This window comes from Gopherus flavomarginatus, chromosome 19, assembly GCF_025201925.1.
Source record: "Gopherus flavomarginatus isolate rGopFla2 chromosome 19, rGopFla2.mat.asm, whole genome shotgun sequence".
Lineage (NCBI taxonomy): Eukaryota > Metazoa > Chordata > Testudines > Testudinidae > Gopherus > Gopherus flavomarginatus.
The window spans coordinates 15,641,656-15,930,013 of record NC_066635.1 but is presented as its reverse complement, the minus strand read 5'-3'; the positions used below and the strand labels follow the sequence as shown (position 1 = coordinate 15,930,013).

Genomic DNA, 288,358 nt, shown 5'->3' with positions numbered 1-288,358 from the left:
GATCCAAATATTTCTGAATTTGCTACTATTGAGTTAGACAAAACAGAATATTAAACAGATAAACATTCACAAAACTGACCATTTTCCACTAAAACGTCTAATTTGTCTATGATCAAAGGTGCGTTAATTTGGAAGTCGTTTCATGGGGGGAGGGGTCGAGTTACTAATATCAGGATTTTTAAGGGGCTGGTACTTTTAATGAGTGTAAATATTTTAACTGTACATTGATGTCCATCATAGTTTAGGCTGTCATCATATATCATTCTTCTCACTTGTGGGGGAATGTACTTTTGCCATAATCTTTGTCTGGGAGTTACTGTTTTTATAAGAATTTTTTTTTAAAAAAGTCACTGTTAAATTTAATAACTACTTAATATGCATTTTTGTACTACCGTGTACATCCTAAATATGAAGTGAAACAGTAGACAGGAACAACTCTATCAGGGCAAATAAGCTATTTTACAAAAGATCAGAACAGCTGTGTTTGGAGACATTCCAAAGTGTTGGACAAACAAACTTTATTTCAGGTGGCTCAAGCTTCCATGAAAGAATTACATTTTTGTACGTGACTTGCTAGGGTTGATTTTACAGGCTGTTAAAACAGCTTCAGCATTAAAGGAAGGCTAATGCTATGTCTTTAGCTGATGCAATGTATCTGTATAATGGCTGAGTTAAGGATAGACTTATGTCAGCCTTAACATTAAATGTCCTGCCTTTGGTCAGCTTTGAATCCTCCACGTTACTGTATTAAGTTTTTTTTTTAAAGTGCTTAGTAAGAGGTCTGAAAACTAATGATAGAGGCAGTAAGCAGGATCACCAACATAAGAGCGGCCATACTGGGTCAGACCAAAGGTCCATCTAGCCTAGCATCCTGTCTTCTGACAGCCAATGCCAGGTGCTCCAGAGGGAATGAATGGAACAGGTAATCATCAAGTGATCCATTCCCTATCGCCCATTCCCAGCTTCTGGCAAACAGAGGCTAGGGATACCATCGCTGCCCATCCTGGCTAATAGCCATTGATGGACCTGACCTCCATGAATTTATCTAGTTCTTTTTTGACCCTGTTATAGTCTTGGCCTTCACAGCATCCTCTAGGAAGGAGTTCCAAAGGTTGACTGTGCATTATGTGAAGAAATACTTTCTTTTGTTTGTTTTAAACCTGCTTCCTGTTAACTTCATTTGGTGACCCCTAGTTCTTGTGTTATCAGAAGATATAAATAATAGTTCCTTATTTATTCTCCATGCCAGTCATGATTAGTAATCTCTTTTCCAAGCTGAAAAGTCTCAAGTCCTAGTAGTAGCTTTCTTTAAGGAGTAGACACCTTGAAGAAGTTTACAGAGTTGAAACATTGCATCTGAGACTTAAGGTTTAATACTCTTTAAGCTGCTGTAGCTAACACTACACTGATCATAGCTTACTGAGTTTACAGAAGATACATGCTGATAAATATTTTTTTAGCTTTTTACCATGTGGTATATTCTGATGGAACTCCACCAGAGAGGTCCTTTGGGGCCATCTGCCTGTCCCAAGTCAGGATAAAGGAGGAGGGTTGGGCGTGGGGCTAGCAACTCCACCTCGTAAAAAATCAACCTGCTACAGAAACGCCAACAATAGAGACAACAGAGACTTTTACCCTGGAAAAAGAACGGTCTTCAACTCGAAGATGCATGACGCTGGGTGGTAAAAGCCGTGAGGAAGCCACTAAGCCGATTACCCTTCTTGCAACCAGGAGGATTACCATAGGCACATGGAACGTGAGGACCATGTACGAGTCAAGAAAGACGGCGCAGGTTGCAGCAGAGATGAGGAGCAACAACCTGACCCTATTAGGCATTAGCGAGACAAGATGGACGCAAGCGGGACAGAGACGACTGTTGACAGGAGAGCTGTTGCTGTATTCAGGACATGAAGAGAGCGACGCACCCCATACACAGGGAGTAGGCTTCATGTTGTCCAAGCAGGCACAGAGAGCACTGATTGGTTGGGAGGCACATGGTCCCAGGATCATCACAGCATCCTTCAGTAACATCCACCTCTTGGAGAGGACCTGTCAAGTCCCAGCAGAGGAAGAAATCAGAAGGAGAAGATGGGGTAGGATAGGACATACACTACGTAAGCAGCCAACTAACATCACCAGACAGGCACTGCGGTGGAACCCCCAAGGCAAGCGGGAAAGAGGCCATCCAAGAAACACCTGGCGACGCAACCTTCAGGCTGATAGCAAAAAATAGGCTATACCTGGAACCAGCTAGAGCGAATGGCTCAGGATAGAGGACTCTGGAGATCTGTGGTTCGCGGCCCATACCCTGATTGGGGTGACGGGCATGAGTGAGTGAGTGATATTCTGATGGCATTAACAGTGTAATTGAAAAGTATGTAATAAAAGCATTCTTTTCTTATGAATTGTTACAGATCCATGTGGACATTACAATGTGTGATATAGGTTCGAGTGGCATCTGGAATGTTTGGACATTAGAGCATAGTTTTCCCATTCCTTTCCTTTCCTAATCAAATATATGTAAAATTGAGCAAAGGATAAAAAGGGTTGGTCAAGGAAGGTGATGTGTTCAGCCTCCTTGTCATTTTGGACTTGCATTATTTCTAGTTTTAATCCCTAACCTCTTCCAAGTCACATCCTTGCTGCATTACCCCATACCACTAGGAGGTGAATTTAAAGTTCCTTTTCCCCTCCAAACAGTGTAGCCTGAGAATGGACTACATCTTTGATTTGGCAGCAGTAATGCTGAGGTTGCTCATGCAATTGACGAACTAACAGTCAAGCAAGTGTTCTGGCTCTAATCTTAATTATTTGGTAGCATACTTCTTGAAAGAAGATAACATCTCCCACTTAATTTGCGTAGTTTTTTTTATTATTCCATGCCGTATAAATATTGGCAACTGACTTTCAGAAAAGGCATCATTGGCTAATCCTAGATTCTAGAAAGTAAAATGGCTATCATTTTATGGTTTTAGTCAGCTACTGACTAAAATCGTTAGGTGGCTCAATTTTTTCTATTTACTGTTGATAACCCCAGCATTTGTTTAGCAGAACCTATGTAATCCTGATTTTATTTTTAAAAGGAGATTATCTTCTGGAGATTCTCCTAAAAGTAGCAGCTGAGACACAAATGTGAAACAAGATCCAAATGTCAGACACCAGAAAGAGAGAGAGATGTGGAAGGATTTCTTTAACATAAAATAAAGTTTTCTATGACATTGGTTTCATGATTAAATAATCTGTATAATAGAGACCAGCAGGTTTCAGTGGGATGCAGCTAAATTTGATTCTAATAAAACAAGTTTTTATTTACTATATTTAAATTTGTGTCTTGGATTAGTGTATTCCTCATCCGGACTTCAGTGTAAAAGGTAGCTCTATACTAAGGTAAATTTTATTTGAGACATTGTCTTCAGATAAGAAAGGACCAGAGCACTGGATCTTTATCCTGCTTGCATCATTGGGGGCAGAGATGAATCTATGAGAACTTCCTCTGTTACCCCCCCTGCCGCAAGCCGCTGCTCCTGAATAATCTGTTACTTTTCTCTCCCTGTGCGGCTGCAGCCAGGAAGAACTTAGACTCCTGTTGAATTTAGGTTCTTCTCTCCCAAAAACCAAATGTTTATCTGGGACTAAAGCTGTAATGGTAATTTAATATTCCCTTTCTTTGCTTGGAGCAAATCTCCCTTTGGTATCACCAGAGCTAGCGTTCCCCCTGTTTCTTCCCAACACAAACCCACCTTAAGTAGGGCTTAATACACTTCCAAAATTCTAAATATCTAGCTGGCTTAAATGACATGTATTGGAACCATACAAAGCAAGGAATAGAGTTTTTATATTAGTAGACGTTGCTTGTTCCTTTAAGGGCAATGGCCACATCTAGGGATGAGAGATCCTACTTGTATGAAGAAATCTCTAAGGTCATCTACTATCACATTTCCCATTTTCTCCCAATGAGACTTAAAAACCTCCTCAGATTTTCAGAAGGTTCGTAATTAATAAAGTGAAGGATGGTTGCAATTACAAGGTGATCTGTCCCCTAGATCTCTTTTAGTCCCTCTTAAGTGCACCCCTGAGGTGATAGAACTGTCTTCCTGCACGTGTCTCAAAGGTTGAACCCCACTTTTCAACTACTGTGGGACTGGATCAGTGGGAGGCAGCACCCCCCATTTCTCAACCAAGTTAACACCATAGGTCCGTTTGGCAAGAGTAATCTCTCTTCTGAGAGCCCATGACTGCAGCTGATTAAAGTGACTTTAAAACAGCTTCTTCAAAACAAAGCATTATTTATTCACCCAAAGATACATAGCGTGCAGGGTTAAAACAAAAAAGGCCTATATGCAAGGGATTTGTCTACACTGTAATGTTTAATTGCAAGCTTTTGTAAGTTCCCATTAGCGCAGTTAGCTCTATCTCTGTGTTGGGAGAGACAGGCTACACTGACGACCTACCCAACCCCACTTCTTCCGTAGGCCAACATCTTTATGGTTTTATTATCCGCTTTGAGCCTATACTCAGGTCTGGGAAAAATGAACCTTGCCAACTTAGCTGGAGCTATGCTGGAGGTGTTCCCCAAAGAGTATTTTCCACATTGTTTCCTCAAAAACCTGTTGTTTTTTCTTTACATTACCTTAACTTTGCCATTGTTTCCTGTTTGTTTTCCACCAACAGTCTCCTTTGATTTAACTCATTTCAGTCATGCAGGATAATATTAAACAGGTAACCTGTGGCACCTTGGATAGTCATAAAAATAATACAGATCTCCTTTGTTCTCCACAAGGCTATAAAGGTTTAAATGACTAGATTCCTTACCTGTGGAAGTTATTGCAACTGCCTTGAGGTATTGTGAGTAACCGATAAGTCTGTTTCTGCTGCCAACACCACAAACAAATACTATTTATTAATAGCTTCAGATCCACTGACTTCTTAAAAATACTGATCATTTAGTTGCTTATTAGAAACTTAGTAGCGTGAACCAGACCCTCCATTCCATGCCCTGTTCCCTTTTAGGGCAAGTCCTCCTGGGTGATTTTGGAGATTCTCTAGAGGTCAAAAGGTCAGTTGCACAAAAGCCACTTTCCAAAATGCATTTTATGTGAAGGGCTGCTATTTTCATGCTGCTGCAGAATAATATGCATTGTAAGTTATTGAAGCTGGTTCTAGAAATGAAAGGAGAAGTGGGTATTTGGAGAAATATTCTTCATATCCTTAAGATGCTACAGTGAAAGTAAAATACAGTAAGTGCAAAAGGAAAAGCGATTTTCTGGTTATGAATATAGGGTTTCAGATACCTATTTGTGTGATGTGCAAAAGCAATCAAGAATATATACTAATAAATATCTAGGGTATCAAGTAGATAACAAACAGTTGTCTTGCATTTCCATTTTACTGGGTGATTTTTATGATTCAGAGTGTGAGAGAAGTAGACCTGGCAGACAGTGATTGTGAAGCCAGAAAGGATTTGTCTGTCTGAAAATAATAATTTCCAACAGCTTTTGTTAAGCAAATTCCTAAAGATGATATAGACAAATTTACTTTTGATACAAGGCTTGTAATAGCTGAAAGATAAAATTAGACTCATTTGCCTTGATTTTTTTTGTTTTTGTTTTTTGTTCTGTGTTATGGGAGACATAGGGAAAGCAAATGGTAAGCATGGCAATATAAGAGGAAAAAAACCTGAGGTGGAAGTGGAACTGGAAACTTTACTAAAGAAAAGGCATTACCATTTAAAGAACAATTGAATTGAATGAAATGGAGGAACAAAATTGATTGTTTATTGAAAAGCTGGAAAGTCTGAGCAAAGATGAGATTAAATAATTTTACATTTAAACTATCCCGTGTGTGATAAATCTGAAGTAAAAAACACTCAGGTTCATGGTATTGGCAAAGCTTTTAACCAAAACTTAGTGGTCTTGCAGTCACTTAGCTTGTTTTATCAAGTCATGACTACTGTTTTAATAATGTGAATATATCCAGAATAGACAAGAAAATAAGTAAAAAGAGTTATCTTGGAAAATGATACAATAACGTCAGCAGGTTCTAACACAAGTTTCCTTCAGATGAGCATTCCAGGAACTTTAGTGTTAACAGCATTTAAAGGAAAACAGAAGTTAATTGTTTAAATTTTCTGTTGATGGGTTCCTGTTTCTGTGAATTCAGAGAACATATGAACTTCTTAAGATGTTCACGAACGAACGTTAGCACAAGTAACTCTAATGACCAAGCATATTACATGTTTTTCTGTATTTAAATCTAAATACTGTATAAGCAAGCAGAAGAAGTTCTTCCAAAATAGATGTATGTATATTAGTCATATTATCACATCTTTGTAACTAGGTTCAAATTGCTGTAGAGAGACTCCAATGTAACATTCTCTGTAAATTTCAGAAACCTTATGAACAGACGGAATTTATTTTTTCCTCCACCTCTTAGTCACCATGACAAGTTAATCCAGGCTCTTGTGAGCTGCTGATGTGTTATCTTCTCTTGATCATTGTAAGATCTGACACGATGAAACATATGTTGAAAGATTCTGTTTTAATTCTAGAAACTAAACATAATAAGTCACTTAACCTGCAAGGTGCCAGTAATCAGTTAGGGGCAAGGGAAATATCCAAGTAGTGAGTTTGAACTATAGAACAAAATCAAAGGGGGAAGGGAAATGAATACCTACTGTAATATCCTCCATGAGGTTGTATTACATACAGTAGTTTTTAGGTACAATTTTTTAAGTAGGTGAACTTTGTGAATTTATGACCATGCAAGGCAAGGAAGCATATTACATTCTCCAAGTGGATCCAGTCTATGTCTTGAAGTAGGTAGGTTTATAGAATATTTTATGCCATCAATCTTTGAGGCAGTATGAATAGCTCAAATTCCACATACTAGTAATGATTATGCATAACTAGTCTGATAGTGTGTGTGTGTATATATATATATAGTAAAGCAAATATTGTCTCTGCCATAATTGGTATTGCTCAAAACAAGAAGTCAGTATATATTGTTACATACCTCCATTTGTATCGATTCAAGCATGAAGTTCCATCTAAATATAAACTGCTTTTTCTTTTGGAGATGAAGTGGACAGCAAAAATGTTATGTTTTGCCTTTAATTACTTCTTGATATATAAAAATGGCCTTAAACATACCCAAATATCTTCCTAATTTGTTTTTTTACATTTGAAAAGTCAGGAATAAGCAGGTCCTTGCATCCCACTCTTTGCTTGACCTTGACAGCTAGAGGATCTGAATATTAAGTCACCCAAAACTGTAACCTGAATTGATGCTCTCCTTCTGCCCTCACTGAAGGAGGAAGGGATTCTTATTCTCAGAATTGAAAACTTGGTCTGTGAATTTTTCAACTTCTTGAGGCAGCGTGATCTAATGGACAATACTAGACAGGAAGACAGGAATTAGAGCTGTCTCAAAAACAATTTCCCCAAAAATGTTGAGGTTTTGAGATATATTTTTTGTTTGGCTTTGGAATGAAACTGAAACATTTAAAATTGAGCAGACAAAGAACACAACCACCTCGGAATAGCTAATAGTAAATTATAACCTGTTGATTAGGGCACGAGCCTAGGATGTGGGAGACGGGGGGGATTCAAGTTCTGGTGTGTGTCTGTCTGTCCATCCTAATCCTGGACCCGAGAAACTGTCTGGATGACATTTGTGTTGAAAAAATTTTTTTGTTTTCACAAAACGTTTAGTTTTTGACCAAATGGACCTGAGTCTGCAGACAGACTGTTCCAGTGCTTCTGCTGCTTTTCTCAGCTTTGCTAGGCAGTAGCAGCATAAAACTGACCAGAGCCTTGTTAATTTCTCTACTGCTACAAGTCTTTGACACTTACTAACCAAAGCCTGACACAAAGAATGAAAACTTCTAAACTGTTGTCTGGGGACACTATCCTGGTAATGATCCCAGCAGCTGGAGAGGAGTTGTGGGCTAGGCTTTTCAATAAGCATTACTCCTGATCCCCACCGGTAGGCTTCCTTCCTCTTCTCTTTTTTGTAATTAAGCCACTGAGTTTAGTACTCTGGCTAATACATGTGTGAATTTTTCAAGCCCTGGTCAAATATAGCAAGCTAGAAATGGATACCTTTTTAACAAAAAATCAAAACAGAATGGTCCATATCAGGGTAGTTGAAACTAAAGAAATAAGGACGTTCTGAATGACATTATCCTTTTCTATGTATGTAAGTACTGGAAATACCTCTGGGTGGCACGCTGTTTTTTAGTGGAGAATAAACTGTACATCAGCTTTTCAGTATTGCCTTCGTATCTCCCCTTTTTGTGTGTGAAGTAACTCTGTGCTATATATTTTAATTCATGGGTTTTTGTATGGCTGGTGAGATCACAGTCTGATTCATCTGTTTCAGAGGGTGGTCATTTTAATTAATTTTTGAGTTGAGTTTTACCTCAATCTGAAAACTTTTTTTTAGGATAAATAACACAGCTTCTAAAAGTCTATAACTGGAACTTTCAACTTAAAATTTTAGTTTCCATTTCATATTGCTGTTGACTGAGTTGTGTACACATGTTTAGTTTCACTGATGCATTTTTGTGAGTATTAGTGTTTTTAATTACAGTGAAATAAACTACACTTAAAGTTCTGTGTTCTGCAGTTAAATAGGTAATGGTGTAAGAAGTGCCTTTAAGTAAGAATGCTTATGTTTTAAAATATTGTACTAGCTTCAGTAATTAAACAATGATGCTGTCTTATTATAAAAGAAATGTAAACATTTGTGCCTACAGACAGGAGAAGTATATATATTTAATTATATCTTGTAAGTCCACAGTTAGGTATAAATCATAGGAAAATTAAGGTTTTTAAAAACCACTATGGAACCTGAAGTTTGAGGGAGAGGACAGCCATTAACTACTACTGTGCCTTACGCCATGCAGTTCTTTAAAACGTCATTCCATTAATCTAGTAAGAAGCACAGAAGTAAACAGCAATTTGACTCAACTCCCATCAACAGCAGCATTCTGTCATCGCTCCCCTCTTGTTTTGTCTTCTCCCTCAAATTAACAGAATTGTTGATTTTTCATCTCAAGGATGAAATGTAGGAATTACGGATACATGTCTTATTAACCTGAATGCTATTTTCTTCCTTTTCCCATTTTCTTCCTCAGTTTCCCTTTCTCCTTGTTTATTTTGTTTTCAATGTTCATCCTCTTCCTGTGTCTTTTTTATATATGTAACTTTTTTTAACAAGAAAATAACTCTTCATTTGTGTTTTGTTCCCCCTACCCTGCTGTGTTGTCTACTATCTTTACTTTTTCATAGTCTCTTCTTGCTACCTGACTTAGGAGCTTCAATAGGCAGGATTCCTTCTTCTTTACTGTTCACAAAGATGATGGATATTTTAGCTACTGAGAGGCAAGCTCCTGATCAAGCAGTCTAAAAAAGGTAAACTGGAGGAGAAGGAAGTAGGCATTCAAATCAACTTGATGCATAGTGTTATTAGATTAAATATCCATCAGTGGAATGTAAATGCTGTTAGACTTAACTATTGCACATTGTGCCAGAGAGTGTCTTTTTTTTAAAACCCAGACATTTAAAATGCTAAAATGTTTTGGAACTTCAGCTACTGATTACAGCAGCATTTTAGAGAATACGGGAATTGATTTTGATAGATAAGCAATTCATTCCACCTGAAGATTGTACAGGAAATTTTTCAAACACAGTGTTTGTTACTGACTTCTGAATCAGTTGATCTGCAGTGTGTTATATTGTTAGAGGTGATGAAGAACTGTGTGTGTTACTTACCAGGCTGTCTGTCAGAGATAGAAATAGAAAGAATTGGAAAAATATTTAGTCCAAACTCTCTCTCAGCAAATATCAGTCTCTCCAAGAACTTTTTGCATTACAACATCCTGCCTGTCTCTCTTAGGGTTTTTTGTAGTAACTGTCACCATAGTATCTATGCACTTCCTAAGCTACCTTCTGAATATAAAGAAGAATGCTCTTTTTGGAAGCTTTTTTGAAGCCTTTACAAAGAGATGAATAAGGAGCTAAATACTACTGAATGAAGACTAATACATCTGCTGAACAGCTGGTTTGTAGTTACTATATGCTTGTTCAACACTCACATTTCGTTGTCTGTTTCTTGGCATTATGCAGGATGACTATACAGTTTTGGTCAGCAACACAGCTTTATAAAACAATAAACCACTAAGGGATCTTGAATAGTGAATATTTCTAAAGCGAATATATGAAATCTCAAAATTGTAAGACAAAAGATAAGGAGACTGTCACCGAAGTGGTAATAACTCCAGCTGCTACAGCCAAAATAAAAAGCATCACTTGCAATTTAAATTATTCCTGGCTTGGAACAAATTTTAAATAACTGATTAATGTATGAGATGCAGAAAATGAATTTACTTTAGTAGAAGTGATAATTATTCAAACAACTATAAATAAAAACTTATCTGGTATGCTGTTTATTCCTCTTGGATGTGTCAGATTACTTTTCATTTTTTAGGTTATTTATTTAGTGACAATAAGTTTCCTGATGATACAGCATGCCGTGAAAAAATATTTTCTTGAGCGACAAGTGATCTGTACAGATCATCCCTAGATGTATATTTTGTATAAAGAACAGCTTTTTGGAAATGGGAAGGCATTTTCCTTCACCTGAAAATAATTTTTTTTTGCTTATGCTGAAATCAGTTTATAGTCCCAGAAATAAATGGAGAACAGGGGCTTGTTCATGAAGATAGGATGGCTTTCTTAAATCTCTCCCCCTAAAAAAGAGAGAGAGATTGCCAGGAGTGAACCAGAAGTGAAGTCCTCAGAATTTAATTTAAATTTTATAATTACTTCTTTAAGATGAAAATGACAAGCAGTTCATGAAAAAGGAGTTTGTTCCCACTACTTACAACTCAAAATAATGTCCCGTTGCCCTTCCACCCTCTTTATAGGCTGTAGCTTCCAGATCCAGACAAATCTTTCAACAAGGGCTGCCAAGAAGAAAAAGAAATGAAAGTTGTGTATATACTCTGAAATTACAAATTTGTATATAGTTTTCATCTAAAAGGCCCCAAAGCCTTCTACAAATAGTTTTCAGTCTGTTTATGTATGGTCCCATGAGTAGATACCAAATTCATCATCATCTGTTTTTAAAATATCTACTGACTTTCTCTTTAAATTTAAAAGTGAACTACCAAGCTAAAATAGAAGTTGAGTTAGTCTCAGATTTTGGTGCTGAAAACTTCCAGTGGCAAATCTCTTAGGTGGGACTTTGGTATTCAGCAAATAAACTTTATACGACATTTATAGAATTCAAAATGACCTTGACACATTGGAGAACTGGTCTGAATTCATCAAGATGAAGTTCAATGAAATCAAGTGCAAAGTACTGCATTTGGGAAGGCAATATCAAATGCACAGCTGCTAAATGGGGAATAACTGCCTAGGTGTAATACTGCAGAAAAGGATCTGAGGGTTATAGCGGATCACAAATTGAAGATGAGTCAACAGTGTGATACAGCTGTGAAAAAGAGTAAGATAATTCTGGGTTGTATTAACAAGAATGTTGCATGTAAGACACAGAAGGCAATTGTCCTGCTCTGCTTGGCGTTGGTGAGGCCTCAGCTGGAATACTATGTCCAGTTCCGGGCACCACACTTTAGGAAAGATGTGGGCAAACTGGGGAGGGTCCAGAGGAGAGCAACAAAAACGATAAAAGCTTAAAAAACCTGACTTATGAAGAAAGGTTTAAAAAAACCTGGGCATGTTTAGTCTTGGCGGGGGGAAAAGACTTCGGGGAACCTGTTAAGTCTTCAAATATGTTGAGGGTTATTTAAAATAGGAACAAACGAATAGACTTTTAATATACACAGATTGCATAATGTGATCTTCATCATTCACATCTTATAGAGTTATGTCATTGATTTGTTTTTCTTTTAATCAGTTTGTCTTTGTTAAGGAATGGAGGGAAAAATGGGAACATAGACTTCCCTAAATGGTGTAATAACTTGGTGTCACCAAGATTCATGCATGTAAATCAGGAGGTAAATGAAAATGCTAGAGCATAGCAGCTTGCCAGAAGAAGTTGCGTAAATGGAGAAATATAAACTTGATTTGGAAATGGTTTCAGTTTTAAGCTTCCATGGAGTGAGGCAAATTAAACATTTTTAAAGGCATTAACCATGACAGTATCCCTTTAATTTCTTATCCTTTCTTGTAAGTTAGATACTCTGAATCAATTTTTGTTCAGGGAGACTGATTTATTTCAGTAATCAGTTTTGCTTTTAGCTCTGATTTTTAAAGAATAAGTGATAATGGCACACATGCTTGAGGGGGTGATTAGAGTGCAACATTAAAAGGCTTTTTAGGACATCTACAGTTGAAAAAGGAGCTCTGGAGAGGTCTGCATTTGGCAGCTGAACAAGATGTGAATAAAGCTTACCTTTGAAGTATATCATGAAGAGCAAGTTGCTTAACCCTTCATGTGAAAAATGCCTTTTTGGTTTTAGAGAAGGCTAAATATGGGTGTTTTTAGATTCAGCTTAAAGTTAACCATTAAATGTGTTAGCTTGCATTCAATCCTGTCTTCCCAAACAGATCCTGTACCCTAAAATAGGCTGCCCATCAAGGATACGTGTTAGAGAGAGACTTTTATATTTGGAACAAGTGAAACTTTGTCAGATGCTCATAGTATTCTGTTAGGTATTTCCAAGCAATTTTTTTGCAGTTTTTGAGAATAGAAATATTACATTTGCCTATAGTGGACTGTCCATCAGAAGAAAACAGCGTTTATTAAAGGAAATGGTTTTGTGTGCAGCCTTTTTAAACACATTGCTGGTGATCAAACAAAAATCCCAGGATACAAAATTCATTTTTTCTGTCTAAATTGCAGGAAAATATTTAGCTGGCAAAATACAGCTTTACAGGTCCCAGATGTCTAATTATAACTGTAAGACATTTTCTGCTTTTGTTTGCTAATACATGCATCCAGCTTTTATCAATTCACTTCTGTCTGCAAACAGGAGATCTATAGATATATATAGATATGTATAATATAAAATTAAAAAAAAAGAGAGGACACGACAAAAGATATGGTTCTGCAACTCTGTTTAATTTGTTGGGTGATCTGCAGTTGGATTGTGGACTCAAAATGAAGCGAGAAACTTCAAGTTGACTTTCACAGTATTAGGACAAAAAGAGGGACATATTTTATCACCAAAAGACAAAAGAACTTCTTGGCCTTAGATTATAAACATTGCACGTTTTACAATTACGGTAAATGACAAAAGTTGAACCTAAATGGGCTGCTAAGGGAAAAATTAACATTTTTTAGCCAATAGAGTTGATAGAATATTTTAACTTAAAACTCAGTACACTATAGAGTTCACATTATGTGTGTGTGTTTGATATCACTGTGCTTATTTTTAACGTCTGATTTTGAAAAGATAAACGTATCATAATGTGGTAGATACATCTGTCAGTGCCACAATGAGAACAATTCGAGCTAGCACCAAGTGCAAAATTAGTGTATCTTCTATCTGTGACTTTTTTTTAATTAGGATAATTTTTTACAGAACCTCTCAATATGTATATATCGATAAATAGATAGATAAACTCTAAAGTTATGTTCCTGTATCCATAGTTAGGCGTCTAAGTAAAATACTAGATTTTTCAGAAGTACTGAACGGCCAGCAGTTGCCTCTGAGGTAAGTAGGCACATCTGCTTTAGAGAAGGCCTGGCTCCCTGAAAATGGGTGAGAGTGTTGAAAGGTCAGAGCTGCACTTGGGGAAGAGAGATGGGTCCTGGAGCTCGTGTGGGAGGGAGGAGAGGGACAAGAGGTTCCTAGCCACACTCCATACACAACCTCAATTCTCCTGTTAGCCCACCCCTTGGCACAGTACTAGGCTTCCCTCAGTTTCAAGTCTGTGGCACAGCCAGGGCTAGAATAGAGTTCTCTTTGGTTCTAGTCCATTAACCTTAACCACAGAACCACCCTTTCTCTTTGTAAAGGCCCCTGCTTCATTCACTGCACAGTGATTCTGTCCATGTGTAACTGTTGGATAGGTAAATTCAGTTGTGTCTTGCAGCACTGTTGAGATTGGGTTGAGGACCTGACCTACCAAGTTTTAGGCTGATCCTACTTTTGAGATTTTTAGAGAGGATATTTACAGGATATTGGCTTTAAACAGAAATTTAGCTACATCCTTAATATTCGGCTTCAGCTTCACCATAATAGTCATTCTCCACCTTCACTTTCAAAATCTGATGTCCATTTATTTAGAAATCATGCTAAATGTCTTCCTTTCAGTCCCTCCGGGAAACCCACAACTCTGCTCAGTCAAACAGGATTCTCTGAGATTTCCAATCTAATATATATTTTCTGGAAAGGCACAACATTTTAATTGTAATTGCCTGCTCCTCTGATGGATGACAGGAAGCAGGCTTCACATTTTTTTTTTTTGGCAACTTTTTTGCATTGTTCCTTTCAACTGTGACTTTCTTTGACTAGAAAAGAAATAAATAAGAATTTCTGCATTTCTTTTGAGGATTCCTAAGAAGTTTAATATGGGCAACAACTTTTACAGAGGTTTGTAATAAATTGAGGGTGAATTGTGTTTCAAGCCTGTCAGTTGAGAAATTCATAATGCAAATTTATTGCCGCAAATTGAATCCAAGAGATTGTAGTGAAGGTCTCCATTTCACATTGTTTTTTCCTAAAAAGTTTTAGTGCTTAGCATGTCTTTTCTGAGTTTTAAAGCAATGATGGTGGACTATCTGTTTTAGATAAAGGAGCCAGTGTTTTGGAGAAACAGGTATATGTTCCTTTTTATTTTTGTCCTGTCTTGATGTTTCAGTAGTTATGAGACTCTCTGGGATTTTCCCAGTATTGTTGGAAGTGTTTTGAGAGCAAAATCAGTGAAATGATAAGGTTTTCCCAGCAGACTTATGAAATTTGTATACAAAGTTGTGTTGCCCTGTGACATGGCTGATAGGCAGTTGAATTTGCTTCCTTCTCCCTTATTGCATCTTATACTGTCTGCAAATACACAGTGAAAACTGCAGACTTTTTATCACTTACTATTTAGTGATGTAATATTGTGTAAGTTATTTATAATGCACACTACAGTTTCCTTAAGAGAATTATCTTATAATAACTAGAATAACATCCAAAAGTTTTTAGCTCGGAATGATCATATTTTTCTCAAAGGAATTCACGTTACAAAATTTTAACTAATTGCATGTATGCCAGTTTATTAAAGCAGCTACCCAGGAAGTATTGCGAATGCTTTATCTGGGTGTAATGATACTGTTGAATTATACCAATATCTTTAGATGTTATTGCATGAAAAACGGGTTAATACCTGGCTAGAATATTTTGCAGAAAACTTAATTTTTCTTTAGACAAGTTTATTAAATTATACAAATTTTAGTAATATAGTCACCACAATCAGATTATAGTTCAGTCTTAAACGTTCCAATATTTTATATTGCGAATTCTCAAATACAGCAGTGCGTTTTGTAAAGGTCTGTGTTGTCATATTTAGTATTTCCACACGGAACATGTTGCCTTGAAATCACTGCTTAAAATTCTTTGTTGCCGCTGTCCTGTAAATTGGCATTGTTAATATGGGACTTGTTTCCACAGTCTGAGCAGGATCTCCAGAGAATATATTTTCCAAGGTTTTGTAAACAGTTGGATTGTGCTTTCAGTCTGACAAGTTAATTCTCACTTTCGACACTCTAAGGATTTTTGATTAAAAACTTCAAGATGGGCTTTCTAAATAAACCAGCTAAACTTCATGAATACTTTGAGAACTTTATCAGATATGTGTGCCTTTTACTCTTACAGATTCTTTTTTTCAGTATTTTAATTCAAATCTGGTTTAGCTGGATGTTGAGGTGCTAACAAATAGATAAAAACTCTTTTTCAGTGAATTTATAAGGAGTTTTAAAAATACTTTCACCTCTAGGTCATTATTCAGCATACATCCCAGGTTGATTGTGACTGAAAGTTTGTTTGTTTTTAACTAGCTGATGGCTGTTTGCAAAACATTGAATTAATTACAGTTTCCAGACTAGTTCCTAGTAGACAGCTGTCTGCTTCAAAGTCCCCCATTACAATTGGCTGTTTTGGCAGTCTCAGTCCTACTGTGTGGATCTGGATATTGTGGATATTGTTTTCAATAATTTGTCATACAAATAAATGCACAGGGCATCAGTTGAAAGATGGAATAGCTATGTTACTAAAAAGTGACGTAGTATGGACAGCTAGGATGTAGCCCATAAATTAGTAGGTTCTTATGACACACAGTCTAAGAAGCTAAAGACATACTGTAATGAATTTCCAAACCAATGGCAGTCATATTTGATAAATCATGAAGATCTGGGAAGATGCGAGCGAATTAGAAAAAGCAAAACAATGTAAGGCTTTGAGAAAGGATGAGCAGTTGTGGCAGTGATCATCTGCAAATCTAAATTGTTATCCCTAGCAAAATAGGGATTGAGGAACTGTACTTGCAAAAGTTTGAAAACTGCATTACTAACTAAAGCTAACTCATTATTAAAGAAATGCTAGAGAAATCCCTGTTTGAGACTAGTGGTCTAAAAATGGTTATAGTTGAGTATTTTTCCTGTTTCAAACCCTTTTGCCAGTAAGGAGGAATTATATTCAATTATTCAGGTGGCTTATTTATTCTAAACCCATCTAGATTCTTTATGGAATTTTGCTAATTACACACTTAAAACTGCAGAAATGCAAGTTTAGCTCTTAATAAAAGTTACTTGCATGTTTATATTTAAATTCCTCAAACAAATTAGTTCACTAAGTACTTGGCTGTCTTTAAAAACTGCACTTTTATGTACAATATAAAACTTTCCCAGTCACTCAGACTAATAATGTTTTTGCAGGTCTAGTAAGCAAAAACAATTACATGAAAAATTGTACTTTCTGACTGATAACTTGTATTTTAATTTTCAGCTTGATTTTATTTTGCTTAAACCTTAAGGCTGATGGTGCATGATGGAAATTATGATGTTCTGTAAAGTAGTTAAAAAGTGCCTTGTTTATTTTAATAACAAATTATTACCACCTAGCATCAGAACAGCTTTTATTACAGTAATTTTGAAGCTTGGGAAAATGCTGGATAGTGGCTAAAATTATTGGCCAGTTTGATTAATAAATGTGGACTGTGAAGTATTGGTAGGAGTTCTGGCAAACAGATTGTAAAGTGCCCTCTCTGGTATTATTCACCTTAAGCTAGTGGGCTTTAGTGAAAACAGGTTTTCTTTTACTGTGAGAGACTTGCTAAATATATGGTAGAATCCACTTATAATGAAATTGGATATAGTAAAACTGCATTTTGAGTGGAATAAAAGTCCTGAATTGCTTTAGTACATTTCAGTTGGTTTTCACTCTGATTTAGTTTTGTTCCACTATAGGGTCTTGGCTATATTGGAAAAATGCATCATATTACGAAGTGCGTTCAGTTAAGTAACATGGTTTAACTAGCACAGAATTACAGGATTTTGCCCTTGGTGTGGACAAGGTTAACCATGACCAACCAGTTCTTTTAAACATCTGTCCACAATAAGGACAGTATCATTAACCAACTTCAAATCATCCAGCTATACACATAGCTGGATCTGCTGCAAACACATTATTAGCTTTCCCTTATCCCCCCATCTCCATTGTTTTCGATTGTTTGTTATACCTACTTGTTGCATCTTGCCTTATATTTAACTCTCATTTTTCTGGGGCAGGCATTGTCTTGTACTCTATATTGTGCAGCATCTAGCACAATGTGGCTTCGTTTCTGATTGGGACTTTGAAGCACTACTGCAGTACAACTAATAAATGGAAAAAAAATCATCTGACAGCTATGAAATATGGCATTTCATTGTAGATATGCTTATTCTGTGAAATGATTTTTAAATCATACAGCTAACCATATAAAGAATTCCAAAAATCAAAAGGCTAGAGTTATATACCATTATAAAAAATATGATGATGTGCAAAATTAAGACACATGCATAAATACATGCTGTGAGGAAGAGATGTGGTGGTTGCACTATTATTCAAATACCCTATACCGCCTAGATCTATTGGGCCCTTCACTCAAATTATCAGAGTGTTTTCTTGATCTCATCTGGTTGCCTTTGCAGTTACTAATCTTCGATGTCTGTTTCATGCAGCTGAATCGAAGTCAAAGCCAGGTTTTTCTTGATGGCCCTAGATGAATGGTGGGTAATCCCCCCTCCCTAGCTATCTCTTTCAATAATGCTCTTTTAACATATCTCCCAAAATAAAAGGATCTTTGTGTCATGCTGGCTTCTGATTTATCTTTTGACAGCCACCTCCTTGCTGTCTCCAGGATTTCATTTTATCTTCTTTGAAATATTGTCAGGTTGAGACCCCGGCTCAACAATAAAGACCTGGAAATCACTATAACTAATAACATATTATGTTTTCTTAAATGTATCTCCAAAGGGTACAACCTCTGTGGTGATATGTATCTTTTTAACACTAAAGCCTTTCACTTATTTTCTAGGCTAACATGCAAGAACTTCACTTACCTAGTACTACTTTTCCCTCAATGAATACTTCTAAGCCTTATTATTAGAGCTGTGTGAATCTTTTGTTGTGAAACCACGTGAAGTTCTGTAGTTTTGTGAGTTCTACATAAAATAGTGTAGCTCTGGTTTGTGAAAACGTTTGGGTCTGAACTTTTGCGATGCAGGGGAATGAGTATACTTCATTAAAGTTTTGAGTTCGTTACAAAACTGTTTCAGGTCACGTAAGGTAAGTACCATCTTACGGATCACCAATTAGCTGCCACCTCAGCATGGTCAGGCATGACACCCATAATGCTATTTGAAAACAGGTATTAAATGGTTTTGTGCTTAACTGCGCTCTGATTATATATTTTTGAAAAGCACAAAAAAGTAAGTGTCTTTATGTTTTACATTGAATTATGTCTGGGTGGGGAAAGAGAAGTAGTATTTTTGCCTTTAGCAAAAAATCTCCAGCATGAGTTTCTTAACATCTGTAAAGTACATTGAGGTATTTTTATGAAAAGATGCTGTGTAACTGCAGAATATTAGATCTTGGTGAGGTAATCCTTGGGGCTACCTGCACAGTGCATACCCAGTAAAGTTTAGTGCTTCAGCATAGGTACTATTTTTCATCTAATCTGTTCATAAAGTAGTAGCATGGACAGAAACAATTATTACAACAAAGAGCTCATAACAGAGACAACCATCATGCAAAAACACCCAATACATGTCAGTCCTTATTTACACCTGGAAATTGATCAGAATAGTGATTTCAGAATAACTGTTCTGAAGTGGCTGTTCTGGAATAGCTCCCCCTGTGGAGACATTATTCTGTAACAAAAGTGGCCTTATTCAAGAATAATTATGCTATTCACAAAGCAGAGTAATTATTCTGGAATAAAATCACTTTTATTCTGAAATTTTGTGCCCGCATGAGGGAGTTACTCCTGTATAGCTATGCTGATCAGTTTCCCCTGTGTAGACAAGACCATGGGAAAATACTATCTCTGAGGGCCAATAGCCAAATGCACAGAACAAAGTTTAGGGAGGTTGGGACATATTACTGTCTTCATAATTTTCCACCTTTTAACCAGGCATTTCTGTCCTTGGTATTCCTAAAAGTGAGAACTGCTAGATTTAAATTGAATTTATATTTAAAATCCCAGTAATACGTCCTCCACCTCAGTCAATGAAGCATCAGTGGTTTAGTGTACATCCTCCTAGGCCAGGGTCTCTGGTTATTGCATGGAGACAGGGCCGGCTTTAGGCACTGCAGCGCCCGATTCGAAGGAGCTGCCGCCGAAGTCCCCCCGCTGTCTTCAGCGGCAGCTCAGTCGCTGCTGCGGAGGAAGGTTCCTCTGCCAAAATGCCACCGAAGACAGCGGCAACGATTGAGCTGCTGCCGCCAACAGTGCCGGGACTTCGGTGGCAGCTCAATTGGTGGATGGTGCCTTTGGCGGCATTTCAATGGAGACACCTTCCTCCGCGGCAGCAATTGAGCTGCCGCTGCAGACAGTGGTGAGACTTCGGCAGCAGCTCCTTTGGGACGTTGCGGGGCCCTCTTAGGGGCGCGGGGGCTGATTCCGGGGAATTCGCTGAATCGCCCTAAAGCCGGCCCTACATGGAGATCCAGTCAAAGTTCCTTTAGTGCACCCCCCTGAACTCTGCTTTAGGAGCCCTGTGTGTGGCATCAACATTGGGCCCTGTTTTTCTCACTCATACAGGCCCCCAACTTCATATATAGCATAATTTTGCAGCATCTACTTTTTCTTCATCAGCATCTATGCTATGGCTGCTTGAATTTGTTGTCAGCCTCTCACCACCCTGCTTGTGGTGACAGGCCTCCTTTTTAAGCTGGATATCTCCAAAGTGCTAGAGCTCTCCAGAAACTTCTGTTAGGGTAGCAAGACAGTTTCTAATGTAATGTGCAGATGGCATTGTCTGACAACCAAGGCGAAGTGACCCCACACCTTCTCTGCTGTGGGATGAATTGGAGACCAGAATAAAGGCATTGCACCTGCTATCATATTCTCCTCCTCCTGTCATAGTTGTGGGTGGCATTTTTTTAAGACAATTTAAAATAGTTAATTTTGCCTCTATCCTTCAAAGTGCAATCTGCCAAGTTCTAGAACTCTTAAACGTCCAAACGTAGGGAGGAAAAACACTTCTGGAACTGTGCTATTATGTGAATGCATGTGCTTCTCTGCCCAATCTGCAAAACCGGCAACAAAAATAAACCTACCTTACTCGTAACTACCACCTATAGCTAGCCACTTATAGATGGCCACCAGTCCTGTTTCTGATCGCAAATGAAGCGTAACTAGCACCATAATTAGGGCATAGAGTTTAATCAAACTTGTCATTCCTAGTATTGTACCTCTGAATTCAGAGTGGCACTGGGGAGACAAGAAACTCAAGTGAAATTCAAGGGCTGTGAAGTTCAAAAACTGTCTAACCCAAAATTAACAAGGCTGATACATCTTTGATTTTTACCATAAAAGTGGTGTGTGTGCTCTGCATTTACCAGCTGAACCGTCTACCTTCTGCTCAGAAAAGAAAAGCTGCAGCCCATTAAGACAAAGTATTTTATATGCATCTGTGAATGTGGAGAGTAATTGCCAGGAACTACTTGAGAAAGTGAACTCTTCAATTTGTGACTGTCAAATCAATAGAAATATCTCCTCCAAGGATATGGTGAGGCAATCTACATCATTATATGTGCAATGCCTCACCCATGTTTCTTAATGTTGCTGGGACTGGTGAAATGACAGTATGCAATGTGTTCATTTTTTTTAACTAAATGTTGAGCTTATCAAATCAGAGCAGAACATAGTCCAACTTAATTTCCTAGTAATGTTTGAAAAAAGAAATCTCTTGTAAAACTTTTGTGTTTTTAGAATAACTTCTCAAGTGATATGTCACGTCATTCAGATATTCCCGGTGTTTAGTTAAATCTTATCAAACTGCTTGTAGCAGTGGGTTAGTAAGGCTCATCATTCTTTAGTGTTCCTGCGGAAAGAGCAGACCATATTGGGCCTAATGGCACTTTCCTGTTTGTAAACTTTATATACCTGATCATATCTTTTCCACTCTCTCTTCCTTACCCCCCTTTCTATTTCCTCCTTCTGCCTTAAGTGATGTTGGATTTTCTTTGCATATTTCAAATAATCATTTTAGTAACTGAACTAAAAGCTTTTTATCCACTCTAAAAAAAGTGGTTTTGATGTATGCCAAACTTCGATCATCTCTTGTAACAAGATATACATCATGCAAAATGTCTTCATTGAGCCTTGGCCAAAAAAAATGCTTGAGTCAGCAAACAAGTTACTGAGCCACCCTGATAGTAAGAATCTTGTGTCACTGTCAAGAACATGTTGCAGTAATATATTTGTTTTGAAAGTGATCCCCACATCTTCCCCCCCCCCCCCCCCGAGTGTCTTGTTTGCTTGGAAATGGTACATCACATAGTTGTGGCTGAACAAGGGAAGCTCTTGGGTGTTTATTACATGTCTAAAACATTTAGGTTAAGTTAAGGCTTTCTGAAAGAGAGTTGCAATTATTTAGAAAGTTTCTATTATCCGGTGTTTTGGACTAATCATCACTTTTACTTATCAAGTTTTCTTTTAAAACTTCTTTCCATTCTGTATGTCTTCGGTAGGTGTTGCCTATAAAACATGTGAGAGAAGGTTTCTTCCCTCTTAACTGTCCCTTAACAGTTTTCCCACTCCACCCTGTGAGAACATTCTTCCGCTATCTTGTTTCTGTATAATAATTGTAATTGAGTAGCCACAAACTTGTTTTTCTACCAGTCGAGACTCCAGAACAAAGTATACACATTGCTAAATGAGCTGGATTCAGAAAGGAGAAAGGAACTGCTGTCATAATCATTAGCCAAAGTGTTTGTCATAAACATAGTGGAAGGTCACTTGAGGATTCAAAGGGTTAAGTCCTTGAACAGTTATCTGAACTAAGCATTACCTCTAACAACATGACATACTTAAGGGTTTGGGTTATTAATCCCTTCTGCAGCTCCACAATTTATCTTAAAATTATATTTTCCAAAGCGTTTAGCCTATAAATCCTCTACTCTGTCAACAAATATGTAAAATATTCCTGTTTCTCATAGACTGTATTTGTGAAGGCTTCATTTCATTCTGTGTTTGTGAACAACATGCATAATAAACAAGGGAAGTTTTCATAGAGGAGGAAAGATAATTCAGTTGGTGGTACTCTGGAATGGGATTCAGGATACCTGAGTTTAGTTTCTGGCTCAGTCATAGACTTCCTATGGGATTTTAGGTAGATTGTTGTAATCTGCCCTGTGCATCAGTTCCCCATCTGAACAGTTGTGATAATACTTGCCCACTTTACAAAAGTGTTGTGAGGATAAAAATTAAGTGTGAAATGCTCAGATCCTGTGGTGATGAGGACTATAGAAATATCTAGATCGACTAGGCTTTTTTTTTTGGCTTTTTTTTTTTAGAAAAAAATCCTGACTCTCCAATTTGCAACATACGTTACAGTACCAGTTACTTAAGTGTCAGTTTCTAGCAGACTTCAACTTTTTAAAATAAAATGACCTGTTTTTTTATTATGGCTATTGGAATCTCTGATTGTACAGGAAAATCCTCATTTACCCTTAAGGTGAACATATTTTAAATTGGATCAAGGATGCTGCCATAAGTTTTCTGAAACTCTTGGTAAATGTACTAGGATTTTCTAAAAGCAGTGGGCTTAAATAAACTTCATTACTTTTTTCATGCTAAATATAAAATGTTTGAACCATGCACTTTTGGGGGAAGAAAGTGAAAATAAGCTTTCATGTTTAGCAGTGCTTTGTATGAATTAGCTTAAGGCAACATCAAGCCAAATCTTGGGCTAATAACTTTTTGACAAACAATCATTGAAGGAAAGTGAGAACTGTAATTTGAATGTCTAAATCATTGTTCCTAGTGTTTATTAGAACAAATGACCGTTTGTCTTTTGCCTATATTCTGTTTAAATTAGTCAAACCCAGAAAGCTGGTTGAGGAAACCTTGTTACAGGACTATGGTTCTTGAATACTATGCAATATTTTAAATGTACCAGTGAATAAATAAAGTAACTAAATGAACAAGAGTGAAGACAAAATGGGTGGATTTTAAGAGAGGGCTTGAATTTCAGAAATAAGCATTTCTTTCTTGACAGGTAAATGGCTTGTTCATCCAAGTTCATATAAAGTATTGCAAAACCAGTGTTTCTAAAAAGATGAACTTTGAACTCAGTTGAGGATGTCAAGCAAGCTGTTTCCCAGGCAGCTCATGGAAAACTTTTTCCTCTAGCAACAAAGACACTGCCACTTGTAACATAAGATTCCCAATCTAAAGTGTGCCTTAAGCTCTCTAACAGGTTCTCTTTAAACTCTACTTTTGTAAATGTTAAGCTACCTAAAAATCTCAATTTTAACTAATCTTTCATTACAAAAACAAGAGTATCAAACTGTTGATCACCTGAGTAGATAACTGAACCTGATTCAGTTAAATTTGGGTAGTTGAATAGGTAATAGGATGTACTCTTTGAAATTTACCTTGTGTTCTCATTTTCATCAGACTATTTGATTGATCATACTTAATGTCTGATAAATTGTACATTCCCTTTTGTACCATGTCATGTGGTGTTCAGGGCTATTTCCAGAGCTAATATTGACTTTGGATTTCCTTATGGATGCAGTTTACTTTAATGTATTGAGTCCAAGACGCTTTGTGGCTGTAAACATATGTAAAATCTGTCAAGCTAAGTATTTAAAATTATAACTAGTCAAAGTATTAACGTGTTTTAAATTTTTATCATAAACATTCTGTTTGAGTTTGATTCAAAGTGCTATTGTCTCTCTCCTTAGAAATTTAGTTCTCTAAGTTTTTTGTGAACTTCAGTGTGAAGTTGAATCTGTAGCAACTTTCTTTATAGCTTTTGATTATTTGGCTTGGTCTAGCCTGCCAATATCTGAGAGATCTGCTGGATAACAAGACTTCTGTTAATACCCTGCAGTTTTCCACAATGGAATTTGCATACATTTTGGATCTGAAAAATTAATTGTCCTTCAAAGCCAACTTAGGTTGAGGAATGTGATTGTACTCTTTCCGCTTGTGTTTGATAGTATTCTGACTGCAGCATCTCAGATCTTGTCCAAAAAGTTTTGTGGCCGTAGTTACAGCTGGAGAGGCTTTATTTTTATTTATTACAGCTCACTGTGAGTGGGAGTCCTTATTGACTATTAAAATATAGAGGTACTGTACAGTTTAGTTTAATCCAGGAGTTCTCAGGTCGAGTTGTAAGTTTTTACTGGCTCTTGGAAAATAAATGTACTGTACAGTTTACCATTTAATCCAGGGACTCGTAAGTAGAGCTGTGAATAACTGATTTTTCATTTAAAGTTAATGGCAGTGCAATATAAATCTATTTATATTGTTTTGGGTCAACCAGTGGTCATTGGTTCTGAAGCTTCATCCACATGACTTCTTCCTAAATATGCTCATGAGTTGCTGGGGGTTCTCATAATTAAAAAAAAAAAAGTTTACCAATAATTTTGATCACTTGTTCAATTTTTGTCTTGTTAGTAAATACTGGGCACACTTTCTGTGGAAAGGAACTTTGCTTTTCTTGTGTCAGAACATGAATAAAAGTCTTGAGTGAGAGTTTCTAACTATATTTTTCTCTCTGAGGACCATTCCATTGAGTGCAGCTGGTCTTTGTCTCTTTCACCAGTGCTGCCTCAAAGTAAAGTTCCTGCCATCTGCACTATAGACAGTAGCTATTCAATCCATGAAGACTTCGGCACCATTACCCCCACTATTCCCATCTGTTGAGTGCATGTCTGTCTGTGTTAATAATTTTGTCCTTTATTTTCAGACCTCTATCTGCTTCACGTGTGAATGCAAATCTTGATGAGGGCAGGTGGAAAAGCAGTCCCCAAAAGAGTCATCCTGGAAATATTGTGCACATCTTGGAGGGGGTTGCATTTTTTTAGTGCAGAAAAATATATTTATATTGCACTTCCATTAGCTTTAAATTATGGGTTTAAAAACTTTAGTATTCCTCCTAGCATTTACAGAATTGACTTCTTTAATACACATTTGACACAAGCTTATTTGCTGAACTCTGAAAATTTCTGATATTAAGTTTTTGCAAATGTTTGTATTCAGCATTTTTTTCAGATTAAACATTCAATGAGACCTCTTTCAGATAGTCAGTCACTAAATATTTTAAAGAGAAATTGACTATATTTCAAGGTGCCAATTTCCCAAAATGAATTTAAAAGTAGTTTGCCTGCTTTACCTGTCCTTTAATATCTTTGCTTTTTTTGTGTGAGTTAGTAATCACTTTGCTATTCTTACATATTTTCTCTCCTTTGTTGATACGTGAAAGACCCTTCTTTCTTATACACTGTTCCATGTAACAGACAGACACAGACATGCACAACTAAGTTGACACTACCAAGAATAGTGAAATTGTTAAAATTAATAAAATGCTATCAAATGCATGATGTAAACAAACAATAGAGAAATAACTTTCTGTAATTTTTTGGGTGTCGTAATCTTAAGTATTGCTTGTGACAATAGATGATGAAAAATAATTAGTTCTTTTTAAGTTAGAGTGTGTAACATCAACCAGCAATCAGTTCCTTGTCTCAGATCCTATTGCTTGTCTGCCTGACTTTGACCTACCGTGTTGTCATCTTAACCAATTCGAGACTGGGCAATGGCTCTGTACAGCCAAGCAGCACTGTTGGGGTCTTGGAGGCAATGCATGCTGCAGCTGCAGCGAAGATCAAACGGTGATGCCCATTGTCAAGGAGTGCCTGCTAACCAAATTCAGCAGTGGGCTCTGAGAGCTCCACTTGGCTACTGAGAACACTATTGTTTGGCTTGGCAAATACGCAAATGCAAAATAAATAAGTGGGCATAATAAGGGGAGAGAATATCTCAATAAACTTGTGTTGTCTTTCATAATAAATTTTACAAAATATACAGCATTGTATGCTACCATTATTAGATACATAGAGGTTGAGAGTTTGTGGAAGGTGACTGAGACATGTTAACAAGCTGTGTCCAAATGTTTTTACCATGGATCAGATTGTGAACCTTTCAGTGTCAATGCTGAGTACTTACTCATACAACTAGTTCCAGTAACATTAGCAGAATGACATATGTGAATAAAAGTTCACTAGTATAAGTAAGAAATTTACAATATGGCTGTAAGTAGCTTGAATCAAACATTTTGCCCTAAATGTAAACTATTGGTATTACAGATGTATTTTTCCTTTAATTTGTACAATATAATATGAAATCCTAAAGATGGTGCCAGTAAGATGCATTGTTTTGAATTCTCATAGTAATAGCTAGAATTAAATAGTTATTAAAGACCTGGTTACATATAAACTTAGACCTTCATGAACTCACTGTGAGGCTGTATTTACCCTATTTAATTTTTTTCCAATACTGACATTTTTCTTAGGTTATTTTTAGTTTAAATCTTCTTAGTCTCTTATCTATCTCCAGCTACTCTTGATGCTTAATAAGTGAGACCTTTGCAGACTTCTGTAGTGGCTTGAAAGAGCACCCCACTGACACTGTGCTGAGTGATGGATAGATTCCCTGCCTGCTGTTCACTTTACTGCTAGATTCACCTAGGGTGCAATATCCTAACAAAGCAGAGCAGGGAATTGAAATGTGTTCTTCTGAGAACAGCAGTAAGTAAAGCTGCCTTTCTAGCTATTCTCTCAATTAGCTCCTAGGAGACTTTCATGCTTTAGCTAGTTTCTCTTGGGAATTCGTGACCTGATAACATATTGCTATAAATAATTATTTTGCCAGTATCAAAGTATGTACTGTATACAAAAGGCAAGTGACGCTTTTCAGCATCTCTATTGGATACTGTAAATAGCAGTTGTTTTCAGGCAAGCTTTTTTGAGGGAGGCGGGGGGCAGATGCAGTCTTGTTACTTCCGATCTTCATGACTCCAGTGGTTAGCTTCCCGCTGCTCCCTGAAGTGAAATTGACAATGAGTGGTGCAGAGGTCACCAGCAGCGGTGAGGGTGTGGAGAGCAGTGTGAAACTAACTTGCAGTTATTTTGGGGAGATCAGGTTGATAGACATTCTGGTGATCATTGGTTGTATTGTGGGGTATGATTAGGAAAAACTGGCTCCTTTATACATATGCTACAGTGATCCATTTCACTCCATACTTTGGAACAGGATAGTCAGGAAAAGGCTACTGGGTAAAACCTACTTTTGGAAAGAACAGGCCTTCAAAATACAAGATGAATAATTTAGGGTGAAAAATATTACACGGATGTTGTAACTCTCCACAGAATGAACAGCATAGAAACCCAAGAAATTCCGAGTTAAAGTTAAATGTCAAAGAAATAAAACATGTTGTGGCATGGAAATACAAAGTTAAGCACCCAAACAACTTTAACTTTGCCCTGTAGTGACACTATGAAGAGAAAGGAAAAAAAAATCTTTCTTTAAAAATCAGTTTAACTTAATCTGGGACTATACAAACACTGGTATGCATTTATCATAAATGTATGGTTATTGCATGATGTCATTGCACGAGCAGAGTTAAGATTGTTCGAATGCTCTAACTATGCTTTTCCATGAACACTACCACAGTTTCCCTAATGATATCCTAGGGAAGCTTCACTTATAGAGATTTTGAGGTTTAATGGTTGTTTGTTTGTTTGTAAACGGCTTCCAAGATGCCATATAGGGGCAAGTATAAGATACTGCTCTAAGTAGTAGTTGCAAGTCTTTAGTTTTCCTTTAGTATGCTTATAGCCAACACTTTTGAGTGCAATTGTGGCTTATTTTATATTATCATAAAAAATCTAATTTTTTTTGTAGTGAAATGTTAATTACCTTACTGAACAGCACTGAGAGCCCAACTACATTTTTGACAGCTATGAAATATCTGTCAGGGATGGTTTAGGTTTACTTGGTCCTGCTAAGCCCAGGAGTCTGGACTTTGATGACCTCTTGAGGTCCCTTCCAGACCTACATTTCTGTGATTCCATTTGTCTACATTCAAATTAAATACATGGCCTCTACAGCACTTATGGATAAAACTAGAATGAATGAGAAGGTGGAGAAATCTGTTCAATCTGTTTTCAGAAATTATAAAAGTCTTGTGCTTTTTTACTTCTCTTTTACTATCTTTTTTTACATAATTTCTTCAATATAAGCAAGAGTTTAAATAATTTTATGGCTAATAGGAGAAAACGGATTTAAGAATTTAGCTCTAAATCTATATCTGTAGCTTATTTTTAAAAGCAACTGTGTTTTAATTTTGTGTTTTAAAAGCAGGGAAAGCATTCCTGATTTTTAATTGTATTTTTGGAATAGGGAAATGGAGTGTGATTATATAACTGGAAAAATAAATATTTAGTGCCCATAAAAAATAATATATTGTCCAATTGTTTTATTATTGAGCATATAAATTTAATGTTGATTTATCAGAACTGTCAGTTATGTAATTATAAACTCTAACAGCTCTATGCCTTGCTTGTAGCAGAAGCTGTTTATCTGCATAAACAAATTTTTCATAAATTAAAGTCTTTTTTCTCCAACTTGAAAATGCTTCCACAAATTGGCAGTCCTGAACTCTTGCAATGTGTTGCACAGAATCGGCATGTTTTTATGGCAGTATAGCTGAAGGAATGTAATGCTCCAAATCTGCTGCTAGAGAAATCCAACTGCATTAGCATGTTGTAAGTAGGCACTAAACATCTTTTTTTCTCTCCACTGTGTCATGCTCTTGCGATTTCTTATGTTCCGTTTGCCTGTTGCGACACTACTTTAGTCAGATTTACATCTGGGCTTCAGCCTTATAGCTCTGATTACACTATCTCCACAAAAAGCTGTTGTCACATTTGTTCCCTCACCACTTGTCTTTGAAGCTCTTCACGGACAAGTGGACAAAAATGAGGTATGTGTAGGGATGTTACTTCAATATGTCAATACTATTAGAGTTACTCTGGTAGAATCAAGCCACTGAACACCAAAATGATATAAAGCTTTACCAAAAAATAAAATAAAAATCCACGTGTACAGCCATGGAGGCAGTATAGATGGATAACTCTAGTTCGGGGGTTGGCAACCTCTGGCACGCAGCTTGCCAGGTTAAGCACCCTGGCGGGCCAGGCCTGTTTGTTTATCTTCTGCGTCGGCAGATTCAGCGGACTGCGGCTCCCAGCACGACCCTCGCCCATGCTGCTTGCGGCCGCCCCTGAGATCTATCATTACACTGAGAGACCTTCATTGTCCTGAGAGAGATCTGGACGAGGCTAGAAAGAGGGACCCAAATAACATTGGGATTGCCACCTCCTCCAACTTTGGCTAAATCCCAAACTCCACCTGGGATGTGGCATTTTTTTCGCCTAACCCCCACTCCCTTGCGTGTCCTCCTTCTTCTCAGCCTTGTTTCTTTTCTTGTCTTCTGTCTCTCCTTTTGCCTTCTGTTTAATAAGAAGCTGGCTAAGCTGGCCAAGACTGTGTATTTTGAAACACTGCTCTAAGCCTATGACCTGAAAAAGGCAGCTAATAGCAAAGCCCTAAACTGCCCAATGCTGGTACAAGTTGCCAGGTCTCACAGTGGCTAATAAGACCGTGTGCCGTATCTGAGTTTCTCCAGCAGTGAGACAGCAAATAGGAACCAACCCCAGAGACAGAAGCTGCATTTTCTATCTTTGCTGTTCTTCTTCTCTCCCCTCTTGTGTTTGTCTTTTAGTAAATGGGATTGGACCTCAGCAGCAGCAATCGCTCCAGCCCCTTCCAACTAATTTCTTCTCTTTTACCCAAAATGACAGTTATTACCATCATTAATACCATCTAAAATACTGTGAAAATGACAGAGGGGAGAATTCTTTTTAAAAAGTTTCTCCAGCTAGAAGGAAAAGAAACAAGGAATGTTGTTAAAATGAAAGCTTTACTTCCAATTTCAAAGGCTTTACCTGATTTTCCTTTTCTATGTGTTTAATACAAGACTACAATTTTTATCGGTGTGTTTGCCATGGTACTAAGCAGGCCGGGATCTCAGTATACCAAACCTTGAACTTAGCTTAAAACTGTTTTAATGTTGGGCAGTGACAGGGTCATGTTAACATCTTTGAGTATTTGGGCCTGTATAGTCCATCTAAATAAATGTAACACACCTTTACCAGTAAAATGAAGTTTCATTTATGGTTTTGTATAAAAATCAGGTATACACTGTGTCATTTAACACATTATATAAATCAGAGACTAATGTCATTAAAGCACTTAATACTTTACACCATAATTTTTTTTGTGTAAAAAGTAACTAGTCACTAACAGATCAGCTCTCTCTCATGAAGGGGTCATTTTCACTAGAGATAACGGACACTGCCTTCAGGGCTGTTCATTATCTTTACAGCCTGAGATTCATTAGCTAATACAGATGGGATAACCAGTGTGTCTCAGCACCAGAAGACTCAGCACAGCAAGCCTTTAAGCAACAAAGAAAATAAAAGCATTCCTGTGTAACAGGCTTCAGCACTTATCTCTGTTCTCTGGTACTGTTTGTGCTGAACCAAAGCAGCTGCTCCTCTGAGTTAAGAGAGAACAAACTCAACATGGTGTGAAATTACTGCACTACCATTCACATTCATTAGAGTTATATTGTTACCAGCTACAAGCATGACTGGTCTTTGCATGAATAATAAAACGAAATGCTACTTTGTGAGTTTTACCTTAGAATACTGGCAAGCCACAACACTAACCTTGAAACCATATACAGTAGACCCTCAAAGTGACCAATGCCTCGGGAGTGGAAGTTGTTTGTATCTCTGAAATGTTTGTAATTCTGAACAAAACCTTATGGTTGTTTTTCAAAAATTTACAACTAAACATTGACTTTATACAGCTTTGAAACTTTACTATGCAGAAGAAAAATGCTGCTTTTAACCCTGTTAATTTAAATGAAACAAGCAAAGAAACAGTTTCCTTGCCTTGTCAAATCTTTTTTAGACTTTCCCTTTATTTTTTAGTAGTTCATGTTTAGCATAGTACTGTAGTGTCTTTGCATTTTTTTGTCTCGTCTGCTTCCTGATTGCGTACTTCTGGTTCCAAGTGAGGTGTTTGGTTGACCAGTCAGTTCATAACTCTGGTGTTCGTAACTCTGAGGTTCTACTGTATAGTATCACCACGTCTGGGTTAATTTTACAGCAACTATCCTGTCCAGTGTTGGAAGAGGGTTCATAGCTAGGAGACTTGAAAAATGCAGGTTTGAAGCATGCAGAAGAAAACACAGTAAATACATGTGATTATTAAAAAGAGAAGTTTCTTGGTATGTGTTCCTATAATTGTTTCTGCTGCCAAAATATGCAGCTCCAATAGACTTCAGATGAAGTCTTTTCATAGGGGAAGCAAATCTCACACAAATCCATGATGCTGAAAAGGTTCTTTTCCTCTTGTTCAATTAGAAATGACCTAATGAGAAACCAGAGAGCTCTTATTTATTCCTCCTCTAGCAGAGAGACGTTTAATTTCAGACACAACTTTTCAGTCTGTCCCCAGTTTGAGTATTTTGCTAGTGCTGCAGTTATGATATTGCAAGAGACTTTTAAGAATGGCTGCAAATGCTCCACATGCATAGTTTTTCCAAGATGGCGTTTAGCTTTGTGCAGTCCAATCACCACTAACCTGAAAGCCAAAGGAAACTCTTTCCAGGAGATGAGTTAATAAAGCAACGCCTGGAGAGTGACAAGACATTTGTTAGCTTTCTGTTTAATTTTACAGTCCAGAGGGGCTCTCACTCCACTGGTCTTGTGAATAAAATCTTTCGTATTTTATCAGGCTCTAAACCAATCGCAAAGCCACATTATTCTTTTTTGCTCAAACTCTTCATAGAAGTAACTTTTTAAAATTTTGGGTATGTGCCTCGCTTAGACAAGGCCAAACACGTAGTGCAATTTACTTTATGAAATTTCACAATCTTAAAACATTCTAAGGTGTCTAAATTGATTCTGGCATGGTGCATAAATTATAGACTGACCTTTTTTTTACATTACCTGTTAACATAGAAGTGGAGGATCTTTCTACCATGACTTCTGTGCCTGTTTGTTTCAATTGTGGTAGCACTCAAAGGCCCCAATCAAGTTCAAAACCTGATTGTTCTAGGTGCTGTACATTCAAGAAAACATGGTCCTCTCTACAGAGTTCACAACCTAAAAAAAAATGGTGGAGAAGAGATGAGTACATAACGCATGTTGTCTGCAAGCAGTCACTTGGTAATCAGTGTACTCTTACTACTCTCTGTATACCAGTGGTATCCAACTTTTTTTACGCTCAAGATAACTTTTGGAATCTAAGGGCAACCTAGGATCTGCCCCGCCCCTTTCCTAAAGCCCTGCCCCACTCCATTCCCCTCCTCCCCTGTTGCTCGCTTTCACTCACTTTCACAGGCTGGGGCAGGGGGTGCAGGCTCTGGGCTGTGGCTGAGGGCTTCACAGCGTGGGAGGGGGCTCTGGGCTAAGCCTGGGGCAGGGGGTTGGGATTGGGATGCAGGAGGAGGTGAGGGGTGCAAGCTCTAGGAGGGAGTTTGGGTGCAGGAGGGGGCTCGGCTGGGGCTGAGGGCTTCACAGCGTGGGAGGGGGCTCTGGGCTAAGCCTGGGGCAGGGGGTTGGGATGCAGGAGGAGGTGAGGGGTGCAAGCTCTAGGAAGGAGTTTGGGTGCAGGAGGGGGCTCTAGGCTGGGGCAGAGTGTTGGGGTGCAGGAGGAGGTACAGGGTGCTGGCTCTGGGAGGCAGGTCAGAGCTGAGTGTTGGGAAATTAGCCTGATTACATTTGCTTTTGGGCACCTGATCTCATGTATATTGACATGATTTTTATACTAATTAGTTATTTTAGAAGTGTGGTGCATCTTAATCCCATTTTCAAAGAATCAGATTAATGAAAAAGATTCATGAACAAACATGGCATTTCTAAGCATGTCTGTAGGTATTCCATCCTGTCTTCCCTGCAAAAAATACTGTGGCCAAGGAATAACAACAATATTAGAATTATATATTGTAGCAAATATTTTATTTTAAAGATAGATAATTTATAAAGTGATAATATTAACAGAGACAAGGTTGAGAATTGAGTGGATAGAGGTTATGGTAGGCTTGTAGCAAAATGAAATTTGTTTTGTTATAAGTACTTTCAGGTGATACAGCAGCCCCCAGGTCATTCTACCAATTTTTGTTGTTTTACAATCACATATTCCTATTTTAAAAACATTTCTTTCCCATGTTGTTGGGACAAACAGCTGTGAAGCTGCAGTTGTTTCCTTCAGTGATATCTGACTACAGACAAATCATCTTTAGATTGCATCCTTGTTTTATGACACCCATCCGTGTCTTCCCTCCACTCTTCAGGATGGAAAAAAGTTACCCAAGGCAATTTTGTCTGTAGCCTATGTACAGATTAATCCCATTCTGATTACAGCACTAATTCAGTGCAGATCATATGACTGGAAACTGTAGAAACACGTGTTTGCGAGTGAGCTTACATGCTGTTTTGATGTAGATCAGTGATTATTGCTGCTGTTCCAGTTGCTCTGTAAGAACCCTTTGAAACAACTTCAAGAAAGACCAGTATTTTCTTTAGTTTATCAAAGTATTTGTATGGACAGATAATGAAGCTGAATTTTGTTTGCCTTTATTCACTATAATTTAAGGCTGATTATATTCATTTCTCATTAGATCCTTCTGGTAAAATAACTAAACTAGGACATATACTGTAATCATTCCATTCCCTCAATCAAAGAAGTTTGCAGACTGTTTGCAGTATTTTGGGACCTTAATTGAACCAGATTCACATGATATTATAAATGATTTTTGTCCAGTTCTTAGCCCTCCTAAGATTGGCTATTTGGTTTTCCTAGAAATAAAATACAATGTGGTGAAATATTGGAATGTTTTCATTTCATACTGAATAACTTCCACGATCAGAGTAATAGTTTACTGTACTGTAGTAGAAATGCCCGCTGTTAAAAAGAAAGGTATATTTATTAGAAGCAGAAATTGGCCTTTTGGTTGAATATTCAGCTATTATGAATCTTGCATTCTGAGTGTCTTTTAGTGAGATTACTCAACATGTGCTAAAATAAATGAGCAGCCTGTTATCTTCAGTAGAAGCTGAAGTCCACTTTTTTCCCTTGTGAAATTGTTTGTGCTAAAAACCCATTCTGTAGTACATGGCAGTGACATTTGGATGAAGGTAGGGATTTAAACCACTAGCATGCATGCATTTCATGTAATTGCTTTAATTAAATAAAAAACCAACTGGATTTGGATACTAATCCTGGCACAGGATTCCTCCTAAACCTTTCCCTATTTTATTAAACAATGGTTCAGCCTCCAGAGATGATACAACCTACCACTGTACACAGATTAGCAAATAAATAAGCCTTCCAAAGACTCACTACTTGAGCTGTTCTGTCATCATTTTCATCATAAGAGGAAGAATGAAGATCCTCTGTGAAATGTGGCATTTTGCTAATGGGGAGAGAGCAGGAGTTACCTTCGGTTATTTTTCTGAATCTGTGCCTGAGCATTTGTCTGTAGAGTTTTTCTTATGGTATTACTTTAGTGCGGTGGGGAGAAGAGGTAGTTACCTGAAGTATTTATGAAGAACATTTTCAGGTATGTTAGGTAGAAATGTACAAGGTAGATGAATATGAATTGAAAATGTATAAGTGGTACCTAAATGAGTAATTTTTCTGTAAGTAGTCATTTTAATGTTCAGTTTCTACAATTCATATAAATTATTCCAAATTAATGATGGATACGGGAAGTCTTTTCCTTGGTGTAATATTAAAGCTATAGGGCCAAATTGTGAACCCCTTAGTCACATTTAGTTCCCTATTTTGAAAATAGTTTAATTGAAGTCAGTGGGAATGTGTGAAGTAAGGTAAACATAAGAGGTGTTGTTGTAATCTCTGCAGTAATGAACGCTAATTTGTGCAGACAATGGACTTTCTTTGACTCACTCTATCTGAATGCCATATCATCCCTCCTTTTTTGCCAGTTTGTCCTCAGGGAAGCGTTTTATCAGCTATTAATTGCCTGGTTGTAAGCAAATTTTATCCACTTAAAAACATGCTCTTTCTGTACTTCATATATAGACACACAGCACACCAAAAAAAGCTGTGGTTTTTTTTGTTTTTTTCCCCTGCGTCTGTTCTGAAGTGAGACCTGTGTGTTTGGTGTGTTGGGTGGGAAAAGGGACAGAAAATGCAGATTGCAAATATCGCTTTGCAGTCATCTGTTTTGGCCTTCTATCCACAAAGCATCTTGAATCTAGTTTCTCTAACAGAAACCAATGGCACTGTCAATGGATACTTCTAAAGCCGACAGTTGTCTCTAGAAGACAGGATTCTTGAATAATGTACGAGCATAAAGTTGAATCCTTCTCAGGTAAAAGCCTAGTCAAATTTAACTGCCTTGGGGCTTTCTCCTGCCTGTTGTATTCTTCTTAAAGGATGCTAGGAGCGTTTTACCTGAACTCTGAACCAGTGGAAACTGGTGCAAAGGGACACTGCAGCCCTTCCCACCCCAATGTCATTGGACTCTAACATAAATTTTGTCAGACCTGATGCTTGGAGATGTGACAGGTGGGTCCCTCCCACCCTCCCCCGAAGCCATAATGCACTTTCTCTTGGGAGACAAGAAAAAGTCAGTCTAAAGTTTGCTCTTTGATAAATAGTGCAAGCCAGTGACTTTCCCATCATCGCTTGGTCTCTTTGCGAGTGAATTGTTTTTTCCTGTTCTCTACTCCTATCCTTCCCGTCTGTCTTCTGCCTCCGCCTCTTTCTGACGTCTTGCCTTTCACTTCATGTTCCATCTTCACCTCCTCAGTCTCATTTATTTTGATACTAGAAACTTAAACCAGGAGAATACTACTTTCTGTTTTACTATAAGAAAATTATTTCATGATCAAAACAGTTCATAGGGCAACATTTCTTAATTAGTACAACATTAATTTTGTCCACATAGTCTGATATTGCCATGAGTAAACTCACAATGACATGTTATTGTGTAGTTTTCTTTTCTTTTTTTTTTGCTGTGTGTGTGTGTGTGTGTGTGTGTGTGTGTGTGTGTGTGTGTTGGTGATATGAGGAAATCTCTCAAAGCAACAGCATCATAATGACTTCAGGGAAAAACAGTCTTGTCAAACAAACTTGATATTGTTTTCCAATGAGATTTCTAGTTTGGTTGATGAAAGTAACTGGTGTCATAATCTACTTGAGCTTCTATAAGGAATTTGATTTAATGCCTCCCACTATTATGATTAAAAATTATTATGATACAAAATCAGTGTAGCACATATTAAACTAATTTAAAAACTGACTAACAATTAACTTTCTCAAATCGTAATGGGAATAGTCATCAAATGGCTATGTAGTGAGGTTCTACAGGATCTGTTTTTGTCCTAATATTATTCAGTGTCTTTATCAGTGATTTGGAAGAAAATATAAGATCACTGCTGATAAAGTGTGCATATGACAACCTGCTTGGTGGGGTGGTAAATGACAGGTTGATTATACAAAGCGATCTGGATTGCTTGGTAAGCTAGGCTCATTAAAAGAATGTGCCTTTTTTCTATAGCTAAATGCAAAGTGTTACATCTAGGAGCAAACAACATAGATCCCTTTTACCAGATAGGGTAATGTGTCCTGTAAAGGAGTGACTCTGGAAAGGATTTAGATGTTATGGTGGATAGCTGATTGTGAACTCCTGGTGCAATGCTGTTTATCTGGTACTATGTCCAGTTTTGATGTGAACACTTCAGAAAGGATTTGGAAAAATTGCAGGGGCTTCAGAATGGAGCTAGAAGAATGATTTGAGGTCTGAAAACCTGCCTTATAATGACAGATAAGCTAAATATATCAATCAAGAATCTTCTTATCAAAGAGGAGGTTAAGAAAAATTCAGACTGGAAATAGGGCACAAATATTTAACAGTGAGAGTACTTAGCTGTTGGATTGAAGAATTTTCCATCACTTTAATACTTTAAATAAGGGTCGAATGTCTTTCTAAAAGATATGCTGTGGCTCAGCTAGAAGTTATGGGACTGATGGAGGAATTAATGGGTACAATTCTTTGGCCTATGTTAAGCAAGTGGTCAAAATGTTGGTCCAGTGCTTAATTTTTAACAAAAGAGGTGCAGGGGCTCAAGCAATTTTTTTTTACATAACTTATGCTGCAAGCCCAGAGGTGCCGAGTCTATGAACTGACAAGGCCTGGCACAAATTAAGCACTGTATTGGTCCCTTCTTGCTTTAAAATCTTATGACTGTGGAGCTGAGGCATCAGAGTCCCATTTCTCTGACTTGAAAGTTCTCAGATTTCTCTATTTTCAGAGGCCAGTAACTTTAGAATAAAATACTTAACACTTGCAGGGCTCCTTGTAACTTCTGTATATACATCCTCGTATCCTATGAGAAAGTAAACGTCATACTCACATTACGGATCAGGAAACTCAGACACCAGTTGGAGTGATTTCTCCAAAGTGATATGCTTAGAGTTAGAAACAAAATATAAATACTTGTCCTGAAAAATCTGCAGTGAAAACTCTTTTCTTTCTTAGAATCCAGAAATCTAACATGCAACAACCCAATACAGGGGGAGAGAGACAGACAGACAGACAGACATAGCAGGTGCTACCTAAAGCAGAGAGGCGCAACTCAACACACCTTGATGACTGGCTCTTTTGCAGGCTAATTGCTGAGGAACCAGATCACATGTTTCTTTCAGAGCCCCCTCGTCCACAAGCTGGACCAGGAATCCCCTTAGAATTTAAAATGATCGCTTGTAAATTTAACACAGTTTTCAAAACACCACACAAAGATGCTTGGTCGCAGATCCAAGATCAGAACAGAGTTCCTAAGTTTGATTGACAGTGTGGTTTAGTGGATTTATCTTTGTTGTATTCACCTCTGTTATACCACTATGCAATAGTTAACTCTGTTCTTTTGTATAACCGAAAAATGTTCTCATATTAATAGACTGTTTAGTGGGAGGCTGAAGGAAATGTTTGTGGTCTAACATGAGTTATGGTTCCAGTTATTGATCTCTGACTTCAAATAGTAGTGTATGTTAGAGGTAAATTCACTACTGCATGACGTGCTTAGCCACTTCAATAACCAGGAGGAGTTGAATATGTGTAAATATATAATCTAACCAAAGAATGATTGGAAATTACTTAATAAAGAACAGTAAATTTACGCTGTGTTGCCCTTGCTTACATGATTCCCCCCCCCCATATGTGTCTTGAACCACCTTCCTGTTTGAAAAGTATTGTAACCTTTAAACATTTTTTTTTTCTGTTCTAGAAAAGTTTACTTGAACTAGTTTTTAACCTTTCCGGTTTTGTATTCTCTAGGTCAGTAACAGATCCACGAGATGGAAAGAGAGTTGCACTCAAAAAGATGCCCAATGTCTTCCAAAATCTGGTCTCTTGCAAAAGGGTCTTCCGGGAATTGAAGATGTTGTGTTTTTTTAAGCATGACAATGTGAGTAAAGTTTGAGTTCTTAGTATACTAATAGAAGTTTTGTAAGAAAAGATTTAAAATCTGGATTCTTTAAATCAACTTTAAAAATCTTATTTGCTTTAGGATTCTCTAAAAATCCAGAGGTTGCACACAGTGAAAGGATTAAATTCTTGGCCTATGGGTGCTTGCACCCACTTATTTATCCTGATCTGAACTGACTGACATAGTGGAATCTCTGCCTAAATGTCCTTTATTTCACTACCTTGTCTTGTCTTCTCCTTCGTCTTTATATCCAGTTCATCTGTGGGTTTCAGATTCTAAAAATGATTTTCTTGTATGTGGTTAAATGCTGAATTCACATCAGTGCTGGCAGTACTGAATTGTTGGTGTACTTTTATTCTTGCATCTGCCTTAATAAATGGAAGTGAGGGGAAAGCAAAGCAGATTCATGGAAGCTTTAAGACTTTTTTTTTCTAGACGTAAGAAGGTATACATGAATCTGTTTGGCCAGCAATCCCTACTCCGCTCTGTTATCTGATTTAAATGAGTCTTATTTTTTCAGTCCTCTTCCAACCCAATTTGTCATGGATACCACTAAAGTGCAACCCATTAACCTGTGATGATGATCTGATCAGCAAAAAAAGAATTCTACCCATAAACTCACTCTGTGATTATTTCACCAGTCCAGATTCTGCTCAGAAATCTGTGATAAATTGTAGCGAAGCATAAACTGAGGAATCAGTTGGAGAAATGGCTGAAAAGTTGTTTTTGTGGGGAATGGAGGAGTTCTTAATACATTAAGTAACAGGAATGTGGACCCAGAGGTGGTGTCTCTTCTAATTCAAAGAGTTGACCGATTTGTATACTGTTGGTAGCAGTTCAGGTTTTACCTGCAGTTTCTGTTCTGGCAGATATGTCTATTGTACTGTAAGTAGAACTTGATAATTCTGCATTAATTTCTTTGCTTAGAGATTCTCTTTATAAAGACAGCCCTTAATTAGAGCAAAGAGCCAATCTAAGACTGAGGAGATTGAGGAAAAAACACAAACTGGACTCTAGAAATAAGCCAGATAGTAACTAACTGACTAAAACACTGTAACAAAGCTGCAGCTTCCAGGGGTGGCCTACAAATCATTACTCAAATGTCTACAAAACAGTGCTCCAAGGTAGAACAGGTACTATACTATGTCTGTGCACTGATTCATAGCCATTGGGTGCCCCCCGCCCCGCCCCTTCCTGATAATTGCATACTTTTCCAAAGTTCCCACAGGATGCGTGGACCCTTGGTGGAAATAAAGCTCATGACAGTAGGGGAGATTTTTTTTTTTTACTCTTTATAAAAATGCCGTGACACCTGAGTCTAAGAAAATCTTGGTTTCGTTTTTTTACTAAAGATTTCATTGGGGTAATACATTAAATCATTTCTGTGCAGCAGCTTCATTACAGGTTAACTTTTGCTATGAAGTAAGAAGTAGTAAACTGCTTTGGCAGGTGATCTGAAGTGGAGTCTGATAACAGAAGCAGTTTGTGCGAATACACTTAAATGCCATAGATTATATTCCCTACACCAAAGTAGTTTTCTAGTCCTATGAGGATTTAAATTCTGTGCAATTGCTTTCTCAAACGTGTCACTGTAGGGACACAACTTAAGTGATGTCAGGGCTGTTGGTTCAAAAAGTGAATAACTTTAATGTCTGTTTTAAATGCCTTTATGGAAATGGGAATATGTTGGGATGTTGTTAAAAAGATAAATTGCAAGACAAAATCAGTCCCCTTTTTGTTTGTATACTTAGTATATTTTGTGTTTAAAAATGACTTCAAACTTCTTTCAGAAGTTTTGTGGTCATATTTTTACATTTGTGATATTAGGGCCAAGATATTTTAAACTTGTCCTTTTATGCTAGTATACAGGCACCTGAAATATAGCTTTATTTTTCAAAAAGCGCTGTACAGCTAGCGCCTTGCATTAACTTAAAGCTGCTGGGTGCTTAATCCTTTGAAAATCAGACCGCTTACTCAAGTGTCTAATTGTGGATTCAGGAGCTTGAGTTTAGGCATCCATTTTGGAAATCTTGCCCTCTGAACATCTTGTCCTAACTCTCCTTATTTTGCTTATTTTGTTGGGAGAAACAAAGACATGGGCTAAATTCTACACTCACCTGCATGCTGTGCAATCTTCCTGAAGTCAGTGGGGCTGGCTTTGTCATGCAGATGCAGAATTTTTCCTTGTGTCCTGTGTGTTGACAGAATACAGCCTATGTGACAGTGTTGCCGTACAATATAACATGCAGTGATGTCAACTTTACAAATACTTGGAAGCCAGCTACTCTTTCACCTTTTAAAGAAATGTTCTCCAAATGTGAAGACCAGCCTAATCTTAGTTTGTGGTGGCAGAATAAGGCTAAGTCCTAATAGAGAAATGAGTCCATTTACAGACAGAGATGTCGGTAGGTAGGCTACAGAAAGTCTACTTAGGTGTTTGAAATTAATAAATAACCAGTAAAATATGCCAGCTGTAAAGTAGGACTTAGTCATTGGCCAGGCCAAGGTTAAACAGTCAAATCTTAATTCACCAGCCAGTTAAAAATTGTGTTCTGTTTTGTCAAATCTACTAAGAGGACATCTCAAATATTTTAAACAGGAGGCAAACAAAGTGTTGAAAATATAGCCTGACCTTGCCTTTGTAGTAAGTATTTACTTTTATTTGACTAAGATTTCTGTTTTCTCTCTGGTAAAACTGTCTTGCCTGTTGTTCCATAGGTGCTCTCCGCCCTTGACATACTCCAACCTCCACACATTGACTACTTTGAAGAAATGTATCCTACATATAAAATAATTTTAATTGAGGTAGGTGTGATTGACTTTAGATTACAAATTGCAAGTGTTTGATTTAATCTGTGATCTCTGTATAGGAAATTGGAAAGAATGTGGGCCCAATTTTCATAGCCTTTATGTGAATAGTTTTGTTGACAACAATGGGACTGCTCATGCAAGAGCAGTTTGTTCATGCTATCATTAGAGATGAACAGGTTCAGGATTGATCACGAAGCTTTGACTTCATGAGTGCCAACAGGCAAGAGGGATATAGTGCTGCTTACCAGCAGGCACCACTTGTAGTTACAATTCCCCCAAATACTGTCTTGAAAATTACTTCCAAGAATTATTTCTTTGTTTGTTTATTAAGTAACACTCTACAACAATTCCTAAAAATGCCCATCTTCTCATACTCAGACCTGAGTGGTGATGACACATACCAGGATATGGGATTTCTAGAGATATTCTTATGCAACTAGTGATGTGTGGCATCTAATGTTCAGTCCTCATATTGAAGTGAAAACAGATGCCACATGGAATTATACATTGTTTACCATAGCATTTACACAAAAGAGCCCATGTGCTGTTGTGGATAATTTTTTGAGAAACCGTGATAGATGGCCCAACATTAAGATATTTCTCAGATCAGTGGAAGAGTGTCGATTCATTCCAAAAAACAATATTTGACAGCTATGAAAAAAATATATATTGTGTGTTATTATTTATGTTCATTTGTTTTTTGTTTTTTGAGGGGGATGAGGTTAAAAAGTGTACTGGGAACATATTTAGTGATTGATTATCTGTGACCTGTTAGTTGCACGTTCTTATATATTATAGAGATATATAAATAATTGGCAATATTATGGCTAGAGCTCACTTGCTTTAATAGAAATATAATTCTAGAATATTTTTTGCCTTTTGTATAGCGCCCACCATCACAATATATAAGTAGTGAGTTGTACAAAAAGTACATAAGAATGTGATGATTCTGGTTTCAGCATCAAGGGCTGTGATTAAAATAAGAATCATTTTGTTCCTCTTAGCAAGACTTTACCATCTTACAGATCTAGAGATCCCAATAAAAATGTTATGCCTACCCTGATCTCACTAATCTATTCCTATTTTAGAGCTAATTTACACATTTAATACACAAAATGTTCATTTATTGGAAATGTTTAGGAAAGTTTGAAACAATTCTTAATAGGGAAATAAACCAGATAATCAGTGTACTCTGGGATTATTTGGTTATAGACATATTTCCAGTGGAAAGTAATTCATCAGACTCCTTTCCATGACTGATATTTAAAGTAAGCTGCAAAACTTTACAAACATTTTTAAATGTTTTACGAACCCAAATAAGTAGCAGAATATTTTTTGCAGACTTAAAAGGAAAGGGGTATTTTAAGGAGCAGATAAGTTAAGTAATGTAAAAGTTATTTGTATTAAGATACTTGGTTAATGTTTCATACTGAAGAATATATAGAAAGGGTATATACTCAGTGAGCTTTTTAATGCAGGAGTGTGTTAGTCTCTTAAACCTAAGTTCCATAAAAAGGGAAAAGAACAATCTAAATAATTTACTTAACTCACTTTCAGTTTCTTGTAGTATATCACCATAACAAACATCAACATAAGGCTTGTAAATGAAGTAATAGAACTTTATTAAAAGATGCAAATAAATTTGTCCTTAATGGATTGTCAGTGTCCAAGTTCAGTATTCTATGTGTGTCCTGAAAATAGGTCCTGTTTTAGATCGTTTTATTGTTTTCAGTTGTGGTAAGGGAAATGTAAGTTAGAATTTGTCAAGTAAACGAACTGCTTAATAAATACATTTTTTTAAGTTATTCTCTGTGTAACATACATTATGTATATATCAATTATAAATACCATACCTGTATTAGATAGGATTAAAGCGTAATAGAGTAGTTTGTAAAATTATAACATGCAAGCTATAGTAATGACATCTTTAAGTTTAATCAAAAGTTTATCCAAACCGAGAATTCAGAATGAATGTCTGCTCACCTATGTACCCTCTTTTATTAAAATATTTTAAATCTATAGAACCAAAAAGCAGGTTACAGCTATTTTACCATAATTTAAATACTGAGGAGAAATCTGAAACATTTCTGGGTTTTGTTCCCTTTTTAATTCTCTATTTTCTAGTGGAATCCTTTGGTCGTGTAATAAATAAATCTTAGCTGAAATGGTGCTAACTTTTAAATACAGTTAAGTCCTTGTAGTTGTGGGAGAAACACCATTGTACTGTTTTGGCCTTGATTCAACAACTGTAAACTTACAGGCTTACTAACTGACGCTTATTATATAAGAAACAAAGTTCATAGTGATGGAAGATAGAGGAATCCAAGGTCAACCCCAGAGCTGTTTTATTGTAAATGGAATAATAAGACAATTAACGTGGGCAAACTACATGAAATCAACTGTTAAAATTTTGGTCTTAACCCAATTAAGTGAAAGACTGAGAGTTGCTGAAAAGCCACTTAGGGTAAAAACACAGATTCTATTTAAATTACATGCTAGTGGGGAATATACTCAGATTTTTTTGTGTATGTGATATAACCCTATCAGATTTTCTGATAAATTAAAACTACGAGCGGCTAGTTTTGTGTGCCAAGATTTTAAATATAGTTTTACAGAGGTTAGCTTTCTTCTTAGTTCCTAATATCCTCAGAAGTTTGAAAATAATATCAGATTTGTCTGTTTGGCATACAGATGTCCTCACCCTCTCCTTGCTTTTCATAGTGCACAATCCAGTATGTCTCTAATTTTGATTATTCTGTTATTTTCTTATTTGACAAAATCATAATTGAAGAGGTCATCAATTTTTTGAATAAGCTTTATTGTTAACTTTTAGCTTCCTCCTCCCCGGCAGAAAAATATTGCAGAGGCCTGCATTAAGTGCTGTATTTCAAATATTTCCCAGTGAACAGAATATTTTATAGACATGGGGGAGGGGTGTGTGTGTGTGCACACACATGTATGTATGTTTGGGTTTTTGTGTGTATGTATTGTATAATTAAAAATCTGGAGGATATTCTTTCTTGCATACAGGCCTCCATATTTTGATAGTAGGCCTTCAGCCTTCTCTGCTGCTTTTTGAGGCGGGGACAAACTTGTGGGCACTCACTGAAGAGCCAGCCCATTTCTCTGTCTCTTGAGCTGTGGAGATTTCCTCTTCAGAGGACAGTCTTCAAAAATAAATAATTCTGTTTCACTTGAACTCTGGAATATATTGGATCAACTTGAAGTTCTTAAATTTTTCAAAGAAATAATATTGGAAAAATAAAGATGTCGGGTGTTTTTTTTTGTGAAAAATGTTTCCAGTTTTTGGACCAACTGTCTATCCACTCAAAATTTTGAACTTCTCCATATTTTTCAACAAGCTCTAATATTGGCTGCTAAAAAATATTTTACATTAAAGTGAAGTTTACTGAAAATTTCGGTAGCTCTTCCATCTTGTAGGATCAGACAGCTTTGCTGAGGTGGAACAAATGGCAGGGGAATGCAAAGGAGGGGGAAAGTGCCAGGTAGCTGCACCTTGTTCTCCAGGTGCATTGAAGATGGGAGGAAAATGCTGCCAACAGATGGGCTCCACCTCAGGGGGATAGCCTGTCATAGAAAGGTGCATGTACAGCTCCCTACACCCAACTATGTGCCTGTCTCTCGTGCAAAGCAGGAGCCTGGTGCCAAACTGTCTTCAGTTAGGCCAAATGTTACATTAGTCAAAGCTCCCAACCCAACTGTAGGATTCATCTCAGCTTGTGCATCCGATTGTTGTCTACCTGGGTTTGGCCCTTATATTGGAATAGAGTTATTTTCTGCTAGAATAGGTAACTCATAAGGTGCATCTTAAATGCTAAATGGAATTTTTAGGCTGATTTTCCAGATTATTTATCTTTTTGGTAGGAAAATATTTAGATAAATGTCTCCCTAAGGCAGCCGAAGAAGAAAGAGAATCTCTGTACTGTTAATATACAGTATGTGCCTGTAGGGTACATGTAGTTTTAGCTGAGGAAAAAGTCAGTCGGACGGAAATAATAACAAATTCCATGGAGACCATGGTATCTTCTTGCTTTTGTGTTTTCACACCATTGAATCTAATTTGTCAACCAGTAGTGGCATAGTATTCGATACTGTCTGTAAAAAAGCTTAATTTGCTTTTTTTCCTCCTCATGCGCTAACTATAGCTTTTAATTATTTAAGGGTTTGAGACTGGGTATTGCGTAAAGATATGACACCATGTTATGAATTGAAATACCATATGTTTGCTTTATTAAAACTACATCTGTGGGTTCATTCAGCATCTGATTCGTGAAATAGCAAGTTCAGCGCATGTGGCAAAAGGCTGGTAGGAAGAAGAATCTGGGTTCCATTCCTACCTCTGTTACCATTTTGGAATGTGCTCTTCGGCAAGTTGGTTGTGGTAATATGTTATAAGGATTCCTCATATCCGTCACAGCAATTCTCATTGAATTGATATAAATTATAGACTTATAGCAGATACAAGATTATAGTCGTTATTCATTTCAAAATTATAGTAGGAGGAAATCTAAGCGAAAATTGCAGCAGTTATTTTTCTGATTAATTTAAATATTTGCAAAAAATTACCAAAAGATGATTGTTCCTTAAATGTTGCAAGCCAAATACGTTTATTTTCCCATCAGCATTGCTATAACATGCGACCAAACACCAAGCAATAACTTCATGTTATAGCATCTGTTAAGTTAGTTGTCAGTGTCCTTGTTCAGTCTGGTTTATTTTATCAGAGTTCTTTTGGTTTGACCGTTGCTTTGTTATGTTTGACTCTGATACTTGAGGCAGGGAGGGAGAAATGGAAAAAAACAGGTTATTTTTATTAGACTGGAAAAATTATTTGTTATTAAAAACCTATGTTGTACACCTATCTTGCAAAGTTACCATTGCAATATATATTTTTCTCCGTGTCTGGAATTAGAGGTGACATCAGTCTTGGAATTGGTGCTTAGAAATTGCTTACCCAAAATATTGAATGTTTCATTAGACTAGTCTGGATTGATATGAGTTTTCTGTATAATTATTGTATGTTGATATGTTACTTCCCCAAACACCTTTCAGGGCTAAGAAAACTGCACGCTAATTTGTAGCTTCACAGTAACCTGCTGATTTTAAAGCATTTGTGCAGTTGGGTCAGAATATAAAAATAAAAGCTTTGTAAGTAATGATTTGATAACACATACTTGTATAAAGCAAGGGATTGTTGTTTATTTGGCTGAGTCAAGCATAAAAATCTTTACAGGATTTATTTGTGGGTTAAGAGTACCCAATTCATCAAACAGGATTGACTATTTCCACAGGATTTTCCATATAATTACAAAGTGGAATGCAGTACTTTTCCTCTGTGTAACTCTCAAGGTTGTGTAATTCATTAAATATTTCTCAGCTTGCATAAGTGGCCAGATCCTACATCTCAAGGTGGCATAAAACTAAATGGTAGCTCAGGCATTTCCGTCATGTTATCAAGAATACAAAGTGCTGCCTTCAGTTAGAAAGTGGTGTGTTGTGGGCTGGAATGGGGCTTTGAAAACAGGCTTTCACTTAGAGAATCTGAGTAGAATGGCAATTGTTAATTACAGAAACAGAAAAGGCGTTCAAGAATGAACTAATACATTCTAGTAAAAGTTAGCTTTCTTAGGATAATAGAAAAAATAAAAAACTAACATTTTCAACTTGCAGAACCTTAAGAAAGTGGTTTTTATAGTACTAAAAATTGGTAAGGCTAATCAGATTCAAACTTGGTCATGTAAGAATGACCTATATTAAACTTGTAATGTCTGTAGTGGTTTTACACCTTCATCTTGTATGCAAGATTTGGGGATAATTTTTAATTGAACTTTTTCTGCAAAGAGACTCCCAAATTTTGGATAGGCCAGTCAGAGGGGGGTAGGGAGGGAGAGAGAGACAGAGAGAGAGAGAGAAGATAAATATATTCCTGAAGTAGTCAGATTATTATTTTAAGGACCTTCTATAGCATTTAAAGTTTACATAATTTTGGTTTATTTACAGCATGTATTTTATTTTATAATTATACAAAAATTAAAACTGCCTTTGCATCTTATTGGTAATACTGTAACTACAGGGGTCATTTTCCAGTATGTGTAACATGTCTAAATTGTGTTAACTCAGCTATTGTGCAGAAATCTTAAACTGAACAGTATAACCTCTTCTCTTTAGTTTTAATGCCTTTCCTGGTTGAAACTGTAGAGTTAGTGGTAATTTCATGCTATGTCTTAAAAAATAAAAAAACAAAAAAAAGACGGCGTTGAGCTGGGTGGTGCTTCTCAAATGTTTGTACTGGTGACCCCTTTCACATAGCAAGCCTCTGAGTGCAACCCCCACCCCCATATATATTAAAAACACTTTTTAATATATTTAACACCATTACAAATGCTGGAGGCAAAGTGGGTTTGGGGTGGAGGTTGACAGCTCACAACCCCTCCCCCCTCATGTAATAATCTCATAACCCCCTCAGGGGTCCCAACTTCCCGTTTGAGAAGCCCTGAGGTAGGCAGAGCCCTTCTGAGCAGATAGGGTTGGATCATGCTCCAGTTGCCTGAGAGGTTGCTCAAGTGACCAGGTTTCAGAAGGAGCCGAAAGCTTTTCCTTGGGTAGCATTTTAGGCTGTTCTGGCCTGTGCTGCTAAGCATTTAACTTTCATCTTTTTCTTATAAACAAAAGCAAATGTTAAAGATTTAAACCAAATGCAGAAGAGTTGAAAGGAAACTCCTGTGATTTGGCTTGTTCAAGCATTTCTTGCAATCATACTACAGCTCTTTGTTAGCTTTCTGTTTCCAGTTTTTATTTATACCACTTTGTTGTGAATTATAAACTGACTAGAGACAGAAATTACACCATCAAATCCTGCTGGGCAACTCGAGGGCAGTCCATGATATTGAAATAGCCATTCTAAACTTCCAGCAATATGATGACTGCAAACCATTTCCAGAAGTTTTAAAAAGAAGGGTGTATGTGTAGATGCACACAAATAAAATACTTTTGTTGGGGAAATGATTGTGTTGCCTATATTTTTATATAAAAAAAACCCCTAAATTTCTACACAAAATAACATCCGTGAGTATTCAGAACTAGGTATACCAATATTTTTCTGCAATGATATCCTGCATAGATGGTAGTGCTAAAGTTGAAACTAATTAATTCAATATCCCACACATGCTCATTATACATTCTGCTTATCCTGCAGGAAGCTTTATTGTACTTAGTTTCAACCTCTAACTGAGCTCTTTGGAATTTTGTGGCATATTGCTAGGCTTTTGGAAGGTTGTTTTTACTGGTTGATCAGGTTATAGTTATTTTTCTATTTTTGACCAATTTAACAATTTTTTTGACCAGCTGAAAATTCAGTTTTTTTATATTTAGATAGTTTATTTCCCAAGCAAAGATTATTTTGTTTTGTAAAATACCCTATATTGATTGCTGAAGAAAATTATGAACACATTTCAAGGTCAATGATTCTCACCGAAGCGCATGCAGACTTTCCATTTCTTACCAAGTTACTGGTTGCAAAGATTGGATATACTTTGCGGCTGGCTCTTTCATATGAACGATAGATAATACTCCCATCAGTGTGCATAGCTATTTCTTTCATGTGGACAGCAGTGTCTGAGACAAATAATCTTCATAAATTGGATTTCAGTTATCTGCACTAGTTAAATGCCCTCATTTTATTACGTGTCATATGAGTTATAAATCAGATCTAGGTTAAGGATTGCTTCCTCTGTGGGAATATTTAAATTGGGTGACCATAATCTTTTATATAGATGTTTCTGAACAATTCGATATGTAAAAGAACAGAGGCATTCATTTTTTTCATAAATGAAATTGATTTTAAGGATAGTGTATTTTGACAGTGTTTTATAAAACTCTACATAGGAGTTTCGATTTTAGTTTTTTGACGTTTGGATTGTATTGTTCATATGAAACTATTTTGTCTAGTGGTCTGATTGCTCCTTTCCAGGGAAATGATTGTTCTACAGAGGCGACAAGTGGCATACTTGGTTAAAATCTGTTACAATCAATGCACCAGTTCATATTTGCTTTTTAAAATCACAACTTTTAATGGGTTTGTTTTAATTTTTAGATAGATTTAGTGCACATAGGTAGTATTTTAAATTTTTTTATTCAAGTAGATTCTGTTAATTCATTATTTTTGGGTGCTTAGGAAGTTTATTATTTTAACCCGTTTGTTCTGGGAGTCAACTTCCTGACACAAACCATTGCAACAATTGAACACTGAGGACACTCACCATAGAGGCATTGAAGTGAAATTAATGTATGAGAGCTTCATTGTATATGTTGATTGTTTTTTCCTTGTTTCTGTTTCTACTAATGCTAAGTGAACTTGAAGTTGTCCATTTAAGTTTTAAGTTTATTTTTAAGAAAATAGCTCTAGAAGTTATTGTCGTTACTGTTCATACAATGTCCAATTCAGGGAAACAGTAATTAAATTTTTATGGAACTTGAATTTTTTTAAGAAGTGTCTGACTGTGTGAAAAATTAACAAATAATGACAGGGACTGCCAACTCTTTTTCCTTAAATCACCACACATTTTCCAGATGGTAACTTCTTTGCTTGTTGCCAGTCCAACCTGAATTTGATACTCAGATTTCGTTCAAGAGGTTGGGTGTGCATTAGTTTAGTGACTTGTTATAGTGATTTTCCACTTAAGATTTCACATTGGCAAGCCTATAGTAAACATCGGGAATGTCATTGAAAAATTCCATCTGCTGGTAAGGAGGAGCCATACCCAAGTATTTGGCTTTGCTAATAGACACAAGGGGAAAAAACTAACAGGTACATTATTTCCCTTATGTATTGCATATAATGAAAATTAGGGTAAAAATCTCTTCACAAAATGTAGATCCTGGTTCCTTGTCCTGTAGAACTTTTGAAGGCTCAACATCCCACCTTTTAAAATGTAAAACTTCACAATACATATGTTCCAATCCCCTCACCTCTCCAAAATAAGTCTACCAGCAAAACTAAGGAAGACCAGACTTGGCATTCTTGATATGTCTAAAGTTTAAAAAAGGAAAAAAGCGGAATCATCATCCCCTCTACTTTAACATGCACCTGTAAACCTCTGTACATCTCTTGTAAATGGAAGCATTCCAATTTTTTTTTTAAAAGCTGTTTGTAGGTCAGTATAAGAGAATTCTAGTCCTAATAACCCATTTTTAGTTGCACTCTGTTTAATATGGAATGTTGTTTTAAGGTCTGTATATGAATTTCCTTTGAGGTTTTGTAGAATTAATTGCTTCACTGTTGCCAAGTGCAGTAACAGCACACATTGCAGATGTGTACCTGTGCTGCTGAACGTGAAGTTTAATGGGCAGATGCCATTGAATGTTATGTTAAATGCGTTCCATTTGCCAAGGAAACTTCTAAGATGCAGAACCTAGAAGCTTTTCTGGGAAAGGGAGATGTCAGTGAAAACAATCTGGATGAATCTTTTATTTCCTTGGTGAATAAGCAAAATCCCAAGCTCATCTGGTGAGTGAATTTAAGGCCTGAATACTTAAAGACTGGATTGCTCCTCTAAAGGAATGAATAGAAAGTCAGGCTGTGGGTTTGACTCAGAACTGTTAGCCGGGGATTGGGGGGTGCCTTACAATTCTGAAAATCAAGAATTTGTCTGGTCTACTCAGAGCTAAGTATAACACAATAATTAAATGAATTATAATTCACAACTTCCCGTATTTTAGTGCATATTTGTGTTAATGCTTATTTCAGATTGAGTGTCCTATTTTGATATAGCTATTAAAAACTTAAGTGATATGTGTTGATTTAGCTATTTTGATTCCAATTAAACAAGTAGTGTCATAAGATTAGAAGTAGGAAGGCTGAGAGGAACCCTAGTTCAGGAGTGCAGTTAAGTACACACTAATTTTATGTAATTTGGACTATAGTTCAGTGTTTATTTTAGAAAACTCTCGTTCTTTCATGTCTGATTCAAATCTTTCTACTTTTATATGTAACTCATTTATTAACCATCTATCTCTAGCTTGTGGAGGATGCTTTATTTAATATAATAGTAATAAAATCTAATGTGACTGCTTGTGAAGCATGTACTTCGTATCTAAAGAAGCTTCTAGGGAGGTGGCCCTTTGTCCCAAGTAAATGTAAATCCTTAGACTAAAGGTAGTTTGGCAGCAGTGAAAACTTCTCCTCTCTTAAGAGGTCTGCCAAATAGATTGGATAATCTTGATGTTCCTTTCTTATTACACAGAAGCTAGTGAGGTTTAACGTTTATAAGTTATTTATAACACATTCTAATTTTTGTATATTCTAAGTTACCTAAATTTGTAACAAGCAAGTTTTTGCATTTTAAAATCTGTGATGAACATTCAGTATATCTTACTTGTTTGTTAATATAATTGTCCTGGTCTAACCCTACTGAGGAGTCAGATATAAAGACATCCTTAGGTAATGGTTGAGGCATTTCCTAGTCTCTATATTTTTATAGAGAAAATAGCACCGAAAATACCTTCCTAACATTACTCAGTTTATTTCCATGTTGTAGCATCTATATGTGGATGGAAATTTGAACTGTGCTTTTGTTTTTGCTGCAAGTACCACTCAAGCTCTTACCTGTGAGAAATTATACATGGGCTTCTGTGATAAGTTACATGTGTGCCTTGCACACCTCTCCAAGCTGTTGACTGGGAAACTTAGCATTTTTACCATGTTCTGCAGGTGTTCTTTGCCGTCCTAAGCAGAAGCTTTTTACGGACTTCATCATATTACTCTACTTTACACATACCTAACCTCCAACAGAACACTAAGGCTCATACGTAAGCAGTAACAATTTACACAGGTGTAGAAGCTATGTTTGATTGTTCAGCGTTAATCCATTTCTGAGCTGGAGTTGATGGCATATCCCCATAACCGTAGGCATGGAAATGGTATACAAAAAAACGTGCAGAAATCTAGCCGCTGTTACCAAGTTTAGATATGTATTCTGGTGGTATGACATGCCTAAACTCATAGCCAACTGTTAGGGTGACATAGATATCCATTTATAAAATGTTAGTCTGTTTAAAATATGCACAGGTGCCAGTCAATTACCTGGTTAAAGCAGTCTGAATATGAACTTTTTTACAAGGATTCATGACCATTAGTTGTAGTGGATGTTATGCATTGACTAATAACTTAATTTTGTTTCACTTTTTTATGTTTAAAAAACTTTACTGAAAGTGGCATAACATTTATAGAAATAAAATCAAAACAAGAATATATGTAAAGATAATATAAATAACAAACCTGGGAATCTAGCAATAAAATACTCAATCCTCATGGAAAATATGGAGCAAGAATCTATCCTCTACAATAAATACCAGATAGTTGAGTGAAATATTTAGTCATAAGATTCCAAATGTTGAACAATCCATCCAGACAACATAACAGCTCAAATTATAAGTCAAGAAGATGGAGATCTAATATCTTAATAAGAAGTAGTATACCCTCTGTATAGCACTGAAGGGTTATTGGAACATCTGAATTAATAGTACAGCACTTTTCTAGTATCAGTCCAGAATATTGCTTTCTAATCTTTTGTAGTATTGAATTCTGCAACTGGAGAAAGACAGATGTTCTCCTTCTTCGCCAATAATTATTGCGGGCTTCTCTAGTCACTCTTTCTCTGAAGATTTTCTCGATTTAAAGCTTATGCCAGAAGCAGCTGAAGATTAACAATATTGTCACTTTTTGTCAATCACATGTCAACCTGAATTGATGCACTGCAGGAAGAGATGTGCAGCAGACTTTCGCATTCTGTCTTAAGAGCTCTCTGATAGTGTTTCATGAGACATGGACAAATGCATCATTTAAAAATTATTCAAGCTCCCAATGAGAAGGATGACTGGTCACACTATCAGAGTGCCTATTAGAGTACACTGACCTCTCATTCTTTCACAAGACCTTGTCAAAATGTTATACAGTAGTCTTTTATTCTTTGAATTTATGTCTTCTCCTTCCCTCATTGTTACTCATCCTTCTTTCTTCCTCCTCTTTCATAAACATTGTGCTTGCACCTGTTGAAAATGTGATATTTCCAAACCAATAAACTAAGGTCTGCCTTCCCCACCCTCTGTATTTTCTGCGTAAGGTCTGCCTTTTCCCCCCTTCGTATTTTTTGAAAGGCCTTTGCTATGGACTGAAAATCTGTTTTATGCATTAAGGAAAACTGAAATACCTTTGTTCCAAATGCGGGAGTACCTGTTGGATAATGTCACGTGGAACTGAACATATAAATCCTAGAACCTCCTGTCTATGTGCACAAACGCACCACACTGACAAAGGAGTTATCGTTTGAGGCCAGATAAAAGTATACATTCATAGCCAGGAGTCTAACCCTAAATGATAAACCAAAGTGATGTGGGTTTTTTTGCCTAGTCTGATCAATTATACAGTCATTTACTAATTAGTAAAGTATCTACGTTTATATAGCTGAACCAACAGTAAGAGTAAATATACCTTTTTATCTATGACCACACTGAAGTCAGCGTTTGAAGTATCGTGACAGAATTTCAAATGGATGGAGCTTTTAAAATATATGTTCTCAGACATGTGAGTTGAAAACAATTTCCATTTTCAGACTTCTATCATCGTATTAGTTATATGGGCATAAGGGAAGCATGTTTTAATGTTCTGACATAAACTCAGAAGGGACAGTAATCAAATTCAGCAGTAAGATGCAAGAAAGAGGCATTTTGTATTGCTTCTTGCATTGTGATTAAGCGCTAAGATTTCTGAGACATGGACATCAGAAAATTTTTGTCAGCCTCTCATGGAAGTTGTTTCCACTGACCAGGCCTCTTGTTGATCAGTGATATCAGTTCACACCTGCATGAATGTCACTGACACCACTGAAAATGGCTAAGTGAAGGGTTCATACAACAGCATGCATTGGCTAATGGCACATAGTTTTTCAAAAATAAAAATAGGTTAACAGAACAAAATTGTATCTTCTCTATGTAATTTTCATTTTATAGAAACAATCTACTTATTGGGATTTTATTTTACTGTAGCCAAATACTGGTTTTGTGAGGTTTTTCATTAGTATTGTCTGAATATGAAACTGCTTCTGTCTAGAAAATGTGCCTGAAGTTAGGGAGATTTGTATACATGCTGAAAAATATCAAACAAAACAGCTTCAACGTTTTTCTTTGCTTTAACTTATTAATGACATGAACATTAGTCACAGTAACCCCTGTCAGTTTTTACAAAATGGTGATTCATTAGCAGCCACCTTGGAGCCACCTGAAATTTCCTGAAAGTGTTAAAAATATATATGCTTTAAAATAAGAGACAGTTTTGTGATAAGTTAAATAATACTTACCACTTATATAGTCCCTTTAGTCTCAGGATCTGAGTGCTTTACAAATTAGCTTCATTATATCCCTGTAAGGTAGATGATGATATACCCATTTTACAGGCTAATCCAAAGTACTCTTAATTGACTTGCCCACACAAGCCATTCATACAGAACCCAGGAGTCCTATTTCCATCACTTGAATAAGTACTAAACACAGATTTTTCTTTCTTTAACCTTGAAGTTTATTTTTTAATGTGCATAATATTGGATCATTATTCCTGTTGCAGATTATGTATACGTTGAGTGTAGTTTTATTTAGTCAGTTATTTCATCAAGTACTTATTTGACCATAAGCCCCCGCCCTGACACACACACAAGGTCCACTCTTATTGCATCATTTATCGTTAGTCACTTCTTTGACTTAAATCGTGACTACAAGATTGACTTTGCTGTTGAGCAAATCCAAATTACGTAATGTGGAAAGTCTTAAAATGTTAGCTTTGTGTAGAAATACTTGACAATATTTTGTCACTTTCTCAATATCATATGTTCTCTATTCCAAATGTCTGCAGGTATTTATTTTTTTTAAAAAATCAGTAGTAACTTGTGTATCAGTAGGTCATCCATAAAAATACTTCTCCCCTTAATTTGTACTGCTTCTTACATTGCTTCCTCTTTTATGCATGGCTGTATTTAATAGTTGTACTGAAACCTTACATGCATACTGTGCTGTATCAAAGCTGTAAACTGCAACACGTGCATAGTAATATGAGCACTTGAAGAATTTCCCATTTAAACATCAAATTAATTTAATCTTGAGTCCAAATAATAATGATATAATTGAGAGGATTTAGAAAATCTTAAAATAGGTGGTGTAATTTATCGCAGTACCACAGGCCATGTTCTGTTATCACATCCTTTCCCATATCTTCAGGGAATGAATCTTCACTCATTATACCACTAGTTAAATAGGAGATTTTCAAACTAGTGGTTTTTACAGAGCATCAGAGAGCGCTGATTTTACTCTTGCCAACCAGAAGAACAGAACCTATAACACCCCTTATGTAATAGATGGTGATTCCACTGCCAGTTAATAATTAACATAGGTTGAGAGGAAATGCCAGCATATTTTTCACTATAAATGAGGATATATAGAAATAAGTTTGAGATTTTATTCCATTAATTCTTATACTATTCTTAACCAGCCCAGCCTTTTCTTACTTTGATATTAATATGAAATAAGCATATTACAGGAGAATTATGATGACTGGGTTACTGCATTTGGGAAGTGGCAAGAAGAAACAGATATGGCACCACAGATTGGGCTAGTATGATCCTAATGTGCTAAAGTGGCTGAGTGAGAGAATTCCTGTCTCTGTTTCAAAGGGCATCCTGAAATGTAAAAATTGTAAGAACTTCTCTGGTTAGAAAATAAACTATTGAAACTTTTTCCCATAGTAACATAGCAGCTGAACACATCTTTCACCATTTACTTCTTCAGGACCTTGCTAATTCATATTCTGCTAATCCACGTACCCCATAACTTGGCCAAAACATGGTGGTCTCTTCCCAACCTAAATGTGAGATTTCTGAGACTTCTTTTCTTGTCAATATACTATAGGTAAGGCTGCGAGTTTGTCACGGGGATCACAGAAGTCATGGATTCCATGATTTTCCATGACTTCAGGTGCGGCTGACCTGGGGGTTGCCTGAACAACTTGTGTGGCTTGCCCAGGGGCTGCCCCGGCCACTTTCTCCCCCCAACAGAAGTTTGGGAGGGGGGCTCAGGGTAGGGGGTTGGGGCACAGGAGGTGAGCACTCTGGGCAGTGCTTACCTCAGGGGGGCTTCCCGGAAGCAATGACATCCCTCGTTTCTAAAGGAGATGCATGGCCCAGGGGCTCTGTGTGCTGCCTTTACCTGCAGGCATCGCCCCCGCAGCTCCCATTGGCCACAGTTCCCAGCAAAGGGGAGTTGCGAAGCCAGTGCTCAGGGAGGAAGCAGGGTGCAGAGTTGTGTGGCTGTGTCTCCGCTTAGGAGCTAAGGGATGTTGCCGCTTCCAGAGAGGCGCGGAGTTGAGTAGGGAGCCTACCAGCCCTGCCAAACCCCCCACATCAGCACCAGCGCAGGTCCCAGGCCATGTGCCACTGCTTGCACCCACAGTGCCCCCTGGGCCATCCCTTCCCCTCAAGCACCTGCAACATCCCTAGGCCACCACCCTCCCCAAGATTTAGTCAGAAGTAGATAGTACAAGTCATGGACAGGTCACGGGCTGTGAATTTTTGTTTACTACCTGTAACCTGTCCATGACTGTGACTAAAACGTAGCCTTCACTATAGGACGTGAGTTTTGTTTATACATTATTGAAATTAAGTTAATACGTCCAAGGAACAAAGTACACTTTCATGCAATATTGTTGGTTTTTGTTTGCTTACTTGTCAATCTGCAATATTTACTAATTTCGGTGGGTCTCCGAGTTGGTGTGAATTAGTGAGGGTCTATTGTGCTCCGCATTTTCCTTTATAATTGTCTGAAGTGAACTGGTACACTTTGTAGTTCTAATTTTATACGGCTACTTAACTAATTACAGCTGTCAGTAGCAATTTTCATCTGGTTGTAATGTTCACTTTAGCTGAGTAATATAGCTCCAGTGACCTCCTACTGCCCAGCATATATTATAGATCAATTTAAATAGGAAAAATGCAAGTGTCAGTTAAAATATTTTATTGAAATCCCATAGCTTTAGACACAGCCTGTTATTTTAGCTAAATATTAACAGGCCTAAGCAAAGACATTGACCTGGTTGGACACCAGCTGTTTAAGAGGCTGCCACATTTGCAAAAGACAGATACACTGAGCAAGTCCTGCTTTCACTCTTGTTTAGAGATCCTCATTAAATTATCCAGACACAATAATCAGATAGCTGCTGTTCAAGTTAATGGCACCTCTGAGCCCCTGTCAAGAGAGCTTTATTTAATGCGCAACAGACCTGGAGTGGTGCAGGTGCCATTTCAGGCCCTCATTTAATTTAAGCGGCTTTAGTTGGCATGGCAACTAGTTGAGACATCTGGGAGACATTATGCTAGGGATTGAGATTTAGGAGGATTTGTGGTATAGCAAAACAGAAATCTTATAATAAAGTGCACAGTATTGCTTTTGGGTTTTTGAATATTTTATTGGAAACTGTAGAATTTCAGGATAAGTTGCAGCCAGCAGGTAAAATGAAATGTAAAAAAGCTGGCATAACTATTAAAAGGAGGCCTTTGCAAAGTGGAAACTGCTTTATTAAACTGAAAATTATTGTATTGCAATGTTGCTGAACTTCTCTCGTTACATTTATGAGAGAAGTTCTAGGGAAGTTTTTGTTAGAAAATTATGTGATGTGCCATTTAATTTATTAAATATAACTTGGTAGGTTTTAGTACTGTACTAGTTAAAAAAATTGAATGCGTTCTTAGATCCTCTAAAACCTAGTTAGATAGAGGACCTAAAAAATTTGATACTCAAAAGGAATGAAGTGAATGGCAATTTATATGAAACAACAGACAGGGTTGGTGGGGTAAGCAATCATTTGGCTGGGGAAGAAAGGATCTTATTGGGTCATCGTACATGAGGTTTAAACTGTGCTGATTCACTAACCACGGAGTGGTAAGAAGAAGGGGTGGAAATTCCTGACAAGGCTCGTCTGTTTATCAATTTACTGGCTTAGATATTTTTCTGAACTCTATCTCACTGTTAGTTTGCTGTCGTTTGCAGAGTTATTTAGCAGAGGATTTAGCCTAGCTGTAAGTATTGAGGTAGTGGATGCATAGACGATCTAGTGGTTTTACAGGTTAAAGGTGGGATTTTTAAAAAGCACTCAACTCAGCATTGACTTCGTGGTGTTCCCACTGAAATCATTGGTAAAACTCCTGTAGACGTCAGTGGCTGCAGAGTTAGGGTCAACACTTTTGAAAATCCCACTGAAAGGTGCAGAGTTTACAGAATTGCCATGGCTGGTGCACAGCAGATAGGAATGCTACTGGATTATGTCTCATTCATAAGGATTTATGGTTCCAAAAGTCAAAGTGTCAAGTGTGAAAGATAGAATTCTCTTCTGGATTAGTCCATACATTTTGTTATCCTGCTTCTGGAGTGGCCTGATGCTTCAGAAGAAGGCAGGAAAAACATTATGCCCCTCACAATTGTGCAGTGCTGAATTCTGGTGGGTGGAAGTTGAGCTGTTCCTGTCCCCTGCAGATCATCAGCTTATACCTCGAAGCACAGGAGAGCTGATTGCAATTCTCTTAGCTTGAATTGCAAATGAGACAGTGTGACTCACTGAAGAAGACACTGGACTGGGACTTGAGAAACATATGCTTTATTTTTGGCTCTGCAGCTGACCTGATGTGTGGCCTTGGCAAGGCACTTCCTCTCTGTGCCCTCCTAACCTTTTTTGGCTACTTGGATTGTATATTCTTTGGGCCAAGGAGTATCTCTTAAATATGTGTTTGTACTCTGCCCACCACTACTGTCTAACCACAGCTGGAGCTCTCGGCATTATTATAATATAAATAATAATAGTGTATTGAAAATAAGGCCACAATATTTGACTGATAATCTGCAACAGTGAGTACATTAAGTTACTTGTATATTAGTACAGCAAATCCCAGAATTTCCCTTTTCATTTTGAACGCGGCTGTCCCCTGAAAATCAGCTGGGTGAACATAGTATGTTTCTTTATTCTCTTATCAAACTTGCTCAGATTATACATCAAAATAAGATTTTTCTGAACCGTCACGATTAGAAATTCAACCTGTTACTTGAAAATCAAGACATACTGGCTCTACTTCAGACTGTCCATCATTGCAGATGCTCATCAACAATAAAGAATGCAAATCAGTTCTTAGCTGGCAATTTTGTTGATGCAGGAGGCAGAATAAAATACAATTTGCTTTTCTGCAGCTATGTATGCTCTTTGCTGCTGACATGAGCGAAAATGTGTCAGTAAAGTAAGTAGATACGTCTGATGTGGTGAGCAGCTATCCTCAGCACCCAAGGTACCCTTTTTGGGTTTTTAAGAGTTACTTTTTTGTCTATAACCCCCAAGTTCAGGAAATTGACAGCTTCATCAATTTCCTGACAGTGGTGTTTCTGTGGTCCCTCTGCTGTATTTTTCCATTTGTGAAAGATAGTATTTTGCAATTTCTGAGCAAACATGTCCCCCTTCTTAATTTACATCTCTACATTGATGTCAGCAAGAATAACAGCACTTGGAATGTTCGGCTACTGTTGTAAATCGCCAGCAGGCTCCTACACCTGTTGCTTTGTGTGTGTGTGTGACAGCACACCAATTGGTGGCTTTTGCCTTTTCTTCCACATAGAGGTGCTATTTTTTAAAATTAGAACTTGAAAGCGATTTACAACCAGTGATTCTGTGTGTGTGTATGTATGGAAGGAGATTTGGAGATTGTGGAAGTAAAATATTGATACTACAGGTAGAGCTGGCACAATGAACTGTACAAACTTCCTATAAGAGCAGTGCACTACTGACGTACAATACCCCTGCTTGGGCTGTATTGACCTCTATCAACTGGTCTGGTTATGTGATGTGGATAAATTTCCACTAAGGATTTAGATGAGGCCACCAGAATTGCATGTAATTTATTATTAAATAAGAATTTTGAGCTCAAAATTACAGGCTTTAAAATACGATTATATTAATACTGGGCATTTTATCCTTCATGAACCATCTTTTGGCTTTCAGATAGTTTTGTAATGTATATACATAAGTATAAATGTGGCTTTGTTCAGTAATTAAGTTTTCTCTTGTAACTAAACTATCAAGTAATTCTTGTGGAAGTCTGGAGATTTGACCTCTATTATATCAGTCAAGAAGCTTTATTCTTTTGTTCTACGGCTTTGAGCTATAAGACTTTAAATTCATATGAGCAAGAGTAACTGTTTCAAATGGATTATATGCTGCAGTTTCTGTACTTTCCTTAACTAATAACTTGAAGATATGTTGTCACCGAATTGATGCAGAGTGACCTCCATAAGATTATCGTCTCTCCTCAACCACTCAGCTCGGATCATGTCAAAGTTTTTCTTTACCAGATTTTAAGAGGTAACTTCTGTTTAAAATTGATGAAACAACATTGAAGTGGTGTATTCTTACTTGGTAATTTTCTCTTCGTAGTTTCTGAGCTTTTACTCCCAAGACTTGCCTCACTAATGTGTAGAACAAGCTATATTTAATACATTGTTTTGTTACTTAATGTTATCTTTGAAAGATAGAAAATGTGTACAAGAAGCTCTTGGGCCTTGCTGCTTTTTTAGCGTACTGTATGTGTAAAGGTGGCAATCCTTGTGTTTTAACCTGAATGACTTTTCTAATGGTTACTGAAAAGATGAAGCACAATACTGATTTTTTTTAAACAATGGATCTTGTGAAGTAAAGTGGCCTTTTGAATTAGGGTGCAGAGAAGACACCTGAGGCCATCCTATCTGGTGAATACATTTTAGCCAGAACTAAATATGATGCTTTATTGTAAAACAACATAACTGAAATGGTTGTAGAAATGGCCAAGAAAATTGGCTCAATACAAATAATCTTATGATACTGATTATAAATTTAGATCTTTCAGTGGATTCAGAAATTACTGATTCAGGCTAATGAGTTGGACTTCTGACTTGTAATCAGTTCTAAACTGCCTCACTTTGCATGTGTTCTTTTTGTTTTCCCCACCCGCAATGAAAATCAGGTGAAAATAAACAGAAGCCATTTTTTCTTGATAAAAATAGTTATTGGGTTATATTCGGCAATGTCAGAACAAGGAGGTGTAAAACACATCCAAAGGCGGTACTGTCCCCCAGCCAAGCCTGTTAAACCAGAGGAAAGGTTTATGTGCCTGTTGTGAGTTGGCTTTAGAGTAAGTGGTAGTGCACATCAACTTTAATTTCCATCAAGATGACAATGTAATGCTGCCAATTGGAGCCTCTTCAGAGAGCTCTGTGAATAATTTTTTATTCTATCTGCCCTGGTCACTTGACCTTTGACCTCAGCACTACCCATTTTGTCCCATATCCCTAAGTGAGAATCTAGTCACCTTTCTATTGACCAGTTTTTGTCCGCTACATTTCCAATACCTAGTGAACTTCACACTGACATCATTCCTTTCATGGACACTTACTCCATGATGAGCTTTAGTGAGGTGCTTCCTGAGTTGTTTGTTTTGTTAAAATGGACCAGAGTTGCAACCACGGAGACTATAAAAGCACAGGGGAAGCAGCTGTGAGGGGAATAACTCATGGGAATGGTTTGTTCTCTCCCCTCCCAGCCTGATGAAAGTTGAAAGGCCTCTAGTGGCAGTGACCAGATGCTGTGGGTTGCTTTGTTTTGTTTTGAAATATTTTTGTAGTAATAAAGTTAGCCCTGAATAAAGGGCCTTGGGCTAAACTGTAGTTTGGGACTTTATTTTACATTCCATGACTGGTGTATCTGCCCACCAGTTTACAAGGTAATAAACAACAGAAAGTCATCACAGCAACTGTGAGCTCTAAAATAATTACATCAAACCAAAATATGTGTTGTATATTGTACTGCCTCATGCTACTTCCTCTTGGACACTCCTCTTAAAAGCTTCTAGTTATGCTTCAGTTGCATATTAGTGCTTCAGAAATTATGTAATTGAAATAGACATGTTTATTCATAAGAACTGCTTATAATATAATTATAATTTTATACAGTAATATGGGTACTTTTATAGGAAAACAGAGGAAGAAAGTATGTTAAAAAGTATGTCTTCTTAAATAATTTACTCTCTATGACCTGGATCCTGCAAAGACTTATTTATATGTTTAACTTCATTCCTGAGTAGTAAAGTAGTGAGTTAAAGTCAGTGGGACTACTAGCAGTGTGTAAAGTTAAGCAGATGCATAAGTCTTTGCAAGTTCAGGATTTATGGTGCCTTTCAGGAAAGTGTCCTCGGTCATAGATTATAGTAGAGAATATATTTACTTTGTTTAATATTTCAGGTCTGAAATATCTACATTCAGCTGGGATTTTACATCGAGACATTAAACCAGGGAACCTACTTGTGAACAGCAACTGCGTTCTTAAGGTGGTATCTACATTTATTTAAAATTTGTCCAGTTCATTATAATATCAGGAGTCATGGTCAAAAAGATTTGTCGGTTAATAAAATCTTTCCCCAGTTAAGTGTTTTCATAAGTAAAAGCAGCCCCACACCTCCCCCGCAAAAAACAAGAGTAAAGCTATATGGATAGAAAATTTTTTGCATTGACTTCAGTGGGAACTGTTGTGTGCTTAGCGGTTTTGAAAAGCCTGTAATATGTTGCTACAGCACTGTCAGTAATACATTGCCACCATGAAGATGGCAGTGAATGCTGGAGATTTCTCCTTTAATTTATTTTTATACTTTTAAGGATAAGGAAATGTGCCCTACTGTAATTAAACCAGCTTTCTTTGGTTTTAATTTAATTAGGTCCTTATTTTGAAAATCTTGGCTGGCTACTTTTTCCTTTACCCTAATAAAAAGAAACTAAAAAAAATTAAGAATAGCCGCACTCTGTAGTGACAGGAAAGGCCAAATCTCACTGCTGACATCTTTAAGGAGCACTATCAAAAAAGGAAACTTGTATTGGAATGATTCATTTTGAGCCCAGGAAGTTATCAGTGATCTTTTAAGAGCAAAATGCTGGATTGGGTTTTTAATATTAAACTTAACAGCGTAATGCCAGCTGAAAAATATATTGTCACTTCAAGAAAATCGAAATAATTATTTTAGACATTTTAGGTATTTAAATATTTATGCAACTAAATAACATAATAGCCCTCCCCCCAAAACAAACACTTTATTTAAAAAAAAAGAAAAGTAAAGCTTGCTTATGCAGTTATTGCAATATACAGATTTTTAAAAACAATGCTGGTTTGGGATTTTATACGTTGTTACTAAAGACATATCTGTGTGAAATGCACTAAGTGTTTTGGTAATTTTTTTTTTTTATTTATTTACCTTTTCAATTTAGATTTGTGATTTTGGATTGGCCAGGGTGGAAGAATTAGATGAATCTCGTCACATGACTCAGGAAGTTGTCACTCAGTATTATCGGGCTCCGGAAATCCTGATGGGCAGCCGTCACTACAGCAATGCGATTGATATTTGGTCTGTGGGCTGTATCTTTGCAGAACTACTTGGTCGAAGAATATTGTTTCAGGCCCAAAGTCCCATTCAGCAGGTATAACTAAACTTCACTGTAAAAGTCTTCACTACAGTGTCCTGCAGAATTCCTTGAAATCATCACATTTGAACCTCAAACCTGCTTTTGTATCACCTGCTTTACGCAAAAATTTCCAGTTTGATCTGTGTCGAAATAAGGTGAACATGATCTAACTGAGACCAACAGATTTTAACATTTAGCAACAAGAAAAAAACTATTGGGTTTCAGTTGATACTTACCTACTGATACTGTGTACACAGTGCTGCATTTCAACTTAATTGCCAAATTTATTTTTTCTAAATTAGTATGATGAACGGTCAGATTGCTTCAGGATTGTTTTAGCAGAGTTCAGAATACATGAATTTAAACAATATTTTGATCTGCTATATAATTCATGATTTTAAAATGAATTTAAACAGTAGATCGAAATACTCCCCAAACACTGAAACCTTCAGATTGTTAAACATAAGATTTTTAAACAAATAAATAAACAAAGCCTTATAAGCCTTTTGGTGTTCCTCAGTCTTGTTCTGGAAGAAGCATTTCTCAAGATGAGGGTGATAGTCTCAGATGCAACACATCAACAAGGGTTTCATCTGTAGTGGTGACTTCTGTGGTGTGAACAGCTGTCCTGTAGGAACTCTGCTGAGACCATCGACTTATTTAAAATCAGCCGCTGAAATGCCAGTGTATGGATGTTATAGGAATGCAATCCAGTGACTTAAAGATGAAAGTCTGACAGTTGTGTGCCCCCTGAGCTGTTAAATATGGTTAAAGGGAGAAAGTTATAGTTAAATGTTAACGATATGGGGAAACTACAGACGTGGGCCAGATCCTCAGTTGATGTTCATTGACATTGCTCCATTGAAGCTGATAGTTACATCAGTTTACACCAGTTAAGGATCTGATCAGTTAATTCCACAGTGGTATTGCTGGTTTCATATTTACACTTATGCTTGGGTAATTTACAATATATACTTTCCCAGTTTCAAAAAGAAGAAAACCGTAACGCATGAGCTATCTCGTTTCCCCGATCTGGTTACGTTTATAGGTATTTGTTTTACTACTTCAGTACCTATACTTAAAGATCATTTGTTGTTGTTGAGGGGGGAGGGGGGCACTAGACATATACTCAATACCAAGCAAAAGTGTTGTGTGTGCAAAGAGGCACCTTTATAGATTAGGATCTCTGCTGGAGAGTAGGAAATGATCTCATCTTTGCAGGGGACTGGCAGCTTTAACAGCAACAAATGTTTTGGTGGTGTGTAAGCAATAATCACACTTCCCTATTTCAGAGTAGCGGCTGTGTTAGTCTGTATCTGCAAAAAGAACAGGAGTACTTGTGGCACCTTAGAGACTAAGACATTTATTTCAGCATGAGCTTTCGTGAGCTACAGCTCACTTCTTCGGATGAATTATTTGCATATTAATTCGAGTTCAGCAGTCTCAGAGACGGCAAATTAGATACAATTAACTCAGGCTTAAACAGAGACTGGGAATGGTTGGGTCATTACACTATTTGAATCTGTTTCCCTATGTTAAGTTCTCCTCACTCCTTCTATGGGTCATCTTAATTATCACTTCAAAAGGTTTTTTTTCTCCTGCTGATGATAGCTCATCTCAGTTGATTAGACTCTTCCGTTGGTATGCATACTTCCACCTTTTCATGTTCTCTGTGTGTATAAATATCTCCTGTCTGTGCGTTCTGTTCCATGCATCCGAAGAAGTGAGCTGTAGCTCACGAAAGCTCATACTGAAATAAATTTGTTAGTCTCTTAAGGTGCCACAAGTACTGTACTGCCAGTCAAAGTGGGTTGTCATCCATATTGGCCTGTACAATGATAGTGATTTTACTCTGCAGGGAAAGCTTTGCAGTTGATCCATTAGCTCAATGCATAATGATCATATAGGTACATTTGGCACTTGAGTGCTAATCTGCCCACTGACTTTTTCTAAGAAGTTTTACCTACATTTGGCAATGTCTTTTTTTCCACCATAAATATGCATGTACATGCACACGCCTGTGGGCAATAAGAGTAAAAAAAAATCCTACTATAAAGTATTTATTGCTTACACAAATAAAGAAATGTAAACAAAACAAACTCAAAACAAGGCATTATCTAAGGTATATAGGGTAGTGAATATCTTTTTGTTCTGTTTTTGTTCAACGCCTATCACAATAGGGTCCTGGTCCATGACTGGGGCTCCTTGACACTACAATAATACTAACAACTCCTCCCATACAGTTAACTTGCTTTCTCACTACCCAAAACCAGACAACTCTTCCCTGGTCCTGGGCAGGCCTTTTACTTTTACTTATTCTTGCCTTCCAAACAAATTCACCATTCATGTAATTTAACACCATTTCTTTACATCAGCAGTTCTGCAAAGGAGATGAAATCATTCTTTATCTAATGGACAATTTAAATTCAAGAACATCTAATTTTAAAAGCCTGCACAAAATTGAATACACATAGCCTAAATATCTACTGATGAACATTTAATCTAAAAAGAAATCTAAAGCAGGTTCTGTTACAGACATTTTTCATGTTTTGATTCTTTGCTCTAAAGTGACATTAAACAGCCTAAGCACTCTTGTTCACACAAGAATTTCTCACACTTGAGGGCACTGGAATTTGACTTTAATAATACTTTGCATAGTAGTTCTGTTCATAAGTTGTTTTATCACTGAAAAATATTTTGCCATCTATATGCATTTGTATGTGGCTGTTTTTACCTATCTTTCCTTGCTCTGCCTTGAGGTGTACTGTTGACATTCAAACAAGACTAGACATTCAGTTTGTAGTATGCATAACAGATTTTAAATGGTATTTTCAAAAATTATAACTGAGTAAATCTAGGTTTTTTTTAAATTACAATAAAACGTTTCCATAAACCTACACTAAATATTCCTAAACATGGTAGTGAATAGTTTGTTTGCCTTTGCCATTAATCTAGTTTTATTTTAGTGTCTATTTAAAACTGATTGCATTTATGTAGTTTATTAAAAGTAAAATTTAACTTTAGAAGCTTATTTCGGACTGAATCAGACATTACAAATCCATTGTTCCAGCTTTGTGTGAATTCAAAGATAAGCATATCTCTGAAATTAATCTGTAATGTATGTACTCTACACCTACAGTTGGATTTGATCACAGATCTATTGGGAACACCGTCACTGGAAGCAATGAGGACGGCTTGTGAAGGCGCCAAGGCGCACATACTCAGGGGTCCTCATAAACAGGTATGAGTTGCACTTCATTCATTCATATACACACACACACACACACACACACACACACACACACACACACACACACACACACACACACACACACACATTGTATATACGACTGAATTATTTATAATAATTATATAAAAAATTCATTGGTGTGTGTGCACACATGCACAATCTACTGAGCCTGCTCTTGTCCTCTTCAAAACTATCATTCAGTCGGAGTTTATAAATTCAGTGTTTCCTCTGTGTGGGATTTTCCACCCTCAAACTTTCCATCTTGGTAACTAACAGGCCAACAAAAAAGCAAGACACCATATAATACAGTAAAAGATGGATCCATTATTTTGTACACATCTGTACAGTAAAAGTATTAGCTTCATCTCTCTGAAATTCCCTGTTGTATTAAGATAAACTTGTCTAAGAAGTTCATGGGGAAAAGCAAAAATAATTAATGTAACTTTTAAGCAAGAAGTTATGAGAAGTTTAAAAACACCACCTGCCATTCTTACCTGTTGTTCCTATTTGTCACCTGTACTTTTATAAATAATTTATGTAAGCATCTCACCCATCTATATTCATTAACATGATCTGTTAACATGTTGCCTCTGCCTGTTAGCCAGTCCTGATTTACCCAAGATGGCTCTTGGATTAGCACTGATCAAAATTGCAGCTAGTCAAAATACTGTTGAGACAAAGCAGTTTTTCATCTGTAAATTGCACTTGCAGCTGCAACCTCACAAATATTTCTATGACTGGCATGGGCAAAAATCTTGCAGCTTTAGAAGGACAGGCCATATCGTGACAGTCGCTTTAAAGGAGAATGTAAGGAGAGGCATGGATTAAAATCAATAGTGTAGTTCAGAAAGCTGCTGAGACGCTTCTATATTGATAAGAGGTTAGATCAGCAGGTCTTTCGTCCTGTAATATCGGGTTCTGTGGAAACAGAACATGCCATCAGTTATCTGACAGATGGTAAAAATGAACAAAAAACATGACGTGTATACTTTATATCACTGAAAAATTTGATACATGTATGTTTTTATTCTTTCTTTGTATTACTGTGAAGTCTAGTTCATGTCACAATAATAATAATACGAAAGAAATTAGTGTTTTGTGAACACACTGCTACATAATTGCAACTCAGGAGTTCCTGTCTCCTAACCATGTTCAATCCAAGTTGCCTCTACACTGTTGTGGGATATTTTTTATATTTACTGTAGAAATGCTCTCAGGGTCTTCTCTATCAGTTTTAAAATAAGCCTTTTTGGTTTGCAAACCCTTCAGGAGAATGTCCATTAGTCTTCTAAAATATACAGTACTGTTTGTTTTGTTTTATTTTAATTAATACCAGACTGCCTATTTTGCAGGTCTGAAACAGGAGTGTTTATTTTCTCTGTTTTGCTTACAGATGCACCTGGTCACAAGAAGTTATGAGCAAACCTATACCCAGCATTCTAAATGCAGACCTTTTAAAAATAAAATTGTTTTAAGTCCTAAGCATTTATATTCCTTGTGTCTCAGTTTCCAAGTGCTGTACAAGCACTGGTCAGGCTTCATATGAGTACTGTGATCATAACTCGGGAGTTCTTGCTTGCAAATCATGTACAATCCACGACACCAAGATGCTTCACCAGCGTGTTGTGTTATGTAGATAAATATCTAACCCCAGTGCTGATACTGGTCTTGGACAAGCCACTTAATCTGTCTCTTTATACCATCTGTACGATGGGGTAGTAACAGGAGGGCTAAGAAGCTTGACTAGTTCTTGAACAGCACTTTGAGATTATAAAGTAATGTTAATGCTAGAACATTTCTAGTGCTTTGTCTGGATTTGTACATATATTGAATCTCAGGAAGGTATCTGTAAGCAAAATACTGAAAATAAACTACTGTTACAGACACTGTCTAGTATCCATTTTTTTTAAAATGCACAGGACTGTACACTTTAAAAGATCAAGAACATTCCTCAAATGCTTTAAAACCAAAATTACCAATTTCAAAACTGATAGAAAAAAGTGAGTATTTCTAGAGTTTTAAAAAAAAGAGGGGATGGGTGTGTGTGTGTGTGGGGGGGAGTATGAATAATACAAGAGAGAGTTTATGGGCTCTTCAGTTCTTGTTGAAACCCTGGTATGCCTTGCACATGAGTAAAGTTAAGCAGATGTGCTTAATTCTCTGTAGTATCAGGCTCATAATTTGTTTAAGGAATTCCATGAATCCATATCTAAGTTCTAAGGAATGAGGAAGATAAGAAGTCCTCATGAATACGTGTTTGTCATTTTCTCCAAACTTTCATAGTAACCATTGCTATCCTTCATTTGTATGTACTTAACTATAAAACATAATTTGAGAGCAGTGGTACATAGAAAGTTAGGTACCGCAAAACCTGTTCTTGGAATGAGTTTTATGGTGTGGGGGAGGTTCTGTATCCATGAACTTTTCTTTTCAGGGGATAATGTTGGGCACAGAGTGATGGGAGCTAAATAAAATTTAACAGCCTCTGTAGGAATTGAACTTCTATTTACATGTTTAACTACAAGCCAGTACAACTTCTGTCTAGTTGAAGGTAGCTAATAATGTGAATAGTAAATGCCAAGCATTGCAGTGCCGCCCCACTCTCAGAGAAAAGTTTCTGCACCTCAGCAGAATCTGCCTGTCTGATTTTACATCAGAAGAACTGCATAATAGCAACAGAATAGAGAGATTTATTTATGTGTTGCCTGCATGTTCAATGTGATGTAGTAAGTTAAATATTATAGGTATGTGTAATGTACTGTGCTAGCTGTTGTCCTTGTGACATTGATGCAGAATGGATACAGACACTAATGCTGGTAACTAAGATGTGGATATGGGGGACTTGATAGCCATCAGATCCTATGCTCTGACATGAATGTGTGCAGTGTAAATACCTAAATAGACACATCACCACCTGCTGTCTGTATAGTGTAAATGATAGCTTTTCTGATATTCTGGTTTGAATGCTTTAGGAGCTGCCTTTATATTATTTTGTATCAGCAAATTCCATGTGTACTAAAAATACTTGTGCACTTCTGTAGCACCTTCCATTTCAGGGGGCTTAAATCAAATTGAGTTTTGCCCTAATTATCACCGGTTTTTAAATACGTGGTTGTACATTGCCACAGATGGGTTTTGTAAAGTAGTCTACTCGCACCTGTTGTATTAACACATATTGTAAAAGAGGCCATGAAGATCCCTGACACTATATTGAAAATAAACACTGCAAGTACACTTAACACCAATATGTTATGGAAATAATACCTCTGCATAAATTAGCAAGCGGTACAAATTTTAAATAGTTCTAATTAAATATTTGAGTGAGGCTCACTTGGTAGCAGCAAAGAATTGTTCCAAAACAACCCGTGTGAATCCTTTCAGGAATTCAGTTTTAAAAAAAAATGCTGTATAAACAAGTGTTCAAAACACAAGATATCACCAAACTTGTGAAGGAATTTGGAATTGTTTTTTTCTAAACCTGTCTAGACACTCTAGAACCAGATGAATTTTAGTCCTCAAAATGTGTTTGAATATCTTTAATGGTACTGGATGCAGCTTTTTTAAATCTCTGATTTTTCTGCCCCCTATGTCCCCCCCCATGCACTCCCCCCCAAAAGTCCTTTAAGGGGAAAAAGGCAATTAAGTGTCAGTCAGGAAAAATACCATCTAGTTTCCATGAAAAACTACATAGGTTCTCAAAACTCATTCCTATGGTGCTGGTGTGAGCTTTTGCCTTGTGAAAACCGGAGGGATTATATTATATCTGATAAGGTTCTGATAAGATGATTCTTCTAGCTATATTTCGAACTTTAAGTACATTTCGGATTTAAGTTTAAATTTTTAAATTTTAGTTTTAGAAAAAGGTGATGACGCTAATTTAAAATGATTAAATTGTTCCAATTTCTTAATTAGTCTTACAAGATAGCAAAACTAAGAAATTCTGTTGGAAATAAGCAATTACTTTGTAACATACATTGCTTTTAATCGGCATACATGATAAATGGGGAAAGACTTAACTGCTTTATGTAATAAAACATCCAGGGGCCATCTTCTGGATTAAATATAAATTTATATAATTCCTTCACTATGGAAGAAAGTCACACATTTATAGTCTGTTCTTCTTCTTACCAATGTTAAAAGTGAATTTACGGCTAACCAAAGGTAATTGACCAACAGCTCTGGAATAGACGTCCTCTCTTCATACATAGAACGTAGTCAGTGGCAATATAATCCTGCTCACAATGCTCACTGTCAGTAATGTGCATTAGCTTTGACTCTCTTACTTCTAGAAGTAAGGGTCCAGGAGTTCATTCTCTATGCCCAGTTCATAGTTCATCCTTGAGCTTTCTTTTAGCAAGAAAAGGGTTTCAATGATGGCTTCAACCTCTTTCTTTACAGAAGGGACCTGGATTTTGACCCCCTGGTGACCAACACCAAAGAAGTTCAGTTCCTACCAAATTCTTCCTGCCACGGCACCTCTATTTAGGACTCTTCCTGGTTTCTGACCATTGTGCTCATTACATATCACTACGTGATTTGTTGAGGCACCAGATGTGGGAGACAGTCAGACTCTCTTGGTGGGGCTGCAGAGGGAAGAAGAAGAAAGACAAATTGCTGCTACAATCTGCCTATAGTAGGGCAGAGAGTAGGGTGTGGGGAGAGAGAGCACACTCTTCACTTGTGTGTTACACAGTCTTTTCTGGAATGAAGGAGTGTCGTTTTACTTTATTTTCTGCCCTAAATGAATGGGTCAAACTAGTTACGCATGATGCCACTGGTGATGTTGTTTTTTTGTGTAATGGACACTTGCAAATGAATTGAGAACACCAAATACTATGGAATGGTAACAACATCACCACTGTTTGTACAGCACCTAGCACAACAAGAGTCTGTCTATGACTAGGTCCCTGAGTGGCTACGGTTATACAAAACTCAGTTGTAGCATAGGCTCCATTTGAACAAGTTATTTTTATATCTGAGAAGTACTGAAATCTATGTCTAGTGACCCTGATGGGTAGGTTTAGAACAGTTCACTTAGTGTCATATTAAATGCACAACAACATTTCCATATATAAAAAGATAGTGTCTCAAAATCTGACCTGTGTTCATACATTATTTATGTTTGCTGAAGAGGAAAAAGCAACCTGTGACAGATTCATGCAAAGCATTAGAATTGCATTAGTATATCAATTAACCATTGGTGCAGTTCTACTACAATCTTGTAAATCCTTCTGACACATTCATACCTGCTCTGGAGTCTAACCCTTTCAGTTAATATTGTCCCATAAATACAGTAGCTGGCTTTCAATTGCTTGGTTATATTCTGGGCAGAGCATTTTAGTCCTCTTTGTCAGCAGAATAGTATATTCCTCCCACATCTCAATAGCAATTAATCATACACATTAATGGAGCATTCTTTATAACCCTTCCTGTCCTAATGGCTCTTCCCAACACGTGCACTCATTAGGTCTCCTGCAATGAGAGTGCTTTTTGAATTTGCATGGGAAGTAAACAGATGTACAGGTACTATTTAAAAAGGAGGGAAATTATAGTGTATGAAGCTTTGAGAGTAACAAACTTCAAAGCAGAAATTTTAGTCTGTGCAGTTTTCTAAAGAAAATACAGCTTTTTAGATTTGCATAAAGGGGTCAGTTCTATTTTTATCTGTGAAAATGAATTAAGAAGCTGCTTTTCTCTCTACCTTCATCTTCCTAATTTAAAATTCGCTACACGTTAGAGGAGTTACTCTTTACCCATTTCACGAGAATTTCATTAATTTCTCCTGGTGAGGGGAGAAAAAGTGGGTCTTGAATAACTGATTCCAAGTACAGATTTTCCTCCACTTTCAACGAGAGAGGGAACACTTTCTTAACTGAATTATTGATACCTTTTCAGGAAGACTGGCATAAGAGAATTGAAACTGACCTTCTGTGAATCAAATTTAATGTGCATTAAGAAAAAGGAAATGAGTGTGGTCCAAAAATCTATTTCCCATGCATAGATCTGGTGATAGGAATAATGTGTTTTAAGATACAGAAGTTTAGTACTTGATATGGGAGACTGATATGGCTGTGTAATTAAAGAGAGAGAGAGAGAGAGAAAATAGTTAGTTGGCAGCCCATTTCAGTGTATCTAGTGAGTGGCTAACCATTTAGAATTGACATTATACAGAAGCATAATACTTTGTTTTTAAAAATATTAGGGCAGTATTTCTGCCAGGATTTTAGAAAAGAGATGAGGAGATAAGCTATCTATCTGTGGGGTGGGAACTACTAAATATTTGAAAACATAAGTAATTGCAGTCAAATCTTGTTGGTGTTACTAGAAACTACGTTTAAAGGTTAAGGGAGGATTATGGGGCAGGGAATGTCTGAGGGTAGAAAGTAGTTCTCAGATGGCACCCATCAGGATGTTTAAGTCAATCTTGCTAAATGGGTATCTAGATATCAGTGTGGCAGAGACTAGGTATAATGCAGAGACTGAAGAAAATGTTGACCGTGTACTTTAATCGGTGTAATCAGTTTGCTTAAAGCACTTATCACTAAGGAGATGTTTGCTTTCCTTCAGATCCCTGATGTAGGGAAGGTAACTTGCTGTCCAGTAAATGAACATAAGAGAAGTGCCAAAACCTAGTAGGATTAAAGTTTAAAAACAAACAAAAAAAACTGCTAATATGAAAACAGAGAAGTGAATTACACAGCTATGAGCTAATTTATTTGATGGAAGGCGAAACTGGCTTCTATTTTGTTAAACTACTAAATATACAGAGGAAACTGAATTTAAAAAAATCTGGATGATGGCAGTGTGAGACAGGATATAGATAAGGCTGCATCTGAACTGGGAGTCGGAAGATCTTTCGTTGTTTGTTGTAAAGCTTTCTGAATGCAAATTGAGGAAGAAAAATGTCCTGAAGCTATGTGACTTGAAGATTTCCGGTGGATTGACCTAAGAGTCTGGAGTTGGCAAGCTATCCCTTATTTTATCACTGCCATGGTATGATCTGTAGAATCATGTTTGGGGGTTTTATATTCTTCTAAAGAATTCTGTCAAATATTGCCTATTTCAAATACTCACATGGTTAGAGCCTTTGGATTCTTGAAACATTTTAAATTCCTTTTCCTGTTGTTTGTTTTTCTTTTAAACAAAAATATTTAAGCCTTTCTTAGAAGGATCATAGTTGAATTAGCTAGTTTTTAAAATACAGTTTGCTCTAACTTTAGATTCCCGGCCTCCCCATTTCTTTGTACAAGATGAGGAAGCATGTGGGAGTATCTGCAGAGCTCTCTCTTCCTATAATTTAAAGAAATTATGAGCCTGACAGTTCTCTCCATTTAATAACTGGAATGAGTACCACTTTCTAGCACCACTAGTATTTGACTGTCTTCTTTAGGAGTGCAAATCAGCTGCTGAGTTATTGTAACTACCTTTGACATGCGACTCCTGGCTCAGGTACCTCACTATAGCACAAGGTGGAGCTTGCAGAAAAAATATAATTCAGAGTTCCTTAAACTGATTCTTGGCCTGCTTATTTCTAACTACTGTAAAACCACTATATGCCTGGAGATTTGATTGTGTTGGGCCAGATGTGGATTTAGAAGGGTAAACAGAAAAACACGGAGATTAGAACAGTGTAGGAAATGATGCAGTTTACTAAACTTCAGCTGTAGGAGCAGGTTTGAACTTGCACAAATGTTCATAAAATAAATGAATCAAGAAGGCTTGAGAAAAATACTCTCAAAGTCTGTAGACAAATGTACCGTATAGGTTTGGTTGCCACTGGTGTTGAGATTAATGACATCAAGAATTTCTACAAAGGAGCATTAAACCGTAAATGAAAGCTGTAGTTCCTGTAGGAAGCTCCAGTGTTATAAACTAGAGAGAGAAGCTCAAACAGTTTATAGACTGCAGCAGAGCTAAGAAAGTAAATTATATTAATGGATTCAGTCCATAGAACTTCTTCTATATTCTATAGGAGGGAATTTTTTGATAGTCTTGGGACATGATCTTTTTGCCTTCTATCCTGGCACAGAACACCATGGTACCTAAATGATTTAACCATAAAAGAACTGTTAGTATTTCTTTTTACAGTGCTCCAAAGTGTGCTGGTTGTTAGGGTACAAACAAAAAGATGTCCTCCCTGTCTGAAATGCTTAGGTGCCAGCATAAGATTTGGGAGCTTTTGGAAAAACAACAAATAACTAAGAGAGACTAATAATACATAAGAGTATTATGATGAGTTAAAAGTCGCAAAACAAGTTGACAACATTAATATTTATAATTTGAAAAAAACAAACGTAATGAAATAGAACATCATTAAACAAACGCAGACCACATCAGCAAGGCAACTTAGAACAACCAGACTTAATTGTTAGGGCCCCTGCTTCATTCAGTGCACAGGCTGAACCCGCTCTGGGGATGAACCAGGGTGTGTAGTGAAGGAAACTGTAGTCAGAAGGGCCCCAGCAGAAATGGAACGGGTGTGGTAAATGAGGCAGGGGCAGGAGGGTCTCAGTTTAGGCAGTTGAACACTACCCCCAAGAAGTGAGTTCTGTCCTTGCTTTTGGTGCAGTTCCTTTGTGATGCTAATGCAAGTCACTTAAACCAAACTTTTTTCACAGGTGGTCACTAATTGTGTGTTCCTCATTTTCCACCAACTTGAGACCCTGCCGTTTGATTTGCAGAAATGCTGAGCACTCTCAGCTGCAGCTGAAGCCAGTGGGAGATGTGCTTAAATATATAAAGTTCTTTATAATGCTAACTACTCATAAAAGTCAGACTGTAGACATCTCAAATTGGGCACCCAAGATTAATGAATACTGGAAGCTGCAGGGACCACATGACCTACTGGCTGTGAGGGGTCCCTCTGCCACTCTGTAGGGCTAGATTTGGGGAGGGTCCTTGTACTGCTCTGCGGGGCTGGGACCTGTGGGGGACCTCTTGCCAGCACTGAGCAGTTCTGAGGTTCCTCTGCTGCGGTAAGCTGGGAGCTACAGGGGGGCTCCCCCTGCCTGCTACCACTGAGCAGCTCCAGGGTCCCTCAGCCACTGCCAGTGGCTGGGAGCTACCCGGGGGGTGGGGGGGGCAGCTGCTTGTGGTGGTTGAACAGCTGCAAGAGGGGCCCTGCCAGCAGCGGTGGCTGGGGAGCTCTGGGGTCCCCCCCCCAGCCCACTGAGCAGCTCCGGAGTCCCTCTGCTGCAACCAGTGGTGGCTGAGGGCTGGGGAGGGGAGGGGAGGGCAGCTGCTTGCGGTGGGTGAGCCGCTGCATAAGGGACCCTTGCCAGCAGTGGTGGCTGAGCAGCTCAGGGGTCGCCACCAATGGCAGTGACCAGTCAGTTGCAGGGGGTCCCCCACCCGCAGCTCCTGGGCAGCTGTGGGAGGGTCCCCTGCCACCTGCAGAGCTTGGACTGCTGCAGGGCCCCCCACTGCTGACAGCGGCTGGTCATCTGCGGGGCCCTTGATGTCACATGATTCCGTGACTTCCATGGCCTCCAGGACATAATCTTAGCCTCAGCGATCATGTCATTAAAGACTGTATTATAACGCATTATGTACAAGGGGGCTGGATTTGTGTTGCACAGGCAACCTTGACTCTGTCATTCCCTAACTTTTGAATCCTTGACTTTGCAGCCTTTACATTCTTCAAACCTGTTGTTTTGTGTGCAGTACATAATACAGTTGACAACCAGTTGATAGTTCACCAATGTTGTACAGGTGCTATTGCTTTAAAATTAAGTGTTTTGTACTGTGTTGTTTGGTAGATTACCTTGAAGAACAAGCAAGCAATGGCCCTGTTGAATAGTCAGGCAAATGCACTTAGGACCTAGATATCCTCACAAAAATATGTCCAGAATGGGGTAGAATTAAGAAGCAATGGTTGGAATACAATTCAAATGGGTTTTTGTGTTTTTTGTCAGTATAGTCAATTAACTTCAGTGATGCTGTAAATTACAAAATCCATATAAAATAAAAAATGGTGAACAGTGCCAGCCTTAACAGCTAATAAACAGCAAAACGTTTTTGGTCTCTTTCAAATGGTTAATATCTAACTAAGAGAAGATTAAAATGCCATATCCTCAAACCTTTGAACTTTGTGTCAAACCACTGGGTAAGAGGATAAAAGGCTGGGGACATACTTCTTAGAAAAATGAATGGTAGTTTGTTATGTGAAAATTTTAAATATATACATGTATGTAACGTTTATCAGAAACTCTTGTTTCCTGATACTTGACATGCAAGTTACTGTCTTTAGTAAATGCAGACCTAAAAGTATGTAGCTCACGTACACTTCTCAGAGGACAAGGTTATCACAAACGGATGCAGTGTATTATCTTGTCCTGTAGAACATATCTGGCCTTAGATATGTTAGTAGACAAATGCCACCTATAAAGGAGGAATGGGAGAGAAATGGATCAAAACTGTTGTGCCATTTGAAAGTAAATTTTCGTAAATAGATAAAATTGGTTCTTTGAGTGCCTATTGGTCCATAGTATGCAGTTTCTTTCCTCGTGCTCTAAAGTGAGAGTATAAGGGCTAGAGTGGACTGCCTGCCTCTCCAGTTCTTTCTGACTGGTGCATGGTCTGTGACAGAACACTCCAGTGTCCTTGAAGCTCTTTCTTCTGTATCTCTAGTTATTCAAAATAGTTGTAGATAGTTTTAGCCGGTTTAGTCCTTTTTTTCTGTTTGGGGGTCCCCTCTGCCTTCTTTTCAGCAGGGACAGGGAGAATCTCTAAGGCAGCAGGGCATGATTGTCATGCAGAATAAAGTGAATATTCATCTCCTGAGAAGTTTGTTGTCTTAAATTATTGCAAACATAAAACATTTGTTTCTTAATTTCCAAGTAAGTGGATTAAGTAATTTTACTGTAGTAGAGGGTAAAAGTTTTTGATATAGTCAAATGAGACTGGTTGCATTAAACTGTTTCTGATCTTACAAAGACATCTAACTTTCAAGGTTTTAAAGTCAGTGTTTTGTGTAGATACTGACTGTCTGAAATAACTGAAAATATGTGGCTAATGGGAGTAAAAAGTTGTCATGAATGTAATATTCTGGTGCAGAGTGAACCATAAATCCAAACCTCTGCCCCCTGAACTGTGTATGTGTGTACAGACTCCACAGTATTCTCCTGTTTATCCAAACACTGTATTATCGGAATCCCTTTCTTATCCTCCGGGTATCTTAGGAGTGACTAAGCAAAGGCTCCCTTTGCTGCCACAGGACCTGTGACACCCAATCCCTGCAAATGCAAGTGTGGTTCTGGCAGGACAGAGCAAAGTCCTGGCTGGAGATCTCTTCTCTGCCCTGAACCTTGCGTCTGAAGGAATCAGGTATCACCTGCCCTACCTCAGCACAGGGAGCACTCTGTTTTGGGAGTGAGTGAGTGGGACAGAGGAGGACATGCCCCTGGCTGTAAGGAAGTTCACCCTGCTGCTGGACGGCTCCAGCCCTCTCGATTTTCCAAACCTCTGATTATCCAAATAAAATCCATTCACCTTCGTGCTATTTGGATAATCAGGAGTATACTATATTGTCAAACGACCCATTTTAAAAAAAATAGAGCATCACGATGTTCTGTAGTAGTAGTGGTGCTGCAATAGGCCATTAGGAACAACACCAAATCTTTCAGCAACAGGTGCCGTGGTGGTTCACCAAAAATCTACATGTACTCATAGATGCTACACAGTGGTATCTTAGGTACCCCAGATAACTAGAATATGAACTATAGGACAATACTGCTTATTCTGTGTGGTAGCTGGTGATAAAGAGTTGACTTTTGAATGGCCACCACTATATAAATTTACTTGTCGAGAAAATTGAAATAAAATTTGCAACTCAGTCTAAATTCTTTATTAAGGAAAAATCATTGATTACCTTACATTCAGATTTGCTGAATTGAGCCATAGCAATGATCTTCTTGTTTGAGGTCCATCGATTCCAAGGCCAGAAGGGACCATTGTCATTATCTAGTCTGATCTGTATAGCACATGTGGTAGAATTTCCCCAAATAATTCCTTTTGAACTAGACACAGCCAATCTTGATTTAAAAATTGCCAGTGGTGGAGAATCTACCATGATTCTTCTAACGTGTTCCAATGATTAGTTACCCTCACTGTTAAAAATTTGCTCCTTATTTTCAGATTGAATTTGGCCAGCTTCAACTTCCAGCCACTGGATCTTGTTATATACCTTTGTCTGCTAGACTGAAGAGCCTATTATCAAATATTTGTTCCCCATTGTAGTTGGCAGAAAAGGTGTATTTCCCTTTCAGCAAAATGTATATCTTGGTAATTGATGTAATAAGCACTTTTTTTACACTGTTGTATTATACACGATTGATATGACATGACTTGAATGAATACTTTTCCCTCCCTCTTACAGCCATCCCTTCCTGTCCTATATACACTTTCCAGCCAAGCTACACATGAAGCAGTTCATCTCCTTTGCAGGATGTTGGTCTTTGATCCAGTAAGTGTTTGTTGTTGTTGTTGTTGTTTTTATATACAACACTATTTAAATGACACATCTTGTTATATTTTGCATAGATGAACATTGTGAATAAAGGATTGTTTTTTTCTTTACGTTTCTTCTATACCACCATTTTTGTCCCTTCTCTTCTCCAAAGTCCATATAAGTGATCCTGTGGGCATGGAGTACACTGAACCATCTGGAGTTCACCTACAAATAATAGGCTCCCTGTAAAAGAAAGAAGGCATGGAAATGTGGCATATGAGGGTGTTTGTGAATCATGCCATTTTCTCCCTAGTTTGGTTAGGTGTAGGTAGCAGGGTGTTAGGTACTTTGATTCAATTCTAATCTTTGATGCGTGGGCATGCATAGTCGTGTAGCATGAACATTTCCTTCTGTATTATACATACCATCACATAGAGGTTTTTTCGGCATGCCCCTGTCTTTCTAATTGGAATCAAGCCCTTGCTGCTGTGGGCTTCAGCTCTTGGGCTTACTCTGCAACTTTGTCATTTAAAAATTTGATGTCTAAATTTGTAGTTATTTCTGCACTTGCACCTTGAGAGGAAAATCCTTAAAATTGCAATTGAATAAGATAAGACAAGCCAGTGATGACTGTGCTGAGTAGCAGGAAGCCAGCAGCTGATCATCAGAGTGTTCAGGTGGTATCTTTTTGCTTTTAACTGAAAATACTGTAAAAGCTTTTGGCAAACAAACAGGGACATTTAAAACAAACAAATCAAATGTTGAATAGTAACTTATTTACATATGGCCTGATTCTCAGAGCACTGACACCCAAACATCACATTGAAGTCAATGGAAGCTGCGGGAGCTCAGCTACTTTGAAAATCAAGCCGACAGTCTTAAGAACAGGTGCTGTATACTCTGATATTTCAAGAGGGGAGAGAGTGTAGTCTAGTAGCTAAGCCAGGATGCTTGAGTTCTATTTCTAGCTTTGCCACTGACTTGCTTAGTAATTTTGGGCAAGTCACTTAACCTTTCTGCTGTTTTTTACTCATCTGTGAGGTGAGAATTTAATTATGCTTTGCATTTGCAATAGCAGCTTCCATCAAAAGATATCTCAAAGCATTTTACGGACATGGGAATTATTCCTTATTTTACAGATGTGGGGAATCAGGGACATGGAAAGATTAAGTGGCTTGCTTTATCACATAAGAGCCGGTTTCAACAAGTTGGAAATAAAATGTAGATTCTATAATCAAAGCCCACTGCTCTAACCTCTGCGTCAACCTAGCTACTTTACTGTACTTCAACAAGGGTACTGTGAAACTTAATGTATGAGTGCTCCTAATGACCTCAGATGCGCATGCTTAAGTCGATTGACTTTAATGGGTTGTAAGCATGTACTTAACTTTTCGCATGTGCTTAAATGCTTTGCTCAATAAGGGCTTAAACTTAAGCATGTGTTGAAATGATTTGCTGAATAGATGCCTGTACTAGCACAAAGGATTCTTTGCTGCTGGTATAAGTATTAGGGAATATTTTGGTTATTGTAGCACTTACTTTTTACATTCAAATTTATTATAGTAATTATTGTGAAACTTATTTCAGAAACGTTTTTATAGCATAACTTTCTGATACTGGATGCTGTATAGAAAGGTTAACATATATGTATATGTATATATGTATGTATATGTACACACACACACAAACGCACTGTATAGATATAAAAAATTCTGCTTGTTTTTTAGTAAGATACTCCCCCTAGTGGTGTAACTGTCAAGTATGTTTAATATGGGATTTAGAAAACGTCAGAGGTGAATCTGTGGGAAAACATTCTGTATATAAAACAAGGCACTGAAAATATTTCCTTTTTATTACAAACACACTAACTGTTTTTAATTTAATGTTTCAGTCCAAAAGAATATCCGCTAAGGATGCCTTAGCTCATCCGTATCTTGATGAAGGGCGATTGCGATATCACACTTGTATGTGTAAATGTTGTTTTTCCACTTCTACTGGAAGAGTTTATACCAGTGACTTTGAACCCATCACTAATCCCAAATTTGATGACACTTTTGAAAAGAACCTCAGTTCTGTTCGTCAGGTGAAAGGTGAGTATTGTGCACTCTTCATGCTTGGGTTTGTATCTCCCTTGTTCTATCCTGGTCAGTACATAGTTGGAATCTGGAATCTCCACTGTATGTAGTGAACCAGCCACCCTAACCCATTAGGTGTTTGCCTGTGGTAGGCAGTGGAGTTGCAGTTTCTCTACCAGATAACTTTATTTTCTTTCAGTTTTGATAGAGAGAATGCCATAAAATAGTTGGCTTATTGATTTCTGTCCCTACTGGTATTTTCTCCTGAGTTCACAATCCTTATTGGAGAATAGAGTGTGGAAAAGACGGTGTTTTAGCAGGAATTGTATTAAAAAAAACCAAACAAACAGACACCACAACCAATGTAAGGAAAAGAGTGTGGGTCAGTGATGACTGTTTTCCATACAAGAGTCTGCCTTCATCAACAAATAGTTTGCAGAAGCTGTGTAGTTTCATAGTTCTCCCACTTAATTCTGTCACTTTCTGTTCACATTGATACTGCCATGTCAGAGGCCTTAAAAGCGGCTGCCATCTTAAGCTCTTTTGCTGGTGCCATTCCATGGATCTGGCAGTGGTACAAGGGGCGCACGCTCTGAGTCTTGACATGCCAAGATGATGGAAATTAATTTTGATGCTTGAAAGAAGGAACTACTGGTGTGGAAGGTTACTAAACATTAGATGTTGTTCTGTGCCACTAGAGACTTGAAGTCCAATCGCAACACAACTAACAAACCACAATATAAATGTTGGGTTTTTTAAACATGACCCCGCAGTATATCATTGCCTTGGGAGAACGAATGGGGACAGAGGAGGAATACAGAATAAATAGGGATTTCGTTTTACAAGAGTTATCCTCAATATATTTCTTTCAGACAAAATATAGATGGAATAACATGTGCATTTGAGGGTTTTTTTCATGATTCATAAGTAACAATTGGTTCAAGAATAATCATTTAAGAGAAGTTCATTTCTCTGTCTCACTCAAAAAAAAAAAAATACCCACAATACTGCCATGACACCTTGAGTTATCTGCCCTGTTGGGTACCATGTTTCTGAATTGTTCAAAGTTTTTGCTTGTGTGAATTTATAGAACTTTCTTTGATCCAGTCAGTCTGCCCTTCTGTTACCTCACTGTCCAGCACTTTTCAGTGACATGCATCCTTCCGCTGTGCTTTACGTAATCTTGTGCACAGTCAAAAATCAAGGTAGAGAGAACTGTTCTTACTCCTCTTAATTTAAGTACTAGAATGTGAACAAAAAAAAAATAGATATATGGATATAAGGCTTGTTAGATTGGGAACTTGAAATACTAAAATGAGAACATTTCAATTAAAATGTTGATTTTAAAAATTCCTACTATGTGCCATAAGCACAATGTGTCTAATATTAATTTCATTCAACTTTCTATTTTAATACCTCAGTAGAGAGGTATATGCTAATGTACTGTTTTATGTGTGTATATAGAGAGTGAGGTTTCCAAAATTGATTTTTATTAAGGATTTTTGTGAACATTAATATTTTTTTATTAACCAGGGAACAAATGAATATATTACTTTATGCCTAGTTTAGTGCTAAGATGCAAGCAATGTCAGCTGTACATCTCATGAAGCAAGGCCATTGTGTACTATTCCTAATGAAATAATGCCAATCTATTCAAGGATTTAAAAAAATGCCACAAACCCTCAGGGCCTGTGCAAAAATGGCAATTGGAGTAGGCGTTCTTTTTCCTAACTAGTGTATCTGTTGTGGAATGCAGCTGCAGACCCTGTCTTGTATACTGGTACCAAATTGGGTCTTTCTTTTACCCATCTTTAATTTTACTGTGCTCTCAAAAGCCCTGCAGTTCACTGACATATAAAATGGATCTGCACTCACAAGCTGCTGCAAAGGAGAAAGAAATATCTTCTCCATTATAGGCCACATAACTTCCATCCTCCTCCTCCCAATGAAGTTGTGCATGTACATTTAGGAGGAGTATAGCACACGCCTGGAAGAGATCCTCCGTAGATGAGAATGGCAGATTCCTCCCACATGTGATGAAGCAATAGCCAGGTAGCAGCATCGTAACTCCTGGCAAATACCTTGCGTTTAAAAAACAAAACAAAAAACCTCCTATAGCTAAAACATTTTACCTATATAAAAACCTTGCCCCTTTTCCCTCTGCTGCATGATATGTGTGCACAGGACTTTCTGTGGCAGGGCCACATTTGTAATGTCAGATCCTGCTGCTTAAAGCTGTCAAGCCAATGATGTGAGAGCCCCATAACATTGCCAGCATCAGTGGCCCTGTCATACCTCCTGTATGTTTGCTGTGTGATGGCCATGTTGGTCCCAGGATATTAGAAAGACATGATGGGTGAGGTAATATATTTTATTGGGCCAACTTCTGCTGGTGAAAGAGACAAGCGTTCGAGCTTACGGCTTCTCTTTCACCAACAGAAATTGGTCCAGTAAAAGATATTACTTCACCACGAGATGTCACTGATCTAGTAATCAGTATCTCCCACAAGCATTTACATCAAAGACAAAAATAACGAGGAGTCCTTATGGCACCTTAGAGACTAACAAATTTATTTGGGCATAAACTTTTGTGTACTGGAACCCACTTCATCAGATGTATGAAGTAAAAAATACACAGGCAGGTAATGTATGCAGAGTTCCCCTTGCTCTGAGAGGATTGATTTTCACCTCGCCAAATAGTACTGTAGGCTTACTTCATTAATTTAATAGCTGCAAATGCTGTGTATTTAAGTACCACGCTGGACTGATCAGCGAATCTGGATGCAGAAGTTTCTAGTTTCAGCTCTTTATATACTAATAAACTATAGTAGATGTTAGGGTTGTGTTCTCCATGCTTCTAACTCCAGTTTACGCTATTGAGAGTTTTATGCACTTCAAGAAATTGCCCTTACATTTTCATATTCAATCTTTAGTCTGTCATCACTTTGTGTTTTAGTAGGGAATGATTATTTATTTTGCTTACTTTATTTCAATGTATATATGAAAGTACCATGGGCATTTGTGGTGTTTAGTAGGATACATCACATTGGTGATGGGAAAACCGAGTGGCTTATTTTCCACTCTTGTCCCCAGTAATCTTACTGTATGTACTCTCACCAAAGAAAACCATGTTTGCTTCTACTCCGCATTGCATCTAATCAAAGCAAAAAGTGCTAACCTAATGGTGTCAATTGTTTCTTGTACAGAAATAATTCATCAGTTCATTTTGGAACAGCAGAAAGGAAACCGAGTACCTCTCTGCATCAACCCTCAGTCTGCTGCTTTTAAGAGCTTTATTAGGTAACTGTATGTAATCACATCTGATACTAATTCACATTTCTTAGTTGTACAGCATTTGATACATTTGAAATGTTTTTGAATTAAGGGGAGTGGGGAAACGTTCCATATGACTGCCTTCTGCTAAGAATAATATAAACATTTATGATTAAACTTAAAAGTACTTTTATGTAGGTGACGCTGAACTTCAGTAAAACGTAGCGAGTTCACGTAATCGTCTGTTTGTGAACAGATAAAAGTGTGACAGCATGTGAAGTTTAACACTGAGAGATTTGTGTATGCAGGAGAGATTCTAATTTTAAAATTGCTCTGCAAAAAAATTACAATTAAATAAAATGGAGAACCATTACAAAAATGAGCAGTTAAGGATAATGACAATGTATGCTTTAATATAAAAGGTTATTGATCTGAGTTTAAGGTAAACGTTGGTTTTACCAATCAAACCTCACGTTTCTTGTGCTGCTTGTCTGTTACCCATTGTTAATGAACACTGATTTTCTGTTCTTGTTGTATTCTAGTTCCACTGTTGCTCAGCCATCTGAGATGCCGCCATCTCCACTGGTTTGGGAATAAAAGTAGATGATGATATACTACTGAAGATGTAATGTAGCTTTCCACTGGAGTCTGGGATTTGCAATTCTGGAGGTTAATCATGCTTGTACTGTAATTTTACTAATGAAGTTTTAAATTAACAACCACTACTTGTATGATACGAATAATATTTAGAGATGTACTAGACTTTTAATCTTGTAAAGTGGTTGTGCTTTTAGAAGAAAATATTTTATCCAGAGTTGCACATGTTTTATGAATTCTGGGGCAGCTGTGATGGCTCAGCTTGGAACAAACAGAGAATTGAACCAAATTTGGGGAGGTTGTTTTTTTGTTTTGATTTTTTTAATTGAGGTGAGATTGTAAAAAGGATAGACATGCAGTTTGATATTGAGCCATTCCCGAAGATTTGGGGTTTTCTAAAATTAAGGAATACAGAGAACTTGATTGCGACCAATCATGAAGTCACATCAGATGACAGTGACCAGACTATGAATGGACACATCACCTGATGATCAAATCCTATAAATAGCTTCTCACTAGAGCTGTGATGGTAATGTGTGCTGTTCTAAAATCAACTGTTGTGAGTAGAGAGAATGAGTTTGTGACTAGGAGAGAATAAACTTCTGTTTCCTTACCCGGTATAAATATATATATATATATTTAATCTATTTTTATTAGAAGTTTTTCTGCTCTTTCTTACATAAAACCCCCAAGCATGCATCTTCTATGTGTGTAAATAATTCCATTTATGGGCTAATTTCAAAGAATCCTGACATCATTGCTGTATAGAGAGAAACTAGCTTGCACATTTTAGGTCTGTGAAATTTTGTGAGAATTTTTTCCTGCACTGGACAGTTGAGAAAAAAAAAGAGAGAAAGAAAAGGAAAAAAAAAAAACAGCACATAGGGAATTATGTTAATTGTGTTTGTGTCTTTAGGCAAAGCTGTGGAAGTCTTGAAATGTCACAGTAGTAAATAACTTTTATTTCTTTTTGGCTAATTCTTTTTTTCTGTTGGAACACTGAATTATTCTGTGCATATGTATATATGAACACAAATTGAAGGCCTCTACCTCCTGGAGTATACAACTTGGTTTGTTTACCTCCACATGATTATTATTTTTTTTTAAGTTCAGTGTGGAGACTTGAAACTTGAATGTCCCTTCCAACTTTTATATTTAAAACAAGACAAGAAAATTGAAGACTGTTTTTCACCTGTACAAAGAAATACTAATGGATGGTCTTAAATTTTGAGCATTGGTCTGGGGAAAAACCTTGGTGTTTGTTATGGACAATTAACTGTTAAAGTTATTGTAAGTTATCTGTATTTAGCAGAGTATTTTCAACAAGAGTGATCTGAGCTGAAATTGGAGACTATTAGTAAGTTATGTTTGGAAGTTTTAACTTCAATGAAGTAATTATTTGCTGTGAAAGAAACAAACATTGAATTACTAAACAAAGATGGTGCAATATCTTTGTTTTTTATGAGGCTCTTGAGAATAAAACCAACTGAAACATTTCAATTCACTTGAATGAGAAACGTGTTTAATTAAAAGAGCCCAAGAAGACACTGGTATGAAAGGTAAAATCTCAGAGGTTGGACAGTTAATGTGGCACACTTGCTGGTCACTTCGTAAAATGTAGATTTGAAGTACAGTGGTGAAAACATTAAATGTGACATTTGAAAAAGAATTGGTGTTATCTTTTCATTTCCTGACTCACTCCTCCTCCTCCCGAAAGTTTGCTACCTTTTCAGTTATTCTAAACTTGATTTAATGCTGTCAGAAATAATTTAAAGTGAGATGACTTTAAAGCATCTTGAATTGTTGGGGGCGGTTTGGTTGATATATTTGCTTTTTATGAAGCATCCAGTAAGTCTAATTATTTTCTGAACCTTATTGCAATGTTAGCTCGTGGATGAAGCTGAGAACCAGAGGTTAACAGAAGAGAAATAAGAAGTTGATTTACATTTAGATGGGCGGGATTAAAGATACGCACTCAAGGATGGTTAGTTCTGCTTTCTTTTTTCTTTGTTAGCAAAATCCACATAATTCTTTCTTTCAAAGCAAAAGCTTTAATGGATTTTCTAAACAACTAATGTAAGTAGCCCAGTATTCAGCAGTGCTACATTAAGAAACTAGAATGGAAAGCATTTCACACATTACATGGTTATGAACCTTTCAAAGAATCAAGCATGGAACTTACATAGTTACAGCTGCTAGAACCCATAAGGAATTGAATAGTCTTGTTAGGCCTGAATAAAAATATAGCAGACAAAAACAGGTATGCCAACCTGACCAAAGTCAGGCTAACAGAGGTTTTTGGTAATCCCTGAGTGGAAAAACGCTGAGAAGCAGCATGTCTCACAAGCGCTGGGAAAAAGTGAGATAAGGGAGAGGCTGCATTCCTGGCATATTACCAGATGTGCTGTGTTAGGAGCAGATCCTTCAAAGAACTGATAAGAGCCCTAGCTTCCCAGCCTCCTTGTTTTCACTCCCTGGTTTTGTTCTTTGTTTGTTTTTAACTCCCCTACGTTCCTGACTTTAGGCATGCATGTATACTAAAGGTGTCTAGTTTCTAGTTGTTAGAAGAAGGAGATGGGTTGCTCAAGTGAATAATTTATGACGTGACGGAACTGTCTATATAGGCTTGTACTAAGATGTAAAGCAGAGGCTGGTTCTCTCTGGAGACGAGCTGCTCTCTATTGATGCGTGCACTTGTCAATAAAGAGCTTTTGATCGGACCTTGCTGGTGTTGCCTGTCTCTCTCGCAGTCAGACAACGAACTTTGCCGTCTGGGTTAAAGTCCCTGACAGTCTTATAGATGGGGAAGGATGGTCTCCTGGCTTGAATGTAAGACGGGGGGCTTGGCTACACTGGAGAGTTGCAGTGCTGGTGGTGGGTTTACAGCGGTGCAACTTAGTAACCGTCCACACCTGCAAGGCACATCCAGCGCTGCAACTCCCTGGCTGCACCACTGGCTGTACACCTGGTCTGCTTGGGGTGTAACGATTGCAGCGCTGGTAATGCAGCGCTGCTCATCAAGTGTGGCCACTAAAAGCGCTGTTATTGGCCTCCAGGGTATTAGGAGGTATCCCAGAATGCCTGCTCACAACAAACCAGAAGAATGGCTGAACTCCGAGCTTCCCCGAACTGCTTATCTAAAAAACAAACACAGCTGCTGTTTGCTCGAGCAAGCGAGTGGAGGCAGGCAGGGGAATTGCTTTGGAAGGTTCACAGCTGTTTGCTTGAAGAGAGAAGTCACATAGCAGAGGGGGCGGGGGGAGTCCGTGTTGAGCAGCTGCCTATGTGGTCTGAAGGCTATTTAGGAGTGCATAATTTGCATTTAGTGAATAAGAGAGGGGTGGGGGAAGGGCTCGAAACTTTTAAATTGATTGCAGGTTGGTGATGTGTATGTTCTAGTCCTTAGAACTTGCAGCAGGGAGCTGAAAGATCCAAAAATCCACACTCTCTCTGTCTCTCTCTCTCTCTCTCTCTCCCCCACGTTCCCCCTCACCCCCCTCTTTTGAAAAGCACGTTGCAGCCACTTGAAGGCTGGGATAGCTGCCCACAGTGCACCACTCCCAACAGTGCTGCAAATGTGGCCACACTGCAGCGCTTTCCCGACACAGCTGTACGAAGACAGCTGTAACTCCCAGCGCTGTACAACTGTAAGTGTAGCCATACCCTGGGAGTCGTCGGAACGTCTGGGTTCTGTTCCCAGCTGTGACATGGGCTTCCTCAGTGACTTCAGGCAATTTGTGTAACCTCTCTACCTCAATTTCTTCATATTATGATGATGAGCTAAATTTCAACTTCTAGTTGTTGGTGGTGTCACATTCCTGTTTTATGTGTCAAGCTCACTAACCTGGTGTCAGTTAATTTATTTGGTACTTTTGCTTAGCCAGCGCTACTCATTCAATTCTGCTTCAGTGTAGAGCTTGTTTTTTTCCTGACCCTGGTTATTTTACATGCAGATATGAAATGGATTGCTGCTAGAACTGCTCTCTCCTTAAATACATAGGATTTGTAAAGGGTTTATTTCATAATGTTATGAATAGTAGAGTCCACATTGTGCATCAGTACAAAGCCTGTTGGAGCTAATTGCCAGAGCGTTCTGTGTAGGTCTCCTCAATAAACACACAAGAAATGAAATCGTGTTGATAACTATATCATCTGTATCTCTATATCTGCATTGGCCCAAATGTGGGATGAGCACCCTGAGGAATGAGTGTGCACACAAGAGCAAGAGTTTTAAAATGTGTGACGACTTCAATGTTTTCTGTAGCCTCAGTTTCTTGGTTCTGTACATAAATTACGATTAAATGAGAGCAGCATCAGGTGCTGTGTCTGTGGGACAAAGATAGTAATTCTAGGACTAAAATGAGGAGCATTAATATATAATTAGCTATTCTGCATAGATCTTACGCTGATTAAAAATAGGAAGTCCTATGGAAATACCTCTTTGCACCCTCTTTGCATACAATAAGACTAAAATGTAGCTTATCCGTTGGCAGCAATTTTGAATTTTCTGGGCTGCATTTTAAGCAGCTTAAATGCCTCCTGTACAAGGGGTTAAACAGTGTTGTCACTACTAATCTACAAACTTTTGGACTGTAGCTCATGCTTCCCCTTTATTAGATTTGCACTGATAATAGGTGCAGAATTAGCAAGTGTAGAAAAATAATTTTAAAACAACTGGCTTTCAGTTACCACAAAGATGCTACTTAACAAATATACTGCATGGGGTGGTTTCTTGGGGGCACGAAGGGAGAAAACAAGGGCAGGTAAAGATGCAAAAATGGACGTAAATATTGCAAGCACTACGCTCACAATACGCATACGACCAGCAGGTGCTTTGTTGAAGGCAAGCCTATAGCAGAGACCAGCATTGAAGACACATGATCAACTGCGTGGGAGTTGATTTCTTCACACCATGCACCATCAACCTGTGGAACTTGTTGCCAGGGGATGTTACAAAAGCCAAAACTAACTAGTTTCAACAAAGAATTGCGTAAGTTCATGGAGGATAGGTCTATTAGCCAAGATGATGATGGATGCAACCCCATGCTCTGGGTGTCCTAAGCCTCTAAGGGTATGTCTACATCTACAATTTTGCAGCGCTGGTTGTTACAGCTGTATTAGTACAGCTGTATAGGGCCAGCGCTGCAGAGTGGCCACACTTACAGCAACCAGCGCTGCAAGTGGTGTTAGATGTGGCCACACTGCAGCGCTGTTGGGCGGCTTCAAGGGGGGTTCGGGGAATGCGAGAGCAAACCGGGGAAGGAGACCAGCTTCCCCGCGGTTTGCTCTCGCGTTCCCCGAACCCCCCTGCAAACCGCAGGGAAGGAGACCTGCTTGCTCGGGGTTCGGGGAACGCGAGAGCAAACCGGGGAAGGAGACCAGTTTCGCCGCGGTTTGCTCTCGCGTTCCCCGAACCCCCCTGCAAACCGCAGGGAAGGAGACCTGCTTGCACGGGGGTTCGGGGAACGCGAGAGCAAACCGGGGAAGGAGACCAGCTTGATTACCAGAGGCTTCCTCAGGTATGCTGGGATACCTGCTTATTCCACGGAGGTCAAGAAAAGCGCTGGTAAGTGTCTACACTTGATTACCAGCGCTGGATCACCAGCGCTGGATCCTCTACACCCGAGACAAAACGGGAGTACGGCCAGCGCTGCAAACAGGGAGTTGCAGCGCTGGTGATGCCCTGCAGATGTGTACACCTCCTAAGTTGCAGTGCTGTAACCCCCTCACCAGCGCTGCAACTTTGTGATGTAGACAAGCCCTAATTGTCAGAAGCTGGGAGTGGATGACAGGATGGATCACTCAATAAATTGCCCTGTTCAGTTTATTCCCTCTGAAGCATCTGGCATTGGCCACTGTCGGAAGACAGGATACTGGGCTAGATGGACCATTATTCTGATCTAGTAAGGCTGTTCTTATGTAATGAATGCGCTTTCTTTATTTGCATCAACAACTCGGCTTAATTTGAATGTTTGTGTTTGACTGCATTTAAATCTCCACTGCCATTAAAGAATTTAGTCTTCTGAGCTGGAGATGAGCTGGGATCTTCCCAAACTGAGACAGCAACTGGAAGACACAAGCAGAGACTAAAACTGACACATAATGCTTATTGCTTGGTTTTTAGTGCCCCTGACAAGGTATGAACCTCTCTCTCACGCACAGGAGGACACAGTCCCTTACATTAAAGAATGTTGTATGTGGGAGACTAATACAGGACACTTGGTAGTAAGTCACAGTTAGGTTAGTATTGGTTATAAATCAGACAGCACTAGAATGAAATCTTGGTCCTACTGACCTCCCTGGAGCCAGTATTTCACCCTATATGAGCTGATCCTTGGTGGCAATCAGTGTAGTTTCATGAAGACATACCAGCAGAAGAAGATGTGATCCAATGTAGCATTTGAACAGGGAGAAAAGATTTAATATTTAGACCCCCTGAAAGTTAAGGGCTTTCCACTAGAAATGTTGGCACAACTTCAGGTAGACAACACCTCCAGAGCATAAGGCAAGTGTATCCAAATCTAGTATCCCATTTGAACTGCTAACAGGACTTGAATTTTGAACTGCTAACAGGACTTGTCAGCTGTCACTTTCTTGTGAAAAGCCTGTGACTGGCACTGGTGTCAATCAGATAGTATTTTTATTCTTGAAAGCTTTGTTTACTATCTGTATTAAGGAAAGATGTTTACAGCCACTGCACAATAATAAACTGATCCATAAACTGGATCTTAAACTATAGTCAACTTCCTGTTCCAAGAAGGGAATAAGACTGGCCCAGTGATTTGAAGTAAACCTTATTAATAGTTTTTAAAGAAAACTACTTATGTTTGAGACAGGAGCACAACCTGCTACTGGGAAGTGCATTGGTACTAATGCAGAAACTCCTGCTTCATTAAGTATCGGGGGGAGCCATATTAGTCTGTATCCACAAAAACAACAAGGAGTCTGGTGGCACCTTAAAGACTAACAGATTTGGGCATTAGCTTTTGTGGGCAAAAAACCCACTTCTTCAGATGCATGGAGTGAAAGTTACAGATGCAGGCATTATATAATTACACATAAAGAGAAGGGAGTTACCTCACAAGTGGCGTACTCTTAAAACATTTAGACACATTTTCCCCTCTTACTCCTGGGATCTTGCCAAAACCCTTCAGCCTGCTGAAAATTCGTATCCAGGAGGAAGTTAACTAGTGGGACAGCCAAAAAGCATAAGGTTTGTTAGTGATCAGACTCAGCCCGGGGTCTAGTAAAAGTAAAGAAATGAATGTGAGCAGGACTATATGAGCATCTTCTTAAAACAACTTGTGATTCTTTTGCTAGCCAGAAATTCTTACCTATTGGGTGCTTTTGAAAAGCTCACCCCTTAAGCTACTTAACTGCACGGGTCCCGTTGAAAGTCAATGGCAATTTATTCTCCTGAGTCCCTTAGATGCTTTTGGGAATCCATAATAGTGTGCACGTGCGCACAGAGGACTTCTGCCCTCCTTTTACCGGCTTCAAAGGCAACCTGCTAAATCATGTGCTGTGTTGCTGGACGATGCCTTGAATACAGTGTAATTTGTTGAGCTGATGGCTAAAGATCGAGCCAATACTTTTTTTTTTTTTTTTTGCTAACCAAGCTATGAAAATGTTTTTAGTCTTTAAAATAGATTGTCCCGCAAATATAGTAAGTTCTCCTCCTGCTAAGTTGTGTAGAATCTTCCTTAAGGGAAGGCACAGCACATGGGTTGACTTCAGCAAAACGAGTAGCCCTTTAAATTGTGAGTTGTCCCAGCAGGAAACCCAGCCTACTGAGAGTGCAGCCAATGAGAGCAGGAGAAAGGTGGCATGTTGCTGTCTGTTGCTTACAAGCTGACTTCCTGCTGCCTCTGCACTGCACCAGGGAAGGGATGGCTGCTGTTACAGGCTTACTGGAGTGGGTTTTTGCCCTGTACTTTCTCACTCATATTCCCATCACTTTAATGATAGACCTGCAACCGCTTGTGCATGGAGCTGGCATCGACCCTCAGTGTGTAAGTAGCTGCCAGGGGTCTCTCGGTGACATTGTGATTTGTGTGTGTTTGCAGCTCTGTGCAAAATCTGTAGGGACTGTCCGATGCAAGGGTTTGAATAGCAGTGACTTTGTGCCTAGCCTTTAGCTTGAAAAACCTGATCTTGCAAAAGTCTCAGCTCTTGTTCCGCAGTGTTAATAATGAGTCTTTGTTCACTAGATGGCTATTAATTTACAGTCCTAAAATGAGTCAGTTTTTTACAATACCACTTAGCTTTTATAAACTGCAGTATCATCTATAAATAGAGATTGTATATCTTGTGCCAAGCTCATTAATTTGGGGTCACTGGAAGAAATTTCACTTTGATTAGTTCACGAGGGCACAAATCAACTGGCTTCCAAAGTGGTTCAAAGATCAAATGAAATCTGTGCAAGCTTCCTCTGCCAGTTAAATCTAAACAAGTCAGGTAAGATCAAGAAGCCCCCTTGCTAAAATCTCTCCTACTTTTATCTTCCCAGCCCGCTAAGCTATTGCAGAAGTCTAGCCTAAGCAGCCTAGAAATACCTGACTTATCTGGTTGACAGTAGATTTCTTCTGCATATGGAAAGCACTCCATGTTCCTATTTGTCTTTAAAAAGTTAATCCCGTCTGAGAGAGAGACTGGAGGAGTTCAGAGCCAAGTACTGTTGTCCATTGAGTGACTTCTGTAACACTGGCCTCATGAGTCAGTGCATTTGTTTTCTGTGCAAAACCCCACCATGAATGTGTGAGAGGCAGAGAGAACTGGTTCCCAAATATGACCAATCAAGGTACAACATGAGTTATTTATACAAATTCATTTTGTGTCACCAGGGTTTGATCAGTCTGATAGAAAACTATAAATATAATCTATAGCCAACAACTTTAGATCGAGACATGAGATCATTAAGCTCAAGCAGTTGAATTTTGGATTGTTACCTGGATGAGATCAGGAGTGGCTATACAGCAGCTTCCATAGTGAATTTGATTTCTGCCTTCTCTTGGCCAATCAGGAGGCTTCTATTTTAGAAGCAATATTTAAATTAAAAATTAACTAGCAAATCTCCAGGGACTTTCAACCAAAGGCCTCCTAACAAAACCACATTTAAATTGATTTTTCAGTCATTCATACTCATTTAACATTTAGCTCATTGCACTGTGAGCTGGGACAAAAGCCTTTGTATAGAACTGATTAAATACCATGGGCCAGCAGTATAAGGGGATTTAGATGCCTAAAGATGCAGATAGGGGCCTAGTGGGCATTCCAAAAACACCTAAGTGAATTAGGCGTTGAACTCCTGTTATTCAGTGGTTTGAGCACTGGCCTGCTAAACCCAGGGTTGTGAGTTCAATCCTTGAGGGGGTGATTTTGGGATTGGTCCTGCTTGGAGCAAGGGGTTGGACTAGATGATCTCCTGAGGTCCCTTCCAACCCTGATATTCTATGATAAAAACCCAGCGGTGGACTGGGACACTGAGCTAGGCACAGTACAAAACATCCTCACTTTTGTGAATTCTGGGCATCTGTTTGCCTCTTGGAGTGCCTAAACATCTTTGTAAATCTGGCCCCACGTGTCCTCAAAGTGGCAGGGCCAAGAAGAGTGGAATTCAAGGATCTTTCCTCTCTCCATGAAACCTGGCTTGTTCCCTACGTGGAAAAAGGGATCAGGAGTGGTCTGTGGCCATTCACGTCTGAAGCAGCAGGCTCTGTGTAAGGTTGTGATAACTCTGAGAACGTGTGGAACAAAACACTGCAAAATCGAATGTATGCCTACGAAGCTGTCACAAACATACAGCTAAGGGGAGCATAAAATTCCTCCTTTACCAGTAAAAGATTAAGAAGCTCAAATAACCTGGTTGGCACCTGACCAATGAGGGGAGAAGATACTTTCAAATCTGTGGGGAGAAGGTTTTTGTTTTCTCTCTTTGTTGTTTTCTCTGGGTCAGCGAGGAACCACCTGAAACCACACCTGAACTAAGCATCTAAGATTACAAATTGTAAGTAATAGGAAGGAAACACCATTAAAATATCTTTTATTTTAGCTTGTGTATTTTCACCAAGCTAAGAGGAAGGTCTATTCCTGATTTTTGTTTGTAACTTTAAAGTTTTGCCTAGAGGGGAATCCTCTGCGTTTTGAATCTGATTACCCTGTAAAATTACCTCCCATCCTGATTTTACAGAGGTGCTTCCTTTACTTTTTTCTTTATAATAAAGTTGTTTTTAAGAACCTGATGGGTTTTTAGGGCCTAAAAACCCAAGGGGCTGGTCTGTGCTCACCTTGGTTACTCTCAAGCCTCCCCAGGAAAGGCGGTGAAGGGGTTTGGGGGGATATTTTGGGGGAAACAGGAACTCCAAGTGGTCCTTTTCCTAAATCTTTGTCTAACTCACTTGGTGGTGGCAGTGATACCATTCCAAGGACAAGGAAGAATTTGTGCCTTGGGGAAGTTTTTAACCTAAGCTGCTAGAGATAAGCTTAGGGGGTCTTTCATGTGGGTCCCCACATCTGTACCCTAGAATTCAGAGTGGGGAGGGAACCCTGACAGGAGTGCTTTCACCACCTTCCCAGCATAATTCCCATTAATAGTTGCACAGCTGAAGCTTGCAGATTTCTCTCGCTGTAATGATGGCTCTGTGTAATGGGTCATGTGAAATGCCTTGTTGTTTCTCGTTGCAGCTAACGTTAAGCGTGTTAATCTGTTGTGGTTTTTTTTCTTAAGCTGACGGAGTTGTTAAAATGGTATGCGGTTACCTTTAAAGATTCCATGATGCTGGAGCCCCCTTCATGGTTTAAGTCATTTATATGTTGTGAAGCCGCTCTACAACTGCCCTTCTTTCCCTTTGCGGCCTATGCATTCTTAAAAGGTTGGTGCAGAAGGAATGAAAGAATAATGCTGTGCATGCAGTCGTCTTGCAGATATTCATTTTAGGTGGTATAGAAAGCTTGTTTTGTACACTTAAGCCATTACAAATACATCAAGTGGTGGGGGGGAGTCCTGTTTTTTCACGAGGAATTTTTGCCTCAGTAAGGAGTGTAGAATAGAGACCGTAGGAAAATAATTCAAATAAAAACAGGAAAAATTATTCTTTTGCTGATGCTTGTCAAGCCTGGCACAATACACTTCATTCCCACAACAGAGACCCTTATCTTAAACCAAAAATCCTAGGTTTCTAGGTAATGGGGTCCAGTGGGGAGAGAACAGCCCTGTTAGGACATGGGGTATTTATTCCAGGCTCCACCACCAACTTCTTATGTGACCTTGGACGAATTGCTTAACGCCTGTAAAATGGGTATAATGATACTCGGCATCTACACGATACCTAGTGGTCAACCTAAGAATATAATTCTTGAATTAAGTCTGTGTGTCTATTTTTTGGGGGATGAAAATATTTTATCAGCTTGCTTTGAAGAGAAGTCCCAGGAATCCTATCGGCATCCTGTCTTTCTAAGCTTCCAGTTGGCATGCCTTGTGCTGCCACTTTTCCACCTAATAAAAACAGATTTGTTTTCCTGCTACCATATACTCCTTGCAATTGAGGCTCGTGCAGTCTGGGTTAATTTTCTGCTAACATCTAACTCTCTTATAGCAGTATAGATCTCAACGTGTGTCCACCCTCTTTAATGTATTTATCCTAAGGCTATTGAAAGCTGCCCTCTTATTTCAAACAAATGTTACACTTTTCTGCCTTGAATACAGGTGGCTGCAAATGGATACGGACTCCAGCAATTATCTACTCCACTCACGTATCTACAACTGTACTTCCTATCTTTGCACACATCCTGTTCCACGACTTCTCGACATCCAAGCATCAGGGTCCAGAGACAGTGCAGGAACGCCTTACTCTGTTATCCTTCTATGTGCCGTATTTGCTGATTCCCATGCTCCTCCTGCTTACCATGTTGTACAGCCCCAAATACAACGAGGTGGAGAAAAGGAAAAAGAAATAACGGTCAGTGGAAACAGCCTAAATATCTAGCCCCATTTGTTCTCAGAATCTCCTCCGTCCAGGTCCTGGGGGATAAGTGCCCGTCTAGCGCAGTCTGCTGCCCCAATTCACATTAGTGTGAGTCCCAAATAGAATTGGCTGGAAGTCACTGCTCTTCCCAAAACAAGTAGCAATTCCCCCTGCTGTACCTGCTGCTTTGGCTAGAGGGACCTGACTTCTCTGGTACTAGCAAACTGGTGTGTTTCATCAGTGCGAACAAAACACACATGTAAAGCCTTTGATGTACAATACTGAAAACAGAGCATTGCACTTGCATTCTGCCTCCCTTTCAGCTGCTCTCCTCCCCAAAAGACCATGGTAAATATACCTGTGTGAGAAACCATGGATCCCCCGTCTGTTTAAAAATAAGACATGCTGGAGCGTGCATAATTGCACAGTGTTAGGACTTAATTGACTACAAGCAGCTGGGGAGTAGAGAGGCTGTGAAGGAGGAAATGTTTCTTTGTATCATTTTTATTAGAAGTAAAACCAGGGTCTGGTTCTGCCCCCATACACATATGCACAATCCCATTGGCTTAGGTATTGCTGGGGGCAGAACCTGGCCCATTAAAGTTAAGAGTCTTACTGAATATATGCGGATACAGCCAAGTCACGTAGTTGGGTAAGTCTTAAGATTTCACAACTCTGAACTTGTGGGCTAAAACTTTAATTATATATTTTTGATCTTGTGCCTGGGCACACCTGCCAGCTGCCTCCAAGGCCCCTTATACCATTGCCTAACCATCTGGAAGTACAGTATGATCCTTTGTTAAAGATTCTGCTGGTCCCAGCTCCATTTTTGATTATGAAGTGGAATCATGGGCTAAAGTATATTTCAAGACCTGCCTCAAGTGGATTTCTGAATGCTAAAATGTAACTTACTCTGATATACATCTGCTTTTTGTATAGCACCTTTCTTCCCAATGGTCCTAAAGTCTTTTCCTAAGTGTGTATGAGCAGGGACCTTTTCACCCACTTTGACCTGCAGCGTACCTCCCAGCAGCCCTGGGTTTCGTGGGGCTATCCCACTTTGACCCTAAGCCCGTCTCAGTTGGAGCGAACATTTCCCACATTCAGGACTGCCTCTGGAGAGGGAGTTTGCCCTGGGTCCCCTGTTTGAGAGGGCCCTCAAACCTAGTGGTGGGGTGACCTGGTGCATGGCATTGCAGCGCAACTTAGGTTTGCCTGCCCACCCATTCATTTCTAGCTATAGAGGGGCAGAAGGGCCAAACCTGAGTGGTGCTACGGCCTCCTTTTAGTCACCTGAAATATTGAGATAAGCTGCAGCCACACCTGGGATGAAATGTACAAATTCATTCCAGTTAGGCACAGAATGGCAAGCGGTCTGGTCTTCTGTTCCAAATCTCTTCTAAAAAGTTGAGCATTAACCTTAAAATTGCTGTGACATCAGTTATTTGAGGTCAAGGACTATTCTGTCATTGAAAGTATGTTGGAATCCTTATCTGCCTGCCGTGGTCTCAGTTCCAAAGGCCAACAGTTTCATGTTGGCTACAAAAAGAACAAGAGTACTTGTGGCACCTTAGAGACTAAAAAATTTATTTCAGCATGAGCTTTTGTGAGCTACAGCTCACTTCTTCGGATGCATGGAATGGAACACACAGACAGGAGAGATTTATACATACAGAGAACATGAAAAGGTGGAAGTATGCATACCAACAGGAAGAGTCTAATCAATTGAGAGGAGCTATAGTCAGCACGGGAAAAAGACTTTTGAAGTGATAATTAAGATGACCCATAGAAGGTGTGAGGAGAACTTAACATAGGGAAATAGATTCAATTAGTGTAATGACCCAGCCATTCCCAGTCTCTGTTAAGGCCTGAGTTAATTGTGTCTAATTTGCATATTAATTTGAGTTCAGCAGTCTCTCTTTGGAGTCTGTTTTTGAAGTTTTTTTGTTGCAAAACTGCCACCTTCAAGTCTGTCACTGAATGGTTAGAGAGGTTGAAGTGTTCTCCCACTGGTTTTTGAATGTTATGATTCCTGATGTCAGATTTGTGTCCACTTATTCTTTTGCGAAGAGACTGTCCGGTTTGGCCAATGTACATGGCAGAGGGGCATTGCTGGCACATGATGACATATATCACATTGGTAGATGTGCAGGTGAACAAACCCCTGATGGCGTGGCTGATGTGATTAGGTCCTATGATGGTGTCATTTGAATTGATATGTGGACAGAGCTGGCATGAGGCTTTGTGGCAAGGATACGTTCCTAGGGGCTTGTCTACATCACAAAGTTGCAGCGCTGGTGAGGGGGTTACAGCGCTGCAACTTAGGAGGTGTACACATCTGCAGGGCACCACCAGCGCTGCAACTCCCTGTTTGCAGCGCTGGCCGTACTCCCGTTTTGTCTCGGGTGTAGAGGATCCAGCGCTGGTGATCAAGTATAGACACTTACCAGCGCTTTTCTTGACCTCCGTGGAATAAGCAGGTATCCCAGCATACCTGAGGAAGCCTCTGGTAATCAAGCTGGTCTCCTTCCCCGGCTTGCTCTCGCGTTCCCCGAACCCCGAGCAAGCAGGTCTCCTTCCCTGAGGTTTGCTGGGTGGTTCCGGGAACGCGAGAGCAAACCGCGGCGAAGCTGGTCTCCTTCCCCGGTTTGCTCTCTCGTTCCCCGAACCCCCGAGCAAGCAGGTCTCCTTCCCTGCGGTTTGCTGGGTGGTTCGGGGAACGCGAGAGCAAACCGGGAAAGGAGACCAGCTTCGCCGCGGTTTGCTCTCGCGTTCCCCGAACAAGCAGGTCTCCTTCCCTGCGGTTTGCAGGGTGGTTCGGGGAACGCGAGAGCAAACCGCGGCGAAGCTGGTCTCCTTTCCCGGTTTGCTCTCTCGTTCCCCGAACCCCCGAGCAAGCAGGTCTCCTTCCCTGTGGTTTGCAGGGTGGTTCGGGGAACGCGAGAGCAAACCACGGCGAAGCTGGTCTCCTTTCCCGGTTTGCTCTCGCGTTCCCCGAACCACCCTGCAAACCGCAGGGAAGGAGACCTGCTTGTTCGGGGAACGCGAGAGCAAACCGCGGCGAAGCTGGTCTCCTTTCCCGGTTTGCTCTCGCGTTCCCCGAACCCCCGAGCAAGCAGGTCTCCTTCCCTGCGGTTTGCTGGGTGGTTCGGGGAACGCGAGAGCAAACCGGGAAAGGAGACCAGCTTCGCCGCGGTTTGCTCTCGCGTTCCCCGAACAAGCAGGTCTCCTTCCCTGCGGTTTGCAGGGTGGTTCGGGGAACGCGAGAGCAAACCGCGGCGAAGCTGGTCTCCTTTCCCGGTTTGCTCTCTCGTTCCCCGAACCCCCGAGCAAGCAGGTCTCCTTCCCTGTGGTTTGCAGGGTGGTTCGGGGAACGCGAGAGCAAACCACGGCGAAGCTGGTCTCCTTTCCCGGTTTGCTCTTGCGTTCCCCGAACCCCCCTTGAAGCCGCCCAACAGCGCTGCAGTGTGGCCACATCTAACACCACTTGCAGCGCTGGTTGCTGTAAGTGTGGCCACTCTGCAGCGCTGGCCCTATACAGCTGTACTAATACAGCTGTAACAACCAGCGCTGCAAAATTGTAGATGTAGACATACCCTAGGTTAGTGTTTATGTGGTATGGTGTGTGGCTGCTGGTGAGTATTTGTTTCAGACTGGGAGGCTGTCTATAAGCAAGGACTGGCCTGTCTCCCAGGATCTGTGAGAGTGAGGGATCATCTTTAAGGATAGGTTGTAGATCTTTGATGATGCGCTGGAGAGGTTTTAGTTGGGGGCTGTAGGTGATGGCTAGTGGCGTTCTGTTGTTTTCTTTGTTGGGCCTGTCCTGTAGTAGGTGGCTTCTGGGTACTCTTCTGGCTCTGTCAATCTGTTTTTTTTACTTCGGCAGGTGGGTAGTGTAGTTTTAAGAATGCTTGATAGAGATTTTGTAGGTGTTTATCTCTGTCTGAGACTGGGAATGGCTGGGTCCTTACACTAATTGAATCTATTTCCCTATGTTAAGTTCTCCTCACACCTTCTATGGGTCATCTTAATGATCACTTCAAAAGTTTTTTTCCCCTGCTGATGACAGCTCATCTCAATTGATTAGACTCTTCCTGTTGGTATGCATACTTCCACCTTTTCATGTTCTCTGTATATCTCTTGTCTCTGTGTTCCATTCTGTGCATCTGAAGAAGTGAGCTGCAGCTCATGAAAGCTCATGCTGAAATAAATTTGTTAGTCTCTAAGGTGCCACAAGTACTCTTGTTCTTTTTGCGGATACAGACTAACGCTGCTGCTACTCTGAAACATGTTGGCTACAGTTAGGTGTACAACTCCACATCTATGCACTTTACAAGCAGCCTGACTTCTATTTCAGGTGCTGACCACCCGCACTTTCTGTTGACCTTAATGGGATTTGGGGGTGCTCAGCTCCTCTGGAAATCAGGCCATTTGTACTCAGCTATCTAAATGTGGATTTTGGAACCTAACTTTAAACATTCATTGTTTAAAGTCATTTATAGTTAACATCTGCTCAGGCCACAAAGACTTCAGGATGGTCGGTCTTATTAATTGGCAGCTTAGGTCACTGTTAAAAATTCCCAGGAAACTGCTGTGAGCCTCAGGCATAATCTGTCTTGAATTCTGCTGTATGTTTTCCAATTCTTGTTAGTTACAAACTTGTGTATTTTTTTTTAAACTGAGAGGCAATTCTCTTCTGATCAGTCCAAATAAAAACAGGCTGTTGGTGCTTCTTCATAGTGTTGGGTTTTGTCTGCGTAGACATGAAAAGCTGTATTTGGTAAACTATTCATGTGACAATCCAGTGAACTCATTAAATCTAGGGAAAACACTCTCTTAATTATATAAATAACATGAGCAGCTGATTCTGGCAGTCAAAAAAACCTGAAAATAAAGCAACTTCTAAAAACAATAATTTATTTCCTGATTTCTCAAAAGTATTGTAAACTTTAAAAAAAAAAAGGGGGGGGGGGAGGGGAGGGTCCATGTAATAACAGTAGTGTCCATTCAAAGATTAAATGAAATCAAACTACGGGGACCATACAGATTTTTTTAAAAACAAGAGACAGGTTAGAATTCTTCTTATTTACACATTCCTGGAAAACCTTTTGCCATTTTAATGTAAGTTCACACAGTGTTAAAAAATTTTTTTTGACCTTTATACATACTGCTTTGCTCACTGGTACACAATACAAAACTGCATATTTTAGAATCATCAGGATACTGGAAAGGTACAAGTTTGCCCAGTCAGCGGACGTTGGTCTGAAATCTTTTATTTCTGAAAAATGAATTGGTCAATGAATTCATTCTGGTCAGCTTCTATTTTACACAGGGTCTCGTACTCTACTCGGTATCTGGGAGAGAGGGGGAAAGAGAGAATGGTTACAACCTGCACTTAGAGTTTAAATATTGGAACTGAATTTCTAGTCCACAAAACCAGTGATATTAATAAAGTTAGTCCCGTTTGTTCTGTTACTATCTATCCTTTCAAAATATTAAACCAAACTCCTGGAAAACTATCGGCCTTGGCTTCATGTAACAGCTTAGCTTACCTTTCCAACTGCATTTTCTTCTCAGTTATTAAAGCCTGAAGCTGCTGCTGCTGCGCTTCTCTTTGCTTTGCTATAGACTTTAGCAAGTTTCGGGCACCAATTGCCTATGGAACCAAGGCTGGGTTTTAGTAATAGAGCTGTATCAGTGTTTACTACAGTCATTTCGAACCAGTCAATTTTCCAAGTGGTTTTAATAATTAGACTTCAAGGAAGATACCATCTTCGTAGCATTTCCCTTTCAATATTCACTGCTCTGACTGACCCAGGTTAGTAACCTGCGCAACACCAAAGGCAAAGCCAGGTCTAGAAATATTACTTGCCCACTGGATGATTGGGGCAAAGAAGGGACAAGTAAATTCAGAACTGACCACTAGTTCTGAACTTTTTTCAATATCAATAAGCTTGTGGGAGTTTTTTGAAACACACTGAATGTCCAAGCTTGTTTCTAGACTGACCTATAAAACACAGATCTTAGTGGCATGTATTTCTACATGTACATCAACAAGAACATTCACAAAAGTAGCTAGCAAGAGGTGTATAAATAAAAGCTCTTTGTTTTCTAATCAGCCACTTCCTTCTGCCAGGTGCATTCGGTGATGGCATTGCCCACTGCGACACATGAAGAGCTGATGCTTAATGTCCCACGCACTCAATTTTGGCCCTACTGAATGAACTAGTAGAAGGAAAATACTGATTAGAAAGAAGGAATCTGCTATTTACACGCAAACATAATTGATAAGCTGTAGGGCTGGGAAAAAACAAGCACCTGGAATGGCGTGACACTTCAATGAGCTTGCTTGTTTGTGTGCTACTGGCTAGTACTAGTCCTTTAAACCCTTGGTAACAAACAACTATGATAATCCAAAGACAGGTGTTTCCACTCTACCACCTAAAAGATCCCTAAAACAATCTATCATACCAACTGAATAAATAGCTAGTTTGCTTAGATCGTAGGGCAGGGGCTGTCTGTGTATTGTACAGGACAGAGTATTTCCTGGGCCAGTAATTAAATGTACAGTACCTTCATCTTCTCGTTTTCAGCTGCTTTTGCTAGTTGATCAACAAGTTCTATTAAGCTACCCACTATTTTCTGAAACTCTGCAATTTCTGCAAAGGAAAAAATGGTGGTGTTTAAGCTACAAGTATTCAAAATGACACACACCTTCTTTTTCTATAGCATTTGAGTGTGTTTTAACCTGGATTGCTTAATGTTTTATATTCTTAACCATTTTGAAATTGATTGTATCAGGCATATGTTTAGTTTAAGATCTTCATTGCTACTAAACTTAAGATGGAGAAGAGGAAAATATATTGAAAAGCCATTAAGCACTGATGAGGTTCAGAGTTCTTGTGTCCTATTAGGACATCTAATCTTAGTCTGATTGCTCTATATTGTTCTTGATTCAGATCTAAATTTACAAAGAGATGCCCATACATGGATAGGTGCCCTAGCATACCATAAAATCCCAGCTGCAAAAATAATCATTGCAAATAGAAACTCAACCAGCCACCTACCAAGAAATCCTCTTTTCTTGTATCGGAAAAATTATTATAGGTGATGGAGACAGGCATTTGTTACAATAAGAGCACATTTAATTATCAAATTTTCTGCCTTCATTAGCCTGTCACCAATAAGCACAGGTCAGACACTAACATTCACAACAAAGAAGTTGCTCTAAAACTGTAATAAGTTTTTTTCACTATGTTAACAAGGCTGATAGACAGTGCAACAGCGTCTGCACAGTAGAGTCACTGCCTGTACTGACTTGTCAGCTTCAGAAAACGTTTGTAAATTGTGTCAAAGGTTGCGCATGGGGAAAAATATCATTATCATCAGGTGTTTCATATATAGGGTTTATTGTGGGAAGCAGCTTGGCAGGCAGAAACTGAGTTCCAGTCCGGTTTCCTCTACAGGGAGCTACCGCTAAAGAGCATTGATAGAATCATAGGTTTGGAAGGGACCTTGAGAGGTCATCTAGTCCAGTCATCTGATGTTACGGGTGTGACTGATGTGAAAAGCCAGAAGGAACAAACTAACCTAAACTACAGCTTAACACTATCAATTAACAAAAAGACTTCCAAAAACAAAAGCAGACCCTTGGATTAGACTCCATTAATACATCCTTTCTTCTTTCCACTGGTCTTACTCTTTATTGGGTGCTCGTTTCAAGCAATCTGATGACAAAACTAATTGAGGCAAGCTAGGGACGGACGAATGGTATCGCTTCAAAACTCCATCTGTGAATGGGAACTGTTTCCAGTTTTGGCAGTAGATGGACTCGTTTTAAAGATGGTAAAAGGCCACCCAGCAGCAAAAGCAGTATTTAGACCCGATGTTTAGTATTACTGAGAGCTTGACCTAGGCAGAACCAATAAAAGGGAAAGAACTTACTGTCCACAAAAGCTTTGCATTCTTCTCTGAGTTCAGTTGTTTGCTGTGCAACCTCAGGGTCCAAAATTCGTAGTTTATTCAGTTCATCAAAGTGAAGCCTTGCATCTCCTAGAATGCCTTTGGCCATCTCTGTCTCGCTTCAGGATACACCATAGAATTAGCTAGTTGCACTAAACATATAAAGAGGGGAAAAGTGAGCAGCATGCAAAGAAGAGCATTAACGTCACAGGAGCTACACATAGAAACATCTTTTGCCCCAATCCCATGAATCGTGAGGACAAACATCTATTGTATGATTCAAGATGTCCCTCAGAACTACCCAAACAAAAGTGCAGCAGTTACTAGTCACAGCCGGTCCCCACCTTTAGACTGGCTGAACCACAGCTTCTTATTTGTAATACTTACACAAGGGTTTTTTGTTTTTTTTAAAGTTAGTTTCAGTCCTAAGATTCTCAGCCATTTTCAACTGTTACTCAGAGACCCCAGAGTGAGACAGAACCTTAAAAACACTAAATTGTATAGGTCCATCCCAATGCCCAGGGACAATGACAGTATGATACTCTTCACTGGAGCCCCAGGAGCTGGTTGTTTACAGGGGAAAGTGGGGAAACTGGAACAACTGCCTGGGCCCTGGTGTTGTCAGATGCTACCGGTGTGGTGCTCTGCTCTCTCTGTTGGTATCACTCGGCTGCGTGCGTGAGCTCACCCTGTGTGCTGCCCCAGCTCTGCAGATAGCTGATACAGCAGACCCGACGAGAACCCCCAATGACCACAGACTCTAGTAAGGTGCAAAGTCACGCCCACTAGGTTTATTGCAATCTTGGACACAATGGCAGTTCCCTGTAGGTTTCTTAGCCTAACTCAGGGCATACTACGAGAAAGTACCTCTTGGCAATGGACCCGGCTCAGTCAGTGGCAGGACTTTCCACTGCCCCCTCGGCCGGACAAAGACATCGCCCCAGGGATACATTTTTATGCACAGGTACAAACAAGTTACACATCACTCCTGACGTATTGAGGTGCAGCCCCTCTACGTAGTAAAGTGCCGCCTCTCACCTTGTACATGTTGGTTTGATCAAAACAACTCTATCCATCATATTACCCTTTTGCCCCTGTCATTGGGATGGGTCGGCCTGTTCTTTCTTATCTGTGGAATGTTCCAGTATAAGGTGTTCTGGTACCGTGTTTATACTTCGGTATGCTAGGTGAATATATGTTTATGCAATATCAGCCCTTTCCTTGCCAGCATGTGTGAACTGAGCCGGCCTTCAGCTCACAGCTTGACTTTGCTTTCTAGCTAAGGCTTGACATTACTTTAGTTCAGGCCTCAGGCCTCATACTGGGCCTTTATCAGGGCCTTCACTTACTACACCTGGCTCTATAAATTACTCATGCCCAAAGCGGCTGCTTGCCCCGGAGTGAGAGTTTGAGCCAGGCCAACAATCCGCACTTAATCTGTCTTTGTGCCACTTTGACAGACCAAGGACTGACTGTCTCGAGGAGATGTGTGTGATGAATTGATCCCTACAGGGCAGAGGTGGTGATGCTGAGCTGAACCTGGTACCTGTAGGAGTAGAGGAGGTGTCACAAGTTTATAGAGCAAGGCCAAGAAATGTTCCTGAGTGCAAAGCTGTAAGGGGGAGCCTGCAAGGGGAGTGTGCACCAGGGCAGAACTTCACCTCACTTTCTAACTACCTCCACCTGTCAACTCACCTCTAGGCTTCCTTCTCAGTGGGCAGACCTCCTGCCCCAATGTTGGACTTTCCATGGAGGGTTGGGAATCTTGACGAAAACATCAGAGGCAGCTCTGCACCCTTCCCTCCACAAATGATTTTCTGCAATTCCCCCAGCCTCCGCAGCAATGATGATCAGGCCAGTGTCAATCCCGTGATGGTGTGTTCACCCCATTGCATAGGGCAGAGATGGCTGGTTGGGGGCTGCCTGTCTCAGCCCAAGTTTAAGAGCAGCAGGGGGAGAATTGCAGAAAAGCCTTGGGGTAGATGCAGCCTAGGGTGGCTGCCTCCCACCCTGCTCCCCAGTGAGCAGAACGGGGGGAAGATGAGGAGGGAAGTGGCCTGGTAGGTAGAACAGGACATCAGGATTCCTGGCTTCTCTCCCCGGCTCTGCCAATGAGCGGCTTCCTGACAGCTGCCAAGTCCCTTGCGCCGTGCCTCAGTTTCCCCTCTGTATCTGGGGAGGAAGCTGCTTCCTCACCTACCCGGGGCTGCTTCTGGGGCTGGCTGGGGAGGCCGGGTCAGTGCTGGGGGGGTGGGGGGGGGACAAGGCCACCCTGCCCCCAACCTGGCTCGGGGGGGGGGGGCTGTGGAGCGTCCTAACCCGGTGGAAGTAGAACCCAGGCGTCCGGGAACCACCCCCCCGAGCCCCGCGGCTGGTATTTACCTGCCAGATTCCTGCGCTCGCGCCGCGCTCCCCCCTCCCCCCACTGCGGGCTCTGGCTGCCACGGCGACAGCCCGGGTGTCACCCCCCGCCCCACGGAACGTACCATTCGCGGGGGGGGCGGGATCGGTGCATCCTGGGAGCTGTAGTCCCAACAAGGGGACAGCACATGGCAGGGGAGTGGGGAGCGCTGCAGCCGGGGGGTTTGTGGTGCCCAGTCCGGGGGCTCACCCTGCCCCACTCAGCCCAGCCGCCCGCGGGCCAGCGCTCCGGAGCGAGCCCCGTGCGTCGGGACAGGTTCCCCCCCGGGGCGGCTCCAGCAGCACTGGGGTGTGCAGGGAAGAAATAGGAGGCGCCCCTCGGCGTGCTGGGAACTGGGGTCCGTACAGGGGGCTGCGGCTGGTGCTGCTGTATCCTGGGCCCCTCACCCCGGACATGTTCCATCTTCAAAGCACTTTGCAACCATTGACCAAGCCTGGGGAGCGGTGCCCGGGGGGGGGGCCGGGACCACAGGCGCCACTGGGCTGGGGGAGAGGGGGGGCGTTGCATGCTGCGGACCCTAAATCATTAAGACATAGTGGTCCAGTTGTTTGCTGGGGTTTGTGGTCCTTAAGGGACGGTGGCCCGTTGCATGCTGGGGTTTGTAGTCCCGAGGTGACGATGGCCCCGTTGCATGCTGGGGGCTGTAGACCTTAAGGGAGGGTGGCCCGTTGCATGCTGGGGGCTGTAGTCCTTAAGGGACGGTGGCCCGTTGCATGCTGGGGGCTGTAGTCTTTAAGGGCAGGCGGTCCCGGTGCATGCTGGAGCCCGTAGTCCCAGCTGCAGGGAGCGGTCCGGGGCCGCGGGTCTCGGCTGTGGGAGCGGGAGGAGCTCGGCGCAGCCCAGGCCGGGGAAGCTGCGGTTGGATGCTCTGCCCTGAGCAGGGCTGAGTTCTGGGCCCGGGGCCTCCTGGAGCGGGGTCTGTGAGGCAGCGTCGCTGGCAGCCCTCGGAGCGCGACGGTCCCGCAGCCGGGTAAGTACCCAGGGGGGAGCCGGGTAAGTCCCCGGGGGGGGGCTGAGGAGCTGGGGCAATACCCGGGGGCTGGGGACGGGGAGGGGCAGCCCAGGAGCTGGGGCAATACCCTGGGGCTGGGGGGGGGGCGGGCGAGGAGCTGGGGCAATATCCTGGGGCGGGGGGGGGCGGGCGAGGAGCTGGGGCAATACCCTGGGGCTGTGGGGTGGGGGGCGAGGAGCTGGGTCAATATCCTGGGGCTGGCTGGGGGGAGGGGCGGCCGAGGAGCTGGGTCAAAACCCTGGGGCTGGCTGGGGGGAGGGGTGGCCGAGGAGCTGGGTCAAAACCCTGGGGCTGGCTGGGGGGAGGGGTGGCCGAGGAGCTGGGTCAAAACCCTGGGGCTGGCTGGGGGGAGGGGTGGCCGAGGAGCTGGGTCAAAACCCTGGGGCTGGCTGGGGGGAGGGGTGGCCGAGGAGCTGGGTCAAAACCCTGGGGCTGGCTGGGGGGAGGGGTGGCCGAGGAGCTGGGGCAATACCCTGGGGATGGGGAGGGTGAGGGGCTGGGGCAATATCCTGGGGCTGGGGGAGTGTGTGTGCACCCACCCCTGTCCCCTGTGTATGTACCCTCAAGGAATATATGTAAGTAACTAAAGCATCCGTCCACATGATGGTTTTGTAGCTGATATTGCCAGCCCCAAGCATGCTGATATCATTAGTCTGCCCAAAAATTAATGGGACTTCATATTAAATGTTGGGTTCTTTTTATTTGCTTTCTAATTTGGGGTCTTTCGGGTTCCCATTTCCAGCCTTCTCATTGTAATGGGGAAAAAAAGGTGGGGTTGGATGAGCCAAGATTCTTGTGTTCTTTCATTCCCGGAGCCAGGGCTTTAATAAGTACAACACCGATCTCTTATCCAGCACTTTTCATCAGTAGCACTTTTGGTCTCAAAGTGCTTCACAAAGTGTGTTAAGGAACACGCTAAGTATGGTTAGACTTACCGTAACTTCATGAGAGTTGGCAACCCTTCTCCCTGCTTCCCCTCATTGTTTGTTGTCGTGGTTCATTAGCTGTATTGTAGTAGTGGCTATGAGTCCCACTCCTGGACCAGGGCCCCATGGTGCTAAGCTGTAAACACCTGGAACAAAAAAGTTTTACAGTATTTTCAGGGGATGTGTCCTACCCAACAGTTAGCTCGTTGGGGCCAGGGCCATGTTTCTCTCCACCTGTGAAGTGGGGCTAAGAATTCTTAGCATTCCCCTACCGGCAAGGGGTGTAGTGAAGGTGACCTAATGTTTGTAAACGTAAAAGCACAGAGGCACCCATAAACAGAAATATTTTATTCTTCTGTAAAGCAGGCCCCCTGCAGCGGGTACTTCTCATGGGGGTTCTGAGGATGCCCTGAAGATGGAAAGTGCGCACTCTCTCGTTTTATTTAGAGCAGGGAATTATTAGATTCCCTTTTCACTCTCCCCCCCCCCCCACCTCTTACCTTGCAAATAAATTCCTGATAGTTCAGTCATGATTTTCTCTGTAATCTGCAGCGGAACCTGGGAAAAGGTCTTTCTCATCACCCTACGAATATGCAATAAAGTAGTTGCTGAAACAGACTGTTAAATATTGTCAACAGTACCCAGCAGAACTTCCTCCAACAATGTACTGATTTCATTCTCTGGTCAAACTATTACTAGTAGTACTACCTAGCGCTTATATAGCGCATTTCATCCAGAGATCTCAACATGCTTTACAAAGGAGGTCAGCAGTATTAGCCACACTGTACAGATGGGGAAACTGAGGCATGGAGGTGAAAATAACTTGCATAAGGTCAGCCAGTAGGTCTGTGGTAGAACCAGGAACTGAAGGCCAGTCTCCTGAGTTCCAGTCCAGTGCTCTATTGACTGGGCCGCGCTGCCTGCCAGTAAGAATTCTTTCCTACAAATTAATTCTTAATATGAATAGGAGACCTGGTCAGGGTATCTGAAATAAGATAGGAGACCTGGGCTTTATTCCCATCCCATTCCTATGACAGACTTTTAAAGTGGCCTTGATAAAAGGGCCTAGAGAAATGAAAGGTGGTATTTTTGTTCAGTGATCTTGTTGTGTGACAGTACTCACACAACCAGGTCTTGGTGATCACAGCCTATAGTGATTAATCACCTGTAGATCAACAATTGAGATGTGTGACTGCCTGTGATTCATAGTGATCTCTGGGATGCTTGGTTAACGTGATCAGCTAAGAAGCAACTTCGCTCTGTTCAGAGGTAGAAAAGAACTTATGCTTTGTTTTCTAGGACTGTTCAGCTCAAGGTTAAGAATGTGGACAGCACATAGGGGTGCCAATTAGAGCCAGTTATAACCTGACTGACCTGCCTTGGCCTAAAAAATGCTTTGTGGAATTTGCTGTGTCCTTGCAAGCTACAGAGTTTGCTTCCTACTCACTGTGGATTAATAGAGCCCGCCTGTACTGATTACCCAGATAGAACAATCAAGAGAGGAATTGATGCTATAAGAGCATTCTTCTATGCCTGTAAAGTCAGGAGTTCTTCAAATCTCTTACAATTAATAAGATGCCGTCTGTAGCTATCAAGAGGTTTTTCTATACCAGATGGATGCTTAGCTCTTTCATGCTGTCTGTATGGTGATAAAGAACGGCACTATTGGATAGCAGGTTATTTGTACAAGGCCACTGATGCTACAGAGAAGTGAGATGACAAGGAGGAGCTTGCAATCCGGAATGGATAGATAAATAGACTATGACATAGTGGGAGGGAAGGAAAAAAGATGTCAGCACTGGGAGCAAAGTGAAATAGCTGAACCCAGGAGCAGAACACAGTGCAGTACCCACGAAATCTAGATTCAAATTTTTCCAGTTAGAGGATTTTGGATCTGACATGTTAGAATTGGTCCATCTTTGCTTTTGTTCTTTTGGTTCTATTTCTTGTTTACCTTGTGTTGGGATGAGAGAGGAGAGCAGAGGCAAGGATGGGGCTCAGACTGGATTAGTGACAGGTTAGCTTAGTTTCTCATCTGCACTCATCAGTAAGGGATGTTCCAACAGTTTTCTCCATATTAGAACTCTAGTACAGCATCAGCTACCCTACCTGCTAGGATACAGGAGGAACAACTATGTCTGTGTAAGGATGTACCAAGAAGTGGCGTATGGATGGAGAAATGGAATGGCCCAAACAGTGATTTCAATTATTACAATTAAACTCAATAAATGGAGACTTCCACAGCTGCTGTACAGATTTCCAATTAAAAGAAAAGATCTACAAGCTGTTATTTCAGCTAGCGGAAATGCAGGAAACTCTCCTATTGTGTAGGATAGGGTCTAAACGAGATGTGTAATATCCTTCTGGGAAGCTGAGGGAGAGCAGAGTTCCTGCCGCTGCACAGATACATTCAGACTGCAGTATTTCCCAGTGAGTTCAGGTTTGGTTGATGGCTAAGCTTTGCATAGTCCAGAAAAGCTTTATTTGGCTAAATGTGGTGGAAGCACCATTATTTTCAATTGATCAGTTGAAAGAAGCTGCAGAGTTTTGTCTCATTGAAAAGAGAATCAAAACCAAATTTTTTTGGTGCAGGCTCCTTTGTTAAACACTTTCCAAATGCTAGGCCTGATTATTTTCTCATGACTTTGTTGTGAGGAAAGAGCTCATTTCCCAACACGTTTGTAATTAGGCATGCACTCAAACCTTGACGTTGAAACTCGGCGAATTCTTCTATATTTTCCCTATTTCAGTCCTTCATTCAGCCTTTCAGTTATGTCTGCTAGTAATACCTTGCCTTTCTTACCACAGTGGTTTATACACATACATTAAGACTAGCAATGTTCCGGGCTGGCTACTAAAATAAAGTCCAAATTCTGTCTGTTTATCCCCGTTCTCCTTTTTCCCCTTTCTTTTAAACATCTTAGGTGGGATTTTTAAAAGTGCCCTAGCTCTGCTCCCTTTGAAGTCAATGGGAGTTGTTACTGTCTTCAGTGAGAACAGTAACAGTTCCAGACCAAGGCTGAGTGCGGTCAAGAACTGTAGCGCTTGGCTAATAAAAACCGATGAAGATTCCCTCAGAACTGTGTTGTGGAAGCTATCCAGCTGCTGGGTGTTGCTAACAATCCACCTAGGCTAGCTGTGACGTGGGAACCTCAGGGTGAGAGACTGTATCCTCTTAAGAGTCCCCTCCCTTCTTTGATGCAGGCTGCATGTTTCACTGCGGACGGTAATTCTAGGCTTCCTCCTTGATCTCATCCTCTTCTCCTTGTTTCTAACTCCAACCAGGACTTGAGCGACTTATGACCATTCCTATCCTGCCCTCCCCATCCAGCAATTCGTGACCCCTCCCCAACCACGGCGGAATCCATCAAACCAACCCTCTGCAGAGTCGTCATCTACTTGCGGAAGGAGATGTCTGGGGACACGTGCCTGACCACCATCTGCCGGTCTTCAGGAGCCAAGCCCAAAACCTGCAGCTTCAGAGAGGGTAGCCTGGGAAACAAGTACGTGCGGCTCAACGTTGGGGGCTCCTTGTACTACACCACAGTGCAGGTGCTGACCAGGCATGACACCATGCTGAAGGCCATGTTCAGTGGCAGGATGGAAGTACTGACTGACAAGGAAGGTAAGGGAGCACCGACAGGAGCTGCATGCGTGTCTGAGACTAGGCCCAGGGCTACACTAGCTAGGGGAGGTCAGCCTAAGATACGCAGCTTCAGCTGCACGAATAGCGTAGCTGAAGTTGCGTATCTTAGGTCGACTTACCTGGCTGTGGGGACAGCGGCGAGTCGACTGCTGCCACTCCCCCGTCGACTCCACTTCAGTCTCTTGCGAGCTGGAGTTCCGGAGTCGACGGGGAGCGCAATCGGGGATCAGTTTTACACTAGACACGATAAATCAACCTTGGTAGATCTATCACTACCCACTGATCCTGCAGGTAGTGAAGACTTGCCCCAGGACTCTGTCAATGCGTGGGATATAGGCGGAGATTTCTTTTCAAAGCCACCAAGGAGAGTAAACTTCCTCCTTCATTACCAACATTAGTTGGAGCAAGGAATCATTTGTTCTACTTCTGTTGCAGCTGGTATGTGGATGGCTTACTCTGCTGTCAGGACTGAACATATGCGTGTGGGTTGGCACTCGTATGATCTTGTGTAGAGGCATCAATTGAAATGTGGGAAGGGGGCAGACTAATGGCAGCACTTTTTATTGTTTTAAGCTCTGACCTGTGTGGCCAAACCCAGGTGCTGTTTTTTGGTTTTTGTGGCATGTGCTACTTGTTGATTCTGATATTCATATAATTGAATTGAGGTAGCATTTAAAGGCCACAGTCAGGGTTCAGGGCCATATTGTACTGCACACATGGATAATAAAAAAGGTGCCGCCTAGCAAAACTACATGTTTTGGAGTAGAAAAAATGTGGGCTCGCTAGAGTCGTGGAATTATGTTGAGAGAGAGAGAGAGAGAGAGAGAATATGTCCCTGGGGCCCTCTAAATACACCCATGCAATACAAATATAAGCAAAAGCAGGAAAAAATCTATTTATGCATTCCAGGGAAAAATGAACTTGGGTGTTGAGAGTGTGGGCTTGGGAATGTGGGGGTCTGGATTCTAGTCCCTGCTGTGCCATGTATTTACTGTGACTTTGGGTAAGTCCCTTAACCTCTTGGTATTTCATATTGCTTATTTACACATAGAGGTTGCACTGGTTAAACTAAAGGGGCGATGTTGCACCAGGTTTAAACTAACTCAGTTCAGCTTTGTGTGTGAATATTGTACTTTGGTATGAAGCTGGCGTATATCAGTGTAGCGTGCCTGTCAAATACTCGGTTTAACTAAATCGGTGTGATAGCATATCTTTAGTGTGTTAGACCAGATCTGAAAAGGGGAGAGTCGTACCACCCTAAGTGTGCAGGGACGCGAATCTGCTAATGTTTGTAAAGCTCTGTGAGGTCCAGGTATGGAAGACACTGTAGACATCCGAAGTACTGTTGTTGTTCATCCCCTGTTAATGTAAGATACTGACTCATTGCAAAATCTTGCCCTCCTTGCATGTTAACTCCACATTACGTTACGTAAGACGGTTCAGGCAGATGCTTCCTGCTGCTAGTGTTGTTTGATAGCAAGTTCTACATCCCTTCTCCACAACAAATGAAGCACCTGTGCTGAGTTTTTTCCTGTTCGGTGGCTTTCCTGCATTTCTCCCTGCGTGTACAGACTGGCCTTTCCCTCACTGGTTTCACTGGCCGGTTCTATATCTTGGCATCTGTGGAATGCTGCTTTGATTTCTCTCTCAAGAACTGGGCAAGAGGACTGGTGAAACCTTTGCCAAATGCCAGCAGGTGGTATGCAGAACTTAGACTCAAATCCATTTAGAATTTGCAAACGCTTTTGGCAAGGGGCCCTTAGTTTTTCTGATACCTTTTTAGTACTAAGCTGCGTGGCAATACTGCATCTGCTTCTTTGCATGGCAATGTACACTGGCAGGAGTCTACCCATCCCTTGTAGAGGGTTATGGGAAGAGTCATGTATTTTCACTTTAGCTTTTATTATTGAATTATGCATATTTGTTGTAAACACTTGAAGAATATTTAATTGCTTTAAAATATTTGCTATTACCCCAATCCAATAGATCTCTCTTATTGCTGAACACCTAGATCTTGACATATATTCATGTTTTTGAGCTTATCATGTTCTCTAGGCGCAAAAGTTAAAAATCGCAAAATCCATTCCAACAACTTAAAAAAATAAAAAAAAATCAAATCGGACTCCTGAAAAGCCTTCCTACCCCAAACTCACTCTCATGCCTATTATTCTGGAGTTTGGGTTCCAGAGTTCACTGCATTTCACGTGGCTGTACTGTTCTGGCACCATGCAATGGTCCTGTTTGTCCACACAACCTGTAGGCAACAGAAATGACTCCAACATGAAGGCAGTAAGAACCAACTTCTTTGGTATAGCGCTGAGCTTCTTAAAAAAATTGTCCCACATTTAATAATAAGCATTTTTCTAAAATCTAACTGCCTCAACAGTCAGTTAAACAGAACTACTGTAATAGTGCCAACTGGTAACTTCCAATAATATTGAAATGGATCCATGTCCTCAGTTGATTGGAATCTAATATAGACAAGACAAGGCACAGAAAACAGTTCTGGGATGAGTGTGTGTGGCTTGATCAGTGCACTAGAAAACGAAGCACTAGGATTCTTATGGGTTTTTTGTTCCTCTCCGGGAAGGCCTGATTGTTTTCAGATTGTTTCATCTAGGCCTTATTAGGCTTTGGAATTTGCTTGGAATCTTTCCTTTTGGGAGGTTGGTGGTTGGACCATGGAGAAGAGCAATTCCTCTGTCAGTTTCTCTTCTGTGGGCCAGATCTAGCTCCCCTGAAGTCAAAAAAGACTCCCACTGACTACCTTGAGAATTTGGTCAAGCTCCGTTGCAAGAGGCACTAGGAAGATGGATTATCCACAGATGAGGCCTGAGAGCTGTTGCACTGAGATTCCATGTTTTGCCTCCTTGCTGAGCTGCTGCTTGCCTCCCTTGGTACAACGCTGCACTCAAATATTGTGGTGTTTGTCTTTCAGGGTGGATCCTTATAGACCGTTGTGGGAAACACTTCGGTGTGATTTTAAATTACCTCCGAGACGACACTATCGCACTTCCAAAAAACAGGCAGGAGATCAAAGAGTTGATGGCAGAAGCGAAATATTACCTAATTCAGGGTTTAGTAGACATGTGCCAGGCAGCTCTCCAGGTAAGATGTGGCAGCAGCCTGAAGTTTTTTAACTTCTAAAAATTATTGGGGACCTACCTTTTGTTGTACGTGCTTTTAAAAATGCTTATGTTTGAATGAGGTACTGGTGCAACTCCAGGGGATGTCTGATATCAAGTCTGAAATGTCTAAAATCAGTTTTGATCCCCCTCTGGGTCTCTTTCCAAGGCAGATAAACTGAGCGACAGACCTCTTGTTCTTTTGGGTACGAGCTTAAAACCATGTTGTTCTCTGCTCCGCCTGGACACTAAGTGTTCTGTGATGCTTCTTGTCAGAGAAGGGATTTGGAATGAATACTTGGGCAAAATATCCCCAGCTAATCCCATTGTTTGCTCCTGGCTTCCACCTTAGAGTGAGCAGAAGTGTAGCCATGCTGAGTGTGTACGTGGCTTGTGAAGCACTTCGGGAATGAGGTCCTATTGCAGCCTAAAGAGAGGCAGGATGGTCCAGTGGTTAGAGCTTATGACTTGGGAGACCTGAGTTCAAGTCCTTGGCGTGCCACAAACTCCCTGTGTGACCTTGGGCAAGTCACAGCGTCTCTGGGCCTCCGTTCTCTAAACTGGAGATGATAGCATTTCCCTGCCTCCTAGGAGCCGTTGAGAGAATTAAAGATTGTGAGTGTGATGGATTGGATCACAGAAACCCCCCTCGGAGCTGCCAACTGATGTGCCAAGACTACCTCTGCTCCTGTTTTCCCTGCCAGCTCAGGACTCCAGCACCCTGTCTTGCTGAGCCAGACACTCCCGTCTGCTCCAACACAGACCCAGGGTCTGAATTACCTGCCCCAAAGCTGCAGGTTTACCTGAAAGCAGCTCACAGAAGAGTGCTTGTCTTTAACACCCAGATGCCCAACTCCCAATGGAGTCTAAACCGAAATACATCCGTTTTACCCTGTATAAAGTTTATGCAGGGTAAACTCATAAATTGTTCGCCCTCTATAACACTGATAGAGATGCACAGTTGTTTGCTTCCCCAGGTATTAATACATACTCTGGGTTAATTAATAAGAAAAAAGTGATTTTATTAAATACAGAAAGTAGGATCTAAGTGGTTCCAAGTAGTAACGGACAGAACGAAGTAGGTCACCAAGTAAAATAAAATATAAAATGTGTAAATCTATGTCTAATCAGACTTGAATACAGATAAGATCCTCACCAGTTCCAGAATACTCCCTTTTACAGACTAATCTCCTTTTAGCCTGGGTCCAGCAATCACTCGTACCCCCTGTAGTTACTGTCCTTTGTTCCAGTTTCTTTCAAGTATCTTGGAGAAGCTCTCTCTTTAGCCAACTGAAGACCAAATGGAGGGGTCTCCTAGGAGTTTAAATAGACTTTCTCTTGTGAGTGGAGACCCACTCCTATGCAAAGTCCAGCTCCAAGATGGAGTTCTGGAGTAACCTGGGCAAGTCACATGTCCATGCATGCCTCGGTCTTTGCAGGCAGAATCCATTGTCCGCATGGTATCTTGTATGTCTCCAGGAAGACTTCTTATGTGGATTGGAGAATTCCAAGATGCATTGTTCCCCAAATGCTTCCTGACTGGGTACTTAACCTTGCAAATTCCTTCTGAAAGAAGCTGACTAAATGCCTCACGAAGCTTACTAAGGCCTTGGCTACACTCACACTTTACAGCGCTGCAACTGGGGTGTGAAAAAACACCCCCCTGGGCGCTGCAAGATACAGCGCTGTAAAGCGTCAGTGTAATCAGGGCAGCAGCGCTGGGAGCGCGGCTCCCAGCGCTGCACGCTACACCCGTAAGGGATGTGGTTTACATGCAGCGCTGGGAGAGCTCTCTCCCAGCGCTGCTGCTCTGACTACACTCACACTTCAAAGCGCTGCCGCGGCAGCGCTCCCGCAGCGCTGCCGGGGCAGCGCTTTGAAATTCCAGATGTAGCCATACCCTCAGAAATCAAGCAAGTTTACAGCCAATATTCTTAACCTCAAGTACAAAATATATGTGTACAAATAAGATGAATAGATATAGTAGACTATAACCTTTACAGAGATATGTTACATGGCACAGGCAGCACAAACCTATTCCAGTTATGTCATGTTTCCATAAAGCATTATGAGGTACAGGGTCACAGTGAGATGCTCCAGTACTACAGTAAAGGGGCCATGTAAGTAGATATAGACAACAGATTTTGATTTTTTTTATTTTCTGCTCAAGAAACCAGTAGTTGGTGCTATAGCTGATTGCATAAGGAAGCTGGAGTTAGCATCTGCTACAAGCAATAGCTTGTTGCTTGTACAACAAAGGGTTTGGGTCCATTTCAGTGAAGTGCATTTCTCTCCAGCAAATGTGTGATTTGTGATGACTGATCTACCGTGGGCAGTTGATAAAACTGGCCCAAGCAATTTTCCCCTGCCCCCTTTGTCAAAGGGGCTAGAACATCACAGCCCCCGAACACAAACCCACAGCGGGCTCGGAGTCGTTGCAGTAGGTAGGAATGACGTCCATTTGCATCTGAACGTTTCAATTATCACGGCCTTTCGGGGCTAAGAAACATCTCTGCTGTATTCCTGGGTTGCAGATCATGGTAATATGGTGGGGTTACTATAGCAACTTGGTGCTCTTTCTCTGCATTGGAGGGCTTGGGAACATGGCCACGTTAGTTATCTCTCTTATTTTATTTGAACCAGGACAAGAAAGACTCATACGAGCCCGTCTGTAACATCCCCATCATCACGTCTCCAAAGGAGGAAGAGAGGCTCATCGAATCCTCCATGAAAGTAACTGCTTTTCCATCACCACTCTCTGCATTTCTGCCAATCTCTTTACAGTACACCACTCACCTGCCCTGCCTTTGTTCTTTTCTCTCCTCACAGCCTGTTGTCAAGCTGCTTTATAACAGGAGCAACAACAAATATTCCTACACCAGGTATGTCTTGAGTGTTCCACGCGGGCGGTAAAAGTTCCTCGTAGGCTACTGGGGCTGGGTGTGCATGGGCCAGATTCTCCTCTTCCAGGAGTGTTTCTCCATGCACCTGAGTGCAGTTACTCGTGATTGACAGAGGATGATCAGGCTCCTTGGGTTGCATGGGGAATGCAGCCTGTTAGAGCTCAGCGTGTGGGTAGCGGAGGTGGACGTAGCTGTCTCTCAAGGTGCTCAGAGAAGCATGACTACTATTAACACTGGCTGAAGCCTGGCAGAGTAAGGCAATGCAGAGGAAACTTCCACCCCTCTGCTGCAATCCTAATGCACTTGTGACCTGTATCTCCCTCTGCTGTTCAATTCCTGAGCTCCTGGGCAGCCCTGCTAACCCACCTCGGTCCTGACCTACAGCACCCCTAGTTATTCCAGCCCCACCCCTTTTGAAATCAATTAATTACATAGTCGTAAAAGAGATGTAAAAGGCAGAGATGTGAAACATATCAGAGCAGGAACTGCCCCTGTAAGGCTCTAGCATTAAGGATAGTGGCTGTCCTTGTGTCACTGATGGAAGAAACAGAGTGTGGTTTGGGTTCTGTGGTGTAACTCTTGTGACACCAGCCGCCCCCAATGCCACACCACTGCCAAAGTGGCTCCTGGTTTTCCCAGATCAGGAGCTTGAAGCAACACGGGCAGCGGGTGGGGGTCGCATTTGCCTGTTCGTTCTGAGACACAGTCATGGAGGTTTTTTCAACCTCCTTGAGTCTCTAGACGTGTGCTGTCCGTCTGCCAGAGAAACGGATTCTAACAAACATGTAACTGCAGGTGGCCACTAGGGAATGCAAGAGAGCAGCACAATCATCATCCAGCTGGGGTCTGTGTTTTCCGCGGCCCTCCTGGCCATGCTTCCCTTTATTATCCAGCGACAACACTGCGCTAAGGACAAAATAGCGTATTAGTCAGAAGGGGTCTGAAGTCGGAGTGGCACTGATGAGAGCGACAGAAGCCTGGAGCCGTATGCAGGGACGGCTCAGTTAACTTGAGCTTCTAATTACTCCTTTTGCGTGGCTTTTTATGCCTTGATGGCAGCTGTCTGAGGCATCTCTTTATAGACACTACATCTTACCAGGATAAAAAATATTCTCCCCCGCCTTGCCAATTCTTCCCAGTCGTCATCAGTGAAGGCCGCTTGCTCACTTTCTATATCAGTAAGGAGATAATGTGACAATGTTTTAGGAGCTAGGACTCCTGGGTTCTTTTCCCTGCTCTGCCACTTGCGCTGTTACCTTGGCAAAACACTTAAAGCCTCTGTTTCCCCACCTATAAAATGGTGACAATTACCCGTCATCATGGAAAATACCTACAGAAGACTCTCCAAGGTGCTGCATAAGCACAGTGTGATTTTTCTAAGGTTTTAAGGCTTGTCCATTTTACTATGTTGCTTCTACAGCTCTTTTTGTCCACTGGTTACCTCTCCCTCCCCCTCCAGGTTTGGAGGCCTCTGAAGTTTGCCCAAGTTAATTTGTCCCGGGATGATGCAGTGGCTTGGTTTTGCCACAGCACGTCTGAAGACCATTAGCTGAATGCCAGATCAAATCATCCAACCAATACTAAATGCTGAACTTCGACACTTTTGGGATTCGGGGGCCAATCAATCTCACACCCCAGAGAGCGGAAGCCTTTGGCCTGCTCTATTCCACCCATCCTCTGTTTTGGTTGCAAATGTTTCTCAGGCCTCTAAAGTGAATACTCGCTGCCTTAGAGCCTGCTTCTGCCACCCGTCTCATGGGGAGTGCCTCACTTCACAGCTAGTCCCACTGGCCTCAGGAGGGATATGAGGGCTTATCTTCATGTACTGTGCTACAACTTCACCAGTGCTGTTGTGCTCTAGTGAAGACGTTACTATGCCGATGGGACAGCTTCTCCCATAGGCGTAGTTAATCCACCTCCCTGAGAGGCGGGGTAGCTGTGTTGACCAGAGGAGCTCTCTGGTCAACATAGCGCTGTCTACACAGAGGGTTAAGTCTGTATAACACTTGCTCAGGGGTGTGGACTTTTCACACTTCTGAGTGGTATAGTTATACCAATATAGGTTTGTAATGTAGATGTGGCCCTCGTGGAGTACCACGGGTGAAGCACCAGCGTCTGGATTGAATCTGGGGCTCTGGACCCAAAAGCACGAGCCTTTACTTCCTGAGCTAAAAGAGCATGTCTGTTAGCCAAGGTTGCTGCAGGCTAATCAACCTCTGTGTGGCCAAGCCATACACGAGGGGGACAGAGCACCCCTCTGAGTGGGTTGCATACTTTTGGCTGAATTGGGCCGAAGTCAATGCCAGAGTAGTAGGGGCCTGTCTTTTAGAGTTTGACCTTGTCGTTGACATGCCTTACAATGTGAATTACATTACGTCATTATCAAGATAGGCTCAGGATCACTTGACATCTTTATTAAACTCAAATATATATTTAAGCGATACAGTGGGTAAAGTTTTCAAGAGCAGTTACGTCATTTAGATGCTTTTGAAAATTGTGCCCTGTATCATTCTAGGTACAAGGAGGACTCTGTAAAGTGACACTTCTACTCACACTTGGACACGTTCTGCTGACCCTTGCGTTGGCTCCCTGGGGTCATTTCCTGTTGCCAGGCTAAGTAGAACCATAGTAAGCATATGATTTAATCAGCTCTGGCGTTGGTCAGGATGTAGGTTTAGATTGTTGCTATAATGACATAGGAAACTGCTACCATTATATTAATTACACCATTTGACCTCTAAAAGGAGCATTTGCTCAGGGGAGCAGAGCATCCTATTTGTGTTCCTAGGTGGCTGTTCTCCAGTGCATAGCAATGAGTCACTAGCTGTATCCTGCAGTTAGATTAATGCTTGCAGCCGTGGTGGGGTACGAATGCTAAGCCTGTGCAGTTTACGGTGCAGGCCAATTGCTAAACCGCAAAGACCTTTTCACTGCCTTTGCCGCTGTGTTTCAGTAACTCGGACGATAACTTGCTGAAGAACATAGAACTGTTCGATAAACTTTCTCTCCGCTTCAATGGCCGAGTCCTCTTCCTTAAGGATGTTATAGGGGATGAAATCTGCTGCTGGTCTTTCTACGGACAGGGGCGGAAGCTTGCTGAGGTCTGTTGCACCTCGATAGTGTATGCCACGGAAAAGAAACAAACCAAGGTACTGGGAATTGTCCTCCTTGAATCTTGTGGTTAAGTAACAAAGTTGGTAGCATGTCCATGTGAGATCTCTGAGGTCAGTAGGAGAAGGTATGGTCATGGGTGGCCTCAGCGTGCTGACTTAGTGCCGTTGATGGTCAATGAAATCCAAATGACTGGGGCCACTCATTGGCTAGCACTGTGGTCTCCCAACTTTTTACTGGTGACCCATCCAATTGCCATTCGTCTGCATTATCCTTGCTCTTTCTCTCTCCAACTGTCTCAGTCCCCTGATTCTCACTGTCCCAGCCCTGCCCCTTCTGCAGCCTCAGCTAGGCTGCAATGTCTACCAGGCTGCCATCTGTCTGCACCCTGACTCAAGCTACTTCTTCCGTACTGTCCAGATCCCGCTCCCTATGCCACTCCCCAGGGGAAGCGAGAGCATGGGAGGGGAAGGACTGCGTCTGGGGCATGTGTGACCCACTTAGACCTTTCCTGTGACTCACTGGTGGGTTGGGACCTGCTGCTTGAAAAACACTTGGCTAGCAAGCTGCATTCAGTCCTGGGCATATCAGTATCCAAAAAATGCTGGCAGTTTGAACAGAGTTCAGAATTTAGGTCAGTGGAAGGAATAAATAAGGAGGAAAGATTGAGGGGGAATTTCAAAAGCACTTAAATAATTTTTAGGAGAACACTCCCACTGAAAGTCAATAGGACTTGGTGCTCCTAAGTCACATAAGAGCTTTTGAAAAATCTGCCCCCCTTGAATGAAGGATCTAATTCTTCTCCTAGTTACACTGGTGTAAATGACCTTCAGTTGAATTACTCCAGACTTGCACTAGTATAACTAGGAGCAGAATTTGACCCTATATCTGGCTTGACTAAATGATGATGTATGATGGGGCATAACCGTCTCCAAAAGGTTGGAAGATGCAAATGTCAAAAGAGGAGAATTGTTCAGAGGGGAACATGTCAGTATAAATAAAAGTGGGGTAGGATAAAACTGACAAAAGGGAACTTTGGGCTGAATATTAACTGTTTTAAGAAGAAAAATGTGTTGCTTTGTTAATTACAACGTGATAAATCTAGAGTAATTCCCCTGGCCTCAACAGAGGTACTCCTGATTTACATGTGTGCCGGTGAGACTAGAATGAGACAAGACTTTGCAGTTCAGTATCAGAAATGACATCCTGACAGTGAGATGTGGTAGATTCTGCAGGAGTCTCCCAAGAGAAGTGGCAGATGGCCCAAGAGCTGGGCCATCAAAACCTAGGCTAGTGAAAGCGCTAGAGAACTTAAAGTAAAATCGTATCCTGGGGGATGCGATGAGTTTATCTCACAAGTCTCTTCTGCTTAGAACGGTTTTACTGCCTTTACATCCATCCTCATGTGCATTCGCATTTGAAATTCCTTCACCAATAAGCAGAGGGCCTCCTCTCATGTTACCCAGTCTGCATCAGGAAAAAGCATGCTGTCTCTTCCCTAGGTTGAGTTCCCTGAAGCGCGTATCTACGAGGAGACACTAAACGTTTTACTTTATGAAACTCCACGCGTACCTGACAACTCCCTGCTGGAGGCAACGAGCAGGAACCGAAGCCAGGCATCTCACAGTGAGGACGATGAGGGCTTTGAACTGCGTGACCGAGTGCGCCGCATCCACGTGAAGAGATACAGCACTTACGATGACCGGCAGCTTGGCCACTAGCCTGCTGGCAGAGGAGAAATGGTTTGCTGTGTTCATAGAGCTTAACGAATATGCGGAGTTAGTCCGGGAAGCAGGGGATTGATCCTCAGATGGTTTCAGTGCTTCCTAGAGAAGCAGCTCGGCATCAGTGCGTGCAAACCAACGGCAATATTTAAGGCCAGAGGCTTTTAGAGTCATTGTGACATGTTACTTGTGCACCATGTGATGTAAATAGAGCAGTTCTTCATATGCTGCGGATAGGCGGGGATCCCAAGAACCTGCCTGAGGAGCTCATTTGTTCTGATATAGGTTGCAACCATGAGGCATTGTCTGCCTTGTGAGAAGCGATGTATTTTTCTATTTGTTTGAAAACCCATTGCCAGAGACATCCTAAGAGCTGTGTGCCCTGGAATTGCTTAGTTTTTAAATTTTCTTACAAAGGACGCCCTGTGGGATTCGAACACTAGCACGTTTAGCAAGTGCTACCTCTCACTGGCAAAGCTACTCTTTCCTTATGGAGCAAGTAGTTAGATTCCCATGGCATGAGAGAGAGAGTGTTTCCCCTTTTGTGCAAGGATCACCCTTGGTGCTGAAACTGCTTAGCCTGTCTCACTTTAAGCCAAGTTTTTAGGACTCAAGCTAACAAATGGTCCAAATGGGGGAAATTTAGAGAGTAAATATTAAATGACGTGATTATTAAGAAAAAAAAATCCTAATGGTGAGGGGGGTGGGGGTGGTGAAGCTTACAAGAAAACAGAGCCCTGGTGAAATCATGGGCATGGTGAGACCTCTACCCTCTGGGGCTTTGGGTGGGGTGGGAACCCTGTGTTAATAGATCCTGAAGAATTGAGGGAATCTCTCTAGAATTAGTCACTAGATCAAGAGGGCCCTTAAGCACTGCTTGGTGTCATCTTTCCTCATGCTAGGAAAAGACAGGGTGATTGAGGGAAAATAACTAAAGTGTAGACCAAAGAAAGCTTCTTTGCGCATTCACTCTTGCACAGTTGAGGTTGTCCATGTGTTTCTGCTCTAAGTCCCCTCTGAGGCCAGAAGGTGGGAATGGAGGGATAGTGACCATTACACCTTGTTATACAGTGGAGCTCTGTCTCTGCACAGCCCCAGGAGAGGGACTTTTTATATTAAATTTTAAACTGTTTCTTCAGCTGACTTTTTTTTTAAATCTTTTGTGACTCAAATGGTTTTTCTAAACATATATTTTAAAAAAGAGAGATGATCTGTCAAGCGTGTACTATTTTGGTACTATAGCGTCAACTCTCTTTGGGCTTAGGGGTTTTTGGACTTGAGCTTTGATCTTGAACGTGACTATCCAGTGAGAGAACATGATGGTCCCAACTTATTTGGTAGCCCAGGTGAAAACTTAAGGGCTTGATTTTTCTGAAGTTCTGAGCCCCCACAACTCCAGCTGAAAACAGTGGAAGCTGCAGGTGTTCAGCACCTCTGAAAATCAGGCCCAAAGTTTTCCTGTGTCTCTCCCCCTTGAGGACAACTGGTGACCCCAGCTGGCACTTCAAACATCTGGGTTTGCTGACTAACCAAGGCAGCTAACTTTAGGCTTCAAATAAGAACTGGCCTTGATCTCAATGTTTGGTGGTGGTTTGGGGGGAAGAGGGGCAGCCCTACTGCATATGGGAGATGATGGTATAATGTGCAATTAGCCGTGTGTCCTGGTTCAATATTTCATCTAGGATTGTTTTAATGCAAGGGCAGCAGTTTGTCTAGCAGCCAGGAATTAATTGCCACCTGTCTAGCCTGGCTTGTTGCTTGCCCGGCGGTGCTGGATGGGAGGATTTTTCCGAGTTTCACTTTCCATTGCTTTCATGAGAAATTATTTTTTTTCTAGTCATAGGAGAATTTGGGCTTAGTGTGTGGGGATGGGGGTGAGAATCAGTGCTCAGGAACATCCTGATGGAACTGGACTGGTGCTGAGTGCAAAGCATAGACAAGGGCATGCCTGGGTTTGTACCAATTTGTCTGACCAAGACTGACCTCTACTCGTAATAGGTGCAAACCACAGCCTGCCCTGGCTTGCGCTTAGGCATCAGCAGTGGTGCAGCTTCGCTGGTTGCTAGGCACCAAAGGCTGAGTTGGGGCTCGTCCCACGTGTAGACAAGGTCTCAATTTAGAAATGATGTTTTGGGACCAAATCCGAGCAAGTTCCAGTTCAAGCAAGTAAGCTCCAGTTTCTCAGGATTTGACCTTTTGTTAATGATCAAACTGGCTGACTTACTGTCTCAAAGGAAAAATATGGATTGTTTCTGAGGCTTTTAAAAATATGTGAATAGGCTGCAGCTGGTGTTGGGGTTTTATTGCCTTCAGAGTAGTCTACGGGGAGAGAAATGTGGTTCGGATGCTAGACTGGCCTAGCCTCCCAGCATCATAAACCATTTAAAAACCCGAGCTACTCAGCGCATTTAGCGTTCTCCCTCTTTCAAAACAAAGATCCCAATCTACCGCAGTCTGGATAGACAAAAGATTTTGAATACTTCAACTACATAGAGCTTTTTCTTTGAAAATTCATTAAATGGCCCATGGAATGTGGTGGTTAAAAAACAATGCTTTCAGGTTACAGTGTTAAGAGTATATTATTTCCCTAGATGTATTTAAGCTATAAACTGAGTAAGATAGTGAATTGTTTTATTTATTAATTGGGAGATAAAATGCATTAACTTTGGTAATGAGGAAAAATATAGTCACATTTGAAAAATTGGCCTAATTATTTTGGGTGCCCAACTTGAGACCTCTTAAATGAGCTTGATTTTTAGAAGCTGGTTGGTTGGCGCATTCTGCAGACCAGTTCCCTTTAAGGAGTCTCAAGCTGGGCATGCAAAGTCATTAATCGTGTTTGAAAATCTTGGTCATAAGATCTTTCATCTCTAGGTCACCAGCTCAGATCCAAATCACCTCTATTAGAGCTGAGCAAACGATTTTTTTTTCTTTGGTGACTGAAACAAAAATCTGGAAAAAAAATTATTTCAAACCAAGATGGAATCTTTTTTTGTTTTTCAACAAAATGAAAAAATAGAAAACTATTGTTTGGGTCAAACAAAACATTTTGAATGTTATTTCAAAGCAACACTTCAAAACATTTTGATATTTTCAAATGTGTTTTTTTTCAGGTTTTTTTGGCCAAAACTATTTGTTACCCAAATTCACTAATAGTTTCAGAGCCCTCCCTCTGTGTATTTTTTGGCAACATTTCTATTCACCCAAAAACTTTGCCCCGCTCTAGTTGTGACCACGAGCTGTTACCCTCTGATGGCTGTTTAATGGCATGTATTTGATATTAATTGAGGGGTCTCAGTCTAGTTCTGGGTAGCCAGGGCTCCATATCATAACACCATCGCCACAATTGGCAACAAATGACTTGTTGGCAGAATGGCCAAGGGTGGAAAGGACCATGGAGACCGAACTCACCATTGCCCCTTCCGCACCAGGTGTAAGGTAGATGGGGAGATCATTATGGTAAGCATGCTGTGCCACTCCCCATTCTGTACCTATTCTTTAGATAAATGGGAGACTTCAATCTTCAAGACCAACAGGCTGGGGCTCTTTTCACAGCACTCCACTCGTGTACAAATTTAAAAGCAAAATCCCATGGGATTATTTTCTGCAAAATCTTTCAATTCACAGCGTGAAGCTGTATTGTGCATGGGGCCGGTTGGGTATTTTGGAGGGAATAGATATTTGGAAAGAATAGGGGATCAGCCTTGATTCGGTTTTTGTCTTTTAAAAACAAGATTGTATATGCCTCTTTACAGAGCATTAGTTGCCACAGATTCTCTATCCTTATTGTCTGACCATGCCGCCTGCATGTGGAAAGTGATCTCTTAATTCTCCTCACATCCAGCCGTGAGTGTTGCCACAGTAATGCAACCGCACCTGCCTTTTTCTGAAAGGCCTCTTTAAAACACTATAAAAATCAATAACCTGCTTTTTATTGCTTTCTGTGATGTTTTGTTTTTCTGACCGTTTTGACATCATGCCAGCAGAAACACAGCTGCTGAGATTTGTTTTGACTAAGGCTTTTGAGATCTCTGATTTCTGGTTATTTTAAAAAACGTCAACTTCCCCATTCTATACAACTTCTGAAATGTGAGTTCTGTGAAGCCAGGGACTCTTGAGATGATTTACGCCTTTTTTTCTGCGAAACGGGAACAATCAGAGCTGATCAGGGCCTGGTTAGGTGACAAGTTAAAATGCCTGTGGCTGATCAAAACTAGCACTCCCATTGTTACAAGCAGTGGTGCACCCGCCCCAGGGATAGACCCATGGTGGGAGAATGTCAGAAGATCGTCAGCATTTGTAGAGAAAGGTATGGACCCTGCGCTAATAAACAAATCTTCACAGTGTTAAATGATTGCAGAGTTAGACTTGCTAAGTAAGACAGTACAGTATCTATACAGAACATAGAACATACTAGGTGTTTCTGGCCCGTGTGATTACCTCGTTGGACAGTTTTACATAGTCTCACTAAATTCAAATGCAGGAATGGGCAGTTTCATTGTTTCCATATTAAATCATTGGACACTTTTTTTTTTTTTTACCAAAAGGGTTTAAGGTTCTAATGATTTAAAAAAAAAAGATTTCTGCATATTTCAATACAGAATGTTAATTGAATGTTCTTTTATTGCACCTAAACCATGACCTGTTGATTGTACAGTATGACTACCTAGATTCTGCTTATATTTAATATTAGTAGTTTTGATGTAGCTTGTGCTCTGTATTATCATTTTAACCACTCTTTATTTACTTAAAGGATGTAAATTGCTTAGATGTTATTGAATCCTAGGTTACATTTTTGACATTTATGTAATTGAGAACAAGTACCATTGTGAAGGATAATGCCGCTTTGAAATAGTCATTGTTCTAAGCACAATCTTTGCTTATTTATAGTAAAATCCCCTTTGCAAAGTTGACAAAGCAGCCATTCTTGCTGAGAATACTTTCTCTCCTGTTTTTAAATAACACTTATTATGATTCCCCCTCATTACGGCAGCGTAGATTTTTAATTTGAGGCATTCACAGTTGCATGTTAAGAAATCTGTAATAACTTTCTACAAAGACCATAATCACCTACGTTTGCATTCTATTGATGTGCCTGTGACTCTAAAATAGCCTTTTGGAGGAAAAGAAAAGAAAACCTCTTTGCCTCATTTGCAGTGTGTGAATTTTAACTACACCAGCAAGCAATCATTAGCTGGTGCAATCTTTTTGAAGCCCTGCTATTGTCTGCACACTTGTGTTTAAGTGAACTTTATGTATTCAGATTATGATAGTAGACTAAGGGGATGAATGGGAAATATTAACTGACATCTGTATGTGACCCTTTTGACGGGGAACTGTTTATATGGCGTCTGTGCTGGGAAAGCTGCATTCTCTGAAATGGGGTCCTAATGAATTGCAAATACCCGCCTCCTTTCTACGGGGAAGGGGGCTTGGAGCTTTCCAAACGAATATCTTATATTAAGCAGCACTTTAATATCAGTTTTAATTAGGTGATAACATCAGTTGGGATAGCGTTGCAGGGTAGCCGTCTCCCACTGCTCGATAAATGCCGAGACAAAACTAAATGTTTAACCTTCGCCTTGACATTTAAGCTTCAGAACGGGAGACATTTATCCCGTGGTAACATTCCATTTCACTGACTTTTTCTCTTGTACTAAATAATGAAAAATAAATAAATAATCTGGACCGGTGAGAGACGGGAGTGACTGATGCTGTGCTGTTTCTGAGAGCTGCATTCTGGCTGGCGTAGAAAATGCTTGTTCTGGTCTTCAAACACCCGGAAACCAGAGTAAGTTTGGTTCTTCTAAACACTTCTGACCAAACAATCCAAAACTGAATCATGTTTTCTGACAATCCTTTGCGTGTTTAAAAAAAAGTCTTCTGTATAACCAAATGGCATGCCAAACCCCTTCTATTGGGGAAAATGGAGGTTTTACTGAGAGACTTGGAGACCTGGTCCCTAATCCCAACATCTGCCACTGACTCGCTGTGTGACCTCAGACAAGTCACTTAACCTTGGTGAGCCTCATTTTCCTCATCAGTGAAAATTGGGGTGAGACACTCCCTACCTCAGAGGGGTCTTGAGGCTTAATTCATTAATGTTTATAAAGCACCTTGGACTACTGTAATTGTATTTACCAGAGACATCAAATTATGGTGACTGTTGATAATTTAGCTGACATTTAGGTGAACAAGCTGCTTTCTGACCACAGGAGCTTTCATTTTGTTCTGGATTCTAAATCTCTTAAGTCTTGCAAGGGAAATAAGTTGATGGAATAAACTTATTAACCAATAATACAGTATTTTCCTCTGACTTTTTGCAGTGCATTGAATGGAAATGGATCACTAATTTTTAATAAACTGTGTTATATTTTAAGTGGCTCATGAATTTTCATTGGTTTTACACAAGTCAGTTCGAAAAAATCTCTAACACCAGAGTACAATCTATCTCGTACATTGCACTACAGACATGTAATGCCAATTCTTGATCCATAGGTTGTGTTGCTGTGCACTGTTAAGACTGCTTACTTTTCACCCATTTGATTAAGTCCATCCCCTTACAAATACAAGCTAGACTAGTGTGTCTAGCAGATGATATTCTCCCTATTTGTGTGTAGCTTGCCTTTTTATAAGGACATGTTAGCTATTTCCCTACTTCACCATGTTACGACTTTTCTGGACTTTTATTTCTATCTATCCGTAGGCTGATATGGCTGTTTTTATCTGTACTGGTTTCAGTACTTTTCATCTTCACTCTAACAATTTATAATCTCTAGCTGATCAACAATTCAGTGGTTCTTTTCAACAAAGTGAGATTTTTCACAGCTACTACTGTAACTTGGACTGAGAATGTTTAGAATTGTGCATCCTTTTTGGCAGCTGTCTTAACCTTCTTGGGCATGTATTCATTCGCCTTAATTTAGCTGCTGCCTCTGCTGCTGGCACCTGTATGTTGTTTGGTTTTTTTGTAGCCACCTAGTTGAGATTTCTAGTCTATTTAGTGTGGTGGGCATAGGAAGGAGCCTTTCCTCACTTCAACTGTTTTGTTCTTCCTTTCCTTCTAATGCCAGCAGTCTGGGTTTGCTACAATTTCAGACTCCCCCTACCACAACTGTGCCATTGGTTCCAACCTCGGCCACAAACTACCATTGGTTCCCATAGTCCACATGGAGAACTTACTCATCCATGTTTTGGCAGCTTCCACCAGGCTTTACTAGGCGGCCTTGGACATTATAAAACTCAAGAGCATGATGGCATGAAGCACTGTGTAAGAATTCATGCTCTCTGTCCTGTGGCCCACTTTTCCACTTGTTGGGTGGGACTGTTGTTCCTCGTGATTGGGGGATGTGTGTTACTCTACATCTACTTTGTCATCACCAAGCTTCCATAGAGTTGTATAATTTGCCACACAGATTGGGACGCTGCTATTTGTTACCTCTTCCACCTATGCTAATAGGGTTTCCATCTGTCACGTGCTCTGCTCCTCTATGCAGTCCAGATCAAGTTGCTTCCAACATTGTCCTTTCTACATGCTTCCCTTAAGACTCTTCCATTACGACTCTTCCATTCTCCTGAATATTATATAGCGTAGCCAGTTGTCTCCAATGAGGAGGTAAGTAGACATGATATATTATGCACATTCCGGTAATAACTAGAGACCTTAACACATTTGGCCCCATTGCGCTAGGCACTGTACATTTTCAGAGATGGTCCTACTGCACAGATTCCTAATTTTAGCTTTAGAAAGGCAAGCTTTTCTAAAACAAGTTCAGTAGAAATATTTCCATTTAAAAAAGACGTCAATCACTTAAAAACACATATTCCGGGCAGTTTTGTGATCAAAATGTTCTATCACAATTTAAAAGTGAAAATTGACCATGAATCAAAGTGAAATGGACTAGTCCTTTGTAGTGGCCAAGAGGACATTAAAACATATATAAACTCTTTTTTTAAAAAATGTAGATTTGTAAAATTTCAATTATATCTAAAGTGTTAGTAAGATAGGTAATTTTTTTACCCTAATAAACTGCCCTTTAAATAAATATATATAAAAAATAAATATCTGCCCTTGTAGCCTATGGTGAATATTTAAGCTTCCTTGAATTTTTCTCTGTCATGATCTGTCCTCAGGTCCAGGTTTGTTCACTGGCTTCTTTTGGAATTAGTACAGCTCATTTCCGGCAGTTAGTTAGCAATAGCTTTTTGGCTATTTTGAAGGGTAAGAAACGTTATGGAAACCAAAGCTTCAATGTACAGATTGTTTTGACTCATTCAAGAGGCTCAGTTGAGCGGTTAAGGCCCTGGTAGCACGATTTGTTTGAAGCTAGGCCAAGCGTTTATTGCAAACAGTTGGCGACAGTTTCCTTGGCAATTTTACGAGGAAAAGGTGGGGTGAAGCAACTGTTTCTGGCCAGGAGAGTAAAACGCAAGAGGACAACAGCTGTCAAGGCAGAACAAATCCGCTGTGCCCCATCTCCGAAACCTAACACGACGTACAGGGGCAGAGGCAACGCCGTTAGTACACAATGTACAAACCTGCCTGGCACGTTTCGCGCAGGGCTTCTAATCCGCAACACAATTAGTTGCCGTAGTTACCATGGAACGCTCCCTAACTCGGAGTTCTACAGGAGAACGTTGTGTCGCTAGCTTCCGGTGGGAAGGCCAGATTGTAGGGCCTCCTGAACGTAGAGTTCCTTGGGGGAAGCTGCCTGTAGCGCTAACGCCGCCGGCGAGAGCATCAAGCAGCAGGAAATGTCCGTTTCTCCACGCAGGGTAGAGTTTGCTCAGCTGCCCCTGGCTTAGCAAGTCACTGGCGCGTGTTGTTCCTGGGTTTTTAGTTTGCAACACTCTGAAGGAGTTTAAAAATCAAATACTTTCCCTTTTCTCCCCCCACCCCGCAATTTGAGCGCAATGTGACTGTAAACCATTGCTCGCGTCTTGCAGGGGCAACCACTGTTCTAGGAACACCCTGGGGACTGTTCCCAGCCTTCTCTTGCGGGCTTGTAGTTCGTTCACGTGAAGGGTAATTCACCGAGCCCCCGGGGTTTATTCCGGTCTTGATCCCCCCCGTGCAACCCGCTTCAGCTCTGATGTTCTCCTGCTTTGAGGCGCTGCTCGCGGCTCTGCTGCTGCGGACCCTTCCCGGGTGGGTGGCCGGACGGATCAGGCCTGCTGGTTGCTAGGGTGCAGCCGGCTCCGGGCGTTTGCACGCACGCAGGTGTAAACCTCCCCCCGTCACACTGTATTGTTGCCAAATAATCTCTCCGGGGGGAGGGGGCCGGGCCGGCAGTCTGACGTCAGGCAGGAGGCTCGGAAGATGGCTGCGGAGCGGCGCCCAGTGCGGCGGCAGCAGCGTCGCTTTGCTGGGCTGCAGGGTGCGTGGCTGTGTCCCCGGGGACAGGTCCCCGCCCCGGCCGGAGCGCGCTGAGCCCCCGGGGCCGCCTCTGCCCCCGGCTGCAGCCCCAGCCATGAGCGGCGCGGCGGATGCGGCGAAGGAGAAATTGCTCTGGAACGTCAAGAAGGAGGTGAGAGCCGGGAGGGGGAGGGGGAGGGGGAGGGTCCCCGGCCAGGGGGGGTCGCCTGGAGCCGGGGGGGGTCCCCGCCCGGGGGGCTGCGGGGTTCGCCTGCTCCGGAGCCTTGCGGAGGAGGGGGTGTAACGGGGAGCAGTGAAAGTTGCCCCCCAGTTGGAGATCAGGGGACTGTCCCCAGCCTCTCCCCTCCTCCCAGTTCCAGCCCCCTGGAGAGGGAAGAGATTCCTGCTGGCTGGAGTGGGGGGAATCAGTGCACAGGGGGCTGTGGCCAAGTCCAGTCACCCCCACCGTTTTCAGTGCCTTTAGGGGATCAGTGACCCCCCCCAGGCTGCTCCCCCAGTGGCTGGGGGACGAAGTGGCACAACACCCCCCTCCCAGTGCCTGTCTGCCCTGGGGAGTGTCAGTGGAATGAAGCAAGGGGCTCCCCCCCCAAACAGCTCCTTGAACTAGGGGTGGGGGGTGAGCCTGGGCACTGAGAGAAGAGAGCTGGGTTGGGGAGCTCAGGGGGTAGCCCAGGCTCAGTGGGAAGGGGAAATCCCCCCCCTTGCCTCCAGTGACACACGGTAGTGGGGGAATCAGAGACAGGCTCATTCATAAAAAAAGATGGAGACGTGCCCAGAGTGGGGCTGCGTCCACATCCTTCTAGCAGCGTTTCGACCTGGCCCCGTGTAGGTGCTTCAGGGCAGGGACTGGCTTGTGCTGGGTACATCTCGCGCCCCATGGTATTTAAATTACAAAGGAGAAAATGGAGTTAGGAAGCATCTAGGAGTCGTGCACGGAGGTGTTTTTGTCGTGTGTGGCTTTAGTTGTTCCTCTACTTGTGCCACCTACTGTGGGTCAGATCTAAAGTGCAGCGTCTGTAATGTCCATTAACTTCCATGAAGCTGCAGGTGCTGGTGTCTGGGATGGGATGTTCAGCTGAGAGAAGCCCCCAGTCAGGCTCTCCGTCACGGAGCAAGGTCAGGCCCGAGAATGATGTCCTGAGGCTCCAATCCTGCAAATGACACACAAGTCAATTGGGAGGCAGTGGAGGGGCGAACATCCCCTCCCCCTCCCCCAAGGTTTTTGCACTTGTGTAAGATTCCGTGTGCCGTGGAGCCGGGGCAGGTGTGACCTCAGACTGCGATAGCAGCTCTGGGCTGATTGAGCACAGGACTGCTTTAGGCAGGGGTCACGTATGAAATCACTGCCGAGGCGCCTGGCTGACCCTCTATACAGACGGAAGGGTGGCCAGCACAAATGGTGTTGCGACCTGGCACACGAGGGAAGCCTGTTCCCGTACAGGAGCTCGTGGGAGTCTGCCAACACACTGCGGGTAAAAGAGGGGAAACTCTTTAGCCGGGGAGACCCAGGGTCCCTGGAGTGGGGATGAGAACAGGGTCCCTGCTGGGAGTGCGGGGCTGGTAGCAGGGACTGGAATTTGCTCTTGCCCCTAACCCCCACGAAATGTCTGAATTGCTGCTCCTGGCACATACCTAGCGTTGATCACGGGAGTTGTCCCTTTGACTTGAAGGGCGCCCACCCATGAATGAAGTTTCCTATGGATTTAAGAGTCTACACTTAAAACGCTGTAGCGCTTCAATGTAAACGCTAACTACGCCAGCGGGAGAGTAGGTACTCCACCTCCCCGAGAGGCAGCAGTTCCATCAATGGCAGAATTCTTCCATCAGCCAAGTGCTTTCTCCATGGGGACTTAGGTTGGCTTCACTACACTGCTCAGAGGTGTGGATCTTTCACACCCCTGAGCAATGTAGTTATGCCAACCTAATTTCCTAGTGTAGACCAGGCCTTAGAGAGCATACAATGTCACTGTCTGAGGTCGAGAGTATGATCCAGGATCCTGTTTGTGAGAAATAGCACCCTGCGAGTTATATTTATTCTTTATAGCCCCAGCGCCCTGTTGATCTAGCCGTGGTGCAACACAGAACAAAAAGACAGTCCATGCCCCAAAGGCTTTACAATCTAAGTCAGGGGTCAGCAACCTTTCAGCAATGGTGTGCCGAGCCTTCATGTATACACTCTAATTTAAGGCTTCGCGTGCCGGTAATACGTTTGAATGTTTTTTAGAAGTTTTCTCTATAAGTCTATAATATATAACCAAACTACGGTTATATGTAAAGTAAACAAGGTTTTCAAAATATTTCAGAAACTTTATTTAAAATTAAATTAAAATGCAGATCTTATTAGTTTAGTGCAAGGGTCGGCAACCTTTCAGAAGTGCTGTGCCGAGTCTTCATTTGTTCGCTCTAATTTAAGGTTCCGCGTGCCAGTCATACATTTGAACATTTTTAGAAAGTCTCTTTCTATAAGTCTATAATATAGAACTAAACTATTGTTGTATGTAAAGTAAATAAGGTTTTAAAAATGTATAAGAAACTTCATTTAAAATTAAATTAAAATGCAGAGCCCCCTGGACCGGTGGCCAGGACCCGGGCAGTGTGAGTGCCACTGAAAATCAGCTCACGTGCCTCCTTCGGCACCCGTGCCATAGGTTGCCTACCCCGATCTAAGTAAACACTTAGGCCAAACACTCAGTCTTTTGTCGCAAGTGAAAAATCAGGATGTCGCTGCTGGATTTTTGGTCTCTTAAGTGACAGGTTTAACGTTGCGACAAAAAATGACGCTTCTGATGTGATGAATTTGTTTAATCTATTTGCCAATAAGTCTGATAGAGTTAAGAGTTTGCCTAGAGTAAATAAAATAAAGCTTTGGCCAGATTGAATTAAAATCTAATTTCCCTCCAGGAGGCAATGAATGGGAAACAGAGCCTTTGTTCAGCTGCAATTGTTTAACCCTTTCTGTGCCTCCGTGATTTAGCAAAATAAGCAATCGAAGAATCTATCAGATCTGCCCAACCAAATTACTGAAGTTAATTTCATAATTGTGTTCCGAAAGGTGGCACTGGTGCTACCAAAGCGCAGCTGCAGTTCTTAGCAAACACTTTACTGAGCTGCCCCTCCACTTCAAGAAAGAAAATTTTGGATATTTGCATCTGATCTAATCTATTGGTTTTATACTGCTGCAGTGTCTGAGACCCTTCTGTGTAAAATCAGTAGCAATCAGAAAGTTTCTAGTCAATTTCATAGGGGGTCATTTTGGGGTGCAGTGGCTGGAAGATGAAGCTTAGGCAAATTCAACCTTGAAATAAGAGAATTTCCCAGCAGTGACGGTAGCTAAACATTGAAATAGTTTATCAGGGGAGATGGTGAACTCACCATCACTTAGAGTCTTTAAAATGAGATGAGAGATCTTCCTAGAAGGTGGTTTTAATCCAGCTTCTGGGGGAAGATTCTGCAGCCTGTGTGTGCAGAAACTCTGGCTGGATGGTCGTATGGTCTGTTCTGGTTTTGTCATCTGAGAGTCCTCCTGTTTGTTTCCTTCCTTTATAGGCCAGGGTGAAAACAGGAAGCTCTGTGTTGCCCTCAATGTGCTCATAACTCTGCTTTAAAATAGTGACTATAATCAAATCAAATCTCATGCTTCAGGTAGGTGCCTGTCAAGGCCAGGAAGGAAATTTTTTTTCCCCAATGCACAATCAGCCTGATCTATTCTGGGCTTTTTCACTCTCATCTTTCTCAAATGCTTGTCTGCTATGTCTTGTTCATGTGGCCAGGGTCCAGCTGATAATCAGATCTGAGATTAGGAAGGGATTTTTCCTACAGGTCAGATTGGCTGTGTCCATGTGCGTGTATGTGTGGGTGCAGGGGGATAAGGAGATGGTTGCCTTCCTCTGCAGCGTGGGGTATGGATCACTTGCTGAGATCATATGGGCATATCTCATCTAATAAATTCCCTGCTGTTGTAATGGCCTCAGGCATTGGTGGCACCTCAGTCTCTCCTGTTCTGCGCCTGTGGCACAGTTTAGTCTTAACTCAAATTACTGGGTCTCATATAGGGGTACCTGGGTGAAATTTAATGGGCTGTGATATAGAGGAGGTCACACTAGTTTGCCCTTAAGCTCTATGAAACTGTGAATCTGGCTTTAACTCACTCTCTTATATAGATAAAGCTTTTATAAATCTCTTGTCTCCTTTGTGGTATTACAAAAATATCATGTGGGTTTTTTTCTGTGTTTAGGAACAATGTTTTTGGATATTCACGTCTCGTAATGATGTTGCTTAATGTTATGTGGTATTTTGCCTAAACATTTGTATGGTCGTGATCAGATCTTGCTTAAATTAAATTAAGAAGGCTTGATCCTGCAAGGATTGGATCCAACGCCTGACCACTAGGGGAGGGGTTTGTTTGGGAGGAGGTTAAAAAAAAAAAAAAGCCAGTTTAGGAATCTGGGGAGCCAGAGGTTAATTACCCCTGTATTCTGTGGTGGGTCGTCCTTAGATCAAATCTGTTTGTGTTTATCATTCGGAAAGTGAAATGCAAAAACATTAGGGCTGTCGATTAATCGCAGTGAACTCACGCGGTTAACTCAAAAAAAATTAATCGCGATTAAAAAAATTAATGGCAATTAATCGCAGTTTAAATCACCCTGTTAAACAGTAGACTACCAATTGAAATTCATTAAATATTTGGATGTTTTTCTACATTTTTGTATATATTGTTTTCTGTATTGTAATTGAAATAAAAGTACGTATTATTTTTATTACAAATATTTGCACTGTAAAAGTGATAAACAAAAAAGGTATTTTTCAATTCACCACATACAAGTACTGTAGTGCAATCTCTTTGTCATGAAAGTGCAATTTACAAATGTAGGGGTTTTTTGTTACATAACTGCACTCAAAACAATGTAAAACCTCATAGCCTAAAAGTCCACTCAGTCCTACTTCATGTTCAGCCAATTGCTAAGACAGACAAGTTTGTTTACATTTACAGGAGGTAATGTTGCCCTCTTCTTATTTACAATGTCACCTGAAAGTGAGAACAGACATTTGCGGGGCACATTTGTAGCCTGCTTTGCAAGGCATTTATGTGCCAGGTATGCTAAAGGTTCATATGCCCGTTCATGCTTTAGCCGCCATTTCAGAGGACATGCTTCCATGCTGATGTTGCTTGTTAAAAAAATTGTGTGTGAATTAAATTTCTGACTGAACTCCATGGGGGAGAATTGTATGTCCCCTGCTCTGAGTTTTACCTGCATTCTGCCATATATTTCATGTTATAGCAGTCTCAAGTGATGACCCAGCACATGTTCATTTTAAGAACACTTTCACTGCAGATTTGACAAAACACAAAGACGGTACCAATGTGAGATTTCTAAAGATAGATACAGCACTTGACCCAAGGTTTAAGAATCTGAAGTGCCTTCCAAAATCTGAGAGGGACGAGGTGTGGAGCATGCTTTCAGAAGTCTTAAAAGAGCAACACTCGGATGTGGAAACTACAGAACCCGAACTACTAAAAAAGAAAACTAACCTTCTGCTAGTGGCATCTGACTCAGATAATGAAAATGGACATGCGTTGGTCCACACTGCTTTGGATTGTTATCGAGCAGAACCCATCATCAGCATGGACTCATATTCTCTGGAATGGTGGTTGAAGCATGAAGGGACTTATGAATCTTTAGCACATCTGGCATGTAAATATCTTGCTGCACTGGCTACAATTGTACAATGAGAATGTCTGTTCTCACTTTCAGGTGACACTGTAACCAAGAAGCGGGCAGCATTATCTCCTGAAAATGTAAACAAACTTGTTTGTCTGAGCGATTGGCTGAACAAAAAATAGGACTGAGTGGACTTGCAGGCTCTAAAACTTTACATTTTTATTTTTGAATGCAGTTTTTTTTGTACACAATTCTACATTTATAAGTTCAACTTTCATGATAAAGAGATTGCACTACAGTACTTGTATTAGGTAAATTGAAAAATACTATTTCTTGTTTTTTTTACAATGCAAATACTTGTAATCAGAAATAAATATGAAGTGAGCACTGCACATTTTGTATTCTGTGTTGCAATTGAAATCAGTATATTTGAAAATGTAGAAAACATCCAAAAATATTTAAATAAATGGTATTCTATTATAGTTTAACAGTGCGATTAATCGCAATTAATTTTTTTAATGGCTTGAACGCCGTAAGAAAGATACAGTTAAACCAGCCTGAATCAGAATTGCATCAATATGAAATGGTGGGGAATAGACAATATTGCATTATCAAAGGCAACAAGCTGTCACAGGATTGGTCATCCTTTTGCATTTATCAGTACTGTCACTAACTAAATTAAAATATCTATAAGAATTTAGGAGCTAGCAGACTGGATCAGACCCAAGGTCCTGTTAATCCAGTATCCAGTCTCTAACAGAGGCCTGTACCAGTGGCTTCAGAGGCACTTGCAAGACACCCTGCAGGAGGCAATTATGGGATAACCTGGCGACAAGGAAGATTTCCTCCTGACCACATTAGTAAGAGATTGAATTAAGGCCTGAAGCGAGAGGTTTTATATCCGTTTCAAAACTCTTACGGTCTCTTCAGCCGATTAAAGTCAAGATCAAAACCACAGTAAGATGATGACAGCAGAGATAAGAGAGGTTTCAACAATGTCTTATCTTGACAAGCCAGACAAATGGCTCTGTCGATAGGGAGACAGAACTGGGCGTTGAACAAGGCTCTGTGATAAAGCCATGGCTGAGCTGAAGTCAGTTTGCTCGTTGTAACTAATTAAGAATCTTAGTGGGGCTGGATTTGCAAGGTTCCTGCTTCGTGCTTTTTTCTTTTCACTTCCAAACCAGTCCTCCCGCGGGGTGCTAGTTTTGCCAATTGTACAACAGTCAGTTACTCTTCTTCTGAACTGTATTAATAAAACCGGTGTCTTAAGACACAGCCTGTTTGTGGCACGTCTAACTTGAGTTGGGTCCAGGAAACCCTGTCCTGCTGAGCTGGACAGATGCCCAAAGTCTTCTGTGCATAATTTATCAGGACATTTGGGACATAACATTTTCTACCAGCTGTACATCGGAGATGGAAAAGACCTATCCGGTCATCTAGTCCAGCTCAGCTGATCTGTGAGCAGCAGCTCCTGCTGGGTGGAGAACAACAGCATATTTGTGGTTTGGCAAGAAGGCCAGTAAGAAAACTCTGAGCATAACTGGTCTTGGCCAACCTGTTGTGCATTGTTGGGCCACACCCATATTTTGCCCTGTACCTGGCTTCTCTGCTTGTTTCCCTCAGCCTGGCTTTGGTGCTGATTTTCCATTCTCCTCACCTGTGCATGACGCATGTAAAACGCCATCTAAATACTCTGCTTTTACCTCCTTTGTACTAAGCCTATCTTAGAACGTGAATGTAGAGTTCTGGGAGGGGGGGCAGGGGGGGGTGAGTGCAGAACTGGAAGCCAGGAATGCCTGAGTTCTGCTGTCAGCTCAGACCCATCCTCCCTCCATATCCTTGGGCAAGTCACTTAACCCCCTTGGCTAAAGAGGGCTGATAGCATTGGCCCTCCAGGCACACTTAGCATCAGCTTACATAAAGTGCTTTGAAGGTGCCAGGCATTATTGGTCTAAGTGCCCCCTATTACTGCTTCTAGACATCCCTCTGGGGGTCTTCCTCCTCCCGCTAATGCCTGCAGCCTGGCGCGCTCTTGGGTAGACCCCATGAAATGGCTTCTATTTTGTATAACTTTTCATTTTATGTTTTGGGAATTTTGTGTTGTTTCTTTTTATCCCGGGAGGAGGGAGTCGGGGATCAGTTTCTGCCTTGGAGGGGGCGGAGGTGCTGAGGGAGTGGGTGGCTGACCAAGCCTTCCCTGCATTCATCCTGCAGTGGTGGCACCTGCCGTGCCCAGCTGGGCTCTGCTCCGCCCTTTGCAACCTGATGCAAGGTCACAGTACCGCCCAGGTTTGGCCTGGCCTCCCCTTTGTCATGATGATGGGGTGGGAGGAGTGAGAGGGAGGCCAAATCTGAGCAAGTGGTGCTGTAGCCCTAGGTCGCGATGCTCAAAGTGGGGAGTCGGGCTCAGTCCCATGGGACAGGAGCTGCGGAGGGAGTTTTTAGTTTTATACATCATTGTTCGTGTTGTTTTGTGTTTGCAAAAGACCCAGAGCTGGGTTCCGAGCACAGAACTCTCTTTGCGCAGACTTGATACCTTGCCTGGGAATTTGCTTTTGTGCCAGCAGCATGGCAAATATCCCAGCAGTCTGTAGCTTCACAAACGACAGCACACCCCAGGCTGTTCAGCTGTTACATGGACATGGGGGAAAGGCCAAGGGAAGGAGTGAAAAGGGGTGGAGGTCAGGTGGCACAGCGGAGCAGAAGGGCAGGGATTCGTGGATGGAATCCAACCCCTCCGGGCTGGTTTGTAACGTGCAGGTGGGCCCCTGCCATTAGACCAGGCCAAACAAATCCCTACTTCTGAACACCCACAAAAATTTAGTTGTTTGAAACCCAGATCTGAATCTCTTGTCTGGAGCCCATCTCTAATGCACAGGTGTTCTGCTGGGATGATATTGGGTTCACTGCATACTCAGGAGTGAGGAAAAGGCCAGCGTCATTCTGACAATAATGCTTAGCTCTGATCACATCGCCTTCTTATCTAGAGATCTTCAAGTGCCTTTGTAAAGAAGGGTAAGAATTTATTATCCCCATTTTACAGATGGGGAGGCACAAAACTGGATGTAACTTGAGCAAGGAGCCACAACACTGCCAGAGCTCAGATATCGTGATTCCCAGCCTAGTGCCCTATCCACTCGGCAATGTCACTTAGCCTCAATCATAGACTTCTACCACTTGAGCTAAAAGAGAATCCCCATTCACTGTTAGCGGTATAAGGCCTGTTGCACAGTGAGCGATTCTGATTCCATCCACTAGAGGCCAGTGGTGGTACACATTAACCCATTCATTCCAATACTTGTAAAAGCAGCAAAGAATCCTGTGGCACCTTGTAGACTAACAGACGTTTTGGAGCATGAGCTTTCGTGGGTGAATACCCACTTCGTCAGATGCATGTAGTGGAAATTTCCAGGGGCAGGTATATATATGCAGGCAAGCTAGAGATAATGACGTTAGTTCAATCAGAGAGGATGAGGCCCTGTTCTAGCAGTTGAGGTGTGAAAATCAAGGGAGGAGAAACTGGTTTTGTAGTTGGCAAGTCATTCACAGTCTTTGTTTAATCCTGAGCTGATGGTGTCAAATTTGCAGATGAACTGAAGCTCAGCAGTTTCTCTTTGAAGTCTGGTCCTGAAGTTTTTTTGCTGCAGGATGGCCACCTTAAGTCTGCTATAGTGTGGCCAGGGAGGTTGAAGTGTTCTCCTACAGGTTTTTGTATATTGCCATTCCTAATATCTGATTTCTGTCCATTTATCCTTTATGTATGTGGTGGCCAGTGGAGTCCTGTTGGCTTCTTTCTTGGGTTTGTCTTGCAGTAGGAGGCTTCTTCCAATACCTGCCCACCTTCTTAAAGGCCCTTTGGAATGCCTCTGATGTAATGCCCGTGTCGGCACGAAACACAATTGTGGGCAAGTATCTGCAAGGCGCGTTGAAGTCAAGGGGAAAAGACGTCCAAAGCTGTGCCCTAGAGTCTGATTCCAGGCAGAATTAAGCACAGTTATATCGAGCTCTTTGTGAATCACTGAAAGTTACTTAGGTACTTTTGAAAGTCCCGCCCTACCTGTTCTAAAATCCTACATGCCATCTACCTTCCTCATATATTTTTAAAACTTGCAGTTATAAAAAAATGTTTGTTCTTATCTACCTGAATCCTGTATACAGCATGACAGGCGTTTTTACCTCTGGATTTTTCATCTCAGGTATGAAATCACTAACCACGTGACAATCAGAAAACATTACGTAAATCTGTTCATCTCATGGCCTTGCTTACTGCAGTGTTACCAAATATCTAGTATAAACAATGTTTTAAGTACATGGTTTGCTCTCTGGTTAACTGGGTCTTTTATTCAGTTTCTTCTCTAATTAAGTAATAAATCACTTCAGTTTGGCTTGAACCATAAAAATGAACTAGTCAGTTTCACTTTCATATTCTCACGCTCTAGGGTGATAGGACAACGTTTGTGTTAAGAAAAGCATGTCACTGATTTCTTTGTTTAGTATACAAAAGTGATTATATTTATATAAACTCATAAACACACATAAACTTATGAACAAAATCCACTGTTTTTCCTGAGACTTCCTGGCTGTCTCTCTTTAAACCCAAAATCTAGACTGTGGCAGCTGAACTGTAGTCATCGTTTTCACTGCAACGTCAATGGCCAACCTACGACGCTCATCGTACAGCAGTGTCATCTGGAAATACACTGGGTCGTTTTGTGACATGAAAATTAAAGCCATGGGCTCCATGCTTGTTTTCAAACACTGGCCATCCTTTGAGCTTCTTTCCCCACCTACTCACTCCCAATCAAACCACACCACGTAAGCAAGCTTGCTTCACTTGAGATGCGGTATTGGTATATCACGAGGCGCCGGTCTCGGACTCAGGAGCCTGCTGTACCGTTAACTTGCTGTCTGACCTTGGCCAAGTCACGATCTCTCTGTCCCTCGCTTTCCCCGTCTATGACGAGGGGTGGGAAGATAATGGTGATTAGCTGCTTTGTACAGTACTTGGAGCGTTACGGTGAAGCGTGGTGTTATACCACCTTGCTCACATTTCACAGGAGGCGGCAAAGTGCACCGGATATTGTATAAAAATAGGACTAATGATACTGATCCCCTTTGTAAACCGCCTTGAGATCTCCTGATGGATGCGCTGTACAGGAGCTAGGTGTCGTTAGTACGTGAATCCCAGACAAAGGGCGTGTCGGTGTATTGTGGGGGAGAGCACGACGTTAGTGATTTCGAGGCCGGTTCATTCAGTCTGCTGCGTGCAACTTTACTGTAACGTTCCTCAACTGTTCAAGTGCTTCAGTCCCATGAACAAAGCTCAGAGAAAAGCAACAGGCCCCGCGTCTCCGGACATCCAGGCGGTGGGCAATGGAGGATGGTGTGGGCCCAGAACACCCTGTGTCCAGCAGAGTCTCTGAATTAAAACAAAAAGATCCTGGTTCAAACGTATTGAATTCAGGTTTCAGGGTAGCAGCCATGTTAGTCTGTATCCGCAAAAAGAACAGGAGGACTTGTGGCACCTTAGAGACTGTTCTTTTTGTATGAATTCAGTCCCAGCATGAAGTAGTAGAATCATAGAAATGTAGGGCTGGAAGGGGTCACCCAATCCAGCCCCCCTGCACTGAGGCAGGACCGAGTAAATCCATATTGTCCCTGAGAGGTCATGGTCTAACCTGTTCTCAAAAACCCTCAGTAACAGGGATTCCACAATCTCCTTGGAAGCCCATTTCAGTGCTTACCTATTTTTAGCCCATTCGTACATGAGGCCGGACAAAAATCTGCTCCTAAATCATCTAGATGCTTTGAAAATTTCACCTATTATTTTTCTGTTTTGTTTTTTTTAAAGCCTTGTTTTTAATCCACTTAAGTTTATATTATTATAGGGGAAGCCGGTAGTGACCCTGGTAGATGGGTTGCTGAACACTTACCATTATAAAAGAACCTTGCAATATTTTTTTTAAAAAAGCTCTACCACCTCCATTGTTTGCAGCCTATGAAATTCAGTGGGGGGTGGGGAAGTCTTTGACTAGAGGAGTGCCTTTTCTGTGTCCTGAGAAATTCCATTTAGGTTTTGCTGAGAGAAACTCAAACAAATCACCATGTCTATTCTCTGACTGCATTCCTTGAGAGAATTTTGGCTAAAGCCAGAAAACAGGATGAATCTGTCATGAAATTTGGGCAGGGGGGATAACCTTAATATAGCTTTAATTCTGCCCCCTTGTGCTTATGCATTATGGTCCAGTCGTTAATTACAGTACCATACACTATTTTTTTCCCCAAAGGAACCCTGCTTCATTCAGTCACAGAATGGGTGCACAAGGGGGCAGAATTAAGGTGGCAAAGACGGCCTTTGGCACTGAACATACACCGAGTAAGAGACAGCCTGTCCCCTGAAGATTTCATAGTTTGCAGAGACAGACAAAGGGTGAGAAGGGGAACAGACACATAGGGACGTAAAGTGGCGGTGTCTACACAATGCTTTAATCCACCCCAGAGGGGTGTAAATTTTAGTACACTAGGGAACGTTTAGTGAATGTCAATGTCATTCCACAGGTGCACCGGGGAAATTTTAGTGCATGTCAGCAGGGTCCGCACGGGCCAATTAGCGTGCAACATGCTAGTGTGGATTAAAACTTACACCTCACTAAAGCATGTGCAGACAAGCACTGACTTTCCCAAAGTCAAACCAGCCGGTCGGTGACAGGGCCAGGAAATGACCCCCGATCTCCTGGCTCCCAGTCCAGTGCTCTTTCCACTAGATCGTGCTGCCTCTCAACAACGGTACAGATGCAGGATTTCCAACCTCGCAGCCTCACTTCATGCAGCTTGCAGTATAACTGCTAATGCCTGACTCTTACATCACACATGTTGCTCTTGTAGTTTCCTCTCCAGTCTTAAATAATATGGTCACCCGTCTCCATGGGGGTGTTCTTAAAGGCTGCTTCCCTTCACTTGCCCCTTAAAGCAGCGGTCCGTTTCCCATGACGCATTATTTCCAAATCGCCTCAATCTTTAATGATCTTCTAATTTTATAATATTTTTTCACTGCTTCTGCTGACTTTATTGAAATTCAGTTCTCTTTCCAGGAATAAGTTGGTTAGAATTTGCACCAAGTGGCTTGAAATATATATATTTTTTTTATTTCCCAAAAAACTTTTCATTTGAAGCCTTTGGAAATGCTTAATAATGTATTTGCTTTTCTTTGCAAGTGTTTCCACTGGTAAAGAATTTATTTTGTTGACTTTAATAGAGAGAGACAGGCAAGTAATATGTTTTGAAGATTTGACTCAGCTGGGCTTCATGCTGAGGCTGGCTACATGTCTGTGTTTCAAACATCTGTCTCTCTCTGCAGGAAAACCTATTGTGACAAGTAGGCTCATAAAGCAGGCTTTTTCCAGCTCTTTATTTCCTGCCTACTGAAATGGTGCTTTTGCCATTACTGTACTCGAACAAAGCTCTCATTCTAGCTGGGAAACAGATATAAGAAGGATAACCTTAGCGGCTTTCATCCCGAAAGATCCCAAAACACTTTAGAAACTGGAATTGTTTTTCCTGCCACTGAAATGCAGCTGCTTCTTGGATGAACCATGGGTTCTGTTTTCTATCATCCCGCAGCAGTGCCACGCAGCTCTTGAGCAGAGGAAATGAAGAAATGGTCCAACTGAAACTGAGGAGTATTCAGTAATTCCCCCGCTGAAACTGACCAGGATGCTGGGGTAAATAAATGCCTCTTCTTGAAAGAAAAATGGTGTGGATTTTAGACAACAGCAAGTGACCAGAACCCCAGGTCTACGTGTTGTCTCAAGCACTCCAACGCTGCTGCGTACTGTGATAGCCCTCCACCCTGGTGTGATGTATAGGGGGGAGTGTCCCCTACTGAATCAGCAAGCCCATTTCTTGCAGCACCTCAGCGATCTTCGGAGGCCTCTGAGCCGAGCACTAACCTGCTTGTAACTTGCCTAGTGTGAGTGGAGTTTCTGTGGCATTGCTCTTAGAAGCACACTTGTCACAGTTGTGGGAAACAAGACGAGTAACTTTGTCGTACGCTGTGTTAATAGTCAGTCTTAGTGATACAAACACACGTGTAGGGTGCATGGCACCCTACTGGCACCAGGCCTGTTTATAGGGCTGGCAACAGTGCTAAGTAATTATCTAAGTAAGGCCCTGATCCAGACCCTTGCAACCCGACCTGAAGCCAGTGGGACCTGACTACAAACATTGGGTGGAGTCGGTATAAAAACAACCGACTGGCCGGGTCGCAGAAGGGACCGGGCGAGCTCTTTTCAGCTTTCACTCAGCAAGATACCGAAGCATATGCCAAACTTAGAGCACGTGGGTGGTCTGGTTGTCCTCAGTGGGCATCGTACTGGGTCACAGACTTGACCCAAAGCAACACCCGCTGCCATGGCATATCAGTCGGGATAGGCAATGATGCTGAGTGGGAGAGACCCGAATGCAGGACGAAAAGAGGAAGGGATTAAAAGGGGGAGAGAAAACAGCATAGAACATGGTGCAGAGGGTTAAAAATCCAGACTTCGCTTTCTGGGAGACAAAGCGGCAGATTAGCTATGTCTGACTTCCCCTAATGGTGGCCCTGATCCTGCAAACAGTTAGTCGTGCCAGCGAGATCGTTCATGCACTCGCGTGTGAACGTGCATGCAGAGTCCAGCCCTTAGAAGTCAAGGAACATCTACGCTTAGCTATTTTAAAGGTCTGTCAGATAGCGCCTCGTTGGTCAGTTTCACTCTTAGTAGTCTGGATCTTGTGCACTAGCAGGGGCTGGGATGGCTATCTTCTTTGCAGTTTTTTCCAGAGTTGTTCTGTTGTTGGATTTAAAAGCAAAACCCAGGACTGGTTTAGTAAATGCTTCTTTAAAACCATACTTTAGATCTGTGTTGAGTGTTCACTTACCTCTGAAGAACCTGGCCACTGCAGGATGTAGAATATAGAGCTAGACAGAGGGTTAGATAGTGGGGTGTATTAGAGCGATGATGCATCATAATAGTAATACAGGGCACTCACACACACATTTCATCCAGGGATCTAAACTCCCAGTTCAGAGGTGAGTGCTAATATTCCTGTTACAGAGCATCTGTGTAATATTTTTCACCCCTGGATTACAAAGTGCTATACTCAAGCAGGAAAGTTATGAGCATCCTCATTATCTACTAGCTGGTGAAACTGATGCATACAGAGTTTAAGTGACTTGCCCAAGAGCGAACCGTAAGTCAGTGGCAGACGTGGAAGGGGAACCCAGGTCTCCTGACTTCTAGTCCTGGGCTCTATTTGCTGAGCCATGCTACCCCCTTGTAACAGGAAGTAACATTCCCATTTTGTGAATGGGGAAATGGAGGCACGAGAACTGAGTACCTCAACTCCCCTTGATTTAGCTGCTGTTGTGGGTGCTCAGCCTTGGAATGATCTGCCTGCAGTGACCCTCTGAGTCAGTAGCAGTCACAGGAAGCCAAAACTGTCATTGCCGGTGCCTGGTCCCTTTCTACTGTCATCACCACAGTCTGTCAGCGCTAACAAACGTTACCGTGGTGAGGTTAAAGCATTATCCCTGATTTACAGAGGAGGCACTGAGAGATGAAGTGACCTGCTCAGGGTCACACAGGATATATCTGCACTGCACACTCTGACTCACTTTGAGTCCAAGCTCCCTCTTCCATCATCACGTACATCGATCTGACTCGACTCGGCCAGCACTCGGGACCAGGCTTCTAGGACCCTGCTGTGGAGGTGGGTCAGAGCCCAAGTCCTGCTGTGACTGGTCCAAGCCCTGTCATTTTGCAGTGTGGACCCAGCTCAAGCCCCAGGCCCGAGTCAGGAAGTCTGCCTAGTATGGGTTTGGAAACACCCAGTCCACCGTCCTGGGTCCCACAGGCCTGGATTTATAATGGACTGTAGACATACCCCCAGGGCATCTGTCGTCGTGCCAGGAATCAAACCCAAATCTCTTGCTGCTCAGCCCGATGCCGTAAACCAGGGGTTCAAAAACTTTTTTTTTTTTACTGGGCTCCCCCTTTGAAAATATTTCCGGCTGTGACGACCCCTGTGATAGCAAATGTCTGTACATACTCATAGGGACATACTCCTGGTATTTCCACCCTTCTGCACTGCTGCTGGCGGCTCTAGCTTCAGAGCTGGGCAGCTGGAGAGCAGCGGCTGCTGGCTGGGAGCCCAGCTATCGGGAGAAAGGGCCTAATGTTTCTGGTAACAAGACTAACTTAGTTTGCCCAGATTTTCTGTGCATGGGTGTCCGTATGGGGTTTAGATGTGAAAAGCCTGATTTAAAGCTGCCTCTCCTGAGCAGACAGCATGGCAAAGGACTGAAGAATTCCCTATCTAGAAATGTTCTCCAATTTCTAGCATTTTAAAAAAAAACCAACCACACTGTTTCATCAGATTACAGAGAAGAGATTTTCTTGGTTCCCTGCCCCTGGAGCTTCTGGGAGTTATGTGGCGACGACGAATGATGTATTCCAGCTTCCGACATTTAGCGTCTGCTTTTCATGCCCTGAAAGCACTTCCTATTAAGGTTCACAATCTCCCCAGAACATTTGTGAGGCTCTCTCTGCATTTAAATCGCTGTTGTGAGTAGAGGCTGGTCTGTGCTGCAGATGGCCTTCTGCAGCGATATGCAATTATTTTCTCAGACCTCTGACCTGAGGAGAGATTGCTGTATGCTTTTAAAACAGGTAATCAAAGGGGAATCAAAATGTTTGGGTGTATTTTATTGGTGGGTCAGTTCAGAGGGAAGTCAGACAGTTCTCACCCGATTATTGGAAGCGGTCTGGGAATCAGAAGATCTGGGCTGAGTTCTGAGCTCTGCCACAGACTCTCTGTGGTATCCTGGGCAAGTCACTTAGTTGCTCTGTGCCTCTGTTTCCACATTTGCAAAATGGGAATAACCAGCCGTCCTTTCCCCCACCCTCTGCCTATTTAGCGTGTACGGTCTTTGGGGTCTTCTACAACGTGCGTGCGTGTGTACAGCCTTTAGCAAAATGGTGCCCCCGTCTTGGCTGGCACTTTTTGGAAGTGCTGCAATAGAAGTAGTTGAGAAAAAGAACTGAAGAAAGTCAACGGCAGATAAAGGCTTCTCCAAGTAATGACCTGCTTTGCTCCACTTTAGATCAGTGAAGTGCACTTGGTACTAAATCTGCCTCCTTTTAAATGCTCAGAGTCTCATTTCAGACACTACAACATCAGCCCTGCATGATGTGGCTCGAATTTCCCATAAATGTGCCCACTGGTACAACACATGCTATAAGTCACACGGGGCTCTCAAGGGGGCATAATGGCAAGATGTTGGTTAATGACGTTATTGGTGATGCTTGGATTGATTACCAGCATTGGGGTTTATAAAAACATTGGCGGAGAAGATTGTACACTAGGAGTTGGGCCTCTGGGGCTCTGGTCCCACCTTTTGTTATGCTTCATGTTTGAGCTGGAGGTAGCCACATAGCCTCTCTGGGCCTCACTTTCCTTTTCCATAAAATGGGGATAATAACGCTGCCAGACAGAGACAACCCATGCCTGCCAATAGTGGGGGGCCAGAGTGAAGGCAGCTGGCTTCAACAGTGTTACTGGGCATGCTTGTTTTCCACTCTGCCCCTCTGTTTGCCGACACAGGCTTTGGCCCAGTATAATCTACTGCTGAAAAGCGCCGTCGGAAAGCTAGGTATTTTTAATTACTATTTGCGGTGTTCCCTCTAATTTTTCCCACCCATGTGCGGAATGAATTTTATGTGCACCCCTCCATATTGGTGCACATAACAAAATGCATGTGATGGGAGTGGGGCCAAAGGATTCAGAGTGTGGGAGGGGGTTCAGGGCTTGGGCTGTGGGGGGATGAGGGCTCTGAGGATGAGAGGTTTGGGGTGTGGGAGGGGCCTGGGGCAGAGGGTTGGGGTACCGGGGGTGCAGCTCTGGGGTGGGGCCAGGGATGAGGGGTTTAGGGTGCAGGTTGCTCTGGGGCTGTGGTGGAGAGAGAGGACTGCCCCCAGCCCTCTCTCACCACAGCAACTCAGGCTGGGCCAGGCTGAGGGAGGGGCACCTCTTCCTCGGCTGGGGGCTGGCCAGGCCAAGGGAGGGGCACCTCTCCCCGCCGCTTTGGTATTGAAAGCTCTTTAGGGCGGAGGCGAAGGCTTTTCAATGCATGCAGTGCTTGGCACTGTCCGCTGATTGGGACCTCTGCGTGCGACACCCATTCAAATAATCAAATTACTACTGTTCCCTTCTCCCACTAGAGGATCTGGAGGCCCTCCGCTCTTAAAACTCCCTAATTCATTCTATTCTTCCCCCTTTTTTCTTGTCCACCTTGAGGTGTATTGACACTTGCTCTGATGAGTCCTCTCTTCATCTAATGCCCGTCTCTTTCCTTCAGTATTTAACCTAATAGAAGGTGACTTGATTTCTCCATCTTCCCTGGCTCTTGCTCATCTCCTAAAACCATGACTCAGCCTCTGTGGCTATCACTTTCAGAGCGGGGAGACTGAAGAATGCAGCTCAATATGTTTTATGGTCCGATCTATCATTGTAAAGCTAACCAGGTGCTGAAATGAAAACCTTCGCTACCCTGTTTTCTAAGCGAGGGGTTGCTGGGAAACCAAAATGTAGCAATCTCCTTTATATTCAGCATCTAATACTAATTGTTTCTGGCTGTTACATCTCCTGGGGGAATCTTCAGAGCGGCAGGGCCTGCCTCTGGGGACCTTTTGTAAGGGAGTTTGTATTGTTTTGAATAGTCATGCAAAAATATACCCCTATCGTCATCCTGAAAGTCGGTTGCACTTACAGGACCCTTTTCATCTTCACAGCCACATCTGATCAAATACAGTCAGCTGTGTTCTTTGGTTTTCCATTGCCACTGAAACTCTCCTTTTAAAGGAAATGCAATGGCAGAAAATTGGGGATACAAAAAATTCACTTAAAGATCCAGAAAGTGGAATCTGCACTGGCACAACCCGGGTCCTGGTTGCCCGGAAGGGGCTTGTCCACAAAAGAAGATAAAAGCCTACTATAGCTAACAGTCTAACAATGCCTGCGGATAGGTGGTGGTGACTAGTTCTGTAGTGCCTAAGAGCCCTTATCATGGACCTTATCATTTCCACCTAACTTGGTCCTGCTTAGTCACTCTTATCCAGATGATCTCAATCTGGCACTTCACGAAGGGGACAGGTTAGGGATACGTTTTGTTGTTTTTCCTTCCGAGACAGACGCAAATCAAGCTTGTAAGTCAGCAGTGGTGTAAATACAACTCAGGGGAGGCTAAACCTGTTCAAGTGCTGCATTACAGAGTCCACTCTCAGAGCCGCGGGCCTTCTCTCGCGACGGCTTCCCCTTTTGACTGCGTCTCAATCCACTACTTCCCATGCTGCTTCTCACTCATCCAAAGGCCCCATCTAAAAGGGTGGGATAGTGATCACACACGTCCTATGGGTCTGTCCCTTCTTGCCAAGCCCCATCGTTCAATACGTCACAAGGCTGGCATACATATCATGAGAGAGAAATAAATAAATAGAGGAGATTGATAAGACCGGGACTTTTCAGCTTGGAAAAGAGACGATCAAGGGGGGAATATGATAGGGGTCTATAAAATCGTGACTCATGTGGCGAAAGTAAATGAGGAAGTTTTATTTACTCCTCCTAACACAAGATCTAGGGGTTGCCAAATGAAATTAATAAGCAGCAGGTTTAAAACAAACAAAAGGAAGTATTTTTTTTCACACATCACACAGTCAGCCTGTGGAACTCCTGACCAGAGGATGTTTTGAAGGCCAAGACTATAACAGAGTTCAAAAAAGAACTAGATAAGTTCATGGAGGTCAGGTCCATCAATGGCTATTAGCCAAGATGGGCAGGGATGGTGTCCCTAGCCTCTGTTTGCCAGAAGCTGGGAATTGGCGACAGAGGATGGATCACTTGATGATTTCCTGTTCCGTTCATTCCCTCGGGGGCACCTGGCATTGGTCACTGTTGGAAGACAGGATACTGGGCTAGATGGACCTTTGGTCTGACCCAGCATGGCTGCTTTTATGAAATGCTGCTGATTGGGCTGGTGACTAATCACTCGTCTGCTTTCATCAGCAGCCCCATGTGATGGTTTTGTTTCAGCAGAGGGAGAAGGGGAGCATATGCTCTTCTCTTTTTAGTAGGAGCCTTAGATTCCAACTGGGTAGGAAAATTATTTGTGGGTTAAAAAAGATACTATTCCAGTGTGTGGGTTGAGAAGGGGGTGATGGGTGGTTAAGTCTTCTACCACAGTGGGGCCACCTTTTTTGTGATGAAATCTGTCTTGGCTTTATTTGGGGAGTGGGTCGTTGCTCGTTAATTACAATTCAGAAAGGAGCAAAACCAGTAGTTACTGGGGATTTGTCTCTAGAACAGGCCTAACCGATCCGGCACTCTGCATCATTAGGGGGGATTGAGTTTGCGTGTGATAAATGAGTATAACAAGGCAGATGTGCTTCAGCCAGCAGCGGTAGATTGAGGAAGCCGTTGTGGGTTAGATAGGAGAGCAGATGGAATTATAGGTTCCCGTTCCCTTATGCAGCCTGTGGGACGAGCGGTGTCTGGACGCGGAGCAGAATCTGCTGTGTGTACATGAAGCACTTCAGGATAAAGCACAGAGCTGCAGCTCCGGATTAGCAATGCATCAAGGAGTCAATCGTTTTTGACTCTTTCTTGTTGTGCTGTTTGCCTTTCCCACCCCCTTGTCTTTCTCCAACACGTCAGGTTGTGGCTGGGTGGGAAGGGGATGGACATGCTGCAAGACAGCCTAGTAAATCTATCCCACTATGTGTTGCAATATGGCTTTTTATCGTATGGGGACCCCATGAGGTCTTGAATGGCCTGGTGCCTTCTGTATGCTCCTGGTTGTTCTTCTGTCCGGTCGCAGTGTGATGTTGGCCCCAGGTTGCTGGTGTCCCTAGGGAGTGAGTGGATGGTTTCAGAGGAAAAGCACAGAATTTGTACACATGTCCTCCCTGCATGAGTTCTGGTTTTCCATGTCTCTGTTCCTGCTTAGCACTCACACAGCATGTGTCATCCCAGAGCTCCTGAAAGTAGGGGTGCCGCACCCCCGGGCTTGAAGTGGTTTCCATGATATACAGCATTTACGGGTTGGTTCTGGCTTTCAGCACCCCCACTATACAAATCGTGCCAGCACCCCCGCTCACACCCCTGCTAGCCAAATGAATGTTATCCCCTTGATATGAGGAGGGCTGCTGAGGGAGAGGTGTTCAGGGATTTACCCAGGCTGCCACTGTCACCTTGGCTCACACTTTTCCCTGCTAAACCAGGCCATTACTTCATAGCAGCGTGTCCCTTCAATGAGCACAGTTAGAATCTCTGAGATTTCTCCTCATTTGCCGTCACCATCTGTGCTCTTTATTTTGGATCCCGGAACTGTTTGGCTACAGGCATCTCCTGCCTATTGAACGGCATGTCCATTGGTTAAGGCACCAGCCTGGGACTTAGGAGACCAGGAGTCAAGTCTCTGCTCTGCTACAGACTGTGTGTGACACCTTGGTCAAGTCACTTAGCCTTTCTCTGCTTCAGCTCCCCACATAGCACTTCCTGCCTCACAAGGATGTTGTGAGGATAAATACATTAAAGATTGTGAGGCACTCTGATGCTGTAGTGATAAGGGGTAGAGGAGCACCTTAGAGAGAGAGAGAGAGAATGAGACAGGCATCATTTTGAAGAGAGAAAAAATGCCTAGCTTCCCAAAGGGTCAAGAATCCATGGAAGTTAGGAACCTCAATACATTTGAGGTTCTGGGCCTAAATTGCTTGCAAATGACAGTGAGATCTGCTTCGTCCACCTGTCTAGATAGATATTCTTTCCGTATTGTTCAGAGCAGGTAACCAGCTCTGATCCTGTTGGATTTGGGATTATTTTTGTCTTCGTGCTGAGCGCATGGGTAGCGCTATAAACCCAGAAAAAGTCCTTGCTCCAAAGAGATTATGCTCTCCAAAACACATGTTGGATTAAGGAAGGTGCTTTGTAGCTTGTCCGTTCTCTGGGGTTGGGGCCGTCTTTTTGGTCTGTACTTGTACCGTGCCTAGCACAATGGAGTCTGGGTCCATGGCTGGGACTTCTTGGCACTACCGCAATACAGCTAATGATGATAAATCTATAGATTCTAATCCTCTGGTGTATGCTACATCACCTCTGCGTTTTATAAGCCCAGCGTTCAGGAACCTCCCAGTACCTAGCTGACCTGCATTTCTCTTCCTCCTCTCAAACCTTCTCCCCCCCCGCCAAGATACCCCTAGCCCAGTGCAGGCAAAATGTTTCTTTCCTGGTAGAATCCGGCTCCTCCAGGCAGAAGGTCAATTTAATCAGTTGTAAAATTAGTCTGACATTGCCGCCAAGAACAAGCCTCACATCAAAGCTGAGTTTAATTTTTTGCTTGACCCAGGAGCGATCTTTTTCCCTCCAAAGCTGAGATGCTGACCTTGAGCTGTGTTAATGGCCGCTCCTCTCCTGCCATGGTTAACAGATTATTCCTCACTCACAGAGGGGAGGACAGGAACATGTGTGTTCTCTGCATAGCTTATTTGCTGGAAAGTTTTGCAGTGCTGGAAACAAACTTCTGTTGTAGAAGTCACAGCGCCTCTATACTGGCTTCCCGTAGCATGTTGTTTATCAGTGGTATTGTGGTAGCATTTAGTAGCCCCAGTCAGGGACCAGAACCCCATTGTGCTAGGTGCTGTACAAATTCATAACAAAGAGCCAGTCCTTGCCCCAATCTGGGAAATGGGGGAGGCTTGGCTGACCTGGAGTTCCAGGAATAGACGGACACCTGTGGTATTGTGTATGGCTTTGAGATACAGTGAGAAAGGGAGGGGACAGAATCAGAACAAACAGCAAAAGCTCCGTTTTTTCAGACTCCAAAAACAAAGAGGAGTTTGAGTTGGTTGCCAGGGTGCTGAGCAGAACAGCACCTCTTCCTTGGGTCTAAAAATCCAGATTTCCGATCCCTGGTGACATCAGGTTTTTCTGACCTGAAATCTTCCTCTTTTTGTTACTGGCATTTAAGCGAGCTAACATATGTTCCGGCAGACATGAAGGCCTATCATTAAACCATTTCATCCCTTTTCGCCTTCGAGCAATAATGGCAGATAAGTGGTTTTATGACTCTTTGAATACGTGGAAGGTGATTGCACCTCCTAGAAGTGAAGTGAGATGTACTTAAGAGGAAATTATGGGTTGCTGCCTGGCTGTTAAGGGGAGGAATTGTTCACATGGGGATAGAAGCATAAGTATGTGTAAAGTAGTAGGAATACATAAATAAAAGGCGACCGGGGTATAATATTAAAGGCGCTGACTGGAGGTGGTCTTGCCCATTTAACTCTCCCATATGGCTGTTTACACTGAAAAAGGATGGTGCTGTGGTTAATGCATTAGACGAGGACTCGGGAGATCTGGGTTGAATTCTGTGGCAGACTCCCCGCATGGCCTCGAGCAATCGCTGAATCACCGGGAGCCTCAGTTTCTCTTCTCTAAAATGGAGATGATGATAATGCTTTAATCCACTGTTCATCATCTCTGTTGAGACTGGAAGGTCTTTGGGGCAGAGCCTGTCAGCTACTCTGTGTTTCCACAGCACAAAGAGGCCCTGGTTTCAGTGCCAGCCTCTAGGTGCTATCCTAGTGCAAGCAATAAGACTACACGGCACTATAGCAACACGTAAACAAGTTTTCCATTCCATATGTTTACCTTTGTCAGTATATAGTAATACTTAGCTCTCATATAGGGCTTTCCATGGATAGACCTCAAAGCACTTTATAAAAGAGGGACTTCTCTACAGAGGGGGAAACTGAGGCATGAGGAGGGACTTTCCCAAGCTCACCCAGCAGGCTAATGGGAATAGAACCCAGGTGTCCTTAGTCCCAGTCTAGTGCTCTATCCATTAGGCCATGCTGCCTCCCTTGTATGTATACACATAAGATTTTATGTATGTATGTAGCCATGAACAAATGTTACCCTGCTTTATCACTTTATTTCAAACTCCCTGCATTTAGAATGAAATCTTCTCCTGAATCTGTTTTTAACAGATCTGAAGGAAAGAATTTCAAAGCAGCGTGTGTGGGTGTTTGCTTTGCAGCACCTGTTTTTTGTTTGTTTGTTTGTTTTTTTCTGAATCTGTGGGAGCTGCACAGTTGAAACCCTGCATGCCTCCCTTGAAAATAGACTTGCTTCTGTCGATTCAACCCACCCGCAAAGAGATCTGGTGTCAGGAAGCATTTGTCTGAGCTATTGCTACGAAATGTCACTGCCTCGCACCCTCACCATAAGCCTTTTGCAATCAGCCTGATCTTGGGTTTTTCTCTCTGCCTAATTCGCTTGAAAGGTCACTGGAAACCTCTCTGAGGATGCTTGTCTCATTATAGCACTGGGAGAGTCTGTGGGTTTGAATAACAGCAGAATGCGCCCAGTGGAGAGAAACAAGGGTAGAATTATCTCATTTAATGAACTGAAGTAGCTATGCACAGGAAGGCAAATGTATGCGTCATTCCAAAGGGTTTGTGCAGTACATTGAAACTTGCATTAAGGACTTTACCTTCCGAGGGACCCACTGGACATTTTTAAGTGTGTTTCTCCTCTTCGACGAGGATTGATACAAACAGAATCACGAGTCCCGTGTTGGTCTCTCAGTGGCTTCCCTAAGGAATGTGATTATTTAAAAAAAAAAAAAGTCTCTTCTAACTTCACAGCCATGCTAACTCAACCTGGGATCTGAGAGTCAAGCTGAGTCCTTTTCTTCTTCATACGTTGTCTGTTGTAATAAAGGCTCCAGAGGCCAAGCACTGCTCTCAGTTGCATCTCTGCTACTTCATTGTTTGCAGATGGAGCTCTCAGCAACACCTGCTTTTGGTGGGTTTGCACAGCTGTCCGTGCCTGGAGCTTGGTAAACACAAGAGGGAGTGGAGTCCAGCGTAGACCTGTCCCCTCAGTGAGTTGTCAAGCTGTGGCTGAGCAGGGAGCTTAACCTGGGTTCCCAACGCCAAGGCTAGTCCTAGTCACTGGGCCATCCTCCTTCTGTATTCCGGTGAGGAGCACGGTGAGGAGCACGAGCACAAGAGATCAGTGTGGGGTTGTTAACCCTTAGCGTCCCAGTCACTGCTAATGGTCTTCTGACTGCCAGCAAGCCACAGAAGAAGCCACCATTGTATCTAATACAAATATGCTGCTAGCCGATGTCTTCATGTAGCGTGATGATGTAGTAAGAAGCTGCTCATTGGCCTGCGTTCCTGTCATTCACTAACCTAAGGAGCCAGGCTGAAGATTGTGTTTAGTTCCGCGGTGCAGTGATACCACCGAGGAACCGTATTCCGTAGTCTAAGTTGGTTATATCCACAACACCTCTGCAGGACCGCACCTGCCTTCTTAGTCTGTCCTGCCTCCTTGCTTGCTGCTGATATGTAGCCAGGGTGGTGCATTTCAGGGCATTTCAGTTGTACTGAGGCATAGAAATGAACCCTGGAGTGATGAGTGGAGTAACAAAAGCACAAACAATTCAGGTAAACGTAAAGGTCTGAATTTGGAGGGGAGCAAAAGGGGAAATTATCTGCCTCAGACTCTCCTTCCACAGAGCTGATGGAACCGACATGTAAAATCTCCCTATCAATATGCTTTGTCTTTTCTTTCAGGTAAAACAGATAATGGAAGAAGCTGTCACCAGGAAATTTGTGCATGAAGACAGCAGTCACATCATCGCCTTATGTGGTAAATAATCCATTTGCAAACTAGTGCAGCTAACCGGTTGTCTGTCTTCTTAATTTCCTTATAAAATCAATGTTTGTTCCCTGGTGAGTGTAAGTGCACCACTGTTGCATTGCGAAAGCAGAGATCTGAAAGTTACAGAAGTTAGGAAATTCAGAATTCAGCCCCTTCCTCCACCCAGCTACCTCACATTTAGCTCCTTTTATGTTCTCATGACAATGATTACATATCCCAGTATCTGAGAGGTGGCGTGGTCCAGTGCATGGGGCTCTGGGGTTGGACTGAGAAAAATCTTCATTCTATTCCCACCGCAAGTCACTTCTCTCTCTTTCCCTATCTCCCCATCCTTTGTCTGAGTTGTCTATTTAGATTGTAAACTCTTGGGGGCAGAGGTGATCTCTTCGCTATACGTTTGTACTGTGCCTAGCACAGTGAGGCCCCCAATAATCAGAGCATTCCTGGAGGCGGCAATGTGGGTTAGTGGGCTGAGCAGAGGTCTGGGAACAGGAAATAATTCTTGGACAAGCCATTTAACCTGTGTGTGCTAGTTTCTCCATCATTAAAATCGGGATAGCCACCTCCCCTTCATACGACTGCTATGAAGACGGCCTGCTTGTTCAGTGCTTTGAGAGTACAAAATGCTAGATGTGGGCTAAATATTGTCTGTAAGCAGCCTCGCTTTCTTAGAAGTAGGCTGTGAAGAGAGTTTAGTAGGTACCTTGAAAAATGACCCTCTGGGTTTTGAGAGATTGGGATAGCTAGGGAGTTGTATCTGTACTAATAACCAGGACTCTTACAGCTTTGTCCTGGGTGATATTTTTGCACCTGTGAGATTTGGATGTCCATTTTCCATCCATTTCCAGGGTGTTCAAATCTCCTGGGCAACTTTGAAAATTTCACTCTTGACCTTTTGTATATGTAACGCAGTTGTCCGCGTCTAAAAGTGACACACAATAGTATGCATCAAGCCACATGCTTCAGGTCACAGAGCTCTCTAATTGGAAGGGTACATTGATTTTCCATCTAAAGTTCCTCCTTTGGAAGACTCATTCCTCTTTGCATTGCTAACATCGATTTTCCCGGCAAAACTGACTAACTTAATGAATAGGTAGCCTGGGCTGGGTGAAAACACTTTAATTACCACCTTTGACTGCTCTTTGCCATCTTGCACCGTCCCTCATGAACACAGCACACATGTGCGTAATTAAAAATGGACCTATGAAACCTAATCAAGGCTCCCACAGAGTAATTTTAATACCTTCTCATTTAGAGTTCCTCTGGGTCAAATTAAGCCTTGTCATAACACTGTTGATTCTAGCTGTGTTATAGCCAAGATGCATTTGAAAAGTTTGAAGGGACTTAACTTTTTCCAAGAGGTGGTGGAAGATGAGAGATTTCCATTCAGAATTGTGCATGGCGAGGGTGTCAGCCTCCCTTTCCGTGTTACAGACCCAAACATAATGGCATTGAGCTAGTTCCTGAAAACCAGAAAGAGATACTGACCATAGCTACAATTATCTGAGCTGAGAAAAGTGCTAGTCAACAAAGAGGTGTCAATATTGGCAAGCAAGTTGAGATATTTAAAATTCTTTGACGCACTTGGGAGTATCAAAGTTCAGCGTTGAGGGGTGATCACTCTCTGTGATCCTCCCGCTGCAGGAAAGGGTCTGATTCAGCCACCTATATTCCCAATAAGAAGTACCTTCATCCATGAGTAGTTCCACTGGCTTCACTGGCACTATTTGAAGAATAAGGTGCTATTCGATTTGAATAAGGATGGAAGAGTCTCACCCAAAATGCCTTTCCAAAGGGCGTGGTCTTTCAAGAACAGAAATCGTAAAAATCAGGTAGGGTTTTTGATGCCTACGCCATCCATTTGGCTACAGGATGTTTCAAATCTTCTTTGGTACATTTTACTTTTCACGGCAGTGTTTGCCAAGTGCAGTATTCTATACATGATGTATTTGTGCAGCTGGTCATGATCAAAGGCAGACACTTAGACACATGCTTTGTCCCATTGGAGATTCTTCCTCAAGAACATAAAAACGGCCATACTGGGTCAGGCCTATGCTCCGTCTAGTCTAGTATCCTGTCCTCTGACGTTGGCCAATGCCAGATAATTCAGAGGGAATGAACAGAGCAGGGCAGTTATCGAGTGATCCATCCCCTGTCGCCCAGTCCCAGCTTCTGGCAGTTAGAGGTTATGGGGCACCCAGAGCATCTTGGCTAATAGTTATTGATGGAGTATCCTCCATGAACTTGTCCTCTGTTCTTGAGAATTAAAGGCAAGAGTTTACAATAAAAAAATAGTTTAACATGATCAGGAAGACTCCTCAGCATAATGACCATCTCACTCCTATGGGTATGGATGGCAGTCTTCCCAAAGGCGCCTGAGCAGAGGGGGAGAAAGCTGTAGTTAACCCCATGCGTAACAAGGGCCAGGAAAAACTCCTGCCCCCTCAGCAGGGATGTCAAAGTTTTGAATGAGTACTGAGATAAAACTCCCCTCTCGCCTCTGGAGAGTGGTTGCTTCAGGTTTGGGTTGAGGTCCATGCCTGTGGCGGTGGGTGAAACTTACACTGCCTGTGCTGGTGGATAAATGGAATTGCACGGCCAGCTTCTCAAAAGAGCTCAACTCCCATTGAGAAGATGAGTTGTGGGGTGATAAACTCTGGTCCCTTCATTTAAGTGGCTAAAATGGGTGCTGTTGCTGGGCTCTTTTGAATATCCAGCCCACACTTGCAAAAATCTGGCACTATTCACCAGTATTGGATACACCCTCTGCCCCAGACCCGCACCCCCCTACACTGACCACACTTTGCTGGGAATTAAAACTTATTTAAATTGCAAAGGAATGTCTGCCCATAAATCCTTGCCTCCCCTCTACTGATACTTTAAATACTCTTTGACGTGCGATCAGCTTTAGCCATGGGAGATACTCGCTAGCCTATGGAGATTATCCATCTAAATTCCTCTCTCGGATTTCATGGTACTCAGGTCCTGTGGTTAAAAATATCTAACCAACTATTGAGAGTGGTGCAGAAGTTCAAATAGTGGCAGCTGAAGCTGGCTTTCAAAGCCCATGGGGTTGTTTGAAGAAATAACTATTGATGGCAGATCTTGAATGCAGAGTGCTAAGGATCACAATTTCTTTTCACTTCCAGCTTCATGTCTGGAAAGCAAGATTCTCATTCCCACTCTCACTTTTGTGCCTGCCCATTAACATATGAGACAGGGTGATTCTCCTCTGCAAACGTGGCTTCTTGGGGTGTCTATGGTTATTATGTGCCAAGGATAAATTTGCTCAGGTTTCAGGTAACAGATGTATACATTTCCAGACCTGCAGGCGCAGCATGGGACTGATTTTATTTTTTTCCTCCCCCTCGAGGCACCTAAAGGGAGTTGAGTGCCCAATTTCCATTGGATTTCAGTGGAAATTGTACCACAAAATTCCATAAGACGACTAAAAATCCCAGCCATAGAATTGGCAGGTCAAATGCTGCCCTAAATCCACTGTGAGGCGTTGTGAGGATTTATCAGTTGAGATTAAGTTAGCAAAATGGCTTCAATCTCGTATTGGATTTAGGTAAATAGAGATGGTGGGAGCTTTGCAGCTCTGTGTACATGACCTCTCAGATGCCCCTCGCATATAATGACTTCATCCATTTCAGTCACAGAGGGCCTACGTTTCACACACATTGAGGGTCCCCTGGCCTTTCTTGTTGAAAATGACTTCCGTTGGAAATTCTCTGTGATGGCAAATTCATGATTAAGAGATGAAAACTACAGGAAGGAATCCCACAATGTCCGGCATGAATAATAGGTGTATCCCTCTAATTTGGGGTCTTTATCACACATTGTGTCCCCCGTTTAGGATGTAGCAATATGAGTGAACGGGATACAGTGTTTGTGTTGCATATATTATTCCCCATAATAACTATATGTTTATACTGTATTAATAGGAAGGATAGCCCAGTTGTTGGGGAACTAGCCTGGGACTTGGAAAACCCAGGTTCAAATCCCTGTTCTGCTACATACTACATAAGAATGGCCCTACTGGGTCATATGAAAGGTCTGTCTAGCCCAGTATCCTGTCTTCCGACAGTGGTCAGTTCAGATGCCCCAGAGGGAATGAACAGAACAGGGAATCATCAAGTGATCTATCCCCTGTTACTCATTGCCAGCTTCTGGCAAACAGACGCTAGGGACACCATCATGGCTCATAGCCATTGATGGACCTATCCTCCATGAATTTACCTAGTTCTTTTTTAACCCTGTTATGGTCTTGGCCTTTACAACCTCCTCTGGCAAAGAGTTCCTGGCAAAGGTTGACTGTGCATTGTGTGAAGAAATACTTCCTTTTATTTGTTTTAAACCTGCTGCCTATTAATTAATCCTGCTGCCTATTCCCAATAGTACTGCCATACCTCCCAGGGGTGTTGTGAGGATAAATACATTAAAGATTCTGAGATGCTCAGATACTGTGGTAATGGTGGCCAGATACGTACCTACAGTCTTTGTACCTGCCTCAGTATCAGAGCACCTTCCAGTAATGCATTAAGCCAGTGGTTCCCAAACTTTAACAACCTGTGAACCCCTTTCACTATAATGTCAAGTCTCGTGAACCCCCCTCTTAAAAATGAATCTTTCCAGGGATTTTCTGCTTTACCTGAGTATAAATTATAAAAGCAGCGATCTTGGAAATATAAAATTTGTTTTTCTGACGTGCTTATTACACACTATTTATTATTGCAGTATTTCTATTATGTTATGAAAACGGCAACACTCTTCCAAGATCTCGCTTTCATAGCTTGTATCACTTTGAATAAGCCTGTTATAAGACAAAACTTCTATGTTTTGTCAAGGAGTATCAGATGTGAAACAGCATGAAGGTATTTAAGAAGCCAAATCAAAGAGTTCCTCCTACACAATTATTCAGGTCTTGAGCAGTCCAGGCAAACAACTCACGTTACAACAAAGCTTAAACTTGTTCTTCATAATCATTTTAAAAATAATACAAGCTGCCTATTTAATTTTAAAAACAGAAAAAAATAATCCACCTCTCTTTCCATTTCTTATAAGGAGTCTTGAAGTTGAAATCTCCTCAGCGTGATAGATATGGTTGCTTTGATCTGATTAGCTTTTGGAAGTCCAGGGGCTCCAGGCTGCTGGCCCCATGATGCCTGGGATCCTAGGGACAGCTCTGTCCGCCATTAGGGAATTTTTTCCTGAGAACACCCTGTAACATTTCACAAACCCCCAGGGGTTGACAAACACCAGTTTGGGAAGCACTGCATAAAGCCGTGTGACTAACTTCTGTAAGGATACATTGATGCTGGGACCCACATTCTTGTCTGTTTCATAGATGGTTATTGAAGATCTGTATGGTATGTATATGATATAAAGTCATCATTGGATACATTTAATCCCCTGGGTGAGGGTTTAGTTGATATTTTGATCCCTGTGGGATCCCGGGAACTAAGATGATGATTAAATCTGGTCAGTGTGCGCTGTTCAAAACTTGTGGTTGGACTGAGCTGTCTTTTTAAAATCAGCCGGATCCTCTCGCTCACCTTCTTAGTGGAATGATTGCTGTGCGGTGTCTGCGATGGTGGGCTATTAACATGGTGCTGATGCTTGTTACGTTGGCTCATCTCCTTTTTGAGGTTTGATGACTCGTGATGACTGGGTAGAGCTGTCTGGCCCTTCGGAAGATGCTTATGTCAAAAAGTTGGCCAGCTTTTCACGTGTGGCAGAGTATTTATTAAGGCCTAAATTGTGCCGTTAGGCACGGACCTGAGTAAGACACAGCTGACTCAGACACACTCTTCAGAAATTCCTCCCTGGGCTCCCCTTGTGCTGGGGATTGGGAGAGAGAAATTCCTTTCATCAACTCCCCAAAGCACTGGGAATTGCCATGTGATAACCCCAATGTGGCTGGTGAGAGAGGAATGAATCCTTTCCCTGTTTCCGCCCCCGCCCACCCACCCACTACTTCCCTGCACTTGGCCAAGTTAGTAGGACCAAGCTAACCCATACTACTTATTTTATGGACCTCTTTCTCCTTGTTGTTTGTGGTTGATGCACAATAGCACCGTCTTTTGGAGTGGATGGCTTCGCAGCTGTTGCTCTTTGAGGCTCTGCTTAGTGGGTGCCTGCATTTAAAAAAAAATTGTCTTTATTTTTTAAATGGAGGCTCCATTAGACACTGTTTTAGTTCCTCATCTGTAAGACAGGATAAAAAATACTTCCCTTCTCCTCCTTTACCTTTCTTCTGAGCATAGATCCTGATCCTCCAAAGAGTATCACACTGGCAGACCTCTGCTGACTTCAGTGGGTGGTCTGCATTGTTTCACGTCATGGTATCAGGGCCTTAGATTTTAAGTTTTCTAGGGGAGGGACTTTTTCTGCCTATGTGCACGTACAGCACCTCACAAGTAGCACTACTGCCAAGCCTAAGGATTTAAAAAAACCAGGAGCCAGGCCTGAACAATCATGAAATTTAGAAAGGTAAAGTTGAGGTTGTTTTTTTTTTTTTTTTGCGTTAGGGTTTATCTGGATCACGTTTGTTTGCTTTTCTCCACAGTCAGGAGGGCTAGAAATTTGCTTAATTTTTTTTAGAAATCATGACCAAGTTTGTCACTGATTCCAGAAGCTAGAGCTGGAAGGTTAGCGCCAAATATCACAAGGGGCATGAAACACTGGTGCAATATGGCTCTGATCTCGGCTGGAACATGAAAGGTTGTGTGCAGTCACTTCTCAACATAGTGTTTTAAAATAGAAGGGGGTATGGCAAGGGCTAAAGCCACGTGATATCAGTATGAAATACGCAAGCAGTCTCTCATTTTCCATCCCGGCTGCACTATATGCTACCCAGTTCACTCCTGCATTGCAAAGAAATATTAGCCAGTTAATGTCTGCGTAAGGGGGAGAAAAGGCAGCTGTTAACAGCTGATAAACCCTTCATCTGAAATTTAAGCATCACTGCCAGTCCCCCAACCCCAGCTGGGCTCTTGTTCTCAGTGTGTGATAATGTGTCGGGACTAAGGAGTGAGTAACTCTTCATTAGCCAGCTTGCTGTTGCTAGGCAGTCTTGATTAGCCTAAGAAAGTATTCTGACTTGAAGCGGGGCTGCTGCTTTGCATGTAAGAAGAGATAATAATTAACTCTGTACAGGGACTAGGAGAAGCTGGATGTTTTGATATCACCTTAGCTAATTGAATAGAGAAACCATAGTGTTTCCGGCAGACTTGGCTAAACAGTGCCTGGCTGGGCCCTGCTCTGGGTTTTCCAGCTCTATCTGTCTGTCTGTCTCTGTCTTTCTCTCCAGGAGATTTATTCTCCCTCTATTTAAAATTCAGTATGTGAGTAACTTGCCGCAAGTCTTTTTATAAAAATAGAATACTTGTGAATCATTTTACGCTCCTGCAAAGCTGGGCTTAGCAAGAGCCTCTCTAAAGGCGCCGTGATTGCTTTTTGGTCCCCATTATGCACTGTGCTAATTGCAAGGCTGCTAGTCGTCCTAGATCTTGAGTGGCTACGAGAGTCTGTGTGCCCCTCAGAGTTGGTAAGACAACTCCCATCTTTTCATACTCTCTGTATTTGTATATATATCTCCTCAATATATGTTCCATTCAATGCATCTGATGAAGTGGGCTGTAGCCCACGAAAGCTTACGCTCAATTAAATTTGTTAGTCTCTACGGTGCCACAAGTCCTCCTGTTTGTTCTCCTGTGTGTTACTAAAGGAAATGCCGTGATTCAGGACAAGGGACAGCTCCCCACGGCCAACATTTCAACTCAGAGATTGGGTTGCCTTCCCCTCGGTGCTATTCAGTACGGAGCTATCCCATACCACTTGGAGGTGGCTGGTGGTGATTTTCTCTGTGATCTGACTAACAGGGAAAACCAGCGCTGACACAGGCACTGTTGTGGAAAAAGCTGGGCTTAGATGTATATGTTTTCAAACCTATTTATAGCTCAGCGATGTCCCTTTTCCTTAAGCACATCGGATTTTCAGACCTCCAGTTACATGACTCAAAGCTTTGCTCTCCGAGAGCAGCACGCTTTGTACTGATGCTGTAACGTGGCCTGAGGAGGAGCACAGCGGGACAGGGACAGTGTTTCTTAAAGGGACGCAAAAGCCACGCTAGCGAACTGCGAAGTGCTTCAGAGCTGCATTCGTGGGGAAGAAATGAATAATGGCAGCACAGGAGGGTTTGTTTGCATTTACTCCACCCACAGCTCTTTCCCTGGCAGGAGCTATTGTGGGATGTCGTGGCGGGGGAATGAGTCAGGCTGGAAAGTTTGAGTAGCATTTTTGCAGCTGAATTAAGAAAACCTCCCTAGGCTGAAAGCTCTCTGAGGAGATGTTTGTACACTGCCCAGCATGGTGGGGCTTCAAATCTAGTTCTCTGTTTGGTCCTGTAATCCAAATCCTATTAGGCAGAGAGATTTTTCTTGAGTGTTTGTAGGTTTAAATGTGTGGGGTTTTTGGTAGTGTAGGTCCTAACCAGGCCTCCGGAGTTGCTCTGCCTGTGCTGGAAAATCTTATCTCTAGCCCTGCTTCATTTACAAACTTGCAAAAATTATTATTACTTTTTTATATAGTAATTTTGGAAAGAAAGGAAGAGTGTGTTCTGCATTCACTAACAACGAATTCAAGATTGTCCGCATCAATGTTAGCAGCGTGGAGACCTTCAAGATGATCAGCCTGGATTTAAATATTCCCGCCTTTAAATATTCCGTTTGTGGGCAGAACAAACCTTTACTCTTAGCAAATATATTCACTTGGTGGAGCAGAAGCTTCCATTCCATTGTCTGCCTTGTGGAGATTTTATTCAGTTGTCTTATTCCTTCATCTGTTAGCTTTTAAAGCATCACGCTGAGCGGATAAGATCTGGCTCAGTTAGCACAGAGACATGCAGTCCTTTAAGCTTGGTTTGTTTCTTATTGTGTTAGTTTTGTGCTTGCTTCCTTCTGCAGCAAACTTGCTTTCACGTTGTGAGCTTGATTGGCGAAAACTGACTATGTCTGTCTCTTGATTTCTAAACCCAGTTGAACAGATTTGGAATCTGAAGGCTCAGTCTCTGTACTGGCAGCATCTTAGTTGCAGAGCAAGCTGAATCAATGGCTTATTACTGGGCTAAATGCCGTCACGTTTGATGCTGTTGCAGCCACTGTGTATATATAGAAAAAAGGGCTTGGATTTGCTTAATAACCAAGCTGGTGCCTTTAAATGGTAATTACACATTGACTTATGGTATATACTGGGATTTATAGCCATAAACCGTGTGGACCTTACTCAGGCAGAAATCCCACTGGCTTCCCCAAGTCAGTCTGAGTAAAAGAGGAAAATGTTCCTTGGGATTTGGGCTGCAGCACTGGTTATCACTGCGAATAACTGAACATAATTACCACTGCCACACGTGAGCTATGTTACGGTGAAATTCCTTGTTACAACAAAGTTAGCATGTTGGAGGAAGGTCCCGCAGATTAGGAGCAGTTAGTGGTACCTGAGATGAAATTAGCTGTAAAACGGTTTCAATAAAACTACCTTAGGACCTGAGTTTGTTGCCTCTATTTGCCCTTTGCACCGAGTAAGGGGTTGTGAGATTCGTTCCATGTTTTAAAATTGCACTGGTGCTTCATGTGCTATGTTAGAGCTACAAATGATGGCAACAGAGCCAGCCTGGTTCTGTTCCAAAGGACTCCAGCCAAGGGCCCGTCCTGCTGAACGCTTCCAGTAACCCACTGGAACTGAGCCTGCCTATCACCTTGTCCTCCTGGTTGTAGAAAGGCTGGAAAACATCCTGGGCTGAAAGATATCTTTGCACCAAAATGGCCTCCAGCTCCCTCCCTTCCCCAGGGTTGAGACAGGGAACCAGGTGGATATTGGTGGTTGGGATTTAAGTTTGGTTCGTTTAAAAGCTTAACTCGAAAGGAAACTCAAGGAAGGCCAACTCCCTGCAGAAGATATTTGTGAGAGTCTGAGGTGACTCTAATTCACTATGTTCCCTCCCTGTCCCCAGTTCTAACCCGCATGAGTTCTCAGGTCTTGTTGTCCGCCCCATCCTGCTTTTCAACCCCTGAGCTTCTTCCTTGCAAAGCCCCGTGGTGCCCCGTGCTTGGAAGGGACCCAGGATAGAGAGGTTCACCAAGTGGGGAACAGGGCAAACTGTGGAGAAAAGCCAAAAGCAGCTTGCACTGATGGCACTTAAAGGGTGATCCTGCAAGATGCTAAGATCTCCCGACAGCCAGCAGCATCAAGGGGGGGTATGCAGTGCACTCAGGAGCTCAGCAGCTGGAAGGACCAGGCTTTGAGGCTGCAAGCCCTGAAATCTCATAAATCTTGGCAGCGCAAGAGTGGAAATTCCCTGAGGATGCACCATTTCTAAACAGCCTCTCCAGTGTCTCAAACACACCTATTAGATAAAAGCAGTCAGACTGTACGCACGATGTGTCTTCCCCCACTTCTGCTCCTGCCTATAACAAGGTCATGGAACCTTGAAACCAAATGTGTTTCTTACCTCTTTAGGCTCCCCCCACCCCGTTATCCGTTGTTGATCTATGCACTCACTGGTCTGTTGTGGTAGTGCTCTTAAGAGCTGGGCTGTGCATGGTGGTTTGTGGTTATAGGGTTGCCCGTACCTTCTGGGAAGATGAGGCTATTTAAAGCATGTTTGACGTTTTTGTTCTGGAGGAAAACCTCCCGGAGTAGATATTCTCAAATCCCGTATCAATCCCAGTTACTCGGGCTCTATGCGGCTGTCAGGCCTAAGGCGGGATGATGAACATGCGTGCACACACCCTGACCCAGGGCAACACAGCCACTCTGTAGCGGCCACTGTTCCTCTGCACCCCCTCATTGGTTGCCCTCCGTCATTAGACCTGCACAAGCAAAACTCCATCAACATCCTGCCCTAATGCCACTCAGGCAGATTCAGAGTTGGCATGGAACCCTGTACCCTGGCACCCAGGGTTCCTTGGTCCCCATCCAAGGGTGCCACCACGCTACGTTCGACAGTGTGGAGGAGTCTCCAAGGACTCCTCTGCAACTTAGCTGAATTTTACCCATAATTACACAGGCTCTCTCAAAAGCCCTCAGAAAATGAAGCCGGGCAGGCTCCAGGGATCTTTATAGCATCCCTTGTGATGGGTGTTCCCTTAGGGGACTGGATCGAGGGATGTTTCCAGCCTGGGTTGTGTGGAGCTGATTCCCTAGTAACAGTAACTGGTATTGATGTCTAATCTCATATGGACCAGGCCTCACTTCTTGAGCTAGACGTCTTCTCCATAGTGTGAGGAAAAGGGTCCCCTCCCACTCCTGCACTTTCACCTCCCTTTCCTCCAGCTCCCTTCCTTTCTCCGGCTTTCAAAGAATCAGGAAGAACATTTTGTCGTCCTCCTCAGAAAGACTCACCCGCCCGGCCTGCCCACTTGCTAAACAAGGGACGGTAGAAGCGCTGCTGCCTCCTGCCCATCATTATCTAATACAGATGCGCTCAGTTCACAGTAATGAATAAGCAGGTGCTTCCCGCTCGATGAAATATGCCTGAGCCTCACTTGTCCCTAGCCACCAGCAGCCTCATTTCCACTCCGATGCCGGTTCCTTAGAACTGACAGGATCGCAGGGAGGGAACCGAAGAATTGACAACTTGATGAAATTGCCTGCAAGCCAGAGACTGCAGACGTCAAGGAAAATGCCTGGCGGACGAGTGTGAGGGATAGATTCTCCGCTTGAGATAAGCGGCTGCCTTCGCAAAAACCAAGTGCAGAGGAATGCAAAGGGAGGGTTCAGAGCAGAAGGGCTGGAAGTCAGGGAATCTGGGTTCTGTTCTTCCCCCTGGGGGCATGACACTTTGCTGCTTTGTGCCTCAGTTTCCCCATTTGTAACATGGTAATGATATTGCTGTTCCTGCCTTACGGGAGTGTTGTGAGGATTAGTTTGGGGACACTATTGGGTGGTGGTGCTTCCCCCCAGCCGTGACTGCGTGTCAGTGGTGGGCCAAGGCATTCCTGCCCGGAACGCTAATATTTCACCCTTTTCCTAGCACCTTCCATCTGAAAGCGTCCAAGCACACTTTGCAAACAGCCGTTAAGTAAGTCTCAGAACCATCCCATGAAGAGAGGAATTTCCTTGTTTGACAGATGGGGAAACTAAAACACGGGCAGACAAAGTATCTGAGACTTTCAGGCCAGAAGGGAGCATCATGATCATCTAGTCTGACCTCCTGCACATCGCAGGCCACAGAACCTCACCCAGCCACTCCTGTAATAGACCTTTAACCTCTGGCTGAGTTACTGACGTCCTCAAATCAGGATTTAAAGACTTCAAGTTACAGAGAATCCACCACTGACTCTCGTTTCAGCCTGCAAGTGACCCATGCTGCACAGGAAGGCGAAAACCCCACAGCATCTCCACCAATCACATTGACTACAAGGGAAAATTCCTTCCTGACCCCAAATATGTTGATCAGTTAGACCCTGAGCATGTGGGACCCACCAGCCAGACACCTGGCTCACCCTAGAAGCCTGGGCCAGAGCCAAAAACCCCTCAATGCCTCTGATTCCCCTAAACACTCTTTGTCCGACTTGTGTATTTCGACTCCAAGCACCTGGGAACTTTGCTGTCTTAGGCACCGTAGAAACATGTAGTCCAACCCAACAGGGCCCAGATCTCAGTTGGCACCTCTGGGTGCTGCTGTAATGTTAGGAAGAAGAACCCAGCTCTCCTGACTCCTACTGGTGTGCAGCAGCCCCCAGACCACTCAGCAAATATCCACCACTGCTGCTAATAGCCCTGTGTTTTTGATATTTCGCTCATGAGAAATCCACGATTCCCTGTGTGACGCCTCAAAAAAGTTGCGTGACTCAAATGCAGACCTATAATATCTACACTGAAGACGAGGAAATAGTCCTTGTCCTTTGACGACTCATCTTCCTCCTCTCATGAGCATGTGACTCATGTTCTGAATCTTCCCAGGCTAGTTTTCTCACAGCCGTGTCTCCATCAAGCCCTGCCTATCTGAGGTCTTTCATTAGCTTAGTATTTTTTTTAATCTATTCCTTTATATTTTAAGTACTGAGGTTCCACTGAAAGCTGAACTATACCCTATTAAAGAGTTTCTTTCCCCCAGATACACAAAGCCAGCTCAGATTGTGCTATAATAAGAACTTCCTTTAAAAAAAAAAAGGGGGGTGGGGGGAGGGATCCTTTCAGAGGCTTTCAATTGCATTTTTGAAATTAGAATTTTAACACGATTCAAAGGACTGTGTCTTGTTGCAGCAAATGTATGTGATGTGTGTGTATAGCGAGCTCTGCTGTCCAGCCTTGTGCTGGGGATCTGGGGCCTGTAACTTCACTTAATGCTGATGGGTAGCAAATATTCTGGGCCAGGTGGTGCCTTCCAAGCCAGAGCCCTGTGATAAGGCATGTGTAGACATGCCCCTACCTCAACTAGAGCGCAGCAGGGACACGGGGACGAGCAGACCCTACTGTGCTTTGCAAAAGGATGCTACATGTGAACCCTCACGCTATCCATACTAGCAAATTTGCAAGGATCACAAGGAGGGCGGGGCTGTAACCAGGCTTGTTCCATGAGTTAACTCTCAAATAATGATTCTTAGTTGATTGTATTACAGCCTTGTCTCAAGAGCTAACTCGTGACCCAGGGACCATGGTGCCAGGTGCTGTACATGGACATAGTGAGAAACAGTCCCTGCCCTGAGGTGCTCACAGTCTACATACACAAGACGGACAAAGGGTGTGAGGGGAAACAGAGACACAGAGAATTGAAGTGACTTGACCATGGTCAAACAATACGTCGGTGGCAGAGCCGAGAAGGGAGCCCAGATCTCATGACTCCCTGTTTGCTTCCTTTTCAGCTAGGCCACATCAGACCTTTCATCATCCTGGCATGATCATTGTCCTCTTGCTGCTACAGGCGGCCTGGCTCCGTTCCCTGGTGCAGAGGAGGGGCGGGCCCCTGGGCTCCATGTTGCCAATCCCCTTTGAAGAGGCTAATGCCTGTGTCCATGCACTCCTTATGCAGCTCTTGCATCCAGGCGCGCCAGGGAGGCTCTTGTAACTAGCATCATCCAGAGGCATAGGGTGTGGAGGCTGCTGATGCTCTCTGCATCTGGTGTTTGCAAACCCATCTAGGATCCTAGTTACATTGAGATGGGCCTGGCCCTTGTGTGTGTGTGTTACAGCAGCAGTTACTTTTGTTTTTGCAAGGATGCCTTACTGAATCTGCAACCTCCCTTAATATTCTCTTGTGGCGATAATACGACTGGAGGTGATAAGTTAATTTATAGGCAGGAAGGCCTGATCCCACCCCAGTGTAGTCCATGTGGATCTTCCCTCCCCGATCTCTGCACACACAGGTATGTTTTATCTCCCTCCATGACGCATGGCTGCAGCTGGGGCCAGAGAAGATGTTAATGGTTCGGATCCCCCTTCCTATAATAGAAAGGGGGCTGCAGGCAGGGAGTTTGCTGTGGGAATACTCTCCAATCCTGCTCTAAAATAGCTCAGAACGGCTGATTTCCAGGGTTCCCTGCTGGGCCCGTTTGATTCTGAGGAGGGGAGCAAGGAACGCTGGGGCAGGGTTGGTATTTAGAGCTATTGCTTGGTGGAAAGCAGGTAGGGTATTTTGCAGTAGTGCCTCAGAGCCCCATGGTGCTAGGCGCTGTAAAAAACATAGAACAAAAAGACAGTCCCTGCCCCAAAGGACAATTAGTATTTGGTTTTATGAATTTAAACAATCAGCGTGATGCTCAGAGCTGGTGTTGGGGCACTTCTTATTTGTGTTGATCAGCAGACCCTTAATTCTTTCAAGTATTTGTATTCATTTATTTTTAAAATCTGTCTAGCCCTCGAGTTTCTGGAAGGCTGCTGCTGCAGCCCATCCATGGGCTTAAATTTCAGCGCCTCTACTATAAAATAGCCAGCAGAGGCTCCTCCTGCTTCAGGTGGTGCAGATCATGCTACTTCCTTTTTGTTTTACTCGTAGTTTTCTTGTTCTTTCATTCTGCCTTGTTTCCGTACTATATTAAATCAGAAGCTACATTTTTTTGTCAAAGGAATTTAAGGGCGTTTGATACCTACTTTGGATTTCAATGGGGCTGAAGTCATAACCTAGTTTAAATCTCCCAGCCGTAGTCCCAAAAATACTATGCAATCCTTGACACTTCCAACCCTGTTGGTGGCACAGTCCAGTCCCCAGTAATGTAGCGTCTTAAAGGTCCCTCTGTGATCCTAGATCAGTGGTTTTCAATCTCTTTTCATTTGCAGACCTCTTAAAAAATTTCAAATGGAGGCACAGACTCCTTTGGAAATCTTAGCCGCCGTCTGTGGACCCCTAGGGTTGAAACCCACCGAGCTAGATGATGTGATGTCTTGACAAGGAGATCTGGAATGCTAGCTGTAAAAAACAACTTGGTGTTCAAATATTTTTTACTGATTAAAAGCGGCAAGGAGAGCTTTGCACTGCCTGAGCTTCCGGGATGCTGGGCAAATAGCACAGGGAAAATCTATCTCGCTTCTTAACTGAACTCCCGGGGAAAATCAGCAAGAAACACGGGCCTGTGAGTTATTGGAAGGTCCTCCAGGTGTGAAGTGAGAAAAACTGACAGTGACCTGCTACTTGGTGTCTCATTTGTTCTTTGACATTTAGGAATCAGTGAGCTGCTGCTTTCCACTGAAATGTTTGCACAGCTCCAGGTGGTTTGATATGAAGTCCCTGAGGTGTGTTATGCATCTGTGAGGCCACAAGACGTGACTCTGCTAAGATGAATAATGCAGTCTGGATGTATAAATGGGATGGGCAGGGGGCGTCCGTGTAAGTGAAGCCATGCTACTCGGAGATCTGATTGCGGCTGTCGCTTCTGAGATTGCGGCCCATGGCTACAGCAAATATCAGCTGTGCTAATGGGGGAGACTTTCTCTCCTCTACATCAGTCCATTAAGCCCTATTAATGGTTCCTGACACTGTTGTAAAAGAGAAAGCAAATGAGGGCATTTTATTTAATGATCTACAGAAAGCTGGGTCATATTTCTGATTTCCAGTGCTCTTTGGAGAGAGACGACGGACAAATCAGTTGTGGAATGTATCAGGAAATAGTAGGTGTGACACTGGGCAAGATTTTTCAGTTGTGGTTCATGGATTTTTGGTGCCCAATGTAAGACGCGTTTTAAAGGGATCTGATATTCAGAAAGTACTGGGCAGCCTGTCTCTGAAAATTGGGTCCCTTTAACAGGTCTCTGATTGGCCACTGGGAAACATGGGAGGGACTTAAAATCATTAGCCATCCTGGAAAATCCTGACCTTTCTCTGTGTGGCTGTGCCTACACTCAGTGTTAGGGGTGTGAGTCTCCTGCTTGCATCCACTTCCTCATGCTACCTCTCATTGAGCTAGGGCGAGAATAAATAGCAGTGTAGTCGCAGCCACAGGTGTACACATCCCCGTTTGGTTTCAGGTGCATTTGTGCTCGGCACAGCTCAGCCGTGACTCTGCTACCACGAGCATGTGGACAGGAGCCGGGGAATCGCTGGTAGCTCATAATGTAGGCATAGTCAGCATGTGTTTTTAACAGGAGATAGGCCAGTGCTTTGAGCGCCAAGTCTGGACACGTTTGTATCAGCAGAGCAGCATGAGTTTCCTAATTTATTATTATTATTAAGTATTATCTGTATCATGGTAGTGCCTGGGAGCCCCAGTTGCGGACCTGGAGCCCGTTGCGCTAGGTGCTGTACAAAGACAGAACAAGATGGCCCCTGCCTTAAAGACCTTACAATCTTAGCACGACAAGATAAGTCACATGATGACAGATCGGTGGAGGAGTGCAAGGAAGTGAGACGGTACTGGCCGAGGTCTCAGTACATCAATCGCCTAACCACAGTCAAGTTTGTGGTAGGCTTCATGGCAAAGGAGAGTTTTAAGGAAGGATTTGAACCAGGACAAGGAGGTAGGTATAATATCTGATCCGTCTTACAACCAAATCACCTGTTTGGCTGGTAGATATGGAGATATTTATTCCCTCCAATCTCTCCTTTACCTTCGCTGCCTTTGTTTAATGCACTTTATAGTCTCCTTGTTTGTTACATCTGCTGAGTTGTAATAAGTCTCTGATCTCCAATCCTCACTATTCCATTTGTATCTATTATTCATGGAATCATGTTTTAAGAGAACCTAACAGAAAAGAAATTTTAAAAAGCAATCCATACTGTGCACATTCTGAGCTGCTCAATGAATCCCTCCAAATGTGCACTACTCCTGTAATAACAATAATTAAATGTGAAGTGTCTTTTTAATTTTTTTTTTAATTTTTAAGATATATATTGATAACTACGCTGGCTAGAAACAGGTAATTTTTTCCACGCTGAAGTTAACCATGCAAACATTGTTGCAACTGGCATAATTATTACTTGATTTTTCAAAGTCTTTGTTGTTAGCTGAATCCTGTTGCATATAACACCTGCTGTATTTGTCTTAAAAGAAAATGGGATACTTGAGTTTGATTTACAGCGAAACAGTTTGGTTTGTTGGATAGGAATATGTTCCTGTGTGGCTTTAATTTAGAGGAATGTTTATATTGTCTAATCTTTGTCTCAACAGTTGGGGTTGTTTACCTTGGACAAATATTTTAAATAAATTAAGTGACGTGATCCTAAATTCTCTTACTGTAACATAATGACATTACATTTCAGCTAGATTACTGGGAACTGGGGAAAACAGCCAAGCACTGAAAAACAGACTTTTTAGACGTAAATCCAATCTGCTTTTTGTCAATGTAAATGTAATTCTTACATTTTCAGGAGGTTAATTAGTTAAAATTATTCTCTTTTGTGTGTGTCCAAGTCTGTAAAATCTGATTTTATTTTAACAAGCTTTTCCTTCTAACTAACTGCACAAAAAGCTATTTTCTGCCTGAATGATAAACCTGTTGCTGGTAATTAAACCCATTAATTAGAAAATGCAGAATCCCTATAGTGTATAAATTGAAAAGCTCCATTCTGGTATTGCAGAAGTGTCGGCATTGTAGGACGGTATTTAACGGTTCTCTCAGGGCTTCTTTTTAAAACCTTATTCCGGGATTAAAACTTTACATTGGACCAACCTCTGAGACCAGTGTCTGGGTAGGGGGTGATTGGCCCCTTAGAGAGACAGGGCAGGCCGTGTTTCCTTCATTGCCCACTCTCTGAGGTTATATCAAGGGAGGGTGGTTTGGAAGCCAGAGGAGGCTGCATTGGGATGGACGGTGAACAGTGTTTCCCAGTTGCGTTGCCCACCTCTTCTCCTGATATTTTGGGTGGGACTGGCTTCCTTTTGGGCAACCTGTCTGAGGAAAGGTTGTGGCCACTTCCTGCCATTGCAACTTTTCCCTAACCACCAGCGAATTTCCAGGCCTCAACACGCCAGTTAATAGTGGCATAAACCAGGGATGAATGTATCCTACTCCCTGTTCCTGTGCCCTGCTGCAGCAGAGCCTTTGCTGGCTCGATACGGAAATAAAGAGCACGCTGTTGAATGCTGTTCACTCTGACACTGCCCATTTCCTGTTGCTATTTGTATTACCAAAATGCCTAGGAGCTCGTGGACCAGGGCCCCATTGTGTTAGGCACTTTACGAACACAGACCCAATAGAGAGTCCAAATCCAAGAAGACGAGATAACAGATGGAGACCGACCGACCAACGGAGGAGCACAAGGAAACCATGAGACGATACTGGTCAGCATGATTATGCTGTGATCTCAGCACAGCAATGACCTAACGATTGTCATGTTTTCTGTAGGTTTCGTGGCAAAGGAGAGTTCTAAAGAGCATTTCATTACTGACTGAGAGGTGATAGGGCACTGAATTCAAGCAATCCTCACCTTAATTAGTTCTTAAACTTCAGGATCCCTCCCCCCCACCCCCACCCTTCTCTTGATTGCTGTTGAGAGCCCACTAGACAGAAAATCTAAACAGCAGCGCTGGAACGGAAAGAAAAGCACATTGAAAACCGCAGCTTGCCTACGTGCAACTCTCTAATCGACACGGCTAGGTCCAGTCCGCTGAGTGGAGCAGGCACAGCTGCCTCGCTGGCTATTCCGTAGCTCTTTCCAAAGTCTGGCTACTAATTCCTTTTTGCAAGGGCCAACAAATAATTGTTTTTACATCAGCTTAGTGCCTTACAGATTATTTCACAGAGGGGACAATTCTGAGTCTCTCGATACTAAAGGAATCCCAGCTTCTTAGCCGCAGGATTAGATCTGGGCTCATTAATAGGAATCCCCGGAGACAAGGATTTATTTAAAAGGATTTGAGCTTTAATTGCACTGTGCCAAAAGTAATAGGCGTTGTCTCTTTGTAGCCTAGAGTTCTGAAGAGAAAATTTGGGATAGAAAGTATCATTTCTTAGACCCAGACCCAGATCCCCTCGGGATCAACTTGCCCTCAAAATCTGACCTCTTAATAACAAACCCAATTTAGGAAGTAAACGCCTTGATCAGCTGCTGGTAGCCATTCCACTGTTGCAGGCTGATGAACTCTATGCATGTCCTGCATTGGGATGTTGAAATGTTCTTGTCATGGAAAAATGTACAGGCCTGAGCAGATGTCCCACTTTTTTGCAAACGGATCACAATGTGTTATTGTAACTGATCATGCAGACTTTGGTTTTGCACACCTGGAAAGTGCTCAGCTGCTCCATGACCAAGGCCTCTAGATCCTACCCCAATATAAATAATATCCTCCTCTCGCAAAATTCCTGGGTGATCAATATATGTATGTAGTTATTCTTACACTATGTTTGTGCAGCAGCTAACACAATGAGGCCTCAGTCTCAGCTGGTGTCTCTAGACACTAACCCATTACAAATAATAACAGCCCACAAACTCTCTCAGCAGTGGGACTGTCAGTAGGGATCAGTTTTGTCAGAAATCCATGGAAATGTTTCAATCCATCTTGCCAAGAACATGGAGTTTGAGAGAACCCTCTGCTGTGTGCAATAGCAGAGCAGTGCATCTGCTCCCAAACAGCTCAGGCCGGAGTTTCTGTGGCTTTAAGGGTTCTGACGGACTCAGCTCTTCTGGGCTAACGTCTCTGCGGCTTGCACAGAACACGTCACCACAGGGAATTTTTGCAAAGTCCTTTCCCCATCCGCGCAACTGCACGTCCTGAGTTTGCTGACATGCCAAGTTCTGTGTCCTGCTTTGAGGCAGCTTGGTTCTGCCTCATGCATTTCCATCGAGACCACCGTGTTGGCTTTGATTAAGCAGCTTTGACCCTGCTGGAGGAGCTGTAATAATTCAACTGAAAGCTGAACACAGGAGCCCCATTGTGTAATACATTGTGACTGACAAGAAAACAGCTTTGTTTCTAACTGGCTTAGTTGATCCTTGATAGGTGTTTGTTAGAAGCTGAAACGAGCCATGAATCATAAAAGTCCAGGATGGAGAAAATGTATTTTGAGATCAAAGCCACCTGTAGGATCAGGACTAAAAAAATAATGTAGGATCAGCCGCTTTGATAAGACGGTGCTTCCCGTGTACCCCTCAGCAACCCCGATTATTTTGAATATTTTTCTTTTTGCCGGGTCGGAGACCCTTTGCAATTTTCTCCCCACTGTCAAGGATCCAGTGCAGGAGTCTCTCCTGTGGTCTGTTTTTCTAGTGCTTTACCTTCTCTAGTGTTGATTGTTCCCAGGGTGGAGTAGGTCACACCGATGGCTGCTTTTCTCTGCGGATATTTCCCTAGTTTTGCCCTTTCACACATCCTGTTACTCCCAGCTGTAGGACTGCAAATGTCAGAAAGTGAGGATATAAAGCGAGTCACCCTGAATTCTGAGCCGCTGAGGTACGAGAGCCATATGAGGGCAGATTGACTCAATTAAGCTCTTCTGTGTCATGCTCAACACATTCATCATGTGCCCAGATAGGCCCTTCCAGTGAGCGCGCTGGTCCCTTTGGGGTACTTGCTTTTTAAAATAGCAACAGACTTGCCCTTCCCTCCTGCCTGCCAGGAGAAATGCCAGCAAAGAGGGGGTTTCTAATCGCCGGGCTGTGTGTTAGTGAATTTTGGAGCCGACATGATCTGTGATGTACTATTCAATTGCAGATGATCTCACTCCTGGGTGAAACCAATGGCTAACTTCAAAAGTCTTTCACACTGAATAAAACTTGAGAATCTATCCCTCTTAGAACAGAAATCCATTTACCATGCCACAGGGTATCTCCCCCCGCAACACGGTTGCCACCGAGTGTAAAATACATATGCAATGTCACATAAATGGGTTTGATTTCTTCTCTCCTGAGTGTTAAGAACTGATTTAGAGAGTTGCACAGAGGAAGCCGTTTCAGGTCCACAACAGTGGGAGGTTTTACTGGGCCTACCAAACCCAGGAGCTTCGCTGTGTGTCCTCTCATGCCATCTGTTACTGACCATTGAGAACCCGCAGCTCCCATTGACTTGCACTGGAGTTGAGGGGATTCAGCACTCGAGAGCAGCAGGCCCGTAACGTGTAGAAGGGTTGCAGATGGGTCTGCTCTCCTCCAGCCCATTTTCTTCTCCTAGATCCTGCCTGGGGTTCTGATGCTGACGTCCCGGATCCTTTTCAGTTCAGGCTGACGGCGTTGTTGCAAGCACTGGGTTACGAGCCATATTGTGCCAGTCCGTGGAAAGTCCCATGGGAGGAGGGGAACGGATCCAAGATCAGTTGCAGTCTCCCCATGTGGGGGAAGGTCTGTGGCTGGGCAGTGAGCGTGCTGCCTCTGATCCATGAGGGTCCACTGGGAAATCAAGCTCTGAACTTGCGGGCCCCGGGGCACCTGTGCAGAGGGACTGCTCCTCTGGTCTACTCTCGAGACTTGCTGCATTTTCCTTTGTGTGCTGCTGCTGAAGAAAAAGAACCCAACATTTATTGCTTAAAAAAAAAAATAATCTCATGATTTTTAAGCAGCCCGTGATATTTTGGGGCCTGATTTTTGAAGGAAGTGCAGAGCAGGAATTGATACTGCTCAGTGCTTTTCAAGCAGATATTTTACCAGGCATACGGCTCCTGGCTTCTGGCCTCTCTCTGGCCTTGAACGCCCCCTGGATAAGGGCTTCTGCAGGCTCATAGGATGTGGGGAAACATTCCACCTTCCCCGCTTTGCTTCTTTCGGGACTTCTCTACCCTCTTTGCTCTCCTTCACTCCCCTCTGTGTGGGTTAGCGCTGTGTCCTGTGACTTCTCTGCAGAGCTGAGTTGCAGCAGGGCTGTGAAGTGGGAAAAGCTCTGATTCGGACACGGATAATGTCGATGGCAACAGGGAATTGCCAGCAGAGGCAATTTCAGGTTGTTAAGTAGATCCGCTTTCAAGTTTGCCCTGTTATTTACCTCTTCCTGCCTCTTAAGCTCAGTGAGGTGATAAAATAATTCAGCTCAGCCACCTGGATTGTGCTGGGAGTCACGTGCGCTGCATCTAGACAGGACATCTCCAGAAGCACCTACCCAGTCAGATGAAGGTGCTTGTTAACGGGGCGCGTTATGATTGTCACAGCAAAATGAAACCACTTCTTCTTTGACGCACTGGTTAATGGCTAAATACACATCCCCACTGCAAAGCAAGAAGCCAGATGCCAAGGCTGGGCATTGTGTAGTACAATGCTGATAAAGTGGAGATCACATCCGCGGATGAAATGAGCTGCGTTCTCTGTCAATTACCTCCTTCTGCGCATTGCGGAGCTTGCTTACCACTTTCCACAAGTCGGCCATTAAGCCAGGGCAGTAATTGTAGAAATTGCAGGATTGCTCTAAACAGTGACTTACAAAGGCTCCTCCTGACTGGGGAAGGCAATGGATATATCAGACATGAATTATTTTTCTTCTGTAAAGTAACTCATTTACTAAAAACATCATTAGGCCTTAACCCCAGGGCATTGTTAGTGGGTTATGTAACCCTGATGAACGCCATCTGCATTGATGCTACACCTGAAGTGCCAAGGAAAGACAATCTCTGGTCTATTGCAAATCAAACCATGGGATTGTAAAGAAAACTAATAAAAGCTATAGTAAGACAACAGCGTTACTATTTGTAACAAGCAAAATGAACAGGTTCATCCCCCTTTTGTGAGCAGGTTTCCTTTCCCATTACTTTCCAGGTGGATTTCTTATCGGTGAGGGGTGTGTGTGTGTGTGGTGTGTGTGTAGACACACTCCTTAACACACATGTGGTGGCCTTGCTCACACTAGGAAAATGTGTTAGTGACTTTCCGGCACCAAGAGATGCTGTAGATCGACCAGAAGTTACGGGCTTGATGCAGGACTCGCCAGGTGGAATTCTGTGGCCAGTGTTATAGGGGTTAGATTAGTCATCTCATAGTCCCTTCTGGCATTAAAATATGTGAAGCTTATGGTGCGTTCTGAGCACACAAGCTATAGCTACACCGAAGCTTCTACCTGTTGTTAGCACCAGTGCAGACAAATGCTCACAAGCAGGGTGTTCCTTAAGCCTTGCGTACACTAGGCTCTTCCCTTTTAAAATTACCCACCTGTGGTAGCAATGGTCGGAGCTCTAGCAAAGGATCCCATAAGGATTCTAACCATTGTACTTTCTAGACTGGCCCTGGGCTTGGTTAGATGACATGGTTAAAACACAGGCAGCCGGTCTATGCTAGCATTCCCACCATTGCTCGGGCCAGTGGAGCCGTGCTGATGAGAGAAACTATGGGAAGTGTTTTAGGGGGGAAAGACTACAGATAACAAGAACCTCCAGACCTGTAATACTAAAAGGGATATAAACCCGCATGCTTCAGGGCTTAAGACAACCTCTAACTAATGCAGATTAGGGAGAAACTTTCCCTAGGGGAGCAGTTTTAGCCCATAACTGCCTCCTGCAGCATTCATGTACCTTCCTTTGTAGCATCTGGTACTGCCCACTGGTCTAGATAGACCATTGCTCTGATCTGGTCTGGCAGTTCTTTATCTTCCTCTGCGTGTGTGTATATTCATGCCATCCCTCCAGGGGAGGTTAAAATCCTACTTCTGTGTGGGGTTTGAGGATTTATTAATGATGAAACTGCTGGAGGTTGATGGATTCCTTTTTTTTTTTTTTTTTTTTTTTTAAATGAGGGTTCCAATTTCTTTTGTTGTTGAGAGCCCTGAGTTCTGCCTCACTGCTCTGGTGCTGCTTTGTAGTGTAACTTTGTGATCTCTGCTAAACGTCCAGGACTTTTTAAAAAAAAAAAAAAAAGAGAGAGAGAAAAAAAATAGTGTTATGATCTGTCCGGTAATAAATGTAATGAGGTGAGTAATGTATTTTCATGCAATGCAGATTGCAGCCAGCAGCCTGAATCTTAGCAGGAATAGAATAATCCATTAGCTGTAACTACATTTAGTCATGCATGTGAAATCCTTTTAACAAAAAGGGGTGTAATCACTGCAAAATAGGCAGGCAGGAGTCTATGATATAATAGATTCATATTAGTAATCAGTCATTGAAATAATGCTCCTTTATATGTGAATAATGGTACTGGAGAGATGGCATAATAAGCCCTTCTGTGTTTCAAAGACTTGGAGCTAAATCCTGCGGTCTCAAGTCAGTCGGAGCTGGCCTAAGTCAGGACTGATTAGATACTTCCAGACTTCTCCTATTAACAATCAAAGTGTCTCCATCCAAAATCCAGCTACTTGTTCCTAAACAGGAACTGGCTTCCATACCCTTCTTCGACCCTGTGGCGGCGTGAGATGGATCCTGCTGCAGTCAACAGGCTCAGTGTTTGACACATTCCCAGTTTAAAACATCTTCCTGATAGGTTCCCCGTCCTGCCACCACCATGACCAGCTTCTCCAAAACAGAGGCTAGAAGCCAGCGACAGACCTGGTCATCAAACAGCTCTCAGCAGAGCCCCGGTCCCTAGGCACTGAAGGGCCCAGATCTAAATTGCCCTCTGTCTTTTTTTGTTCTCCGCCTGGAATTGCCTCAGAGACTCTCTCTCTCTCTCTCTCTCTCTTTACACCCCCCCTCTGCTCGTCTCGCGGTGGCTTTCTCACTCTTGTGAGGCCTTGTGCAGTGCTGTGCTTGTACTGAGAATCCTTGGAGCAAGGACTTCTGTACTCACCGAGAAGTATCTAACTGTAATCGTTAATCAATGTCTTGTACTCAACAGGCCACTGACCTTAAAGCTTCACTGACAGAGATGGGTCCTCTGTGGAGCGAGGGGAAAGTTGATGTTTATTCGCTATAAAGTTTGACTCAACATTGTGACTTTTGTCCCCTCTGCCTGCGCAGGAGTGTTGACAGTGCTGCTGGGTTGACACAAGACCCACAATCTCTTCTGATTGGAGCGTTTTAAAGGAGCGATGATGGTTTCATTGCTTTTTTGCTTGTTATGCTCTTCGCGGGGAGTCCAGCCTGGTTAATTCTTTAACTTTAATTAAAAGAAGCTTTAATGTGGTGCTGCTAATTAATGAAGTACAGTGGAACGGGAGGAATATGCCAGGGACCACACACTGAATTCAGTCAACAAAAAAAGTATAGAGCCACTCAAAAGAGAAGACAATCTCAGAGGGAAGACCCGGTCGTAGAGATCCCCCCCCAACTCAATAGCTGGGATGCAGTAGACGCGCTGTGCGGTACATCACAGCCTCGCACAGGACAGGCTGTTGCGCTGCAGTACATTCTCACTTGCACCACTTCGCAGTGCACTCAATCTTCCTGCTGCTCCAAGCTGATGCTGGACCGAATTTCGGGGTGTAGGCAAGTCCGCCATAAGCTCTTGATAGCAGTTGGACCTTGTTTCATTTTGGGCAAATGCCGCTGAGGGCAGTTGGCCTAGCCTACAATTCCAAGGTCCTGACGTCTGCACGCTGCGAGTAGCCCCGTTGATGTCACAGTATGTAAAGTGAAGTCCCTGTGCGTGTCTTTGCAGGATTTGGGCCCGGCTGTTTAACCCTGTTAATGCCGGGAGTCGGGAGAGCAGGAGCCGGAGGAAGGGGAGCTGTCTTGGGTTTGGTTCAGTGATTGTTGCTCAAAACAGTCCTTCGATATGAGTACGAATCAAATACGCTCCACTGAAACACTTAAAGGGGCTCTGCCAAATGGATTAGTAGTAGTGATTATGTTGTAGGTGTGATTCACGATTTATATTGCAGAATCTAGAGGCTACATTGTACCAGCTACAATACAGCAGAGAGACAGCCTCTGCCCCAAAGAGCTTACAATTTCAATGTAGGACTATAGCGAGCATGTGGATAAAACACCGGGAGAGCAAAAGGAAACGAGGAGACTATTCTGTATTTATATCTGCATTATAACATCCTTTTCAAGGTTTTGTAGAATGGAAATCCTTGACTATACCAGCATTGTCAGAGCCCCTTTGTAATTCTTTGCCCTTGAGAATGTCAAAGCACTTGACAAACATTATTGAACTAAGAATCTTAACATCCCAATGAGGTACGTAATGATCATCTCAGCTTTGCGGGGAGGTAAATGGAGACACCGAGGGTCTGTCTACACTGCAGCTGGCAGCATGCTTCCCAGCCCAGGTTGATGAGCAGCAGTGTAGACATTGTAGATCGGGCTAGCTACTGACCCCCTGAGTCAATATTCACATACACAGTGAGTCTTAGTCTCTGGCAGAGCTGGGAATTCAAACCCAGACCTCTTGACTCCAAGTGCTGGATTTTAGCTGCAAAACCATCCCTCGCAGTTGTTGTTTGCAGAGATTGTCAGAAGCGACTATTGATTTTAGCAGCCTCCATTTTGGGGGGCCCAACCTGAGACCCCTTAAAAGAGGCCTGGTTTTTCAGAAAGCAGAGCACCCCCCTCAGAAAACAAAGCCCTTTTAAGGGGTGCCAGATGGGGCATCCAAAGTCACTAGGAGTCACTTTGGGGAATCTTGGCTACACTTTATAGTTTGGATTGAGTCTGGGAGTCTTAGACGGAGGGCTCCCAATATGCTCATGTAGCCTCTCTATTTTGACCTAAGGGTTAACTGCTAAAATGTTGTGTTTAGCAGTGGGACTGTTTTCCACAGTAATTATGTAACTTAGCTTTGTGCAAAATGGGAAAAAATTCTGCTGGGAAGATAATTGTGTTTTGACAGAGAAGATCTAATTAGGAATCTATGACTGCATGATTCTGAAGCTTGTGTTCTGGTTTTTTACCTTCAGGGACCCCAAATCCATAACAGTATCAGTGTCACCAAGCTTCATGATTGCCACCCCCTGGCATTCAAAGATCATGAGTGTCACCCCTCCAAAAATCATGAATTTGGCTTAAAACCACCAGATTTTGAAACAAATGAATTTTGATTTGTCTTCTGGGTTTTGAGCCTTTAGAGTTCACTTCTCAAATGTAAGAGAGGAATTTATTTAAAAAAAAATAGCTGAGATTCTCACTCAAGCCTATGACTGCAGAAGCTGAGGCTTTAAGAAAAAGATCCATATATCACTGGCAGGGGAGGGATAGCTCTGTGGTTTGAGCATTGGCCTGCTAAACCCAGGTTTGTGAGTTCAATCCTTGAGGGGGCCATTTAGGGAACTAGGGTAAAAATCTGTCTGGAGATTGGTCCTGCTTTGAGCAGGTGATTGGACGAGATGACCTCCTGAGGTCCCTGCCAACCCTGATATTCTATAAAATCTCAGGACATGGCAACACAGTTTTCTTTAATTTGATCTGTGTAACACAGCCAAGCGAAAAATGATGGTCTCTGCCTAGATAGCCGCCGGGGTGTCCCTCAATCTAAAACACGGTAACTGAGAGTTTAAAAAATCATGTTTACCAAAAGGCACTGAAGATTTGAATTACTCTGTGTGTCATTTTCAAAGGCTCTGAGCATCCTCAACTCCCATCCATTTCAGCACCTCTGAAAATTACACCCTCTATGTACAGAGGCTGGGGTCTTTTTAAAAATAGATGTGCCAGAAAGCTTGTAAACGGCAACATAATGCTAGGAATGAAAATTGAATAGAGATCGATTTCTCTTTGTCGAGCCCATAGAAACATGTCAACTTTTAGAGTATAGCCAGAGACAGATGTAAATAACCATTGTCTAGCCAGACATTGGGCTGCTTTTAATCCTTTTGGCTCTCTGACCTTGGCATTTTTGAAGTCTTATTTAAAACAAAAAAATAAATCGCCCAGTGGATTAGTTGTGAAAATGCACATAAACAAACCAAGACTCCTCTCTATGACTGCTCCCACTGTTCAGAGGTCAAAGCCAGGAAGTACATGAAGTCTTTTCAGAGATGGACAGTGCTTGTAAAATTGTTATAGAAGTTACAGTCTACTTCGTAAATAGATGTGTCCAAAGAGAAGGTCAGAGTCTATTGTAATTAGACCGAGGCATATATCAAATGATAAAGCTGAATAAATTAGCAAGCGGCGGCATTCCACGCCAGAGGTGGCTGCACTTCAGAAATGAGAGGTTTTTCTGCTTTAGGGAAATAAAGGTAGGGGTGTGTGTGTGTGTGTGTGTAAAACATACTTACCTTTTTTTCCTTTAAAGCAGAAAAACCTTCACCCTTTACTGAAATGCAGCCACTTCTGGTGTGGTGTGCAACAGCTTTTTAACAGCACCCACAGTTTCGGATGGGAAGTGAGTCATGTTCTCTCACACTATTTAGAGCATTTCACTTGTCATCCACCATCTTTTGCTCTAGCCCTCGGTCCTCAGATTTCTCTAGACTGATCATTTAAAGAAGCATCCGTTGTTTTGGATTTACTCTTAATAGTCTTTAATTGAAACACACCCGTCATTGAAAGGCTATCAAATTGACTTCAGAGGGCCAGGATTTCCCCCTCAAATTCTATTTGTGGCACAGCCAGAGACTTGTTCTGTAGCCTTGGGCAAGTCATGACACCGCTCTCTGCCTCAGTTTCCCCATCTATAAAATGGGGATAATGATACTTCCAAATCCTGCGAGTGAGATGCTACAGAAAAGCAAACTAGAAGAGTTGCTCACTGTGTGTTTCTATTGTGTTTCCCTTTCAAATGAACCTTAGTTGTTGGAAACTTGCAAGTAAAGACGCTTTCCCAAAGAGAATCTCCAGAAAAATTTCAGATGGATGGTAATATGCTCAAATCCAAAGTGTAAATGACACTGCCTTTTATTTTTATTTTTTTAAAAGAAGAGTTGAATAACATGTAACTGGATGAATGCCACAGGCTGGGTGGGGGGTAATGGGGACAAGTAATCATAAGAGAGCGCTAGTTGATAAAGAGTTTACAGTGTTCTGAATTGCCTGGAAGGGACATTGTGTGCACACTGTTTTAAGCCAAAAACGATCCTTTCTGAAGGAGTGGAGATGGATCCTTTAGCATGTACTGAAGGTTGCTTTGGTGGATCCTAAATCAGACCTAAAATCAATGCTCGGAGTGATCCATGGGCAGCGCTGGGGGCTGGCCAGAGCAGAGGGGAGAACATGGTCCCTGGATTGAGCAGTTAAGGCAAGGACTCTCTAAGGAGCCCAATGGAGTCAGCTGCCCATTTCAGGGGGACCTTGGCCACTGACTCCCAACCTTATGGCATAAGATGCTCCTCCTGCCCAGTGCCGAGCTCCTCCATCATCTCCCGTCTCTCGGAGCCTTGTAGTCTTGGGCGGTAACGGCCAGTCTGGGTGCTTTGGCGAGGCTGAGGCAGGATGACCTATTTCAAGGCATCGGCCTAGGACTCGGTGGACGTGGTCCAGTTCCTGGCTGTGCTGCGCGGGCTTCCTGTGTGACCCCAGGCAAGTCACTTAGTGTCTCCATGCCTCCGTTTCCCTATCTGTAAAACGAGGCGGTTAATAACTGCCGTGCCTTCACAGATGAGGGTCAGCATTTGCTGTTGGTTAAGCACTGTGCTGATCAGGCCCATGTGAGTACCGTGCGGGGCCAGCACAAAGTGACGAGTGGCCATACAGCATGGGCAGGTGGTTGTTTAAGGCACAGGTGCCAACGTCTCATGGCGCCGGTGGGTGCTCGCGCCCCCCCCCAGCCCCGCCCTGACTCCATCCCTGTCCTGCCCCCGTTCCAACCCCTCCCCCAAGGTCCCTGCCCCAACTCCGCCCCCTCCCTGCCACTGTTGGACCCCTCCCCAAGTCCCCACCCCGGCTCTGCCACCTCCCCTGAGTGTACCATGCTCCCCGCTCCCTCCCAGGCTTGCCACACGAAACGGCTGTTTCGCGGCGGCAAGGGCTGGGAGCCAGGCGGAAAAAGCGGCCACGTGTCGCGCTCAGGGGAGGTGGGGGAGGCGGAGGTGAGCTGGGGTGGGGCTTCCTACCTGCGCAGGATGAATTCGGACAGAATGCTTCGTGGGGGAGGTTTCTGCGGGGAGCAGCGTGTTAAGCATTGGTCCCTGTACCTCCATAGGGAAGGTGTGCTATGGCCCACCCTGCCTCCACATCTGCCTGCGGCTCCCAGGTTGAGGAAAGGGGACAGAGCAGGGCCCTCGCTCAGCCCAGCTGGCCGCTCACTCCTACTTTGGGCTGAGTAGCACTCCTGCATGCATTGACCAAAGAATCAGCATGCCATGCAGCAGATTATTATTTATTATTTGTATTGAGGTAGCACCCAGGAACTCGAGTCACGAACCAGGACTCCACTGCGCTAGGTGCTGTACAAACACAGAATCAGATAGATTTCTTCTTCCCGCAGCTGCAGCTCGGAATGGAGTCGACGCTTTGCCCTGATGAATTCCCCTCCCTCCCCCTACTGAAGACTGGTTTGGTCTCATGCAAGTGTTTGGCTCCTTTATTCCTTATTAAGCTTTTTTGAAACGGTCAATTATTTCATAATCATGCATGATTAGTGCTTAGCCGCAGTCGTCACTGGGCTCCATTCGGTGGCAGCGTCTGCTGGGAAGTTGGGTGTATTAACGAGATTATTTGCATCCCAGGCACTGTACTGCGCCTGCAGTGTTTATTATCATGCAGCAGACGTCGGAGGCACTTTTCAAATAAAAATAAGAAACTTAGTCAGCTGGGTAAAACCGAATCAATACCAGAATAACCAGCTCTTCCCAGGGTCTGTTAAACACCCAGCAGCGCAATGGGCTGTTTCCCTTTTGCACTGTTTTGTTCCATTAAATATCCAGCCGGCAATCAGAAATGGACCCCGGGAGCCGAGGCTGGAATGAGCCTCGTCCTTCTGGAACGAGCTCTGCCACTGCCCCATGCCTCTCTCGTGCGTGTCATCAGCAGGAATCATCAGCTGGAACTTCAGCACCAGAAAACCCTGGACTCTACCTCGGTAAGATGAGAGAGCCCCTTCCAAGTCCTAGGCTGTTGTAGTGTTAGGGTCAGCCACTAGAGGGAGACGGAGGGTCTGGTGGTTAGGGAACTAGCCTACGGTTTTGGAGACCTGGGGTCAAGCCCTTGCTGCGCCACAATCTTGCTCTGGGACCTTGGGCAAGTCACCACCTCTCTGTGCCTCAGTTCTCTGTCTGTAAAATGGGGATAATACCATTGGCCTTCCTCGCAGAGGTGTCGGGAAGATAACTCCATTAAAGACTGTGGGTATTCAGATACTACAGTTAGAGAGGGCCATATCTGATACATGATCACGACTACTAAGCCAGTATCTTGTCAACTAACATTTTGGATAAATCTTAATTGCAGTGTTTTGGCAAGGATCAGTTTACTTCCAGAATCCCGTATGATCCAACTTTGAAAGTGGGGTCTGCTCCAAATCATGGCTTTCCCTGTCCACACCTAGAGTTTGTGCTGGCGTTAATTGGCCTTTGATTGTTGGGAGCAGGACAAATTTCCAAATTTCGACAAGGCCAAAGAGCCAGTCCCTGCAAACATCTACTACCCAGCACAGTGCTTACAGGATTGGCAGCATGGGCTAAAGGCTCGGGCACTGGACTAACATTTGGAAACCCTGGGTTATATTCCCAGCTCTGCTGCTGACCTACTGCGTGGCCTTGATCACATCACTTGATTTGTCTGTGGCTCTGTTTTCCTTCCTATCCCTTGTTTTGTCTATTTAGCCTGTAAAATGGCATCTCCAGCACATGTGTTTGTACAGCACCTAGCGCAGTGGGGCCCTGAAATGATATTCAGCTCAGGAAGCATGGGTATGTCTGGGCGGGGAAGTGTGCTCTCAGTGACAGCTGGTGAGCTCTGTTGTAGTTGTATGCACATCTCCTGAGTTCCATTGTGGTGCCTGATTCATTTGTGGGCCTTTGAGATCCAGTATTGCATTCAGAATAAATTTTGGAATTATTGGCAGGTTGAGGGAACACAACGCAGTCAGAGAGCAGGAGCTGAGTCTCATCTGGCTTGCCCCTATGTAAAATGGCTATCATGGTAATGTACCTGCCTATCTCTCGGGGCGTAGTGAGGCTATGGAGAAGGCTACGGAGAATCTTGGGTGAAAAGCGCTTCTGAAAGCACGACAGGTTCGCATCATTCAATGACTGCTGTCCACAGCGCGTCGCACGCTTTAACACCACTGCGGTGCGGGGGGTTGTGTTAGGTGACATGGCAGTTTCGTTGTCTCCAGTCGATGCCGACTGACTTTTTATAAAGGTCTAAGAAAAGGACGCACTTTGGGTGGAAGAAATGGGCAGACTTGATCCACGGCTGCGTCCCTCCAGTTTTATGCTGGCCTGACTGTCTGGATTTCAGTGGAGACAATGACTTCATTGGCCTATCCTTAGGCTGGAACTGCAGCAACAGACAGATGAAGCTGGACCTGTGGGGTTTGTTTGTCAGTATCATGAAATAATTGCTTTAAAGTGGGCTACATTTCACCTAGAGGGGAACATACCGTTATGAACATCATGCAGCTTTCACAATGAAATCTAGGGAGACGGAGAGAATCGGCCCACAACATCCTTTTCTTTCCGAGGCTGAGCTGAAAGCACTCATGCATAATAACCTGTTGTTCTGACGAGCCGGGGACCTGTTCTCTCTCTCGCTCAGTGATTATTCTAAGGCAAGCAGGATTTAAGTAGCACCCAAAAGGACTGTAAAAACAATTCTTAGCATTTTGATCAGCATTGTGTGGACCAGAGCTCTGTGAGTTTAAGACAAGATATTAGACATCGTTTTTTCCTCTCCTCCATTCTAGTTATCTTTTTTGTGAGGTTTTTTTTTTCCCCCCCTGAACACCTGCGCCCTTACTGGCAGTTCCACTGGAAATTCGACTGTTGCCTCTTATCTGGTCAGCAAAACCTGACAGGGCCCTCCCTCCGTGGCTAAGGGTGCTGAAAGCACTTCTGGAGTAGCTGTGCTGGTCTGCTGGGCCCATGCAGCGGTGTCCTGACCGCACTTGATTCCCTAGCCTCAAACATGTCATCGGAACCAAAGCATCCTGTTTACCGAAGCTCTGGGGTAATCGTGTGTGTTGACATGAGGTTCTGTTTGCATTGATTGTTGTAGGGATCGGTGTTTGCTTTGTGACTGTTCCCTGAAAGGCCCCTGGTTGAAAACCGTCGGCTAGGCCTGATGTTGGGGAATTACGTGCGTTTTTGGAGTAACTTTTTTCATGGATCAGCGAGAGAGATTTAAAACGAGGAAACAATACTCCAACCGTTGCCGTTTTTTATTTCCTCTCACCTCAAATGCAAGGTGGCATGATGTGCTGCCGAGTGATGTCAACTGGGCAATATACATCATTCCATATTACCCCCATGCTGGCCAACCTTTTGGAAACGAATCAGGGCAGCCTGTGTAGCCTGCAAAGGGAGACGGGGCTCACAAGCAGGAGTGTTAGCTACTCCAGAGCTGGAAAACAACATCGGCTTCCCTGTTCCCAGTCAAAGCGTGATTTTAACGTTGTCTAAAGAGTGAGGGTCGGGGACTGAGTGTATCTCCAGCTCTGCCACTGACCCACTGGGTGACACTGGGCATGTCACTTCACCTCTGTGTACCATGTTTTCCCCTCCCACTCTTAGCCAACATGTCTATTTTGATAAGATCTTTGGGGTAGGGACAGCCTCTGCCTCCGCGTGCCACCAGCACAAAGGGCCTGGTGGAAGGACTCTCACAGATCTGAATAGGCTCCTGGGTTGAATATTCAAGGCTGTCGGGCCTCTCTAGGAGGAAGCATCATCTGAGGTGAAAGCTCTGGAGTGGGAGCTCAGTTCCCAGCTCAGCCCCACCTTTTGGCCTGTGCAGGTTTCACGCCTTCTCTTTCTTTTTTTAATCCTCAGCGATTTCTTTCTTTCCCTTCTTCTCTATGTCCCAAACTCCCCTTCCCCTCCCTCTGTTTCTTGGGCCTTTCCCCTTCCTTTCGCCCCATCCTGGTGGTCTTGGGACAGGGACCAGGACTTGGGTCTGCACCCTTGAAGAGTGCGTCTACACAGCGAAAGCGGTGCCAGGCTAGCCTAGCTGAGCTAGCTCGAATACAGCTAACATGGGGAATAATAGTGGAGATGTCAACACAGCGCGGGCTAGAAAGCTGAGTAACGTTTTACCCAAGGTTCGTGCCAAGCTTCTGCAACCCATGCTGCTGCTGTTGCTAGCTTTTGCTGTGTAGAAGTATCCCTACAGCTGCAGACTCACTGCAAAATGATAGGGCTTGAATCCAAGTCACAGCAGGATTCGGGCTCTGACCCACCCCACTAACAGGGTCCTAGGACCTGGATCCTGAGTTCTCACTGACCCGAGTCAGACTGATTTGTGTGTGGACGGAAAGAGGAATTGGGCTCAAACCTGAGTCAGAGCCTGGGTTTAGCGTGCAGTGTAGACACACCATTAGAGTAGGCGATCGGTCTGTGGAAGAGTGAGTGTTGTGCAGTGAATGAACAGATGTCGCCCTCTGAGCATGTGGACGCGTTGGTAGCCCTATAACTATAAACTTGTTTCTGAACGGAGATTCATGCCCTGATCCTGCACCGTTGACGTGACAAGGAATTTTAACCTGCACGTCAATGGGATCAGGACTGTGGGCCCCGGTTAACCGTGAGCCCGTATGAATTGCTTACGCAAAGCTGCATTTAAGCAGACAAGGAACAGACCTTATAGTTGTGTTAGCTGGAAAGATGTCATCCCTGCACCGAATCCTGCCCCTCCTGTCCAGCATCACAGAGCTAATAAAGTACACACAGAACTTGAATGACTTCAGCATTTGGCCCAGAGCAGAGTGATGAGTTTCACTCAGACAAAATTGTCTCCTAAAAGCTCATTAGCAATTAGACGCATAGATGATTGCTAATCAGATGAGTAGCAAGGGAGCGAAGGGAACACTGTAACCCCATTGTAGTGTTGTTTTTATCAGCCAGCCGTAGCTAAGCATCTAGCCCTGCTTCCTTCTGTTTTTATTTCCAGGCTTGGCTTCTTCTCCTGTCAAAGTTGGTGACTGTTTAGCCACTGACTTCTATGGGTACGTCTACACCGGCATATACTGCAGCGTGCCCGCGTCAGCTGACTCGGGCTCGCGGGGCTACAAAATTGCCATGTAGACATCCAGGTTCTGGAACACTGCACCAATTTTATAAAGCTCATCTCTCTCCCCAGCAGAAGTTGGTCCAATAAAAGATATTCCCTTCCCTCCCCCTCCCGCCCCATCTATTTGACCTGCGCAATGACACTCCAAGCAAGGAATAAGAGCACCCATGTGGGTGGAGCGTTAGGGCCAAATTGCTCTTGCCCTTTAAATTCACACCCCTGGCTTGTCTCACAACCGCTTTGCCATGCAGGCAAGCCCTTAGGCTGTGTCTTCATTAGAACACTGACCCACTCATAACTGAACTCATGGGCCAAAAGCATTTAAACTGGTCTGCCCATCAACCTTCCAAGCAAATTCATTGGAAAATTTAAACCACGATCAGTGGAAAACATTTGGCCTGTTCTGACAGTAACATAACGCTTGTCTTACGGCAGATCACGGCTTTCAGCATTCAGATTCCCCCCTGCAGGAAGGTGCTGTCTTTATTATTAGTTTCTGAATAGGAATTCAGTAACATTCAATAGATTTCACCCTGCAGAGTGGGGAACCTCCAGATGGAAACTTTAAAACTGCTAATCTGGTTCTTGTGTCCTGCTGCTTCAGAATATGCAGAGTGTCTTTTATGTGGGGAATGGACTTTTTCTTTCACTTAGCAGCTGTCTTCAAGAGGCCCTGGTAATTAACCCAAGGAGTTTAATTTGCAGCCAAGGCAAGGCTCACCAGAAATTCCATGCAGTGTGATCTAGTCACTTGAAATTACCTTGCTGCCAACAGCTTTTAAAGGTTAAAGTTTGCAGCATCTCCTATTGCCTGGAGATGGTCTGGTCTCCCACTGTGTGCTGTATTAGCCTACTGGACTGATCACTTTATCGCATATTTTAATTTTAGAGTCTTGAGACTGGTAGCTGCTGTTCTTGTTTTTAAACATGTTCAAAAATGGAGGATTTGTACAATTACTGAATCACGCTTTTAATAGCATGTTAGAATCACACCAACTCCCTCACCCCTGGGCGCCAGAAGAACCAACCCTATAGCTCTTACACATCTCTGTTTTGGAGTCCGATTTTCAGAATGACTCAGCACCCAGCAGCTCCCCCAAAATAGGGTGCTGAGCCTTTTGGAAAGAATCTGGCCACTTATTTTGGTGCCTAATTAAGACTCAGGTCTCCTGAAAATCTTATGATGTATGAGCTGCATGGCTGGGTATCTTTTTGTAGAGTTTCCGGGGAGTCTTTTGTAGGATACTTTTTCCATTAGGCTGGCTAATGGAATTACAGACCTGACTCCTCATTTCAGTGGATGTTAGGCATCTATGTGCTATCAAAAATCTCCCTTCTGATAGTTAAAGTGGTTCTGATTCTCCTCGCTGTGTGGATAGAGCCCTGGACTGGAGCTCAGGAGACTTGCATTCCTGGCTCAGCCATGGGCCTATTAGGTGACCTTGGACAAGTCATGTCACCACCCTGTGCCTCAGTTTCCCCATCCCCTGTCAAATGGCGATAATTCTATTGAAGGTGCTTTGAGATCTGTGGATGAAAAATGCTATATAAGAGCTTGAAAATATTATCATGTACCCCTGATTGAAACGACAAGTGTCCTGTCAATGGAGTGACAGCTGTGTAAGTCAGGTGTGAATGTGATGGGTCTTGAAGTCAGGACTCTGGTTCTATTGCCAGTTCTGCCAGTTGCTCACTGTGTCATAGAAGAATAGGGTTGGAAGAGACCTCAGGAGGTCATCTAGTCCAACCCCCTGCTCAAAGCAGGACCAATCCCCAACTAAATCATCCCAGACAGGGCTTTGTCAAGCCAGGCCTTAAAAACCTCTAAGGCTGGAGATTCCACCATCTCCCTAGGTAACCCATTCCAGTGCTTCACCACCCTCCTAGTGAAATAGTTTTTCCTAATATCCAACCTAGACCTCCCCCACTGCAACTTGTTCTGTCTTTTGCCACCACTGAGAACAGCCGAGCTCCATCCTCTTTGGAACCCCCCCTCCAGGTAGTTGAAGGCTGCTATCAAATCCCCTCTCACGCTTCTCTTCTGCAAACTAAATAAGCCCAGTTCCATCAGCCTCTTCTCTTAAGCCATGTGCCCAAGCCTGCTAATCATTTTTGTTGCCCTCCGTTGGACGCTCTCCAATTTGTCCTCATCCTCTCTGTAGTGGGGGACCCAAAGCTGGATGCAGTACTCCAGATGTGGCCTCACCAGTGCCAAATAGAGAGGAATAATCATTTCCCTCGATCTGCTGGCAATGCTCCTACTAATGCAGCCCAATATGCCGCTAGCCTTCCGGGCAACAAGGGCATACTGCTGACTCGTATCCAGCTTCTCGTCCACTGTAATCCCCAGGTCCTTTTCTGCAGAAAACTGCTTAGCCAGTCGGTCCCCAGCCTGTACCAGTGCATGGGATTCTTCCATCTTAAGTGTAGGACTCTGCACTTGTCCTAGTTGAACCTCATCCGATTTCTTTTGGCCCAATTCTCCAATTTGTCTAGTCACTCTGGATCCTATCCCTACCCTCCAGCGTATCTACCTCTCCCCCCAGCTTAGTGTCATCCGCAAACTTGCTGAGGGTGCAATCCATCCCATCATCCAGATCATTAATGAAGATGTTGAACAAAACCAGTCCCAGGACTGACCCCTGGGGTACGCCGCTTGATACTGGCTGCCAACTAGACATCGAGCCGTTGATCGCTACCTGTTGAGTCCGACGATCTAGCCAGCTTTCTTTCCACTTTATAGTCCATTCATCCAAGCCATATGCTGGCAAGAATACCGTGTCACCATGAGTCACACAAGTTCCCTGGGCCGCAGTCAGTTTTTCCCTTCTGTGAAGGGGGTGTAGTAATATCGGCCTGCTAGGCACTCGTGAGGCTAATGTGTGCAGAGCCCTTTGAGCCCCTTGAATGAAAAGGGCTGGAGAAGGCTAAAACTATGAGCTATTAAGTGAACATTTGGAGTGATGTTTTAATAAACAGAACAGTGGCAAAGAGAGGCATTTATTACGTAGCTTGTAGACTCCTTGTCCCATGTCCTGTATTACTATAATGGGGAATTCTGCTAGAAACAGGGCATCTTTCAAAATCGTATTTTTTTAAGTGTGTCCTATCTTATCCTTTCCCATCTGTTTCTTCTTATCCATCCCTGGTAGACGATTTGCTCTAGTGAACAGGGCACTAGACTGGGAATCAGGAGACCTGCAATCTATTTCCTGGTTGCCTACCATCCCGTTCTGTAACCTTGGCCAGGTCACCGTACCTCTCCGGCTCAGCTTTCCCCTCCCACTGTTTGGCTTACTTATTTAGACTCTAAGCTCTCTGAGCCTGGGGCTGTCTCTCGCTATGAGTTTTTTGGGGCCTAGCGCAATGGGGCCGTGATTTCAGCTGGGGCTTCTTGGAGCGTCTGTAAGACACACAATAAATAATCGTGTTCTCAAAGCACTCAGCACCAGTGTATTTCCCTCTGTGCATTATGGACCGATTGCCAGACTGATGCTTAACAAACACATAAAAGTAATAGCGGCTTTAAAGATCTTTCTGAAATGAAACCAAAGTTAAACATTTGGAAAGCATTTGCCTTTCCAACTGATTTACCACCGACATGGTGATTTCTCAGTGGACCGGTCAGATTAAAAGCTGCAGAGGAAGTACGATGCCTTTAGCTCTCTCTAAGGGCTTGTCTGCACTTGAAACGCGCTTCAGTGTAGACACTACCTATGCCAATGAGAAGGGTTCTGCCGTTGGCGTAGGGCAGTGGTTCCCAAACTTGTTCTGCCGCTTGTTCAGGGAAGGTCTCTGGCGGGCCGGGCTTGTTTGTTTACCTGCCGCGTCTGCAGATCCAGCCGATTGTGACTCCCACGGGCTGTGCTTCGCTGCCCCAGGAAGTGGCACGGGCCGAGGGACATATTGGCCACTGCTTCCAGCAACTCCCATTGGCCTCGAGCAGCGAACTGCAGCCACTGGGAGCCGTGATCCGCCGAACCTGAGGATGCGGCAGGTAAACAACCTGGCCCGCCAGGGGCTTTCCTTGCACAAGCGGCAAAACAAGTTTGGGAACTCCTGGCGTAGGAAATCCACCTCCCTGAGAGGCGGTAGCTAGGTCGGCTTAATTACATTGCTCGGGATATGGATTTTTCATGTCCCTGAGCAATGAAGCTGAGCCAACCTAACTTTTTCAGTGTAGACCTGGCCTTATCAAGATGTGCCGAAGAAGCTTGGTATGAGGATATTGATGATGAAAGCCCCGAGGAGGATGATCTGTGCACTAGGCTTGCAATGAAATCCCAGCCCTCAGATGGCCCAGGTCTTATGCTGAAACAATACCTCAGGCCTTCCTAAGGAAACTGAAACTAATGAAATGGTACATCAGCCAGCGAGTGCCACGCACGAGCAGAGCTAACGGCTGCATGCAACAAAAGCTAAGAGATGCAGAGTGATCAAGTCTGGACTGTATTAAGCTAAATCTGATTTGGTACTGGGTTTAGTTCTAGGTGGTAATTGTGGGGAAGGGATTTAACTGGACTGATTGCAATCTCTCTTCCCTCTCCCTTATACTCTCCGCAGCAATCTGTTCGTGCCTCGGAAGCATGCCTCTAGATGACACTATAAACTCCTCAATTCCAACTCCACAGGTTTATGTGTTTAGCCCTAAAAATTATTTGCAATCACAAACCTGCCATTCAAAAGCCTTATCTGCGGAAGGGAGCGACTGGAAAATCATTTTGAAGGAAGAAAAAAAATACTGGGGCCCCCTGGAGTTATTGTAATAATATGAAACACACTGGAAATTTCTTTTTAAGGTTTTTCTTTTTTGTTTGTTTGTTAAAGCCTGTGGCTGGAATGTTCAAAGATGCCTAGGTGATTTGGACACCCTTTGCCCATTCATTTTAATCAGAACTGGGCATCCACGTCTCTTAGACACCTTTGAAAATCTCAGCTTTTGCGTTTAAACACACCATTTTGCAAGAATGTGTTCCATCATTTGTCTATAATGAAGAATAACTATTCATCTACATGAGATAGGAGGTCTGACACTGCAGGTCTGACTCTTACCAGTAGTCTCATTGGAGTCCCCTTCACAGGAAGGCTGGTCACGTGGTTCGGGCACTGGACTGGGACTTAGGAGCTCTGGATTCAGTTCTTGGCTGTGCTGCAGATTCATTGTGTGAGACCTTGGGCAAGTCACTTAATCTTTCTGTGCATGCATTCCCCTTTGCTATAATGGGACTAATAATAATTTGTGTGTGTGTGTGTCTAGTATGTATAGACCAGGGGTGACCAAACTGTGGCTCTTTTATTATTAAGGTGCAGCTCGCAGAGCCTCCCACAGTCCCCTATTCTCCACCTACCAGACTGGTGGGGGGGAACTCAGACCTCTGCCTTGCAGCTAGGTGGTGCGGGAGGGGCTTCTGCCCAGCGGGGAGAGGGAGTCTTAGGCCTTCAGCCCTGTGGGGCGCACCTGCCAGGGCTCAGGGCTTCAGCAGGGCTGAAGTCCCAACCCCCGGCTCCTGGCAGGTGTGCCCCGGCTCTGGAGCGTCTGAAAATTGTTGTATGTGGCTCGGTGGGCCAGTAAGTTTGGCCACCCTGTAAGCTAGCCAAGACACAAACTGTGTCTGACTGTGTGTGTGTGATTGGTTGTGTGTGTTGTTTTGCAGTAGCAGCGTACAAACACAGAACAAAAAGAGGGTCTCTGCCCTAAAGAGTTTACAAACTAAGTGCCCAGCATAATGGAGTCCTGATCTCAGGTGGGCCTCGAAGTGCTACTATAATACTAATAAATAGTATTAAAGTCTTGAAAGTATTAATGTAGATAAAGTCAAAGACCTGTAAGCTAACCGTGCCCCTTTTGCTGGAGTTCGGCCTGTGGTGCTGGTAGGTTGACTTCATCCTTCTCTATTATCGCAGAGTGTTTTGCTCTCTGCAGAACGGTGCCACCTGCAATTATTTCATGAACCAGCCACTCCGTGTGCTGATGCCTGGTGTAAATGGTCCAAGGGACGCACGCATTCAGAATGATCAGGGGGGTCCCTTTCCGTTTGCAAACGGTTCCTTGTGCTACCACGCGGAGGAGCCGTCTCGTCTTGGTCCTGTTGCTTGTTGTAGGTTCGGGTCTGAGGGATGTGGGTCGGCAATCAGAGCAAGGCCTGTTGGAAAAGCGTTGGGTTCCTTTCAGATTTTCATCGAGGTTGGTGCGTTACAGACATCTAGCGTCCCGCCCCACCCAATCTCCCTGCTCCCTGAAACGTAGCAGCTTTTCTTTCTAACAGAGCAAATCCATCGTATCCTTCCAACCCGCGGGGACTGGTATGGAGGGCACAGCAGAACAGGCACGCTTAGGCTCTGCTGGGAGCCTGCAGAGGGCGTGGACCTGATGCGTATAATGGAACGTACGTACTTCTCCAAGGGCTCCCTCTGCTCCAGCATGCAGAAGATTTGGGGGCTGGACCAGTGCATGGTCCTAGCAAATACGTTGCGTCCCTGACCTCAGTCGATCGATCTTCCCAGGATGTGCTGCCCGGCTCTGCCAGTGTGCTGTGCGCTGAAGACAGGCCGATGTGTAGTTTGCTTGTCTCTTATCTTCCCTCGCTTTCATTCTTTATTTTCACACTTCAGCCTTACAAACCCTGTTCCCTGTGCACGGTTTCCATGAAAACAAGATATTTAGCTGCAGCTAAAGCAAAATCCATCTGCTAAATGAATTCCATTAAAAACCTCTCTGAGGTCCCTCATCTTGCACCTCTCTGCCTTGGTCTCTGGAGCTCTCTTAGCATACAGTCCATTAAACCGCAGCGAGATTTCACTAAAGAGGAGAAAAATGAAGCCACTTGTCTAGTGTAGAAAGATCTGGCTGGGTTTATATAATAAAAAGGTGACATTTTTCGAAACTTATGGGGGAGGCTATTATTTGGACTGCAAATCAATAACCGTATCCGTAGCTGGTTCAGTACTGCAGGGGATCTGCCTCAGAATTGACTGGAGATAATGAATTTTAGGACAGCTGCTGTCAGCCGAGTGACGTGAGCTTAGTAACGGAGCTGAGCTCCTCCAAAGCTGAGCTTTGGAGGCCCTGTCACAGGCTGTGCTTGTGGCTTCGTTAACGGTGTTGGCCCGTCGCAGATAGGACGTCGCTCATCCAGTCTGAGCATTGGGGAAGGCTGCCCCGTTTTGGGGCCAGCTTCACCTGTGCACTTTGGCTTTGGAATTGTTTGTTGCCATGGTGGCTCCGAGAGGCCCCAGTCTGGAGTGGGCCCCCGTTGTTCTAGGCACTGTACATGCATATTATGGAAATGTGGCCCCTGCTCCAAAGAACCAACCGACTCAGTAATGGGTACATATGTCCTCCAACATGCCCTTTCCACCCACTTCCTCTCCTCTGCACGCCTGTTGGAACGCCACAGACTCCTGGTCTTCTGAGACCCAGCGTTGCAGACTCCAGTCCTTGCAGGTCTTTCAAAGAGATGCAGCCACATCCCTTCTCAGCAACAGCCCAGACGAGGGGTGTCTCTGTTTTGATTTCTGGGTTGTTCACAAGAATTTCATTTATCTGACACCCCACCACCACAAGAGAGTAGGGGAATGCAGTGCTGTGTTCTGTCCCATCTGTACCAGAGATACTTAAAGCCATCTAGGGATTTTTAACATCTATTTGTATAGATTTAAATCCAATTTATAAGGGAACATTGGTGCAGTAAACAAGTAGAAACTGGGAGTGGTCCATACAGATGGTTCAGGCTAATTGGGATGTGGGAAGAGCTGAAAGACGAAGTGTGAAAACCGTGTCCTTTCATTTATCCAATTAACATTTCCCCTCCTTTCTGACACCCCCAACAGAAGAATAGGAGGGTACATCACGTTCCAGGTAAACGAGCGTGTTTCATCTGTCCCCACCCCTAGCCTGCCTGCCAAGAACCTGCCGTAGAGAATCCAGTTCAGTTTAGATGCTGGCCGAGAGAGAACGCGAATTCCCCTGGAAGTGGAGGCTTCGTTGTAAGAGAACACGATGAGCGTAGGGGGCCGGGTGGCGAGGCCGTGGAGTTCTGCTGCTGTGGTCCCAGGGGCCTTTTCACAAAGGAGGGGAGAGCAGCTGCTGCTGCTTCTCTTGGGAAGTGGAGAGTTTGCAAAGCGTCTGGCATTGAGCTTTTTCTCTTGATTGTTGTTTAATCTGTATTGTGGTGGTGCTTAGAAGCCTCCGTTGTGGACCAGGAGCCCGTTGTACTAGGCGCTGAGTTGGTCCCTGCCCAAGGGGCTTACACAGTGTTTAATTAGTGCCAGGGCTTGGCGGTTCAGAGCCCCGGCACCCCTGGGCTTGGCGGTTCAGAGCCCCGGCACCCCTGGGCTTGCTGCATCCGTTATGAAAGTACAAAAAATTGCTTGAGCCCGAGCACCTAATTGCTCGGGCTCCTCTTTCATTAAAACTTAAGCACTGGGTTTACAGTCTAAATATAAGACTGGAGACAACCGAGGGGGTAGAACAAGGAACCAATGAGGGAGTACCGGCCAGCTTGATGGGCAATGGTCTCTGCAAACCACCTGCCTAACTGTTGGCAAGCGTTTGCAGGCATCATGGCGAAGCAGAGCTCCGAGGAGAGAGCTGAAAGTGAAGAAGGAGGTCGTTTTGTTGGCGTGTATGGGGAGAGCCTCCCAAGGGTGTGGGGCAGCCCAGGAGAGTGTACAAAGCTGTTTCTTTGAAAATGCAACAAACGGAAAGTGAAGACCAGCCCCACAGGCAGATCAGACACAAGTGCTGACAGCTCATTGTCAGATGAGAGATATTCTGGGAAGGGCCTGGAATGTTGTTTGGTCAGTTGAATCTGATGTGGGCGTCTGATTTTTGTTATGGGTTAAAACAAAAACAAAAAAAAAGCGAGTGAGAGAGAAATCCAGGGCACTGCGAAAGTTGAGCACCGCTTTTCCGGCTTCTGTCTGTCTTAGGCATGTGTGTGACGTCCATTACTGTCGTGTCTGGGTGCCTCACAAGACCTGTGTGAAGTAGGGCAGTGCTATTAGCCCCATTGTACAGATGGAACTGAATGCAGAAGAGACCAAGTGACTTGCCCAAGGTCATGCAGGAGGTAAGTGGCAGAGGAATGGAACTCAGGCCTCCCACACCCTAGACTAGCACAGTAAACACTGGACCATCCTTCTCCTAGGTAAGGTAGATACTGTATGGAGCACACTTTGGAGAAAGCCGCATGTAATGCTTCAAAGGCTTGATCCAAAGCCTGCTGGAGTCAATAGAAAGACTTGCGCTACCGTCAGTGGGCTGTGCATCCAGCCCAGATTTACCAGAGAGCCAGCCGTCCGTTTGTATGCATTGCCTTGAGTACAGAAATCTGATTTTGGATCTGATAAAACCCCCAGGCCAGTAAAACCAAAGGAAAGGCAGAAGCTGACTGCGACCCTGAAAACCCTCATGGCTCTGGGGACCTATGGCAATTCAACCTGAAGCAGGCTCCAAAGAAATGAGACCTTAACTCAAGGCTCATTCAGCATCATCGGCGCTGGCCACGTGGCTTGGTTTCTCAGCAGTAGCGTGTGTGCCACAAAAAGCCTCCTATGAGATTTGAGGGAGGACAATTTCTGAGGCTTTGCCTTCACTAGAAACTCTGCAGCAGCACGGCGGTCTGCCCACTGCAGTGATGGGAGGGGTTCTTCTCTCACTGTCATCAATCCAGGGGATTAGATCAGTTTAACTACGTCACTCGGGGGCGTGGATTTTTCTCACCCCTGAGCCATGTAGCTGGTTTGGCCTCATTTTTTAGGGTTGACCTGGCTTTAGGCGCAGGAGACCCACCTTGAGGGCAAGGTCTGGTTTGGGATTTTCATTTCAAACTCGGGGGCCAACTTTGGCGAAAGGTTTGCAAACTTTTTGACCCGACTCTTGAATAAAACTGGGCTGGTCCTGACTGGTCTGGAATGAAACCTAGAACTGGGGCCCATTCCAGAACTCAGCCACAATCATTCCTGAAGTTTTCCAGGGTTGGGTTCAAAATCTAGCTCTGGCCTTATAACTTCTGTGGAGGCTCCAGCTGTAGAAGAACCCCCCCCCCCCCCAAATCCACAGTTCTGCAGGGTCTCAGCCAGCTCAGTCGGAGGCTTGGTTAAGTTTTACTCGGCTTCTGAAGCTTTATCAAAAAGAGAAATTTCAAGTAAAAATCTGGACATCTGATCCCATATGGCCTGAACCCAAACAGAGATTCACCCAAGCTCCCTATGAACCCAAACAGCCTGACTGGCTCTCATCAGTACTTCTCACCACCTTTAGGTCTATATGGAGTTATAGGGGGAGGGCTAGCTCAGTGGTTTGAGCATTGGCCTGCTAAACTCAGGGTTGTGAGTTCAATCCTTGAGGGGGCCATTTAGGGATCTGGGGCAAAAATCTGTCTGGGGATTGGTCCTGCTTTGAGCAGGGGGTTGGACTAGATGACCTCCTGAGGTCCCTTCCAACCCTGATATGCTATTGGAAGTACTCCTTGTTGCTCATTGTAACTGTCTGGCACACTCCTATTGATGGCCTTTCTAAGTGTCTCTAGCTTGCTGTGAAGTGCTGTAAGAAACCGCTCTGGGTGAGTTGATACCTTCCAATACACCAAGCGGTAGAAGAGGTGCTTGAGATGAGCTGTTCCCACAACACGTTACAACTCGACCTAATAAACTGTAGTGTGGCACCGTGACACGTTCTTAAATAGCTGCCATGTCCGACTTCAGAAATGGCTGCCTTTCAGAGAGGCATGAAGTAATCCCTGGCTGCAGTTCTGTTAGCAGAATGTTGGTAATTTTTTCAGTCTGACCTCCTTTATATCCCCGGCCAGAGAATTTATCCCGTTAACTCCTGTATATCACCCAATAACTTGTTTGACTAAAGCATATCTTCAGGGCAGCATCCAGTCTTGATTTGAAGACTTAAAGTGTGTGAGAACTCATCGCTTCCCTTGGTAATTTGTTCCAGATTTTGATCACATTTACTATATAAAAAAAAATTGAGGTTTATTTCAGATTTGAATTTGCCTGGAGGCAGCTTCCAGCCATTGGTTCTCATTATGCCTTTCTCTGGTAGATTAGCGTCTGAAAATACCAGGTATTTTTGCCCCATGAAGGTACTTCCACATCCTACCCCAGTGACAGTCACTTCTCGATCTTCTTTGGCAAGAGCCTAATACAGCCGTTCAGCCCCCAAGAACCAGCAGGGTTTTGCATGTGCTTTAAACCCATTTGAAATTGCCCATTTGGCCAAGTTTGCCATGAATACCTTATCGCCTAAACAGGTAAGACAAAGAGCATCTTATTATCCCTATTGTGCAGAGAGACAGCTGAGGCACAGAGAAATTAAATGATACAGTCGCACAGTAGGTGGATCCAGGGATCGAAACCAACTCTCCTGATCCTCATGCCGGTGCCTTAACCACAAGGCCGTCTTTCTGTCCACCGAAATAGGACAAGTACCTCCGAATGCTGAGTGCAATGGTTCAGTCAAATGCCTTTCCTGCCATTTCCCTTCACATGTACGTTACGCATGTGTTCTAGTCAAGTAAGTAGCATTTTCATGACTAGTGGTGATGAAAAATGTCACAATGGCATAATTAAATCGGGGTGGAGATTATCCTTGATAGCAGCCACAGCGAATGTTAATAATTAAAGCCATCTCGGCTGTGGTTTTTACTAAATTTGTTTCATTAATATTTTGTCTTATTTAAAAAAAAATACGGTTCCTAAGCAACAGCGATGCTTCTCTTTCCGACTCTGTTCTACCCCGACCAATTATTTCTGCTTTATTTGAAACATCTTGCATGGTTTTTTCAGTGACGTGCCGGTGGCTGCCACCTCCCTCCCCCTCCGAGCTGCTTTTGGGCTGGGATCCTTACACGGGACAGGCTCGGCAGTCGTGCCGGAAAGAGCAGCTCTGTGCTTCCCCACTCTGGGAGCACGCTCTGTTCTTCTTGTGCGGCTTCATTGGACTCATGAATCCCCACGAGCATCTGTGCAGCGCTCGCCCCCGCTGCACAGCGCACTGTCTCAGAGCAGAGACAGCCCCTCTCACGGGGAGGATGCAGTCAGCCCGAGACTCCTACTTAGGCCAGAGCACAGGAAAACAATAGCTGACCATCCCATCTGGGGGCGGACTGGATCAAAGCTCCTGCCTCATGGTATGAGCCAACTGCTGAGGGATCAGGCAGGGCTGTCCTGTTCCTCCACTCTGCTTTGTTACACTGTATGGCTGGGGAACACAGGGCTTGCTGTCTTAGGAATCATTAGCCGTTGGGCAGTATCCCAGCGCTGGATGCGGGATATCAGGCTTGCTGGACCAGTGGGCTTCTTTGGGGCAGTGGAGCCCATGGCCCAAGATGTGCAGAATGGGAACCCTGTAGTTGCTGAGAGAGCATAAGTGCAACTGCTTCTTCGAGGGCTTGCTCATGTCCAATCCATAGTTGATGTGCGTGCTCACCACGTGCAACAGTGCTGGAAGTTTTTCCCTTAGCAGTATCTGTAGGGGACCAGCTCTGGTATTCCCTGGAGTGGCGCCTGCATGCCCTGATCCCCAGGCTTTAAACCATGCGATTCACAGGGAGTGACGGGGTCTAGTGGCTAGAGCACCAGAGTCAAGAGACCTGGGTTCTGTTGCTGGCTCTACCCCCAATCTGCTCTGAGCCCTTGGGCAAGTCACTTTCCTGCTCCCTGCCTCAGTTTCCCCTCCTGCCCTGTGTCTGTTCTGTCTGTTGCGACTGTGAGCTCTTGGGGTCAGGAACTGCCTTTTGCTGTGTGCTTGTACACCACTAGCACGCTGAGGCCCCGGGGCAGTGGCCGCTAGGTTCTACTGTAATGCAACAATAATAATAATGCCACAGTAATGTTCCCAGGGCAGCCCCGTGGCGAGGCTGCATCTGAAAACCCCCAACAGAGCCCTAACGGTACAGGAAAGTAGGGAAATGATCAGCAGTCTGGTACCTGGGATGGGTTGTGGGTCTAAGAGGAACACACTGAGCCCTTATCTAGCACCCCGGGGATAAGGTACTTGAATTTACCACCCAGGCTGGAAAAGTAGAATTACTTTGCCCAATGCTCAGTAGCTGAAACTTTCAAGCTACCCAGCTTGGCTTCTCTCTGAGGCTCCCCACTCTGACACGTGCCCCTCCAGATGCACCCGGCCAAGTGCTCCACAGCCCTTTGGTACAGACTGGTCCTTCTTTTTAGTTCTCACTCCAGCTGTCTTAATGTCTCCACCATCCACCTTCTCCTGCGTCTCGTTGGTATTTCCTTCTATTTGCCCACATCCGCTGCGCGCCTTCGAGTGGGGCGATGCCTCAGAGCTGTAACGTCGTGTGTGTGATGCAGATGGGTGATGGCAGCTTCCCTGTGGGCCGTGCTGTTCCTTGTTGCTTCCTTCTGGTTCTGAAAGTCCTTGATGCGAATGCTAGCTTTCAAATCGTCCTGTCTGTTCCACTCTCAGCGTTCTCAGCTCTACTCTGGGATAACGTGCTGACGAGGGATTCACTGCTGAACGGTCTGCTTTTCTCATTGCCGGAATGCATTCCGCCTCTTGCAAACGACACTCTGTGTGTTTATTTCTCATCAGAGTGGTCCTTAGGAGACTGTGAGAAGGTTGCACAGTGGAAGGAGGCCAGGAATTTCAAGTGGGGTCCACGTTTGCCTTCGGATGGGGATGGTCTTGTGGCTAAGGCATTGGGCTGGCACCCAGGAGATCTGGGCTGAGTTCCTGGCTCTCCTAGCCACTCAGGTACATACTCAGGGTCCCGGGTGGGGTCATGTAGTCCAGGTTGCCCCAGCTTTGCTGCTATTGTTATTTCAGCTACCCAGATCCAGGCTAGCTCGGGGATGGCTACACATGCAGCGGACACAGTCGCACCTCTGACTACAATGTAGGCATGTCCTGAGTGTACAGTGCCTGGGCACAATGGGGCTCTGGCCTTGGGTAGGGCTTCCAGATGCTACCGTTATGTAAATAACACTAACCAATAATGTTTGAAAATAAAAGGTACACGTGACTTGCCATTTCTGAGATCTGCAAACTTGTTTGTAGCTGCATTTACAGTTCAACTGGGGAACAGTAAGTGGGAACTAAACGTGTATTAATAGAACTCCACAAATTACGACGTTCACTTTTTACAACCGGGAAGGGTAAGTGGCAGTGACTTTAGAGGCTTATGAATACTTTACACTAATAATAACCCTCGCAATGTAAATGACAATGGAAGTAGCCTTCAAACACCAGCGATTTCTAACATGGGGAAATGTGCACCCAATAAAATCAATGGATTGGTATTTTATCCATCTGGTTTCCAAGATAGTGGCCACTGTTTGCTGTTCACCCTATTAAACCAGCGGACTGTATGATCTTAAGGATCCCTGGTTAAGGAACTGATTGATGGACAGCCTGAATGCTTTAATTAAAAGTGAAAACACATGAAAGCCTTTTGTTGATGAAGGATAAGCATGAAATGCATTCTAATCTCTCCCCAGGTCCAGTGCGTTTGCAAGGAGCTATCAATAAAACTAGGATGATTCAAACCGTCTGTTTGTTTGGAGCGAGGCCTGTGTTTAGAATTTTCCTACAGATGAGAGTTTATCTGGAGTGGCTATTGCAAGTGCACTGAGGAAGGTACTCTTGTCCAGAGGATTGATTGCAGAGGCACTTGAGGTAGAGTACAAACTCACCGTACAGCCTTGATTTTAAACAGACTAGGAGACCTGTGGAGATTGGTGTGGATTATTACTATTCCTATGATTGATTATTTATTTATAGCTGAGATCAGGGCCCCATTGCGCTAGGCACTGTACAGACATATAGTAAAAAATACAATTGCTTACAGTCTAAATAGACAAGACAAAGGGGAAAGGGAGTATTGTTATCCCCATTTACAGATGAGGAACTGAGATACAAAGAGAGATTTGGGTGAAAAAAGTGTGTTCTTCACTTGAGTTAGCTACTACAGGGTCAGCTCTCAAAACTGGCCTTTAACTCAACATGCTGACTCACGTGCCAGCTGGGGCTGTCTCTACAGTCCAGCTGCTGCCAGCATAGTTGTGTCAATCAGAGGTGTGAGCCCGTTGGAGCCCAGTAGGATTTTCAAAAGCCTCTGTCTGTATCTTCGGGTGGCTAAACATCGTAAAGAATCCGTCAGTTTCCTGTCTGCCAAATGGGGATCATTGTACTTTGTAGGGGTGTTGGGAGGATGGATCCATTAAAGACTGCGAGGTGCTCAGATGCTACAGACATGGGAGCCGTATAAGCCTGAGAGAGGAAGGTGCAGGAAGGACTCAGCACCTGGCAAGTTTGAGCTCAGAGTGCAGGCAGGTACTGCATTTTTCATGCTTAGCTGCCAGGTTCTAATGCGGAGGTAATGTATGTTGGAACGGATGGAACGCAGTTTGTTATTTGTGACGAAAATGTAATGTTGCAATGTTAGCAGCAGACAGTCAGTGGTAAATTGCAATCAATAAACATGGGAGAACATTGCTCAGAGGCTGGAAAGCAGACTCCGGAGGGGGGTGAGTGCTCTGCAGAGGCTTCAGGGACTTACTTTTTCAATGAGTAAGCGATCTTGTCCTCCTTTGTGTACAGCGTTGACTGGATGAGTCATTTGCAGGCTAGATTTAAACACTAGTAGACGTGAATGGCTTTTTTCCCCCTGATTGCTCAGCTGTTGTCCACCCTAGTCTCATGGCTCTTTGCAGCCGCTGAAGTGTAACGTTCAGTTTTCTGGGGGGAATTGTGCAAGACTGAAGTAAAACCAGTGTGGGCTTTGGGAGTCACTAGTTGGCTGGTGAACTTCAGAGCTGTCACGATAAGAATTGCAAAACGAACATCACAGCACGGTAGCGTCACAGGTATGGAGCTAGCTGCAGGAAGGGGTTGCCAACTTCGTAATCGCACAAAACCAAATACCCTTGCACCCGCCCCCTGCTCCACCCCTTCCTTGAAGCCCTGCCCCCAACTCACTCCATCCCCCTGCCTCCTCTGTCGCTTGCTTTCCCCCACCCTCACTCACTTTCACTAGGCTAGGGGAGGCTGCCGAGAGTGGGTTCGGGCCCCGGTGAAAAAAATTTTTTCAGGCCCCCCAGCAAGGGCGGACTGGGCCGGGGATGGGCCCTGGTAATTTGTACCGGCTTCCCCCCACCTCGTCGGCCCTGGGCTGGGACAGGGGGTTGGGGTGTGGGAGGAGGTGAGTGCTGCAGCTGGGGGTGCGGGCTCTGGGGTGGGGCCATAAATGAGGGGTTATGGGTACAGGAGGGGGCTTGGGCGAGGGGTTGTGGGGAGGGATGGAGTGTGGGCTCCATCTGAGGGTGTGGACTCTGGGGTGGGGTCAGGAATGAGGGGTTTGGGGTGCAGGAGGGGGCTCCGGGCTCAGGCCAAGGGGTTTGGCGTGTGGGAGGGGGCTCAGAGCTGAGGTAAGGGGTTGAGGTGCAAGTGGGGGTGTGGACTCTGGGAGAGAGCTAGGGAGTGGGAGGAGGTTCCAACGTGGGGCAGAGGATTGGGATGTGGGTTTGGGCTCCAGCCGGGCAGTGCTTACCTCAGGTGGCTTAACAGGGCTAAGGCAGGCTCCTTGCCTGCCCTGGCTCCACGCAGCTCCTGGAAGTGACCAGCATGTCTAGCTCCCAGGCACAGGGCAGCCTGATGGCTGTGCATGCTGTCTCTCCCCTCCCCCCACCCCCAGTGCATGCAGGCACCGCCTCTGCAGTTCCCAATGCCTGCTGTTCCTGGCCAATAGGAGCTGCGGAGCCGGCACTCGGGGCGGGGTCAGCATGCAGAGCTTCCCTGATCTCCCCTGCGCCTAGGAGCCAGAAGGACGTGCCAGCCACTTCTGGGAGCCGTGCTGAACCAGGGCGTCTTAGCCCCACTGCACCGCCGACCGGACTTTTAACAGCCCGGTCAGCAGTGCTGACCAGAGCTGCTAGGGTCCCTTTTTGACCAGACGCCTGGCAGCCTTTGTTGTATCTCTGTCCCTGTCCTGGTCTCTCTGAGTGCACCCTCTCAGGTGTCAGGCTTTTATCTCTCTTGTAGTGGGGTCACATGATTCTCCCATACCTAGACTGGACCCTGGGGCTACAGCATCCTGTATCTTCACCATTTCTACCCAGCAGGTCTGACTGGGTTTTCCCTTCAGCAGTGACTGCAGTGACCAGGCAGCCTGCTTAAACCCAAGTGCTCCATTACCAACTACAAGAGCTGGTCTTCTCTCTGCTTTTCAGTTCCTAGAAGGCCAGCCTCCTGTTATGTAATCCACATCAGTGGCTCTCTGAGGCACAAAATAATGTCCACAGGAAAAAGTATAAACATAGATACAGACACCTGCCAGGATATTTGGGTTTATGCAGGTTCCTGGCTGCAGAGTCCAATTTTCATCCCAGGCTGTCAGCGCAATTAGCAAACCTGATGACACTCCCGTGGGACTGGTAAGTGTATTGTTATCCCTGCTTTCCTGATGGGGAAACTGAGGCACAGAGCGAGTAAGTGATTTGTTTGAGGTCACACAATGAGTCCACAGCTCAAGCAGGAATAGAACCCTTGGGTCCTCATTACTTACTACCCTGGCCCATATTCTCTCACCCCCACCCCCGGTATTAGATTTGTTTCGTTAGATGACTTTCTTCTCCTTGCTGACACTTGCCAAGAAGAATGGAGTGGAGGATCTGAGTGCTCATGGCAATGTCTCCTTTCCTTTTCCAGGTGTGGTGGAGGCGTGCCTCCTGCACATGCTGAAACGCAGAGCCGCCGGCTTCCTCCGGACCGATAAGGTCGCTGCCCTCTTCACCAAAGTTGGCAAGACGTACGCGGTAGCTGGGGACATATGTAAGAAAGCGCAGGAGCTGCAGCAGCAGGCGGAAGGCAGGTAAGGCCAAGGGCTGTTCTTCATGTGAGAAAGTCATGGCGGCTTGAAGGGAACAGGTATGGCTGCTCGGAAAACTACTTTTGGGGGAAAAAATTCAACCGGTCAGAAAAACGATTGAAAAACTTGTCGAAAATTAATTTTTGTCAAAATTTTCAAAAGTTCAAATGTTCACAGGTGAGTGGCAAAGGGCCACAGGATGAGAGCTAGGTTTGCGCTCTTTTTTCTTTTACTCATTACGTGCATCACGGTGTGCCCAGAAACCCCAGTCAAGGGTCAGGACCCCGGATTATACCAGGTGCCATTGAGCCAAATAACACAGAAGACAGTCGCTGCTCACAGCCAGCTCACTGTCTAGGTATCGGCCAGGATGTGAGAGGGGGACAGAGCAGACAGATTGGGTGGAGGTAGGTGGGATCAGGTAACAGAATAAACAGAGCTTAGCGAAAAGGCAGAAGTCTCAGCTCGCCCTTTGCCAAAACCAGTGCCAGATGGAGCGATTTGCCTGCCTTGTGGCAGAGGCCGGTTCTTTATGGAGTAAAGAAGGCTTGAATGTTTATCTTTGCGTGCTTGTTTGTTCTCCTGGATCACCCTTTTTCTTTCTACGTGCGTTAGGAGACCTGATAGGCCTGCTAGAGGAAGAGTGCAAGTGACACTGGATTCAATACACCACAATTAGCATTGTACTAGCTAGGCGCTGTCTGAACACACAGCGAGACCTGGTCCCTTCCCCACGGCGCTTCCACTTTAAGGCCATGATCCTGCAGTGTCCTTCCTGCCCGTGGATTCAGCGGAGGTCATTTAGGAGTAGGAGTCCCCCCTGCGTAGAGCTCATTCCAGCATCAGGACCTAATAAATGATGAGATAAACCAACGACTGTAACAGACAATAGGCGGGAGGAGGAAGGTAACAGTGGTCAGGCCCTGATTGATTCAGCAAGGTAGTAAATATGGACCTCGCTTTAAACATGCGAGTAGTCCCATTGAGGTGAAGAACTTGAAGCCCTGATCCTGGGAAGTCTAAAGCACATGCTCCGTGTTACTCACAGTCAGTGGAACTACTCAAGTGCATAAGTCTTTGCAGGATCAGGGCCTTGGACTGGGGAAAGGACTGCATCTTCCAATGTGTTTATACAGCACCGTGCACAATGGGGCTGCTGAACCCGGACAAGAGTCTTTGCACTAATAGGAACCTTTGGTCTCTTGACTAGCTTGTTGCACTAAGTTCCTGTAGTTATACAGGTCTCCAGTAAGCATGAATTGATGTTCCAGTAAAAGATATTAGGTCACCCACTGTGATGTTTCTGAATCATGTAAACATTTATTTAAATTAGCTATTTTAACCCTGCCTCCTTTCTGTTTATTTTTCCAACACTTACCTTTTATTTAACTTTATTGATATACGTTTAACAAACTCTTTCCTTTGCCAATCTTTTTCATTCATCTCTTGCCTCTTTATTTATTTAAAATCTCGACTTTTTCCATTTCGTTTGGTCTGGTTTAAACGTTTGGAAGAAAGACACTTTTTTGTTAAAAATTCAGCATCCACGCCCCTTCAACTAAAGGCTGAGAGAACTCCCAGTCCACCGCTCCAGGACCTCCAGCTGGGACCTCTAACAAAACAGAGCAGATGAGACTTGAATTCAGTTCACTGAATGTATCAACTCGGAGAAACTGGCTCCACTGCTATAATTATTCCTGGGGCTCTGATTCACAGAAGCATCCCTAGTTAGGACAGCACTTAGGGCCTGCCTATGCTGCCCCACAGTTTGCAGTGCTGCGCTGTAACTCGCCCGTTTGGACGCTGAAGGTGCAAACTAAGCGTGCACATTAATGCAAAGAGAATTACATTACTGGGAAGGGGGAGCCTTTTAGTTTGTGCCTGCAGCGTCCGCATAGCGGAGTTAGAACGCAGCACTTTGGGGTGCGTTGCTATTCACACCCCAGTAGTCCAAACTGTGGGGCAGTGTAGATGTGCCCTTAAGCGTGTTCTTAAGTCCACTGATGTCACATACTTAACAGCTGCCTTGACTGGGCACGGTTATTCTTACGGCTATTGGTTTGGGTTGTGGCAGCACCTAGGAGTCGCTGTCATGGACCAGCACCCCATTGTGCAAGGTGCTGTACAGACACCAAACAAGAAGATTGTCCCTGCCTCAAAGAGCTTCCAGACTAATGGCTTTAGTCCACATGCTTAAGTGCTTTCCCGAGTTGGGGCCAGACTGTGCACTTGGCAGGAATGCAAGCACGTTACAGTAAATTGTTTTCTACATCCGGTGCACTGCCTCGTTAGGTGAAGCGTTCGGGGTGGCTGTTCTGATGGTGGTATTTATATTCTTCATTTCTTATATTATTCGTCGGTTGCCACATTAAAGGCGTTCTGTATGGAGCAGCGTTCACCTTCTGTGCTGCGTAACTAATGGCACAAGCCGTGTTGATGCAAAACAGAGGGGGGAGGAAAAAAAGCGCTCCCGTTTCAGGTCACCTTAGTGCATCAGAAAGAAGCAAAAAAGGGCACAAGCCCATTCTCTTTTTCCCTTTGTAGGTCACCTTTAAGAAACGGGGAAGCTATAGGCAGCAAACTCAGCTACAAAGATCAGCCTCTGATTCCAACTCTGTGCAGGTCACTAATTATATCAATAGTGACAAGTGACTGTTGGATTTGTAACTCGCTATCCCATATGGTTTTACCTTGGACCGGCGATTCCTAGGGCGGAGGGAAGGTTCAGAATGATGTTTACATGGCTTAATCCAGTTTGGCACTGGATCAGGAAGCATCCCTGGCCAGGTTCCGAGCGTATGAATGTTGGCGTCAATAAGGATAATCAATATTGGCCTGTAAGGCAATAAACTCCTGGATGGCAGGAAATATGAAGCTTGCTGCCAGTGGGAAGGGAAATGAACATGGCTCCAAGCGTGAAGGGGAAGTGAGGACAACCGTGCACAGCAGATGAGAGGCTGATGTGAACAGGGGTAGGCCAGCCAGTGTGCTGTCTGGGCAGTGGAATGCAAATCCTGGGAAAACGCAGTGGTGTCAATTTCGTATTTGCACAGCTCACTGAACTGCTTCCCATTGTGTGGTGGGCCTGTCAATCTCTGCACCAAGAAATGGCCTGGGGAGGGAGTGTGTGCAGGACAGAACTGGCATGCCTGGGCACCTCCGGGGGGCAGCCCGAATCTGGCCCTGGGTTAGTAGCTTATGTTAAGAATCAATCGATTAAAGCATAGCGTGTGCAATTGGGCCATTTCCTTTAATAGGCTGGAGGCTGTTTTGTAAAAAATCCAAAGAAAAGTAGGGTCGAGCCAGGCCAATCAATAACCTGCCGCATGGGAACTGCTGCTAGACACAGACCTTATTGCTGAGTACGGCGTTCAAAAGAGCTGCTGCTCAACTCTGCCCCTCTGCATTTGGTGCACCGGCCCCTATCAAAGCCAGATAACACCTGTTCTGATTTAAGAGCAGATTGACTGAGACAGTGGGACAAATTCATCCCTGGCATAATCCACTGATGCCTCCCAGGGATGAGTCTGGCTCAGCGAATATAATCCGTTCTGTTTAATTATCTGTTTCCTTGAAATGAGCCCCACCTCTTGCCCCGTCCTGCTGACTAGCATGCGCCTTCCCCAGCTTTTGGAGCCGGCTGGGCTCTGCATACGTCTCCCTCGAACTCGCCTCCTTTACCTGAGCTACACCACAGAGTGGTCTGATCTCTGCATTGCTTTGCAAGTGTGTTCTGTAGCCACTGCAGTCCCCCAGCAGCCACCTCCCATTCCTTTGTTTATTTCACTGGGACTTGGATGAGTTTTGATCAAATGCACTGCCACTGGCTAGCCCTTTGGAAACCCTGAATTCATTGTTAAAATCTCAGGCCAAACCCTCTGGTTCTCAACCCAAATCACTTGGACATGACCCTTTAAAAAAAAAAAAATACCCCGATGGCTGTTCTCTAATCATCAAAGATGTCATGGAACTTTCCTAAGAGAAGAGATTTTCCATAATTCCCTTCCCACTGCCCCCGCTCTTGTGCAGCATGCTGTGCTCCAGTTATTCATGGGTCTGCTGCCTTCCATCCCAGAGGTGGCTGCATTTTGGGTGTTGGATGAAGGTCTAACCCAGTGGTCCCCAACCTTTTTTGGCAGGCGCCGTATGACGAGCCACCGAGAACCGTGGCTGGCGGACGAGCATCCACCAAAATGCCGCCGAGAAGCAGCAACGTCAAGAGGTGTCGCTGCCAAATGTCACCAAAAATCAGCGGCATTTCAGTGGCGACGCCACTTAATGATGCTTTTCAGCGGCGATGCCTCTTGACGTTGCCACTTTTCGGCGGATGCTTGTCCACTGGTCAGTACATGGGCACAGATAGATGCATGGCGCCCATGGGCACCACGTTGGGGACCACTGGTCTAACCCATTGATCAGTGTTTTACGGGTCCCCCAACTGCCTGATCCACAGGGAATCTAGAGTCTTATGACTCCAAGTAGAAATCTTTGGCTCTTAAACTCAGACTATAGCAGCTCATGCTCTTAGTTCTCGAGATCCCGAGTGCATCTGCCCAAGATGGTGGCTGTCACATACACAGCTGACAAAGCACTTTGAGATCCTTCAGGATGGAGGATACTGTCGAAGTGCAGTTGATGAATCTCCAGACGTTAATATTTGAATGTCAGCATCCATCCTTTCTACGGTCCTTCCTGCATCTCTACAAGGACTAAGTGAAGTTTGCGGTTACATTTGATTAGAAATAAACGTCTGCCCCTTTTAGGCAGTTGATTCTCTGGAACATTTAGATTTTTGCTCTGTTGGGATGCAGTCTCAGCCACACCAGAAGAGCAGCTCCTCTGGGTTCAATGGACCTGCTATACAGTGTGTCTAATCTAATGGAGCCACTCTAGAGGGGGAAGTAGGATGAGATCCCAAATGTCCCCACATTTGGGGGGATTTCAAAAACTGCCTGCGGATTCCGATTTGACTTTTTGTAAATGGGTCCCTGCGAAGTGACTAGTGATTTTGAATATCAGAGGGATAGCCGTGTTAGTCTGGATCTGTAAAAGCGGCAGAGTTTTCTGTGACACCTTATAGACTAACAGACTTTTGGAGCATAAGCTTTCGTGGGTGAATCCCCACTTCATCAGATGCATGGGGTATACACCCACGAAAGCTCATGCTCCAATACGTTAGTCTATAAGGTGCCACAGAACTCTTTGCTGCTTTTAGTGATTTTGAGTGTCCCAGAAGTTGGGGTTTCAACTTGAGATGCCTTCAAGGGACCTGATTTTCAGAGGGTACTAAACATCTGGCCCCTGAAAATCAGGCCCCTTTAAAACCTCTATCTGGTTATCCCCAAAATGGAGGCACCCCAAATTATTCGTCACTTTTGGCCCTTTCTTCATAATGGGCTAAATAAAATTCTGGATCCCAGCACCCCTGTAATAAACATACAGCTAAGGGTAGCAAAAAATCCCTCCTTTATCAGTAAAGGGTTAAGCAGCTCAAATAACCTGGTTGGCACCTGACCAAAAAGCACCAATAAGGGGAGGAGATACTTTCAAATCTGTGGGGGAAAGTTTTTGCTTTGATCCCTTTGTGTGTTCTCTCGCGGTCAGCGAGGAGTCAGTGCAGGGAGAATACATCTCCTAAAGCCATACCTGAACTAAGCATCTAAGATTACAAATTGTAAGTAATAGGAAGGAAATGCATTAGATTATCTTTTATTTTAGCTTGTGAATTTTCCCTAGGCTAAGAAGGAGGTTTATTCCTGTTTTTTTGTAACTTTAAAGTTTCGCCTAGAGAGGAATCCTCTGTGTTTTAAATCTTATTACCCTGTAAAATTACCTTCCATCCTGATTTTACAGAGGTGCTTCTTTTACTTTATTATAAAGAAAAGTTATGTTTTTAAGAATCTGATTGGTTTTTAGTGTCCTAGAAACCTAAGGGTTTGGTCTGTGCTCACCTTGGTTACCTGTTTGGTTGGTATATTAGTCTCAAGCCTCCCCAGGAAAGGGGGTGAATGGACTTTGGGGAATATTTTGGGGAAACAGGAACTCCAAGTGGTCCTTTCCCTAAATCTTTGTCTAACTCACTTGGTGGTGTCAGCGATACCGTTCCAAGGACAAGGAAGAATTTGTGCCTTGGGAAAGTTTTAACCTAAGCTGGTAGAAATAAGCTTAGGGGGGTCTTTCAGGCAGGTCCCCACATCTGTACCCTAGAGTTAAGAGTGGGGAGGGAACCTTGATAACCCCAAAGCCCCAGTGCAGCAGTGAACATAAAACACAATGTTCGCATCTGATTTCATCTGATGCATTTTGTATATTCCAATACATGTGCACGCAGAGCTCTGTCAAAGTAAAGAATCTGGACTCCAACAACTTTCACTGTATCCGTTTTGCAGGAAAAATCAGCCGAATGGCCAGGAATCCCTCAAGAGGCAGGGCTCTACCTCAAGCAAAACACCTGTCCTGACGCCGCAGGCCATCAGACACATCTGGGTGCGGACAGCCTTGATTGAGAAAGTGCTGGACAAAATCGTCCAGTACCTGGTGGACAACTGCAGGTAAAGAGGGGACCAAACAGCTGGCAGTGCAAAGGTTTTGTTTGTTGGACCAAGGTGTGCCTGTCTTTGCAGTAGCGAATGTCGTCAGTGTCCCACCTGCAAACTCAGAGCTGAGCAGAAAAAAGTTTAAAAAAAAATTTCCCCAACAATTTGTGTTTTGTTTTTCAAACTTTGTGACAATGTTTGGAAGTTTTGGTTAAGGTCACTCTGCGGGAAAGCTCAAAGAACCAGTACAAAAATCGTACACATTTTTTTTAAAAATATTTTTTTTACTACTTTTTTTAAACGTTTCAGAATGTCAGCTGGCTACGGTCTAGGGGTAAAATTATCAAAGGACCCTAAGTCAGTGGCTCTCAACTTTTCCAGACTACTGGACCCCTTTTAGGGGTCTGATTTGTCTTGCGTACCCCCAAGTTTCACCTCGTTTTAAAAACGACTTGCTTACAAAATCAGACATAAAAACACAGAAGTGTCACAGCACACTGTTACTGAAAAATTGCTGACTTTCTTGTTTTTACCATATAATTATAAAATAAATTGATTGGAATATAAATATTATACTTACATTTTCAGTGGATAGTATATTAAGCAGTGTAAACAAGCCATTGTCTGTATGAAATGTTAGTTTGTACTGACTTTGCTAATGCTTTTTCTGTAGCCTGTTGTAAAACTAGGCAAATATCTAGATGAGTTGATGTACCCCTTGGAAGATCTCTGCATACTCCCAGAGGTACATGTGCCTCTGGTTGAGAACCACTGCCCTAAGTGATGTAGGCACCTAAGTTCTCTTGACTAGCAAATTGCAATAAGGATTAGGCACCGAAGTCATTTAGGCGCTTTTGAGACTCATAAGCAAGAAGCTGTAGCGTGCCAGGGGAGTACGTGCCCTCTGCGGAGGAAAGGGAGAAAGGGGAGAAGGGAGCAAAAGGAGGTGAGGAGTGAAAATTTAGAAAACAGTAGGAAGGTCTGATTGGAATAGGTCAGATCTGTGACGACATGTTGCCTTTATTTGGAAGGGTTACGTTTGTGACGGATATTTCCCCCTTCGAGGCTGGCAGAGAGCTCAGGCACCTTGTGGATGTGATGCATTTGGATTCTAGCAGACACGACCAAGCTCTTTGGCATTCTACTCAAGTCTCCTCCTGCATTGGGCTCCCCAGCGAGGTTGTCCTCACCTCGTCTTCTCCACCCCCACAGCTAACGCAGTAGAATGAGGAGTATATTGGGGAGACTTTGGTGGCCTCAGAAGAAAGGAATGGTGGAAACCCTGAGGCCTGGCCTAGGTTAGTCACAAAATAAGAGCAAAATCCCTGGCCACCAAAGATGTCACTTGCTTTGCTCTCAGTGCTGTGCTTATCAATGGAGACGTATGCTTGGTTTTGCAAAGGGGAATGGTATTTGGGGGGGGGTCCACAGGGGCAGTTAAAGTATATAGGCTCTTTCATTCTCCCGCCGTATTTCCAAAGTCTGGGTTACGTTTTCCTTGGCAGCAGGTCAGAAGAGGACTATATTTTCCTGGTCTATCTTCCTGTTGAGAGGGAAGAGAAAAGTCTTCGTGATGTTCAAATAACATGCCAAGTTGGTGGCATCTGATCCCAGTTTGCTTAAACAGCCATTTGTGATTTGTGTGTTGGAGACGTATGGAGCATGGGGGTATCCTGTGAATGTCCCCCATGGAGGTATTTTGGTTCAAGACCTCTGGGCTAACTCTCCTCCTGTGTTAAGCAGATTTTTCCCCTGATAGCAGGGTAGCATGAGTGAGGCCCACGATCTTTTTCAAACACACCACAATGCTGCAGAAATGCACCCCTCTTTCGGGAGTATAATGGTTACTTCCTCAATCTACAAGATTTGGGGCCATGTTTTCAAAGTTAGGTGTGCACGATTGCCTAAATTATCTCTGTAAACCAGGTGCTCTGTTTGCACCGGCACTTGGCCAGCAAGGTGCACGTGAAGCATGGAGATATACGTATCTGGTGCAGTGCAAGCACATGTAGTTGTGGGTGCCTAATTTGGCCAACCCAACCTTCTCTCAGTAAAACTGGTTCCCAGTCCAGCCCAGTCCTGTATCTGTTCCCAGTCCAGCCCTGCCAGTCTTGGGTCCTGGACCTGGGATGAGGGAAGTCTTGTCTCTTTGCTTCTAAAGCACCATCAAGGTTATTTTTTTGTTTTGTATTGTTGTGTTTTCCTTGCTGACTGTATTTGAGCCCATGCCGATTACGTTGAAAAGTTTTCTTTGAAGCGAGAGAATATTCCTGGTCAGTGGAATTACATCACTTCTTGGTGGTTTGGAGATGTTCACCTTTAGGAAATTGGAAATAGCGTAGAGTTTGAGCCCCATCTAGTGGAAGATACAAGCAAAATGATACTACGTTCAGAGAGACAAGATGGGTAAGGTAATCTTTGATGACCAACTCCTGTTGATGAGAGAGACAAGCTTTCGAACCACCCAGAGCTCTTCAGGTCTGGGGAAGGTAAGTACAAGTTGGGACAGATTGTTAAGCATAAGGGGTTCACACATGCTGTTGGAAACATCTTAAAATGAAGTGGGCAATTAAAGGTTAGCCAGCAGTGCGGTGTGTTACAACTTGTCGTGAAGAACCATAAAACCAGTGTCCCAGTTAAGTCCAAAGCTCTTGGTGTCTAGCAGAGCTATGAATTTAAATCCCCAGGCTCATCTTTTGAAGGTGTTGAGTTTTCCCTTGAGGATAAGTATTGAAAGATCAGATATGGAGTGATCAGTATGTGAAAAGTGTTCACCCGAGAGTGCTATGGTATTTTTGTCCTTTTATAATTTTCTGTGTCAGTTCATTCAAGAGCATAGTGATTGTCTGGTTCCACCCACATAGTTGTTATTGGAGCATTTGATGCACGGTATGAGGTGCACCATGTTTTGTGATAGGCGTGTGTAGGACCTGTGGACCTTGAACAGTGTGTTGTAGGGGGTGTGAATCATTGTAGCAGGGGAGATGTATCTGCAGGTTTTGCATCTGTTGTTCTGACAGGGTCTGGTGCTGCTTTGAGTTGCTGTGTCCTGGTCTGTAGGGAGCTTGCTTCTGATGATGAGCGTGGCGCGGCTGGGAGGTTGGTGGAGGGCCAGAAGAGGGGGTTGGGGAAATATTTCAGGATGTGGTTTCCGTCAAATACTGCTTGATGATTTCCCTTATGGGTTCCAGTGGGGTGTGTTGTCAGTGGGTTGTTGTTGTTTTCTGTATTGAAGCAGGCTTTCCTGGGGGTGCGTGGACCCATTCCATGGTGCGATCTACGGCTCTGGTGGAGTGTCCTTGTTTTGTGAGGGCACTTTTTAAGTGTGTTTAGGGTGTATCCCAGCCTTTCTCATCAGAGCAAACTCTACAGTATCTGATTATGTGACTGTAAATGACAAATTTCTTAGTATGTCTGGGGTGGTTGTTGGATCTGTGGAAGTGTGATGATCTATGGGTTTCTTGTGTATTGTGCTAAGAGCGGAAATGGTTGACTTCTTCAATTCTACATAAAAAAATTGTTTATAATTTTATATAAAAACATATTCTAAAAATAGATTAAATCACTTTGTGACGGTTTGGATCAAAGAAACCCTCTTGGGAGCTGCCACCTGATGTGCCAAGACTACTTCTACCCCTGCTTTCCCTGCCAGCTCAGGACTCCAGCACCCTGTCTTGCTTAGCCAGGCACTCCCGTCTGCTCCAACACAGACCCAGGGTCTGAATTACTTGCCCCAGAGCTGCAGGTTTACCTGAAAGCAGCTAACAGAAGTGTACTTGTCTTTAGCACTCAGATGCCCAGCTCTCAATGGGGTCTAAACCCAAATAAATCCGTTTTACCCTGTGTAAAGCTTATGCAGGGTAAACTCATAAATTGTTTGCCCTCTATAACACTGATAGAGAGATATGCACAGTTGTTTGCTCCCCCAGGTATTAATACATACTCTGAGTTAATTAATAAGTAGAAAGTGATTTTATTAAATACAGAAAGTAGGATTTAAGTGGTTCCAAGTAGTAACAGACAGAACAAAGTAAGTCACCAAGTAAAATAAAATGTGCAAATCTATGTCTAATCAGACTTGAATACAGATAAGATCCTCACCAGTTCCAGAATGCTCCCTTTTACAGACTAATCTCCTTTTAGCCTGGGTCCAGCAATCACTTGCACCCCCTGTAGTTACTGTCCTTTGTTCCAGTTTCTTTCAAGTATCCTGAGAGATGCTCTCTCTTTAGCCAGCTGAAGACCAAATGGAGGGGGCTCCCAGGGGTTTAAATAGACTTTCTCTTGTGGGTGGAGACCCCCTCCTCACTCCTATGCAAAGTCCAGCTCCAAGATGGAGTTTAGGAGTCACCTGGGTAAGTCACATGTCCATGCATGACTCACAGTTTTTATAGGTAGCATCCACTGTTTACATGCCACCTTGAACATCCTCAAGTAGACTTCTTATGTGGATTGGAGCATTCCAAGATCCATTGTCCTTTAAGTGTTCCTTGATTAGCTACTTAATTTCAACATTCCTTTCTCCAGGAACTGACCAAATGCTCTACTAAGGTTATTTAGAAATCAAGCCAGTACACAGCCAACAGTCATAACATCAAATACAAAAATGATAAATGCATACAAATCGGATTAATACATTCAGTAGATCATAACCTTTACGGAGATATGTTACACGGCATACGTAGCGTAAAACACTTTCTAAGCATATTTCCATAGAGCCTTATGGGAGGTACCGTCACATACTTTTTTCCCCTGTTTTAGTTGTGATCACCTTAACGTTGAGCCTGTCTGAGACCCAGGTAACTCAATTGTCTGCAGTTGCCGTTGGGGTGATCACTTGGCTGTAGAATTACTATTTAATAAGGTTTTTGTGGTTTTGCTTCAAAACTGAGCCTCTCCTTCTGTAAACTTTTACCCCTGAGCATGTGCTTACTCCCGCATACCTTTCCAGTGACTTCAGCAGGACTGCGGGGAATAACAGTATGCTCCGGAGTGCCTGTCCGCGGGATCAAACCCGAAGAGTTGCCCTGCAGCTCTGGAGAATGCGCACGGCTGCGTATCGCTCCCCTGAGGCCATGGACTCTATTTGGGCAGGCTGTGCTAGGAACTAGCAATGGATAGCATTTTCAGGAGCACATACCTGACCATACCATACTCACGCTCCTAAGTGACTTGAAAGTAAGCTTTTGAAAATACCAACACTGGACTCTAATCCACTTTTTTTTTTTTTTTATTCCTAGCAAATATTATGAGAGAGAAGCTTTATTGGCAGATCCTGTTTATGGACCAATCCTAGCTTCTCTCCTTGGTAAGTACGTTCATTGTTTGCTCCGGGTGGTTTAGGGTTTGTTTTTGTTTTTTGCTTACTGCATTTTCCTGGAAGCTGAGCGGTGGGGCGGGGAATGAAGAGAGATCATCTTGTTTTACTATTTGATTGCTGGATTTGATGATAGAGCAGAATGGAATTTGGTTTTATTCTAGGTGTGGTGTCCCAGAGCAGGGAATTGGAGGTACTAATTGTGTAGTGGCTGTGCATTATGTGCTCAGCAATATTTCTCTTGCAGTCTCCTAACAGCACCTGGTTTATTAAGCGAGGGAATTTGGCCCGAACAGTGAGGTTATAACCCGTGCTGTGAGATCATTAGCTTCACCAGACATGAACAGAAAGGGCCTCAGTTTACCATCTGACCTGGAAAATGAGTGTGAACAAATGTCCGTTCTTCTTAAAGAGCCTCTGTCATTACTGTCCTCCTAGTTGGGCCGTGTGCACTAGAATACACCAAGCTGAAAACAGCTGACCACTACTGGACAGACCCGTCAGCAGACGAGCTGGTTCAGAGACACCGGATCCATGGAGCTCATGGGCGCCAGGACTCGCCCTCAAAACGCCCGGCGCTGGGAGTAGGTATTTGCAGCATGCCCTTTCCCTGTTATTGGTGCAGAAGAGTGGATGACTATTTAGATAACACCCACGGGCAGCCTCCACCTATTTCCAGGAATGGAGAACACTTTTGTGCACCGCTAAATGTCCATTTGGCTCCAAATGTCCCCACACCCCCGTCCCAATTTAGGAAGGCTTGAGATCCAGATTTGGAATTTTGTGGCTTGAGATGCCAGGGGTTTCACCTCCTATGCTGATTCCCTGCCGTGGGGAGCAGCAAGCCTCTTTGGCGGGGGTGAGGTGGCTCTTTTGAGGGACCCAGGGCTGCAGAAAGTAAGTCCAATCCAAAAGAGATTTCTCGAGATGCCCTTTTTAGTGGAGCTGCTGCTCTGAGCAGCCTCTTCATACAAGTTGCAACTGGTACCATATAACCTGCATGCTGAACCACGGCTCTCGTGTCTCCAAGATCCGGAAACGGCACTCAAGCGGGAGCATGTCAGAAGACCGATTTGCAGCTTCGGCTAGAGAATACGTGGAGTCTTTGCACCAGAATTCGAGGACACACCTGCTGTATGGGAAAAATAATGTCCTGGTCCAGCCAGTAAGTATCTGAGCATCAAGTGTGTTGAGTTCTTGTGACTGGAGCGAGATTAATGCTGGCTAGCTCAGCGTGGTAGAGCCAGGAATGGAACTTGAATATCCTGAATCCCCAACCCTTATCCTCTGGACCATCCAGCTCCGGAAGCAGCATCTGAATCCTGAGCTGGCCCAGCAGAAGATGGATGCGTCGTCTGAATGAGCCATGCAAGCGTCAGGGATGGAAGGATGCTGAGTGCCATCCTTTCTGGTTCAGCCCAGGTGTTGGGGGGAGCTTTGACTCCTTTCCCCAGGAGACCTCACTAATGGTACCCACCTCCCCTTCCAGTTAAACTGTGATACGTCCTGCCAGTGAAAAAGGAAGGAGAGAAATGGGATCAAGCAGGGATTAAAATTGGCCAATTTAAATGGGTTTATACTCCTGCCCATCAAACGGACCTCCTCCCACATTACACAGATTGCTAATAGCAGCCTCTCTAATAGGAGAGTGGTCTAGTGGGGTGGGAGTCAGGAGACGTGGGTTCTAGTCTTGGCTGTGTCACTGACCCTGCTGCGTGAACTTGGGTGGGTCACCTCTCTTCTGTCTCCCATTGTTCCCCCATCCCCACTGTGTTTTGTCTATTTAGATCAGGGGTGGGCAAACTATGGCCCAGGGGCCACATCCGGCCCTTCTGATGTTTTAATCTGGCCCTTGAGCTCCAGCTGAGGAACGGGGTCGGGGGCTTGCGCCGCTCTGTGCCTGCCGTGACTCTGCGCAGCTACAGGAAGCAGCAGCATGTCCCCCCTCTGGCTCGTACATGTAGGGTCAACCAGGGGGCTTCACACGCTGCCCCTGCCCCAAACACTGCTTCCGCAGCTCCCACTGGCCAGGAACCACGGCCAGTGGGAGCAGAGAGGGTGGCGCGTGTGGATGGGGCAGCATGCAGAGCTGCTTGGCCGTGCCTCTGCATAGGAGTCCAAGGGGGGCACATGCTGTTGCTTCTGGGAGCTGCTTGAGGTAAGTGCCATCTGGAGCCTGCACCCCTGATCCCCTCCCACCCTCTGAACTTGTCAGTCCCAGCCCGGAGCACCCTCCTGCACCCCCAATCCCTCATCCCCAGCCCCACTTCAGAGCCCGCAGCCACAACCCACACACACACATTGCCCCGGCCCAGAGCCCCCTCCCGCACCCTGAAGTCCTCATTTCTGGCCCCACCCCAGAGCCCGCAGCCAGAGCCCTCACCCGCTCCCACACCCCAACCCTCAATTTCATGAGCATTCATGGCCTGCCATACAATTTCCATATCCAGATGTGGTCCTCAGGCCAAAAGGTTTGCCCACTTGATTTAGACTGTAGGTTCTCCGGGGCAGCGTGTGTGTGTGTGTGTACCCAGTACCTAGCACAATAGGGGGTGGGCCTTTTATATCAGGTAGTACCTCTCGGTGCTATGCTAAACTAGTCTCTCTGCCTTTGCATTGCTACTGCAATGCAAAGAATAATTTTTGTATTTAGATCATTTCATATATAGTTTAGAAACCAGTGAATGGCTACTTGTTTCAAAGCTCTTGTATCATTCCATTAGCACGCCTCAGCCACTGAAGGGTGGACGGACACGGACGCACACGTTTTAGGAATGATTTGGGGCTTTGATTTTTTTGCTCCTGTCCAACAAGGTTGTTTAGCAGTTGATGTGTCTGCCTAATTTATTTCTGGTGAGTTTGGAGGTGTTAAATCTGCCCCATGATTGATGCTGGGAATTGACAGTGTCAGACACCCAGAAGACAGATTTGCTACTAGATCCTACCTGCAGAGGAAAGGAAGCTCCTTGAAAGAGGGTTATGAGTTTATAGAAAACTCTTGGTCCTGTCAGGAGCTTTAATTTATTACTGTTTCTGCAGCCTTAAGTTCCTTCCCCGCGCTCCTATTCGCAGACCACTTGCCAAGGAGTAAAGAGGTTGTAGTTAATTAGTTTGTATTATGGTAGCACTTTGAGACCCCAGTTGAGATCAGGCCCCCGAGCAGTAGGTGCTGTACCAACACAATGGCCACGTCCACACTACAGAGTAAAATTGAAATTAATAAAATCGATTTTATAAAACAGGTTTTATAAAATCGATTTTACGCGTCCACACTAGGGCACATTACTTCAGTGGTGTGCGTCCATGGTCCCAGGCTACCATCGATTTCCGGAGCGGTGCACTCTGGGTAGCTCAGTAAAAGAATGGGACCAATAACTTCGATTTCCATCCACACTAACCCTAAATCGATATAGTAATATTGATTTTAGGGTTACTCCTCTCGTTGAGCAGGAGTACAGAAATCGATTTTAAGACCCCTTAAAATCAATTTTAAGTGCTTTCTAGTGTGGACGGGTACAGCGTTAAATCGATTTAACGCTGTAGTGTGGACCAGGCCAATGAGAGACAGTCCCTGCCCTCTGAGCTTGCGCACTTGAAAAGGATGAGAGGAAAAGGGAGGGAGTGAAAATGGAGGCCCAGAGAGGGGAAGTGCCTTGGTCCAGGTTACACGGTGGTAGAGTTGGGAATAGGACCCTGTGTCCACTGGACCAGAGTGGATCTGAAAACGCCTGCTGTCACTTTTAAGCCTCGTCCTTCAACCCTCTCTGATTTCCAGAGGTGTTGAGCACCCACAGCTCCCGTTGGCTGGATTTGTGGGTGCTCACCTCTTGTGCGGATCAGATACACCAGAGCCCTAATTGTTAGTGGGGGAGATGTGAGTTTGGAAGCCAGTTGGGCTTCCAGAGTAAGGGGACAGAGAACATCATGGTGGCTAATGGCCTAAGTCCAAGTGCCATTGGAAGGGGACTAAGCACTGAATAAGTGTGGCTAATTGTGGGGACCGGGTTGGCCTGTTAGGGGAGTCTCTCGTGATCACTGACTTATTCCTCAATCACACAAATCGCGATTTCCATGTGCTTTTCTTTGTTGATCATTTTAAACAGAAAGACGACATGGAGGCAATTCTTGGCTATCTCTCCCTTCATCAGTCAGCAGATAGCTTGACTTTGAAATGGACTCCCAATCAGCTCATGAACGGAACCCTGAGGGACTCTGAGCTTGAGAGAAGGTAACATTTCCTTTGCTACGTCTCTGTCTTGTATGCTTGACACAGCTAACAGGAGTAAGAGACAAGCAACAGTGCTGATTTAACTGAAGGGAGCATGGTCCATCAAATAGGGCACTGGGCTAGGAATCAGGAGACCAGGTTCTATTTCCGGGTTCTGCCACTGGCCTGCTGTGTGTTCTTGAGTGAGTCACTCCACTTTGCTGTTGTCTGCTTTATCTATTTAGATGGTAACCCGTTTGGGCCAGGTGCTGTCACTTACCATATGTTTGTACAGGGCCTCGCACAACGGGGCCTTGACCTGAATGGGGATTGCTAGGTGCTGTCATACAAATAGTAGTAATAATAAAATGTAAGGATATTTCAGCAGTTATTTGAAATAATTTAGTATGAAACAAATTCTGGACACTAAGAAAAATTAGTAAGATTTGCTGGGTGGCAATGCTGAAATATTTCTTGCTATGAATTTGTGCTCACTGGGATAGCGAGGATCACAGAGAGAGAGAGACACACACACGGTGTGACCCTAGCATACATCAGATCCTATGCTTTTGCAAACAATATAATCCAGATTTAGGACCCATTGTAAAGGAGCAAATCTTATTTCAGTGATCCAGGGTTGCAGAACTAAAAGTCTGCCTCCCTTTATCACGAGTCTCATTTTTCATGTGCCTCCCATCGCAGGATCTCAAAGCACTTTATAATCCATCCTCAAAGCAGCCCTATGATATGATTATCCCTGATTAGAAGAGCGGTCCCTCTAATCCAGTATTCTGTCTCAGATAGCAGCCAGTACTTGCTGTTTCAGAGAGAGAAACCCTGCAGTAGGCAGTTGTCGTAGAATATGTCCCTAGGAAATGTTTCTTTCTAACCCCCTAGAGGTTTCATATCCCTTCAAAGCTGTTTTAATTCTTACCGTTATAACTCAGGAGTGTTTTGCATTGGTTAGGAAGCTCCAATCCTTCTTTGAGTCCCGCTTTGCTCTTGAACTCAATAATAAGCTTCTAACCTGTGTAAATTATTGTCGCAGTTTAAGTGTGGGATCTTGCTTCCATTGAATTTCATGGGCGCATGCGACATTGGGCCCTCCGGGGCTTGACTTCTGTCACATGTTATTTGTGGCAAAATAGAACCCAGGTGTCCTGAATCCCAACCACAAAACCGTCTCGAGTGTTATGCTCTGGGCACTTGATTCTTGTATTTTAGCCAGTAGATTAGTACTGTTTGCATGGGAGGGCAGTGACTGTGAAGCGTCAGGCTCCAGAACTATATGCGATGCTAAACTAGTCTCTCTGCCTTTTACTTCACCATAAATTCCACATAATCGGCCAAGTTTAGTAAGCTGCTCTTAATTTAGTGCAGTGCTTATGCTTTTACTGGGCAGTCTGGCCACTGATTATTAAAACATTACATCTCTTGCATTTTTTTTTTCCTTTTAGTGTGTACTGGGACTACGCCTTAATAGTGCCGTTCAGTCAGATTGTCTGCATTCACTGCCATCAGCAACGTAAGCATAAACCTCCTCATCCCACGGGCTGCCGCAAAGGCTCAAGGGCCTTTTTTTCTGCAGGGGGAATGTTAACACTCTTCGTGTTTTATTTTGCTGCCTCTTCGGCGTTTATTTCCCTGCAGGCAGGCAGTGGTTTATCTTTAAGTTTCTTCGTGGAAAGAGCCAATGAGAACTTCTCAGCGTAAAACTGTTCCAACAGTCTCTTAAGGCTTGACTTTGTCCTAAGTGTTAATGTAACACAATGCTTCTGGGTGGGTTGTTGGCAGCAGAGATCACACCTGGGACCTATGAATCTAAAAGCATGAGCCTCTCCTCTAAAGGATCCAGCTGTGTTAGCCAAGGCTGCAGCAGGCTCAGTCCTCTCCCGATATGGCTGCACCACTACAAGCGGTGTAAGCTGTAGGTGCTCAGTTGCTCTGAAAGTCTGGCCTCTACTCTTTAATTATTGGATGCCAAGTAATTTTATTTAAAAAAAATTACTAAAAATATTTACGCAGCATTGTTGTAGCCGTGTTGGTCCCAGGATATTAGAGAGACAAGATGGGTGAGGGGATATCTTTTATTGGACCAACTTTCATTGGTGGGAGAGACAAACTTTCCAGCTTACACAGAGCTCTTCTTCTGGTCTGGGAAAGGTCCTCTGAGTGTCACAGTTACACACAAGGAGGAACAGATTGTTTAGCATAAGTAATAAATATTTCAAGGGACCACTCAAGATGAAGTAGCCAGTTAACACCTCTCCAGTCATAGAGGGAAAGGAGAAAAAAAAGAAACAAGAAATGCCAAATCTGCAGCTGTATCTCCATTGCTAGGATGATCAGCACACCCACAACACACTTTTCAAGAGCCGTGGGTCCTACACGTGCCCATCGCAACATTCACTGCACTAAATAACACCAGGGTGAGTGAAACGGGACCATCACGACACTCTTGAATGAACACAGAGAAAAATTATGAAGGATAAAAACAGCATATCCCCAGTGGGTGAACACTTTTCATAAAGCCAACGCTCTATCCATCAGTCTTCAGGAAACCTGCACAACATCCTCAAAAGACAAGTTTAAGTTCATAACTTTATTCAGTCTGTGATTTTTAGTGTCTAGCAGACACACTGGCTTATTACAACAATCTATGACCCACTATCCAGCCCCACAGCTTGTTTTATAGCATCAAATGACCTTGCTATACTTATACATAAATATATACTCAACAGGGACATACATAAATATAAATACAGATACTTAACGGGGACATAGCTCACTAGAACAATTTGTAACACACCACGCTGCATGCAACTCTTAACTGCCCACTTCAAACCCTTTTAGGCAGAAAAATCTACTTCTCAGCGGTTACTGCCTCCAGCATGCTACCCCTTCTGCTAAACAATCTCCCCAACTTGTAATTATCTCAGACACTCGGCTTCCTTCCCCAGTCCTGGTAATGTACAAATAGCAGACAGAACATTTTTTTCTCCAATCAGGAGAAAAAAACTCATAAAATTCGCAAATCACTCCTTTGTCCCCAGGGGTTAGGAGACTCACCCAGGCGGTGGGAGACCCCCGGCCGCATCTCTTGCTCTGTGAAGGGGTTTGGACTAGGGCCTCCTACTTCCCAGGCAACTTTAAAGGGGGATGTCCCTGTTCAAACACTCTCCATTTCTCCGGGACAAGCATCCTCCAAAGAAAGCAAGGGCATTTCAACAGGGAGCTCCCAGGAAGTCCCCTCAAAGGCCAGGAAACTCAGTGCAAATCCCTTCTTAACAGGCAGAACCAGGATTTGAGCCAGGATCCCCCAAAGTGAGTAACCAACCACTGGGACTAGGGAGTGATTCTAACTTTTCAGCTGGTTCAAACCATACTTAGAGTGAAGCAGGCAAGAAGGAAAGCCACCCCTTCCCCAAGTACAGCTCCTAGCCCTGTGATTGCAGCACTTAGCTGAGAGATGCCTTCCCCTCATCAAACAGAGAGGAGAATTGAACCAGAATCTCCCACATCCTGGTGAGGAACCAAGCCATGGAACTATAAAGGGATTCATATAGGGGGTGTGGCCCAATCACTGTGTAAGTATTTTTGAAGTGGACCAACATCAACAGGAGAAGACAAGCAACCCACAGCAGAATATCCCTTAGTTCAGTGATTAGGATACTCACTTGAGAGATGGCAGAGCCCTACTCAAATCCCTTCTCATCAGGCAGGGGGCACCTAAACCCAGAGGGGGGGGGCTCATATCTGCATCACTTTATACAAATAGCAGACAGAACATTTTTTTTCCAGTCAGTCCAGTCTACAAATGACAACAAATATTTTTGATGTATTACATGAGTGGTTTCTAACCCGTGGGCCGGGGCTCCCAGGAGTTGGCAGACTAGGTCTAAGGGATCCATCAAAGATTATCTAGAGCTGTGGTTTTCCAAATGTGGCCCAGGGTCCACTGGGGGGTCCATAGACTATGTCTAAGTTTTCCAAAGCAGCCCACACCTTACGGGTCCATAAATGAAAAAAGACTGAAAACCATTATATTATATGGTGCAAACAAACTCGTACTGTTGGGCAGCTACACAATTTTTCTTTAACCAAAGGCAAAAAAGTATAGGAAAATGTATAAAAATATATTGACTGGGGGCTAAATATTTCCCCAACTTTCCCAAACAGTACTATTTTGAGCATATCGTTGCCTGATTATATTTAGAAGATTTCTGCCAATTTAGGTCAAAATCAGACTGTTTCTGTGAGATATGGCCCTTTCTGTGATTTTATGTTTTGGGGGGGAGGTTGGATTAGATGTTCAAGGAAGATTAACCATTATGTGATATAGAAAAACTGCACCACTGCTAGCCCCTACATCCATCCTGATGAGGAGCATCAGCTCTGTGCCTGACATGTGAGCATAATGAAATGAACGTCCAAAATGGATTCAGGCTGTGTGATCCGAGGTGCCTATGGTAGTGAAATTGCCGAAGTCAGGGAAGGCTGCAAAAAGAAGAACAGATTCTCCCAAGGATGGTGGTTTTCACCAACCAGTCACAAACTCTGCTCCTGATTCCCCTCTACTACTGGTTATTGAGCAGCCAAAACAAAAAATCATGCAGCCCCCTTTATTGCATTCCAGTCTCAGGCGTTCAATCAGCACATAGACCCAGTACAGTGAGAAGTTATTTAAAACTCTGCTCACTATGCAAAATGTTCTTCTGGTTCCCAGAGGGCCAGCCACATCATCAGATGAATACTAGTTTGGATCCTACCCAAAATACCACGCTGCCAGCCCATCCTTTAGTAGCTAAAACTAAAGGTTGGTTATAAAAGAAAGGAAAGAGAAAAGAGTTGTTAAATGGCCAAAGCAGTCAGATCCATACATATGAATTCAGAGTCCATTTTTCAGATTCTTATCAGCATTGATGAGTTTGCTGGCTTGTAAAGTCTCTCAGGAACAAATCGACAGCTTGGATGGGTCTATCAGTCCTTTGTTCAAACTTTCAGTTTGTAAAGAAGTTAGTCCAGAGGTGAGGAGCAGGATTGAAGACAAAATGGAGAAGATGCTGCTGCCTTTTTATCTTCGTTGCCGTGTGGCCTGTACATCCTTCGTTCCAAACGCAAGCACATGCGCATGGAAAAGCTCTTGGACTAGTCCCCTGTCCACAGCCATGTCCTGCTGACTCATCAGTGTAGCCTTGGCTTCTCTCAATAGGTTAATTATACAGCCGATTGCCTTTGATGGACCATTAAACAGGCTGGATAGTGCTGATGCCAGTCTGTCTGGAGGTATCACACAGAAACACAGCACAAGTTTGAGATATCAATAGACCACGCATTTATAACTCCCAATACAAAGATGATGCATACAAATAAACAAGATTATCATGCTTAGCAAATCATAACTTTTCCACTGATACCTTATATGGCATATCTTGCAAGATTCATTGCCATTTTGTAATATTGGTATCAATAATATTAGAAATGGTCACCCATATTCCATACAGCAACAGGGGCTGGTAGACTGTCTGTTTTTTAAAACATGCTGTAGACATCATTTAAAAAAAAAATCAATGTTCATTGCCTGCCAAGGCTCCCTTTACTCATAGACTTTAAGGTCAGAAGGGACCATTATGATCTAGTCTAACCTCCTGCACAACGCAGGCCACAGAATCTCACCCACCCACTCCTGTAACAAACCTTTAACCTGTGTCTGAGTTATTGAAGTCCTCAAATCATGGTTTAAAGACTTCAAGGTGCAGAGAATCCTCCAGCAAGTGACCCATGCCCCACACTGCAGAGGATAGATGGGAAACATCTGGTAAACTTCACTCCCGAGTCTATTTGGTTAGTTATCCTGTAATGCAATGGGTTTTTAGGGGACAGCCACAAACAGAATCCAGCCTCAGAGCGAGGTCAGCTGATCATGCTTCTAGCCTAACCAAAGGCCACACAAACATATCCTGGGTTCTCTTTTGCAGCGGAAAGCGGAGGGACGTTAGTCTTGGTGAGTCAGGATGGGATCCAGAGACCTCCACTCCATTTCCCACAGGGAAGTCATCTCCTCGCTTTCCTTTCCTGCCTGGAAAACGGCCTTCTGCCTCGAGGACAATTAGACCCACCACTTTGGTCACAGCAGGGCAAGGTACTGTCAGGCCGAGAGCCAGTGTCTTGAACTATAAGTTCTTTGAGGCCAGGTTGGTCTTAGTGTGTCTGTCCAGCAGCACCCAGCACAATGGAGCCAGGGGGCTCTGCAGAGCTACTGTCATGCAAATAATAAACTCAGGGCCTGGGGAGGAATCTAAATGCAAAATAAACAACCCCACTGATTAGCCCCTAAACTGTCTGACTTGTTTATAAGGATGTAGATTCCATAACAACCTGATCATAGGTTCACCACTGAACCAGTGCTATAGACACATTAAAAAGGTGTTTGAAAATGATGTGGACAAACGCACCTGACCAACCGCAACCTGATACCACCCCTGGTGATATTACCTAACTGATGGACTGTTGCCATTAGGGCACCTTCCCTATATCCTGACGAAGTCTTTTCTCCATTCCCTTCAATGACCACCTTCCCCTGGGTACATAAGTTCCATAGGCAGTGGCATCATGTCTCTCATCCAAGACTTGGATTTTTCAAAGGAAGTGATGGGAACTTGGTGCCCCATTCCTAGTCAATGGGAGTTGTGTACCCAGCTCCATTGAAAAACCACCATTTGCTAGGCCAGGTACCTGCAGCCCATTCATCTAAGGTCTTGGAGCCACCTTCTGAGTCTATTTTGACACTGTTCCACTGCACCACTTCATCTCTTGGTAACTACTGGGTCATTTTCACTGTAGGGTAAAGTATTTCCAAAGCTCCGGAAACGAAATAGTAACAAGTCAGTGGAGCTGGAGGAAATGCCACATGAGGAGTCTGCTACGGACTATGTCTTCAGGATTATCTATCCGGGACACAGGCACGATAACAGTAAGTGGCTTCATTGTTCTTTCATTAAAAAAAAAAAACAAAACCAAGAAGAGTGGTATGCTGGGATCTGTGGGGGGAAAGAGACAACCCAGATTTTTTTAAGGGGATATTGCCACAGAGGTGTTCAGCCTTGTTAGGTCATTAGGATCCATGCTATAGTTTACTGTGGGTTTTCTTAAAGCTATAAATCAGGTTCTAAAACGTCATTGCACCGCGACTCCCTTCTGACAACAAAAATTACCACACAACCACAGGAGGGGAGACCGAAGCTAAACCAAAGGCCAATCCCCCCCGCCCAAGGTAGGGGGGCTCAGGCTTCGGCTTTAGCCTTGGGCTGCAGCAAGTCTAAGGCAGCCCCTGGCGACCCCATTAAAATGGAGTCCCCGACCCACAGTTTGAGAATCGGTGCTATAAAACCTTCATTGCCCCAAACAGAAATGGAGCGTCCTACTCTTAGAGCTGCCCTGTGTTCTCCAGCTGAACCCTATGCAAAACTTTCACGGAGGCAGCCGGACTTTCAAACGGAGACCAGATGCAAAAAAATCCCCATGGCTAATCCAACAGCAATTCTGCTCTAAAAATGAAGGGTATTTCTATTACGCAGGCAGCTTCCTAGCAAGATTTTTATTAAAAGGAGAAGAGATTAATGCTAACCGTAAAAAAAAAAAAATGACAACCCTCCCTCAAAAAAACAAACACACCCAAAATCCTGCATGCCCAGTTTTCCTGGCATTCTCTACTGAAGTTTCACAATAAGTAGGGGAGAGAACCCACACCCAAACCCCTTCCTCTCTTCTGTAAATCTGAACTCTCTCCATACAAGAGATCTTGCATGCTGGTTCTCTAGCAGTAGGTTCATTTTCACGTCCATTGGTGGAGAAGTAGAGATGTTTGGCTCATGGTCCCAAGTTTAAAGGGGATTTGGATCCAATGTTCCCATTCAGGTTCATCACATCTAGAAAGTGGCAAAATCAATTAAACACCCCCACCCACTTGCTCCCCCCAGAGAATAGGCCATAAGAAGCCAAGCGTTAGCCTCAACCCAGCCTGTGAGGGAATGTTTACACTGCAAATAAAACACTCAAGTCTGGTCCATGTCAGCTTACTCGAGCTCATGGGGCTATAAAACTGAGCCTGAGCTCTGGGACCCTCCCTCCTTGCAGAATCTCAGAGCTGGGCATGCAGTCTGCTCCCGCCAGCAGGAGGCACTGCAGATTGTGTGGACACATGCCGCTGTTCATGTCCGGTTGAAATCTGGCCCATGGAGTGCGTGTTCTTCTCCTTGAGAAATGTCTCTCTCCCACCCAGGTGCGGGGGAGTTCCCAGGGTCTCTCCAAAGCTCTGACTCCTCTGTCTGTGCTGAACGTGTCCTTTGAGACTTCTCCTAGAACCAAGTCCTCTCTTCTTATGCTCCTCTTTCACTATTTTCTTTGAGCAGTAACTATTAACTACCACCACTTAGCTGCCAGCCGTTCTGCCTCCGTCGATGACGACGAGGAGGAGGAAGACCGGCTCCACGCAATGCTCTCAATGATCTGCTCTCGGAACCTCACAGCTCCTAATAGGATGAAAGGTTTTTATCCGGCGCCCCCGGCCCTGCCCCTTCAGTGCGCTGTGGCAGCGTCACCCCAGTGATGCATACAACAGTGTTGGCATTATGGCAAGACAAATGTTTTTCATTCATGCCAGGGGTGGGAAGGCACCAAAAAGCTGGGGGGAGCAGGGTTAGCAGCACCTTTCCTCCCCATCTCAAGGTAGGATCCATGAGAATGAACAACAGAGCCGTCTCGCTTCCAGAATCTACCTCCCCCAGACTCCCCCCTGAAGAGTTAAGTCACGACTCATGGTGTGTGCTCACACAGGGAAGTAAGCAGAGAGAAGGGGACCCCTTACTTTGCTGCATGGGAGGTGGTGGGATGAGGGGAAGCCCTCCACCTGTGCAGCTTAAAAGGTAGCAATAAGGAAGATGAACTGAGTAGAGGGCTGGTGCAGATTATACCCCCTCAGTTCGTGCGGGGAAACAAGAATCAAGTTGTAAATTAGATATAGCAAAAAAGGACCCACGGCAGCAAGTCTCAGGGTGATTGTGCAATCTACCCTTAAATGCACATGGAGACTTGTACAGACCAAGCAGCTTTTCACGCACAAGTGCCCTCCTGTCCACTTACAGTGTGGATTTCAAATGATAGGTTACCATATTTCTTACTGTACAACAGGCTCTGCTCCCATCAAAAATACAGCCCGTTCACTCACCCTCGACCTATTCATGATACACTTGATCATGCCAGAAAACCTTCATCCCAGCAGAGATGAGGCAATTGGCCCTGGCTGTATAGTTCTGGAGACTTAGAATCCCTCCTGTCTTAAAGGAGGAAAGTGACCGGAGTTCACCCTGTGGAGCAGAAAACTGTCTGCTGGACAGATGGAATTCTAAGGCTCCAGAAATGAAACTAAATTGGCTCAAGAATAGAACAAAAAGAAAAAAAATTCAGCAAAAACGGTCATTAAGATTTCCTTTGTTGAAATGTTCAGCCCAGTTCTACTCAAGCATTACCTCTCCCGGGTTCATGGCTGTCCCAGGACTAAACTCATTCAAGAGAAACCCTCCTCCTTCCTTAGCTGCAGTATCTGTCACTGTACAATTTCCATGCCAACAGTCTTGGCTTGGAGCTGTCGTGTCTGCAGGTGCCATAGATTTAACACGCGCATCCTTTCGCAAAAGAACATTCGCAGACTGAGTGATTACAGGAATCCATCTTTTCCTTGTTCCTCAGAGCTCTCACATACCTTTCAATGCAGAGCAATGGGTTTAGTGCTAAGTGGATGTCATCCCTGGCTTGGTGACACTAGCTGTAAGAATGAGAGGATAACTTCCCTTGGTCCATTCTACTCTGGCCTCTGCTGGGACTGCCATGATGCCATTTTGTTGTTATGTGGACCCCTGTCCACTGTGATCCCCATCGGTTGCCAAAATAGTCATTAGGTCTGACCACTACTCAGCTGGGCTGGACTCATATTCTACCAAACTGCTCTTAGAAGGGATGGCGGGGAAGAGAACCCCCAAAGCCCTCCTCATCTTGTAGGAAGATAGCTTTTGCAGGAAATATCTGTATAGTAGCTTTCTTGTGCAGATGAGACTTCGAAATGGCTTATGGTAGAAGACCCGTCTGTAACACCGCATGCCTGCAAAGAGGAGACTAAAAATATAAGTTAAATTATTACAACTTCAGCTTTATTTGGTAGCTAATGGATATTTAAAACCCTCCTACTAGATGTCAAGAAACACTGAAAAAAGTAGTTAGCAACCTAACTAGGGCCGCATACCATTTGACTAGTGATTCTTGTCAGTGAGCTAGCTTGGACTATCGTTTGTCTACCTATCAGTGCTCCCTTGAAATAATGACAACACTGTTGTATCTAAGGTTTGCTAGCCATTTTGCTTTTAATTTTTGCAACATGCGTGACTTTTTGCATGTGGCCAAAAGTTGCAGATAAACAACAACAAAAATGAATGAAATGAAGGTGCTGTTCACTCTAATTCTTCACGAATTCAGGTACCTTTCATCTGAATCCTTAGGTTCTGTGGGGTTCTCTCCTTTTAAAGTAGATTGTTTCTTAAAAAAAAAAAAAAAACTCACCCACTTTTCTTGTCCTTGGAGGGGGAGGGGAAAAAAATCTCAAAACATTTGTTTGTCCAATGGTTTTTATTTGAACCAAATGAGAAGCTGCAGTAAATACTGGGTCATTCAGCTCCTTCCTGAAGAATTAAGGTGAAGAGCATTTTTTTCATTAAACTTTTGTTTTGTAAAGTGAAATATTCATGACTGCTTCCGCATGACCCTGTGCTTTTTATGTTAACATATCTTGTATGATTTCCATGCCGTTAAAATGCTTTATGCTACATTGATGGCTATATCTATATTAAAAATAGAGTCCATCTTCTTAAAAAAAAAAAAAAAAAAAGCAGTATTGTTACCTGCAACGGCAGAATGCATGAGACAATTTGGAAGTTCCCCACCCCCGCACTTAACATACATTTTGAAAGCACGGCCCAGAGGATTGGAGTTGCTTGCACATATTAATGCAATGAATGACATCCTGTACTCTGTCTTTTGCCTTAATTTAAATCAAGGGTGAGCTGAAAGGCCAGTTATTTATTAAAAGCACCAGCAGGGATAGGTTAAGAATTTGGGCCACGATTTTCAAAAGCTACTAGTGATTTTTGGGTGCCCAGCTTCAGACACCTTTCAAAGGGGACCCTGATTTTCAGAATGTGCTAAGCATCCACCCTCCGAAAATCAGGCCTTTAAGGTTTGAAATTGGGCACTCAAAATCTCTAGCTACTTCTGAAAATCTTGGCCTCCTTTTTTTTTAAGTGCTGATCCTGCAACTTGTTTCCATGTGTGGAGAGATTTCAGACACGTGGAAGTTGCATGTTCAGAGCCTTAAGCTCGAGTTTATGCGCGTGGGAGTGATGCGGTGAAGGAAAACGGGCACACAGAGGCATACTGTTTATATGAAATGTTCCAGAAAGAGCACCCTAGATTTAAATACACATGGAAAATACCTTTATGATGGATGTGTTACCTTTGTGCTCATGTTGGTTTTGTAAACGAAGCTTTGGCTGAGGCCAATTAAAAAAAAAGCACTCAGGGGACTCAGGGGTTGCATTGTGATGATGGATAAATGGCATTTTATTCCCAGGAGAATTAGAGTGGGACCCAGTGCTGGAGTAAATTTCCACCTCTGTGAGCAACTGTTTAAGGATCAGATCCCCAATGACCACATCAAGAACCAAAAAGTTCAGTTAGTCTCATTTTGAGTAGGATAACCAGACAGCAAACGTGAAAAATTGGGATGGAGGTTGGGGGTAATAGGAGCCTATATAAGAAAAAGACCCAAAAATCAGGACTGTATAAAATCGGGACATCTGGTCACCCTACATTTTGAGAGAGAACCTATTTTTACTCTGGAATTAAAAACACAGGATCTTTCACTGTAGCTCAACCAGAAGTTATGGGCTCACTGCAGAAATTACTGGGTGAAGTTCCCTGGCCTGTGGTATACAGGAGGTCAGACTAGATGATCATAATGGTCCCTTCTGGCCTTAAAATCTATTACTATTAATGTCCGATTTAAAATTAGCTCCTAGCTACGAAAAACAGAAGAGCAGCCTGTCTCGCATCCTGCGTTTGAAACAGGCAGGGTGCTGGGCCGTGGGTGCACCCAACGGTTATTTAGGGAAGTGGGGAATCCCCATCACTGGAGGTTTCTACAAACACCAGTCAAGTATATTTAGTGCTGCCTCAGCGTGGATGACTGGACTAGATGACCTCTTGAGGTCTCTTGCAGCTGTACATTTGTAGGATTCTATGAAAAACTGAGCATGCGGAGGACGTGGCTGGTTTCGATACGTTAGAGCAGAAAGTAATGTTTTAGGGTCGCTAGTTCTGTCCCTTCCTATCATCAAGGGTAGAGCCTGCAGCAAAGCAGAGCACCAAGACGTCAGGAGGGCAGGGGCAGACAACCGTTTATTCCCGTGATTTTTCTCCCCTTTCCACAGACTCCAGCGACATGATAGAGATGCAGGGATTCGGTGCGAGCTTGTTGTCATGGCAGCTAGAACACTGCAGCCAAGGGTCCTCATGCCTCTCCTGTTCATCAGGCAGCTCTCCCTACGACATCCCCAGCTGCTGCAACTGCATTCACGACAGGTAATCGGGCTGGGCCTGGGGAGATGGCTTGACTATCAGCAGAAAGTGACAGCGGTGGGGGAGAGCTCTGGGCTTGCTGCCTACAGAGCCCTTTGCACACCTCACACCAACGCCTGCCATCCTGCACCCACTTAAAAGCCATGGTGGACGTGTCCATGGCAACATCTGAGACTGAGGTAAAAAATTCAAGAGCGCCTAACTCCCAATTTCAAGAGGGACCCCAGGCATTTAGGAGCCTAAGTCGCAATGAAAAAAAAAATCAGTGGGACACAGGCTCCTAAATTCCCAGGTTACTTTTGAAATTGGGAGTTAAGCTCCTAACCCCTACTGGCACTTTTCAAAATGGTCTTCAGTAGGTTTCCTTGGCAGGCAGAGGAGAAGTCACAAGTGTTGCTGCTGCACCTGATCAGCCAGAGTTCCCCTAGTTCCACCCCACAAGGCAAGGGCTTGCATGTGGAGAAAAGTCACCCCAAAGCCCCTTGCTCCAGGTAGCATTGGCAAGTTTTATGAGAGAGATGCTTCAGGGCTCCCAGGGGACCCTGCTCTGGGTTACAGGGAGCACACTGTTTGTGGCTGGGCCACCACCAGTGAAGGTGCTACAGCATCACAACAATGAGAGAGAGAACTGCCTCCTTGTCTCTATGAAAGTCTTTGCTTTTCAGTTTGTGGCGTAGCCAGCGCAACCAGCGTGCATCTAGAAGAGCCTCCTGCTCTCGCCACTTCTTTTGCAAAGTCTTCTACCTTGTCAAGTGGCGGATTACATCTGAGACATAGAATCATAGATTACTTGGGTTGGAAGGGACCTCAGGAGGTCATCTAGTCTAACCCGCTGCTCAAAGCAGGACCAATCCCCAGCTAAATCCCTAAATGGCCCCCTTAAGGATTGAACTCACAACCCTAGGTTTAGCAGGCCAATGCTCAAACCACTGAGCTGGTACCGAGAGGAAGGAGGCTCCAGTGACAAGGGGACGAGTCTGCAACTTGGGAGACCCGGATCCAATGCCCTGCTCTGCCCACCTCTCAAGCAGTGTTGTGAGGAGACGTGCTTGGGAGGCACTCAGACATTATAGTGATAGGACCAAGGTCTCTAAATAGCCCCTGATTCTTCTTGCAGTAAATTGGGTTTACATCAGCATACGCAAGAGGAGAATCAGGCCTTTTTGTGCTGATGTTTAGTGCTCTTTAAATGACCAATAGAAGCAGGTGAGTGCCGTTTTCATTTAGCTTGTGTTCTCCAAGCCTCTGGTTGGCACAGCATTTTTCCCTGCTGCATGTGTTTCAGTGCTGTGCCCTTCTCCTGCTCCCCTTGGAAGGTTGCTCGACACGCCTCTAGACTTGCGTGGTGGGAAACACTGGTGTCTAGTAGCGCCAGTCAAAAAATGCCAATTTTTTTTTGGCCAGGAATGTTCTAAAATTGTTGGGTGTCGTGGTTGAAATGCCCCAGGAAGTTTTGTTTTCAAAAACTCCTGTAGTAAAATTGTTGGTTTTAAAACTGAATGTTGTTCAGGGTAAATTGTTTGTTTTTTTAATCGAAAAACCGGAACATTTCATTCAAAAAATCTTCAGCCAGCTCTTCTGTCTATGCCTGTTTAGGTCAGTAGTGGAGACGGCTTAGTTTTATGGACAGAGGCAAACCCGTAATCCTTCAAAGGATGCCTACATCTAGGGTTACCAGACAGCAACTGTGAAAAAATGGGATGAGGGTGGGGGTAATAGGCGCCTATATAAGAAAAAGTCCCCAAAAACAGGACTGTTCCTTTAAAAACGGGACATCTGGTCACCCCACTTACAACCCTATTTTGTCAGTGGCAGTGTTGTTGTAGCCATGTTGGTCCCAGGGTACGAGATAGAAGGATAGGTGGAGGGAATATCTTTTATCGAACCCAGCTACACAGGGCTCTTCGTCAGGTCTGGGGAAGGAAGCCGAACGTTAATGTGGCCTTTGTAATCCACTTGTCACTGTGGTACTGAGTTACCTAAATATTCATGTGGTTTGGGGCAGCGTCCCATGCAGACAAGTAATTTTAAAATCTAAAGACCTATTTCCTGTTGATTTTTTTTAAACTAAATGTGTCTTAGTTGGGTTTGGAAAAGGGGCAGTGTCTATAGATCAGTTGGGATTAGGGATGTGTTCCATGACTTGTGATCTGTGTAACCGTAACACACTCATGTTTAAAAACGTCTCCCTACAGAACGCCATTAAAGATGCTGTGTGAAAGCATGAAGAAGCAGATTGTTTCCAGAGCATTTTATGGATGTAAGTGAGGCTGTTTTCCAAAAGGGACAGTGCATGCAGCTCCTGCTGCATCATACGCCAGTTTGCATTTAGACTGTAAAGTCAGGTCACTGGCTGGGTTTAGGTTAGAGAGGGATCCAAGCCAAACTATGGGGGGAGGCATTTGAAAGCCAAATCCAGGTGCAAATTTTGCAGGTGGCCCTTCTCTCCATAATGAGCCAAAGCAACGTAGAACTTCATAGTGTTCAGAATCCTGACCCAAATATCCTGGCTTGGTAATGCCAGTGGCTCTTCTGTATGCAGCTGTGGAAAATTGATGCTTAAAGCTCTGCCTGTTGTAATGTACTTTTACTAATGCACCTTTGTTTTTTCACTTCCTGGCACAAGATTAAATAGTTGTCAACTTTGCATCCTCCTTCCATTCTACCTAGCATGCATGTGGGACTGTGGAAAAGAAAGCTTTGCTTCTAGCTTAAACTGCACAACTCCATCTTTAAAGGGAGCTGCTGGCATCCTATATAGTCACCTGCTTGCTTACATGAGATCCTGCCATTCCTTTTCCACCCCCTCTGCAGGGCTTGCCTACTGCCGCCATTTGTCTACAGTGAGAACGCACCTGTCTGCCCTCGTGAACCACTCAATTATCCCGCCTGACAAGCCTTCCAGCGCTGCCGGAGGCCTGACGAAAGAGGTCTGGAGTAAATATCAAAAGGACAAAAAGGTAACGGGCACAAAACCTCCCCCTACTTCTTAAAGGGAAAAAGTCAGCACCCTGCCTGACCCCCACACACTGCTCCAGTGTCACTCCCTAATTTGGCTATAAATATTTCTAAGGGTCTTTTCAAGTGTCCACTGTTGCTTTCTGAGACTGCACATGAGTTCACAGTGTGCCAGCTTTGTGCCAGTATTTATGCAGATCCAATTCTCACTTATACTAAGGCCCTTTTGAGCTACCAGAGCAGTGGAAGTTGGCGTAAATGGCTGTTTCACTCACTTTAAAGCCCTTTTCGCTGCCAGAATGGCATAAAAGTATAACAATGACTTGTCTACACATGGAGTTGTTCCTGATGAACTCCATGTGTGGACACACTTATTCCAGAATAAGAGTGCCTTCATGCTGTTTAGCTTAACCCAGCAAGTGGTTTCAGCTAAATAGGAACAATGCACTGTGATCCCAGAATGTGTACACACATGGGGTTAATCAGGGACAACACCATGCATAGACAACACACAGATGAGAATCAGCCCAGTGTATCTTTAAGCAAGATGAAGGATGTTTTGTAAACTAGGACCATCTAGAGAACACTAGATCTTTTTGCCCTGCAATTTTAGACATTTAAAGTGATGTTTTTATTTGGACAATCCGCTTCCTGATTTTGGGCAGCCCAGAAAGCAGCATTGATGAGGAGAAGACTTGCAAATTTAGGAGCCTGAAAATCTTCAGTAAAAGCCAAAGTGAATTAGGTTTTACATGTAGTTTTTGAAGCAAATATAGCACCATTAAAAGTAAGTAATTGCCAGCTCTGATGACCAGAGTCCTCTATCTACAGAACAGATGTAGCACAAGCAATATCAGGGCAAACTTCTGAGTCCTTACCAGTCAGTGTACCTGTCTGCTGAACACATGCTCCATAAGCACCTTCCTAAACATCTGCTTAAGTGCTTTCTTGAATCAGGGCCCTAAAGGACTGTCCATGGATTCACACTGTGTGAATTCCCTAGAAGGGGGAGAGATGTTAATTTTCTATGGCCTCTTTGATCCTTTTCATTTCTGGTGACAGCAAAGGTATAACTTAACATCTACATAGTGGTAGATTCCATGATGGACACCATTCCAGTAGGAACTGACCCATTTTATAAAGGCTGCTGATCATATTGGGCCAGATTGGAACCGATACCTAGAAATAAAAATAGCCCATCTGTATCCCATTGCCAACCTTTTTAAGGCTTCTACTGGGTGTATTTTCCATTAGCTGTATACTTGCAAGTAACTTTAGTGCTTTTATGCAAGCTCAATAGTAAGGTGCATTAAATTTTCCCTCTCCTCTTTCCTGACTGCTTTAGAATTACAAGGAATTAGAATTACTCAAACGAGTTTACTATGGCGGCGTGCAGCATGAGATTCGAAAGGAAGTGTGGCCCTTCTTACTAGGTCACTACAAATTTGGCATGACCAAAAAGGAAATGGATCGGGTAAGTCCCAGCTTCTGAGATTTTAAATGGGATGTCGAATTTTTTAAAAATTAGCAAGCACTAAAAGGACTCTCTAGGTGTAGTATATAATCCATTTTAAGAAACACTCTCTTAGCATGTGGTCTTTAGAGGGCACCAAAACTCGTATTTTTGGATTTTTTTTCTCCAGTAGGACTTGGACTTGGGAATCCGAACTCCTGAGTTTGATGCCACCGTGGGCAAGCCACCTGGCCTTTCTGTGCCCGTGTTTTCCTGTTTGGAGGATAATTGCCTTCATGAGGCACTTTTTAAATTAGCGCATGGAAAGTGCTTTGCGAAGGCTGCAGCAAAAAGGCTACAGAAGGGCACACATTCATTAAGTCACAGCAAGACGTTTGTCTGGGTGACCCAGTGGCAGTTCAAATGCTGTATCTTGAAATACCAGGTCATGCACCTGTGTGCGCCCAGGTTTAATACAGAGGTTCAAAACTGCCCATATAAAGCGTCTGAGACTGGGTACTACTACAAAGGACTGTGAGGGCTATGTAGGTTTGTCCCCTTTTCCTGGAAGCAGGTAAGATGCATGTTTAAAAACCTGCCCCTCCTTGGAAATATCATTGTGAAGTGTAAATGCTAACATACTATTTGTACCACACACACCTCCCACCTTTGCCACGCTAACAACATTTACCACATTTCAGCCCAGGGCCGTTATACATTACAGCCCTAGGGCATGGGGCTTTGATGAGAATTCAGACAGCACAAACAGCTAGCAGCCCCATTGCTCTGTTCCCGTAACACATGGCACCTCTGCCTCAGAAAAGCTGCAGGGTCCCATACAAACCATTGGGCGTGGCTTTCAGGTAGGGTAGACACTGGAGGGTCTCCTAATCCCTTTTTTTGTACCTGAAAGCCAAACAGTGTGTGAGCAACGTCTCCTTTTTATGAGGTGCTTTACTGGAATGCGTGAAGTGATGCTGACCTCACACTGCAGCCGCCCAGTGACCCTGAAGGTGTGAACCTGATGCTGATGGACCTGCGTGTCTGTGTCTGCAAAGGGCGATCGTAGGCGAGCAGCCTGAAAGCTGAATACAGCAGAGGGCAGTCCTGTGTGGCTTGTGCCTGCCATAGGTCTCAGTGCGAGGAAAGGGCAGGCAGAGGGATTGGGTGTGTAAATGGTAGTGTGAGCATGTGGCTGCCCGCACCGCTCCAGAGACTCACCTCACGCGCCCGTGGCTGGACCTCTCCACCAGGCTGCCGTTCTTGATAATAGCAATGCTGGCAACATGCTGCAGCACCTGTGACACTTTGTCCAGCACGTAGCACACTGGGATCCAGATCCATGACCGGGGCTCCTGGGCATAAATAATTATTAATCATAATAGTGCATTAGTTTGGGGAGTCAGCCCCTAAACAAACAGGCCTGCATTGGATGAAAGGGAGTATTAGGCAAGTGAGAGATCCGAGCGGTCAGAATTTCAGCTCTCCGGGTCCTCAACTGAAACCATCCCAGATGATTTATCACCTTTGCTTTCTGTACTATCATGCCGTCATCGCTAAGCAGCCAGGCTGGGGGCACTGCCTCTCCCGGCTCTCTTCCAGTCTCCCACTATGGGTCGTACTTTCTGATTTACGACTCCACAGCCACCTCGCCTGACTGATATCCCCCAGCTCCCAGGCTACCGTAGCAACCAGCTGGCAAAGCCCAGAGCCTGAAACCCGCTCACTATTATGGCTTTTATCCAGCTCTTGACAAGCAACAGAGCAGCAAAGATATTGTGTGTCTCCCAGTAGCCAGAGAGTATTTTTGGTGTCTGACTTTCCTTTCGACAGAGGAAACCAGCAGTAGCAAAACTGTATATTACTACAAGAAGCAGGGTGGGTGCATCTGGCTAGCATGTGACGGCATCTTAGCTGGAGCATCCACTGTTAGAATCACTCTAGGGTGACCAGACGGCAAGTGTGAAAAATCTGGACAGGGTGGGGGGTAATAGGAGCCTATGTAAGAAAAAGCCCCCCAAATCAGAACTGTCCCTATAAAATTGGGACATCTGATCACCCGAAATCACTCTCAGCTGCTGATCCTGCAACGAGCTCTACACAGGCAGTTCCCTGCCCTCATGTCCGGGAGCTCACTGTAGGGGCCTACGTTACAAAGATGGAGGTGGGGGTTGGGGCAGAAATACAGTATGGGGGCCATAGGATTTGATTAGAGCAGGCCATTGGTCCATCAAGTCACATCTCACCTCTAGATGAGATTTCAGGAGGTGGGCAGCACCCTTCTCATTTATCTGAGGCCAGTCATGAAGTACTTGTACGTGAAATTGTTAAAAATAATAATCCTTCCTGCCCTTTGTGGTGGCAGCTAACACCCTGAAGCATGAGATTTGATTGTTCCTATTTAACAAGCCTGATGTTAGTGGCTGGCTGCAGCTGCGAATTCTGCACCTTCACCGTTTCCTTTTCATTGGTTCTAGCTTGACCTGCCCTTAAATTTCACTACAGTCCTTTGCCCATCTGTCTAGCTGTTTGTGGCTCCTTCTTGCCCTCTCCCAAACAGCAAATGCATTTATCCTCACAACACCCTGTGAGGGGGGCAGGGCTGGTAACCCCACTGGCCAGATGGAGAACTGAGGCACAGGGATATTAAGTGCCTTGCCCAAGGTCTCTCAGGGGAAATGTCCCAAATCCCAACTCAGTGATCACAAAACATCTTTCCTCTCTCTCTCACACCCCCCGCCACCTTTACTTACCTCCCCCCAATTCTTATTTTGCTGGAGATAGGCTCCATCCTGGAGTTGAGATCTAGACTTCAAACGAGGTTTCAGATCCTGTCTGACCACCTCACTAGCTTTAAGCTCTCCTGACATGCGAGCCATGCCGTCTCAGGTGCCCCCTCTGCTAGGAGAGTCTAGCATTTCCGCTGTATCTGTCTGTGTCTTTGTTTGAAGGTGGATGAAGATATTGCTCTCAAGTATCAGAAGGTCATGGCCGAGTGGAAAGCCTGCGAGGTCATCGTGAAGCAGCGGGAGAAAGAGTCACACTCCACCACCTTTGCTAAGTTTTCATCAGGCAGCAGCATTGACAGCCATGTTCAGCGATTGATCCACAGGGATTCCACCATCAGCAATGACGTACGTGGTCTTGTCTAGCTCTCTGCGCTCCTGTGCACTCATCCTCAAGGAATGTTGCAGTACAACGAGCGATGCTGGAAACATAGCGCACGCAGGCACAGCCGGGGGGCTGAGGGGGACAACAGTAGCAGAGGCACCCTTAGGAAACTGCCGTCTGCATAATTTAGGCGGTACAGGGAGCTGCTCTCAATTAGAGCCTGCCCAGCAGCTCTGCATCCTGGAATCTCTGTCAAGTCTGGGCTATGGCTGTACCATGCCAAGGCTTGCAACGGGGCACATGTAGGGTAGTCTGTGGTTGTTCCTAAGCTTGCATTGGGGGTATTCTCCTGCAGCTGGCTAAGGGGCTTTCATGGCCTCTGTCTACCACAGCAGCAGAAAATCCCTCTCAGTTAAGAACCTCTGGGGAATGGATTGGCTCAAGGGATTGATAGTGGCTCTGAAGTTATTTTTGTCTTTGAGTTCTGAGTTCAAATCCAGCCAAGAGCAATACTGATTGGCCATTACTATTCCAGCAACCGTGTGGTGGTTCTCAGTTTCATCGCTAGTAGGCAGGTGCTCAAATCAGAGATGACCCCAGAGTTTGGGTCCACCCTCATCATTCTAAGCTTAGATGCTGAGCACAGAATAGGTAGGCAGACTGAATAGCCCTTGTGACATAAGGTTAGGTGTTAGCCGCACTGGTAGGCTGTGCATTGGAGGAGGAGACTGGCGCTGCCCTGGTTGCATCTCCAGGGCTACTAATCTGGCACCTTTCAAAAGCACTTAAATTCATGCACGTGGATATATTAAAAAAAAAAATCCTAGTCATCAAAGCTTTAGGGAAAAAAATGAAAGTCAAGTGGACAGTAAGACTGTATTGTCCAGAACAAACCCACATTGCTAGAAGGGATAGACAGTGACCTAACGGATGTCTCCCGTCTCTAGCCATCTGTGACTATAAAAGCCCCATCACACACATTCACGGTTAGTCTAAGCTATGCACTTCTCTTCCAAACAATAAGGAGTCGGCTCACTTCACTGAGAACAGAACTTGTCCCCAAAATCTGTAGCAAGTTTAAAAAAAAAAAAGATGAAGTTTGACTGCCCAACACAAGGAAGCGAGCATGAGTTGAAGGCCAGTAGCTCCAGGTTCACGAGTGATTTCTTAACTTGGGTGCCTCCGTTTTTGGGTGCCCAGCTAGAGACGTTTTATAAAGGGGCTTGATTTTTCAGCAGGTGGGTGCTAGAGTCAGGCCCTTTTAAACATGACTCGGGTTAGGTGCCCAAAAACAGACATTCAACATCAAATTACTTTTGAAAATTAAGGACACGGTGTGCAGATATAAGTTCCTAAGTGAATATTACTTTTAGAGTCCCTTCTCTGACCACATCTAGCCTCTAAGTTCATTGTAAAATCTGGGTAGATCCACTTTGTTCAGCTATAATTTATCCACGCACGGATGCTGCATGTGAGAATATACAAATGCTCTACTGACTCAGTGATCATGTCTATTGGAATAACCTAGACCCACACACGAGTTTGGCACTCATTTGGTCTTTCCATTTTTTTCCCCTCCTGCAATCATCATCATCATCATCATCAGGTCTTCATATCTGTAGATGAAATGGACTCAACAGAGCGAGATTTAAAAGGTCCGGTTGACCCCGCTTTGACCGTGGTGAACGTCGACACTCCCGTCGCCGCGGCTGCAGCAGAACAGCAATCAGTAGAATTTGATTCTCCCGACTCCGGGTTGCCTTCTTCTCGGAATTACTCGGTCACTTCGGGCATCTTGTCCAGCATCGATGACGGGCAGAGTGTCTGCTTTGAGGACGGGGAGGAGGAAGAAGTTAGCGCCGACTCAGAAAGACCAGATCTGGATCTGACCCAGGCTCAGAAAGCCAAGGCGGTCCCCTCAGAGCCTCAGGATTCTGTAATGGAGGAACAGCTGTGCTCCCAGTTGGATTATTTAACGTCTGGAGAGGACATTGGTTCTGTTTGTGGAACAGCCTATACAGTAGGTCACCATTTACCCTATTATGCATTGACCTGCGTCTGCAGAGCACTCTTCCTTCTCTTCCTCTCCAAGGCCCTGCATGTATTTCAGCCTTTCTGTCAAGCAGAATTTAACTAAGGATAGGCCAAAACCAGAACCTAAACTCTAAATGTCAGGGAGCGGGAGGGAACCCCTGCATCCAAATCCATCTGAGCTGTTTTACTGCTGGGTTAGATCCAAATCAAGAGCAGCCTTTCTTCTGAGTCCAATTCAGAGGTGGCCAAAATCTCAAAGGAACCACCCATGAGAGTCTGGCGCTGTCTGATCCAAATCCTAACCTATGAAACTGCACCCTAGCCCGAATCCACCTGCTTGGATATTAGCGTTGCTATAGGCAGATTTAAGCTTTCTTGCTTCAGGCCTGTTCCTGCCAAAAGCCTGCCATTGCCCATTAATAATCCCCTGCAACGCTGGATGCGTTTGGATGGCTGAGCAAGGAGAGCAGATGCACTGTACCTGGGACTTTCAACAGCAGTGAAGTGGGTAGCTGCTCTATTAATGCCTCCCAGGGAGCTATATGTATTTAAGATGCGGTGTGGGAGTCTAGCCTTTCCAGGTTCAGTCACATCCGGGATCAAATTCTCTGGTGTGCCAAAATCTACTCAGTTCAACAGCAATGAGGGAAGTCAGTTCTAGCGCCCTCTCTGGGCCAACCCCCACCAGCCCCTGGTTCCCACTGTGTTTCAGGAATCCTAGGGGTTGCTCTGAACTGGGCCAGCTGGCTGCCAAGGGCCTATACGCAGCTGGAAATTGCCAGAGTGCAATGCACTCAGGCCACGGCTCCCCCAGGATTCTCCCTGTGCAGTTGTGGTGAGTGCAGGAGCCAGGTAAGCAAGCTCTGGTGCTGCTTGGAGCACCCTCTTGGTAATGGTAATACCCAGCACAGATAGAGCACTTTTCATCTGCCAGTCTCAAAGAGCTTTCCAGTGGGATTTAGGGGAACGAGGCTGAATCCAGCCGCCTTCCTGCTTCTTAACTCAGCTTCATCTCTAGAAGCATCTTTTGTTTAACAGCAAATGTGATTCACTGGGGTTTTTTTTAAACCTCCTAGATAGAATTACTGGACACTGTTGCCTTAAATCTGCATAGAATCGATAAAGATGTCCAGAGGTGTGACCGGAATTACTGGTATTTTACTGCTGCTAACCTGGAGAAACTCAGAAACATCATGTGCAGGTAACACAGCTTGCAAAGTGAACATGTCTCCTCACTGTACTGCAGCTAACTTGGGTTAATATTAGCTAGTGTGTCCCTCTCCCATCCCTCCACAGTGCAGTAAGGTACGGCCAAAAGCTTTGAGAGAAAGAAGATGAGGTAGGATAGATAATTTAGTGAAGTCCCAGCTTCAAGCTCTCTCTATCACCTTGGACAAGTTTTGTAATCTACTTTGTTCCTCACCTGTAAAATGGAGATAATGCTTTCCTACCTCCCAGGGGAGTAGCAAAGATCAATTTAATAAAGGAAACTGAGGTGCTGAGATGCTAGAGTGACATTTAAGCAGATGGGAAGGATACATTTCCAGATCAAACCCCCTCCAGTACCCCAGACCCCTTGGAACAGTCATTACAATCCCTTTAGCAGTGTTGCTGCTAGCGGAGTGTCCTGCTTTACCAGAAAATGAGTCAAAAAACTAAAGCTTACTTCTCACAGGAAAAGTCTGGATGCTCAGACATTCAAGGCTGTGCATTGTTTGGGGTTTTCCATAAGCCTCCGGATTACAGTTTCTGAATCTAAATTACGTGGTATGAGCTACCTTCTGCCCCAGTCAAATGGTATTTGAACTCCATACAGTGCTTTAAATCTACTTTTCTAGGGCATGGTTCTGAAAGCTGGAATCCGGGGCTGGATTCCCGCTGGCTGTAATATGACTAATATGCAGCTGTTCCCTCACAGAGAATTCCCAGCGCACCTCCCCAGAGGGGGTTTTTGGAGCAGTAGAAAGTTCTCTCCCTCACACAGAATGCTACAGGCTGGTGCAGACAAGCTGTAAGAAAGGATCTCGTTCTCTATTAAACTGTAGAGGTTTTTAGGGTGATTTCTGTAAGCCCAACTGGCTTCCTCCTTGGGGAATTCACCCACTGAAGCTAGACACAGGGCTTTCTATGGGAGTTGGGTCTTAACATTCACTAAAAACAGTCCAGCAGAGGGGATTTAGAGACTACGTTTGCTAGTGTCTCTTCTGTTTCTTTCTTCGTGCAGTTATGTTTGGGAGCACCTGGAAGTTGGATACGTCCAAGGCATGTGTGACCTGCTGGCTCCTCTCATGGTTATACTTGATAATGGTAAGCGGGTCAAGTTTTCCTTTTGTAATGCTTTGCCAGGAGGAGCCCTTGGAACACACTGAGTCAAAAAAGTACCACATTTGGGAGGAAGTTGTGTGCATTATGTAATGGCAACTCCCCTAAACGGAAGCCTGCAGCCTTCCAGTCATCTTCCTGTTGCGAAGTGACTCACAATGGCCTCCTGGGGATTCCCTATGCATTAGTCTGAGGCGAAAGTTGACTTGTGAACAGAGGTCACAGTATTGTAGCTGCTGGCGCTGCAAACTCGACATGGGATCTGCAAGTCTAGCTGGGTTCCTTCTGCCTCTCAAGTCACCACTAGTAAGAGAGGCTCTGCAATCAGAACAGACATTCCAGTGGCCTGCCTCATATTTTCACCCAGCATTGATCACGGGGGAAAACAACAGATTTGGAAGGAGAAAGCTGCCCCCACCCCCAGGGGTAAGGGTGCAGAGAAGTGCACCCTTACCCTGCAACATATTGCCTTGTCCAGTACAAACGTGGGTCCCAGGTTTTGCAGCACTCTGATCCATCCACCTTCTTTCCACAGATCAACTGGCGTACAGCTGCTTCAGCCACCTAATGAAGAGAATGAGCCAGAATTTCCCCAACGGAGGTGCTATGGACACACATTTTGCCAACATGCGATCGCTAATTCAGGCAAGTCCGCAGTGGAGAGGAGCTGTGGTTAGGGCAGGGGAAGTATATTTGTAGCGGCCTTGGTGTCTTACTAGTTTAAAGCTGCCCTGCTCTTGGGCAAGCTCTTCCTGCCGATGCAGTGAGGTGGTGACCGCTCCATTGGGAGGTTAAGCATCTCAGTTCCTGGGTGTCTGCTCTGTGCAGGTAGCAAGTGACGTTTGGGATCACAGAGTCCCATACAGCTTTTGGCAGGAGCGCTGAGCCTCTCTGGTACAGCACAGCTCTGCCTACAAAGCACATGGACCAATCATCCTGCACACCAGCTACAAAGAGTAATGACAACATATGGGTCTATGGGCTGATTCAATGTGAGAAGGCTCAGGCCCCCCTAGAGCAGCTGAGAAGGAAAGAACGGTGAGTTGTCTTGGCTTTCCTTTGAGCTCACCTGCAGGACTTGCACTGACTGGATCTGTATTCTTGGCAGGCTCTTCTTACTATAACCTTGGAGTGATGTATTTCGCCCCAAAGTTTCACTGCAAGGCAAGGAAGGTGGGGCGAGGGTGGGGGGAAAAGCAGTCAGGAGCAGTGATGGTTGATACGATCCTGTCTGGGCCACTGCTTCATTGTGTGTATCTAGAGCAAAGCACGTGTGAGAGAGAGAGGAGGACAGACACCCACATAATTTTTTAGCTGGGTTGTTTATAAGAAGATCACAACTTTTGGGGAAAAACCAAACAAAACCCCCCTGCTGCATCTGATCTCAGTTTTCCAGGGTAAATGGTTACAAATAATAATAAGTACAAAACATTATGGTTTTATCATTTTAAGTTTAACAAAAGAAAGATTTGGCATGCAAGGAGGGTGACAGGTACTCAGCTTAACCAATTAAGATGGAAACACATCCAATGCTATAAATATGTCTACACACAGATATTTAGATATGACATTTGATCTTTATAAAATTAGTTTTAACTATATGGGAAGCTTGTGTCTGTTTAAAATCATTGGAGACAAAAAAAACCTCACTAAGTATCTTTAAAATTTGATCCTTTATCAACCAATTTAATTGCAAATTCTCAGAAGAGTCATTGTGTACTTAGAGATTAAGTGCTGTAATTTTGGGGAAGATGTGCTGTATTCATACGTGTCACAGTGCTTGAAACTTTGCTTTAAATATAAAAACTCGGCTCAACCTTAATGCAGACTTTGAGATTAAAATAAAAATAATTTGTTATTCACATAATGTGAAAACATTAACACGAAGCTATTTTACTTAGTATATGTTTATTCATATCCAAATTGGAGGCCCCAATTCTTTAAAGACTCATGCATGTAGTACTTATTACCATAAACAGTAAGTAAGCAATATGCTGGTAACACTCTAGGATAGGGGCTTCTTAATCAGAGGAAGTTACTTTATGGCACTGTCTCTGTTTATTGTTCATCTGGTTGTACTTGGTGAGTAAACCAGCTGAGTGGTTCTCAAGCAGGGGTACACACACTCCTGGGGTACACAGAGGTCTTCCAGGGGGTCCATCGACTCATCTGATATTTGCCTAGTTTTACAACAGGCTACATAAAAAGCACTGCTAAAGTCATAGACAATGAGTTGTTTATACTGCTCTATATACTAGATACTGAAATGCAAGTACAAGATTTATATTACAATCAATTTATTTTATAATTATGTGGTAAAAATGAGAAAGTCGGCCATTTTTCAGGAATAGTGTGCTGTGACACTTTTGTATTTTTATGCCTGATTTTGTGAGCAAGTCGTTTTTAAGAGAGGTGAAACTTGGAAGGAGAGAATCAGACGCCTGAAAGGGGTCCAGTAGTGTGGAAAGGTTGAGAGCCACTGCTAATCCAAACAAACGGTTACATTTGGCTTATTGTGCTGAATGAGCAAATGTATTAGAACAGATCCAGGGCAGTGGAGTTTATTGAAATTGTATTTCCGGGTCTGGCTGTCCAATCCTGCGGCTCTGTGGCAGATTTTAAAGGGCAATAAAAATATCAGAACAGATTAAATAAGGAAGATGGCTGGGAGGGCCAACACATTCAACACTTTTGCTGCTGAATAGCAACTTACTTCAGAACCTTGGGCAGGCGTCAGTGAAAGAGGCGCTCACGCACTAGCCCATCAATTGGCCTCTGGGAGAAAACATCTTAACTTTGATTCACTTCCACATTTTATGTTTGAGACATTCACCTAATATCTGGTGAGAGGTCTTCGCATTTTATGGATCTTCCATGCTGCAGCGAGTTACAATTCATAGTCTAAGTAGAGATTACTCCATATAACAAAATGGAGCAGATTATAAAATCTAGTCCCTGCAATCCTTAAATGAGTAATTTTGTGGAAATCCGTGAGACCACTCATGTGAGTCAGTCTTGCAGGACTGGACGCATCATTAGCTTCTTTGAACTTCTCGACCACAATGCAGGCTGGTAGATCTCTGTTATTTGTATTGCTGGACCCCACCATCTTAGGAGCTGCACAAACATCTAACAAATAAATGGTCCCTGCAGCAAAAAGCTTCCATGGCAAGCGACTGACACGTCTTGATTTGTGCCGTTTTAGTTTGTTGTTTTGATAAATGTCAGCGCCCACGAGCCAGCCCTGGGATTACCTGCTGCCGGCAAGCAGCGGGCAGAGCTGCTGACATTCAAGCAGTAGCTCCCAATCTTTCTTCCCTTCCCGTGACCCACGTGTTTGGAACGGCAACCAGGTATGGGACCCCTCTGGGGCACCGTGGCCCCAGACCCAGGCTTTACCGTGCTGCAATGACCAACCACTGCTCTGACCTTCTGGAGCGAGGGTGAAATATGGTCTGCCAAGAACTCGGGCCACGGGGGGAGAGATTTTCAAAAGGTGCATATGGGACCTTAGGATGCTGCTGCTGCAGACAGGTAACAGCCCTATCCCTTGGGGACCTTAAATCACTCTACAAATATCAACCTGCATGCCATCCCCCGGCGAGGAAAATAAGGGTAATCCTCATTGTACAGATGAAGAGACTGAGGCACAGAGAACTTAAATGACACATTCAAGGACACGCAGTGGCAAAAGCCTGCAGTCCTGCCTTCTTCTGCCTTGCTCTATTAGTCCCATTCTGTCTCTCCCCGCTACCCCCAAGTAAGGGTAGGTGAGACATTAAGGGGCTAGAGTGATCAGACACCCCACATTCAGCAATATTAACTCGGCTATGCCAGCTGGATGCTTTGTCCCCTGGTTTTTGAAGTGGTGTCCAAACAGCTGTACACAACTGCCACCCCCCTGCCCGTGTGATGGTGGGAACTCAGCTAAGCAGCTGCAGCCAGGGTATGTCACCATTGCTGTCAGCGTCAGCGAAACTCAGCCAGTTTCTGAGGATCTGGCCCCAGAGGTTTATACAAACGTTCTGCTCTGTTTTTCTGTACATTTGTGAGCAAAGGTTTTGTTCCTCTTCCAGCACAACTGCTCCAAAACGAATGGCTGGATGCTCTAGCCCAGGGTGGCCACCGTGAGCTGTATTCTGGTTGGGGGTGACCAGTGGAGAATTCCACTGCTGTAGGGGAACTCTCAGCTGTCGCAGCTGGTGGAGGTAACCTCCTCCACCGGCTGTTTTCCCCTCCCACCTCTGGTGCAGGGTCACGTCAGGGGAGGGAGACAGAGAGGAGAGTCACTGGCGGATGGTAGTGGTGTTAGAGCAGCTAAGGAGCAACTTTAACTGCACAGTCAGGTGGAGCCCAGAGAATCAGCTCGAAGCGTTTGATACCGGCGCTGTTGGAGGCAGGATACTGAAGTTTAATGGTTTTGTTTTGTTTTCCAGATTCTAGACAGTGAGCTCTTTGAATTGATGCACCAAAACGGAGACTACACCCACTTTTACTTCTGCTATCGTTGGTTCCTGCTTGATTTTAAAAGAGGTAATAACACTCAGAGCCTGACTCCCGTGTCGTGCAATGCAGAGAGCAGTGTGGGGTTCGGTTTTAGGAGTAGGAATGGTAAACAGAAGCTGGCATGGTCATGCCAGGGACCCTAGATATAATTCTCAATTTGTCTTCTAACAAATCAGCCCAGCAATAGCTCTGAAGATAGTACAAGGCACCTGGCACAACCTAGTCTTGGTTGGGGCCTGTAGGTGCTACCACATTACACATAATCCTCCATCCCAGGGCTGGCCAACCCGAGCCTGAGAAGGAGCCAGGATTTACCAATGCAGGTTGCCAGAGGGCCACAATAATACATGAGCAGCCCCCCCATCAGCTCCCGCACCCCACTCCCAGTGCCTCCCGCCCGCTGGCAGTCCTGCTGATCAGCACCTCCCACTCCCTTCCCGATCAGCTGTTTCATAGCGTGCAGGAGCAAGGGCACTACAGCCTTCGGGTGGGGGGTGGAGTAGGGGCAGGGCCTGTGGCAGAGACAAGGATTGAGCAGTGAGCAGCCCCCAGCACATTGGAAAGTTGGCCCCGGAGTCAATGCCTGTACAAGGAGCCACATATTAACTTCTGAAGAGCCGCATGTGGGTCCGGAGCCAGAGGTTGGCCATCCCTGCTCTATCCCAAACACGAGGATGTCCTCTCCCACCATTTAATAGAAGCGTATCATAACCAATCTCCACAGACCAAGACAGATTTCAGAGTAGCAGTTGTGTTTGTCTGTACCCGCAAAAAGCCCATGAAAGCTTATGCTCAAATAAATGTGTTAGTCTCTAAGGTGCCACAAGTTCTCCTGTTCTTTTTACAAATCAGGAGACGCTGCTTGCTGTGGAACAAGTCAATAGTTCATGTAAACAGACACACGCCAGCTTTCCCCAGAGCAGATGCTTAAAGAAATGTTAACACTCAGCTATGAAAAGTACAGATGTTCACATGTTTTAAGTGCGAGTCTTGCAAAGAAGAGATGAAAAAGGAGAAAAAACGAGATCCTGTCTGTGGGTTCTCTCTCTCGCTGGAGCAGATGGTGGGTGGGGAAGAGGATTCTGAAGGGACCCCCAAATCCTCCTCCAAAGAGGACCACAACCAAAACACACACTGTAGACCAGTGATACTCAGACTGAGGCTCGTGAGCTGCGAGTGGCTCTTTATCCCACATGATATTAAAACACTGTGTGATTTCATTAAGTTATTAACCAATCAGGATGCTTTTACTATCTTATTAACCAATTGTACTTGATACAAAATAATAATACTTGGTCTATCATTTTGCTGTGAGCATAATCTATATAAAAACAAAGTCGTTCCCCATCAGACTGTTTAAATGTGAATATATAGCACTATAGTAAATGAAACAATGAATTTGCATGACTTTTGGGTAATGTTAATGGCTAATTTAGCTCCTGAACCACTGAGGTCTGAGTCTTACTGCTGCAGAGCCTACGCAGTCACTGGGCCCAGGTGATCTGAGAGTTTTGAACTGTTAGAGCCAAACTCTGCTCGCAGGCATGTCGGTGGAAATCTGAATTAACCCCACTGCTTTCTATGGACTTGCTCCAGTTTCCACCAGCACCTGGTAGCCCTTAATGATCAGTTTCTGCGTCTGGTTTATGCCTCACTGCCTGTACCCACAACAACATTGGCAAGAAGCAGCCACTCTCAGCCCAGCAAAATACAGAAACTGCCATGAGACCTTTATGGCTTGTTCTTTGCTGTAACAATTCCTGTGCAAGCTTTTTTAAAGCCACAACCTCAGCAGGGCAGACAGTGCTTTCAAACCCTCAAGGAAGTGAGATTGTTTCTTGTTAATAAATAGTGAAGATTTAGGATTAGAAGCGCCAGTCAAAATTGGGGCCCTACATATTGTCCATAAACAAAGTAAGAGCTGATCCCTGGCGCAGAAAATTTAGGGCTAGATTTTTAAAAGGTATTTAAGCACCTACTGGGATTTTCAAAAGCACCTAGGTGCCTCAAGCCATTGAAATGAATGGGAAATGGGCACCTAGATACTTTTGAAAATCCAGTTAAGCCTCAAAATACCTTTACACATCTGGATCCTAGCATCTAACTAGACAAGACAGAGGAAGGGGAAACTGGAGACTGATTCCAGCTCTGCCCTTGGCCTGCCTGGGGACAAGTCACTCCACCTCTCTGCCTCACAGTTCCAGTCCAACAGAGCACACTGACTCACTCCTTTGTGTCTCGCTTGCTTGGGATGTGCGCCGGCCCATTGAGAGTATACACCTAGTGGCAAACTCATATCTGTTGTTACATGCCTGCACCGTGATCTGTATTTGCTTTGTATGTCTTTGTCTTTGTAATCTGCGAAAAAAATCTCGTTTACTCCCATAACCCCCCTCTCTGCTAGTTATATATTTCTTTTCACTCAGTTTCTAGTCTCCAGGGAACAGCCCAGTGCTGTTGAAATCCCCTGTGTTTAAGGGAACGTTTCATTCCCACCTCCCAAAAGGGAGATCTGTCGTTTTTTATTTTTCAATCTAGAAAATTTTTCTATTCATAGGAAGTTTTTGTATAAACAAAAACTCAGAACCAAAGCTAGCTTATTCTTTGACAGCGCACTGAGCCTGTCTAACCGCTAAGGAGCAGGTTTTGCCACCATGACTCATGTGAGTGTCAGAATCTGTCTCCTAGTACTGTTTGACCTCTGCCTAAGGCCCTAGAAAACATGTCCTTTGAGAAACAGAAATGGTCAGCTTGAATAATCAGATGCTCTTGTAATGTTTATTCCCATTCAGAATTGTTGTACGAGGATGTATTTACAGTGTGGGAAGTTATTTGGGCAGCAAAGCACATCTCTTCAGAACATTTTGTCCTTTTCATTGCCTTAGCACTAGTGGAGGTCTATCGAGAGATTATCCGTGATAACAACATGGACTTCACCGATATCATCAAGTTTTTTAATGGTAAGAAATGAGTGTGGTTTTTTTTAAATACCCGTTGATAAAAAGCAGCTGAATTGTGTCATTCTCCTCTCCTTACATTCTCCCCATTACTGTCTGGTGGGTTTTTTAGATCAGGGTGTGGGAAATAGGCCAAGATTTTCAAGTGACTAGTGATTCTGGTCACCATGTTTGGGTCTGAACAGGTTAATGGAGCTGTTTTCCAGAGGGTGGGTGTTCTGCACTTTTCAAAAGCTAGGACTCTTAAGAAGGTGTCTCAAGGTGGGCACCCAAAAAGCAGAGGAACCCAAACTCACTCCTCACTGGTGGCCACAGTTTTTATATGCAGGTAACCTCTCTGGTGGCCGTAGATCAGGGGTTCTCAACCTTTTTCTCTCCGAGGCCCTACCAACATGCTATAAAAACTCAATGGTCAGACGTATGGTTTAAGATTACCAGAGTGCTTTCCACCTTTATGTCTTGATCCTACAGACACTTTAAGCACACAAGTAACTTTCTTAATGCGAAGAGTCCTGTGGAAAGCAAATTACTCATGTCCTTGAGCATTTGCAGGATTGGGTCCTTACATGGCAGCCCTGCAAGAAGTAATCCCGCCATGGTACAATATGTCCCTTACCAAACACAGAGCTGCAGTGCAGCAGAATATGCTGCAAGGCAAGTCATGGCCAAGTGCTTTGCTGAATACGAGTTTATATCCTATGGAAGTTTAGCACGGTCTTAAAAGCATTCCTGAATTGGAGTCTAAGATTCTTATCTTCCACCATGAATCATTAAACTATTTGAAAAGAATTACAGTTATGAGATTCAGCCATAGATTTCAGCAGCCCTGAATCCAGTTTCGTATCTGCTTTAGCTGCTCTTATGCCCTGGGCCACCCGCTCCCTCTGCTCAGGGAAATTGATTGGACCAGCTCTTGTGGCAATATCTATTCTGGACTAAGGGTGCCTGTTTCCAATGTAGCTTAATCTGCTTCAGAAGTGGATTAAGCTAAACTGGTAAAAGACCCACCTTGACCAGAATAAGTGTCCAGATGCGGGGGGCTATTCAGGCATAGTTATTGCAGAATAGCTTATTCTGGAATAGGTATTCCAGGCACTTTTCCCATGTAGACAACCCCTGTTTCGTCACACATCACGGCTGCCATCTCTTGGAGAGCTACTTCATTGCGGTTCCAGTCTTGCCAGCACATGTTAAAGTCTCACTGAGTTCAGCAGAGCTATTTGCAGGCACCTTTGTGGAAGTGGGACCCTCACTGGAAGGTTTTGGTGGAACCTTTAAACTATATTTTAAACATTAAAGCAGCAAGCGTTCTGTTGCTGAGAAATTTAAGACTTTTACAGCCCCAAACTTTTTGGTCCTACAGCACGTGTACACATGCCTACGAGAGACTGAAAGCAGCCAGCATTCTAACCTGTGTAGGTACCAAACTAGCCTATACCTCCTCTGATCCCTGTGTAGGGAGTTGGGATTTTCCCTAGTACTAAAACTGAAACAAAAGGGGTTGTTAGCACTGCAGGTAGGATCTCTGGACCGTTAGCCCCCCAAGAATTAATCCTGGAATTTTTATGGCACAGTTGACTCTGCAAATCAACAGTCATGCAGTGCTTTCGATGGCTGCACGTATGTCTCTCACAGGCTTGCAGGAGCCTGAGTGCCTGAGGCTGGCAGGTACAAATCAGTGTCTGTCTCTCTCTTGTAGAAATGTCAGAGCATCACAATGCCCAGGAAATCCTGATGATCGCAAGGGGCCTCGTCTACAAAGTGCAAACGCTGATTGAAAACAAATGACCGCGGACCGAGCGGAACACGGGCTTAGTGCTGACTGTGGGACAAGGCATTTCTTGCACTGTAACTTCAGATGATGTTTTAATTGCATCTTCCATGTAATGTAGTAAATAGTCCAGAGATTTGTAATAGACTTTTAAAACAAACGAAATTTTCCACCACCAGATGATGAGGTTTGTGTTGGATAGTCAGTGTTATGCTCACTTGGTATTGCGAGGCAAAACTTTTTTTGGCATTCTACCCTCTCTGAGTCTCTAGATATTGTCCAGCTACATGTCTGAGATACAAAAGGAATTTTCGTTTTTGGAGTCATACATTGACCTATCAGACCCTTAACACACTAGGAAGATTTTGTGCTCGACAGAAACTCCCTGGGCATGCAGACTTAAGGCCCCCAATTCAACGCCCAGTGAAGTCTGTGAGCACTGGATCGGGATCTTAGACAAGAAAATGCCGTAGAGCTCACCTAGGATACGTGAAAGGATGCCCCAGCTCCCAAGAGTGTTTTGTCCATATGGTGACTTTCCATCCTGTTATCTAGAACCATTTGTAATCAGGTTAGAAATCATGCCATTGAAGATATAAAAACACCCTGCCTCCGAGAACCAGAGAAGCCAAGCCCGCTTACTCAGAAAAATCCTGGTCAAATATCTTCACTAGGCCAAAACATGAGAGGTGTTAAGCCCCAGTGACTCCTGGCAGTATACCATTAGCTGCAGCATATCTACAGGGACCATGCAAGTCAAGTCAGGTATGCTTAGGCCAGCCATCTGTTTCAGCCTTTACTAGAAGAGGAAAGCTAGGATTAAAATCTGAGGGGGCAACTTGTAAATTGCTTCCTCCAGAGATACAAGATGCTACATCATTCCTCTCCAGATTGTTTGCTAACAATTCAGTGAAATTGGTCTGAGAAGACATTAAGAACAATTTTCAGTGCCCACAGCCCTACTTCAGCAAAACCCCTGAGCATGTGATTAAATCCATCCCTGTGCTGCTGACCACTACACATCTGCTTAGCTTTACATTTGTGCTTACTGTGGTGCTGAATCTGGGCCAGAAAGATTATAGTCTCTTTAGAGTAGGAGCTGGCTTTTTGTTTTTTGGACAGGGCCTAGCACAATAGAGTTCTGGGCTGGGGACCCAAGGTGCTACCACAGTATAAATAAAAGAGGCTCCAGCTATCAGGGATACATTTCTGCTACCTTTCCCCACACTAAGTAGTCAGTACCTTACTCTGAAAGTATTCCAAGGTGGCAGAATCTGGCCCTATATAGTTTACACTTGCAGGTTAGTCAGATCTTGAAATCTGGCCTAGTGCATAGGAAATTAAGCCCCTGCTCGTGTGGTTGGATCTCCCACTCCTGCACCTATGTGGAGTGGGGCAAGTGCAGGGATCTGCAACAGGAAAACTGAGGGCAGGAGTGGGGCTTTAATGTACTGTAGAACCTCACAAATACATGTCCCCTGGAATTTGTACATCTGACTTCTCAGAGAGCTGTAGGACTGCATGACTTCTGAAAAATAGAATCCAGGCCATCACTAATTCCCATGTAGGTGTCAGCATTTGCCAGATTAAAAAAGTGTATTTTGCTGGGCTTTATTTTACTGCATTTGCTGTGGCTGGAATGTTTCCATGTAAAGATACAGTAGCTCTCTCTGTCAGTCGCATGTATTCCTGAGGTCCTACATCATTCATTTCCATATCAGGCTGAAGTTTATAGTGGTGGCACAATACTTACACCTCCTCCACTGGGGTAAGGAGTTGTGACAATTTAAACCTGCTGAGGAACTGTCCTCGGGCTTTAGTTTGTAGTGTCAGTTTGTTTATATCTCCACAGTGTCACCACAGAGATTATAGTACATGCCTAGATCCAAGACATACTGTGAGAGTCTTCAAACTGATCAGTTAGATTGAAAGTTTAATGATGCAGCAGAAAGAGAATTATCACTGTGCCAGCATGAGATAAGATGTGATCCTAATGAACATCCAATGAAGTTACCCGTTGATTTCACTAGAACAGGCACATGGGCACTTTTTAAAAAAAATCCAGAAGCGCAAGTCCCACTGACTTGCCATGAGACTTGTGCTCCTAAATCATTTGCGCACTTTTGAAAATTCCATCCTTTGCCAACGTGCCTCGATATTAAAGATGATTAAATCTCTTCCAAGGGAGCTATTAAAATGAAATTTAGTCCTGAACCAAAGCCCTGAATCCAAATACCCTTAAGTTGAGATCATCTTGAGAGTCCTCTTGAAAATTCTACTCTCGAAAGATAAGACCGCTGGCGTGACGTTGCGCCCATTACCATCATTGGTGAAACTCCACCTTGGACTTAGTGAAAACAGGGTTAGGCCAACGCTAAGCCCTTCTGGAAAGTGCACCCATGACATATGGGTCTATCTTAGATGATCATTACTGGATTTCTCCTAGGAAGGGAATAAATCAGAGTTGTAGGTTTGAAAATACAAAAGAAAAACTCTACCCAAATTTCAGCATTAGAACTAACAGGACCAGAGTTAGAAAAATACTAAACATTCAAGTATTAGTATTAGACCAGTGACTGTTTGTTTCACTTGCATCTTTTACACAGTATAAATTGTTTGGTAAACCGATGCATTTCTGAAACAGGTTATAATCCACAAGTGGCCCACTGTGAAATTTGAGGCACATTACCCTCAGTTAAAGTCTGTGCAAAGATACAGACTGAATTATGCCAAAGAATCAGTACAGGACACTCATTCCTCTTTGTTATATTTTTACAAATCAAGAAAAATAAGTTTCAGGTTTATAAAGACACAACAGACTTTTGTATCCTTAATATTATGAGACTATACAGTATCTCCACCTTGTTATACAATAAAATGGGTAGAGGCCCTTATTCTCAGATGTTTTTGAAAAAAAAACAGTAAAAGATGTTTAAATATAGAATTGAAGATGTATAATAAATCTGTAATGTGCCCATACCTCGTGAAGTTAGGGGGAAGTCGCTTTTAAATTTGATCCACTTTCTGTAGACCTTTGACTTTGACAAATGAGGAGTTGTCATTCATGCCTTACTTGATCAAGCTATCCAGAAAATGGTGTGTTCAAAACTTTCTTGTTCAGTCAAAAAAAAAAAATTTTTTCCCCCCAGAATATTGTTGCAACAATGTCCTGGCTCCACTAGTCTGTCTGTCCATCTGATCTGTGCCATTTGTATAGTTTCTTGGGCCCTTAAGAGGACTGTCTGTCATTTCAGATACACCCAGATATCATGCAGTCAGTTACCACTATCAACTTTCATGTGACCTGAACTAAGGAGAGAAATGAGAAGTTTTAAAGTGACCTGTTCCTTTTTGATTTCACAAAATAGGGCAGAGGAAATTCTCAGTGTATTTTGAAAGGCCTCTCCGTCTTAATTTATTGCAGGATGGGTTTGCTCCCTACCCTCCCTTCTAGCCGATACATAAAGATCCCCCTCTCCTTGCTGATTTTCTATGGGAAAAGCTGCTGATTGCAGGATTGTGCAGTCTTAGATTTGAACCATCCTGACTTTCCCCAGGGCTTCATTCTCTTTGCAGAATGATGCATCAGCTGTTCAACAAGAATCCATTCTACACAGGTGGAGACGGCGTTGTGCAAAAGCATGTCTCCTTAGCAGCAAGCAGACCTGGGCAAGAAATCCCGCTACTGGTCCTTTGAAATCGAGGAGCAGAGCGTCTTCCCAAAATGCAGTTCATTAGTGTTGAAGGGAGGTGCACTCAGGCTCTGCAGAGATAATGTGCGAAGGGGTCAAAGTGACAGGTATTTAAAGTGCTCCTGCTAGCCAGTAGCACTGCTTAGTTCTTGTACCTGGGTTTTACTGAATTCATAGAACAGGGGATGAGGAAAAGACAGTGGTTAAAATAAAGAAACCAAATCAAAAAGGTTTGAATTAAATGTTGTCAAAGTGGTAAACAGGTCCTTTCTAAGGCCAGGCATGCTAAGGTCCCTTGACTAGTCTCACTGATTTTAGTGGGATTATTCAGGTGAGTAAAAGCAGCTGGATTTGGCCCTAAAAGGTGTTAAGACTATGCAATGTGGTGTTGTGGTTATTGAAGCAATGAGTTTAAAAGGCCCAAAAGTCTCTCTCTTAAAACAGTAGGCTGCCTTGGGAAGATACCATTGGATCTATGAAAGAAAAACAAATTGAGTGCAACAACCAACTTAACGATTGTTTCTTTGAATTCCTGGGATGCAGCGTAGCATCACTTTCAGTTCTTTGCCTGCTTTCCCAAGCTAACAGGCTTCATCCAGGAGCAGTTCATTAGATCTAGCTAGCCATTCGTTCTGTGCTGGTGGCCAAACACACTAAAAGCTGCACCTTGCATTTTCATGACAAAGAGTCATCAAAAATTGCATACGGTTCAGGTGTATGCAAAAGGTTAGATGGGCAGAGGGAGACTTTTAAAGGGGAAGGAGCCCTTTTTAAACCTATAACTCAATGCCCAAATAAAAGGCAATTGAAGAGAGAGGGGAACAGTTACCATCCAATAATTTGGGAACGCTCAAGATTAAATTAAATTAATTCTGTTGCTGGGGTGCTAAGCCACCTAAAACCACTATTATTTATAGCTTGGTGTCAAATTGTATTATAGACCAATGCATGGTTGCCAGAGGGGCTTACCAAATGCTTTGCAGTTTGTGTATCTGTTTGTTCTTTTGAAAGGCGAAAACAAATTCCATTAAAAATCCTGCCAGGAGAAAAAAAAACTCTCCAAGAAACCCAGCCTGAAGAATTTTTGTTTAAAAAAAAAATGCACTATTTTTTGTTTGGAATGTACTATACAACTCTTTACTATGTAAAAAAAAAATCTCTGCAAACATTGTTGTATCTGTTCTGCATAATTGTATTTTATGACTATTGTGCATTGCCTTATTTATTTTTGTCAGGAGCAGATTATTTTTCCTTTATTGCTCAAAATTATTTATCTTTAAATGTAACATATGAATAAACACATATTGTCAAGGCTTTTTTGTGAACTTTGGTCCCATTTAACGGGCAGGATTTAAAAAGCTGACCAGAGAACACTAACCTTATGCTTTATGTCTGACTAGTAAGTGATATGTAATTAAGTTGCTGTGCATAATCTGTGCAGCCCTTTTCAAAGTAAGTAGGTCACCAAATAGATTTTTAAAGGTTCCCTGAATAACTTCAGGCATTAGCCAGTGTATGCATTCATTATATATAACCACACACACCCCACAACAGACTGTGTTGCAGTTAAGCAATTGGGATTTTTCCTTGGACTGTAATGGGAGTGGTGTTTAGGCTGAAGGATTTTTCTACAATTTTAGGGCCTGATCGCACCCAACATTAAGTCAACAAAGCTAATGAGCTTCCATGAAGGATCTTTTTCCTCTTTAATTGTTCCCTTTACTCTCTTTCCAGTGGACTCACTAATGTCTCTTCCAGGCTTGCCACTTCCGACTTTAAAACAAAATCCGAACTCTTTATTCAGTCTATTTTTTCTTCACATTCCCATCTAATACCCCATTTATGTTCCTCGCTAGTGGCTTTGTTCAGACTGCCTTTCCATTTTTTAACCATACCTTGGTCACACTTTCTAATTAAAAGTAGTGTATAAAGGGGGTAATAGATGGACTCTTAATTGATTAGCCATTTACTAACCAAGTGCTGAATAGGCTGCTTATAACCATCTACAGCAGCTTCTACTGAGGTATTTATAACCATCAAAACACAGCCCTCCAATGTCCAGTTATTAATCATTTGTTCACCCTTACACAAATGGAACCTTAATATAAAAAGTGTGACCAATAATTTAGGTGCAAATAATCTTTCACCCATTTAATCCCACTTTTCTCACCTTGCCTTCCTGTTTAGGGGAATGCACTAATGCTGTCTGAGCTATAGAGCTGCTCCCCACTGAGGTTGAGTTTTACTTCCCCTCATTTGGAACTAGCGGGTCTTTTTGATGAGCTCCCTCTTTTATCCAACGTCTGCCTTTTGAAGACTTTCGAGCTCCACCGCTAGTTTTTGGTAGGATCTCAGACAACAGCGAGCTCACACTGTCGCACTGGCTCACCCGTAGCATTACTTCGAACTAAGAGTGTAGCTTCTTGTCTCATCTACAATTAGCTGTTCCAAGAAGCAACAATTTAAAGGTGGTGAGAAATTCTTTATGATCTTCTCAGTTGGTAAAATGCCACATTAGAAGTCAGTAGGTGAAGTCACCCAATATTATTAGAATTTTTTTGCACCTTGGATCTTATTCAACACCGTGCACACATTATCATTCTCATCCGGAGGCAGGTAATGTAATGCTATTGTATTTGTATCCATACTGATCGTACCATGTGCTCCCCTTCTCGCCTCTCTCTGTCTCAGGATGTAGTGTGTTTTCTAAACAGAGCCATTGCTACTTGGGTTTGTCCATATCAAAGTACCATAGAGGGGACTTTTAAAGCCACCTTGTTGATAGTGAGGCTGTAACTGGAGCTTGCATGATGGCGCCATCAGGCCGTCTTGCATCCCAGGACCCACCACTAGGGGCTGCCCTCAAACCAAAGACGACGAGACATTTTTCAACCAGTAAAGTGATTCCCTGATTTTTTTTTTACATGAGAAACACTAAGTAAAACCAGGAACTTTAACTCCTCTCCTTGTCCCCGTCCCACTCGCCCCCCCCAAAAAAAATCAGCAAGGGGATTAGCTTCGTGGCCAGAAGGGACCATTAAACTAGTCTGACCTCCTGCATAACACAAGCCACAGAATTTCACCACGGTATCCCTGTACTGAGCCCGATCACTTGGGTTTAACTGAAGTATAACTTGTGTTGGGCGAAAGAAACACAACAGCTGGGGGCGTGTGGATCTATGTGTTTTGCTAGAAAGCTGATGATTATTATTTTGGGATCTTTACAGCAAAGAACATTCTTTCCTGTAATTCTTTCCCGCTCAGACTTTGTTGTTAAACAGTATAAGGCCCATCAACCTCCAGTATCAATCCACTTATTCTAAAATATTATTTTTCAAACTTACCCACCCAGCCAATTACACAAAGGCTGTTCCCGATAGAACTATACTAGACACAATAGCCTTTATTACTGACATTTTTCACATTTTGATCAGCTGGGCTAAAAATCCACAAGGCAGTAATTAAAGTAGATACACACAGTATGTACTGCAGGCTACTTTTGTGTGCAGTCTCTCACGTACAAAGTTGTGCTCCCACAAATGTTTCTAGAGAATTCAGACGACATTCATGTTACGAACTGTAGAACGCAGTAGTGTAAAAGTATCCACACATAATACTTCTGGAGTGCCCATGCCTTAGCAATCCTGTTTACTCCACAGGAAAAAAATAATCAGTTTTTCTATGCATGCTTAGCCTTAAGACGCTCCACAGCTCTGTTAAGTCACTAGACACTGAGAAGTGCAATATTAGGATTTATTTGTCCTACAGGGGACAAACTTAAAAAAAAATTTTTTGCTTTTGCATAGTAATATCATGGAGAACAACACAAAATTTATTCCAAATAAGAGATTTTTTCCACAATTCATTCCTACCGGATTTTCTGCCTGCCACCAAGGACTGCACTAGTAAGACACTGTGTTGTCTACCATGTAATGCCAGCATTTAACTCCCTCTGGGGGTGAACATGGGGAGACAGATACCAACTCTTACACAGGGAGGAAAGCAGACGTATTTTCTGACACACGCTCGCACTATGCTTTGCCATCTCCCACCCTGGCATTAAGATCCTTATGCTGAAAACAAATGGTCACAACTAAACTAGTGAGCACAACTGCAACCTGTCACAAAAGCCACACAGCTTTAAGATCTGACACCATCCACCAAACTAGCAGGGCTTTAAAGTCCATTTTTAATGTGTTCCTGGATATAAAACAGAAGAAGTGAACACTCACGCTGTGCATTCCAGAGAGGAAGCCTGCAGCAGTCCACCCTACATTGTGAGCCAAGAATGGATTAGGCCCTATATAATTTGACGACATTTCGAGAGCATTGGCAGAAGAGAAACAGCCCTTTCTCATGCCAGTGGGAACCAATACTGGATGACTTGCCTATTAAATAGCATCTAATTAACCAAATCCACTTCAAGCTAACAAGGCGTGCTGAAAATAGAGTAACAATGTTGCAGCAGAAAGGCCTTTGTTAGAGGTTTAGAAATCAAATGGGGCATAATTAACAGCATCTCAGAAGTATGTAGGCCGGGCATGGAGACAGGACCCAGAGGTCTGGCCAAGGGAGCTGCTGATACTGTGAGGTCCTGATAAAATACAAGGGTAAGCTTGGAATTGCACCTATAACTAAACAATCTGTGAAAAGCAGGGGAAGCACCTCAACGCTAGCGCAAAAAACAGTCCTGTCCTGCCCAATAGCTAGAGAGTCTTGACCAAAAAGCCCAGGATCTTCCTCCTCCCCCCTGCCCCACAACTCCCGATTTAAACCTGAACTCGAATTCAGCCCCCTCACTCACCAACAGCTCAGAACCAAAACCCCAGACTCAAACGTTCTCCCAAACTTTGAGGAAGTTCAGAGGCATATCTGGATGCTGAATCCCCATCAGAGGGGAAAGGGGCAGGTTCGCTGCACTGCAAATGCATGGCTATATAAGTTCATACTCTGTATAGCTACAGGCACACCCTGGAGATGGACCCCAAACCACACCATTCAAATCCAGAGTCCGAACACCCCGACGTGTAGAGATGTTTGAGCCTTAAGCTTGAATAGACCCAAGCTAGCTAGGAGCCCAGTCACAAATCCCCCCTGCCCCCCAGGCAAGCGGTGTTAAAAGGGGACACCGATATTCTCTGAATTTAGTTAAAATCCCAGGCTGCCTTTGTGGCAAGAACAAAAGCAATGAGTCGGCAGGCAGCCAGTGCTGCCCTCCTCCAAACAAACTCCGAACAGGCCTTAGCAGGGAACACACCGATGTCAATCACATGGCTACTGGTTGGCAGCCAAAAAGCTTCCTCCAACTGGCTAGCTCTACTCACGTGATCCAAATTCTCAAGCGATCCACTGCGTGAGAGGTGCCAAACAGAGCTGGGACTTGGTTCATCAGGGGAGGGCCTGATTCTGATCTCACACGGGATAGAAATCAAGAGCCACTCCTTCTAAAACACCAGCGGATTACTCTGGGCCCAGAGATCAGAGCCAAACTCCCACCGCTAGCTTGTCTCCGAGGGTATGCGGATGCCGGACTACATCAGGAACAGTGCTTGGGAAACGGACGTGTGCTGTATTAGGTTAAAACAGTGATGAAGGTTTCATGGTGACATTTTTCACTCTTCTAAAGAACGTTTGGCTCAACATGGTCAGCTCACGGTCATAGGCTGGTGCTTTTGTGAAGCCTTCTGGTTCCGTTTTGTGGGCCGGGGACAGATAGCAAATCTGAACTTGAAACAGTGCTTAGTCTAAGAAACCTCTTCTCCCATCCAGGCTGAGAACTGAAGTTCTCTAAGTAGCCTCTTTCTACCAGTAAGATTTGCTCCCCCCGACGTGAGTCTGACAGCCCTGCTCTCCTGCTGGATGGCCTTTGCGTTACTACGCATTGATAACCCCCCACTATGCACACGTCAACTAGCAGGCTGGCTGCACCATGATTCGACAAGGATCCAATGGGGAGGAAATAGCCTTTTTAAAATAATCCCCCAAAATAAAGACTGGGATTTTTTGAAGAGCTCCAGGGAGTTGCATGCCTCTGCCCCATTGTAATTCAATGGGACAGAGGTGCCCAATTCCCTTCAGCTCCTTTAAGAATCCCAGTTCAGTCCTCAGATACTCTCCTCAGTTTATACAGGCAGATGGGGGAAAAGCCAGCCTCTAAATAAAGAACTTGTACAACTAGGATGAAACATGGAGACTAGAGCACCTGGCAAGGAGTCCAGATGCTACCCCTGAAGCCACCCTAGGATCTGGGAGTCCGGGCACTGCTTTCCCTGTGAATCCTCATGCTTCCTGGGGCTTCCACACCACGCAGCCCTCGTGTGTGGCAGAACAGTGCCATGCTCATCCTGCAAGATTTCCCTCTCCGGGGGGAGGAATCCAGGCCAGGCTCTTGATGATTTTTAGTTTGACGTAAACATTCCTTTGAACCAGGGCTTGAAAAACACACCCATGAACCCAAGGACCAGGCCACTTCTTAGATCAAAATACATTAGGGCCCTGAGCTATGGACCTTCCCAAGCCAGGCCTTGTCCATTTCCAAGCCACATCCCTTCTACTGATTAACTACCCCCCGACTGGACTCTGAGCGGCTGGATAATGCTGACACCCCCAACACATCCACCTTAGCAATGCTGCCCCCACACCCCCGAGGGCACACAAGTGGGGCCCCAGCAAATGGAGCCAGTCATCTGTTTCCCTTCCTTAGAAATATTCAGAGATTTGGAATGAACAATAAATACTGTCCCAGGGCCTGCACCCAGTGCAGATGCTTCTACTTTCCTTTCCGTGGTTCTGACCAGGGACGGATTTTTAGCCATATCTAGGCGAACACTGATCCCCTGCTGGAGGGCTCAGACTTTCAAGGGTGCCTAAGGGATTTATTCAATAGGATTTGGGTGCTTAAATCATTTAGACTGGTGGCCTAGGGGTGGGCAAACTACGGCCCGCAAGCCGTTTTAAACTGGCTCATGAGCTACACCACATGGCTTGGCCCCACTCCAGCCAGGGCGCTGGGTCGGGGGGCTGCACCATGCGGCTCCCAGAAGCCGCGGCATGGCCCCGCTCCAGCTCCTACGTGCTCCAATGGGAGCTGCAGGGGCACTGCTTGTGGATGGGGCAGCATGCAGAGCCACCTGACCGTGCTTCTGCATAGGAGCCAGAAAAGGGATGTGCCATTGCTTCTGGGAGCTGCTTGAGGTAAGCACTGCTTGGAGCCTGCACCCCGAGCCTCTCCCCACACCCCAGCCCCCTGCCCCAGCCGTGATCTCGTCTGCCCTCCAAACCCCTCAATCACAGCACAGTGCACCGCACCCTCCTGCACCACTAACCTCTCATCCCCAGCCCCACCCAAGCCCGCACCCTCAGCCAGAACCTGCACCCCTACTCCAATTTTGTGAGCATTCATGGTCTGCCATACAATTTCTATTCCCTGATGTGGCTCTTGGGCCAAAAAGTTTGCCCACCCCTGCTGTAGCCTTTGATTGTAATGATTTTCTCAGTGGTGGAAGCTGTCACTAGACAACTTTGGAGACCAAAATTCTTGGCCTATTCACAGAACAGAGAGCAGCAGCAGAAGCATCCATGTATGAGCCATGCAAATCACTCCTGACCTTGAAGGGGAATAAAGTTACCATGGTCCATTCAGTCCTGGGCCCCTCAGCTGATGCTGCCAGCAAACAATGCCAGTTCTGGTGAATTTTGCAATGCCAACACCTGTCTACCAGCTACTGGAGCGAGACCCATCTCACTCAGGTCACCAAACGCACTTGCAGACACTGACGTCTCATGGTGGGTATTTTATTTCCTGTACGCTCTATGACGACACACAGAATCAGCCACTTTTATGGGCTTGGCTAGATCAGAGGTATTGGTTTAAGTTATTCTGGCTGTGGTCCTACTAATTGGCAGATTGAGAGAGGGAAAAAAATCCCAATAACTAACTACATGACTAGGAACATAATTTTGAGAGCGCTTCACCCTGGTCATTCGCCCAAGAGACTCAAACCCAAGTGATGTCACGATGCCAAAAAACCTTGAACAAAAATTAAGACTGAATTGCCCCTCGTGACCCTTCTAATGTAGGTTTCCCAAGAGACTACAGGATGTGCTAGCGAAGATACAGGCAGTGCCTGTTATACCCTTATAGGCTGCTAAGATTGCATGCCCTGAGCTCACCTGGCAGCAGGCAGCGAGGGGAGAGGTGAAAAGTCAGAAATGTAGCGAGTTCGTTTCCACTCAAGGCGTCAGGAGGACTTTTACCATTGAAACCTTTCACACTCAGAACCGTATTGTGCCTTCGGGCACCAGAAACTTTACTCCCAGAGAGAAACCCTTCTCCTCGCTCAGAACACATCATGGCCTCATCCATCGAGCCAAGTGAACAAGGCAAGAAACCAACAGAACATTGCACCCCCTGTATTCAAGGATCTCAAAGCACTGTACAGACCTCCCAGGCGGAGGGGTGAGTGTTCTGTCACCCAGAGGGAAACTGAGGCACGAAGCGTTGAGGAGACTGGCTCAAGGATACACAAAAGTCAATGAAAGAGCAGGTGGCTGAACCTAGGCTTCTCAGTCCTTTGGTCTAATCACGACGACATGCTCCTGTGTAGCCACTGCACTCAGGTGTTTGGGGCAAGACACATCCAAGAGAGACATTGTAAAGTGTCCCATACAAAGCCCCAAAAGAGCATTAACTCCGCAGGGCAAGGGGAATAACCATGTACCAGACCCGCAGGGTCTTAGAGAAAATCCCTTCTGGAGCAGTACGTTAAACCATCTTCTGAAGCAACAAAAAAAGTGCCTTCAGAAGAGGCTTAACTGGGGGGTTCCTTGTACCTCCCCTTAACAACACCCTGTGAGATCATCCCCTGTGGGAGACCCCCCACAGGTATGCCATTCTGCACTGGATGTTCATGCCCCGAACCCTTGGCACATCAGTCACCTGAATGAGGATTTCTACAGACTCAACTACCACCTCATTCTAAACAGGTCCCCGCTTCCATATCCAGGTGACATGTGACTCGGACGGAGCCAGGCCTCCTGCTTGTGGAATTGACTGTGCCCAGGATAGCTTTAGCCCCTCGGATGCTCCGGTTTGCAAGCCTGGCATCAGGAGATTCTGTTACATTTAAGTGATCTGATAATATCCCACCACATGGTCTTCCACAGTCATCACCCAGCTGTACCTGAGCAGCATCTCTTGGGTCTCATGGGTACCACACAGACCCTCCAATTACTGAAACCATGGGGATCATCTTTGACCCGGACACAGTGTTTAATAAACTAATAGCTGGCTTTAATATAGCACTTCTAATCCATAGATCTCAAAGCATTTTACAAAGGAACTCAGTGCAAACAGTCCCATTGTATTGGTGAGGAAACTGAGGCACAGAGCGAGAAGTGATTTGCCCAAGGTCACCCAGCAAATCAGTGGCAGACCCGAGAATAGGACCAGTTCTCCTGAGTCCCTGTGCAGTGCTCTATCTACTAGACCACACTGCCTCCCTCCAGGTATGCATGCCAACCAGGCTATGGACAGGCTAAACATATCTCCCAGGCCCTGGGGTGTCCCAGTCCTTATCGTTCTATGTTCCACGCTGCACACTTTTGCCACAATCATCCAGTAGATTTAACTGAGGACCCAAATTCTGCAACTGCGTCTTCATGGGCCAACCCCGTGCATAGCGCCCTTTTGGTCTGTCCCTCCCAGATGCTGTTAGGGGTAGAGAATCTGAGGGCTGAGACCTACAACTGTGTGTTAAATATCAGGCACCGTTATGGCCTGCAGAAATAGTGGCAAAGCAGCAGAGACAGCGGAGCATACAGAATGCTAGCTCCTTCCCTATCCATGCGATACAATGAACACAGTGCCCACAGATATAAGGTCCAATTCTAGGCACACATACTTTATAGTTATATATATATATATATATATATACACACACACACACACTCACACAGTTGATGTCTAATGGCAGAGTTGTAACCATTAACCTATCACCTATGTAAGGTGAGATTTAATGCCTGTCAGTGTTAATAATCCTGAGACGGAAGTGGAGCTGATTAGCAGAGGGAATCACATTACAATAATGTCTAAGAAGGAACATATACAGCCACCAAGGAAAACAAGAGGCTGGAGCCAAATCTTTTGAGGAAGCGACCAGAAGCACAGACAGGGCCTGGGATATTGCGAAAGGACAAACACACGCAAACCACTGGCTTTAAGACAGAGCACAGAACAAATGACCTAGCCCCTCAGGAGCACAGGCTGTAGTCACTCTCCCAGGGCTCCTTCAAAATGAAATAAATAAAGTGTTTAACTCACAGTCATTCTCCTCCCAGTCTGCCGCGGTAGCCAGGCTTCTTTGATGAGCAGAGCCCCAGAATAAGCCTTTGAAAACAAGGTACTCCAGAAAATCCAAAAACCACTGAAGGAAGTCGGAGTTGGGAAGCCATTTCACCCCAGACTCCAATGGAGAGAGGCCCAGACAGGAGGCTGCACTGAAGTTTGTTAACTGTAGCACATGTCAATACTGTGCTAAAGCTGCAGTTTAGCAAGTCCGGGGTGTCTGGCCTCAGCCAGGGCACAGCATGGTTTTGGGAATCCACCCTCAGGTTTCTCTTTCCTCCTTCCAACCTGATCAAACAGGGGCTTGCTGTTGTAATTGACACAGCTGCTAGGGACGCTCATTACAATGAGCACAGCCTGCACCAATTTACACACAGCAAGTGGCTGGATTGCCTGACACCCTTGAGTGTTTTCTGTAACACCTTCTCTTTCATGTGTGGCTGGCGGTGCAGAGGGGATGGCAGCAGGTCTGGAAAATCCTCAGCAACATTCTGTTGCTTTTGTGCCCTGCCCTGGCTGCGTATCACAGGGGGTGGCAGCAATTTCCACCCAGGAGTGCAAGTCAGGGAGCAAAGAGAGAACACACCATTCTTAAGGTGCTTACAAAGCAGCATTTGCCAGGGCTGGCCCTTGACCTAGCAGAGTTCCTGAAGTCAGAGATATGGCACCCGCTGCTCTCCTGCAGAGCCTTATTTCTTCCCCTAGCTTGTGAGTTGCTATTTGAGTGCCGCAGGTGTCCAGAGCCACCCGGGGGGGCAAGTGGGGCAATTTGCCCCAGGCCACACAGGGGCCCCCACAAGAATATAGTATTCTATAGTATTGCAACTTTTTTTTAATGGAAGGAGCCCCTGAAATTGCTTTGCCCCAGGGCCCCCTGAATCCTCTGGGCAGCCCTGCAGGTGCTATGAATTCGGTGGCCTAAATTTAGTTCTCAGCAGTCACCATCCACATCATGAAACTTCTGGCCACATGTGGCACTAACTGGCAGGTTTCTCAGCAGAGGGGCGGAGGATTCGGGAGCCCAGGCTGGTCTCTCATCCCCGAACGCAGCCTGGGAAAGCCTGTCTCCCAGCTGCTTGGGCTGTCTCTCCTCAGTGCTGCTCAAGGCACAGTCCCTGTCCCTGGCACTCCAGCATTGACAGTACCTGAGGTGTCCTTCCCCTTTGAATGGCCATTACTGTGCTGAGCTGAGATATGGTACAGAGCAGAAAATCACAGCGAGGGAACATCTCTGCCTGTTTCCATCCACACGCAAAAGCACCAAGCGCCAGCAAGGCACTGCCTGCCTAATACCACTGCAGTCCTGGGACAGTGACCTGCCTGAAGGATAGAAAACAGAGACACAGAGCTTCAGCCTTCTGACTGTGTAACCTTCCTTGCCTCAGAAACCTATGCTCAACAATTAGGGTGACCAAATGTCCCGCTTTTATAGGGACAGTCACGATTTTTGGCTCTTTTTCTTATATAGGCTCCTATTACCATCCACCCCCATCCTGATTTTTCACGCTTGCTGTCTGGTCGCCCTATCAACAATGGGACGTTACCCAGCCCACATTTCCACTTCACTCATTTTTTATGGCCTGAGGCTGCAAATGTTTTCTACCAGGAGCAGTCCCGCTGGCTGTGCTGAGCCTGGGAGTAAGCCCTACACACCTTAGGAAGCTTAGTGTCTATGGACTACAGTCACTTTGCACACAGGGTTGTTGTAGCCATGTGGATCTCAGGGAATTAGAGAGACCATGTGGGCGAGGTAATATCTTTTACCGGCCGAGACAAGCTTTCTGTGCTACACAGAGCTCTTCTTCTGGTCTGTGTAAGCTCAAACGTATCTCTCTGACCAACTGAAGTTCAATCAATACAAGATATTACCTCGCCCACCTGTTCTCTCCAGTAACTTTTTTGTCAGTTCTGCCACTCTGATGCATCTGCAGGCCAGCAGAGGGCACTGAGATCCCTCGTACTTAAGATATTCCTTATCTGCAGCCCCAAGTAGTGAGCTTGCTAAGGGGTGTGTATACTCCCTATTATCTCCCTTTGAGGACAAGGTTACTTCCTGGGTACAACGCTGCTGAGATTCCACTCTCGCCTGCTAAGCAACTCAGTCAGAAATGAAACCCAAGGACTCTGTTCTGAGGATGCACTATGACTATGCCATCCTATCGGGGTAGCTGTGGTAGTCCGTATCCACAAAAACAAGGAGTCCAGCGGCACCTTAACACTAACAGATTTATTTGGGCATAAGCTTTTGTGGGTAAAAACCCCACTTCTTCAGATGCATGGAGTGAAAGTTACAGATGCAGGCATTTTACAAAGACATGTGAAGAGAAGGGAGTTAGCTCACAAGTGAAGAACCACTGTTGACAGGGCCTTGCTTAGAGCTTTGGATTTTTTTTTTAAGAGCTGTAAAGTGCCCAGGGGTAATATGAATTGATCTTGTTATCATGGGAAGCTTGTACCAATAAATAACAATGTCTTGCATTTAACTAGTGGCTGTTCTCGCAGAGGACACGTCGCAAACTCAGAACTGGGAAGTACGGGCCACTTTGCCCACTGGTGAAAGGAACTAAAGCAGCCAGCTCTGGGGTAAAACACACAGCACAGCAACAGCAAAGAACAGTTGGGGCGAGTCTTGAAAGAGTCGCGGCTCTAATGTCTTTCCCCCTCCCACTTTATTCGATCACATTAGATAAGCCGTACGTACGACAGGAATGCAGCAGCGCTAGAATATAAATTGGGTTGGTTTTTCCTTTAGTTTCTTGAGGATGCATTGGAGGGGCGTACTTTTTTGGCCTAATCCTGCCAATGTTTTACCCTTTTCCCATCTCATTGGAGTCTATGGGGCAGATCCTTGACTGCAATGGCCAATGGCAGCTGAAGATCTGTCCCTGAGGGCACCTTACTGTAGCCGTTCATAACTTCACTGGATTAGGCCCTTAACACTCTAGTAAAAAGCATGTTGGCAACTGTTACATTCTGCAGCAGGGGCCTCGCCTGGATTCTCTGGCTCACATGGACAGAGTTTTTGTTGCTTATAATCAAGTTATAATACCCTGCTCTAAACTACCTGGGAGGGGACTAGCCTAGGGGAGAGTTTAATAACACAGCTCTAAGGCAAAACACATTCTTCTGACACCAGTTAGAAAAAAGATTCTAGAAACTTGGTAACAGTGGTCCCTAATTATGGCAATTGTTCGTCTGATTTGGGCCTTAAAGGCTGAAGGTCACATTTTTGGCCCCTTTGAAGTCCACGGGAAAACCCATATAGATTCTGACCCATGTTGGGTGCCCAGTTTCCATTGATTTCAATGGGACTTAGTCATCCAAATACCTTGAGCACCTGGGCCTCTGGCCCATGGAGAAATCAAAATCTTTTACAGGGTAAACCTGGTGCATTCAGCCAGAGGTTAGGATCCTGTGCATTGGCTTCATTTACATCATTAACCTTGATCGAGCACCACAGCTCTTCCCAGGCCAAGGCCTTTCAGTGATCACATCAAATCTGCCCCTCAGTCAAGATGGGTGATTGCAGCAGGGGGAATTGGTGATGCAAACTACCAGCCAAAAAAATAACTTAGTTGAGTCAGCAGCTACTTTTCACCTGAAGTCGGCAGATGGAAGATGTGTCCTTAAGCCAGCAGAGCTTCCCAAAAGAAAGACTGAAAGAACCTCAATACTTCTTTACAAGTTAGGTGATTGTGACCCCACTGATTTCAATGGGGACGGGACTTCTTTGTGCTTTCGATATAGAATAAAATTTGGCCTTCTCTGAGGAATGCTGATAACTGAAAAAGGCTTCTGATTTTTAAGGTGATGTCTGTTTGTCTCTCTTTCCAGTTTTGATGCAGGTACCATATTCTGGAGACTAGGGAGAATGGCTTCTAGATTAAATATCAACACACTGGGGGAAAAACAAAGACCTGATCTTGCAAACTCATACCAGAGGCTATAGTGGTTAATTCCATTAACAGTCCCATGCATGAAGCCCGATAATATAGCTTTGCCAGATGGGGAATCAAAGGTCATCATCATTATTGGGAAATTGTAAATAAACTGGAACGTCTGTATATAAAGCACAAGGAGAAAGACGCAAAATCTTGTTTCAGCTTTCAGTGCATGTTTATTTCAGTTTTATATTTTATTTCAGGCAAGTGCTTATTACATGGATATTATTCATGTCTGATACCTAAATTCTGGAGCATGAAGAGCCAATAGAATACAGCTGAATAGTAAAAATACAATATGTACAAAAGTAGTTTGTTTTTTTTTCACAGAGCAGATGTATCCAAACACATAAAAATCTTTACAGTCTAGGTTTTTCAATATTTAATATTTCAGTAAATTGATAACACAGTGACAAGTCCGCACTGTAAACAAAGACAGCATTTGCCCAGTGTGATTGGTTTCAGATTGCTTGGCTTTCCTGTGATGCTCAATAGAAGGACAATAGGGTTGCTTGCCACTGAATCACTGGCAAGCTTTGGTAGTAACTTTGCATTTAGAACCAATGCCTTTAATCAAAGGATTCCTAAGGAAAAGATCTCAGAGCTGATAAAGGTAAATACTTTTAGCCATAAAGGTGCCGAAATGATCTATTTATAGCTAGATATCTGTAACTATCTAGACATAGATATTCGTATTGGTATCTATATAGAAAGAAGGTTTCTTTAGAAGACTTAAGTGCGGGAATGGGATGGTTTGATTTTCCATTCCCACCGTAGGCCCTGATCTAGCAAAACACTTCAGCACATGCTTAATTTTAAGCCTGAGAGTAGTCATATAGAAGTCAGCGTAACCACTCACATGCACAACATTTAAACCCACGCTAAAGTGCTTTGTTGAATCGGGAATGTAGTAATCATGTCTGTAAGGTGTTCATATTGGTTCATCTGTGCATGTACGGGCCAAATCCTGAAACCTTTACTCATGGGAGTTGTCCCATCGACATGCGCACTCAGCACCTTGCAGGATCGGGCCCGTGATACTTTTATGTTTTGGTTTGAGCGCGTGTGCGTGTGTGTTATGCAGCCTGCTTGAGAGAACTGATTGTTTACAGCCTTTCTGAACGAGAAAAGCATGATGTGTGGGGGAATCAAGAAAGGTACCAAAGTACAGGATGGCAACGGGCAGGCAGGAGGTGGACGAGGGTCGGCGTGCTTACCTGGAAGCAAAAGCATGGGTACGTTTCCCGTGTAATGCAGTCCGCCACTCTGAAAGATGTCGGGACATTCTGGAGAGCACCAAAAATGCTATTTCACAAGGTAATTAGCACCAGGAAAGGGGTCAAATTAATGGAACTTCTTCTGATTTGCTGAAGTCCCTTACCACCACTCCAGCAGCATAAACTAGGCACACATGTAACTAACAATGACTTCAAGGACCCTTGTCACGTGTAACAGTGGGACGAGCCCTTAAGGTAAACGAGAATCAGGTCCAAGATATTTTTTTGCAACCTGGTGTAGAAATCCAGAATTAGAGTTCAGAAAAGGCTGAACATTTTCACGTCACGTTGTAATGAGAAAAAGAACATCCCGCTGGACCACTGCCCATTATTACATCCTGGCAAATGAGTCTGCATTTGTGCTGGTATCTTGTTGGCTGCTCAAGTTTGGGACCTTTTTTTTTTTTTGAAATTAAATACTATAAAACAGAGGAGGAGAAACAAAGCCACGAATAGGAAAGAACTCTAAAAATAACACATTTACCAACGACGACCCTTTTCCTTGATGCCGAATGTCTGCTCCCAACAGACGATATTTTGACTAACGAAGAAATCTAAAAATAAAAAGTGTTGGGATCAATTTTGATCTGCACCAACGCTGAGAGATGAAAAGCAGGTCAAAAAGATTGGGCTTTTCCGTTTATAATTCCACCGTCCTTTGAAAATAAATCTCAAAAGGTTACGATGGTATCTGGTTACTCGAGAAGAGGCTTAAGGGCCTGACCATGAAAGGGGTGAGCAGCTGCCAAGCACCTTCCACTCCCATTGACTACAAGAGAGTTAAGGCATCCCACCTCAGCAAAGTATTTACATACGTGGTTAAATCCATCCCTATTCAGCAAAGCACTTAAGCGCACGCTTAACTCCCATTAAGGTCAATGGGATCTAAGCAGGTGCTTAAGTGCTTTGATTGAATAGAAAGGGAGTGCTGAATTGGGGCCTTCTGGATCTGATCCAAAGCCCACTGACATTGATGGAAAGACTTCCACTGACTTCCTTGGGCTTTGGATGAGACCTTTAGCACCTCGCAGTAACCCAGCTAAGAAATGTTTACCTTTATTCAACATCCTTCTTAATATACATCACAGAAAGCAATGGGGAGGAACAAACAAACATCAAATGTATCTTTTTCACACGAGGCAAATTAAGTCTTCTCTCTCCCCCTCATCTCCATACACACACGATGATATCCTTCAAATCCCCCTTTCCGCCCCACCCCACCCACCCGAAACAATTGTCACACTTTTTTTTTTTTTCAATGCAAAAAATTCACTCAGGATGCAGATCAGTCCAAAAGAGACACAGGCTACATACAAAAATCAGAGACACGATAAAATCTTTGCTTGAACTTCTCTACGTTTATAAACAGGCGTGCAAACAGACAATCACACCAACATCGACAAAAGCAGCAATATAGTCTCACCTCCAGCTAACCCACTCAAAGGCATTTTATTTTATTTATTTTTATTTTTGTTACGAAAGGCCACTTTTAATACAACCTCCCCCCCCCCCCGCCCAAACAAACCCCAAAACACAACAACAGAAAGACAAATAGGCCAACACTAGAATCCAACAGCCCGTCTGATCTTTGGACCTGCTATTTTTCTGACACAATAATAAACTAAATCGTAACTGGTTGTTAAGTTTCCCACTGATCCAACTGGATAAATTGTACACAAGTAGTAAGTAGAAGCAGTTGCAGATGGAAAATCATGTCCATCAGATTCTATGGTGGGGGAAAGAGAAAAAAAAACAGAAAGAAAGAAAAATAAGAATTAACCTCCCTTTGTCCCTGCACTACGCAAGCTTGATTCTGCTTTTACTGGGGACAATGGCAAAACTCCCACTGGCTTGAATGACGCAGAATCAAACCCTGAATAACTAGAATAATATGTTACTGTTTTTTCTCTTCGCACCCAACAGGACCCTTGTAGACAAACAAACAAAAAACGGCCCCCAAAGAGCTCTGCTTTCTTCCCAATTTACATTTCCCTTCAAGGAAGATTTAAGGCTCTTCAAACATTTGGATTTCAATGATGGACTCATATAACCTGGCGGTCTGCAGCTGCTAACAGCAGTACGTGGTTTTATTTAGCATTTTCCATTATCAGGCTAACGTCTTACCACAGAGAATTTAGTATCAAACTGTACTTTTCATTGGATCGGCTGCACTTAATTAGAACACAGCAATACACACACACACACGGTCAAGATGAGGCCTGGACACAAAACTGGAAGTCCAGATCTGATTTTCCCCGAAGTTTGAGAGTGTTTAGGGGTGAGGTTTTGGTTTGGTCCCATCGGTGTATACGTACACACCTGCACACATTACGTAGGCACACACAGCTCACGTGCATACGTAGAGAGAAATACACACCATTATGTAGCTATATTGCCAGTCTTTTCCCCTCTACATTGCAATTCAACTGGAATATATTACACTCCAATTATTGTCCCTGCGGGTGTCCCTTAGTATTGTTAAGGGCCCCAGTCTGGCACTCCTTTGAGCACTTCAAACTCTCATCGTCGATGGGAAATACCAGGTCCCAAATGGACAGTGAACAACTGCTGTATTCTGACATGAGCACAGCAGGAGGGATTTTAAGGAACAGCTCACCTGTGACACTAACAAGCAATGCAATTTACTCCACAGGACTATGACCTCAGTAAGCCCCATCCCACTGCACAAGCACCTTCCCCTGCTGTGGGTTTATCGCTTTGGAGAAATGAAATTGCCAATGATTGAGCAAAGAGAGAATCTAATTGCAGACTGAATGCCGGACACAAAAAGGGGATGGGTTATGTTTAAGCAGATAATTTGCCACCCAAAAACCAAAGCCTCGTCTTAATCACTTCAGGGACCTGTTGGAAAACACAAATGCTGTATTTGATTCCTTCTATATAGGTGGTCTTCATAAAAGCCTTTATAAGCAATGATTATCTTTGTTTATATTATAGTAAAACGTACAAGAAACTTTTTGGTCACAACTAGCTTTCAAATCTACCTAATCTGTTCAATAGCCAGGCTCAAACAGACAGACACTACCTGCCCTGCAGATTGTTAGTCATTAAAATGCCTTCTTTTGCTCTGTCTGCTTACAAATTCAACACAAGAGGGAAAAAAGGCCTGGTTTAAAAAAGAAAGTTAAAGCAAATGGTCTGACTTAGCCTCATATAAAACGAGTTCTTTTTGTTTCATATAGCAGTGCAGGTTGCAAGAGGTTTTCACTTTGGAAACTTTGATGTAAAAGCTGTACTCATCATACGCCCGTCTGAAGCACACTGACGCCCTGATCGTGCAATTGACAACGTGCAGGCGGGCTGCTGGTCCCCACATGGATCCATCTGGAGGCAGCGGTTTGTCTGCGCTCCATCTGGTGCCGGAGCAGAGTCCAAGGCTGCTGTGCTACCAGGCATAGCCATTATTACCAGGAGCTTGAGTGGCATTAAGCACCACAACTGGTAGCACGTGACCGCATGATCGGGTCCTAAATCTTGATGTCTCTTCTCAGTTTTTATTGAGTTTTATTGGAGAAAGGCATGAGTCAAGACTTCAGGATCTGGCCATAAATTAGCAAGAACAATCTGAATTGTAGTCACTCAAGTTCATGAATTCTGAATTCATGAACTGACGAGGAAAGCTTTTCTACCGGAGAAGGATTCCACCACCTTTACTCACACTGAGCAATGCTTATACCAACACTGCCATCAATATCTGGGGAGCTACATGCCTGAGAAAGTGCTGCTCGACTACAGGAGGCAGAATGAAGCCCCTCATTCCAATCTGAGTAAACAAAAGGTATTTTGCAGCCAACACAATTCCCCAACACACACTACATTGTGTGTGTCTCCTGGGTGCTTTTTTCACAAGTGCCTAAGTGACTTAGAAGCAGAAGTCCTATTTAAAGTCATTAGAACTTCTGCTTCTATGTGACTTAGCCTTTAGAAATTCCAGCCAGTCTCCTGCTATCATTTTTTTTTTTTTAGTTTGACATCAGGTAAAAATGATTATTTATTATTAATTATTTTAAAGCTACAGGTGCAGCTTTGATCTGTTTTTAAAAGCCCCAGCAATTTGTAGGTTACAAAAGGGAGAAATCAAGGCCTGGCAAACACCAGCTTGGACAACAGCAATGCCTTTAAAAACAGGGTACAGGTCTGTCACTTCTTAGGAGCATTTAACATGCGCGATTTCAGCTTTGCGCGGTCAGCAAAAACAAAAAAAAAAGAAGAGGAAAAATAACAAATTTAAATACTGTTTCTGTAGTGCAGGCGATTCCGCCCGCCATTACACTCAATGTCATTTTGACTATATGCGATGTTCGCTGTAAGCACTGACTGCGGAACATAACCCCAGCATAAGATGAGACAGACCTGGAGAGAGAGAGAGAGGGAGGGAGAGAGAGAGTGCGTGCGTGCGTGTTTGCGATCATGAATCAGGCACCGGTGGGCCTGATTCTCCATTTTGCTCAGTGTGTCATCATTCAGCCCTGCGCAATGTTAATGCAGAGTTGGTGCAGACCACTCCCAAACCAGAATGGGAACATTTTACACCCACTTGGCACAAGCATAAGGGATTACACAAGGCGCACAAGGCTGGAAAATGGGACCAGATTCTAATCTCAGACTGGCTGGGCTCCCTCTAGATTTATATCTATGTGAGGTGAGGATCATACCCCATATTTAATGTGTCAGCAGCAAGGTGTTTTTGTTGTTTTTTTTAGCATGTGATTTTTTTAAAGCTAGTTTGTTTTTATTCCTGCTGGATGGCATTGAGATGTAACTGATACAGCAGGTTAGTTTTAGAAATTAGCTTGAAACAAGAAACTGAAACGGACTGGCCCTCTGATTGCTTGTTCTCAGTATCCTATCTTGGAGTGCATCCCACACGGCACATAATGTTATACATGCACCAGGACTTGTATAAAGACTGCGTCAGGCAACACTGCAGTTCAAGGGCTTGGTCCAAAGACCACTGAAGTTAATGAAAATCTTTCCCTTGACTTCCATGGGCTTTGAATCAGGACTTAAATGACAGCAGCTGTCTGCCCAGGAAACCCATTTTTACTGCCTTCTCTGTGGTAGGATTACCAGTAACTAATATTATTCAACAACAGAAGAGATTTCTTGTAAACTTCACATTTATTTGTTTATTTTGGGACATATTGATCTTCTGATGCCCAAAGTGTACAGATATAGATATATAGATATATATTTATTTATATATAGCTTTCTCCATAGGGAAAACACACATCTCAGAGGAGGAGAGACATTTCTAAAGTGCCCCTTGTGATACAGTACTGAACTTGATTTCTAAGAAGCATTTGAGTAACTCTGAAGTTTTTCAATGAGAATGGCAGAGTTGATGGCAGAGGAGTTGGGGTTGGAATTCCCACCCTAGGACAGAAAGAAAATCGTTGATTTGGAAAAAAAACAAAAACAAAACTCAACAAAGAAGATATTTCGGACTGTCATGGAGAACATGAATGACTACAGGGTTGGTCCAGGATGTCCAGGTTAGGTCTACACTACAGATCTTACAACAGCACAGTTGTACCCACTGTCCACACCAGCGCTTTTGTCAGTGAAACTTATGTCGGCTGGGGTGTTTTTTTCACACCCTTGACCAACAAAAGTTTTGCCGACAAAGTGCTAACGTAGACACAGCCCCAGACTAGTTGACTGGCTTGGGGCTGGCCAGATGGGAGGAGCCTTACTTGTAATGGGGCTAGTTAACATCACTGAAGGGGACGTCCAGCAGAACTAAATGACAGGAAGTGAAACGGGGGTGTTACCCATCATCACGCCTACGGTCACCACCACATTTAATCTACAAACAGGAGGAGGAGAAGATTCGAAGACCAGCAAGGTGACGCCCACGCAATAAAAGCCATTAAAAACCCACAAGAAAATGGACTCCTCTGTGTAAAATGAAAGCAGCACTTCCTTTTCTCCTCAAACACTTTTCACTAGAGAAGACTTTGTGTTGGAGGGTCGGTGTTTTTAGGAATAACTCTGTCTATTTCACTGTTAGTTATCCAGGGTGTTTTAAGAAAGGCTCTCAGGCGCCCCTCCTAGGCCATATTTTCCAACACAGAGAAAGCAGATCCATATGTAAAAAAATGTGTGCAAGAGCACCCAAAGTTGCACATGCAATTACTGTAATTTCCTGCAAATATGGATAATTGTGGGTCTAATCCTGTGGGGTCCTGGGTGCCCTCAACCCTGCTCAAAGGACTCACTAGCCACCTTTGTCCTAGCTGGCAATTTGTATGTGTCATCGCAGTAACCACATGCAGATGAGCTCTAGCCCCTGGATCGGAGTCTTTTGAGAAACGTAGCCTTCGTCGGCA

At 43.4% G+C, this 288,358-nt stretch overlaps 5 protein-coding genes across 15 annotated transcripts in view; 4 read left to right on the top strand and 1 right to left on the bottom strand.

The window, feature by feature from the left end:
* The window catches only part of NLK (nemo like kinase), a 104,361-nt gene extending 16,566 nt beyond the window's left edge, over positions 1–87,795 (top strand). Inside the window, exons 2-11 of one of the 3 annotated variants that reach the window (XM_050929161.1) lie at positions 38,950–39,079; positions 41,819–41,874; positions 61,258–61,364; positions 63,275–63,360; positions 64,289–64,498; positions 67,623–67,724; positions 80,110–80,196; positions 82,073–82,271; positions 85,463–85,556; positions 86,072–87,795. In XM_050929161.1, the coding sequence (XP_050785118.1) occupies positions 38,950–39,079; positions 41,819–41,874; positions 61,258–61,364; positions 63,275–63,360; positions 64,289–64,498; positions 67,623–67,724; positions 80,110–80,196; positions 82,073–82,271; positions 85,463–85,556; positions 86,072–86,126 (1,126 nt within the window). In that variant the 3' untranslated portion in view covers positions 86,127–87,795. Of the gene's footprint in view, positions 1–38,949; positions 39,080–41,818; positions 41,875–61,257; positions 61,365–63,274; positions 63,361–64,288; positions 64,499–67,622; positions 67,725–69,126; positions 69,620–80,109; positions 80,197–82,072; positions 82,272–85,462; positions 85,563–86,071 lie in introns of those variants that run through there. The other 2 variants (XM_050929162.1, XM_050929163.1) reach the window with 2 other exon arrangements.
* Positions 87,796–93,778: 5,983 nt separating this feature from the next.
* Positions 93,779–100,349, top strand: TMEM97 (transmembrane protein 97). Its single transcript, XM_050929179.1, has 3 exons — positions 93,779–94,138; positions 96,853–96,997; positions 97,831–100,349. Exons 1-3 carry the CDS (start codon positions 93,932–93,934, stop codon positions 98,079–98,081), a joined length of 603 nt encoding a protein of 200 aa, XP_050785136.1. The 5' UTR covers positions 93,779–93,931; the 3' UTR covers positions 98,082–100,349.
* A 2,636-nt stretch (positions 100,350–102,985) lies between these two features.
* Positions 102,986–108,736, bottom strand: IFT20 (intraflagellar transport 20). 6 transcript variants are annotated; one of them, XM_050929172.1, is made up of 5 exons: positions 108,538–108,736; positions 106,034–106,170; positions 104,663–104,748; positions 103,642–103,745; positions 102,986–103,443 (listed from the first exon to the last, which is right to left on the bottom strand). In XM_050929172.1, the coding sequence occupies exons 1-5, from the start codon at positions 108,600–108,602 to the stop codon at positions 103,362–103,364; spliced, it is 474 nt and encodes a 157-aa protein (XP_050785129.1). In that variant the 5' UTR covers positions 108,603–108,736; the 3' UTR covers positions 102,986–103,361. The 6 variants fall into 6 exon arrangements, with proteins under 6 accessions (XP_050785129.1, XP_050785133.1, XP_050785130.1 ...); XM_050929176.1 differs by having other exon boundaries at positions 106,034–106,203; positions 108,538–108,735; XM_050929173.1 differs by lacking the exon at positions 108,538–108,736 and adding an exon at positions 108,434–108,531 and having other exon boundaries at positions 106,034–106,203.
* A 486-nt stretch (positions 108,737–109,222) lies between these two features.
* On the top strand, positions 109,223–126,069 carry TNFAIP1 (TNF alpha induced protein 1). Its single transcript, XM_050929171.1, has 7 exons — positions 109,223–109,443; positions 113,697–114,036; positions 116,996–117,165; positions 119,826–119,915; positions 120,012–120,064; positions 123,039–123,234; positions 124,699–126,069. The coding sequence occupies exons 2-7, from the start codon at positions 113,823–113,825 to the stop codon at positions 124,915–124,917; spliced, it is 942 nt and encodes a 313-aa protein (XP_050785128.1). The 5' UTR covers positions 109,223–109,443; positions 113,697–113,822; the 3' UTR covers positions 124,918–126,069.
* Positions 126,070–134,347: 8,278 nt separating this feature from the next.
* On the top strand, positions 134,348–267,163 carry SGSM2 (small G protein signaling modulator 2). 4 transcript variants are annotated; one of them, XM_050929143.1, is made up of 24 exons: positions 134,348–134,447; positions 159,630–159,705; positions 212,735–212,897; positions 219,284–219,445; positions 224,671–224,738; positions 225,186–225,331; positions 225,778–225,912; positions 228,851–228,975; positions 230,412–230,479; positions 234,933–235,096; positions 235,798–235,927; positions 237,390–237,500; positions 241,491–241,641; positions 243,834–243,898; positions 244,453–244,598; positions 245,942–246,070; positions 249,001–249,183; positions 250,767–251,180; positions 252,271–252,395; positions 253,419–253,501; positions 254,052–254,161; positions 257,953–258,049; positions 260,815–260,982; positions 262,679–267,163. In XM_050929143.1, exons 1-24 carry the CDS (start codon positions 134,391–134,393, stop codon positions 262,765–262,767), a joined length of 3,165 nt encoding a protein of 1,054 aa, XP_050785100.1. In that variant the 5' UTR covers positions 134,348–134,390; the 3' UTR covers positions 262,768–267,163. The 4 variants fall into 4 exon arrangements, with proteins under 4 accessions (XP_050785100.1, XP_050785101.1, XP_050785099.1 ...); XM_050929144.1 differs by having other exon boundaries at positions 237,366–237,500; positions 260,908–260,982; XM_050929142.1 differs by having other exon boundaries at positions 237,366–237,500.
* Positions 267,164–288,358: the final 21,195 nt, after the last annotated feature.

What these genes read in the sequence shown, in the direction of transcription:
- TMEM97 (XM_050929179.1), top strand. Translation starts at nt 93,932, where the DNA reads ATGAGAGCAGGAGAAAGGTGGCATGTTGCTGTCTGTTGCTTACAAGCT. An exon ending in CTGGCATCGACCCTCAGTGT is followed by an intron (nt 94,139 to 96,852) that starts GTAAGTAGCTGC and finishes TTTTTTCTTAAG; the next exon opens with CTGACGGAGTTGTTAAAATG. An exon ending in GGCCTATGCATTCTTAAAAG is followed by an intron (nt 96,998 to 97,830) that starts GTTGGTGCAGAA and finishes CCTTGAATACAG; the next exon opens with GTGGCTGCAAATGGATACGG.
- IFT20 (XM_050929172.1), bottom strand. Translation starts at nt 108,602, where the DNA reads ATGTGCTGTCCCCTTGTTGGGACTACAGCTCCCAGGATGCACCGATCC. An exon ending in ATGCAAAGCTTTTGTGGACA is followed by an intron (nt 104,749 to 106,033) that starts GTAAGTTCTTTC and finishes TTTCCTTTGCAG; the next exon opens with AAATTGCAGAGTTTCAGAAA. An exon ending in CTGAAAACGAGAAGATGAAG is followed by an intron (nt 103,746 to 104,662) that starts GTACTGTACATT and finishes TTGGTTCCATAG; the next exon opens with GCAATTGGTGCCCGAAACTT.
- TNFAIP1 (XM_050929171.1), top strand. Translation starts at nt 113,823, where the DNA reads ATGTCTGGGGACACGTGCCTGACCACCATCTGCCGGTCTTCAGGAGCC. An exon ending in AGTACTGACTGACAAGGAAG is followed by an intron (nt 114,037 to 116,995) that starts GTAAGGGAGCAC and finishes TTTGTCTTTCAG; the next exon opens with GGTGGATCCTTATAGACCGT. An exon ending in AACAAATATTCCTACACCAG is followed by an intron (nt 120,065 to 123,038) that starts GTATGTCTTGAG and finishes GCTGTGTTTCAG; the next exon opens with TAACTCGGACGATAACTTGC.
- SGSM2 (XM_050929142.1), top strand. Translation starts at nt 134,391, where the DNA reads ATGAGCGGCGCGGCGGATGCGGCGAAGGAGAAATTGCTCTGGAACGTC. An exon ending in TCTGGAACGTCAAGAAGGAG is followed by an intron (nt 134,448 to 159,629) that starts GTGAGAGCCGGG and finishes CTTTTCTTTCAG; the next exon opens with GTAAAACAGATAATGGAAGA. An exon ending in CCAAAAAGGAAATGGATCGG is followed by an intron (nt 246,071 to 249,000) that starts GTAAGTCCCAGC and finishes CTTTGTTTGAAG; the next exon opens with GTGGATGAAGATATTGCTCT.